The 217,680-nt window shown below is 39.4% G+C and overlaps 1 protein-coding gene and 1 long non-coding RNA gene across 7 annotated transcripts; one reads left to right on the top strand and one right to left on the bottom strand.

Moving 5' to 3' along the window:
• Positions 1-5,346: 5,346 nt before the first annotated feature.
• On the top strand, positions 5,347-27,418 carry LOC308653263. The gene is made up of 3 exons (XR_014023032.1): positions 5,347-5,639; positions 26,719-26,861; positions 27,248-27,418. It is a non-coding gene; the product is annotated as an uncharacterized lncRNA (long non-coding RNA).
• Positions 27,419-54,116: 26,698 nt separating this feature from the next.
• Positions 54,117-204,441, bottom strand: DYRK1A (dual specificity tyrosine phosphorylation regulated kinase 1A). Of its 6 annotated transcripts, none has more exons than XM_081300658.1 (12): positions 204,126-204,441; positions 140,812-140,897; positions 94,551-94,747; positions 88,756-88,875; positions 86,675-86,863; positions 83,558-83,705; positions 79,792-80,078; positions 76,946-77,092; positions 74,675-74,815; positions 66,284-66,590; positions 65,727-65,851; positions 54,117-57,458 (listed from the first exon to the last, which is right to left on the bottom strand). In XM_081300658.1, the coding sequence occupies exons 2-12, from the start codon at positions 140,819-140,821 to the stop codon at positions 56,835-56,837; spliced, it is 2,295 nt and encodes a 764-aa protein (XP_081156784.1). In that variant the 5' UTR covers positions 140,822-140,897; positions 204,126-204,441; the 3' UTR covers positions 54,117-56,834. The 6 variants fall into 6 exon arrangements, with proteins under 6 accessions (XP_081156784.1, XP_081156785.1, XP_081156783.1 ...); XM_081300659.1 differs by lacking the exon at positions 204,126-204,441 and adding an exon at positions 203,458-204,090; XM_081300657.1 differs by lacking the exon at positions 204,126-204,441 and adding an exon at positions 193,497-193,840.
• Positions 204,442-217,680: the final 13,239 nt, after the last annotated feature.

Genomic DNA, 217,680 nt, shown 5'->3' with positions numbered 1-217,680 from the left:
TAATTTCAATGGAAAGAACGAAATTCAATTCCTCGAGGTGAGAAAAGTCCTCAGACAGGAAAACTCTCCAGGCAAAAATATTTGAGAACACACATCACCCATGGTGACAACAAAGACGACACTCTCAGAGCAAGGGAGAGACTGACCGAAGGACAGGAGAGCTGCCCGAGTGGTGAGCACATTACTGAGCAAACCGTATTCTGAGTTTACAAGCTCAGTGCGCTTGCTCGGCAAGTCTTCATGAGGTCCTGGGACGCACGGGGCACAGCAGTGATCCTGGTCGGTGCCCTGGGGGGCCCCAAATGGCAGCCTTTGTGTGCAGCATGTGCTACAGACACAAAAACTGTACCGTCCAAAAATCCCTTATCTGAACCCACTGAGGGGTCTCATAGCTCAGAACGCCCTGAATTTCAAAAAGAACACAAGGCGCACGGGCCCCAGGGAGGTCCACAGCAGCACCTTTTAATCAATCACATTAGCATTCCCCATATCAAATCCAATATCACGCTCAGGGGATAAAAGACTATAAATAGCCCAGTTCAGGTCAAGGTTTTGCTCCCAAATGAGTTCCACGCAAAGTTCCAACACATTTTCTGGTTTCAGAACCTTTAGGATTGTAAATGCATTTTGGAAATGAGCTGTTTCCAGAGAGGCTTGTCACCATGGAACAGAAACCATGTGGAGGGTGGCATTTGACAGAATTAAAGGAGATCATTGATTCGGATTAAGCTCCTGCACTGGGCCCCAGTGACCTGATGAAAATTCACCCATGTCAAAGCTTCTCCTCACCCAACCAAAAGCTAAGAAGTCACCTGGCCTTCTGACAGATCAGGAAAGAGCCATAGAGCCCCATTCCCAAGCCAGCCAAACCAGTGTGACAAGAATTTCCTGTATCCTTTAATATCTGGATCCTTTAATCCTAAAAACAAAACTACCCTGAAGGATCTCCTGCTCACCCATTGCTCCTTTTCTCTGTCGTGGTGTCTCCCTGTCCTTCCCAGGAGAGCGGCTTTGCAAGGGCCACCTGCTTTCTTCCTGCTCTTCCTCCATCTATGAAACCAACCCCTCTGCTGCGCCCACTGAGCACTTACTCTGTGGACTGAGGTGTTGCCCAATTCTAGAATCACAAACAAGGCCATCCAAGACCTTAACTAAACCCCCGCCATCTTCTTCCTTGACAGTGGTAAACAGCTGGGATCACTGGACTCCAAAGCCAAGACCCTCAGGCCTGGGCAGCACATGATGCCCACACCCAGCTCAGGAGTGATGGACTGACAGAAAGAAATGCCTGCAACTATGCTCACGGACCTTCTCAGAAGCGAGGATGGCAAGGCAGATCCGCACTGGAGGGAGAGAGATGAGGCTGCTCTCGAGGCAGGACTGGAGAGAAGATCAGGATTCAGGAGAGAAGCCAGGCACACAGCAAGGGCATCTCTGAGAGGCGCTCCCACAGGGCCAGAGAGGTCTCCCTGCAGTCAGGCCCTCCGGTTGGCCTGACTCCCACAGGGCCGTCCCGGTCTCACAACCACAGGGACTCCCTCTCACTAATGTGTTGCAGGGTTGGATTTGATCCTACAACGCACTGAGCTACTGAGACCGGCTCAACCTGCAGAGGAGCCAAGAACAGAGCCCGTCTCTGGGATCAATTCTTCTCAAATGTTTTGGGACCTACTCCAGAGCACTTTTAACAGTAGTTTTCTCACTCAGGAAGCCAGAAGATAGCCATCGGGGCTTGCAGTCTTCCTCTGAGGGTTTAGGCAAAAATTAATAAAATGAAACAGCTACAGATACCATGAAGACAGTCCAGAATGCTAACACCGTCACACAGAATCTTCTGCAGGAATGTTTGAAAGGGCAGCCATTACATTATAAAGGCTGTACAATTCTCTCCTTTCTCTCTTCCCCCACCCGCTTCTCACGGAGCTCCCTGAAGCCCTGAAGCCTTCACCTTTCCACCTCCACCCCCAGCAAGGCAGCCTGGATCCTACCTCCTGTCATTAGCAAGCCACAGGAAAATGTAGCCCAGTTTTCTGCCCCAGCTCTTGGGGGCTGGAGTTCCATGAAGTCTTCACTATGTTATCTGTGGGTGGAAACACAAGTTCTATAGTTCAGTTTATACTGCATCCAAAAAAAAAAAAAAACCAGTGAAATACACTTGGGAACCCCTGTTGGTTTTGAGGGAAAACTGGTACTAATTAGAAAGTGGAAAGGACCCCAGAGGACTTCAACCATTTAAACTACAGCAGGTAGCACCTCAGAGGTTGTCGAGGCCACAGGAAAACCCACCAGGACTGATCAACACAAGCCCTCCCGACAGAGCCAAGACCGTTCTATGGGGTCACAGCCTAAGGGCTGGAAGGCTTGGTCAGGAGGCTGAGCCTCGCAACTTGGCTCCCGTGGTCAGCGGTCACTGTCCTCATGATGTGCTGCTGTGCTGTGGCGGCCACACACCACAGAGAACACAAAAACGGGTAAGGCCTGGATCTGGAATCCACACGTGCTCGACAACCAAATGCAGCCCAGGAAGTGACCGTACCTGTTGGGTCAGTGAGAGGGACAAAGAGAGCACAGGTCCAGGATAATCTAGGGTAAGGAATGGAATCGGAGCTCGACCTAGTGCGAGAATAGGTTCATAGGCACCCAAACCAGCCAAGGTGACCCAGGCCCTGGGAATCAACAAGCAAAGCCTCCAGACAGAAAGGCAGGAGGCAGGCTTGAGGGGCCACCCGGAGGCGGCACAGCATAAACACGGAGACACCGTGAACGTCAGCGTACTGCTGGTCACTTATGTCCAGTCTCTTAGCTCCCAAGGCACCCTCTGTCCTGGGCTTGGTGATGCCAGGGCTGGCTCTGGGAACCAGAGCCCCCCGTCATGTGCTGACAAAAGGGGGCACCAGAGAGAGACTTCTGGGCTGGGGAGGAAGAGGGACCAGCTGCTTCCAGTTGGGTCGGCACCCCCCACCCCCAGATGGGCTGCTTCATCCTGGCAGAGGCGTTGCTGTCCTTTGGGCCCCATTCAGGGTTTTCTATTAACAAACTAGCTCATTACACACCCAGTAAGAGATGCAAGCCCAGCCCAGCAGCACCTGATTCTCGGTGGCCAGTTTCACTACCTGCAATCTCCTCTTACCAAATTTAATCATTCCAGCCTCTCCCTCTTGTTTCCCACGTTCAAGAGAGGTAACTGCCTCCTGCAGTCATTTCCCCAGGATAACAGTTCTCTTTTTACCTTTCAGGTACCCAGTTAGTAACTTTATACCTAGTTAGCAATGTTTATATTAAATTCTACTAAAATAGCTGGATTGATTTCTATGTGCTCCTTGGACACTGACAAAATCAGGAAGAGAAATAAAAACGAATGTAACAAGGACGCTTTTCCACAAACATGGAAATTCAAAAGCATCTTTTACTTGTAACAAATTAATTCCTACCCCGTGTGTGTTCATCTCATAAGACCAGATGTTGCACGTAAAGGCCAGGGGCTTAGAGATGCCTACTGTGCAGTCCACTGGCCCCATGAAATGCAGGGGTCCTAGGTCTTCTGTTCAGATCTTCAAGGCTCAGGAATCCTTTGTGGGAGCACCATCGTCCAGTCCATGTCCTGACTAAGATCACTGTGGTAACAAAGCTCCTGGCCAAAGGGTGAAGAGTATCACCACTCTGGAGAGGTTTAAGCTTCTTGTAAAGTTGCACTTACACTTAATATCCAACCCAGAGGTCCCACTGACACAAATGAAATGAAATCATGCTTCCAAAAAGATTCATCCTCATGTGTTCATAGCAGCTTTATTCATAATAGCCAAAAACTGGAATCAACTCAGATGTCAACCAATAAGTGATGGATAAACCAACTGCAGTACATCTGTGAGGTCAGTGGGGGACTGCGAGGAGATTCAGTATCAGTTCTGATACACAGAAGAAGGTCACCAACGTGCCAAGTGTTAAGAGCCAGCCACAGAAGGGTGGACACTGTGATTCCATTTATATGAAATCACAGGACAGAATAAGTTAGTTGTAATAGAAATCAGATTTACTACATGGGTCCAGGAGTAAAGGAAACTGAGAAAAGGCAGAAAGGAATTTTGAAAGGTGGTGAAAATATTCTGTCAATTCAGGTAACCTTTACAGGGTATATTCATTTTTTAAACTCACCAGACTAAAATGCATGCATTTCCATTATTAATTAATTTCAATTAAATATTTAATTTTTGAAAAGGGCACTAGAGAAGTATTTATCCTTTAGATGAGTGGAAGATGGAGTCTAAATTTCCCTCCCAAGCAAGATAAAAGCCCAGGTTCCCACCTGGCTTTTGGTGTTTCAAACCAAGCCTAATCTCAGGATATAAACAGAAACACAAATTGACATTTAGGGGTGAAGCTGGTCCAAATGAAGTATCTGATCCCTTATAGGCAGAAGGCAGATATTCAGAAAAACAAAGATGAAAGCATGCCCAAGTGAAACAGGATCAGCAAACAGACCGAATGGATCTGATGAGCGGTGGAAGCACCAGACAGGCCCTAAGTAAGCCTCCCTAGTGTGATGAGCAGAGAAACCAGTCTGCTAGCTACTGCAGTAGCCCAAGTGCCCCCATGGAAATGGAAAGAAACAGAAACTATGAAGGATCATGAAGGGAGAGTTCCTAGAACAATAGGATATGACAGGGAACTTCAGAGACCATGTGGTCTTCAAAGCTTGAGACTCTGCAGGAACGCTGATAGTGGAGGGTCCTTAACCAGAACAACCTTCTCAGAAAGGCCAGATGTAGAGGGAATGCTGCGCTCCAGGTATCCACAGGACACACAGGATGAGCAGTGGCTGGGAAGGAAGTCAGAAACATCTGGGTTTAGAAGTGTGCTGGAATGAGCCTTCTTCTTCTGCACATGCCGTTCTTTGCCTTAAAGTCTACTTTGCCTAAAAGACAAATTCAAATGGACTATAAAAGTGTTCCTGGACTCCTATGGGCAGAGTAAATACCGCTCCCTAGCATCTTAGTGTTCTAATCAGGGGTGAGCAGAAAGGTAGGGCTGGGGAAAATCCTCAATGATCAGGTCAGAATGATCTGGATTCAAACCCCAATTGGGCTTCAGACCCAGTTGTGTGAGCTGTTCAGACCAGTTCAGACCAGCTGTGTGACCTCTGGTCATTCACAACCTCTTGAGCCTCAGAATCCTCTTGGGTGAAATAAAGCTAAAGTCTACCTTTAGGACAATTAAATTTGGCGTCTAGCGGGGCTCGTGTTGGTGGCGGCTGTGAGCCCTCATGTGGCAGTGGCCAATCTTTTCCTTTCCAAACCTAGCCACCCTAGACAGGACTGTCTTCTTCAGTCTCCAATATTCCTGCTCACAAGGGGCTTACAAGCAGAGAGCTGGAGGAGGATATGGATCTGGGAGACCAAGGGGTCATTCCGGCAGGGCTCCTAGGACTCCTGAGCGTGGCTGGGCTGTGACACTCAGAATTCACACGTGTGACTTCCCAGACCTACAGGAATGAGGCCAGCGTCAGCCTGCCCCCTTCTGCAGGGAAGGAGGGAAATTACGCCTGCCACCGAGTCACTGCGCAGATTTCACTGCCGGTTCACCCCGGGGGCCCACGGGGGTGGTCCTGAAGCCCCATGGGCACGCCACAGAGGGGCAAGCAGGTAGGACCCGGGTTCCTGCGGGGAAGGGAAGACGGCCGGTGCCAGGATTTTCTGGGGAGGGGCCCTCAGGGCGCCACGTCACGGGGACAGCCGGCCACCTTTCCCAGCGCCACTGGAGCCGCGGAGCATTCGCGGGAAAGCCCCACTCCGCAGGGCTGCCCTGCACGCTGCTGGGGACTCGGGACACAGTCCCGGGGTGCAAAGCTAGGCAATGAGGGTACCGGGACACCCCGAGGTCCGCGGACCAGACCCGGACTCATCCCAGTGCGCGGCGATCTGTCTCCGCACGGCAGGGGCCAATCGGAGCCGCGGCGTGCGATCACGTGGCCTCCGCGCCGACCAGGCACTTCCGCCCTGGCGGGGAAGCCACGCCACGCGTCTTCTCGCGGGATTTGCGCGCCGCCCGGGTTCCTGCCACGTGCTCGCGGGCTGGGGGAGTCTCCTGCGCAGACCGGCGACCGCGGCTCGGGAGCTTGCGGTTTCCCGGCTGTGCAGCACCTTCGCCGCTCCCTTCCCTCCGCCCGCTGCAAACCTCCAGGCCAGAGAGCGTCCCAGCCCGAAGTCGGGGCGGGCATTTCAGGGAGAACGGGGAGCTTCGCACCTCAGGAAGCGGGCTTCTCCCGCCCTCAGGGACGAAGGGCGCGGGAAACTTGCCCCGGCCGCACGGAGCCGCGCTCAGCCAGGTGGCATATCGCACCGGCACGCCCCGCCCACGCGGCTGCTAGTGACTGACAGCGCTGGGGGCCAGGGCTCGGCCAAGTGCTCCCGTGCATGCGTTCGTGTAGCAGGAGTGGGCAGGGCGCTGTCCCGGGCTGGGTCCCTCCCGCGGCCTGGCCTTGGTGCAGTCCCTGGGCCCAGCGTTTGGAGCCTGGTGTCCTGCACCCGACTGGAAGGAGGAGGATGACCAGGATCAGCAGATGTCATGAGAATGCTATGAAAGAGCCTCCGCTTAACCACAGAACAGGCCAGGAGTGGAAAACGGGCTCTCTGAGGGGACTCTTCTAGAGATGTTAAAAGTGCCTACCCTTTATTCGTTGGTGTCAAGTGAATGACATTTGTACCAGATTCAACTGCATGAAGAAATGATGGATACCGTAGAAGAGTCAAACTAAACCATGTCAGCTGCCCACGGGTGTCCAGGCCTTTCCTGTCTTTTGAAACTCCCTGGAATTTCCTGAAACTCCAACCCCCACCCCCTACCAGTGTCTGCAATCAGGAGTTATCCTCCTAGATTAGTAGATGAAATGCCCTTAACTCTGAATTTCTGATAGAAGGTAAATTAAAGCCCTGGTTTCCTAGGGAGGGGGAAGAGAGGACACAAGGGGAAGAAAGACCTTCCTCCTCCTGGAAGGGATATGGAGGGAATCCAAAAGGTACAAATCACCCAGGAATTATAAAATTTCCCAGCTCTCCACTCCCCAAACCTGGGCAAGTTGATTTCCTCCCCTTGTGGGGTTGTCCCAGAGGCTGCATGAATCTACAGAATGGTCACAGCCATCTATGGGCACATTCACAGACCTATGAACAGGAATCCTGGCACTTCCCACTGGACTACTTCCCTCTGGGCAGCCGGTCACCATGGAGTAACATTTCAAAACCCGACTTCTTCAGGAGGTATCAGAACCATTGGTTTCCTTTCGCAGGAAGAAAGTAAAGGAAAACTTAAATGCATCTGGGCATCTGGTTGCCACCAGCACCCCCTAGTGTTTGCTCAGGGGTCACACTGCTGAGATACCTGAAAAAATCACCTGATGTGATTCCATGAAAAGAGAGGAAATGACTCCCTGCAGAGTGACCTTGTGATCCCCCAATAAAGACAGGGAAGAGCTGGCAAGCACTGAGGCATATGTCATCTCTTGCAACCAGGTGGAGGGCCCATGTGCCCAAGAGGCCTTTTATCTCTTGCTGTGGGCCACCGTTCTGTTTCCTCCCATCCTTATCCCAAGGACATGGCACATAACAGGTACTCGCTGTGCACTAAGCTGAGTACATCAGCATTCATAGCTGGGGAGCTGAGAGAGAACCTAACACCAGAAGATCAGGCCATTATGTTATGTGCTGTCTACCTGGTAGCAGCTCTTCCCCCCCTCCAGAAGGCCATTCCAATCCTTATTTCTGCCAGATCTGAAGGGTCATATCAGAGAACCAGGCATGTTTTCAAGACACAGGAAGTAACTCTTCGTATTTGCACAGAACTTTACAGTCGACAGAGCACTTTCACATACTTTCCTTTAAGAAGGTCATCTTTCTAACCCCCAGGTTAGAGATCACGTTCCTGAAGCACAGTGTCACAGGATGAATCATGCCACCTTAAAATTTGTGGATTGAAGTCCTACGCCCCAGCACTTTGAAATGTGACTGTTTGGGAGACGGGGTCTTTAAAAGGTCATGAAAGTTAAATGAGATTTCCTGGGGGCCCTGATCCAACACGACTAGTATCATTCTTAGAGAAGAGGACACACACAGACAACCATGTGAAGACACAGGGAGAAGATGGCCCTCTACAAACCAACCAAAGAGGCCTCAGAAGAGACCAAGCCTACTGACACCTTGATCTGGGCCTTCCCAGCCTCCAGGACTTACTTGAAGCAATAGTGTCTGTTGTTCCAGCCGCCAGTCTGTGGTGTGTATTACAGCAGCTCTGAAACTCATATGCCCAGGGCAAGCCAGCAGCCAGTGAGCAGGAAAGGCAGGATGACACCAGAGTAACTGATGGCTGGCACCAAGTTCTTTCCCCTCCCAGTCAGGAGGCACCGGCACATGAACTAGGAACAGGCACCCCTTCCTCGAGATACACTTTGTTGTGTGCCAGAGAATGGACCTAGGCTGCCTCTCAGGAGAAGGGTACACCCGGAGTTGCTCAGTGCGTGACACATGCTGCTGTGGCCTAGAGTGGAAAGCACACACAGACACCCTCCAAGGGAGAGGAAGGCACATTCCACGGATCAGGCTGAGGCTCCCCAAGCACCAGCCAGAACCTACTCTGAATGTGGAGTAAGAAAAACCAGGATCCCAGATGTCTGAGCAGCCCCACGCCATAGGGCATCCAGCTTCCCTGGCCATCTTCAGAGGCGCTCGTCACGCAGTCTCTGTGCTTACCAGCGCCCTGGCTGGGAGGCAACCCCTGCTTTCCTGTGATATTGTCCATATTGTAAGGACAGTTGCCCTTCAGTACCATGGGTATTAGGACACCCCTCCCCTGCTGGCAGGATGCTGGTCCCTACATGAGAGGACGTGGCATTTACATGTGACCACCCCCCACCATCTCCAGGCACCTCTGGGTTGCTTATATCTAACGTTTAATGCTGTGTAAGAAGTTGTCATACTGTATTACTTAGGGATAATGACAAGAAAATAAAGAGGATGGCCAAGCTGTTTTGTTTTTGTTTTTCCAATATTCTTCATCTGGAGATGAGGAACTGCAGGTAGGAATAGGGAGGGCCAACTGCACCTGGAAATGCACACGTAACATGTTAGGCGTCCTTTTTGCCTAAATCTGAGGTTTTGATTTAACGTTGGTTTGGGTCAGCTGGTTCAAATATTCTGTTTCACATTCTTATTAGGTTACCTATTTCTGAAGGAGTGGTTTTTGGAACATGCCTGGTGGGGGTCAGGGTGACAGGGAGTCGTCAGAGTTTGTGAGGCCGTTGTCCTAGCATCAGCCGCTGGTTCAGAAAAAAAAAAAATCTATCACAAATACCTTCTGTTTTCTCAGGTGGTTAAAGCACTCAATAAAGGACTTTTAGGAAGTGCAGCAGTTTCTGCGTGTTTCCTTGGAGGAAAAAGATTACTAAAAGTTATTTTGTAATAATCAGCAAAGAAAAAAGATCAGATCATGTAAAATGCAACTGGGGTGGGTAGCCTAACAAGACAGGAGAGGTCTCTTGAGGCTCATGACAACGTTGCTTTGGCCACTGGAGAACAGATGAGCTCTGGGGCACACAGTGGGAAACAAGTGGAGTGGACACAAAATACTTCTTTATTCTGCTAGCGCCATCTCCTAGACACACATTGTTTAGTTGAGGAAAAATATATGGTGGATTCATATTTCCCAAGCTTGTGCACTGTGATATTTCTGGTCTCATCTTGCAGGAAATTGACATGCCCCCTTTAAACATGCCTATTTCCCCTCCCCTTGGTGATGAGATTTGCTGAGCAGAGTGAAGCAACAGGACACCATGTGACTTCCAAGGTCAAAGGATGGTGGTCCCACCTGGTGTTTGGGGTCTCTCCCTCCCTTTCCTGTCTCTGTCTCTGTTTCTTCTGCCTCTCTCTCCCTCAGGCCTCCTACCTCCCTGTTCCCCTTCCCCCCTGTGAAGGCCACCCCTGAACCCCAGCCACCTGCTGTGAGTGCCCAGAGGACAGCCAGGTCCTGTCCCAGCCAAAGCTGCAGGGCTCTCAGAGAAGGGCTGAGAAACCCAGGAACATGGTACGAGTCCGTCACGGGCGAAGACGAAGGCAGAGGAGAGGCTCCGCGAGAGGGGGAGGAGAAGACAGCCACTGGGGTGGCTCTGCAGGGACAGCTACTGCACAGTCAACATGACATTCTAGAGCATGAGGGAGGGGGTGCAGACGTGGGAGTGAAATCCCCACTTCTCTAGCAGAAAGACCACGGGTAACACCATACGTGAGCAGGGTCATCCTGAGGTGCGGCAGGATGGTGGTCCCCAGCGATGGCTGAGCCCTAATCCTGTGAACCCATAAGTTTGTTACCTTATGTGACAAAAGGGACTTTGCAGGTGTGGTCAAGCTGATGACCTTGAGGTGGGAGATGATCCTGGTTTATCCAGGTGGCCACTGTTCTCACGAGGGTCCTGAAAGGGTGGAGGAGGAAGGCCACAGAGAGAGAGAAGGAGACAAGGAGGAGAGGTGGGACAGGGGTTGCTGGCTTTTGAGACAGAGGGGCTGTGAGTCCAGGGATGCAGCAGCTTCTAGAAGCTTGGAAAAGTGGGGAAACGGATGCTCCCTGCAGCCTCCAGAAGGAATCAGCCCTGACACCCTGACTCCACGTCAGACTCTGGCCTCCAGAACAGTAAGGCCATAAATACACATCATGCCACTAGGTCTGTGGGGATTCCTCCAGCAGCAGCAAGGTTAGGGTTCAGGGAACCACTCAAGGTTGAGACTGTTCTCTGGAGGAGAGGAGTGGACAGAGGGACACTTCTTCCCCATCCTGTGCCTTTCCTTTGTACATAGAATTATAATGTCCTTCAACTGTGTGCATCTAGTACTCTGTGCATCTGTGTGTGCTGGTTTGGCTCATGTGCTTAAGGCTGGGTCCTGTGGCACTGTTGGGAGGTGGTGGCACTTTTACAAGGTGGGGCCTCATGGGAGGAAGTTGGGCCACTGGAGGTGTGACCTTAGGGGATATGGGACCCAGTGCCTTTCTGTCCTCTTTGCTGATTATAGTACTTACATAGATGGAGCAGGAACAATTCAGCAATCGATAGGAGATTAGTGAGTACCTACTGCATGCCCTAGAAATACCAGGTGATCTGAGAGGTGTGCTGAAGTGTCCCGGCCCCTGGACTCCAGCGTCCATCAGTCCTGCTGAGCAAGCGCTCCTCACCCATGGCAAGACCTGCCTCCTCATCAGCAGCTGCACTGGCTCGGAGACCACAGGCCCAGTGGGAACTGGGAGCCAGGAAAGCTAGGGAGGGTGGTGTCATCAGAAGAAGCTGTTTCCTGGAGCGCTGGACTTGAGCTGTTCTTGAAGAGTTGGAATCTGACGGGGGCGGAAGCCTCCCAAGGGAAGTGAGAGCCACTGTGCGTGGACATTGCAGAGACCAGCCTGAAGTCCCACCGGGATAGGAGTACGCAGTCCACAGCCTATGGTACCCAGCTGAAGGGGCCAGGCACGCAGCCATTGCTCAGACTCAGAGCATTACGTTAGAAGATCCCAGGCTCCTGTGAGCAGGTCCCACATGGAAGAGCCAGAAGAAGCCCGTGGTGCCAGGAGCTTCCAGGTGACAGCAACCCTCCCTCTGGGATAGCTTGTCTATCACAGAGTCACTCATCAAATACTCTTCCAGCACCTCCCACATTCCAGGACCACTCCAGGCCCCAGGAACCCTGTAAGGGACAGGACAAGCTGGGAGCCTTCCCCGGGGGCTCACATTCCAGCAGAGGACGAATATACACAGCATTCACACCAGGGGTGAGCAGGGCTTTGCGGAAAAGTCGAGGGGGAGTGTTGTTTAGATAGAGGAGTCAGCACACAACTGAGGAGACAACATTTGAGCAAGGGAGTGGTTGTGGGCACAACCTACCTCGACTTACCATCATGCCATCCATGGTAAATCTCCACCAGAACCAAACCAGGTCCCAACAACACTCACAACCCCAGGGCCAGAAGAAACCATCCAGATGTTCGCTCCTGTTTCCTCGTCACGTGTCAGCTGCCAGCTCAGCTTGAGGGCCATTTGTCAACCGCGCACCAAACCAGGGTGGGCAGTCTCCAAAGATAGCTACAGACACATGGTGACCTCCTTCACATCAGCTGCCAAAAAAGACACATGCGAGTTCTGAGAGCAGGCAGTTCAAGAAGGAGCCGAACACTCTGTCCCCACCTCTCTATACAAGGCTGTGCAGCTTGCACACGTGTAGACCCACGGAGTCGGCCCGGGGTTGGCGTTGCTATCTCTGGAAGCAGCACACATCTGTGGGGACCCCTGAGGGCTGAGTCCACCTGTGCTTATCTTTTGGCAGGCTGTTCTCCTTATAAAGGCACACACATGCCCCTGCCACTCAGGCCAAAGGAATTCAGGCACGTCCCCTTGGAGTTCTGAAAATAACACTCCCCGTTCAGGGACTGCAGAGGGGAGCCGGGTCTGGAGTTCAGCTCAGCTCGCTGAGAGTTTGCAGCAGGAGTTTTACTCTAAAGAACCAAGGAAGTGTGGGTTGAAAATGCAGATCCCTGGGTCTTTCCAGCTAGAGAAGTGGGCTCACGCCATTGATCTGAAGAAGCTGGAATTCTACAATTGCAGGCCCCAGGAGCTTCAGGGGCTGAGGCCGTAGAACACACTTCAAGAAACTGTTTTACACCCAAAAATTAGTGTTGGGGGCAAGTTTTTAGAGATGTCGCTTCCTAAGGAGTGCATAGTCCAAAAAAAAAAAAAAAATAGGACCAAAGTACACAGCCCTCCAAAAGTCCTCCTGGAAGAGACTAGAAGAGGTGCTGGGGGGGAGGTCCCCAGGCTCTTACCTCCAGGGTCGCCCCTCCCTGTGGAGTCGTGGGTGTGGTTTTATTTCTTATTGTGCATTATGGTTATACATAATAATGGGATTATTATTATTTATTTGTACTTGCACACAACAGAACCATATAACGTCATCATTTTCTACCCTCTGTACCTCCCTTTTCCCTCCTGTCCTCCCTGCCCCTGGGCCCTTTCCTCTATTCTGTTGTCTCTCTCATATTTTTATGAGATCCTTCCTCACCTTTCTTTTACTTTCTCTTCTTTAGCTTCCACATGTGACAAAGATGTATCACCCATGTAGCATGAGATTCTCCTGTTTCATCCATTTACCAGCAAATGCCACAATTTCATTCTTCTTTATTGCTGAGTAATATTCCATTGTGTATATATACCACATTTTTTTATCCATTCATCTGTTGAAGGCCACCTAGGTTGGTTCCACAATTTAGCTACTGTGAATTGAGCTGCTGTTACATTAATGTGGCTATGTCACTGAAGTAATCTGATTTTAAGTCCTTTGGATAAACTGAGGAGTGGGATAACTGGGTCAAATGGTGATTCCATTCCAAGTTTTCTCAGGAATCTCCATACTCCTTTCCAGAGTGGTTGCACCAATTTTCAGTCCCTCCAGCCATGTATGAGTGGACCTTTTCCCCACATCCTCATCAACATTTATTACTACTTGTCTCCTTGATAATTGCCATTCTGACTAGAAAGAGATGGAATCTCAGTATACTTTTAATTTGCATTTCTCTAATTGCTAGAGATGTTGAACAGTTTTCCATATATTTGTTGACTGATCATATTTCTTCTTCTGTGAAGTGGCTGTTCAGTTCCTTTGCCCATTTATTAGTTGGGTTATTTGTTTGTTGGGTTTTGTTTGGTTGGTTGGTTTTTGGTGTTAAGTTTTTTGAGTTCTTTGTATGTCCTGGAGATTAGTGCTCTGAGGTGCAGGTGGCAAAGATTTTCTCCCTTTCCGTAGGCTCTCCCTTCACATTATTGATTGTTTCGTTTGCTGTGAAGAAGCTTTTTAGTTTGATTCTATCCCATTTATTGACTCTTGATTTTACTTCTTGTGCTTTAGGAGTCTTGTTGAGGAAGTCAGTTCCTAAATCAACATGATGGAGACTTGGGCCTACTTTTTATTCTGTTAGGTGCAGGGTCACGGATTTCCAGTTTTCTCAGCACCATTTGTTGAAGAGGCTATCTTTTCTCCAATATATGTTTATGGCACTTTTATCTAATATGAGATACATGTATTTGTCTCTGTGTCTTCTATTATGTACCATTGGTCTACGCGTCTGTTTTGGTGTCAGTGCCATGCCATTTTTGTTACTATGGCTCTGTAGTATAGTTAAGGTCTGGTATCATGATGCCTTCTGCTTCAATTTTCTTGCTGAGGATTGCTTTAGCTATTGTGGGTCTCTTAATTTTCCAAATGAATTTCATGATTTTTTTTTCTATTTCTGTTAAGAATGTATTAGGATTTTAATAGGGATATACATGTGTATAGTGTATAGCTCTGTATTATAATTTAAAGTTGGACATTGTGATGCCTCCAGAATCGCTTTTTTGCCTTAAGATTGCTTTAGCTACTCTGCATCTTTTATTCTTCCAAATGAATTTTAGGACTGTTTTTTCCTAGTTCTGTAAAGAATGCCATTGGTATTGTGATGAGAATCACGCTGAATCTGTAGGTAATTTTGGTAATATGCTGACTGTCTTAAGAGTATTACTTTTACCTATCCATGAACATGGGAGGTCTTTCCATCCTCTTGTGTCTTCTTCAATTTCTTTTTCAGTGTTCTGTAATTTCCACAATAGAGGTCTTTCACCTCCTTGGTTTTATTTACTTCTAGGGTTATGGGGAGCTTGTTTTGTTTTTTAGGATTTTGTGAATGAAATTGTTTTTCTGATTTCTTTTCTAGCAGATTCATTATTGGTGCACAGGAAAGCTATTGACTTTTGTATATTGATTTTGTGTTTTGTGTGGTCTCTAGACTATATTCTAGAAGCCTTCTAGTGGAGCTTTTTGGATCTTCTAAGTATAGGATCATATCACCTGCAAACAGTGATAAGTTGACTTCTACATTTCCTATTTGTACTCCTTTGACTTCCTTCTCTGATACTCTGGCTAGAACTTCAGTTTTATAATGAATAGGAATGCTGAGAGTGGACATCTCTGTATTGTTCCAGGTTTTAGGGCAAACGCTTTCAGTTTTTCCCGTTCCCTATCCTGTTGGCTTGGGCTTTTCAGACACAGCCTTTACGAGGTTGAGGTAAGTTCCTTCTATTCCTAGTTTCCGCAGCGTTTTTATCATGAAGAGATGCTGTTGTTTTAAACTCTACTTTTCACTATGTTCATTAAAATTACAGTCCTGGATCAAAAGTCCCTTTCCCCTTACCCTGTGAACATGATTTAAATTAGCGGTTATTTGCAAAAGAATGTAATAAACTTAAAGGCAAGGAGAGGAATGGGAGCGATGATCAGGAATACAGATAGCACCAGCATCCAAGTTTCCAAAACAGAGGTTTCTAATGCTGAGACCCACCAGTGGGGGGTGGGGCCACCTCCACACCTGGCCAGAGCCCCTGATTCCTGGGCTCCTGTTCCCTTCCATCCCCTCCTGCTGGACCAACGTGACTCTGCCTCCTCGGGGAACTGAAGCAAGAAATGGAAAATCAGGCTTCCCACTGACACAGACCTTCCATGAGCTTAGGACACCCACCACTGCTGGCCCCACCGGGGCCTCCCCAGCCTCTCCGGCCGGCTCTCTCCTCCGGGCTGGGGTGCGTGCCTGCACAGCCCTTGCACACACAGCCCGCACTCGGTGGCATGAGTGACACAGGGAAATCCATGCCCAGAGGGGAGTGTGCCTGGCAGGCCGGTGGTACCCGTGAGCCACGCGACACCACGTGTGGCGAACACATGAAGGGGGCCTTGGATTTATGTCCAACGGAAAATATAAAACCAAAAGCTTGAGCCCGACTCCCTCTCCCACTGTTCCCAGGACCCACTTCCACACACACCTTCCTGAATTCTCATCCACATAAGTGGTCTCAACCCTGGCAGGAGAGCATGGCAGGGAGAACTATATTTTTATATCTACAAAAAAAAGAGTCGTGATATTACAAGTGTTTGGATCTGTGAATTAACAACATGGAACTCCATAACATTAAATCCCCCCTGCACGCTCAACAGAGCTCCTTACTGAAAAGAATATGATTCCATGGAATGCAAACTGCCCTGGAAAATCTGGGGTGTGTGGTTGCCGTAGTAATTGATGCCTTCTAGAACAAACCCATGCCTGGCTAATTGCAGCCTTCTATTTTTAAACTCATCTCCATTCTTCTCCCCCCACCCAACATCTCTCACACGACTTTAGCAGTAAAATACTATGACTGTTATCTGCACAGCCTGTGCTGGTCTCAAAATAGCTTGTTTGCAGCCTGCCTGCAAGGGGGGGCGTTGGTTCTGCCGGCACAAGAAGCCCAAGTGCTTTACAGAAGGGAGTCGGGCCGCGGCACAGGCTCCCGGGGCTGAGCTCCTGGGACCAGGGGTCCAGGGTCAGGCTGAAGCCTGCTGTGACCGGCCCCCAGTGCCTCAGGGCCTAGGCCCAGGTCTCACATGGCCTCGTGGGAGCTGTGTGGTAACATGTCACAGTGTGAGAGCAGAGAGCAGGGAGGTGACCTGAGGCTCTCCAGAGCTTGCTAGACTGTCAGGAGGGCCCCAGCCCTGGGTGACTTTGGCAGCCTTCCAGGATCCATGCTTTGCTTGAAGAACCAGGGCCTGCAACATGGCCTGATGGCCTGTCCTTCCCCCAGCAGCGCTGCCAGGGCCCTGGAGATGGACGGAGACGCCCAGGGAGCGCAAGCTGCTGCCGTGGGACAGCCAGCCCCTCGCTCACTGCGTCCCTTTCCCTGGGACTGTCACAATCGAGCACCACAAACGGAGGCTTCAGGACAGGAATGTCCTCTCCCACGGTTCTGGTTCTGGGGGCTGGAGGTCTGAGACCCTCGTGTCAGCACGACTGTGGTCCCTGGGAAGGCGAGGGGCAGCACCTTGCAGCCCTCTCTGGGTCCTGTCATCTTTGGAGATCCTGGATTTGTGGAAGCAGCGCCAGATCTCTGCCTTGGTCTTCACAGGTCCCCCGTGGGCACCTGGTGTCCGTCTTCCCTTTTTACATGGACACCAGTCATATAGGGTTCAGACCCGCTACACTATGATTTGTCTTTACCATTTACATCTGCAACAACCCTATTTCCAAACACGGTCACGTTTTGAGGTCCCAGGGTAGGACTTCAACATGGATTTCCAGGGACACACTCCAACCTTAACAATGGCAGGCCAGCGGGGAGGGATGCAGCTTCACAGTGAACCAAAGGCTTCAGGGTACCCGGTTGGAGGCGATGGCCAGGGAAGCTGCGGGGGCAGGCTGGTAGCCAGCATCCCGTGACCGGCTACAGGGGCGTGCTTGACTCTCTCTGCTTGTCTTCAACTGAAAGCGGAGGCAAAAATCAGATCATTAGCTGACAGTCACAACACCCTGGCCGTTGAGGGTCAGCTGCACAGACAGTGTGGCTTCCAGGGCTGGTCACTGCAAAGGTCGCAGGTCAGGGTCCTGATTTTATACAGCTGGTATTTCAGCTAACTACTGTGTCGGTGTCTCGATGCAAACGCTGCCATCCGTGAGCCTCAGGGTGCTGTGAGGCTGGTGGCCCAGAACAGGCTGGAGGGTCTGGGCAGGAGGACTGGAAGGCCCAGCACATCCCCACAAGAGCTGTCCACACTGGCCGTCCCAGAGGGCAGACCCTCTCGGACCCTTGCCCCCAGTAGAGGCCAGGTGTGACCTGGGTCCCCTCCTGCAATCTGCCTTTAAGTTTTGCAAGTCTGAGCACAGATGTGCAGCAGGAAAAGCAGAAACAGTAACCCCACGGCATCTGTCCTCAGGTTTTAGGGTCTTAAGACTCTTTAAGATCCCAGTGCTGAGGGCCATTGCCAAGTAGGAATGACGCATCGAGATTTCCTTGCCAGCGTACCCCATGTTAAATGGACTTGCCTTGGAAATTCGCTGTAACATTGCATGTGTGTTTGAGAAAGGTGACCCTGCTCAAGGACGAGGGTGGATCCAGGTTTAGGGTGGATCCTGCAGGTTTGAGGAAGTATCCCGGTTTAGGATAATTTGGGTTTAGGGCGTTCTGGGTTTAAGACAATCTGGGTTTAGGGAAGTTCCAGGTTTAAGGTTATTGCTGCTGGGAATAGGGCGTTCCTGCTGCCTGAGTTCCCGTGGAGTTCTCGTGGAATTGAGAAAGTATTTTGGGACGTGAATTGTGCGGCAGAACTGGGATTTCCCCAGAACGTGTGTAGAGGCCGGTGTGAGTTCGGGAATAAAGAATTGCTGTTTGAATCTACAAGGTGTGTGGTGGTTTGTGATTCTGTGCCCAGCCAAGACTGCGGCATCCCAGAGAGCTTTTGTTGATGTGGAGCTAGTTGTTGATCTGTACCACATTAGATCTAAGAAATGTTTTAAATATAAACAATGACATGTTTACATAAATAACATTCTTATGAAAAACAAACCAAAGGAAAATGTCTGTGGGTCTGGATCGTCCTGATTGTCCGCGGGCCCTGCGGTGCCCAGCTGACCAGGAGCGGGCTCACTCCAGGTCTGCTTCTGCCTTCAGTCTCTTTTGCTGGCACCTGTTGGGAACCACGGGAAAATGTCACCTCACACGTGTGAGAGTAAAACAACCTGATAACACCCTAGCATTATCATGGAAAAACGTTTCACCTTGCAGAACCCCTAAAAGAAACTTGGGGACCTAGGATAGGAGTCCCCAGACGGCTGCCATGTACACGTGTGTGTGACACCCAGGCAAGGTTGGAGGTGCTAGGAGGGAAGGGTAGCCCTGTCACCAGAGGACATGGTGGCCATGGGAGACAACTATTAGGGACCCTCTTCGTCAGAGGGAGGTGCAGCAGCTGAGAGGTAAGAAGGTTCAGACCCACGTCAACGTCGAGGACTTTCAATGTCTGTCTCCCACCTTAAAAAAGTAAGAGGTGCAAAGAGTAAGAGCCATGCAACAACAGAGACAGAACCACCGCTTATTGTTAGATCTGATTCCTCCACGAGCTCCACCATGAGGCATTTAGCAATGATCAGACCCTGCTTTAACCTGTGGGTGCTGAGGAGCAAGAGGACAGCCCCAACTGAAGGCACAGAGACCTTGGCCCACCACGCAGCACAAGGCACAGAGACCCCAGCCTGCCACACAGGGCCAAGAGCACAAGGGCTGCTCAAGTCCGGCCCCCATTCTCTCCCAGCCTCTCCCCTCTCCATCCTCCTCCTCTCCTTTTCCTCCAGTGGCTCAGGGCTTTCTCTCTGCTTTTCTTTTCCGCTCTGACCTCGGTGTAGTCCACTCGCTGTCTTACGGCTCATGGAATATTCAAAATGAAAGAAGTAGCCCACCACCTGCTACAGGAAGACAAGCCGGTCAGGGCTGAGGAGGAGCTCAGCAGGGGAACACTTGCCCAATACAAGTGAGGGCCTACTTCAATCCCAGCATCAAACATAATAATAATTTTGTGTTATGTGACTTTCACCTCATAAAAAACAATGGATGTCCTTCTTTAACATCTACTTTAATTTCCCAATTATTTAATCCTACATAAAATGTTTATGCCAGTAATGTTTAAATAAGGGAGAGTGAGTCCGTAACTTTCGGTACTATAATGTGATCCAGGATGAGTGGTTAGCTTTTAAGGAAAACTTTACAAATCATGTAAAGTTTCCAGAGGTCAAGTTCCAAATTATTTTAAAGCATAAAGAACAACAAATTAAGTGCAGATGCAACCATAGAGAAACAGATACAAAGCTCAGTTCTTAAACTGCAGGCTTGCAGCTACAGAAGTCACTTAGTAGAAGAACATACACACACACACACACACACACACACACACACACACACCATGTGCAAGCCAAGCAGTGCTTCTACCTCTATCTCAAAGGACCAAGACAAACAGGAGGAGGAATTTGCGGGGAAAGGAAATACATAAAAGAATGAAATTGGAAATCCAAAGTATTAATCAACCATAGCTGCTACAATGCTATGTAACAAACATCCCCAGTGCTCAGTAGCTTATAGTTGAGTTCTGCTGTGCTTCTGCTAAAAAAGCTAGCGTTCCAGTCTCTTCCCCTGCTCTTTCCATGGTAAATAGCAGGAACCCAGAGGCAAAGAAAGCCACACCAGGGGAGGCCTCTGCTTACAGTGTACTTGCTAACGAGCCACCAGCCAAAGCCAGCCAGCCTGGTGAGACGGACATCAAGGTAGGTCTTGTGCCCGCAGTAGAGGGCGACTACTGCTGAGCAATATTCCCACTCAGGGCAGAAGAGAGCAGTGGAGGTAAAATCTGTGGGGCAACATCTTCCAGGAAGCTTGGAAGGCTTTGATTCAAAGCCTGGTGCATAGCAGAGACACCACGCAGGGAACGTTTAGTGAGAGTCTCCCACCAGAACAGATCTTGACAAAAAGGAAATCTATCTGCAGCTCTGCATTTTGAAACACATCCATTACAACAACAGAGAGAGGGCACGCATTGTAAGGGAAACTCCAAATCGAGTCATCCTGCCTGAGGGTGGCTGGCCAGTCTGTACTTTAGCCATCTTCCTGGGGGACAGCGGCATCTGTACTGCTAAAGTGCAAATTAAACACAGTGTCTCCTAGGTTCAATTCCCGTGTTTCTGAAGAATAAATCGAACACTTTCTTATGAGCTTATCATTGGCCGTTAGTATCATTTCCTTTGTGAAGTGTGTGCTCGTATCTTGTCCCCGTTGAGTGGGGCTGTTGTCTTACTGAGTTCCAAAGGTTCTTTCCTGGAAGCACTTCTTCTTTGCCTTCTGGAGCGTCCTCTGACCCTCGAGTTTGGGTCAAGGATCCGCTGCGGGCTTGTTAGCGAAGGCTGACACTCGCCTTCCCGTGGACGTCCAGCTGGGCTGCACCATTTGTTAAAGAGATCGTCCTTTGCCCGACTGACCTGCCTGGTACTCTGCTGGACATCACTTGATCGTGGGCATGGATCTGTCCCAGAGTCTCCGATTCACACCAAGGACCTATTTGCCTATTTCTCTCCCAATACATACGGTCTCCATATGCGTGTGGACACAGTGAATCTTAAAATTCTATAACTTTGTTCTTGTTCAAAATCATTTTGTACATCTTCTAACAATTCTATAAAAATTGCATTTCTATACAATCTGTAGGTTCACCTTGTCACATCCTAGGGAGAGCCTCTGGGAAGACAGACGCCCAACAATTGTGAATCTTTAACCCAAGCCCAGGTCATCTCCCTGCATTTGTTTAGGTCTTCTTTAATTTCTCATGAAATTATTGGAATTTTCAAGGAGGAGGACTTATACAAAACTTCTTAAAGTCTTTCAAATGTTTAATCATTATTTTAAAACTTAAATGATGAAATTTAAAGCATATACCATCTATAACAGCATCTAAGCAGCAAAATTATGCTGGCTCATAAAATTAATTGGCAAGGATTTCCTTCCTGTTCATTTTCCAAACATATTTGCATAACATGAGTATTGCTCATTTCACACATATTGGAAGGATTGACCAGCAAGGAACTTATAAGGAATTCCTAGGCAGTTTTTTTTTTTTTGTGTGTGTGTGTGTGTGTGTGTGTGTGAGTGTGAATGTAAATTCAATTTCTCGACAAGTACAGAGAGAATCAGATTTCTCTATTTCTTCTTATGGCTGTTTTATGAACTGCTATCTTTCAAGAGTTTGAGCATTTCAACTTAGTTGCTGAATTTACTGGTAAAAACCTGTTCATAACATTTTCTTCCCTTTTGTTGTTTTTCAAATACATAGTGATGCCTCTCTTTTATTCGGGATATTAACAATTTGGGTTTTTTCACTCAATCTCCTGAGGTATTTATGAATTTTATTAATCCATTTCAAAGAGCTAGTTTTGCTTTCATGATTTTCTCTAGTTTCCCCATCTTTTAGTTAACATTTATTTCTGCTCATGTTATTTTTGTCTTCCTTCTACTTATCTGGGGTTTGATCTGCTTTTCAGGTTTAGCTGTATGGTCATTGAGATCAACTTTTCTTCTTATCACAAAAACAGAGAGAGAGAGAGAGAGAGAGAGAGAGAGAGCGTGCGAGCTATAGGTTTCCCTCTATGCCCTGTTTTAGCTACATTTCACAAATTTTTAAATCCTTCTTAAAGGATTTTATGTTCTTTAGGCACCGTATTTCATAAAAAATAAAGAGGTCAGTAGGATTATTCACACAAAAAAATTTTTTGTACCAAGGATTGAATTCAGGGACACTTAACCACTGAGCCACATCCCTAGCCCTTTTTTATATTTTATTTAGAGACAGGGTCTCACTGAGTTACTTAGTGCCTTACTTAGTTGGTGAGGCTGGCTTTGAACTCACAATCCTCCTGCCTCAGCCTCCTGAGCCTCTGGGATCACAAGATTATCTTTACTGGTGGTTTTGAGTACTGGTTGAATCAGTTATGAAAAATGGATTTCTAAAATCTTAACTAAATTGTAGATTTGGAAATTTTTCCCTCTAGTTCTGTTGGGCCTTCCTCCATGTGTTCTGAAGCTTTATTGGGTGGAAACACACTTGGATCGCTAGGTCTTGCTGTATTACCTCTTGCACTACAACACGCCCGTCGCGTTCTGCTTACATCCCTTTCCCTCTGGCCCCCGACGTTAATGTGGCTGGTCCAGCTTTCCTAGGGTGAGTGTTTGCATGTTGTACCTTTTCCTTCATTTAACTCTTTATTTTTTTTAATTTTTTGCTGTTGTAGACGGAAAGCAAACCTTTATTTTATTTATTTTTATGTGTTTTCGAGGATCAAACCCAGTGCCTCACAAGTGCAAGGCGAGCGCTCTGCCCCTAAGCTACAGGCCCCTTCCTTAAATCTTAACTTTGTCTTTATAAAACCATGTCTCCTGTCAACTAAATGTTGAATCTTGCTTTTCTATCTAGTCTGACAATCTCTACCTTTCAAACAAGAGTTTTTATTTCCATTACATTTAGTAGAGTTAGTGAAATGGCTGAGTTTAAATCTATAGTCATGCTATATGTTCTCCATTACATGAAGTTTTAGAATAAGTGAAATTAATCTATGGTGGAGATAACAGAACAGTGGTTGTCGAGTGTTGTAGGTAGGGACTGATAGGAGGAACATAAGGCACTTCTTTGGGGTGATAGCGATTTCTGTAGCTTCACAGGTGTCAGTTACATAAGCCAAAACTTATTAAATAAACACTTAATATTTGTGCGTTTCATGCATGCCAAAGTGTGTAGAGGTGAGGTCTATAGACAGATGAACCTTACTTGGAATGCATAAAAGAGCGAGACGTCTTGAGAAATGTAGACAGACACAAGAAATGGGTAGATACTAGATCTCAGAAATAAAATGTCAGTTACATCATCAAGATATTTGTCAGGGTTCATCGCACCATTCTCTCCACCTGATTGTATTTTTTGAGATTTTTTATAATAAAACGTTGGAGGAAAGGGGGATGGGTCAGTAATACCCGTGAACTAGAACTGATCGTCCTTTAAAATCAAACTTGAATGTGATCTGTCCTTTGACTCCATCCCAGTCTTCCAGAAAACCAGAGAAACATGTTAAATGCTGCTGAGAAGATGCCCCTGGAAAAATCCAGCCCACAGAAGACAATGCGATAAACAAGCCAGTTTCTCCGTTTCTTCTAAATAAACTTCTGGGGGGAAAAAGAGATGGGATTAAAGAGATCTAACAGAAAAATTGACCAATTGCAAGATGTGAAATTATTTGGACATTTATGAGCAATTAGAAATTTGAATATCAACTTAATACGTGATTTTTGAGGGAACAGTACTGGAGAGGACCCCAGGGGCACTCCACCACCAAAGTTCATCTCTGGAACTTTCTATTTTTTAAAATTTTGAGACAGGTCTTGCCAAGTTGCTGAGGCTGCCCTCAAACTTGTGATCCTCCTGCCTCAACCTCCCGAGTCCCTGAGATTATGGGCGTGTGCCATCACAGCCAGCTAAGGGGTGATGATTTTAAACAATTATATCTGAAGATGTGCCAGGGGTACCGTGATGGTGTTTATTTACAGGACTTATGTTTTAGATACACATATTAAAATATTTACAGATAAAATAACAGGTTGAGATTTGTTTCAACATAATATAGACAGAGGAGTTGGTGAGAATAGAGGCTAATCAATAAGTGGGTATGGGTAATTCCTCACACAGATTTTTTCTTACATATAATAATAAGCTTTGAAAGGGAGAAAACTAAAAGCCAATGGGTGGAAGGTTGGATCCCACTAGTAATACCTGAAATGCAAATTAAGGCATTATATTTTTTCATCACAAATCTGATAAGTTCATTCTAATTTTCGATTTTCCTTGGTAATATAAAGTTGTATTTTATCTCTACATACTGTATATTTTAAATAGAATATTTAAATAATGCTCATTTGATAAATGCAAACAATATCATAAAAGTCTAGGGAAACACTGAAGAGTGTTTATATGACCTTAGGGACAGAGGTCTGTTTCAGCATGACAGAAAAGTTAAAGACTAAGACATGAAAATGTAAAATGCTCATACCTCAAAGCCATCATAGACAAATGGAAGAAGGCAGGGCAAACTGGAACCATATTTATAATATATGTACCAGACATGTGGTAGTTGCCTTAATATGTAAAAGTCTCTCAAAAATCAATAAGAGGGCTGGGGTTGTGGCTCCATGGCAGAGTGCTTGCCTCACACATGTGAGGCACTGGGTTCAATTCTCAGCACCACATTAAAAAATAAGTAGGCAAAAAAAGACATTGTAGCCATGTATAACTAAAAAAAAAAAAAAAAATTAAATCAGTAAGAAATGGCCTCAGCTGCATGAGTAATGTTATTTGTGTTTGGTGCTTAAATAAGTTCATCTGTAGAATTTTGCTACCTTTTTGTGTGTTTTAGATATAAAATATCTAATGAAAACCAAAAAAAAAGAAAAAAAAAGAAAACCCCAAAATCAATAAGAAGAATAAACAAGTAGAAAATTGGTCCACATGTGAACAGAGGCTCACATCCCCAACCATCGTAGGCACAGCAAAGCCAGAGGGCAAGTAGCAGGTGGGATGGGGCCTTGCCTGAGGTACTGGGGAAGCCCAGTCCCTCCCGAGGCTGCCTGAAGTACTGTAGGCCTCGGAAGGCAGAGGCACACGCTGTTTAGAAATGCTGCCTGTAGGATGTTATCCTACAAAAGCAACTAGATACTTACATGGCTATATGTAAATTTTCATTGCTTTAATAGTTTGCTAAATTTAAAAAAAAAGAGAGAGCTCTGTGCACATCCAGGGGCTTGGTTAAACAGACTTAGTGACACCGCTCCAGGGGACAGTACACAATTACCAGAAGGACAGGTGAAGGCTCTCGACTTGTCTGGAAAGATTGTTCATGACATTGACGAGTGAAAGACAGCTTTAGGAAACTGTCTAAGGCATCCAATGTCATGATACGGCATCTTTCACGTCTCATTTTTTAAATGCTTCTCTTGGCACCCTGTTTCTATGTGAAGTTCTAGGAGGCACTCACTTCAGAATATCTATCAACTATTCAGAAGTTGTGGGGGATCCTTTGCTTTCCCATCTATCCCCTCTACTTGGGGGGCTTTATCTTAGTGAATGCCCTGCTTCTACGCTCAGGAATTAAAACCCACAAGAGCTTCCTCAACACACCTTCCCGCCCACTCTTCACTCCTCCAGCCTTCACAGTCGGGGGAAGCAAGTCCTGACATTCAGAGGGACACCCGAGTCCATCCCAAGGAAGGCTGATGGCACAAGCTGCCTGTGGGCATCTGGCCATGGAGCCCAGGGTTTGGCTTGTGAGTGACAGCACAGCACTGAGCCAGGACCAGCAAGGGACAGAACAGGTCCATCCAGGAGTGGCAAACGTAGATGCTAAGGGGCCTGGGCCAGACCATGAATGAGGAACCTGCTCCGGGTGGCACAGGGAGGCAGAAAGAAGCCTGGGCAGCTGGCACGGAGCCCCTGTGGGAGTGCTGGCCAGGCACCTGGCCCTAACCCCCAGCACCCTCCAGGGAGTGATGGGCTTCCAGAGCCTGGCTGTGCACCAGGGAACCTGTTCCTTTATGACGCTGAGATGTCTGCAAGACCCTCCTGTGCCTGCAGGAAATTCCAAAGCACCCCATTTGTGACCCATGAGTCTCATGACAAGTGTCATCAAAGCGGGGTTCCAGGCACTTAGAATTCTGTGTCCCTTGCTCCTCTGCTTTGCTTTCTTTTGGTTCCTTTGTTTCATCCTGTTTGCAGTTCTGGGGATCCAACCTCTCACGTGCGAGGCAAAGGCCGAGCTGCATCTCCACCCAGACAGGGCCCTGCTAAGCTGCTCAGGTCCGCAAACTTAAGAACTTGCCATCCTCCCGACTCTGCCTCCCAGTTGCCGGCATCATAGGCAGGCGCCACCGAGCCTGGCTTATGGCTTGTTGCCTGGCTCCTGATGATGCTTTTGCCCCTCCTTACACATAATTTACTCCCTCCATCCTAAAAAGCACACTCATTTTTTTTACATTGAAAATGAACCTAGACTTCAAATCCATGGGTCCATTTATGCCATGGAGCTTCTTCTTATCCTTCCTGCAAAGATCCTGTGAATTAATGGTCCATCGTACTGTGGATGATTATGTCAGACTCCAGGACAGAGGGTGGTAGGCACTCAATAATCGTTCTCTGTGATAAACAGAATTATAATGCAGAAACCATAAACGACTAACATTTTCAAGTAGAGAAGCAATAAAAGGCCAGTTCTGATTAACTCAGTTCCTCACAGGTGTCACCAGCCACCCAACCGTGGAGCAGCAGTAAGGACGCTCCCTCCAAAGGTGAACTAACTGCAGAGAACCGAAGGCCGAGCCCCACAGTCTTCCAGAGGAGGGTCCAGGTTCTCCAACACCCTGAGCCCTGGGAGGAAAGGTGAGGAGGACCAGGTTTCCACTAGAGGAAGATGCAGGTAAGAGGACCAGGGGCAAGGCCTTGCAGACACCCCTGCATGCGGGCCACAGCCCAGGCAGCGTCAGGCCACGGGCACAGCTGGCGCTGGTACCGACTGCCCTCCGACCCATCCTCGCAGAGTAGGATTTGTTTTTGTTTTATTCAAACGGCATAGACATGAAGACTTCTCCCCCAGTCTGGTTGTCCATCCAGACGTCTCTCTGACTGTAGGACCCAAATCCCCACATCCCAGCCTGTGTTCCAGGGGTTTCCTAGAGTTCCAGAACTGTGGGGCAGTTTGGATCCTGGCCTGGAAATCTTCCGTGGGGACTTGATCTTGCCTCTCTGTTTCCCACCCCTCTTCCCAGGTCCTCTGGAAAATAGAACAAAACGCAGACAGCCCCAATAACATGTGGGCCAGCCAGAACCCTGGAGCACCCAACAGACCATCGGTGGGAACACAGAAGCCCAACTACTGTCTTTTCCACGCTTTCTCCGTCTCTTGTCAGAAAAGAAGATCGGAAGGTCAGGCAGCATGTACTCCCATTCCCCAGCCACCTGCTCCAGAACCTTCACCAGTGCTAACTGTCCCTGTGCAGCTGCTCCCTGGGGTCACCTGGAGGGGGGCTTGGTGGCTGTGGAACTCCAATCCCACACTGCAGGAACGGAGAGAGAATTCCACCCAGTGTAAAAATAGAGCCTCGGGCTGGGGTGTGGCCCAGCGCAGGGGCAGGGCCCTGGAGACCATCCCCAGCCACAGGAACAAACAAAAACAGTAGCACCTCGGGGCAGGGGCTGGGGCTCCGTGGCAGAGCACTTGTCCAGCATGTGTGAGGCACTGGGGGTCATTCTCAGCACCACATATAAATAAATGAATAAAATAAAGGTTAAAAAAAAAAACAGTAGCCGCTTGCTTATAGGCGACATGCCATCACCCAAAGCCCACCACAGTCTGAGGACACCACTGGTGCAGAACAGCAGGCCCAGAAGTGCTGGGCACTCCACTGAGCTAAGTGCTTCACCAAACACCCTCGAGTTTTGTGTGTCACCGTCTGCAACAAAAAAAAATCTGCACAAAGAAATAATCACGGTCAATTAAACTGGGTCAGACAAACTTCAGATAAGAGACCTACATATGATGATGACGACGACGACGATGATAAATAGAATGTCCTCAGCTCTTTGTTTATGGCTCAGACCTGGAAAGTCCCCCAGAGGCTCCTGTGTTGTAGGTTTGGTCCCCAACATAGCAATGTCCAGAGGTAGGGCTTTTAGGAAATGATTGGATCATGAAGGTTCCAACCTCATCCGTGGATCAATCCATTTGATGGATTAATCCTCTGAACGGACTACAGGGAGCTGGTGGAAACTGGGCGGGTGGGGTGTGGTTGAAGAAAGTAGGCCACTAGACCTGTGTCTGTCCCTGCCCCCACCTCTCCTTCCCAGTTCCTCCACGACGTCCCCACCATGGGGCCAGCCGACCGTGGACTAAAACCTCTGAAACCATGAGCCAAATTAAATCTCCCTTCTCTAGCTTTTCTTGTCACAGTCATGAAAAGCTGACCAACTACCCAGGGGTTGAGCTGGCAGCCCTGGGAAGAGACCCAAGAGGAGCCGGACACAACCTGTAGCATCTGAGTCTGGACCACGACAGGAGGCCACCATCGTGGATGTGCCCGGGCCCAGGTGCAGGAGGCGGCTGGTGCCTCTCTCCCACCCTGTTCTCCTCTGGGGCTCTCAGCTCCCAGAGTCTGTGGCTTTTCTACCTTACGGCACAAGATCAGGCCAAACCTTGAAGATGGAGACAAGTCACAAGTCCGTAAAAATTGAAATAAGATCAGGCTCAATCAAGAGCAGGTTGACCTATCACTTGGTGGTGGACACCATCAACACTTCCCAAGGGAGTACTCTCCAGAGCCGGGTCACCAGGGTGGACACCGCAGGGTATCTAAGAACAGGTGTGCTCTCTGCCCTAAACCCTCCTGCCAGCAAGGGGCCCCCAGCAGGAGCCACAGCTCCGCCCACAGAGTCAATTCAAGGACCACGGTGACCCTCAAGGACCTCATGATCTGGTCCCTGGTCCCCTCTCTGCCTCCACACTCACACACACCCCACTTTCCCCAGGGTCTGATGTTCAGTGATCACTTGGTGTTGACACTGGTTTTCTGTGGCTGCCGTAGTAGCACATTCCGTGGCTTGACATGACGGTTACCGTCTGAAGAAGTCCCTAATGAAACCCACACTCCAATCAAGTGGGCTTTCTTCTGGAGGCTCTAAGGGAGAACCCATTTCTTTGTCCCTTCCAGCTTCTAGAAGCTTCTCCAACTGGCTCTTGGCCTCCCCTCTGTCTTCCAAGCCAGCCTCCTTGGGCCCAGTCCTGCTCAGGCTGCCATCTCTCTGGTCTCCTTCCTCTGCCTCCCTCGGGCACTGATAAGGACCCCTCTGCAGGATCGCGTCCACATCTCAAGGTGCGGATCGGCACCCACATCCTGGGCCACGTAACGTGGCATTTTCTCTGGTTCTAGGGGGCCACACACAGGCCCCATCATTCACGTCTCCCCACCTTTGTTCATGCAGTTCCTCTTCCAGGAAGGCCATTCCTGATCCCCGCGTCCCCTTCGTCAGATAAGATGGCTCACCAGGCCGGATCCTTCTCAGGAGCCGCCTGCCCAAAGCCACCTACTCTGTTCTGCTCGGGAACCTTGAAACCTGGAATCGAGCCTTACTGCATTCCAACCGTCAGCCCCACCAGGAGGCTGGGCGCTGAACAGAACCGCAGTCCTGCTTGTCCTAGGCTCCCCTTGGACAGCGGGCTGCCTGCCTCTGATTGGCACTGTGTCACACGACTGGAGCTGGGCCCCGCAGAGTGACATCCGACACAGACACCGGCACCCCCCTTGCCCCTCTCACTTGTGCTTTCCTTGGCTGTTCTCAGGCATCGATTCTCCCAAGTAAATTTTAAGATGTCTTTAACCAATTAAAACTGGTGATCTGCGGCTGCCAGGAAGGGGACCGAGGAAGGGTGTCCACCGGCAAGAACAGGGGTCTCAGGGGAGAGGGCACTGTGTTCTCCTGATCCTGGTGGTGGCTACACAGGCGCCCACATACATCAAGACCGACGGAAGTGGATGCGTAAACGTGTCCGTCAAGGCCGGCTGGCTACTTGGAGGGCTTGTTCTAAGAGTGCAGCTAACCCTTGACCATCTGGCCAGAGAGTAGGCAGTTAGATTAAACGAAGACGCATCCCTTCTCCGTATTCTAGCCAAAACTGTATAACCTGAGCGTAATTACTAGAAAGCACCAGAAAAGAAAAAAACCTGAGGGAAACTATATAAAATGACTGGCCAGGCTGGGTGTGGTAGTGCATGCCTATCATCCCAGCAGCTCCGGAGGCTGAGGCAGGAGGATCGCGAGTTCAAAGCCAGCCTCAGCAATTTAGTGAGGCCCAAGCAACTCCGAGAGACCCTGTCTCTAAATAAAATACAAAAAGGGCTGGGGATGGGGCTCAGTGGTGGAGTGCCCCTGGGTTCAATCCCCGGTATGGAAGGAAGAAAAGAAGGAAGGGAGGGAGGGAGGGAGGAAGGAAGGAAGGAAAACCCGAAAAGTGTTCCTAAAACAAAATAAAAATAATCCTCAATGAGACCTCAGAGGTGCAGGGAAAATGAGTAAGAAAAAAGGATAAATTGTAATATAGGTTAGTCCCCAAACTAGTGATTATGTAAAATCAACAACAATCTATTGTGACCTAAAACATACAGAATTACAATATGATCATAGCAGCACATAAGTTGAGCAGTGTTTACAGTTTAATGTCCTAAGATCCTTGCATTGTCTAGGCAGAGGGTCAAGTGCTAAATGACATCAATGTTTAATAAATGCATGCCATGCTTTGTGATCTGCATAGTAACCACTAAAAGAAGAGCAGGGTGTTGTACGGTCTCCAGACTAATAGAGGGCCTAGGAAATAATTGAAAATATCTAATCAGTCCAAAGACAAGAAGAAAACGCGCATAGAAATACTGAGACAGGGCGGGATTTGGGTTCCAAATAGATCAGTATTGTATCAAATCTAAATGGATAATAGATCCGATTCAATACAAAAGACTTTCAAACAACTACATAGCACAAAACCAAATCACCCAATTTAGAAATGAGCAAAATACCCGAACAGATATTTTTTCAAAAGACATACAAATGGCCAACAGGTCGACTGGAAAAATGCTCACCCCCACTAATCATCAAAGAAATGAATCCAAATCAAAACCAGAGTCAGATATTCCCCTGCCCTCCTTAGAATGGCCGCATTCTAGGGACAGGCACCGGAGGCCGAGAGAGCTGCCTGCCATATCCACGGCAGCATTGGTCACAGCAGCCAAGACATGGACTCAACCCACTGTCCGGCGAGCGATGAAGGGACACCGAGAACGTGCCTGTGTGCAGAGGGGGATACTGACCACCTTCAAAGGAAGGGAGTCCTGGGCTGGGGATGTGGCTCAAGCGGTAGTGCGCTCGCCTGGCATGCGTGCAGCCCGGGTTCGATCCTCAGCACCACGTACCAACAAAGATGTTGTGTCCGCCGAGAACTAAAAAATAAATATTAAAAATTCTCTCTCTTTTTAAAAAAAAAAAGGAAGGGAGTCCTGTCGTTTACAGCAACATGGAGGAAGGAAAGGGGTTTGTTTCCCTTCACTCTATTAGTGAGGCCCAAAGCAACTCAGACCCTGTCTCTAAATAAAACACAAACAAGGGCTGGGGACGGGGCTCAGTGGTCCCAGAGGACAAGCACCGCCTGGTCTCACTCACCTCGGGATCAGCAGCGCTGAGCTCAAGGAGCAGAGGGTGCGATGCTGGCGGCCAGCCCTGCTGACTGATGATGGTCCCGGACAGGAAATTCCTGCACAGCTGGACAGGAGGAGCAGGCCAAGGAGCTGATCCTGCAGCACGGTGGGGTGGCCACCCTGCGCCTCTCCACAAAAGCACCAGGCAGTGCCTATGCCCGTTGGCCAGCTCTAACCACGCCTGACGGTACACCCGAAACATCCCGCCACGCAACAAGACATATCGCCCCACTTAAAACACAGAGGTGACAAAGAAAATGACTGGATCAAAGTGTGACACCCAGCTAAAGGGTGTTGATGCAACGCACCCCCCACGAGGAGGGCTAAGGCCAAAGTCGGAGGACAGAGCCCTCATGCAAACACCAGAAGACGGCTGGCCCGAGCACCTTAGGACAAGCAAACCACGAGAGTGCCCAGACTAAGACAGCACACAGACCTGAAGGGCAACGCTGCAGGCTTCTCGAGGTCACTCCCCAGCCTCCCTTGCTTTCAGTATTGGGGTGTCACAGTCCCAGAGGCCAGGAGCTGAGCAGCACACCTGCATTCACTTGGGGAGGTGGTATCTGGGTGCAGACGGTGACGTGGCCCAAGCTGTCCTTCAGGACCTGGGAGGCCTCTGATGCCTATGGCCCTATAATTCAGCTTCCCTCTGACAGGTCTGCCTGCAGTGAGCACCCAGCTCCTCAGTGAAGGGCTCAGCCCAAAAGAGGGTCTCCAACTTCCGAGCCAAACACAAATCCTGGCCCTTCCGTCCTCCCACTGACCATCTCTACGTCAGGCTCCTAGACCTTCCCCTCAGGCTTGGTAATTTGGTAGAAGAGAACTCGGGAAAACACTTCACATACAGTAACTGGTTGTCACAAAGAACATTTACCAAGAGTACAAATGAGTGGCCAGATGAAGAGGGGCTTGTGGTGAGGCCCCACGCTCAGGAGTTTCCATCACTGTGGCATTGGGGGTACACTGTCCTCCTGGCGTGCAGAGGCCTCTCCCACCCAGAAGTCCCCAAGCCTCGTCATGTAGGGTTTTCATGGAGCTGTATTACACAGGCGGGGGATGGAGTCACTGGCCTGCGGGATTCAACCTTGCTCCTCCCGCAGGTGGAGGGGCAGGAAGTGCACGCCCTCCCATCATCACACCCCCCCCCCCCCCCCCCCCGCAACCAGCCCCATTCTCACTGCCCCATACTTGGATTGGCTGGAAAGGAGCCAGTGGGAAATTACAAGGGATACTCCTCCCACCCCCCTGCTCAAAATTCCAAGGGTCTTAGGAGTTCTATGCCAGGAGCAGAGACCAAATATATCGCAATATTAATTATGTTTCAATAGCACACATTCCCACTAAAGTCAGGAGTGAGGACACCCACTATGCCTCTATCACTTCACCGTGCATCGGGATGATTAGCCAATATAACTAGACAAGCAAGAGCAACAAACGTCTGGTGTTGCAAAGAAAATATAAAATACCACTATTTGCAGATAATATCATTGCACACCCGAAAAATGCAAAAATACTCCATAGACAAACAACTAAAACCAATGAGAATTTAGTAAGATATGGAATAACATAAAAATCAATAGCTGTAGCCTGGCATGGTGGTGCATGCCTGTGGTCCCAGCAACCCAGGAGGCTGAGGCAGGAGAATTGCAAGTTCAAGGCCAACCTGGGCAACTTATCAAGACCCCCATCTCAAAATAGAACATTATAAAGGGCTGGGATGCAGCTCAGTGGCAGAGCACCGCAGGGTTCAAACCCCAGTGTTGGAAAACCTTCAGACATTCATATGCCAGGCAATTAGAAGAGAAAAAGCCATTCAAAACAGAACAAAAATACCTCAGCCTGAACTTGGCAAGAACTGTGTAAAACTTTTATAAGAAAAACTTCAAAACAATCCTGAAGGATACAAAAGTGGATTCAATAAATGAAAAGACATGTCCTATTCATGGATAAGCTGACTTGAGATCAAAAGTCAGTTTACCAAACTCAATTTATAATTTACAGAATTTTCTTCTTAAATTAGGTGTATTTATTTTAAAATTTATATGGCGGTGGGGGGGGGGGGCAAGCAAGGCACCAAGAAAACCCTGGAGAGAGGAGAGGTGGATCTGGAACAGCAGCTTGCTGTGTGAGTCACCTCTCCATCACTGGGACCAGACACCTGACCGCAATAACTAAGAGGAGGAAAAGTGGTTTTTGGCTCATGGTTTCAGGGGTTCAGTCCATGGTGCCTGAGTCTGTGGTTCTGGGCCCAAGGAGAGGCAGAACATCAAGGTGGCGGAAGGCTGCTTTGCACATGGTGTCCAGGAAGCAAAGAGAGATAGGGAGGGGGCTTGGGCAGAAGCGCCCTTCCAGAGTGCACCCTTCTGCCTCAATTTCCCACCCAGTCAGTCCATTCAGACTAGGATTGGGTTAGCATCCTCGCGCTCCAACCACTTCTCCAAACATCCCTGAGTTAACACAGGAGACTTGGGGGACACCTCTTATCCAAACCAGAACATTTGCCAATATTAAAATGCCCTCAGAGCCTCTCCAGCTGAAACTGCGGCAGTGGGCTGAGAGCAGGTGACAAACCAACACAACCCCTCCACAGTCCCCAAGACCAAAGGTAACCATGACAGTCACCCTGCGATCAATGGGAAGTGCTGCACCTTTAACTAACAGACACGGGCAAACTTCTTAATGGTTTGGAACAACCAGAGAGCCACTGGAGAAAATATAAAATTGAATCAGTGCCTCATAACAGACAAGGAAATAAAGATTCAAATGTGAAAATCAAAACCATTAAAAATAATAGAATAGGGAAAACTTTTCTAGCTATTATCTGAAATAGAGACAGCAAACGGAGCTGGATCTAAGGAAATTCAAGAAACACAATAACTACACACAACAGCCAGACCTTGATTAAATCCTAGTTTGAGGGTCAGGGTGGCGGCTCAGTGGCAGAGCGCTTGCCTAGCATGTGTGAGGCCCTGGCTTCGATCCCCAGCACCACATAAAGATAAAAAACAAATAAAAAAATAAAGGTATTGTGTCCATCTACAACTTAAATAAATAAAAATCCTAGTTTGAACAAACCAGCCGTAACATGCGTTTAGAGAACAATAGGGAAATTTGAATATGGACCAGGTTTCTGATGTCTGTAAGGAGTTACTGTTAATTTTGTCTGAAATATGTTTTCAACAAAAACAACAATAACAAAAACCTATAAATTTTAAAGGACATTGGTATATAGTGGGAACTCCAAGCGTTTCTGAATACCTCTAGACTGGAAAGCTCATCAATCCTCAGAAAAACGGACTCTTCATCACAGATTTCAAATGACAGACTGAATTTTGTCAGAGAAAACATTATTCTAGAAAATACCAAAAAGAGCACCCAAGTCAAACTCTCACCAGCGAACATGCACATGGGTTCTGCCCTTTGATAATCTGGGGCCCCAGGGTTGCGAGAGCCAGCCAGGTAGCCACAGGTGACACTTTCAAGAGAAGAAGTCAAAGATCTTTTGAGGGAAGAGAGGGGCCCAGCGGCCAGGGCCAAGACACAGGGTCTGCTGCTTGTCCGCCAGCCCTGAGGGAGGTGTGCTCAGAGCTGTGCCCAGGGCCATGTGCCCAAGGCAAGAGGCTGTGCTCCACTTTCTGACCTCTACAGATGTGAGGCCCAGGACAGGGAGGAAAACGGGGGAAGAAAGTACCATTTTCTGTTCTTTCTGTTGCTATTACATAATACCAGAGACCAGGCCAGTTAAAGGACAGAGGTTTACTTGGCTCTAGGTTTTAGAGCCTGGAAAGTCCAAGGGCATGCAGGACCACTGTCTCTGGTGAGGACACGGCGACTTGGCAAAGGGTGAAAGCCCAGACCAGGACGTGCAAGAGGGAAGCCAAGGAAGGCAGACGCCCTCCTACAGCAACCAAATACAGGGGACAGAACAGATGCCTGAGAAATGCCGTAATCTCTCCTAGGGACTCATGGTCTCTTAAAGGTCCCACCTCTTCATGGCGGCAGACCAACTTCAACATGGCAAACCTCAAGCCTTAGCAGGGCCCTGCTGCAGAGCCGACCAGGATACCAAAGAGTCAGGCCACCCAGAAGTAGCTGGCACCCCGGGAGGCAGCAGGGAACACAGGGCCAGGGCAAGTGGAGAGGGCGTGGTGTGGGACCAGAGGAGCTCCTTCTGACACTACAGTCCTGTTTCGAGTCCCAGACTGGTGCAGCTGCAAGGGCTTGGTCCACACAAGAGCAAAGCCCTCCTCCAGGCTGAAGTTGGTCCAGGTTAGAAGGAGAGAAGACCCAGACTCACCTCTTCCCAGGGCAGACAGCATGGCGAAGCTTGCAGGTGGTCAGCCAGCTGGTCCCCGCAGCCCTGGGCCTTTCTAGAAAGATGGAGCAGCAGGTCCATGTCCTAGAAGTAATTTTAGGCTTCTAGAAGTTTCCTTTGACAATGTATTGACCCTTGCGGTCACCTCACGACCTGAGGTTTACGTGTTTAATCTCTCTTTTTTTTTAATGCTTTATTTATTTTATTTTTTTAAATTTTATTTATTGTTGGTCGTTCAAAACATTACATAGTTCTTGATATATCATACTTCACACTTTGATTCAAGTGGGTTATGAACTCCCATTTTTACCCCGTATACCGATTGCTGTATCACATCAGTTACACTTCCATTGATTTACATATTGCCATTCTAGTGACTGATGTATTCTGCTGTCTATCCCATTCTCTACTATCCCCCCTCCCTTCCTTTCCCTCCCCTCCCCATTTCTCTCTCTACCCCCTCTAATGTAAATCATTTCTTCCACTTGTATTATTCTTCTCTTACCCCTCCTTTCCTCTTATATGTAATTTTGTATAACCCTGAGGATCACCTTCCATTTCCATGTGATTTCCCTTCTCACTCCCTTTCCCTCCCACCTCTCGTCCCTGTTTAATGTTAATCTTCTTCTCAAGCTCTTCGTCCCTACCCTGTCCTTGGTTACTCCCCTTATATCAAAGAAGTCATTTGGCATTTGTTTTTTAAGGATTGGCTAGCTTCACTTAGCATAATCTGCTCTAATGCCATCCATTTCCCTCCAAATTCTATGATTTTGTCATTTTTTAATGCAGAGTAATACTCCATTGTGTATAAATGCCACATTTTTTTTATCCATTCATCTATTGAAGGGCATCTAGGTTGGTTCCACAGTCTTGCTATCGTGAATTGTGCTGCTATGAACATCGATGTAGCAGTGTCCCTGTAGCATGCTCTTATTAGGTCTTTAGGGAATAGACCGAGAAGGGGAATAGCTGGGTCAAATGGTGGTTCCATTCCCAGCTTTCCAAGAAATCTCCATACTGCTTTCCAAATTGGCTGCACCAATTTGCAGTCCCACCAACAATGAACAAGTGTACCCTTTTCCCCGCATCCTCTCCAGCACTTGTTGTTGTTGGACTTCATAATGGCTGCCAATCTTACTGGAGTGAGATGGTATCTTAGGGTGGTTTTGATTTGCATTTCTCTGACTGCTAGCGATGGTGAGCATTTTTTCATGTAGTTGTTGATTGATTGTATGTTCTCCTCTGAGAAGTGTCTGTTCAGGTCCTTGGCCCATTTGTTGATTGGGTTATTTGTTATCTTATTGTCTAATTTTTTGAGTTCTTTGTATACTCTGGATATTAGGGCTCTATCTGAAGTGTGTGGAGTAAAGATTTGTTCCCAGGATGTAGGCTCCCTGTTTATCTCTCTTATTGTTTCTTTTGCTGAGAAAAAACTTTTTAGTTTGAGTAAGTCCCATTTGTTGATTCTGGTTGTTAACTCTTGCACTATGGGTGTCCTATTGAGGAATTTGGAACCTGACCCCACAGTATGTAGATCATAGCCAACTTTTTCTTCTATCAGACGCCGTGTCTCTGATTTAATATCAAGCTCCTTGATCCATTTTGAGTTGACTTTTGTGCATGGCGAGAGAAAGGGATTCAGTTTCATTTTGATGAAAATGGATTTCCAGTTTTGCCAGCACCATTTGTTGAAGATGCTATCCTTCCTCCATTGCATGCTTTTAGCCCCTTTATCAAATATAAGATAGTTGTAGTTTTGTGGATTGGTTACTGTGACCTCTATTCTGTACCATTGGTCCACCCGCCTGTTTTGGTACCAGTACCATGCTGTTTTTGTTACTATTGCTCTGTAGTATAGTTTGAAGTCTGGTATCGCTATACTGCCTGATTCACACTTCCTGCTTAGCATTGTTTTTGCTATTCTGGGTCTTTTATTATTCCATATGAATTTCATGATTGTTTTATCTATTTTTACAAGAAATGCTGTTGGGATTTTGATTGGCATTGCATTAAACCTATAGAGAACTTTTGGTAATATCACCATTTTGATGATGTTAGTTCTGCCTATCCATGAACAGGGTATATTTTTCCATCTTCTGAGGTCTTCTTCTATATCTCTCTTTAGGGTTCTGTAGTTTTCATTGTATAAGTCTTTCACCTCTTTTGTTAGGTTGATTCCCAAGTATTTTATTTTTTGGGGGGATATTGTGAATGGAGTAGTTGTCCTCATTTCCGTTTCAGAGGATTTGTCGCTGATATACAGGAATGCATTTGATTTATGCGTGTTGATTTTATATCCTGCCACTTTGCTGAATTCATTTATTAGCTCTAATAGTTTCTTTGTAGACCCTTTTGGGTCTGCTAGGTATAGAATCATGTCATCTGCAAATAGTGATAATTTAAGTTCTTCTTTTCCTATTTTTATGCCTTTAATTTCTTTCGTCTAATTGCTCTGGCCAGTGTTTCGAGGACTATGTTGAACAGAAGTGGTGAGAGAGGGCATCCCTGTCTTGTACCAGATCTTAGAGGGAACGCCTTCAATTTTTCTCCATTCAGAATGATGCTGGCCTGTGGCTTATCATAGATTGCTTTTACAATGTTGAGGTATGATCCTGTTATCCCTAGTTTTTCTAATGTTTTGAACATAAAGGGATGCTGTACTTTGTCGAATGCTTTTTCTGCATCTATCAAGATGATCATATGGTTCTTATCTTTAAGTCTATTGATCTGGTGAATAACATTTATTGATTTCTGTATATTGAACCATCCTTGCATCCCAGGGATGAATCCTACTTGATCATGGTGTATAATTTTTTTGATATGTTTTTTAATCCGATTCGCCAGAATTTTATTGAGGATTTTTGCATCTAGGTTCATTAGAGATATTGGTCTGTAGTTTTCTTTCTTTGAAGTGTCTTTGTCTGGTTTAGGCATCAGGGTGATGTTGGCCTCGTAGAATGTATTTGGAAGTTCTCCCTCTATTTCCTAAAATAGCTTGAAAAGTATTGGTGTTAGTTCCTCTTTAAAGGTTTTGTAAAACTCTGCTGTATACCCATCCCGTCCTGGGCTTTTCTTAGTTGGTAATCTTTTGATGGTTTCTTCTATTTCCTCTATTGTTATTGGTCTGTTTAGGTTATCTATATCCTCCTGACTCAATCTGGGCAGATCATATGACTTAAGAAATTTATCTATGCCTTCACTATCTTCTATTTTATTGGAGTATAAGGATTCAAAATAATTTCTAATTATCTTCTGTATTTCTGAAGTGTCTGTTGTGATATTGCCTTTTTCATCCCGTATGCTACTAATTTGAGTTCTCTCTCTTCTTCTCTTCGTTAGCATGGCTAAGGGTCTGTTGATTGTATTTATTTTTTCAAAGAACCAACTTTTAGTTTTGTCAATTTTTTCAATTGTTTCTTTTGTTTCGATTTCATTAATTTCAGCTCTGATTTTAATTATTTCTTGCCTTCTACTTCTTTTGCTATTGTTTTGCTCTTTTTTTTCTAGGATTTTGAGATGAAGTATGAGATCATTTATTTGTTGTTTTTTTCTTTTTTTAAGGAATGAACTCCAAGCAATGAATTTTCCTCTTAGAACTGCTTTCAATGTGTCCCATAGATTCCGATATGTTGTGTCTGTGTTTTCATTTAACTCTAAGAAGTTTTTAATTTCCTCCTTGATGTCTTCTAAAACCCATTGATCATTCAGTAACCTATTGTTCATTCTCCAAGTGATGCATGGTTTTTCCTTCCTTCTTTTATCGTTGATTTTCAGTTTCATTCCATTATGATCAGATAAGATGCATGGTATTATCTCTACTCCTTTATATTGTCTAAGAGTTGCCCTGTGACATAATATATGATCTATTTTTGAGAAGGATCCATGTGCTGCTGAGAAAAAAGTGTAACTACTTGATGTTGGGTGGTATATTCTATATATGTCAATTAAGTCTAGGTTGTTAATTGTGTTATTGAGTTCTATAGTTTCCTTATTTAACTTTTGTTTGGAAGATCTGTCCAGTGGTGAGAGAGGTGTGTTGAAGTCTCCCATGACTATTGTATGGTGGTCTATTAGACTCTTGAACTTGAGAAGAGTTTGCTTGATGAACATAGCTGCACCATTGTTTGGGGCATATATATTTATGATTGTTATGTCTTGTTGGTGTATGGTTCCCTTGAGCAGTATGCAGTGTCCCTCTTTATCCCTTTTGATTAACTTTGGCTTGAAATCTATTTTATTAGATATGAGTATGGACACTCCTGCTTGTTTCCGCAGTCCATATGAGTGGTATGATTTTTCCCAACCTTTCACCTTCAGTCTATGTATATCTTTTCCTATCAAATGCGTCTCCTGTAGGCAGCATATTGTTGGGTCTTGTTTTGTGATCCATTCAACTAGCCTGTGTCTCTTAATTGGTGAGTTTAAGCCATTAACATTTAGGGTTATTATTGAGATATGGTTTGTTCTTCCAGCCATATTTGTTTATTAATGTTACTAAACCTGATTTGTTTTCCTCTTTGATTGCTTTCCCCCCTTTACTGTCCTACCTCCCACTGTTGGTTTTCAATGTTATTTTCCATTTCCTCTTCCTGTAATGTTTTGCCAAGGATTTTTTGAAGAGATGGTTTTCTAGCTGCGAATTCTTTTAACTTTTGTTTATCGTGGAAGGTTTTAATTTCATCTTCCATCCTGAAGCTTAATTTCACCAGATACACGATTCTTGGTTGGAACCCATTTTCTTTCAGTGTTTGAAATATGTTATTCCAGGATCTTCTAGCTTTCAGAGTCTGTGTTGAGAGATCAGCTGTTATCCTGATTGGTTTACCCCTAAATGTAATCTGCTTCCTTTCTCTTGTAGCTTTTAAAATTCTCTCCTTATTCTGTATGTTGGACATCTTCATTATAATGTGTCTAGGTGTGGATCTCTTATGATTTTGCACATCCGGCGTCCTGTAGGCTTCTAGGATTTGGGATTCTGTTTCATTCTTCAAGTCTGGGAAGTTTTCTCGTATTATTTCATTGAATAGATTGTTTATTCCTTTGGTTTGGAGCTCTGTGCCTTCCTGTATCCCAATGACTCTTAAGTTTGGTCTTTTAATGTTATCCCATATTTCTTGGATGTTCTGCTCATGGTTTCTTAGCAGACTTGCTGAGCTGTCTATGTTCTTTTCAAGTTGAAATACTTTGTCTTCATTGTCTGATGTTCTGTCTTCTAAGTGTTCTACTCTGCTGGTAGTATTCTCAATTGAGTTTTTAAGTTGGTTTATTGCTTCCTGCATTTCTAGGATTTCTATTTGTTTGTTTTTTATTACCTCTATCTCCCTGTGAAATTGACCTTTTACTTCCTGGATTTGTTTATGTAGTTCCTTGTCAAAGTGATCTTTCATTGTCTGATTTTGCTGTCTCATGTCTTCCTTGAGACTCCAGATCATCTGAAACATGTATATCCTGAACTCTTTATCTGACATTCCATCTGTTGCAGCTATTACCTCTTCTAAAGTTGAGTTGACCTGCATTGCTTGTGGTCCTTTCTTTCCTTGTCTTTTCATACTGCTCGCGTTTCTTTCTGCTTGGTGAAACTGTTGTGTTTTTGAAAATTTCCCCCTATTTATTTATATTGCTCTTGTATAGTTGGGAAATCTCCCTTGCAGGGTGGGTAGTGGCTGTGCTCCTCCTCTAATTATGGTGATCTGTCTACCACGCAGGTCGGTCGCAGGTCTGCCCACCCTGAGGACGCGGGTGGCGGCTCTGCTCTGCCCCCACTCCAATTGTGGTGACGTGACTACCATGCCCTCGGGTCGTTGGTCCTGATCCGGATGTGGGCAGCGGCTCTGCTCGGCCCCTACTCCAATTGGTGTGACGTGTCTACCACGCTGGCAGGCCTCTAGGCCTGTTCCGCCGGTGGGTCGCAGGTCTGCCTACCTTGCGAGCTCGGGCGGCAGTTCTGCTCAGCTCCCACTCCCAGTGGGGGTACCTGACTGCCTCTCCAACGGGTCACTGGGCCTTTTCCAGACATGGGCGGCGGCTCTGCTCCACCCCCACTCTAACCAGTGTGACGTGACTGCCTCGGTGCTACTTGTCCACCACGCTGGCAGGCTACCGGGCCTGTCCTGCCAGTGGGTTGCAGGTCTGCCTACCTTGCAGGCTCAGACGGCGGCTCTGCACAGCCCCTACTCCAAATGGGGTGACTTGGCTACCACGCTGTCGGGTCGCTGGTCCTGTTCCAGGCATGAGCGGCTACTCTCTTCGGCCCCAGCTGCAGTTGGGGTGTCATGATACCACGCCGGAGGGTCACTTGGCCTGCTCTGGGTGCAGGCGGCAGCTCCACTCTGCCCCCCTGGCCCCCACAGCACCCAGCAGGACCCGGACCAAGAAGCAGTCACGGCAGGTTCCCCAGCCCTGGGCCAAAGCAGCTTCGGGAGCCAGAACCCGGCCTCTCTGATCCCGGCCACGCTCCGCTAGGAGCAGGCTCCAAGGAGCGACCCCCGCGGGTTCCCCAGCCCTGGGCCAAAGCAGCCCGGGGAACCAGAATCCGGCCGCTCAGAGCCCGGCGCATGCCTTGCCAGGAGCGAGCCCCAAGGAGTATTCTCCACAGGTTCTCCAGCCCCGAGCCTGAGTGATCTGTCTGCGAGACGCAGGCAAATACCAGCCTGAAATCACCTGTTCCGTAGCTGAATGAGCTGAGATCAGTAGAAAACAGGAATGATTACATCAGCTCTCCAAGATGGCGGCTGCTGTCCACCAGTCCGACCAGTGTCGAGAATCGAACTGGACCACTTCTCTCCTCTGTCTCAAAGCCGGAACTCAGCACTAAGCACGGCCATTGCACCACTGGCAGGAGCCCCCAGAATCCGCATCGCTGCACTCCCGCTCCGGCACCTCGCCGCTTCCCAACTCTCGCTGCAGACTCCAGCTGTGGGGCGGTCCGCAGATCAGGCAATGTGACCCTCTGTGCGGAGAAATCGCCCGCGACCCAGCCCCCGCAGCCGAACCTCGCACGATGGAAATCCGTCCACTAGATTCTGGAGCACCTCAGTTTCACTGGAAATTCCCAACAAGATAGCCTTCAGCTGTTTCTCCCGCACAGTGACGCGGCACACTGGGGTGATGCACTCCCTTCGCCGCCATCTTCAGGAATCTACGTGTTTAGTCTCGAAGAGGGGTTATTTTCTTCTTAAGTCCCCCAAGCTGCCATTTTGATGGAAGGCCTAGGCTGCCAGGTTGGACCTCTGTCCCAGGGTCTGCTCACTCCCAAGGACCCTAACGGTGCATGCTGCTCAACCCCAAACTCTTCATCATTGCTAATTTTTTGGCAATTTGAATTTATACATCATGTAACTCTTTACTAAATTTCCAAAGAGTCAAAGGAACTTGGTCATTTTTCAAAAACCAAGGTGTGGTCATTGGGACATACACAAGGTGCCAAGCCACAAAGACAGGACCACTAGGTCACAGAGGGAGGTGGTGCTGGTGAGGACCAAAAGAGAATCGCAGATGCTCAAGCAGGAGCAAGGGCTAAGGAGGCCAAGTGTAGGGGTGGAGGATGGCAGGACTGAAGGGGCGTCAGAGCTTGGTCTTGGCAGTGGGAGGGATGGGATTTTAAATGGAAGAGGGAAATATGAGACTGCGCATCAGGTCAAGGATGGACTGGTGGCAGCACCTCCCTCACCCTAGACCAGTGAGGCCTGAGGTGAATCAGTCCGTCTGGGGGTCCTTGGCACTTGCCTACCACGGCAGTTAGCACCATAACACACAAGTAGCTGGGGCTGGGCCTTCGGGGCACACAGGACCTCTCACAATCCTAGTACCATCCTTTGTGTTCTGATCATCTCATTGGGGTGACTAGTATCCAGCACAAGGGATGATCCGAGAAAGTTTTCCTCGGTTCTAAAATAGGGATAACACCTAAGACTCAGAGAGGCTAAACTTCTTGCTTAGTGACACACAGCAAATATAAGACGGATCTGTGATTTAAAATGGGGCCTACCAGACTCCCAATCAAATCTGCTATGCACTTGCTTTGTGCTAATAATACAGAAATGCCTCTCAACCCAGGGCATTGATTTCACAGAGTCCTTATGAATGAGAGTTTAGTGACAGGGTCTGATGGGGTCAAAAGTGGACCTTGATACTGCAACTGATGGGTGCTCAGGCCAGTTGCTGTTCCCTTGGGGCCTCGATTTTCTACATCTGGGAAAAGGCGAGAAGAGCCAGTACCATCCCCTATAAGGTTGTTGTGTGCATTAAACAAGACTACACGCGGAACACATGCAGAGCTCGCTTCTGAATGATGGCCGCCTCGCGCAGGCAAACTGATGAAGGAAGACAGGAACCAGAGACAAGCTCTGGGCCTGTAAACTGGCCTCTGGGCCCCCTTCCTTTCTTTCTCTTTTTTTTTTCCCCCAATGCAGTACTAGGATTAAACCCAGACACCAGCACCCAGACCTTAACACTTCACACGTGTTGGGCAAGTTCTCTACCACTGCCTTACATCCCCATTTCTCTTATTTTGAAACAGAGTCTCATGAAGTTGCCAGGCTGCTCTTGAACTTACGATCCTTCTGCCTCAGCCTCTCAAGGAGCTGGGGTTACAGGCATGCATCACACCTGGCTTCCATTTCTTCCCACTGGACCCCCAGCGGTCCTCCAGGTGGTTCTTTGTGTCATGGCATGCAGCTGAGCCAACAGACCAGTGCACACAGGGCCTTTCTCCTAGAGGTCCAAAGATTCTGAGAAGATCTAGATGCCTGCCCCCAGCTTGCCTTTTGGGATTCTGACCTGGGGGACTAAATCCATTTACTCCTCCTTTGCTTCATCTGTTGGAGACTTTGAGAGGCCAGATGTCAAATGCTTTAGGTTTTCTGGCTTAAGAGTCATAAATCTAGGATATTAGAAAGTTAGTTATACCAGAGGAGAGAAAAATTCTAAAAAAATTTAATTGATGAAATTCAAATTTAATAATTGAGTAGAATTTTTTTTGTAACAAAGATCTACCAATGAGAAGAACTGGAATCCTTTTTGGGGGGAATAAAATTTTCTTAATTGGGGCTCAAATTAGTGCTGCCAATCCAAACTCAATTGCCTATATCTATTCATTAATGCTGGTTTGTAATGAGACTTCACACAGTTTATCTTTGAAAATATATTCTTATGTATAGACACTTCCCAAAGTTACTATTGGTCTCTAAGCATAGGATTTTCAACTTTGTATATTATTTGAAAAGCATTTATAGATTTATGTAAAATTCTATTTGATTTTCTTTCAACAAATTAATCACTTCCGACTTAAAGTTAGGTGGAAGCTCCTCTGTTGCAGTTAAATGGATTTTAAGATACAGAAATTTCTTTGGAGTCTGCATTGAGGTTCATAAACACTGTTGGAACTGAAGCATCAGCTCAGATTATGTATATAATGCAAATGTGTATGGGAAGGGAGCTCTTCTTGTTTTAACTTTCAGTAAGGGCCATAGATGAAGCAGGTTAACATTAGCTATGATTCAAACATTGGCTCTTGTCCACATGTCTTTTCCACAGTACGTTTTACATAAACACTATGCTTGCCCAATGATGATAAAAAACATTATGAAGTCTGCATCAAAAGTGGATTTCCAAGGCTATTCAGTGCTTGATAATAATGGTTGAGGACCATTTCAAAAAAAATTTTTTTTCAATCTTGGTCCTTAGCTCAAAATTTAAACCCAAACTTGTTCACTGTTAAACTGCTGAACTACTATCGTATTATAACCCATGTCAATATATTCAACTACTATTTCTGGGGAAAAATATCATGGAACTATTTGTAGAAAAGACCACAGAATCTCTATTTGTAGTAAAGACCACATGACTCTCACTAGTGATAATACTGGTTCAATAACATGATTGATTCAAACATTTTCACAAAGCACCTGCTGATTTAAATAACACAGTGGCTAACCATAGGCCTTAACACCTTATATTATCAGAAGCTCTGTAAGTTTGTCCAACAAAGGCTTTTCTATACCACACGTATTTCTACAACCATCAGTTGTAACATATCTTAGCAGATTCCACTTCAGGTTGTAGTGAATTATTTTTCTCAACTTTTAAAATTGTTTTGCCTGTAATTGTTCCAAATTAGAAAATAATTTATTAGTTATTTCCAACTTGGATCTGGCTTCTCAAACAGCAACAACTGAGCAGTTAGTAATGTTGACCCTGTTGTAATAACATGTAGGGAAAAATCACTTAGTCATTTGCCTTGCTTTTTATTGATTGATGATGCTCCTAATGTCAACTCTTGACTATTATTGCGGAAAGGCTAATAGATTTTCCTTGCTTGACTAACATATGGTTTGGTTGTAGCTTTCTTTTCTTTTTTCTTTCTTTTTTTTTTGTGTGAATAAATTCTGTAATAAGATATTCTATTTTAAATTTTCTAATTTTTTTGATTGTTTTCTTATAAATTAGATAGCTTAATGAGTGCTTGGTAATGTCAACATAATATTGTGTCCTTTACAATATGGCAACTGCTGTGTCATTGTACTTTGCCATCTAACTCAGTGACAAAATAATCCATATTCTACTGAACCTTAAAAGCACAGTGACAAAGTCCACTTTTTTTGTTTTGACATGATGGGAACATACAGGTAATAAAACATAAATGTTGTAGCATAGTAATACAAGTGGCACTTGAAATGCTGTTGAGTTATGACTGTATCACCATAACTTGTAGTGCACCAAACAGCAAAGCAAAATAAGGAGGTGGCTACATGTATGGTTTCTGCATGAACCCATCAGCTGCTATGGCCCCAAACTAGCCATAGACAGCATGCAAATGAATGTGGCTGTGTTCTCATGAAACTTCACTTGTGGTTAGTAAAGTTCAAATTTCATGTAAGTTTCATGTCATGAAATACTGATGTTTTTCAGCTACTTAATTAAAAAAAAAAAAAAAAAGCCTGTAATCCCAGCAGCTCAGGAAGCTGAGCAGGAGGATCACAAGTTCAAAAGCCAGCCTCAGCAACTTAGTGAGGCCCTAAGCAACCTAGCAAGACTCTGTGTCAAAATAAAAAGAGCTGGGGATGTGGCACCCCTGGGTTCAATTCCCTGGTACAAACAAACAAACAAACAACTGTAAAAACCATTCTGTTTGGTGGACCACACAAAAGAGTAGGCTGCACTATAATTAGCAGATGCCTCATCTATTGCAACGGGCAGGAAGCAGAAGCCAAGGTCATTCTTGCTCCTCCTGGATTCTACTGTTCTTGAAGGGCCCACAACCCCGAAAGGACATGCAAAGAGCTTTGCTGCCAGTAATAAGATTAGGAAAGTAAGTTTGGATGTTTCAGGGAATCCAAAAAGATCTGATTGTCACTGAACACACATAAGAACCATCTCCCTTATTGTTTTCTTCCATTTCCAACCCAAATTTCCACCTTAGCTCAGGGTTGTAGTAAGCCTCCTTAGTTCTCTTTCGTTGTTTTGTGTAGTGCTGGGGAAGAACCCAGGGCCTTGCACATGACAGACCAGAGCTCTACCACTGAGCTACACCATCAGCCCTCCTATCCTTATTTCTTTAATCAAGAGGTAGGGCCCAAGGCCCTCTCACATGGAAGGATCTATATTAAAATTCATCTGGATGGAGAGTAACATATGAAGACTAATATGTAGGACAGGCAGGAGGGAACAGTGCTGCCAATCACTGAGAACAGTCCTCAGCCTGAAATCCCACTGGGAAAAGTGGAGACTGGACGAGGAATGGATAATGTATTCTGGAAACTAAAAGGGAAGAGAAAGACTGCCAGGAAGAAGGGAAGGGGATAAGGGAGTGGGATTTGAGGAGGAAGCAGCAGCAGTCGCAGCAGAACCTCTTGGTGTTGATTCTCTAAAGCCCCCCACCACGAGAAGCTATTTTCATAGCTAAGTGAGCACAGAATCAGATAGTCCTGTTCAACATTGCCAATTTCATGACTGTTGTCAAAATAAAAACATTTTAGGAACCATGATGGTTCACTGGGAAATAGAGTGTTCATATCTAAATGCTCCCTAGCCCACTGGGAAAGCCTGTGCTTGTGGACATCAAGTCACTCAGCCCTGACTGCTTCTTCTGGACACACAGCTGGAGAGATTGTTTGGTTGAAGGGTCTGGTTTGTGGTCTCCAAAGTCAAGGCCTTAACTAGAAGCCAAAGATGATCAAGGGTCAGCAAGTTGCCAACCCAGCTTTTCTTAAATCTAAAGAATATTGGTCACTTTTTCAAAGTTCAGAGTGTGCATAAGTCACCTGGGGAAACTCGTTTAAGCCAAGTTCTGACTGAGCAGGTGTGGGCTGGGGCCTGGGAGCTCCCAGGGGTAAAGAGTAGAAAATCTTCTATTCCCCCTGTGAGACCTAAATCATACTCAGGCCAAGGAAGGCAGGAAGTATTCATTTCCAGAGCATGCAGGTTTCTCTTATCAAAGTGTCCCAGGCTGACACAGCCCTTAGATCATCCCACCCTCCATTATTTGTATATAGAGAAGGGCAAAAACGTCTCCTGTCCAGGCCTGACTCTCCACCCGCCTTTGATCCACTTTTATGTCAAACCACCTACCTGGCATCTCCTACAAGACCTTCACAACGTCCTAGAATGGAACTCATGACATTCGGCACACTGCTCCACTCAAATACACCAACACCAGAAAATGGCACCCACCGTGTTGCCCAAGAACATCTGGAAGCCTGTTGTCCTCACCACTTCCCAGAAGCTCCTTCCTGAACAGACTGGATTCTGCCCACCTGCAACAGCGAGGCCCTCGCACCCTTGAGACTTCAGCTTCAATACCACTCCTCAGGAAAACTGGCCTCTCTGGACCACACCAGCTCACAGGCCAACTCTTAAAACACGAGGTTTGCTTCTCACTGATCTGTCGGCCTTCCCCACTCATTATGGTCTCCAAAGTGGCATGCTTTGGTTCCCATCCCCAGGTCCCAGCTGCTGTCCATTTCTCTAGTACAGTCCTCATGCCAGAGGCTCCAAGGCCCTCTGCTCATAAGACATTTCTTTTTTCACAGAAGAACTATCCATTCACTTAAAAAAAAAACTGTTTGCTGGGTTAGTTCTGACGGCTTTCTTTAGTGTCCTCTGCAGGAAGTAGGGCTGATCTTCCTTCACTCCATTTTAATCCTGCCAGGAAAGGGGAGCTGCTGTTTGCCGTGTGCCTGGCCACTGTGGGGTTCCTCTGCTTCTAGTGAAGCAGGCAGGTCTCTAAGGGGCAGACAACCTGAGGGGAGAAAGACCATGGCCAGAGAATACCCCATGGAGGTCTCGCCTGATAAGCTCCTCCCTTGAGCTCCACTAGACTCCTGAAGACAAGTCACTGCTATGATGTGAACAAAGAGGCCTTCAGAGAAGTATGACTGTGGGAAGGAGGCCCGTCTCAGCAGCACCCATGTCCCTGCATGGGGAGTAAGACCAGGGTGAAGGTGGTACCTGTCTGAAGGTGAGAATTAAAGGAATCCCACGTTAAGTACTGTCCCCAGTGATGGCATCATTCATGCCTACATGGAGACATGTCATCAGGGCCTTGGAGATGCAACTCCAGTGCAATCCTCACCCTCAGGGTCAAGAGATCTGCAAACCAAGCAGGGCAAAGACCAAGAAACAACTAGATCAATTTGCTTTACAAGCAGAGGCCATGTGGTTTAGGTTTTGAGCAGGGGAACTCTACCTCCCAGAAAATAGTTCTCCCTTAGGTGAACATCAAATCCAAGATTAGGTCAGCTCTTGTCTTATTTATCCAAAGCCACAGGCCATTATAATGGAAATCGTATGTATTCTAATGCAAATGAGTAGAGTTGCATTCTGAAACACTTTTGTCCTTATATTTGATACAAGGAGGGCTCCTTTAGGAAAGAAAGGGGATAACACTGCTGGAAGCCAAACTGGATATCAACCAAGTAAATATTTCAAAAAAGAAAAAGCTAGCCCTTTACTATTTTCAAAATGTGGATTATAACCTTTTAAGTTCTCTAAATCTCCCTATTGCATCAACTGATTTATAACCTTTCTTCTGTAATCTAAGTCAACTCTCCTTCTGAGGGACAAACACCTAACAGGTCTGCCTTGTGGTGGGAAGTTGGGGAGCAATGGACAGGTGATCCCCAGGGCCAACCAAATACCAGATGAGAAACATTGTTCTCCTTACCATATCTGATCTTCCAGATGCCTCCTTGGTCGAGGGAAAATTTCTGCTGAAATATCATCTGAAATGTTTTATAACATTTAAGTATACACTGTATCAAGGCAAAGTAACCTAGCAAAACCCTTCAAAATTCTCAAAATATACAGGTTCTGTGCAGTAGCAGAACCAACTTCGCAAAGGAATGTTAACATCCAGTCATACTCTCCAGAAATAAAAGTAAACTGCAAAATAATCCTGTTTAATTATTCACAGAAAACACTACTCACTTAATTTCCCCACAATCATGTTTGTTGTATCAATGGAAAAAAAAAAAAAAGATTTCATTTCTGCCGTGGAACCAAGCTCTCTACATATATTTCTAGGACACTTCTTATATATTAAGCATGTGCTAAAATACTTATGCTATAATGTGAAGCCATGCAAAATCCTGTAACTGGACACTACAAACATCTCCATTTTGCAAAGAGAGAAGTGAAGCCTGGAGAAGGAAAGGGAACTGTCCCAGACAGTGGAGCTAGCAAGTAGACAGGATTTCAATCTCTGCAATTCCAGAGCTAGGGATTGCAGCCACTTAACAGAGGAGTGTTGGTGATCTAGGAAGCTTTTCCATGATCTTCCAAAGACCATAAGCCTGGGGTATGGAGGAGCAAATCCGAAGCCCACTGCTGGGGAAATAAATTTATCACATACCATTCTTCATTTGAGAGACATCAAAAAACTTCCATAGGGGAAGATGGCAGAAGCAACGAATTGTGTACCATTTGTATACTTACATCTGGCAATTTCTGCCTTTCTTAGAGGTTTATTTATAACTCCTTGTAATGCAATATGAGTTTTACTAGTTTAATCCTTTATGCATGTAACCCTCAATTACAACCAGGCGCAGTGGCTGTAATCCCAGCAGCAGGAAGATCCAAATTCAAGGCCAGCCTCAGCAATTTAGTGAGACCACCTCAAAATATGAGCTGGGAATGGATCCTAGTAGTCAAGAACCGGTGGGTTCACAATCCCCAACAACTCCCACACATCAATAATAAAATCTCATGTAAGGTGTTCTCAAATTTAGGGTCTCAGTGTCAGATCGACCCATGCCTTCTTCTTGCTCTGAGTCCTGCCTGGCTGCAGGTTCAGAATCACCTGAAAAACTTGGGGTTCACTCTTGAACTACATCACACCATGTCTTCAGCAGACTGAGGCTTGTCCCTCAAGACGCTTTCTCCTTGCACTACCTCACATCACCAGAAGGAACCCCTTTAGTTTTGGAACCAGTGAACTCCACTACGCAGTGTTTCTCTGCCACCTTGAGTGAAAGACCCTCACCAGGCTGCGTTCCAGGATGCCCTAGCCAACTCAACACCTCTGCTTTGGGAAGTGTTCAGACTCAGACCTCTCCCCTTGCAAGGGCATTAACAAGCCACCTGCCAGCCACACCTGATAGGCTGGCTTGATGCCCACACCCAGAGAAAAACCACTACTCACACCCAATGCCTAACTATATTTTGCTTTGGGTACAAATCTACCCATCCCCGTTTTTTTGTTTTTAAACTGGTTTCAGCTTAAAAAAAAATAGGGGCAATTACAGTGAATAATGAGTAGCTGCGGAGAGCAAAAGTTCATAAGAATAAAATTAGGATAAAAAAAAAAAACCAAAAGTAGCAGTTTTGGGAAAATTTAATTGAAAAGAAAATCAAACTATGGCCTTTCAAACAAAGCATAATACCTACACAGCCTCGCTACACATTGCAAGCTGAAATACCCTCGAGGACTTTTCTAGCTATGAGAGGATGGTGGGCCAGGTCCACTGATCAGCACCTACAGGCCTCATCTCCTATGAACAGAGCTGGGTTCCACTTTTCTGCCTTATTTTCTCCATGAACCTGTGCCACCTTGTTCCCAGCCCAAACATGAAGGTGCACTGGGTTAGCCATCACAACCCCTACCCTAGTACTCTGCTCCTTCAGAACCCAAAGGAGACAGACACTACTGCCTGGCCAAGGAAAGGGCAGTGGTTAGGAGAACAGCTTGCCCCTTCTCGCTGTTCTAAGGTAGAGTTTTGCTGGGGATGGCAGGGGATTCCTGCAAAGTTGAACCAACACACCCACATTAAACCCCACCCAGTAACGCCTACAGAGGACCATATGCTGAAGGGCTAGTGCGATGCATGAGGGGAAAAGGCACCCAAGTGAAGAAGCCACATGTTGAAGAGAGATGTGAGGGGTTTTAGGTACCTAGTTACCATGTTTAAATCAGTGTTCAGTTGGAGAAATTCTTTGTTTCTGAAGATTTGAGGTTAAAAAAAATTTTTTTAACAGGTGAAAAATGCCTGTGCTTTTCAGTGTTTGGGTAAATGTTGTTTTAGAAAAAAACTCATGATAGAAGAAAACCTAGTTCTTTACCAGTTTTCACTGAGAGCATAAAACCCAGGACCTTGGCAGTAACAAGGAGAAAGACAGAAGCGATCAAACACTGATCACTGAACAAGTTTTCCACAAAACAAGTATCTCCTGATTTAAATACAGGGATATAGGAAAGACTGAGTTCAGGGTGAAGGCCCAGGTGGCTCTTACTGGGTGATTCTTTGTGAATGCGTTTACGGAATACTGCAAGGCACTAAAAAAGCGTGCCTGATAGGACAAGCTGTTATGGTTTCCACGACTCTCTCTGTTCAAAAGATCCCTTGATATATATTACCATTCTAGGAAACAACTACTAAGGAAGAAGTCATGGTCAGGAGAAAGGGAACTTCTACTCTCTCCTTTCATAAAGACTCCCTCAGAGCTCATCAAGTTTGCCCAAGTGTGGCAAGTAGATCTTAAGAAATCTGAACACAGTCTCAATATACCACAGCTGTGCACAGCCCCTGCCCCTTTAAATTTTCATACTTTTTTCTGACATGACATTAAAGCCAAGTCATATATTTGGAACAAACCATTTGACCTATTACACATGGTCTATGACAAAAACAGAATGAAAATGATATACCAAACCTATCTTCTGGGGACCAGCAAAATAAAAGCAAATCTACTTGGAAAATTGGGGGACTGACCTGGAATGTTTGCAACCTCAGCTTCTTGTGGGATTTACGAATGTACTTCCCTACCAACTGGGAGAGAGTAGAGAGGCAAAGGCACAAATGTCATTTTGGGGGGCTTTATAATTACTGCAGACTTAAATGATCTTTTGTATGTATTTGTAAATTCACTAAATAAAAATAGGTCCTGGTTTTTCTGAGTCCAGTATCACAAAATGTGCCATTCATCTAAGTAAATTTCTAATACCCTAAGACAAAAACGGAAGGGATTTTCCATTTTTTTCATGTTGTGAGTTCAACTTTACATTCCCAACCTGAATGTTACAAAAATCATATTTAACTTTAAAACAAGTTTCTTACCTTCTGAAGGCCACCTTAATAAATGCTTATGCAGGTTAACATAAAAAGAGAAGACTTTAGGTTAGAAACTGACTCACTGTGGAAGGAATTCTAGAATTTGTGTAAGAAAAAGTCCCTGTTATGTTCCCATGAGGACCTGGAGAAGGAGGAGGAGGAGGAATAATAACAATACCTATATTCTCTCCTTCATCTATTAGAAAAAAACCACAATTGCAGAAAACCACCTAATCGTTAACATCCACTTGAAACACTACAAACTATAGTATCAGCACTTGGAACCAGAGAAATTGTGTGAATATAAGTAATCATTCAGATAAAAAATTTTAAAAATCAAATGATCTGTTAAACCTCCAATTTTTACTTTGAGATATTTAAAGCCTATGTTGATGTAACTCAAATATTTTCCTTTTTACACATTTGACTAAGTTTATAACTCAGTATACCTACCAGACCTGGATCAGGTTAATTGCATAGGAAGATTTTTACTATCATTACATTTTTTCTTAAATTAATTTTAAAAAAGCATAGTAAAGAGTCTGAGGACAAATTATTCAACTGTTTATCATACATAAGACCGCATGACTATAATACAAAGGGGGGTTCTTTTTCATTTAACGTTACAATATACACAGCAAGTCCGGACTAGATCTTACAATCTGAACACAGGTATTTAACCTTTTCCATGCTGTTTATGTTTACAATGCACAGAAGTCCTGTAACCAAACTGTGTAGTAAAGCACACAAAACTGGACTGTAACATAACACAGTATGCAGAAGCATTGGATTTTATGACTTATTTTATGTAAATATTGGTTTAAAAACTGTTTTAGGGGGTTTTGTGGTTTGTCTTTTGTTGTTCTTGTTGTTTTGTTTGTTTGTTTGTTTGTTTGTTTTGGTGCTTGCTAAGATGTGGCAACCAGCACAGAAAAAAAAAAATGACCTGACCCATATAGTGATTTAACCTCACGTTCCACATTCCTAAACAGCAGTAACTACTGGATTCTGTTTGATATTGCTATACTCAAGGTGATATCCTTTTATTCACTGTAAACCTTTATGAACTACCAAGTTCAAAAAAAAAATCATCCACAGGCTTGACATTTAATTACAAAATAAATATGGATTTCCTGATTAACAACAAAAATTTTTTGTGGTTTATAAAAACGGATATTTCCAAGTTTCCATTCACATTTACATAGTTTTAAGCCTTTCTTTTGTCACTGTTTACATATAAAAACCTGTTTTGTTCAGAAAAAATTGACCTAGTCAGCCACATGGAGTTGACCAATAAAAAGTAACGTGGTGTTCTGCTGAGTTGTTTCGAACAGGGTTATCGGCAGAGGTAGATTACTGCTTCTTTTCTAGGCTTCTTTTGATCCTGGACAGGTAAATTACTACATCTTCATTCTCCCAATTTAACCGCTCAAAAGTATAACACCCTAAAATTGGTCAATTTAAAATGGGAACACAAATTTAGCAACTGCCAGACTGTGTTACATTAAGGCAGCATAATCTCAAAACGAGGCACCTGTTAAATACCAGCCTGTTCACTTCAGGTCATGCTCAAGAGTTCTGCTTTACTCCTGCTCCTAGTTTGGACCTGTTGGTGCAATCAAGGTCTTGCGTTCAAGTTTACAAGTAGGTTAATCAGGAATACAAGAATCAACTGCTGGCTCCATAGCTTCTGGATCCAGTGTCCCTTTACCTTCAGAAGCCTGAACACATTTAGAATGTGACAGATGTTGTAATCTTGAATTAGATGTCAATCTATTATGTTCAGTACACAGATTGCTGTAAATGTATTGGCTATGGATTCAACAACAGTTCCAGTTTTGTTTAAGCAATAGTACAGCCATAATTTTCAACTGACATTTAAAAATGGTCTAGTTACACCTTGTGTCAAAGTGCAGAACTGCTACATTATTGGTTACAGACATCTATGTGCTATAAAAACAGCTTTGGTACAATAAATTATCAAAAAAGAAAATAAATTTTTGTAAAATTCACAGCATAATTGTGAGGCAAAAAAGCAGTCACATAAAATTCTGCATTTTTTAAAAATGTTCAGGATGAACAGAAGACATCTTTGTGCAGAAGAAATGGTGGAGATACCACGTGCCGAGAAAAAGCAAAAGAAAAAGTAAAAAGCAGGAAGGGACACAGCTGTAGCTATTTCCATCAAAGCAAACCACTACTTCTGTGACCTTCAACCAATAAGGAAGTCAACTTTATGACACACGCAAAGTGACCTTGCAATACCTTACAATTAGTGGGTCACAAAAGTCTATTTTAAAAGAAAGGCCTCTTGAATTACCCATTCTCTGTGTTTTCAGCATTAAGGACTGTCTGCAAAAGCATGTCCACAAGTGATTGCATCTGAAATGGTAGGCTCTTCTGATTTCGAGTCCAAATCCATAAGGCCAAAGGTTATCCCAAAGACCACCACTCAGACCTCCCCAGGACTGGCCACGACTGACCCGTTGATTGCTTCTCAGTGCACCTTGGTTAGGAGACCAGTCACGTTCCACTCCCATCTTCCTGTGGCCTCCACAGCAGAAGGCCCACAGGATCCCACGTAATTGCTGCTTTGCTCCTCAGTAGGTTCAGATAGGAGAGTTCTGATCCCCGCCACTTAGCATGCTTAATGTGCCTTACAAACTTCAACACAATCGTCCCTTTCATACAGCTGAAGATGATGTTTGTGTAAGCTGGAGGTCCCTCTTCCTTACAGTACTGCATTTCGGTGCCCAAGTGTGTTTAGAGGACTTAAAAACCCAAATCCACACCCCACCCCCACCCAAATAAAAACAAAAACAAAAAAAGAAAAAGGAAAAGTGGGGGAGGAGGAAAAAACAAAAACACCCTAATGGGGCCCTATGCAAATTATGTGCAGTGCCTTTTTATTTCAAAATTAGTTGGCAAATGACCAAGACCAACATCTGAACATTAACTTTTTTGTTGAATAGAAAGACAAAAAAAACCCACTATGACTAGGAGGTGGCAAGTTAAATGGGGGAGGCAAAAAGAGGATACCTCTGAGCTATCCGTGAAGATGGATTTGGACATGGCTCTTAAAAACTTCATTGTCCCTTTGCAATCTTTTCAAGTTAAAAAAAAAAAAAAAAGCTTTGCCCTCTTGTAGCGGTTCAGTGTGTTAATCTCCTTCTGATTCAAGCAGCTTTGCACTTTGTTTTTGGAAAAAAACACCACTTCTATAAAAACACACAAGAAACAAACTCAAGTTTCAATGTAGTCACGAGCTAGCTACAGGACTCTGTTGCACACACACTCCTGTCATGGGGGACTCTTCTCTGTCAGCCCCTTGCCTCATCGTCAGATGTCCTTCAGTCATGTAATGTGCAGGACCTGTATTAGCAGAAAATTGGTATGTTGGATGTCCAGCTATGCCAGTCTCTTGGCGGGGATTGGAGTAGACGGTCAAATTTACGTCCATAGCTCCATTCTGTCCAAAGTCCAAGGTGTTAGCAGCCACTGGGCGGTTCTGGTAGGCCTGATTGCCTTGATTACCAGTAGAGGAGGAAGATGTCGAGGAAGAAGTTGTTGAGGAAGACAGGGATGTCATGGAGTGGTGACTGTGGCCAACCTCCATAGAATCCTGGGTAGAGGAGCTATTTGTTGGAGAATTGTAGACCCTTGGCCTGGTCCGGTTACCCAAGGCTTGCTGTCCATGGTGGTGGTGGTGGTGGTGGTGGTGGTGGTGGTGGTGATGGGAACTGTTTCCATGGTGATGATGCAATGCATTCTGCTGAGGGGCTACATGAAAGGTTGTTTCTTGAACAGGATGGGTTTCAACAGTGACTTGTGTAGGAGCTTCAGTGCCTGACCAGCCAAGAGGAGCTGGAAATTGCTGACGAACCTATAAAAAAACACATTTTGAAAGAATTATTCAGAATTCTGTTTTCAAACTTATCTTTGATGATGTAAATGTTCTCATGCCATAGCTTCAATTGGGGAGAGTCTTTCAAACTTTGAGCATGTAAGTTCTGAAATACAAAATTCTAATTATGTTCCAGAGTGAAAAGAGAATTTACTATGAAAGTGGCAATTTTTTAGGAAGTTATATTAGTACAAAAGGCTGATATATTTCACTAGCCACTGTCTTTCCTTAGGAGCATTGTCTGTGCTGAACTTTTTCTGTAAGAACCAAATACATAAGTATTTTTGAGGGGTCTAAGAGAAATTCTTTATTTTCCCCCTAATTTCCCTTCTATTTTCTTTGTTGTTAAAGTGAAAGGGTTACTATCATTCTAGCTGCTCAACAATTTCTCCAGCCAACCCACCAGTCATAACCGCTGAGTCTACAAAGAAAAATGTCATGAGAGAATCTACAGAGTGGCAGAAAATTTTTGCAAGCTACTCCTCTGACCGATGATTATTATTTCAACTTTTTAACATATTCTTAATAAAAATTTAAGAAAAACATAGTTAATAAATGGGCAAATGAACTAAACAAGACACCTCTCAAAAGAAATGCAAATGGCCAAAAAATTCATGAAAAAGTGTTCAACAACTTTAGCAACTTTAGTTAGAATGGCAACTAAGAATCGAACAATAATAAATGCTGGAGAGGATGTGGAGAAAAAGGAACACCTTTATACCATTTTGGGACGGTAAATTAATGCAATCTCTATGGAAATCAGTATAGTGGTTTCTCAAAACACTAGGCATAGATCCATTATATGACCCGGCTATGCCACTCCTTTGCAATGAAATGAAATCAGCATACTATTGTGATGAATGCACACCCTTGTTTATACCAACACAATTCACAATTAGCCAAACTATAAAACCAGTTTAGTTGACTGTCAAAGAATGAGTGGATAAAGAAAATATGGTGTGTACACATACACAATAAGAGTTTAGAATAGAAGAATGAAATAGAAGAATGAAATTATGTTACGTACAGGAAAATGGATACCGACACTATTTTAAATCAATGAATCAAACTCGTGTTTTCTATCATAGACTAATAAGTTTACATTTCAAAATGGATCCCAGACCTGGCCTTTTCTCCCTAATTCCACCAATACCACTTAGATCAGGCCACTAGAACCTCTTGCCTAATATAATGGCCTCCAAAGTAAATTTCCAGCTTCCATCCGCTCCTCCTGCAAAGAGTGGCAGGAATACCTTTTATGAACACAAATTTATTTGGAATTTGCTATTTGGAATCCTCTAATGACTTCTTCACACACTGAGAAAAACAAAATAGTGCAAAATACCTACTATGTCTTTATCATCTGTCCAATGGCCTTTCTCCAACCTCCTTCTCTAGCCCCATGGATTCTAACCACACAGGATCTTCTTTCCATCCCTCCTCAACCCAAGATCTTTCAAATGCCTCATGACATGTTTACGGTTTCCTTCAGTGGAGAATGTTCCTGTTTCTAATCTCTGCATGGATACCTCTTATCATTTCAGTTCCAGAGTCTTGCCTAACCACTCTGGCCAATGTTGCCCCCATCCTGTGTGGCACAGGCTACTGGTTATCCACAAAAAGTGCTTCTCATTCCTAAGCATATGGCTGCACTATACTTTCTAGCCTCCCCTATATTTAGGCATGGCCATGTGACTAAAATAATAATGGAATGAGAGAGTCAATGTCACTGCTAGCCTGGCATACAGAATTCCTCCCAAGTCCTTCTGCCTGCTGGATACTGCATAGTGGGCAACTAGGCTCTGAGTAAAGCCTCCCTCCACCTTGGGAAAGGTGGAGCCACAAGAAGACAGAAGATAAGGATGCAGAAGACAGCCATGCCACTAACTCAACACATACACTCTGCACTGTTATATAAGAAAACAAACAAACAAAAAAACCCAGCAAGGTGCAGTGGGACATGACTGTAATTCCAGATACTCTGAAGGGTGAGGCAGGAAGACTGCATGTTTGAGACCAGCCTTGGTAGCTCAATAAGGACCACCCCTCCCTGCAAAAAGCCACCCAATTTTTAACCTACCATACTGTGGAGGTGGGGGTCGAGGGTCTACCAGCAGACTTTTGGCCTGCTGTAAGTAACTCATCTCATCCAACAAATTAAGTCATTATCTATCACATTAGCCTTTACTACTTACTTTTTCAAACGAAGTGCCTCAAACATGCCAGGAAAGGCAAGTGTGATACCTCTGAGCTACACTGCTAGTCCCAATTTTTTTTTTAACAGTTAATGTTACTTACAACCCCCACCCCCCCACCAACACACACCTATACTAGGGACTGAACCTGGGCATGTTCTACCACTGAGTATCTCCCCAGCCCTTTTTATTTATTGACAGGAACTTGCTTAGTTATCTGAGCTGCCCTCAAACTTGCAATCCTCCTGCCTTAGTCTCTCCAGTAGCTGGGATTACAGGCCCACACCACCAGACCAGGATGCTACTTGCATTGTTTATTCATGTTTCTTTGTGTTTATTTGTATCACTGTAAGCTCCAGGAAGGCAAAGACTATCGCCAATGGCTAGCACATACCATGGAGTATTTATATAATGAAGAAGATCTGAGACGTAAACCTTAAGAGATACTACTGACAAGAATCCAACAGGAAAAATAGGCAGAGTTCTCAAAGAAAAGAAAATACAGGTTGAGATTCCTTAATTCAAAATTCTTCGAAATTCTTACATTAGGACACTCAGCTGATAAAATCTCTGTAGACATTACACAATCTAAAAGCCTCTAAACTCACATATCTAAAACCCTAGACAGCACTGAACCATACGGTTGCTTGTCATAATCAGCAGGGGCTGGTTCTAGGGCCCCTGGGGACACCACAATCCATGGATGTTCAAGTTCCTTATGTAACAGTGTTAACACTTGTATAACCTATGCCCACTCTCCCTTTTACTTCACAAATTACCTTTAGATTATTTTAAAATACCTAATATAAACTAAACACTATGAAAATAGTTGTTAATGCTATATTGTTTAAAGAATAATGATAAGAAATGTTCATTTGCAGTTGATCATTCATTCATACATACCTGTGATACAGCTGAATTTATAAATTGTGCATAATAAGAGACAACAACAATAATAAAACAGAATAATTGTTATGATATAATATAATGAAAGCTGTGTCAGTATTGTTGCTTTCAAAATATTTTATTGTACTTTCACCTTTTCGCTTAAAGAAATCATCTTATGGCTGCTCTTGGTGTATCTCAAGTGCCAACATCACAGCTCTTGTGCTTTGAGATCATTATCAAGTATAATAATAAGGGTTACTTAAACACAAGCAGTGTTGAGACTGATGATCTGATAACTAAAAGTAAAGCTGCAAGTTAATAAACTGTAAAGTCACTTGGAGGACAATTTGGTTATAGTTATCAAAGTTCCAAGTCACTTGGCCATTTTACTTCCAATTATTTTCAAGAATTTGTATCACAAATTGTATATGTACAAATGATATATGTACAGGATTATTTATTATACCATTAGTAAAAAGAGTTAGAAATAACTAAATGTCCACTAATAAGGGATTAATAAAATAAAATTATGGAATATTTAAACAATGGAACACCATGAAACTGAAGGGAAGAGAGGTACTCTCAATATCCTGATATAGAAAGACCTCTAAAATATATGCCAAATGTTAGAAAACAGAAGAGGTAAAAAATAGGTGAAAGATTTATACAATGAAAACTATAGAACCCTAAAGAGAGAAATAGAAGATCTTAGAAGATGGAAAAATATACCCTGTTCATGGATAGGCAGAACTAACATCATCAAAATGGTGATATTACCAAAAGTTCTCTATAGGTTCAATGCAATGCCAATCAAAATCCCAACGGCATTTCTTGTAGAAATAGATAAAGCAATCATGAAATTCATATGGAAAAATAAAAGACCCAGAATAGCAAAAGCAATTCTAAGCAGGAAGTGTGAATCAGGAGGTATAGCAATACCAGATTTCAAACTGTACTACAGAGCAATAGTAACAAAAACAGCATGGTACTGGTACCAAAACAGGCGGGTGGACCAAAGGTAAGAATAGAGGACACAGAGACCAATCCACAAAATTACAGCTACCTTATATTTGATAATGGGGCTAAACGCATGCAATGGAGGAAGGATAGCATCTTCAACAAATGGTGCTGGGAAAACTGGAAATCCATATGCAACAAAATGAAACTGAATCCCTTTCTCTCACCATGCACAAAAGTTAACTCAAAATGGATCAAGGAGCTTGATATCAAATCAGAGACTCTGCGTCTGATAGAAGAAAAAGTTGGCTCCGATCTACATATTGTGGGGTCGGGCTCCAAATTCCTTAATAGCACAAGAACCAACAAATGGGACTTACTCAAACTAAAAAGTTTTTTCTCAGCAAGAGAAACAATAAGAGAGGTAAATAGGGAGCCTACATCCTGGGAACAAATCTTTACTCCTCACACTTCAGATAGAGCCCTAATATCCAGAGTATACAAAGAACTAAAAAAATTAAACAATAAGAAAACAAATAACCTAATCAACAAATGGGCCAACGACCTGAACACTTCTCAGAGGAGGACATACAATCAATCAACAAGTACATGAAAAAATGCTCACCATCTCTAGCAGTCAGAGAAATGCAAATCAAAACCACCCTAAGATACCATCTCATTCCAGTAAGATTGGCAGCCATTATGAAGTCAAACAACAATAAGTGCTGGCGAGGATGTGGAGAAAAGGGTACACTTGTACATTGCTGGTGGGACTGCAAATTGGTGCGGCCAATTTGGAAAGCAGTTTGGAGATTCCTGGGAAAGCTGGGAATGGAACCACCATTTGACCCTGCTATTGCCCTTCTCGGACTATTCCCTGAAGACCTTAAAAGAGCATGCTACAGGGATACTGCCACATCGATGTTCATAGCAGCACAATTCACAATAGCTAGACTGTGGAACCAACCTAGAGGCCCTTCAATAGATGAATGGATTAAAAAAATGTGGCATTTATACACAATGGAGTATTACTCAGCACTAAAAAATGACAAAATCATGGCATTTGCAGGGAAATGGATGGCATTAGAGCAGATTATGCTAAGTGAAGCTAGCCAATCCCTAAAAAACAAATACCAAATATCTTCTTTGATATAAGGAGAGCAACTAAGAACAGAGCAGGGAGGAAGAGCATGAGAAAAAGATTAACATTAAACAGGGACGAGAGGTGGGAGGGAAAGGGAGAGAGAAGGGAAATTGCATGGAAATGGAAGGAGACCCTCATTGTTATACAAAATTACAATAAGAGGATGTGAGGAGAAAGGGAAAAAAAATGAATTACAGTAGATGGGGTAGAGAGAGAGAGAAGATGGGAGGCGAGGGGAGGATAGTTGAGGATAGGAAAGGAAGCAGAATACAACAGTCACTAGTATGGCAATATGTAAAAACGTGGATGTGTAACCGATGTGATTCTGCAATCTGTACACGGGGTAAAAATGGGAGTTTATAACCCACTTGAATCAAATGTATGAAATATGATATGTCAAGAGCTTTGTAATGTTTTGAACAACCAATAATAATAATAAAAAAGAGTGTGTTGTCTACTATTTGTGTACAAATGTTGGGTGAAGAATACATCTGTATTTGCTTATATATGCATAAAATATTTTACAAAGGATATAAAAACTAATAACATTAGTTTTTATTAAAAATTGGATGTCTAGAGAATATGAAAGGGAAGACTTTTCATTGAAATCACCATTTATATTTTACTTGTTTTTTCAACCATGTGATTATACAACTATTCAAAATTAAATAATATGCAAGGATGGTGCACACCTATGATCCCAGGTACTTGAGAGGGTAAAAGTCAGCTTGGGAAAGACCCTGTTAAGGGAAGGAGGGGAAGATGAAGAGGGAGAACAGAGGGAATGGAAAGGAAGGGAAAGGGAAAGGAAAGAATTTGAAGCAGAATATTGACTTCTGTCAAGCACAGGTGGTCTTATGTTATCCCAATTGTAAGAGAGGAAGGAAGGATAGTCTAAAGAATTTGGGACAGCCTTTAGGAGTAGCTACACTTAAGATCTGAAGTCTAAACAGCAGTTACTAGGTAAGAGTGGAGAAAAAAGTGTTCTAGGCTAAGAGCGTAGGCAATGTAAGAAAAGTGAGAAAAGAGAGTGTGGCATATTCCAAAAAAGTTGTGTGTGGGGTGGTGGGAGAATCAGTATTAAGAGAGTAAGGGCAGTGGATAAAGATGGAGGCTATATCATGGAAATCATTATGAATTTGGTAAGAAATATGAATTTCAATTTTAAATACAATGTCAAGCCAAAAACTGGTATAAAGTCAGGGAAATAGTAAGATCAGACACTTTAAGTTCACCTGGCTGCAGAGAAGAGAATGGTGCTGACAGGTGAATGGAATGGGACACTGGAAGACCAGGATATTCTTCATAGTAAGACAGGGGAGAGATGCTGCAGAATGAGGTTAAGTGGAGAAAATTAAAAACAAATTTAGATGTTGAGATTCCACATAATTTAGTGTTCAATTTAATGTGGGAGATGAAGAAAAGGAATCAAATAATGAACTCCCAGTCCTCAGGCTTATGACTTGAGCACATGAATGAATTTAGGCTGTGTTTGTTTGTTTGTTTGTTTGTTTAAACCAAGAATAGGTGATAGAACAAGAATTGGGCTGGGGGTGAAAATGACAGTATCAGTTTATGTGATCCACCTGCAGGATCATATTGTTGAGATTTTCCTAAGTAATGTTTGTAGTAAATAGTTAAAAATAAAGGCCCTATAGCTCAGGAGTGAAATCTAAATGAAAAAACAAAGATTTAGGAAGGCCTGATATAAAGATGATGAGTGCTATCATTGGGAAGAGTTGCTGAAGTCATCCAGGAAGTATGCAAAGTCAGAAGAGGCAGGACACATGTCACGGTTCAAGGCACACTGGGGTTTCATGGTGAGTAGGAGAGTCCAATAGAGAAGACAAAGGAAAGGTCAGAGAAATGGGGACATGGGGAAGCATACTACTAACGAAACCAGAAAGTGTTTAAAAAGCAGGGAGAACCAACATTGTCAAATGCAGTTAAGAAATAAATACAGATAAAGCATCAAAGTGTCTATTGGACTCACAGGTGAAGATTATCAGTTGCACTGTCACCAGAGCTAGGGACAGGAAGCTAAATGAAATGACCAAAGTGTTCTTCCAAAGAGTGAAGAAAAGAGACCTCAGGTAGCAGAGTGTAGGGTGAGAAAGACAGGGGAATATATAAAGATTTTGCTTGATACAGGAGAGAACTGAGTGTGATGAAATGCCCCTGGACAGGAAGAGAAGGCTGCAGACACATGCCAGAGGGCAAGGTACTTTAGAGAGCAGGAGGTGAGGGCCAGATGGGCTTGGCCTTAGACAGGTGGAAACGCCCTGCTTCTAATGAAAAGGAGGTGGAGGAGAATTAGATGAATTTACACAAAGGCAGAAATGCACTTGGAAGATGGGGGTACGACGGATTGAACTCAGGGGCATTCAACCACTGATCCATATCCCCAGCCCTATTTTGTATTTTATTTAGAGACAGGGTCTCCCTGAGTTGCTTAGCACCTCACCATTGCCAAGGCTGGCTCTGAACTCGCGTTTCTCCTGCCTCAGTTTCACAAGCCACTAGGATTACAGGCGTGCACCACCGGGCCCAGCAGGACCGCATTTTTAATGATACAACGTGGAGGGGGTTTCTGTCTGAAGACTGACTTCCTTATAAACCAAGAGTAAGTGGAAACAGAAGGAGAAACCAAAATTTCTATTAAGAGAAGAAAAGTCTGGAATAATTAATGAGAGAAAAATGTAAGATCAATCAGCAGAAGCTGGGAATATTAACAAATACCTGTGTCTTAGATCTTCTCCAGCAACACTGAGCTGTCACAAGATGGAAATACTAATCAACATCAGGTATATTTCATCCATTAAACACACTGGCTTCTCACGATAAAGCATCATAATGTTAAAAAAAAAAAAGGCATCATGATGCAGCATAGTAGGAACGATTTTAGAGAGGTATTTGAAATTACTAGGATGTGCTTCTTCAGTTAGAATAAAGCTATATTTCCTTAGAAATAAGGACACTATAAACCTTTAGAATAAACGACATGTCATCCTATACTGCTAAACGTGAGCAGGAAAGGCTAACGAGCACCATGTGAGAGCATACCTGGGGACTGTGTGTCTCACAGTCCATGGCCTGGACGGCAGCCGTGAAATGCCCACCGCTGTGCCGATGCTGGTGCGTCGGGTCTGACCTGGCTCTCCCGCTGTTGCTTGTCCCCGATGATCCACCTTAAATATCACAACACAGTATAACCTGTTAGTTTGAAGTTGATTCTGTCCAACAATGTATATCACAAGGTCACTGGATTCTCTGACTTAAACAAGTTCTCTCACATCAGCCACTGAACTAAATAAAACCACGTTTGGTCAGGTGCAGGGAAAACTCAAGCAAGCGGGCAAATCATTCCATTTTAAAAAGTAATTTAAAATTCTGGTTAATAAATACTTGTTTCCTCCTACCAGACAGACCATTAGATGTGCAATTAAACTGTGGGAGTCTTGGAGGGAATGAATTTACTACTAATAACTTACAACAGATTCAACTAAAGTAATTTAACCTCACCCGATTTACAAACTTTTATAAACAGTTCAAAAGATTTCCACTTTGTAAAGGAAACATGAAATTATTTGCAAGCCTAGCCGAATATTCAAAGAACAGACCTGAGCTTGACGATGTACTGGAGGTGGTGCCTGAAGACTGTGACTGCTCCATTGCAGGGCTTGTGGATACACTATTACTTGTATTTGTACCTTCATCAGCTGTTTTCTTGAAAAAACTGTGCTGCAGGGCATAATAAGGTTGAATCCGAGTTTTGGGGTCATAATCAAGCATCCTTAAAATGAGGTCTTTGAACTTCAAGTAGTCAGCTACCGTATGACCCGACTCCCCAGCACGTCGCCCACCAGGTCCTCCTGTTTCTACTCCAAGAATATTATGAAGTTTACGGGTTGCTGGTGGTTTGTACTCCTATAAGAGAAAAAGGATCACAGACTTTATCTAAATGTGTTGGAATGTGTAAAAGCTCACATAATTTAACTGCAAGTAAATTTAAATATACTATGTTGAGGCATTTATATGAAGGATACTTTATCATTAGTTCTCCTGCCTTTTCACACATTACTGTTTTGAAAGCACTGTGGTTAGAGAACTCCAACATACTTTTGAGTCCAAAATTGACCATGAAGATCATCTAAGCCTTGGGTCAGCAAACTATAGCTCAACCCAGAGTCCGTTTTCACACTACTCCAGCTAGAAATGTTCTGTACATTTTTTAAAAGTTATAGCTCAGCGGTAGAGTGCTTGCCTAGCACGTGCAAGGCGCTGGGTTTGATCCTTAGCACCACATAAAAATAAAGGTATTGTGTCCAACTACAAGTAAAAAAATATTTTAAAATTATAAAAACAAATAATCAAGCAAACCAACACAAGAATATGCAACAGAGGCCCACGAAGCCCAAAACAATGACACCCCACCACCACCCGCACATAGCAGGGAGTAGGAAGTCCTTTTCTGCTGCTGCATCTGACAACTTGCTGCACTGCCTTCTAGCAGTAGTTCACCAAAGCTTTGACAATCACTCCAACTGTGCCCATAAAGCAGCCCTGGTCTAACCCAACCTGCTCACAGAACATAAATTAAGCAAATTACTAATGCCTCCCCCTTTAGAAAATGTCTAATAATAAATTACTTGATGTGTTGAGATTTTCTAAAAATTCATTTTTTAAATAGGTAATAGTATGACCCTTAAAGTTTCTATAAATATTTAATTGATTTGTAATATCAACCCTTGACTTTGGCTTCTAACAACAATGTAGAAATTTGTTCAAGACTTCTTTCTACTCTAAAAGCAAGATGGAGCCAGATAATTTACAAAATCATTACCCCCTTCCCACCTTTTTGGATACTAGGGATTAAACAAAAGGGTGCTTTACCTCTGAACTTTATCCCCAGCATTTTTCATTTTTTGAGACAGCATCTAGCTAAATTTCTGAAGTTGCCCTTGAAACTGTGATCCTCCTGCCTCCACCTCCCAAATTGCTGGGATTACAGGCATATGACATCTTACTGGACCAAAATCAGTAGTTGGGTGTGGGTGCATGTCTATAATATCAGCTACTTAAGAGGCTGAAGGAAGAAGACTGCAAGTTCAAGACCAGCTTGGGCAATTTAGAGAGACCCTATCTCAAAATAAAATAAAAAGGACAGGGAGATATAACTCAGTAGTAGAACACTTGTAAGACCTGGGATTCAATCCCCAGTACTGATTTGGGGGCTGGGGGAGGGTGGGGGAGATCCAAACAGAAAGCTATCAGAGAACTGAAGGCCCCAAAGGAATCAGAAATAATAGAATTCTTAAAAAAACAAAAAAGCCTCTTCCAGGAGAGAAGAGATCTATGATGGGAGGAAGAGCCAGCCTGCCACAGACATGAGTAAGAAGAATCCAGCTCTGACCTGGCCTTTGACAGGCAGAAGGAAGGTACAGGGCAGCAGAAAGAAGAAAGATCTCCCAGGCTAGAGAGTTAGATGTGGGTGGGTTAGTAATGGATACAGAGTCTCCCTGGGACCTAGGACACAAAAATTGCTTTGAGGAACATCTCAGACAGTGATGAATAGAATCTGAGTCAAATAAACAAAGACCAGATTCAGCTGAAGTACAAGTAAGATTGATTCAGAACCCAACTAACAGGAAGCCTGACAGAGTGAGAAGAATGTCTGTTTCTAATGGGAAATGATTTATTTCTACCTCAACTGTTCTTAAATACAGAAAAGTCTGGCATATATAAAGTTACAGACACAAAAACTAAAACAAAGGAATCCACAATTAAGTGGGAAAAAAGGATAACAGGAGACCCTCATTAACAAGTGGCCCAGATGTTGAAACTGAGAAGGAGATATTTTAAATTAATGAATAGTTTAAAGAATTTGGTTCAAAAGGTGGACAAACAGGCGTGGACAGATGGGAAATTTCAGAAAAGAAAAATTTAAAGGAAGAAAATAATAAAAAAAAGGGATAACCAAACATGGTGGCATATGTCTATAATCCCAGCTACTCAGGAGGCTAAGGCAGAAGGATTGCCAAATTCAAGGCCAGCCTGAGCGTGTGAGACTCTCTCAAAATAAATAAAAAGAGCTGAGGCGATAGCTTGGTGGGTATAGTGCTCCTGACTTTAACACCCAGTACCAAAAAAAAAAAAAAAAAAAAAAAAAAATAGACATGCTAGAATTAAAATATCAAAAGTGAAGAATTTACTTAGTGGCTTTAATAGTAGACCAAACATGGAATTGAAAAAACAAAGAAATTATCTAAACTAAAAACCCAAAAAGGAAAACAATACCAAATAGAAGCCAAGAACAGTTAGGAGTGAAGAATACCAGAAAGGGCAAATAAAAGAATAAGCATAAAAGATCTATTATCTTTTTAATGTTTTAAAATATCCTTAAAAGTTAATTTTTAAATTTTTTGTTTAAATGGTCCATAATATGTTGTGAGGCTTATACACAGAAGTAAAAATGACAAGAACACAAAAAGTAGGAGGAGTTACACAGAACTACATGGTTATTACATTGTTTATCAAGTGATATAATATTGTTTGAAATAAAAATGCTATAAAAGTTGAATGTTATAAGAGCAACATTAAAAAATTATAGACAGCAGCCAAGTAAGTAAAGTCAATGAAGTACCAAAAAGTACTCAATAAACACAAAAGGTGGTTAAAAAAACTTCAGGAAACAAGAAACATGTAAAACAAAAAGAACCCAAGTAAAGCAAATCTTAAATCCCATGAGGTGATTAAGCTAAATAATTATTCATTATAAAAGAAACTATCAACCTAGATTAAAAAACTTGCCCCATCCATATATAGCATAAATAAAAAGTCTCATCTTAAATATAAAAGTATGAACAGATTTAAAGTAAATGGAGAAAAATATAAACACCATGTAAATGCTAAGAGTAAGAAAGCTAGTATGGCTACAGTAATATTAAAGTAGACTTAAACATTATCAAAGATATAGAGGGACATTTCATAATGATGAAATGATCAATTTATTAGAAATCATAACAATACTACATTGGTATACATCCATTTACAAAGCTTCAAACATTATGAAGCAATGAAAGGGAAACTAAGACATTCAAAATTAATCGGTGAAGGTTAATACTCTTCAGTTGGTTATTGACAGAACAGATACACATGCACAGAAACACCCACACAGCAAGCTTATAAAAGTTGTGAAGAAAAATATCAAACAACTTGACCTATATTATGTATATTTATAGACCACAACACAAAATATAATTTTTGTCAAGTACACATAAAACATTCATCAAGAGCAAAGAGCACATGTGTGCTAGGCCACTGAGCCACATTCCCAGTCCTTTTTAAATTTTGAGACAGGGTCTTGCTAAGTTGTTTAGGGCCTTAATAATTTGCTGAGGCTAGTTTTGAACTTTTTTTTTTTTTATTGATTGTAGTTTTGAACTTTTGATTCTCCTGCTTCAGTCTCCCAAGTTGCTGGGCTTATAGTTGTGCATCACTGTATCTGGCATTCTCAAGTGAATTTTAAAGGACTAAAATCATATGCTTTGTTATCACAAAGCTATTGAACTAGGAATCAATAAATGGTTCAGAAAAACTCTCAAATATTTTGAAATTATATAAGAAAAAAACTGAATTGTGAGAACTGGGGCTGTGGCTCAGCAGTAGTACACTTGCCTGGCATGTGTGAGGCACTGAATTCAATCCTCAGCACTGCATATAAATAAATAAAATAAAGGTCTACCAACAACTTTAAAAAGTTAAAAATTGAATTGTGAATTCAAGAAGAAATCACAAGAGAAATAGTTCAAAATAAATGACAGTTACAACACGTCAAAAGTTGCAGGATGCAGCTACAGCAGTGATTACACGAGAATTCATAACATAAGTACTATAAGAAAATAAGAGGAATCAATGATCTAAGCTTTGTCTTTAAGAAACCAGAAAAAGAGCCAATTCAACTCAACACAATAAAGAACAAAAATGAACACAACAATAACCAGACCAAGATTGGCAGGAGAAAAGGGACTGGCGATGACCCCAAGTCAAAAGTTATTATTGGAAAGATTAATAAACTTGATAACTGGGACATTATCAAGTGAGTCCCTAGCAAGACTACTGAGGAAAAAGGATAAGACACATACGATGAATATCAGGAATAAAACAGTCACTGTCATTATAGATCCTCCAAAAATTTAAAAGATAAATGTTACTGATAATTTTATATTAATAATTTCAACAACTTAAGTGAGAAGGAAAGTTTCCTGAAATACACAACTTGTCAAAACTAACTCAAAACCAAAAAAAAAAAAAAATTTTTGGATAGCCATATATTTATATTCAAAGACATGAATTATAATAGATTACCATTTAACAAAAAGGATGATAGCTTCTTATGATTTTATCAAAGAACACTATTAAACATTTATAAAATAAAATAATGCCAACCTATCTTATACTTATCTTCTCAGAAAATCAAGAAAGAACAATCGTTTTGTGAGGCCAGCATAATCCTGAGATCAAACCCTAATGACAACTATAAATATTCATAATGACACTGAAATAAAATTCCTTACTAATACACTAGTGAAATGAACTCAGCAATATATAAAAGAGAACAGTGTATCAACACAAAGCATGGTTTATCATGGGTTGGCATTTCAAAAATTAATTAATGCATTTAACCATATTACAAAAGGAAAATATTATGATCATCTCTACAGACACAGAAACACTATGTGATAAGATTCAATGTCCATTCATCATTTAAAAATCTAAAACGACTCTTAAAACAGACAAAGTAATCCTTCAACCTGACAAAGGACATGTACAAAAAACTATGCCAACTAACATCACACTTAATGTTAAATGGCCATGTGCTAGGACTAGGAGCCAAGGACAATGTCTTCTCTCACGGTTACTATTCAACATATAGATCTCTTAGTATGATAATCCAAGAATAAGAAGAAATAGAACTGAAAAATAAATAAATAAAACTGCCTTCATTCATACAGGATATAACTGTCTTAAGTAGAAAACGCTGAAAACTCTTTTCTCAACAACAAAATATTAGAACATGGGAATGTAGCAAGGTCTTAGGACATAAAGTCAATATAAAAATTCAATTGTATTTCTGTGTATTAGCAATGAAAAATTTAAAAAATAATAAATAAATAAAAATTGCCCATTCTCATAAATGGAAACTCAATGCCACTCAAATCAAAACTCGAGCAGGATTTTTTGGTATAAATGTATGAGTTGGTTTCTAAAAATTCATATATAAATAGAAAGGATGAAAAATAGAAAATAAATAGCTTTGAAACTGAACAATAGAACTAGAAGACTTAAACTACTCAAATTCAGGGTCTACTAAAGGCTACAGTAATCAATACTGTGGAATAGATTTAAGGCTAGAGAAGGAAAAGAATATAATTCAAATATGAACAAATAAATGATAAATTCATTTTTGACAAAAGTCCCAAATCAAATCAACAGGGAAAGGGAACTGTTTTCAACAAATGATGCCGACTTTAAACCCTTTACTTTTATTTCATAGTTAAAAATTCAGGACGAACACAGAATCCTAACCACACAAGTAAGAATTTAAAAAAAAAAAAGGGGGGGGGGTGGACATTTTCACAAACTTGAGGATGGAAAATATTTCTCAAGATCTAAAAAGTACTTCTATTAAAAAAAAATAGACAAATTTTAGAAGTTGCTTCTCATTGAAAGATACCATATTCAAAAAAAGAAGTAAGCCACAGTCCAGGAAAACATACTAACATACATATGTGACCAAGATCTTACATCCAGAGTATGTAAGAAACTCCTAAAACTCTAATTAAACAACCCAATAACAAATGGGCAAAAGACTAGAAAGACTTGTCATACAAATGGCGAATAATAAGCACATAAACAGGTACACGAATCATGCAGAAATGCAAATACAAACCACTATATATCTACTAGAATGGCTGAAACCCAGATTTCAAACAGTGAGGATGATGCCATGCAACCGGAATTATCATATCATGAAAATATAAAATAATATAAAAACTTTGCAGAACTGTTTAGTATTTTCTTATGAAGGTAAACATATATATACCCTATGGTTCAGCAATTCTACTCTTAGGCAGTACCATCGAAGAAAAAAAAAAAAAAAACTACGGGTAGAAAAGACTTACGTATACAGGAATGTTCTCAGTAGCCTTATTCAAATAGTCAAGAATTAGAAACATCCCAGATATTTACTGACAGTGAATATAGATAAACTATTTTATTTATTTGGTACGGGCGATTGAACCCAGGGGTGCTACTTCCCCAGCCCCTTTTTAATATGAGACTAGGTCTTGTTTACCTATCCAGGCTAGCCTCAAACTTGCAATCCTCCTGACTCAGCCTCTAGAGTCACCGGGATTATAGGCATGTGCCACAACTCCTGGCCTAATATATAGATAATATAGATAGTCACTCAATGAAATACTACAAAGCAACAAAGTAAGTCTTGAAGCATAATAATACAAACGAGTCCTCCAAAACAATGTTTTGATAAATTAATGAAAACAAAATAATAAAAACTGTTAAGATTCTAATGTATATGAAATTTGTCTGTTTAACTAACTATATGATAATAGAAATCACAAGCGGAATGACAAGCCTATATACTGGCTCAACAGGATATTGTGAATGATAAGCTATGTGGATAAATGTAAAAGAGGGACTCTGAGGGTCTGCCTGGTAACTTTCATCCCTTCCTTGTATGGAATAGGCCTAACTTAGCAACTGGAAATCACACTGTCTACAATTTTAGAAAATAAGGCAGAATACAGTAAATTAGATGTCAATTGTGGAAGAAATGGTTACAAATATATTTTTAGGTATTCTAAGAATCATCTGATGTTACAAGACCCACAGCTAAGTAGAAGTGAATTAAAGGGAACAACCATCATCTTCAGTTCACTAAATATGACACCTGGTGGCAGCACCACTAAAATGCAAGGATAATATATCAACTAACATTTATGTATGATGTGTCAAAATGCATTATACTGTCATGTATAACCAATTGGAAAAAATAAGAAATTTAAAAAAATTAACTAAAACAAAAACATCATAGATTGCAAGATGCATGGTAATTTATAGATATCTAAAACAAAGTATAAGTCAAGATGTAACACTACCACCATTTATTCAATTAAATGGATATACTCTAAGTATCAGGAAGAAGTCTTTGGATATAAAACAACTGCGAAAACAAATGTAAACATTTTAAAGCCTCACTTTCACAGATTTTGATTTTGGGGGGTGGAGGGGACTAAACCTAGGGTTGCTTAACCACCAAGCCACATCCCCAGCCATTTTTAATATTTTATCAGATACAGGGTCTTACTGAGTTGCTGAGGCTGGGTTTGAACTCTTGATCTTCCTGCCTCAGCCTCCCAAGTTGCTGGGATTACAGGTGTACAGCACTACATCAGGCTAAAATTCTTGCTAGTTAGATCTAAACTGGGAATCCAAAATCTATCAAAGGACCCTCTGGTTAGTTCATATCCTTGAAAAATCACAAATTGTTTATGCCCAATAGTTTTCTTACATATTTTACCAACTTTATTAAAAAGAAAAAAAATTTACTGCAATTATGACTTCTGTTCACAGCTGTGGTGCTGTTAATTAACCGTGGCTTCACTATATGCCCAGGCTGTGAAAAATAAAGGTCAAACATATTGATTCTAGTATTGGAACAAAACATGGTGATTTGGTCAGCTGTATCCAAATGCATGCATACAGTTTTTTGGAGTTTTTTTGGGTTTTTTAAAATGAAGCTGGAAAGAGAATCCTGATGATTAACCAAACACATATAGATAGTTCAGGTCAAACTTCTGAACGAAATATCTATAAATTAATTAACATGTTGACTATTAACACTGAAGTCAAAAGATTATAAAACAATAGAGAGAAGGCGGGGAGGGAAGATGGAAGAAAACCCCACAAAAACTGAATCCCTATTTTACCCGTTTTCCATCTTTGGTCTTCTTTAAGTTCCAAGTGCCATCTGGCAACTTCTCAAAGAACTTTCTTGCTTTTGGTGCTTGGTCAAGAATATGAGCAGGTGGAATACCCAGAACTTCCACTATTTTATTCATCTGATCTACCTGTATTAGAAAAAAAAAATAAATTATATATTTTTTACTGTTCATCCTACTTCTTCTCATCAATTCATTCATAAATATATAAACAGCATCTCCTATCTGTCAGGTACTAAATATATAATAATGACCAAACAGAATCAAATTCTCTACCCTCCTGGAGCCAAACACTTCACAGCAGGGAAAGGAGGCAATTAACAAACACATGAATTTGTAATTTGTAGTGTGTTAAGTGTCCTAGATATAATGAACAATAAGAAAGGATGGATGTTTTAGTTTCCGTTTTTGGAGAGTTTTAAGTAATCAATAAAAATCTCACAGGTGAATAAAGTGTGGATCCAATAAAAGTTTTGTAGTATTTTTTTAAAGTACAGACTCATTCATCAAATACCAAGTGTCTACTATCTGCTAGAAACCATGCTCAGTAATAGAATATATCAATAAACAGACAAAATATTTCAAAAAGAAGTCTATATTTCAGTGGGGAGAGACTAACAATGAGCAAATCACTATCCCTCAGCATCCTTGGGGGATTGGTTCCAGGCAGGGAAGCCCTATCCCCACCCTGGCTACTCAAATCCATGCATGTTCAAATCCCTTAAATAAATGATACAGTATTTGCATAGAAACTATGCATATCCTCCCATATACTTGAAATAACCTCTAGGTTACATATGATTCCTAATATAGTGTAAATGTTTTATACAGTATAAATAGTTATACTGTATCCTCTAAGGAAATGTGTCACGAAAAAAAGCCTATACATGTTCAGTACAGACACAATTTTTTCCCAGATATTTTTGACCTGCAGTTAGTTGAATCCAAGGATATGAACCTACAAATAGGAAGGCTCTCAGTAATTAAATAAGTTCTATCAGATGATGATAAGCAATATAGAGGAAATTAAAAAGGAATAGGAAGAAGGGGTGCTGCAACTTTCAAGAGAGTATTACACAAGATTTCACTGAAAAGGTGATGTGAGCCCACTAATTTATAGTTGGTGAGGGAAGGAGCCAAGTACTACCTGAAAGAAAGACTTTCGGGCCTGGAGGAACAAAGGAGAAGAGCCTGATATGGGCCTGTGGCTGGTATTTTCAAGGGACAACAGAGAAGGCTGTGTGCTGGACCAGAGAATGGGGGGGGGGGAGAGGAAGGGGAGAAAAGATAGTGCAGAGATAACTATATGAGAAGGATGTGTGAACACTTCAAAGGACTCTGGTGTTTTTCAAGTGATCCTCATAGTATTTAAGCCCCGAAATGTTACTAATTCACAGGGTACTATTACTTATACTATAACAAAAACAAATCCTATAGGAGTTGCTGCTGGAAGAGCTCACTAGCTGAAGTTGAAATAAGTTAAACAGAGACATAGAAAGGAGGAGTTTCTGACATTACCATTAACAACTATAAAATCTAGTACAAGTCACTTGTCTTTTGCCTTTTTTCATTTGTAAGTGAATATTCTGATCAAGATCCACAATGATCAACTTTTATTTAGAACTAACAAATATTACTCCACAAGTAAATAGTTTTAAAACAAATGAAAGTTCAATTCCTCTGACTGCAGTAGTCTTTGCTTCTCCCTTGCACTCCCAGCTACTGCTTCTGACTTCCAAAAATCCTCCTAGGAACACAGACTAAAAACCCAGGCACCACAGACTTGGAGATTCTATAGCCCTAGACCCTATAATCCTAGTTTACCTTAAATTATTCAGACAGTATATCTATCAACTACTGGTCATTATTTTTTTAATTCTATATCAGAGTCTCAAAATTTATAGTAATGTTTACTCCACTTGTAAGGATGGCCCCCATTCCTACATTATTGTGTTTCAGCTTTCTGTTATACTTAAGATCAGTAAAAGTGAACGGGGTGTTATACTTAATTCTTTCTAGTCTAATTGATTGTTCTCCTTCATTAGTAGATTAAAATATCCTAATCACCATTTCGTAATTCTAAATTCACCATTATACAACAACTGACAGACAAATAGAGTACCAAAAAAAGTTCCAAATTGACCTCACGTTTGAATGACTACACAGGTCCTTAGATGTCTTCCCCTGGAAAAAACTTTCAGATTACACTGCCATGGTTGAAAACAGAATCATAACTGTTACAAGTAATAAATCAAATACCTCATTGGCACCACTGAATAGAGGTTCTCCAGTGTGCATTTCAACCAAAATACACCCAAGGGACCACATGTCGATAGCAAGATCATAAGGCATTCCCAGTAGCACCTCTGGAGACCGATAAAAGCGACTCTGAATATACTGGTATATCTGAAACACATTTCAAAATAGTATTAGTTCAATATGCATTTGTTTATAATTATGGTCAACACTGGATTAAAAGAAAATTTCAACATTAAACTTTGAATATTGATTAAAGAATTAAAACATTTCAAGGGACTGGTTAATCCAAATGTGAAATGTAAAATACATAAAAATTTGACCCTTTCATGTAGTCTACTCCTAAATGGTAATTAAGATAGATCTCAAAACAAATAATCACACCTCATTAGAAAAAAAATTTTAACACATTCCCTATCAATTTAGTCCTCCCTGCTATGGTTAGCAACGGGGTTTACCATTACTTTAATAAATTGTATTTAAATTAATCAAAACAATGAATTTCAGCATTAAAAGGTCATATAACTCTCAAATACTATAAAACCTAAAATTCAGACATTTGTACTCCACTGTCTCACAGACAAAATGCTGTTTTAAAAAGATTTAACTGGGAATATTTCTGACTAATCACTTCTCTACGCTGCCCTCTCCACCTCAATTCAAGATTTCTTAGGGAAATAAAATCTTGAAATGCATGATTTCTCTATTGTAAATTTATAACTAGATTATTAAAGCAAACAAACTTGTTTAAAGAGAGAAACAAAATTCTAACAAAACTTCTTAACACTTCAGCCACGCAAACTCATGCACTCTCCTGTGACTCCCACTAAGTACTCCAGCCAAGTCTTAAAGAACAATCTCAGGCCTCTGTAGGCAAGTCAAGAATCTTCAGCATTCTAAGAAGAAAGCCTAACACAAAGAATTGGGAAGTAGTATAGGCTGGTCACTCCTAAATCTGAAAATCCAAAATATTCCAAAATCTTAAACACAGCACACAAAAGTTTAAGATTGTGGAACATTTCAGGTTTCATATTTTTGAATTAGGGTTATGTTCAACTGGTAAAGACTGAAAATATCCCCAAATCAAAAAGACTCTGAAATCTGAAACACTTCTGGTCACAAGCACTTCAACCTGTACTACACTTTCAAGTTTTTATAAGCTAATAACATTGCTGACCCCCAAGCTCCCTACTATGGAGAGATGGTCTCACCTCACAGCTTATTGCAAGAAAGTCTGTCACCTACCCATCCAAACTTGTTCAAAGAAGTGGTTCTTTCACCTGCCAGTTTAAGCACCAAAATCTCATGAGGAATTTTCCTTGAAATACACTTGCCCTACCTTCTGACTTTGATCAATAGATCCAGGGGACAGGGCCACACATACCTATCTTGGAAATGACTTCCATGCAATACCAAAAGAGGTGAAGAGTTAAAAACTTACTGAGCTAATGGAATAATGTTAATTGGCTAGACAGAGATAATACTTTTGATATTAGGACAGAACATGAGACTTGGTTTCAATGGGGTGGAGGGGATTTCTAAGTTTAAAATCTACTGAAATTACTCTAAAAATAGGCATGTTTTTCATTCCTAATATACCTTATCCCGTATTAGCTGTATCTCTTGATTTTTTTCAGAGGCATCTGAAACTGCAAATGTTGCTTCCTACTCCAATCTTTAAAAATTACTTCAATACACTATAGCTTCACAGCTGGGCACAGTAGTGCAGGCCTATTATTCCCAGATACTCTGGAGGCTGAGGCAGGATGATCACAAGTTCAAAGCTAGCCTGGGCAATTTACTAAGACACTGCCTCAAAATAAAAAACTAGATGAGGCGCTAAGTAACTCAGTGAGCCCCTGTCTTTAAATAAATTACACAACAGGGCGGGGATGTGGCTCAGTGATTTGAATGCGGGAGTTCAATCACTGGTACCAAAAAAAAACCAAAAAAACAAAAAACCAAAAAAAAACAAAAACACCTGGAGGAGAAAAGTTGGACAGGACAGGAAATTTCACTAACTTATGGTAGGAAAATTTTGCTTTCCTACATCAGCTACACTTAGTCTGTTTATCACTACAGACACATCTGTTTTTAACATTGTGAAAAAAAAAACATGTTTGGACATGTGTGAATTTATTTAAATTATAATTTTGTGGGGAAGAGAAGGCAAAATTTAACCATTTATCAAAACAAATATGTCCAACAACTGTAATTTCTATACTACAGTACCATGACTAATGCAGAGATCGCTGCATTTGTTTTTACGTGGCAAGTTTTCTTTTTAATATTTTTTTGAGCTGTAAATGGATACAATGCCTTTATTTTGTTTGTTTATTTTTATGTGGTGCTGAGGATCGAACCCAGTGCCTCACACATGCTAGGCAAGTGCTCTACCATTGAGCCACAACCCTAGCATTATACCTGGCAGTTTTTAAGGGTTAAAAAAATAATAATAATAATCTTGGTAGGATTTAGAGAAATATACTATGGCAAAAATTCAAGACACTGTACTGGAATCCCCCCCAAATTTATACTAAAACCTCTATTTGGGAATATATCTAGAATCACCTAATATTTACTTCTTTTATTTATTATTCTCTTACTCTTTTAAGTATACATACAGTTTCAAATACATCCACTTTGAAAATTCAGCATCTTCTAATTCAAAGTAATGCTACTCACTTTTTTAAAAGAGATCAGTATCAAGGTGACTCAAGTACTACATTTTAAAGATAAATAGCCATACTATAATTGCCTTCAATCTACAAATAAATTATTAACAACATTTCAGTGTCGACCTATTCTGTTATAATTCTATTTTAATTCACAAATCCTGAAATACTTACCCTCTGCCCCAACTGACAAGAACTGCCAAAGTCAACAATCTTGATTGCACTGCGTTTGGGGTTACAAAGAAGGATATTCTCAGGTTTTAGGTCACAGTGAATGATACTAAGTTCTGGAGTCGCAAGGAAAAGCAGTGCAGTGCACATCTGTTGCGCAAATTTTCTTGTGAGGTTCAAAGACACCCCTCGGAAATTGGTGTTCCTTAACAAGTCATAGAGGTTGTAGGACAGCATTTCAAAAACTAAACAGAGATGGTTCCGAAACATAAAGTGGCGTTTCAAATGCACTGAAAGAGAAAAAAGCTTAATTTTCAACTATACATATCCATAAAATGAAAGTAACATATACATACATGTACTCTCAACAACACATGACATGTACTCAACAACACATGACATCACAGTATCAAAATGCAAAGCAAAAACCAGGAAGAGTTTTGGAGATCACCATTCTACATGAACAGTACATTTTACAGTTAAGAAAGATTATCTAAATTGATTTTCTGCTAAAAAGGTATAATGTCTATCAATAAATGATATATGGTAAAAAGTATCACCAAAGTGCCCTGTTTTTAAAAAAATTAAACAGAAGAGTTATCATGATTTATAAAGGAGAGTACTTTTTAGTTTCTGGAAGCTCCACCTCAGACCTTTCACCCTTTGTAGTCTCTTCTTTTGACAATGCTATACTTGGCATCTAATACATAAATTGGCTTTGATAAATAAATACAAAATCTGTGTTTGCTAGTAATTTTCATAATAACTGTGAAAGTACTTAGTACTTAAAGCAAGAGTTTAAAAATCATGCTTTTATAAGGTATTGGGAAGTCCATAATCAAGTCATTTGATTATGTTGATGAAATTGATAAAAGGGAAATCTCATGCAAGACTAGAAGGTTTGGAAAAATACCAAAATAAAGCTCAGCCACAAGAAGAAAGTATGAGCAGGACTATGACTGGGGAAACGGTACAGAACATGTAACTTGAAATCGATTAGGTGACCATCTAAGAAGGCTTAATAATCACTAAAATGCTTGAAAGATGGTGCTTAGGTCTTAACATTTTACTTCACATCAGATGAGATTAGAATATTCAATAAAAAAAAGTGCTGCCTTTAGCTATAAACATTCTTACATGTACCACACCACACACGTTACTCAAGTGGATGACAAGGCTACCTTCATTTTGGTCTTATATTATCACCAAAGCAGGTTTCTCTACAAATTTATCCTGAATAACTGTCAGTATTCAATATCTGGTCACTACACAGACATTGTGTTTTCCTGAAGGTAGCCCTAGGCTGCCTGCCTTCCAACAATGTGCATCAGTATTGCTTTTGATCTAAAACTGGGTTAAGTAACAGTGAAACTTCTACATACTTTTCATGAGTTTATAGCACTCTCTGACACTGCGAACATACAAAAAAAGAATCCTTAAAAGGTTACATAAAAAGGTGTAAAATCTACTTGGTCATTATGGTTCACAGGTCTGAAACTACAAACAACTCCATGACATTTCACAGACATGGCCAATGCATGAATTTTTAATCTCAGGTTAAGCAGTAGCTACAAAAGGAATACAAAAGATAACTGATGTCAGAATTCCAATGTGATTACAAAAATCCCTTTAAGAAACTCTGCAATTAGAATGTTCCTCCAATGAGAGATCTACTCACTTCCACTTGACCTCCCAATTCATAACTCAATTACTTAGTCCCTATAATGTGCTAAGCACTAAAAACACTGTCAAGGAAAGTTCAAACTATTTTTCCAGCTTTTTAAGCTGGTTTTGTAAGAGAATGGAGGGTTGGCAAGACTTTGTTCTAGATCCAAATTAAATTTTCTCTTAATTAGACAATGGGAGGTACCAAATAACCCAAATAAGAAGTTATGCTATTATTTAAGGGAGAGAGAGGTAGGGAAAGAAAAAAAAGGCTTTGTTGTACTATTACATAGTATGTGTATTTCAAAATAATTACATGGATTTTGAATGTTTTCACCACAAATAAGTGATAAATGTGCAGATATGTTTACTCTGATTTGAACACTACATAATGTATACATTTATCAAAACATCACATAAAGGTACATAATTTTTAGGTGCCAGTTAAAAATTAAAATTATGCTATATGCAGATATTTTCTTAAAGTTCAAAGATTTAAAATACTTCCTCATCAGAATAAATTATATTCAATCATCTTAAAATTAAATCATATTATGAAAAAGCAACACAACTTTCAGACACTTTAAATAAAGATACCTCTACTTAAAGTTCTTTTATTATTGTTTTCCAATACAGAACCTCATGATTTTTTTTGAGATCCTTTGCATTTGCCATCTTCTTTTATAATCATCATCATCATCATCATCATCATCATCATCCTTACCCAAAAGTGCATTTACAATAACTAATATATTTATTGGTTATTAAAGTCAGTTTATTCAAAACAAAAGGAGTGAGGAGTAGTGGGCACACCTATAATCCCAGCAGCTCAGGAGTCTGAGGCCTTTTATTAAAATTAAAAAATAATAATAATAAAAAAGGGTTATAGTTACAGTGGTAAAGCACTCTTGGGTTCAATCCCTGGTACCACCACCACCACAACAAAAGGACAGCCCTTATAAGGTACCTAACGTGTTGAGTAGTCACTCTAGGCCAGCCATGTTTCCTTTCAATAACGCAGAATTAAAATGTTACAGTTAATAGTACCAACATTTTTTTCTGCTATTTAAGCAAACATTCAAAATACAATCCTTGAGAGTTAAGGAGGAAGAAGGGATGAGGTATCAGAGACCATTTTATTTTAGATAACATCATATATCTGCAAAGGAACCAAGGAAGAAGAAAAAGGTGCATGCTCATATTTTTACGAAAGTGAAAAATGAAAAATGAAATGACCTTAACTATCTGAGGCCTTTGCCAGTAACCAGCCATTGTTTATTTTTACCATTCTGGGAGAACTACAGAATCATAACACATTCCCATGCCTTTTCTTAATGGTTCCAATTTTAAATGCAGTTTAAGACATTGCATTTTTCACTTACAATACAGTGCAATGTTATTTCCCTTTCCTACACCCAAATATTGACAATGCCCAGAAATTAAACTCAAAACTGCCACAGAATTTGCTACAAATTTGAGTCCTTCAATTCTTTCCTTTGTCAATGCCCCTCCACGTGGTGCCAACTTTAAACAGTTTTATTTAAAACACTATAAGTACTATTCTATATCTATAATTTAAATGTTCTACCATCTTCCTTATAGGACTGTCATAATTATTAGAGATGACAGAAGAAAATAATAAGGAATGTGACAGGAGTTTAGTAAGTGGCTACTACCTCTTTTCTGTTATAGTAAGTACAACAGATTCTAATGCTGACAAACTGACAAAGTGCCTGAGACCTTGGTCCAGACACTCCAAAAAAGGTTCTACAACAACTAACAAACGGCTTGCATCTAGTTTCTGAGCTAGATTAGAACTACTAGGATGACTGTGGATGAACATTCACTATCAATGCAAAAAAAAAAAAAAAAAAGATATAACTTATAAGTTGTAATTTTAAAAAAAGGTCCTATTCTCATTGTAATATCTGGAGTGTACTACTCCCAAAGATTTCAAATTAAGAAACAGATTTATGCTCTCCAAATGAAAGAAAAAATTTTGATCACTTTAAAATAAAAATCAACATGTTCTGATACAAAAATAACTATTGATTCAATTTTCTGGCCTAGAGTAGGTACACTGCATGATTGCCTATTTGTTTACCTATGTAGTATTTCATTTCTGTGTCATGCTTGTTCATGAGCTCAAGAAGTCGCACTTCTATCTGGGCTTGATTTAGAAAAGCTTTCTTGTTCTTTATTATTTTAATGGCAACCCATTCTTGCTCTACCCGATCATATGCCTTTACAACCTAAAAGAGAAGAAAGGTAAGTAATTATTTGCATTAATGTCAACAATTTCACAACAGTTTACATTTTCCCCCAATTGCAAACCTACTGAATTCTCATTTAACTGTATATTTTTTGACCTTCTGAATTAGAAAAGATCCTCTTTCAATTCAGTAGTTATAAAAGTTTATAACTTTAAGTCCATCTTTTGAACTAAATTTGAATTTTTATATCCTTTTAATATTTCTATATATCTACAAAATGGATAACTTTCTTAACAAAATTAGACTTAACTTTTTTCCTTCTTCAGAAATAAAATTGAGAATATTGACAAATGCTTTGGCTTTTTTTTTTTTAACCTCTTTTACTGAAAACTATTTCTTCTTACTATAAAACAATTCACCTCACCATTCTTTGAATGAGAAAAACTTGATTTAAATCCCAAGAATATAAATAAAATATTTTAAAGTTCTAATGCATCTCAGAGAACAGATAACTTTCTAACTTTATTTTGATACACAAAAACAAAGGTTTATAAAATAATTAATTTATGCTAAGAAAAAAACACAAATTACCAGAGAAGTTCCACCATATGCTAAAAGTTCATACATTCAAAAAGCATGGGGATTGAGGTAGAACTCCAAATGATCTCAATGTGAAGACTGAGAACCAGTGATCAGAGATAGGCTACAAGATCCAAATTGTTTAAGGCTAAATATATTGTAAAATTAAATTATAAATCAGATTTGGAAAGGAATAAACAGTATCTTATCTCTCTGTTTTCACCCAATTTTAAAAGATACTATCTGTTGTCTTTTTGATCAGACACTATCTTTGTAAACATGTGATCAAATAGTATGATAATCTTCTACCTCCTTGAATGTACGGACTGCGACAAAAATGGTGTAGTTCAGTGTTCAGATCCCTGACAGTCTCAAAGACAAAGGCCAATCTCAGGGGGCCAAGTACGTAATGACTTGACAAATAATTAACTGGTTAAAACTAAAGCAGTAGTTTTCAATCCTGAATTACACATTTAATGGGGAGTTTTAAAAAATATTGATGCCCAGAATTTGGCTCAATTCTGATTTAACATCAATCCTTTCTTAAAAGCTCCATCAGAAATTTCAATGTGCAATAGGACTCAAAACCACCATCTAAAGAAATAGCAAGACCCTGAATTTGACAAGGACCTGGCAGAAATTTTAGAGAAAGTATGGCTAAGTCAATATGGAAGACAGTAATTATTCTGATGAGTGATGAGTCTTGAACATAAACACTGCATATCTCTGCCTGAGAAATATCAGGATGATGGAGTCTGAGGTCAAACAGGCCCATATTTTCAGATTTACTATGCCTACCTGCTCTGAGGAGCTAGCGGATAAGCAAATTGAGGTGAAGGGGAGGAGCAAAACATATGCGCTGAAAGAATGAATAGGGACAACTAAGTTTAGAGAATATCTATATGCCCACAAATTTCACAGTGGATATCACTAAGTTAGAAAAATGTCTTATTGAGAGCAACTGCTGAAATGTTGGTGCCCTTTTCAAAGTAGAGGGCGCGATCTCTACAACTATACGGTGATTATAGTTCTGGCTAACAGCTGGGTCTCAAGAATGCCTTTCTTTCAGGGACTGTGAAAGAAGCAAAAGCTGCTTCCAACAAAGCAGGATTACTTGCATAAAGACAGGCCCCCAAAACACTGAGCCCAACTCAAAAGAAAGAGAGTTTATAAATCAAGGAAAAGTTCCTTCACATTATGGGAAGGAGCACATACACTGTACATGTGTCATCAGAACCTGGTGAGCCACACTGGAGATACAGAAGGCTTTGAACATGCTTATTCATTTTTCCTTATATGTGTAAACAGTTTAGGTTTTTTTTTTTTTTTGGGGGGGGGGTTTACACTTGTGCCTGTTAATGGCTTACAGTATACTTTTGTCCATGGAATGGTTACATTGGATAGAATTTTCCCCCTCAGGCTAAAAAGGAGAATATAATTTGCTCTCAGGTCAGGGCAGGAACAGAGAAGTAAGCACACACATATTCCATAATTTAAAACACATACACATGCACAATTCAAGAAGTCTTTAATTTAAACTCTCTGTCTAGCCTTGTCAGTGAAAAGTCAGAAGTAGCTGAATCTCAGGTTAATATTTAACTCACCATGCAAGGACTATACCTCAAACAAAACAGCACTATGACTCAGAGAACCAAGAGGATTTACTAAGTGAAGAGTAGCCAGGGAAACGTAGAAAGTTTTATACAAGGAGGAGGAGGAGGATGAGAATGAGCTCTTGAATCTGGATGCAAGTTTTTAGAGTTTTGTGCTGGGTGTTCAACTAAGAAGGGGAGACTTATGGGAGAAAAGAACAGGTTGGGAATAAAAAGGAAAAACACAGGTCCCCAGGAACTACCCCAATCAGAGCACGGGTAATGCTGGTGCCCTAAGGACCAGAAAAGGACGTCTTGAAGCTTATCGCCCACTCAGAGGCCTAATACAATTAGGAAATGAGGTGGGAGGAAAACCCAGAGCACAACACGAGCCTCCAGAAAAGGGAAGATGCCTGCTACTTCTTGAAAATGGTAGTTCTTTTCTCCTTGAAGAAATTAAAACAGACAGAAATGCAAACGTCTCTAATACACATAATGAACAATCCACAGACTATATAAAGCCCATACAAAAGAGGTAATATACTATTAGTTATTTTAAAAAATATCTCTTAGCTATTAAAATTAACCACTTAGTCATTAGTTTTAAAAAAAATAGTAACCAAAGACATGAAGTTAAAATAAAAAATCCTAATGGAGTTTTTATAGAGGATGAAGTTTTCTTGTCTTTGGAGATCTTTGATCATCTAGATACTCAGATATCCATTTTTAAAATCTATTTACAAATATTTTAAAAGTGTGCTTTTGAGGAAAGGGTGAAATAGTATAATTCACAAATAATTTCCAATTAATGAAATTCAGTATTTTTCATTCAATTACCTGTCCAAAGGAACCTTTGCCTATCAAGGAGTCAATTTCGTAACGATCCATCCACTTTTCTCCGTTTTTTACAATATAATCATAGTTGTCATCATCATAACCATCATTGTAAACCTTCCGCTCCTTCTTATGACTGGAATCGTCTCCCTGACCCTGTTGGTGTCTCCGCTTCTTTTTTGCATAGTAAACCTGAAATGAGGATAAATAGTGTTATGACAAATCTATCAGGAAATTGATGAATTTTTTTCTTTATAACATAAAAAATAAAGAATTTTCTGCAGCTGACATTTGAATTAGAAAATAATGTTGATGCAACCAATGGAAAAATGCCTACAGTGAAATTTACTATATAGTTGGGCTGTTGGTATATTTTATAAATAGGAGATGTTAAATGATTAGTCCAGAGTATCCTATTCAAAAAGAATATAAATATTTATTTAATAAATCAGGGTAAAACTTATATAAAATGAGATGGCACTGATTTTTAAAATATAGTATGAGGAATTTTGACAAATACACACACTGATATAAACAACAAATGCCAAATGAAATAAATAAGTTTCATCTTCTTCAAGTTCAAATTCCCTTATATGTCCAAGTCAATGCCAACTTTATATTTTATGTTCCAGGCAAAAAAAGACTAAAAAATGGAAGTATAAATGCAGATGAAGTGATGTTTTACTAAAATCGCCCAGTTTTTAATCTGATGATAATCTAATAATTATTGAAAAACAGCCAACCCACCCAACCCTCACTTCCCACTAAATTCCTAAACATATAGTTAATCACAGGCTAAGTTATTTTTCTTAACACCTATATTATATTATCTTATAATATAGTTTCCAAAGATGGATAAAAATAAGATAAACAGTCCAAGTAATTGGTAACTAACTTTGAAGAAATTATAAATTGCATTCCATAGAACAGATGAAAAAGTCTAGTTTACAAGGTGACATTTAAAAAAAGTTTCAACAAAGCTACAATAAAGAACAGTTAAACTATAATTTTATTAACAACTTATCAGAAAGAAACAAACTGGCTATCAACACACTGTTAGAAACCATTTATGAGATATTTTCAGATAATCACAAGCTAGTACAGTCCATCCTTTATAATACATAAACATGTACAAAATCTAAGAACTGTTCCTCACTGAGTTAATTCTAAATTTATCTGACCACAATGTCATAGTAATATAATAATACTGGCAATAAACAGGACCAAATTGCTATAAATTTTGCATATTTAAAAATACAAATATTTGTAGTTAAGTGGCTCTAAAATGGGAGGGGCAAAAGTCTTTAATCAGAAAGGATGCAGGGTTCCCCATTAAAGAGGAAAGAAAGCATGGGCTCCTCTTCTCCAGAAAAGATCACTTAATAATTGATTATAGATTGAGAATTAAGGCCAAAAGCAAATAACAATCAAGTCAAAAAAGGGCCAACACACCATAAAAATAATTTTTAGTGGCAAAAAGCCAAGTTGTAAAACAAGTAAATTCAAAGCACTGTTTATGTTTTTAATACTATTTACTTCTGCCAGGAAAAGCTTTTGGTTATCTTACCACAGAAAGATACAGATAAAAGAATACACATAAAAACCTAAAGACAATAAAATCACAGAGATACAGATAGATCAAATAAAGTACACCAAATGCCCGTAACTGGGGGTTAAATATATCTCAGAGCTTCTCAACACCAAGAGCAAAAGCTACAGATAAATCAAAATTTAAGCAAAAGTCAAATATATGTCTATTTTTATACAATCAGTATTCACCTTCTTTGTTTTGGGAGAGAGTTATTATAGAAAAACTCAACCTATTAAATACAATTTTGAAAAAGGGGAAGTGATCCACAACTTTCTTTGTTGTTTGCAGTCCTTGTTAGTATCTTTTCTTTTACATAATTGTAATTATATATCTATAAATCATTCACTTACTGTTCTTCATAAAAATTATAACATGACAACCACTGGGAATAAAACAAGTTTAGGATATTTAAACAAGCACAAAATAACTTTCTTCCCTTGATCTATTGCAAGACAGATGCTAATATAACAAAAAAAAAAATCAATGATCTTACCTCATTAATATGCTTATATGTTTTGATCAAGTCAACAGAAAGTTTTCTCAGGGGAGCAGTTGCTGGATCACGGAAGGTTTGGGGCATCCGCCTCTGTAACATGACAATATCAGGCATCACCTTAAATAGAAAAGACTAGCACTTTAACTATTCTGCACTGGTGTAATTCCCTCTTCTGTAACCTGTATATCTGTTTCGAAAAAGATATCTACATTACAAGATTACACATTCTCTCTCAAAGTTTCTCTTTCATTTGGAATACAATGAAGACACAACCACTGGAACAAATAAATTAAACAGAAGATGGAATGCCCAGCTGCCCAAGGTTTTAATGTATTCCCTACACTTAAATGGTGAATTATAGACATACCCCTGGATCCAGGAGAGACACAGGAATGCTGCTCAAGAGGGCTTCTCTAAAACAATGAGCCCAAAGCAAAATTTGTTCAGAATTATTCCTAAAATGAGCTGGTTTATAATTGGCTTGCAAAGACAAACCCAATCATTGGAGACAACCTGTAGCTTCCAAGATATGATTTCAAGACCCTGGTGGTACCAAAAAGAATTGGTAGCAACGCCTCCCTGCCTCCAACTGTTGGAAAGTGCTCTAGAAGCACAGCTCTAACCACCACCAGACCCTTTTCCCTGACAAGTACCTGCTCCAGAGCAAGGCTGAAATGTTCATTCATTTCCTTAACACAAGGAAATAAAATATGCCATCCAAATTAAATACCTCCCATTTTACCCTCACATTTCCTTTTCCCGTCACTCAATCCTAAACCATGGCTCCCTTCAGCATTCTCTAGGTTATAAGAAGTTCAACTTTGAGTTTCCTGCTAAAAATTTTCACTAAATTAGTGACAGGATAATGCAGGAGCATGGACCCTCTCTACACATATCCATGAGGGCTGCAACTAGCACACCAATGCTACTGGACTACTCTTCGAGCACCACTCACCCACCAAATGTCTTCCACAGAGCTTCTTGCAATCATCAAATCCTCAAAGCCAGTTAGTCAAATCAAGGTACCTATAGTTATTACCACTCGCTCCTCCTTGTGTTCCTGACTTCTCTTATTGACATTTATGCCTGGGGAAATTATACTTCAGTCAAAAGCTCTAACAAAGCCCCTCTCAAAGGACATTTGAGTTAATCTGAGGGGCAACAGAAAATACATCATACTAAGGCCTCATAGAAACATCTGGAGTCTTGGTATACTTATTAATCTAACCCACATGAATGAAAAAGAAGGAAAAGTTGTAACTATAGGTGAAACAAAAATTATCCCCACCCCTGTGGTCTGTAAAGTTGGAGTTACTATCCACTGACTGCATTTACTAAAGCGTACTTTCTCATAAACCAATATTAATAAGTTTCTTCTGCAGGTATACTCAAACTCTCAAATTGTTATCCAGATGGTAAATTTGCTGAATTACTGAATTAATAATTTCTCTCAAGACCTTCTTCTTTCTTAAGTTCCAAGTAAGGTGGGGTGGGGGGGAGGAATCTCAGTGGCTAAACTATTTGTCTGAAGTGATCATCAGAATTAACAAGTTCTGAATTAATTTTCAAAAAATAGATTGCTTTTTTAAAAATAGAAACAGTAGTAGCTAGGCACATGATTCCATCCATGGTACAGTATTTGCCTAGCATACAAGGTCCTGGGTTCAATCCCCAGTACTGGGGGGGAAAATACACACATACACACACACCACACAAATGTACATGCAGTAGATAAAACTAAATTCACATAGTAACATTCCTTGGGGGGCTTAATTTTCTAAATAGATAATATTGGTAATAAATATGTCAATTCTTTTTATGTGAATGAAAGCTATAAACAGTAATAAAAGAAGTTCCAAAGAACATAATTTTGTGTGTTTTTTTTTAATTTAAGTTCATGGACCCCGGCCGCCATGGAGGTCATCTAATCAGCAAACCTCTTCTTGAACTGCTATAGTACAGCCTCAATGTGAAATTTCAAAAAGTATAAACCAGTGAAATGCTTCATTACCAGTAAAATTAACACTAGCACGAAGTATACTATTCACAAAGCAAACTAAATAACTTGATAGTAAAATAATTAATATAATACAGTATTTACAAAATACTGTTTTAACATGAATATTTTTACATGTCTGATATAATCTTCTCAACAATCTCATGAGAGTAAGTGCTATTGCCATGACCATTTTACAAATTAGAAACTTGAGATTCCAATGACATAAAGCCAGTTAAGAATATAGCCCAGGGTGAGGGGGTTGAAAAATACAGCTAGGAAGCTGGGTATAGTGGCACCACCTATAATCCTAGGCTAAGGCAAGAGGATCACAGAATTGAGGCCAGAATCAGCAGCAATTTAGCAAGAACCTTATCAACTTTGCAAGATTATCTCAAAATAAAATACAAAGGACAAGGGGTGTACCTCAGTGGTAAAGTATCCCTGGGTTCAATCCCCAGTAATAGTGGTGGTGGTGGTAGTAGTAGTACTACTAGGTTGAGAGCTGAGGTGGTCAATACCTAACTCAGGGTCTTAACACCAACAGTGGGCCAGGAGCTCTCGTCAATTTTAGGTCTTTTTTATACCCTTTTAGCTGAGACATTTTTAGGTTATTTTTGGGCAAAATAATTGTGGCATGCATGAAATAAGCATGAGCAATTATTAAAATGCATTAAAAAACCTTGCCTGTTCACAATTCCACTGGTTATTTCAAACATCTGAAAAAAGAATTAGTAACCACATCTAGGAATAATTATGCTCACTCAAAACACCAAAATGGTCAATCAAGAAAACTTTAAAGTATGGTACAGTCCAAGCTATCCAAGAGGCTCAGAAAAAAAGGAACTCAACTGTGAGTCCAACCTGAGTCAACATAGTGAGAACCCTTCTCAAGGGGAAAAAAGAAAGTATAGTACATACATGAAGTCAAACACATAACTATGAGCTAATGATCAAATTTCTGCACTCAATATTGATATTCTGTGTGCTTCACTTCACAGACTATCAATAACCTTTACGACCACCATTCAAACCTGCCTATAAGGCCAAGTCAACAAGTTGGTTCTTAGTACCTTACTTTTCTTATCTACTTCTGGCAATAAAAGTTACTATTTTAGGATCACTTGTATATAAAAAACAGAAGGCTTTCTGAAAACAAGCGCGTGCACACACACACACACACACACACACAATTGGCCTCAGACTACAGCATATAATTCAGTGCTTCAAAAAGAACCTTGTAGAGAGGTGCTCAAAATACACTGGAAGAACACACTGATTTTTTACTAAGTAACACTTCCTTTTCTTTCATTGCAGTTTCAGGTTAACCAAATTTTCTATTTTGCCATTAAGTACAAATGAAGAATCAGAAAATAACTTTTCCAGACACACAGTTACACAGGTATACTAAGCCCTAAGGCCAGCCCTGCAGATCTGATGCCTTCTCCTAACTTCCTGTTTCTCATATCCACAGTGCCAAGAGAATGGAGAGGAATGCAGCAAGTGCTCCTCCCCACTTCCACAGCTGAAAGCAAGATAATGGTATTCAAAGAACCCAAGAGCTTGCCTAGCTGCATGTGTTGCCCCTTTTGAAAGGGGAATAACCTGAAGAAAGGAAAGTGGGTGAAATGTCATAATACCCCCTCTCAGCTATCTGGCTCTGGGAGCTGGAAACATCTTAACCACAATGCTTGCCCTTTCCCTTCATACAGATCATTCAACAGAAGAAGTTTGCATCTCCTGCTTAAACTAATTCTAAGAGCTAAAACAACCATTACTGAAAAGATTCCACAGTGCAAGATCTAGGACTTTAGTCAAAAAATTGTTTACTAGTGTAACAATACCTATTTTATTTACATTTACCTCGTATTTTCATATGCAATTCTGACTTTCTTCTATTTTTTAGAGCTGTTAATATAGCTAAATAGTACATATCACATATATCCAGGGTACCTGGCAAGTTTAAGAACTATGAAAGGTACTGTGAAAACCAGAACAGTCTAATCAAACTCTAATACAGTCAATCATAATCTTTCACACTTACTTTTATTATATTCTCATTTCCTAAATTCATCTCAATAAAAACATTTTACATTTGTCTAACACATACTCATACAGGAAAGATTAACTACTAGAACCAAAAATCTTAAAAGCCAGTTTATTTCAATATACTATTTTTATAGTAAGTCTTATTTAAAAGATTCTGCCAGAATGATTACCAAACAATGGAAACCACATAATAAAGATGTAGAAGTTTATAGCTAGAAGGCATTTTAGGGGGTACAATCTAAGATTTCCAATTTTACATTCAAGGAAGACAGGTCTATGGGATCTACTTTAAGCCCTACAACAAATCCTGGGCCAAGGCTTGAGCTCATGCCTTATGTCCTGTATTCCATGCCACATCAACACAACACTTCAGTTCTAAGATATCTTCTAATACAACTCCCTTCTTGGTTCAGAAATTTCTAGATTCTGGCAGAAATATCTGGCCAAGAATGATTACTTCAAAAGACAGTCTTTTTATGTCTTATCAATCTTTTTAATTCTTTGCCTTTATTTTATTTGTTTATTTTTATGTGGTGCTGAGGATCGAACCCAGTGCCTCACGCATGCTAGGCAAGCGCTCTGCCATTGAGCTACAGCCCCAGCTGTGTTATGAATCTTTAAAAAAACACAATTTAAAACAGAAAACCTAAGTAAAATATCTTTTATAAATGTTCTAAAGACAAACAAGATGATAGCTGCATATTAAAAATAATAGGTACTTTGCTAACAATACTTACTAATATAAAATAACATAACCATAAAAATACTCAACGGGAATTTTTTTCTAGCCCTCCATATATGGCAAGCATTAGATGTAAGAGAGCACTGTATCTAAGAAGAAAGAAGCCAGGGCTGGACCCAGGAATTTACTACAAATATACCTGAAGAAGTCACAAATTGGGGTTTAGTCTCGTTAGCTAGAAAACAGATCAAAAACAACACCTGTTTTATGGGCTGCTTTTGAACAAGCAAAATAATTTTTCAAAACATACTGTTTCTTCAAAGTACAATAATATAAATGGACTATCTTGCCATTATTATTTATTGGTGTTCCACCATTTTCTTCTGTACACAATTGTAAACACTTCCTAAACTTACATTTTGATGAAGTGCTCCAATTCTCAAATGTGAAAATAAACTTCTCATTGAATAAAATGAATTATTAAGTCTTGCCACAATTCAACTTATTAACTATTTAACCATGAATGCTATTCACTCATATGTATTTTATCAATGTAATGCCAGCTAACTGCAGACAAAAATCTTACTATAATATATATAAGCACACGCCCTAATAATGATGAATATCTCTCATCTGAATATTAGAATGAATAGCATTGTTCAAATGCATATATTTTTTTTCTTGAATTTTAAGGATTTTTTTTTTTTTTTTTAATAAAACAAGTCCTCTAACTTTCCTGATATGGGAATCTTGCTTTCCTATAACTTTCTTTTAACTTCACTAACTTTCATAAGCTTCATTTTTGTCTAATATTCTTTAGAAGTAACTATTCCACTCTATTCCAGAATGAGAAAGTGGTATGTTTCTGGGTATCTTTTAACTAATTAAAATAAAAATAAAAATCATGAACTTTAAATACAAACTTCTTATCATCGTTTTGTCAATCCAGATTTCCATGTATATATAAAACTGAAAACTAGTTAATTATTTTCCTAGTTAATATTCTAACACTTTTAAGGAATAAACTATAATTTCAACATCATTTCTGATACTTCATGAACTTACCTGGTTAGTTAGAGGTTGCTGAATCTGGTCAGAATATGATAAGGCAGAAACCTGTTGGTCACTTATGTTTGGCTGGCGACGGTCACTGTACTGATGTGAATGGGGCATCTGTCCAGCCATCTGAAGGCCAGCAGCATGGAATGAAAATGACGGTGCAAGCCGAACAGATGAAGGTTTGCATGCTGAAGTCTCTCCTCCTATGAAAAGATAAGTGAGGTTTAAAGGAAGTATTCATATCCTAATGTTTATATCATTTGATATATCTGAAAGTTCTTTAATAAGGACTTCAGAATGTTCAATAATATTAAAAACCTTTATAACTACAACCAGGAGTATGTCACTTGACACAGTTATATGTTAAATGGTATAAAATATATATTAAGATGAGTATCTATAAATCAAATCTATAATGAGAAAATCTAAAGAAAAGTTTTATATAAAGCAACTATAATAACCTTTAAAACTTACTTTCACTTATGAGGTTTTTATCAATTGAGAACCATAAGTTACAGACTGAAATCTTGAGAGATGCTCTGCCAATGGATAGCTACTCACAAACTAACTCAAAAGAATACTGCTGAGATGCTGCTTTGCACCTGCTAGATATATAGCAAACAGTATCTCTGGAATCCCCCAACACAGATCAAAGATCTGTCCTAATAGTGCTCTCCAATGACACAGGTAATCAAAGGCTGATCATGCAAACAGGGAAACAAATCCCTTTCAATGAAGTCCTAAGAGAATCTACACATGGCAAACTCACCACAAAAACAGAACAATCAATAACCATTCCACAGGTAAATAAGGATCATGATATCCATGGTAGATATGGAATATTAATACTTTTGGTCTGCAAAAGTATTGTAACTGGCTAAGGGAAAAGATTAGGGGGAGTGGGAGAGAAGGAGAAGGAATAAGAGGGAAAAAAGGATAAGAAAGAAGGGTAAGAAAAAGAAAAAAAGACTTTTCTTCCTTATGTCCAACCTAACTTGTAACTGAAGACTGCAGTCAAAAGTCAAGGCAAAAAAACTCTGAACAACAAACTCCAGATCCAAAATACTGTTTCTTCCTCAATGAACCAGCTAACTGGCACCACACAACAGACCATACTGTCCAGCGCCAGAATACCCTTGAAGTCTACTATTTTAGAGACACCTAACAGCATCAGCCCAACCATGAAGAGCAGAGACTCTCAGCCAGGCTGTGGGATTTGAAATTCTGGCTCCACCATTCACTGACAGTATGACCTTGTACATTTCATTTTTCCTGATAATATCTACCTGAAAAGGCTGTTGTGAAGGTTAAATACAGCTCTGTTAATTAATAAATGACCAATATTATCTCTAACTACTATATAATCAAGTACACTAAATATACTGTAATGTACAATAAAGATGGCAGGCATGGTGCTGTTTTTCTGCAGTGTACATTGAATGCTGCTGAACAGACTCTGCATACTGAAGAGAACAAAGCCCAATTCCCCCAAAATTTAAGTTCTGTTTCTATTTTCTACTTTAGTTAATAACACCACTTCCTATCCAGTTAACCAGAATCAAAACTCTGAGAATCATGGTTTTTTTTTCCTTTTCTCCTCCAATAGCCCACTCTCATGCAAATAGGCACTCAATCTTGCTGATTCCATTTTCTACAGGACACTCAAAAACCTCTCCTTTCCATTTCCATTACCACATAGCTCACTTAGGATTACCAACAGATTTCTTAACAGCTCATTCTATCTTGATCTACCCATTTGCAACTCTGTATTTCTTTAAAAATGGCTGGAATGATCTAAAATGCAAGTTTCAAGTCCCTCATTCCTATTTAATTTGAATTATCACCTGCCCTTGGCACTGCTTTCAGATCTTAACTTCAGTGTCTCTCCCCAGTATGGCATATTTTTAACTGATCAATACTATTTTTTTTTTTAGAGAGAGAGAGAGAGAGAGAGAGAGAGAGAGAGAGAGAGAGAGAATTTTAGTATTTATTTTTTTTAGTTATCGGCAGACATAACATCTTTGTTTGTATGTGGTGCTGAGGATTGAACCCACACGCATGCCAGGCGAGCGTGCTACCGCTTGAGCCACATCCCCAGCCCGATCAATACTATTTGATTAAGTAAAAGCACTCTTTGATTAAGTAAAAGAGATGGGATAACTATTTTTAAAAATTTTTCATTTTTTTGTAATGAAAAATACATTCAAATCAATTCAATGTGACGCAAACTTTGTTCCATTTTAAAAAAATTATCTAGGAATTTATCCTAAGAAAATAACTGATAATATGTTCAGGGTTGTTAAGCATATTTGTCACAGCAAAAACAAAAACAAAAAGGAAATCTATTTGTAAAATAGTGTATGTGGGTAGCTTTAAATCTGTATGTTAAAAATTAAAAAAAGCAGGTAAAAATATAAATATATATTAAAAATCTCAGATTTTTAATATATATATTTATTTACATATATAATATATATTATTATAGAATTGGGTTACTATAATAATATCTGCTTTATAGATAGGAAATCTAAGATCTAGAGTGGTTAAGTAATCTGCCATTTACATCCTTAATCTTTTTACTGTTTTTAACATCTCTGTCTTAAGGACCTCAGATTTTTAAAATATTATTTTTAGTTGTAGATGGACACATATCTTTATTTTTATTTGTTTGTTTATTTATTCATTTATTTATTTTAGTTGTAGATGGACTACTGGTACAGGCATTCACAGTACCTTTATTTATTTTTATGTGGTCCTGAGGATTGAACCCAGTGCCTCACACGTGCAAGGCACACACTCTACCACTGAGCTACAACCCCAGCCATTTTAGTTTTGATTTTGAAACAGGGTCTTGCTAAATTGCTGGCACAGACTTGGAACTCAATCCTCTTGCCTCAGTCTCTCAAGTTGCCAGGATTACAGGTGTGTGCCACAGTACTCAGCTATTCGTTCTACTTTTGATTAACATCTAAATTATTTCCACCTTAAGACAGTAATAAGTATTGACAGTTTAAAAAAAAAAAATTCTCGGGCTAGGGATGTGGCTCAAGTGGTAGCGCGCTCGCCTGGCAAGCGTGCGGCCCGGGTTCAATCCTCAGCACCACAAACAAAGATGTTGTGTCCGCCGAAAACTAAAAAATAAATATTAAAACTATCTCTCTCTCTCTCTCTCTCTCTCTCTCTCTCTCTCTCTAAAAATTCTCGATACACATACACAGAGGTGTTCTGCTCTTTTTTTCCAGTTTTTTTTCCTTTCTTTAATGAATCTATTTTTCCATTAGTAGTCTATGAAAATTCCTACAGTCCCACTCTTTCACCACTTGGAATCATCAGTCTAATTCCAGCCATTATGATAGGTGTATAGTGGAATTCCACTATGGTTTTCACTTGTATTTTCCTGGTAACCATAGGCACCTGTTCATGAATACTGGCCACCTGGACACTATTTCTCTACAGTTTTTCCATTTCATCTATCGAATTGCAGTCTTTTTCTTACAAAGTTCTAGGAGTTTTTGTTTTTTGAAGCAATAGTCTAGATTGGAGCACCTAATTGCACAAGTAGCTTTCCTTGTCACAGTCTTAATGATGTTCCTTGAAAACAGAAGTTCTTCATTTTTTTTTTCAACATTTGCTTTGTTTAGAACTTTGGTATAATGAAAAAAAAATCTCTTAAACAGACACCAAAATCATGAAGAAATTCCAAGTAATATCTTTTAGAATTTGGACATGACCTTTCACGTGTAGATTGGCAATCTATTTCGATTTTGTATACATGTAGGGTAAGAATCAAGTTTCATACTCCCTCCAGTAGATACCCAATTTTGATTGAGAACCAATTATTGAAAAGGCTAACACTGGAGCTGGAGTAGTGGCTCAGTGGGAGAGCACTTGCCTGGCATGTGTGAGGCCCTGGGTTTGAGTCTCAGCACGGCATATAAGTAAATAAAATAAAGGTCCATTGAAAAAAATAAAGGTCCACTAAAAAAAAAATCAATCAATCAATCAATAAAAGGTTAACATTCTCCGCTGCTCTGCAATGCCACTTTATCACAAATCATGTACCCACCTATGTGTAGACTTATTTTTTTGATGCTATACTCAGTTCTACTGGTATAGCAGACATTCCTAAACCTCTTTGTTCAAGAACCACTATCTAAATCACAATAGCTTTAGAAGTTTTAATATCCAATAGAGAATTTTGTTGTTCTTCAAGTACATTTTGACTTTTTGTAGCCATATAAGTTTCAAAATCAACTCCAAATCTTCCAAAACAAACCCACATTGGACATCTAGTTGGAACAGTGCTGCCCAACAGAACAGTCTGCAACCATACATTTATATGCCCTATTAATATAGCTAACTGAGCCATATGTGGCTACTAAACACTTGAACAGTTTTAGTTTTTCCTTCTTCTTCTTTCGTGATTCTGGGGATTGAACCCAGGGCCTTGTGCATGCAAGGCAAGCAAGCACTCTACCAACTGAGTAGATCCCCAGCCCCTGTTTTCATTCTTTACCTTGCCTTTTTCCACCTGATGCAAGCTCCACTCTGATGATGATTACAGAACTCATAGGTTCCATGTCTTATTTCCTATCTCAGAAAGAAAGCTTTCAAAAGTTTCCTAGTATAATGATCAGATTAACAAAGTTCCCCTTCTACTTATAGTTTTCCAAGACTTTTTCCTCATGAATGGATACTGAATTTATTAAATCCCTTTCCTGCATGTATTAAAATGACAAGGCTTTTCAGATTTACTCTGTTAAGGTGGTAACTAACACTGATTTCTGGATGTTAAACAAACTTTGCAATCCTGGGCTGCACGCTTTGGTCATGATTATATTCTGGTGGTAGATTCATTGGTAGAATCCTCTAAATCTTGCCGAGCACGGTGGCACATGCCTGTAATCCCAGTGGCTCGGGAGGCTGAGACAGGAGGATCGGGAGCTCAAAGCCAGTTTCAACAAAGCGAGGCGCTGAGGCAACTCAGTGAGACACTGTCTCTAAATAAAACACAAAAAAGAGCTGGGGATATGGCTCAATGGTTGAGCGCCCCTGAATTCAATCCAGGTACAGAAAAAACCCAAAACAACGACAACAAAACAAACCCTCTAAACTTTTCTCTGTGAGCAGGATATTCCCCCTTCACCTCATGATTGGCTAGGAAGGCTTTCTCTTTGTTATCAGCGTCACCAAAGTTTTATTAATTGTATTAAGTATTCTCTCTTTAAAGGTGTTTTGTATTTCTGCTCTTGTATATCTGTAATCAACAGAGGTATATTGAAAATCTCCCATTTGCTAAATTTTGTTTTTTTTTTTTTTTTTAAACCAATATACACTCCATGCATAAGAATGATTTGCTAGCTAGGGGCTGGGGTTGTGGCTCAGTGGTAGAGCACTCACCTAGCATGTGTGACGCCCTAGGTTCAATCCTTAGCATCACATATAAACAAACAAACAAACAAGAAAAATAAAGGTGGGCTGAGGCTGTAGCTCAGTGGCAGAGCGCTTGCGGAGCATGCATGAGGCACTGGGTTCGATCCTCAGCACCAAATAAAAATAAACAACTAAAATAAAGGAATTCTGTCCATCTACAACTACATACATACATACATACATACATACATACATACATAAATCAGAAGTATTGTGTCCGACTACAATTGAAAAATAAACATTTTTTTAAAAAAAAGAATGGTATGCTAGGTGACAAAGAATTTCTAATGTTCTTTCTTAATTTGTTGTGGGTAATCTGTGAATGTGTATTAACAAGAAATAAATATATTTTTCACTCCTAGGACTTTTTTAGCTGTTTCCTATACCATCTATCATAATTTGTTAATAAAATGAGTTTTTCATGAAATAAAAGAACAATTAGTCCCCCTGCACTAGTGGGGATTTGCAACTACACTATGTATATGTCTGTCTGCCACATGTGCACTGTCTCCTTAGCTCAATTAATTCAGACAATAAGTTCAATTTTCTCCCATGATGCCAAAAAATGTTTACAGTTACCACTCATTCTTTTCTTTCCTATGGTAATATTTCAAGAGGATAAACTAATATTGGTACTTCCAGTCAATCAGATTTTATAATTAAGCAAATCACCATATTTTAATTTTTCCTTAAGTTTCTTCTCTTGTAATTCAATTAAGGGGAAATTTTTCACTTCATCCTATGACAGAGATGACTAAATAATAAAGTATTAGGGTGAACCATACAAAAGTGCTAATATTTGGCTGAATCTGGGTTAGAAAATGCCTTTTTCATATGAGTCAATCTGACATCCACCATTATATATAATTTTTATTCACCCAAATAATTAGCTGTTAGTATTTTAGTGAAAAAAGTACCACAATACATGCTGTAACATCAAATAATTTCATGATACACCTATAATATTTAATTCAAAACTATCTTAAAAATCAGAGTTCAATTCCAAAATACTATTGTGGGTCACTATCAAGTAGTATAAAAGGCAAATTGTAGAGAAGTATGCATGTGGTGTCCGATTTGTTTTTTTGTATATCTTTCTGAACAGATTTTTTTTTACAGTAACAGCATGATTAACTTATTTAATAATTGATTAAAATTGTTAACAACTTAAAAATGAAGTGACTTTTCTCAGTCTAGTCAAGATAGTATATTGTAGCAAGAAAACTACTAGAAACCATAGGAGCACTAACTCTATGGAAAAACACATTTCTGAACAGATCTATGAGATTGGGACATGATAAAACTCAAAAGGTAGCCACTGAGTAAAACTAACAAATCATTTAATCTCTGATAAAAGACTTCTAGGAGGGCTAGAGTTATAGCTCAATGTTAGAGCACTTGCCTAGCACAGTGAAGCAGTGGGTTCGATTTGCAGCACCACATAAAAATAAATAAATAAGGGCTGGGTTTGTGGCTCAGTGGTAGAGTGCTCACCTAGCACAAAGTGAGGCACTGGGTTCGATCCTCAACATCACATAAAAATTCAGAGATACTGTGTCCCCCTACAACTAAAAAATAAATATCAATCAATAAATAATTAAAATAAAATAAAAATTGTGTCCATCTACAACTAAAAAAAAATATTGTAAAAAAAAAATTTGTCAGAGACCATAGGTCTGATATATACTATTTAGCCATCTTAAATTCTTCATCATTAAGTGTTGATGGGTATATCATTTGTTAATAATATTTTTTAAGATATTGTGTCTACCTTTTTTAAATATTTGTTTTTTTAGTCGGACACAATATAATCTTTATTTTACTTTTTTTTTTTTTTTTTAATGTGGTGCTGAGGATTGAACTCGGCCTCACATGTGCTAGGCAAGTGCTCTACCACTGAGCCACAACCCCAGCCCTTGGTTATTAATATTAATCCACATCTGACTTTAAAGGGAACAGCTAAATGAAATACTAAAAAAAAAAAAAAATTAAAAATTAAAATAAAAATAAATCTAAAAACAAAAAAACATGGAAGTAATTGAAGTTAATTAAAATTGTAGTACCCAAATATGGAAACTCTTATGAGGCTGAGGTTCTAAAACAAAATTCCCCTAAGAAACAAAGGGGGCAACCAAGCTTATGTGGCAAGAAAACGGCAAGACCGTTATCAAAATGAAGGAAAAAAATATTAAAGAAATACAGCTGTACTGAATAAGGTATGGGATTAAGAAAGTGACTGAATTTAAGCCCATGAGTAAGTGGGCTTTACCACTAGCACTAAGAACAGTGCCTGACACATGGCCTGCATTCAATAAATATTTATTCAATGAAAGAATGAACTGAATCCATCAGGAAATTTGGGTGGTGGGGAGTGCCAGGGATTGAACTCAGGGGCACTAAAGCACTAAGCCATGTTCCCCAGCCCTATTTTGTATTTTATTTAGAGACAGGGTCTCACTTGGTTACCACCTCACAGTTGCCGAGGCTGGCTTTGAACTCATGATCCTCCTGCCTCAGCCTCCTGAGTCACTGGGATTACAGGTGTGTGCCACTGTGCCCAGCCCATCAGAAAATTTTATACTATGAAGAAACACTTGAGAAAAGGAGGGAGGGAGACGCTGAATGCGGTAAGGATGAGCAAAGTGTTTTTAAAATGATGGACTCATGTGTTAGATATAAAGAGCAGGCTAGAACTATACTGATAAACAGTCAGTTCCTGTTACTCGCTTTGATAATGCCAAGCACACAGTGCAATGCCTGGCTCCAGAGCTGGTGTTAAAAAAACATGTATTAAAAATAAACTATGTAATAACTGTGACTTTGCAGAGTCTAAGGTTAGTGATCTAATGACAAGGATGAATGAAATGACTTATTACCCTCTAGTGGGTGATATATGTCATTACAGAACACAGACAGTTATAAAACACACACACACACACACACACACACACACACACACAATCTTAACCCATTACCAAAACGGAATATTCAATTATGTACAGACATGATGAAATGGTTCATGTAAAGACCAAAGTAAAGGCTCAGATTTTTTAGTATGAAACATTTATCAGTATACTGAATTGTTAACAATAAGATATGGATTAAAAACATGTATCTTTAAAAGCCTATAATATCAGGCTTCCATTCTGACAACTTTAGAGTCTCTGGTACCAGACTACCTCATACATCATAAACAATTATAAGCATGAAACAACGGTTTTCAGACACTGGACAAAGAGAGTACAAATTTGTGACCACTGAGAAAAAGGAACCAATCTCAGTGAGCTACAATCACCTTGGCTTTATATCTGGAGGCATATCCAGAGTATACTGTATAGAAGGGGAAACCAAATAGAACATGGCAGTGTCACTAGTTAAGGAGACAAAATTCAAAAGACACTACTGGCTTGAACTTATCAAATGAGAAGCAGAAAAGAAAGGAGTTCTATTAATTTAAACACAGGGATCCTCCTGGTTCTTTGGTTTAATGCTAAACTGCACAGGCCCTGGGAAAAGGCCTATGAGGTCAGGCAAAGAAAAACTACAAGGAAGCTGTGGACTAAACAACTATCAGAAATCACACGGACCTGGGAGACATGACATGTTCCAACCATGTAGCATAGAGAAACCCTGATAAATACTACGGACACCCAACAGAGACCCCAGAAAGCCCATGCTGTAGGAGCAGGGTTAACCTGGCTCTAGAGTAATGCTCTCCTAACAGAGAGAAACAAACCTCAAAGGGTAGTCTGAAGTAAATTAGCCCATCAGGACACAATTAAATACTCTTTAAAGAGGAAGACAAAATCCAGATGCTCAACAGCCGAGTACACATAATGCCCACGACCAATGAAATTTCACTAGGCCAAAAAGTAGGGAAATAAGACCCATACTCCAGAGGGGAAAAATCCATTTGTAGACTAAGAAATAATAAAACCAGCAGATAAAAATAGTTCTTCCAAATGTTTTAAAAGATAAAGGAAAACACGGACAAAATAAGGGAATAAACAGTGATCCTTAATAGAGAAATGGAACTTAACAGTACACAAATCACACACTGAGGCATTCAACCAAATGACTGATAACCAATGAAAAAAATATATATACCACCAAAAGCAGTCAGAGGATTTTTCATATAGGGGGAACCACTGAAGATAGAAGACAACTGTTTAAAGCAAAAGTAATGTACTGTAGAGCTTATAGACATACATAAAAATAAAGCAGATGAAAATGGTAGCACAAAGGACAGGCATACTAAAGTGGAAGCAGGGCTCAGTATAACTTAAAAGTTTCATACAATAAACTCAAGAGAAAGCACTGACATAGATAGTTACTAATGAGCAACCAGAATGATACTTTGAGATTACCATACAAATGTGTTCAGTCATTTACTGTATATTTAACAAGCACTTATAATTTTTAAGGACTATACTATCCCAAAAACTAAATTACAGTAAATGAGACCTTATCTCTTAATTATGAAGTTAACCCAATTCTTAGAGCTGAAATGCAAAGCCAAGAAATTATTTTTAATAACAGCATCTAGAATTTGGAAAAGATTAAAATAGTCAACCAAGATATATTGCTGCTGGATTCCACAAATTATTTCAATGTTCACAGTACAACATGTAATATAGGTAAATTTATGTTTTCCTTCATAGTATAAAATTATACAGAATTTTTAAACAGCAAAAATAAATAAGACAGATAATACCACCTGGTATTTTATGGGTTATTAGCAGTAGTGAAAATTCCAAATGGAGAAAGAAACACTTTGTTTTTCTTACAGTATTCATAATTTTAAGCCATTTAAACAGTAATAAAATCTAGAGATATTTTTCCCCATTTAGGAGAAAACAAAATATCAAGCAGTCTTTGCGCTCATATCTAGGAATGAGGGGTGGAGAGAACTTAAAAAACATGAGTGATAAACAAAGACACACTATGTTTTAAGAGGAAGTCTGAGGCAAGAGTAAATCTTTGAAGGGATGAAGTCCAACCACTTGATAAGATAGAAAAATCAATAAATGAAACATAATTTTTAAAATAATAATCAGTGGATCTTTAAATTGAAGGGTGCCGGGTACTGAATTAGAAGAAGTCCACTTGCTAGTGCAATGTTACCAAAAGGTAAATGCTACCTGACAAGCATACCCCTTTGTCAGTTCCCAGGGATTAGAACAGCCCCAGCATACAAAGAAGCTCAGAAATTATCTGTCATCTAACAGACTCAACGGGTAGTACAAAACACGTAGACAAGTGAATCTGCCCTTAAGAATCAGAAAGGCTGGACAAAATGGAAAAATCTTTACATGTTATAACAATTACGATTAACCGATAGGGGATTTTTAAATCACTGCAACAAAATTTCTGAAAAACTGAAAACAATATACTAAAAAAAATTCCCTAAGAAAGAAAATAATATTATCTAATAAATCATCTGAAATACTGGTCACTTGAACAAAATGCTCACAAATATTTTAAGCTTGAGGCCAATTCAGTTTTTTAAAAATGTATCAACAACAGTAGTCACATGATCCTTGCTGGTTTGATTTGTGAATTTATACTTCAATTTAGATATTCTCAAACTCACTCACCCATCCCAGTCTCTTAGGGAAACAAAGAGTAAACTCATTTCTGGTAAAAATTTAATTTTAGATGATTCACTGGACAGTCCTGAAAGAGGTAGAAAAGGCTGTCTCGTAGACTAGCAGAATCCAGATAACAACACAAGGAAAGTCCATCAGACAACATTTGCTCAAACAGCCTTTCTGGTAATATCAGTGTCTTAATACAAAAATCGATGCTGCATAGAAGTCAGAACTTAAATTACATAAATTTCTTTCTAGCAAAATACTAGAGTAATATTTTTTATTCAGCAGGCAACTACTCAGGCTAAACTTAAAATATGCCTACAAACATACTATTTATTTCAGGAATCTAGAAGATCTGCATAGGACAATGACGATTACTCCATGACACATTCTAAGGAAATGAGCGAATCATTGGGGTCCTGAGTAAACTGCTTATAAGCTAACCACTTGTTTAATTAAAAAAGATTTATACTTTCACTGCAAGTCACTCAGCCTTCTATAAGTTTAACTTTCATAAATGCATATCAGAAGTTTTTAAACAATTACTCAAGTCCTTCATGACGCACTGTACTGAATAAATTATTTTTTAAATTTATTTTTTAGGCATAGATGGACACAACACAATACCTTTATTTTTATGTGGTGCTGAGGATCGAACCCAGGCCCCATCCATGCTAGGCCAGCGCTCTACCACTGAGCCACAATCCCAGCCCTATAATAAATTATTTTTTAAAGCAAGTATTATCTTTCAGACTAGATGGTGAGCCAGACCCTAAGAATCTAGGGTATTTCAGGAAGTGAAAATAATACCAGTTACCACATAGTTCAAAGCTGTCAAGACAGTCTTGATCTCAAAATTGTCTCAAACATTAATATCTATCAGATGGTGTATTCTTCCCTATGATTTAGCAACTACAGGCACCTGAGGTAGAGTAGTAATAATTGTCAGCACATGAAAGAGTGACAAACCAAGTCAGCTTCCTCAGTACACGACACATGACAACTCATCATCACATTTGATCACAGAAATCCAAATACTCCTTTCCTTTAACTGCCATGGATGGAAAATGTTACAGACAGTTTGCTAGGGGGCAGAAAAGGTTGTATCCCAGGTGGGGAATTTTTTAGGACTTAAAATATATATATAAATGGTAGTTGGGATTCCAACTTAAGTTCATTTTTTCAAAAAAAAAAATTAAAAACAAAGCAAAATATCACTTACCGAAAAGATTTTATACACATACATGTGATGCATGCTTGTATATGTACAGACATATTTACATACATGCAAATGTGTGTATGTGTGCATATCATATATGATACAGACACACACACATATATACTTTAAAATTTTTTTAAGCTGTAGATGGACACAATACCTTTATTTAATTAATTTTTTTAATGTGGTGCTGGGGAACGAACCCAGTGCTTCACACATGCTAACTAAGTGCTAAGCTACAACTACTGTGCAATATCCAGCCCCATATACACTTTAAAATAAATGAATGAATGAATGAATGAATACTCAGAGTTGCCTCTCCAACCCTCAGATTTTTCTTCATATCTGTTGACCATAACTTTGTCAGAACCTACAAGCTCACTAAAGGTGCCTTCCTAGTACCTTTAAAGTATCAAAGGAAAGAAACCGATATATTAAAACCCATCTAAAAACTGAAATATTATGAAGCCATTAAAAAGCTGAAAGTTGGCTGCTTAGCTGTTTTTCCCTCTGGAGAGAAGAGAACACACACATACACACACACAAAGGCAGCTGGGACTGAACAGAAATGCTACCTACCGTAGCCACCGAGCCTTCGTCTAAGCCCTGAAAGGAAATGTTAAGACGTCTAAAGATTCACGTAAGTTTCAGGCACTCAAAAGTTTCTTTGGAAAGAAAGCTGTCTCAAACCTTCCCTGATCTTCACCTCTGCCTTCTTCTAAAGCAAGCTCTGCAACAGCAACTGAGGAAAAAACTTTTCTAAAAAATCTTTATCCCTCCTCCCATTCCAGGGAGAAAAATAAGGGAACAATATACATGTTCCTCAATCTTTTTTAGTTCTAGCCAAACAGCTGTTATAGACACAGGATATTTTTAAGCCTAGTAAAGTACTTGGATATCTATATTGAATTGCAGCATAATACTTAAAATTATTCAATAAGGCAATTATTTGGCTCCATGATTCCAATTAAAACACTCTATATTTACAGAAATTTTCCATTACAAAACACTCAAAAGACAAGATATTTATCTGACCCAAGATAACTTAAAAGTTTAGCACAGAGTAATTATTCAATGGTTATAAAATTCAGTAAAACGTAGCCCTTCATTAAAAGCATATTTATGTAGCAATTAAACATAAACCTCTTTGTTTTTCCCTCTCCTGTATATTCTATGTAAGAGTAGTTAACAAGCCAGACATGGTGGTATATGCCTGTAATCCTAGCATGTGCAAGTCCCTGGGCCCAATCCCTGTACCACAAAAAAAAAAAAAAAAAAAAAAAAAAAAAAAAAAAAAAAAAGTGTGTGTGTGTGTAGCAACTTGGGAAGCTGAGGCAGGAGGATCTCAAGTTCAAAGTCGGCCTGGGCAATTTAGCAAGATCTTGCCTCAAAAAACTTTTTAAAAAGGGCTGAGGGCTGGGGTTGTGACTCAGTGGTAGAGTGCTTGCCTAGCAAATGTGAGACACTGCATTGGATCCCCAGCACCACATTTAAAAAAATAAACACATAAATAAATAAAAATATTGTGTCCATCTATAACTAAAAATTTAAAAAAGAGGGGGTGCCGAGTCTGGGGATGCAGCTCAGTGGTAGACTGCTTGTCTAATATGTATGGTGCCCCTGGGTTCAATTTCCACTATGGGGGGTTGGTGGGGAGAGGGACTTTGTACCTTAATTCTATACCAAATCAGAACAGCCTAGAAAATATTACAATCCAAAGGGTGATATAATAATCCTAAATATATGAAACAAGCTAATAATAATTATTTAAAACACTTGTCTTATTTTCCACCCCATGCATGTAAAAGATGCAATTCTCATAAATCAAAAGTGTATGAGAAACCCTTCAAACTTACTAGTAGTCAAAAAATAAATAACAATTAGATTTCATTTTTACCTCTCAAACAAGCAAATTTTCCAAACCAGAAAGACTATCCTCAATAAAGGATATTACTGAGGATAAAACAGGTTCTTAATTCTCTTTACAAGAAAATCTATGGGTAGTTATTCCACCAACTGTCAGTATGCCCTTATATGCACAAATACACCACGAATTAGATATTATTACAGAATTTGTTACATTTTATATAAAAAGACACCAAGGTAAAGAGCTCCACTGCAGTGGCCCATGTCCACACAGTATGCCCAACAGTATCACCAGAAGACAGATCAGTTTTCTATCTCCAGAAACAGGCCTCACTAGTACTTTGATCTGTGCCTCAAATACAAGTGTGAAAGTGCTCAAGGAACATTAGCAATGCCTCCTAAGAGACAAAACTGGTGAATCCCTACTAAGGAATAAAGACAAACCGAATTAGCAGGAAAGACACGTGGCGCCAGAAGACAGCTTGTCCTTTCCAAGTACAACCTGCTTGGATTTGAGTGAAAATAAACAACTGGGTGGCTTTGACCAAAGAAGAATGGAATTAAACAAGGGAGTCAGAAAAAAAAAAAATGAACTTTAAATCAAATTTTAGAAAGACCATAAAAAAAAACAAAACTAGTAACAAATCATGTGGTCTGCTTGCAAAAATGTCCTATGGAAGACAACAGGACTATAAGTGTGCCATAATCTGGCCTCAACCTGCATCTGCACTTACAGCCTCCTTCTTCTCAGGCCCAGCTCATCCACAACTCCCCCATACTCTTGCACTCTTTGCCTTTAATATTTTTCCCTTATTGCTTTGCCTGACTCCCACTTCTCCATCAAAGAGCATCTTAAATGTTACCTAAGTTCAACTGAAGAACAGAATACAGAGAGAGATGCATTGCAGGTCAGGGCTAGAAAGGCAGGCTGGGCCCAAAGAGTCTTAAGAGAAACAAACTAAGGAGTGTGGATTTCGTATAACAAGCAAATAAGGTGTCAGGGAAGGTACATAAGGAGAAACACAATTTCATTTGCATTTGTAATTATAGCAATAAACACTGGTGTGGCTGGATTCAATGTGTGACTTACTAGTTATCCACTTACAGTGTGACATGTCCACTGACCTGTGCCTCCCTATATCTGCAGAACTTAAACCTTAAGAATATTAAGAAAATTAGAGTTAAAATTTAAAACGGTACCTGACCCATCAAAATAACAGAAACAATATGTAAAATGGACTGGACCAGGAGAGACAACCAACAGAGATGAATCAGAGGCTTACTTCAGCAGCCTGACCATGGTACTATGAGAACCCCTAGGAGGTCACTATCAGAAAGCAAAGAGATAGATGAATAAATGCTGTGAAAGTGAACTGACCAGACTTGTTAAATTTCTTTGCTTCATCTTTTACAAAGCCATGCCATCAAATGCCTCTATAAGCTTCCAAAACTACTACTGAAAAAGGTTGCTCCATCCTTCCCTCAGCTGAGAACACAATGCTAAAGGAAGGTTGCTTCGAGCCTGTGTCTGTCATCCTCACACAGAACTTTATTATTCAAAGTAGAGCAATGTCAAAACATCCCATAATATGAAAGTCTATGAAAGATACTCTTTTAAGGACTCAAGTATGCATACACTGAGGAATAATTTGAGGAAATAAGCTCACTTTATAGTCAGATTATGTACAGTACATAATTTTATATAATTTCAAACATAATCATAATGCTAAAATTGGATTCAGTAATTCTTAATACAGAAAATATTAACTGAATGATACTAAAATAAAAATATCAAAAATATTAGTACTTGCCAATAACACTTTTCTTAGTTCCCACCTAAAAAGAGACTTTGTTGGGGTTGCATGTGCATGGGATCTGAACCCAGGGCCTTGCACATGCTAAAACACATACTCTATCTATTACCAAACTTGAAGATTTTTAAATGGCCTTTAACCACCTAATAGCCAGTAAACAATGAGAAGGAATAGTTATAACAAAAGTCAATGAGAAATTTAAGTTCAACAGACTGGATTTGATTCTATTAAGATAAAACTGAGGAATATTCTCTTCAAAGTAGAAGAGAACAGGTAGATCTCACCTCCCCCCACCCTGCCCTCTCTCCCCCTCTACTAGTTTTTTCTTAAATACATAAATATGCTCAGTTGCCTCACAGTGAAAGCAAACTCCTTCTTCAATTCCACAGGCAATCTTTTACAACAAACCCTTCTTCTAATTTGCTCATTTGTTCATTAAACAAATACTGAGTCCATGCTCAGTTTTCAACCTGCACAGTCTGATGCAGGGGCCAACAGTCATGTGACTACTGAGTGCCTGAAAAGTGGATACTCAGAATGTGCTATAAAAGCAAATATTTCAGGACTGGGGCTGTAGCTCAGTATAGTACAGCCTTGCACGTGTGAGGCACTGGGTTTGGTCCTCAGCACCACATAAAAATAAATAAAGATAAAAATATGTAAATTTTAAAAAGAAATATTTCATTAATATTTAAAAATTTGGCTTAGAAGTTGAAATAACATTTTAAATATACTGGGGAAAACAACATACTACTAAAACTAATCTTTTATTTTTTAAAAAAAAACTTAAAATATGACTGCTAGAATATTTTAAATTATGTAAGTGCCTTATCTCACTACTGGACAGTGTTCTAGACAATGGTCTCAGCATTAAGGACATAAATGCAAAGGTAATGACTAAAGTCTTAGGCCTAGAGTTTGTACTTTAATTCAATAAACAAGTGAATGTGACTGTGATGAGTGTTCTGAAGAAAATGAAACAGGAATATAAGACTGGGGTAGGGTGGCATCATCTCCCCCTTCCCCATCCCCATTTTCATCAGGCAAGGCAAATAGGTTTCCTCTCCAGTACAAACTCAATAGACTGGCAGTGGCTGTCTGGAGTACTCAGTTATAGAAAAGATTCCAAAGCTAACTGCAGTCTCAGTTGGAAAGCACAGCATGCTATATTTAACTGTGTCTGCACAGGCTTGGGAGCAGGCAGAAGTGCCAAGTTTGACCCAGTTCTATAAGCAGGATCTCCACCCATCCATCCGCTCAAGCTAAAAACTGCCTGGGTTTATTCACCCCCAAAACATACACACACACACACACACACACACACACACACACACACCAATCTAACTTCATTCTGAGACTTTGGTCTCTGGAATATCTCACAAATCACTGCTTACTTTCATGTTCTGTCAAGATCTTAATCCAGAAAAGGAGAAGAGGTGAGAGGAAGTGAGGGAGGAGGGATCTCTTAACCTAGTCTCCATGAGTTCAGTTCACTGTTGTCAAAGTTCATGTTCTTAAAAACCTCTCAAGATCATCAACAGTTTGAACATTCAGAGCTTCTGGGCTAAATATTTATACCTCTGTCACCTCATTTCCCACCATTTCTCTCCAGTACACCCCCCAGAACATTCTTTCCCTCAGCTGCACTGACCTCCTCGTCATTCTTAAACAGTGCCAGGGCACAACTGTTCTCTCCACCCAAAACTCTGCTGTGCTCTTCTCCTTTCTGTGGAGAATCATCAGACAATAAACAAGTGAATGTGACTAATATAAAAGACGAGTCTTCTAAAAGAAAATGAAACAGGAAAAATAAGACCAGGGTAGGATGGCATCATCTCCCCCTTCCCAACCCCTAGAAACCTTGAACTTAAACCTCTAGACCCAGATCAAGATCTAATAACCCTTCCAAGAATCCTACAGGGAATCCTGTTTTATCCTTCCCTTAGCATTGTGTTCCCAGCTCCCCACAGCAAGCACGCTAGCTCTTAAATCTGATGCCCTGGAGGAAAGGTCTGGTCTTATTTATTTTTGTGTTCTTATAAGTACAATATAAATGTTTCAAATAGACACTTAATGAGTGAGAGAAGAAGTGAAAAGTGATCACTAAATCTCTGCCCCTAACACTGCCCCTAAAACTGGTGAGAGATTCCTCCCAAGCTCCTACACCTTGTGGGGAACTATCTGAACACTTCATAATTACCATGCAAGAGAATGATTTCTCTGCTCTCCCACCCAACTATGCAAAAGCAAAGGATATTTATTTAACGAGTTAGTGAATGAACAGACATTACCAGACATCCACAGTTCCCCCACCTCACTCTACAAAGGAGGCTAGTGCAATTCAGAGTTGCTTAACAATTTGTCCAAAAATCAGTGGCAAAAATCAAGACTGTACACATGGCCTCCCATCTCACCACAACATACTTCTGATTAAAAAGGCTCTCAAGTAGGCATCTGTTATTTTTGGCCATTTGATATCTGCACACCCTTCACACAGAAATCATAGAAGGCAAAATAATAACAACAACAACAACAAAAAACGAGCCATGCCTCCCACCATAAAAGTTAAACAGTGCCAGGGCACAACTGTTCTCTCCACCCAAAACTCTGCTGTGCTCTCAAAATATAACAAAAATCTCCTCTTCCTGATCCCTTGCGAAGAAGGGCTTTGCTATAGATCAAAGCATGGACAGTCACATTCTTCTGCTCAGAGTTTAAAGCTGTAAGCAGTGACTCTTGCAAGACACAGAGACAAAGGATATTCATAGTGCAGAGAGGAAAGCTGAGGCTCACACAGCATTCCCAGTCAAAATGCCAGATGTGTCATCCCAAGAAGATTGATCCTATGTCAATCCTAGCTGTATCCCCAGTTGCCTGGCACTTCGGTCCTCTGTTAGTCAGTTTTCCTTCACTACAACAACTTCTAAATAGAAAGGGGTTGTTACTGACTCATAATCTTAGAGGTTTAGTCTATGTTCAATTGACCCTAGTGCTTTGAGCCTGTGGTGGCTCATCATGATAGGAAGGTGGCTAACGGCCAGAAAACAAAATAGAGAAGAGACCAGGGTCCCTCAACCCCCTACAAGGGCATACCTCCAATGACCTGAAGAACTTTCACTAGGCCCCAATTTTCAAGTTTCCACAACCTCCCAACAGCCCCTCCTGGACAGTAAGTCTTCACCTCATGGACCTGTGGAAGACTTTTAAGATTCAAACTGTGGTAGGACCCTACTTATTTTTCTAGCATAGTCTCCAGCTATCTAATCTGTTCTATGGATTAATTTACAATTGACCATTTAATTCATTTTTAGCCCAAGTTAGCCAGGGATGAATCTCTGTACCCAAGGTATTTGACTGTACATGTAAATGAGCAATGGGAGACACCCCCAAAAAAATAATATGGGGGGGGGGGGAGAAACTGCAAAAAATATGGACAAATCAGATAAGAAAGAAATATGCTAACTACAGATAAGTCAGTGTCCTGCTGATGATGTTTATGGTGACTACTCTACCACCTGAAGAGCTTGCTAATTGATAGCCAAAGGCATTTCTTTTTATTCACTGGGCCAACTAGACTACATTCCCAGTCTCCTTTGCAGTTAGCATGGCCATGTGACTAAGATTTAACCAATGGAATGTCAACAGAAGTAAAATGTAGCATTACTGAGCCTGACTCATAAAAAATCTCCTGTGTACATCACTCAGTTCTTTCTCCATTCAACAACTGAATGCCAAAATCCAGAACAACACTTTATTAGTTAAAGGACACTTATAGTTAATACATTAAGTCCCAAGTTTTCAATTCTGCAAATATTTCAATAAAACTGACATAGGTGAATTAAAAATAGGAAATCATAATCTAGATCTTCTATGTATTACATTAATACTATTACAGTTAGCATATAACATACTTATATTCTTATTAGTAAATAATGTCATATAAAGTTCTTATAGGTGCTCCACATCTGGGATAATGGAAGAAAATGGGTTAAGACAGGAAAAATGTCCAGTTTAGTCTCTGAGTAACTGTATAAAGCATGACTATCATCTTGAATAACAACCAATGGACTATTATGTTAGAAAGACTGACATGTTAGGTATATTTGCTATACCAGTTTACCTACTTTAATGAATACAGAAATTAATGTCTACCTAGAAACAACACCTAATAGAATTATTATTTCTCAACCCCTCAAAAACAACTTCAACTAATACAAAATCACCTCCCAAAATTTAAGTAACATGCTTTTGGTTTTAAGTGAGTAGTTTATTTCTTCAAGAAGAGATCCCAAAGTATAAAGTGAAAAGGAAAAAGAAAATTGAGAGATTTGGTATGAAGCTTCAAATTATACAGTCCAGAATTGATGTATTTCCTTCCTTCATTCAATATTTGAATTCAAAGAATCTCAGTATACAAATTGTTTCAGCATAAATCATAACCTATATTTGAAGCATAAACATGTCTATATCATTCATATTAAATTTTTCTATTTTATCACCAATTTTCATTATAAAAACAAAGTTATGTTATAAAAAAATGCCACCTACTCCACAGCTCAGTTGGAGAGCTTCTAAAACATCAAACACACCATGACCCCTGGAGTTTTGGACTTGCTGGCTCTAAAACAGACCACATGGTCACATTTTTCTGAGGTTTTCCAGGTGATTCTGATTATGGACCATTCCCCCAGAACAAGATATTAAGATATACTAAAATTTAAAACAGTAACCTTATAGTATGAAAGTATTCTAATATTTAGCATGAAAAAATAATTTTAAAACTTAGAACAAACGCTGCTAACCCATCAACTGACAAGAAAAATCTATTAAAATTCTTTCTAAAATATCTTGAATTAACCTTGTATTCAACACACACCAAACAGGACAATCCCTACTCTTTCCATTTCTGGGAAGAAGGCAGCTTAGGGGTCACAATCTAAGAAAATGTAACCTAAAACACAACACATATTTTAAGTTATTAGCAGAAGGGGATACTTAGAGGGGGAAAAATCCATCGCTTAACATTTCTTTGAAAGGGAGACCCTTAGCATCTCTTTGAAATCACGCCTCTCAAGCCTGGGACTTAAGGAAAAAGGAGTAATTTTCACTGTCTAGTTTATATACACATACACTATCACTATACACAAGTCACATATTAGAAAACACCAATAATACATTCTCTTATATAGCACAACAGGTTCCACACCTCAAGGAAAGATTATGTAAGCTCTTCCACCATAGTGATCCCATACCTAGAGGGTGGGAATTACCCACTCCCCTCTAAAGTTCTGACCGCCTATCACTTCTATTTAGTTACTCAGATCAAATTTTACTTTCTATATCTGAAACTGACTCATATCTTTGAGCATAATGGTTGGCAATATCTTGAACAAGGGCCAGCAAACTTTTTTAAAGGGCCAGAGTGTGTTTTAGACTTTGCAGAGCATATACTTTCTGCCATTAATAAATTCTGCCCTTGTAACACAAAGCAGCTACAGATAATACATAACCAACAAGCACAGCTGTATTCCCATAAAACTTTCTTTACAGAAAGAGGCAACTGGGTGGATTTGGGATCTTGAGGATTTCAAGGAAGCCAAATTAGTTTGAGGCACCCTGACATTTGTGTGTGTGTGTGAGTGTGTGTGTGTGTGTGTGTGTGTGTGTGTGTGTGTGTGTATGTGAGAGAGAGAGAGAGAGAGAGAAAGAGAGATTTAAAGGTCTTAATTGGCTTTATTTTCATTCTAGAGTTGAGCATCTAAAATAGAGTCAGTGTTCCTACTACATTCTTTTCTTAATGCCTAAGACACTCTGGAAGCAAAATCTACTTACTATATTAAAAGAAAAGTATTCTTAGGAGCTGGAGATGTAGCTCAGTGATACATCACTTGCCCAGCATGCACAAGGAACTAGGTCCAACCCCCAGCACACACCAAAAATATATATACTTACCCCCAAAGTGAATTATTATAAGAATGTTAAAGCTCCTAACACTGTTAAAAACAGAGTGCTAAATTCCCAACTTTGTCTTTGGAATGACCATCCCAAACCTTCCTAGCAATAACTGCCTCTCCCTCAAATATCTACTTTTTTAGATATTTACTGTGTATCTCACTTCATCAGAAAATAAGGTCCACAAAACCAAGAACTATCTCTTATTGACTACTAGATCCCCAGCCAAAAGGAAAGACCTGACACAATAAATGCTCAACAAATACTTGCTGTTTATCTTCCATAACATCTGATCATGGTCTGTACTTTCTGACATTTAACAAAACATCCCTTAGTTATTAACTGAGAGTAAATTACAACATTTTCAGTATGCATTCCATAAGTTGTATAAGTTGAAAAATATTAGAGGCAGCAGAAACAGAGCCTAAGAGTACAGACTCTGGTGCCATACTGTCTAGGTCTGAACTCTGGCTCTATTACTTACTAGCTGTTTTTGGAGGCCGTTCTTTGTGACCCAGTTTCCTCATTTTGTAGGAAATGATCATTTGAAAATGAATATGCATCTGCTTCGTTCTCCGAAAACTTTGGCTCTTCAACATTTTCAGTATACCACCTGCCCAGAAAAATCCCTCTCTTGTCTACCATCAGCTTTTCTACCCAACTAATTGCTCATGCAAAGCAAGACCAACACTGCTGATTGCAGAAAATTAAGAACTGAATGGCCAATCTGTAATTTCTACATGGACGTTCTACCCATCTTATCTAGAAGCAAACTAATTCATCTTGCCCCGCAAAGCCAAAAAAGAGTGGCTTTACCTGACTTCCCATTTCTACTAACAATGTAATTCCATTCATCTAGGCATCACTTCTTGTTTTATTCATCCTCTACCCTGCATGATAAATGTTTTCTAAGTTCCATAGGATTCCTTAAGAAAACTCTTTCTATACATCTTCTTTATTCTTCTACCCTACAACTCTTCAGTCTGGTCCATGAGGGTAGAAGCAAAATTATGAAATTATCACAGGTCAATTTCCAACACCCAGTGAAGAATTCTAAAATTAGTAGGCAAACTTTAAAATTAAGGCATGCCTTATTTAAAAATGAATTCCCTGGCTCCAGATTCTTAAAACCGCCAATCCTCCCTAATGTTATTTATCATTCTTAATATGTCTCATTCCTACACACTCATTTATGGATTCAATTCAAGTAATCATCAGCTACTAAGTATTACAGGTGTACAGGGGGCAACAAACTGGGGCACAATACCACAAACAAACCCTCTCGCTTCCTCAAAAATATTGCAAGTATATACAGGAAATAGCCACATAGATGCTTTTAATAAAAGCCACACTTTTAAAAACCTTCTACTGATTACTTCTGATTACTAAGTGGCTTTTAAGTAAGATAAACATAAAAAAGAAAAAAAGAAAAGGGGCACTGCAAGCTGAAAGAAGACAATGAGTTAAGTGTTCAAAAACAAAGAGAAGAGGCACCAGGAAACACCACTGGTGTGTAAGGGAGTTTCAGGTTGAATAATGTTCCCTCACTTGTTGAACTCCTAGCCCCAGGACCCCAGAATGTGACCTTATTTGGAAATTGTTTAGCTGAAGATGTACTTAATTAAGATGAGGTCATTAGGTTAGGCACTAGGCCAATCTGACTAGTGTTCTTATAAATGGAGAAATCTGGTCACAGAGGCTCACATACACAAAGGAAGAGCCCCTAAAGGTGATGCAGCAGAAGCCAAGAAATACCCAAGACTACCAGCAAAACAGCCAGAAGCCAGAGGAAAGACCACCAATTAAACTGGGATTCATCAAGATTTAGAGCATTAGATAAATTACACACACAGCAGCTCCTCAGTAGTGAAGAATAATGACAGACTAAACACTGCACAGATTCCACTTGACAAGATCAAACTAAACCTCAAAAGATCAAACTATTTCTAAGTAACCTAACTGCTGCAGGACAAAAGTTAAGAAAACTTGTAGGAATACAAAAATACTTAGCATTCAACAAACTAAAAATTCACAAATGCCTGTCACACAATCAAAAATTAACAGACATGCTTAAAAAGTAGGAAATCATAACATGTGGTTGTGTGAATGAGAGAGAAACCAATCCAGGTTAGCATAGCTGTTAAAATCAATGGATACAGTTATTTAAAGGAGGTATTAAACTGTGTGTGTGTGTGTGTGTGTGTGTGTGTGTATTCAAAGTTTAAAGGAGAATTGAAATTTAAAAAAAAACACTTAAGGTGAATTTCAGAAATGAGAAACTACCATCTCAAATATATAAAACACACTGGAGATTAGTGACATAACAGATATGCGGGGGGCGGGGGAGTATTGATTTTGAAACCACAGCAATAAAAACTTAAGAATTCAACTGACCACTCAACAACTAAGACTGGATAAAAAAGAAACAAACACATGGAAAAGATTTCTAAAAATCAGCAGACCTTCTTTACCAAGTTGAGAATCTAAAACACCCAAATATACATGTAACTAAAATTCTTGAGAAGAGGAAAAACAAAATATTTTTTTAAAAATATAGTCAAAAATTTTCCAAATCTGACAAAAACTACAAATGTACAGAACCAGAGGCTCAACAAACACCAAGCACGCACACGTGCATGTACACTCACACACACACAAAACTACATCAGTGCACACCATAATCAAAAAGCTCAAAACCAATGATAAACAGAAAATCTTTTAAAAAGGAGACAAATTCTATACAAAGGAATAAAGAAAAGGATGAAAGAAGATTTCCTGCAAAAAATAAATCGAGTAGACAATAAACATCTTTCAATTGCTAAAAGAAAAAAAAAATGTCACTTAGAATTCTACACCCAGTGAAAATATCCGTCAAAACAAAAAGCAAAATAAAGACATTTTCAGATATATAAAAGATGAATGAATGAATGTGCCAACAGTAGACATGTACTGCAAAAAAAAAGTTAATAGACATATTCAAAATGAAGAATAATTAAACCAATGAAAATATAGACATGGCATGAAGAATACCAGAGAATATAACCGCATGGTTAATGGTATGAGAAATTTTCTTATTTAAAGCTTATCTGATTAATTTGTTAAGCAAAAATATATAGTATGGAATTGATAAAAATGTACAAATAAAATCTATGAGAAAATAGTAAACAAATTAGGAGGACAGAAATGAATTGTATGACTATGGTATGATCAATACATCAGATGTGAACTGATAAAGATTTTTGTAAGCAGACTGTAGTAAGATAAAGAGCAATAACTATTTTTTTTAAATAGCTAAAATGAATAAGACAACAAGGGAAGAAAAAGAATCAAATTATAAAAACAAACAAACAAAAAAAAAACTAATCCAAATAAACCAGGGTAAAAAAGGGAAAGGGGTTGGGGCAGGTCCACAGGGAGATGGAACAAGTATGAAACAGCAGTGATTGATTTAAACCAAAACATAAAATAATCTCATTACATGCAATAGGTCTAAAATACCAAAATTGAAAAGCAGAGATTTTAGACCTAGAATACAAATAATCATAAAGCAAGAACAAACTATGTGCTGCCTATAGAAAACACATGATGACACTGGTAGGACAAAAGTCAAAGGTTGCAAAAGATACATCATGCTAATAATTATTGAAATTAAGACCGAATAGCTATATTAATATCAAAGAAAGTAAACTGCAGTGTAAAGAATATCACTAAGCATGAAGGCCATCTTACAATGATAAACGAGTTACACACCCAAAAAACTTCTTTTGGAAGGAGGAGAGTGCCAGGGATTGAACCCAAGGACACTAAACCATCCCATCCCCAGGTCCGCCCTCCCTTTTAGATAGGATCTCTCCAAATTGCTTAGGGTCTTGCTAAATTGCTGAGGCTGGCTTTGAACCTGCAATCCTGCCTCAGCCTCCTAAGCCACTGGGATTACAGGCGTGCCCTACCAGGGCCCAAGCAAGAGCTTTTAGGAACCTTAATTAATCTTGAGCATTTATGAACCCATTAGCAGAGCTTTAAAATACATGGAGCCACAAATAACTGCAAGGATAGGCAAAATTATTAAACTTCCCTTCTCAATATTCATAGAACAAGTAGACAGAAAATTAGTAAAGAGATAGACAATTTGACTTGACATAATTGACATATCCACAGACTTGACATAATTGCTATTTAGAGTTCTTTCACCACTACTGTTTAACAATGTATTCTATGTTATATCTTCTATGTTCCACGGAGGTTCCAACCAGTGCAACAAGGCAAGAAAAAGAAACACAAGGCAACCAAAGTAGAAAGAAGCAAATTGTCCCTCATTACAGGCAACATGATTATTTAAATAGAAAATCTGATGGTATCCGAACTGAATCAATAAATGATTTTAATAGTAAGGTTGAAGATTATAATATCTATATGAAAATCAATTTATCTATGTATTAGTTGCTACAATCAAAACTGAAATTTAAAAACCATTTATACTAGCATCAAAAATATGAAATATTTAAAGCATAAATCTGACAAAATTTATAGAAGATTTATGCACTAAAAACTAGAAAACTGGGGCTGGGGTTATGGCTCAGTGGTATAGTGCTCACCTCACACATGCAAGGCCCTGGGTTCAATCCTCAGCACCACATAAAAATAAATAAATAAAATAAAGTTATTGTGTCCAACTACAACTATAAAAAAAGAATTAAAAAAAAAACTAGAAAACTTGAAGAAATTAGAGAAAAATCCAAATAAATTAAAAAATATATAGCATATGTAAGGATATGAAGAATCAATACTTTATCAATTCTTCCCTAAATGATTCAACATAACTCCAATCAACATCCTAACAGGCTTTTGTTTTGTTTTAACGACATCAGTAGGTAATTCAGTGAAGGAAGGACAGTCCTTCCAACAAATGATTTTATAACAACTGGTTACATATTTGTCAATCCAAAAATAGTGCCTTTGATTATATTTTGCAGCACCATTTACAAATATTAACTCTAAAATGGATCACAGATTTAAATGTAAAACCTGAAATTATAAATTGGATGTGGAGGGGTCATAGGTGGAAGTATTTTTTAAATATTTATTTATTTTTTTAGTTGTAGTTGGACACAACACTTTTATTTTATTTATGTATATGTGGTGCTGAGGATCAAACCCAGGGCCTCGCACATGCTAGGTGAGCACTCTAATACTGAGCCACAACCCTAGCCCCAGGAAACCTTTTTGATCTTGGGGCAACTAGGCAAAAATTTTCCAAAAGCATGACCATAAAAGAACAAAATCAATCAGATTACATAAAAAGTAAAAATATCTTGTCTCCAAGACACTTGCAAGAGAATGAAAAGACAAGTCATGAAGTAGAAGAAAATCTTTGCATACCATGTATCTGAAAAAGGATTTGTATCTACATACATAAGAAACTCTCAAAGCTCAATAATAAGGAAACAATCAAAATTTTTTTTTAAAAATTTTTTTGAAGAAACAATTCAGCAAAGATGAGATCAAATAAGTACATACAAAGGCACTCTACTTCAGTAATCACTGCAAAACAACATGAGACATCACTACACACTATTAGAATGCCTAAAATTAAAGACTGACCAACATCTATGGTAAGATAGAAGAACTGAAACTCTTAATGGGGATGTAAAAGCGTAGAACTGCCCTATGATTAATGCTACAACCACTTTGGAAAATAGTTTAACAGTTTCTTAAAAAGTCATGCTGGGTGCAGTGGTGCATACTTGCAATCTATAAGCAACTTGGGAGGCTGAGACAAGAGGATCCCAAGTTTAAGGCCAGCCTTAAAAAACCTAGTTGAGGCCCTGTCTCAAAATGAAAAATAAAAAGGCCTGGGGATGTACCTCACTGGTAAAGTGCCCCTGGGCTCAATGCCTAGTACCAATAAATAATTATATTTTGCAGCACCATTTACAAATTTAACTCTAAATGGATCACAGATTTAAGCATATAACTGCCCTATGATTCAGTTATTCTACTGTTTCATATTTACCCAAGAGAAATAAAAATATATCCACAAAGAGTGGAGAATATTCATAAAAACTAACAGTCCCAAATCATAAATAACCCAAATATCCCTCAACAGATAAGCCCTGGTATATAATATAATGCAATACTAGTCAGCAATAAAAGGAATGAAATACTACCATATAATACAACACAGATGACTCAAAAGAATTACACTAACTGAAAACGACCAGATCCAAAAAGGAGAACATATTATATCATTCTATTTATGTAAAATTATAGGAAAGACATAGCAATAAATCATGACAAAAAGCAGAACAGGAGGTACCCATAACTAGGGTGGGGGCAGATTTTACATAAAAGGACAAGAAAATTTTGGGGGGAGTGAATATATCTTGGGTGATATGTATCAAAATTCATCCAACTGTATACTTCAGTTATGTGAAGTCCACTGTATGCCAAATCTAACACAACAGTTGTTGTTTTTAAGTGTTTTTCAAACACTGATCTCTATTTCTTTCTCTCTCTCTCTCTCTTTTTTTTTTTTTTTTTTTGGTACCGTGGATTGAACTCAGAGGCACTCGGCCACCGAGCCACATCCCCAGTCCTATTTTGTATTTTATTTAGACACAGGGTCTCACTGAGTTGCTAAGCACCTCGCCATTGCTGAGGTTGGCTTTGAACTTGTGATCCTCCTGCCTCAGCCTCCCGAGTCACTGGGATTACAGGTGTGTACCACTATATCTGGCTCAAAAACTGATTTTTTATAGGTATATCTACCCCATGAAATCTTCTACAACATATTCTAGTACAGGGGAAAGCAATTCAAACCCCCCACTGCTTAAACCAAACACCTTGATATTAATCAATCATATTTTCCCACCTTAATAATCAAGGAAATGTCTCTTTTCAAAGTTGCAAATATTTATAAAGGCATGCATTTTTAAAATAATGTTTTTTTAAACAATTGTGAAACACTGCTATAGACATCTCAAAAATCTCACTTAGTACAAGAAAGCCATCAAGAACAACAGTCTCCATTTTCTATCCACCTTAGTAATTGAAATTTTCTAGTATTTGTGTTATAGGTATACCTTCAACAGTCTGCAATCTTACAGGATCACCTTTTAAAAATCCTAGACATTCCTCCAGATAATAAGGGAGGGGGAAGAAGGGAGGGTAGACAGAAATACTAGGGGATGATACTGGTCCAATTATACTGCTATACTGTGTGCCTGTATGAACATGTAACAATAAGCCCTACCATATGTACAACTGTAATGCACCAATAAAAAAAATATGGAAGAATTAAAGAAAAAAATCTTTCCCTAGTCCCATCCAAAAACAGTGCCTTTCTCTGAATATCCACCTCTCTTGAAGGACCTTCCATCTAGGTACATAAAGACAAAACCTCACCTACATTTGTTTTATTGTGAATTCTCCAAATCTAGGTCCCTTTGACTCTATGGCTAAATAAAATACTTCTATAAATTTGTTGTGGAATATGGAAGTATAATTAATAATCAAGTATTAAAGTTTAATTCTTGTTTTCATTCTTCACAAGTCTATAAGATTGTCCAATCAGCTTATCTGATTTAACTAGGCTCTTAAATTAAGGACACAACACTTCAACTTCTTAGAATATTTGATACAAATATCTAAATTCACACATTATTTTTGGTGCCTGCGTTTCAAGACTTTCAGGCAAGAGAAAGGATTAAAAAAAAAAAAGGTAAAAGTTCTCTGTTGAATCAACAGAAACAGAAAATGAAAGTGAGGATCACCATTTACCACAGAAACCAAGTGAAGCAAGGCTGAAGACAATGCTAGCTACCAGTTCTGATCTTAAGGTAACGAATGATACCAGACTTAGAAACTCAGGCATAGAAACATCTAAGACACTGAATGCCTTGATCATGGTTATCACCTATGTTAATAAAAAAATAATACCATAAACATTGCTTTTGTTCATCTGTGCCTCACACTGAAACATTCTTCCTTTCCATAACTCTTCACTATCTGAATCTTAAGTCATCCTTTACCATAACATCAAGTTCTAAAGGATTCCTCTTTAAGCCTTTCCCAGACCACATCCTTTTCCTACATCTCTGTCATCAAAACATCAAAAGATTTTCTTCCTGTACTCTTCCAGATAAATCCTTATAGTACTTGTCCACATGATCGTCTTGCATTTTAATCTAATATTGTATGTTATTTATTCTTCGCCTCATATTTCCTTGAACAAAAACCTGAGTTTTCTATTTCCTATAGAACCTTCCACTTACCAGTACTAAATAAAGACTTACTGTAAACCAAAGATAACTATACAAGAAATAGATAAAATATCTGACTTATTACAAAAAGATAATAGTAACTGAGCGTAGTGGATAACATGATCTTCAAACTGAACAGAAGAATAGAACCATGGATCCAAGTTCATGTTCCTGTTTGCTAGATTACATGGGCAGTACATGATAAATTCTGCCCAAAACTTTGTGCCAATTTACTAAAACTAATATACACCTTTATAAAAGATCAAAATCAGTAGAAAAATCAAATATGCTGCTCATTGCAATGGTACTATATTTTTAATCTAGAAACAATCAACTTTACTGAACAGGGTTTTAGAAAACCTGTGCATAGTGCTGCTACTTGGGAGTTACATTTTAAGAGACAAAGCTGAATTATTTCCCTTTAATGTTATAAAGTATTTAATTAAATAAAGATTTTGTACAACTTATTTTCTATAATTTAATACATATATTTTGGTTACAGGTATTTAACAGGGCAATTAAAATCCTTATTTCCACTTCTGTTCTACAATCCGCCTGCCCGCAGTGAGTGGGAACTGCTGCAGATCATTAAACCCTCATTTATCAATGTCTCTCACCAGGCAACACAATGCAGCAGAATAGCACACAGAAACGGTCCTGAACCCCAGCAACAGCGGCTAATTAGCATAGCCTACCACTAAACCCACACCATATGATTGGAACTGTTAGTCAGAATGCTAGCCAATCAAACTAGGTTATGCAAATAGCCTATTTTAGTTGCCAGGGCAGAGCTACTTCCAATTGTCCAATAGGAAAACAAGCAATAAACAAGAAATGAAATTGAGCTTTGTCACATTTTCAAGTTGCTGTTAACACTTTCAGGTTTAGAACAAAATTAACGGCAACTACAGAATTAGAATCATATTCCACTTTTTTACTTCAAAGGCAATACAATGATAAAACACACAAAATACAGCTAAAAGTAGTATATCTGTTATAATTTTAATATACAGACATAAGATTTTTTCTAGGCTGCTGCCATCAACATTTCAATCCAGCCCCCCTACTCAAAAACATATGTAAATGTCTTTCTATACATTCAAATACATTCTCAAACATTATTATTGTAGAGAAAAACCCCACAAAGCCATTTTTATTCTACAGTGGAAAGACTAAAGAGGCAGGTGTAACTGCAAGCATGCCTCAAAGTCTCAAGCTTTCTCAGGTTGGAAAAAAAATAACGTTTTATCTTTTATTATGACACCTTTTAGTAAATAATTGTATTACATCATAATTAACTATATAACATAATTTCAAAAATAATTTTAAAATGTTAAAACCCAAATTAAGTATTAAACCTACAGGGCTTAAAATATACAGATTAGAACCAAGTAAATAATTCTCATGTCAGGGAATGAAATTAAACTAAGATGTAACCATAATATAAACATATTACACTCACATGTAAATTTTCTATTAATGAATAAAACATTTAAAACCCCCAAATCTGTCAATACATACTAACAGCTACAAAGATAGCCTTAGAGAACATCAGTGCTCTTGACAATTCTTGGTGGTTGTGAGAATTTCTTTAATCTCACAATATTTTTTAAAAAATGCTTTAAAACATGTAAGGAGACACAGTTCCCATTTGTGCCTTATAAAAGATAAAATTTTATTTTAAAATATATCAACTTGTTCCACCTATCCTAGCAATTATCTCCACCTAAATGGAGTACAGATAAATCCCACATCAGAAAGAAGTTAACTGAATTTTAAAATAATTTTTCCAAAGAAATCCTGCAAATGTCTCCAGAAAGACTCCTGGTAGATGTAAAATAAATTTGAGACACAGATCAGATCTTGAGCATCAAATTCTGAGAAAGTTATGTTCTTCCTATCCCTAATATTGCAATTTATCTTCCCCTTTAAGAAAACTGAAGCCACTTTTCCAGTATCTTCAATCTGTCTCCACCAACCACCGACCATGTATATACCCCAATTTCTTCCCATGTTCTCTCAAGAATTCTAGGTGGAATCTCTTAGAGCCCATGAAACCAAGATTGAAAAAGTCAGGTTCTTAGGGGGGGCGGGGGGGGGGGTTTGTGGTGAGGCCCTGGGTTCAATCCTCAGCACCATGTTATTTAATTGTTTTAAATAATTAAAATAACCTACAACTAATATATATATATATATATATATATATATATAAAATAAAAAAAGAGGGAGAGGGATCAATACCTGAACTTCTAATTTAAAGCTAAAAGGAAATTTAAAATTAATAACTCCTCATTCTACAAATAAACTACATTTTTAGAAACACAGTGTATAATATAAAGATCCTACAGATAAAAATAAAAGCCCTCACAAAATCTCTTCAAAGAGCATTTATGAAAAATCAATACAATCAGTCAGATATCAATAAGTCAAGTGATTACTTATCCATATGAAAGTGTATTTAAATCTAAGTGTTCAAATAAGATAGTTCATAATCATTTCAAATGCTATCACCTCCATCTACTAATCAAGGCTTAAGAAAGATTTGAAAATCATTCTCTAATGCCATGAATTTAATCCATTCCCTGAAACACTCAATCTCAAGTACTTCAAACTTCCAACATCATTTTGGCCTGTTTTAACTACTTGGAACCTTTATGAACCTCCTTTAATTCCAAAGGATAAAGGCGAGGAAAAAAAAAAAGGAAAAATAATAAAGTCAATTTCATGAATACCTTTACCCATGAATCTTCTATTTTCTGGTTAGTTCTTCCAGGTTCTTATGCCCTCGACACTGACAAAGCACTCCAAACTCAGCCTATCTTCCAACCACAGCAGTAAAAGGGCATTTTCCATACAAGTATGGACTGTTTCCTGGTTCACCTCTCAAATATTCTTCAGATCACAAGATTTTTCCATCCTTGAAATGGAAAAAAAATTAAACCTTGGCACTTCTACTTTCCTTTGGGGAGTCGAGACACAAGGAAACATCATCTGCTTGGTGACAGATGCTCTCGGATAAAACATCCTGAATTTAAATGTTGTCAACTTAGCATCAATTCTTTTTAAAGCTTTTTAAATTGTGGAGTTTAGCAAAGTATCAAAGTACTACTTATACAATCAGAAATTAAACATTTAAGATGTTTAAAAATATTACCTCACTATCAGGATGAATTAGAATCATTACATAAAATATACATTTTAAAATTTCCTCATTTAAAAAACTTTCCTAGGTATGCAATTAACCATTAACTTTTAAAAAATATATTACTCCAGTCAGGCATGGTGGCACATGCCTGTAATCCCAGCTAGCTCAAGAGGGTGAGGCAAGAGGATTATAAATTCAAAGACAGCCTCAGCAATTTAGCAAGATCCTAAGCAACTTACCAAGACCCTGTCTCAAATTAAAAACAAAAAAAAAATCAAAAAGGACTGGGGATGTGCCCCTGGTCTAGTACCTAGAACCAAAAAAAAAAAAAAGTCGAGTTACCTTTTCTCCCCTATATTGTAAGAAATATTTTTAGAATTGATAACATCTTACCTACTATTAATACAGAAACAAGACTCTTTGTATTCTCAATGTATAAAAGCTATTATTATGTCCAGTAATACAGTATCCAAGATTATCTCAAATGACAAATCAGAACACAGTTTAGGGTAAAATACAATGTAACTTTGTAGTTTCGAAAAAATAGCAAATGGATAAAAAATACTTTTTCCTTTTTTAAGCCATATGCTTTGAAAAAATGCTCCAAAAATTGTGGGCAACCATCAAGTTTTTGATACCCTATTCTGTAAAATAAGACAGCTACCACCATGTTTCACTGGACATCTTTTACCAAAGACTAAGCCCACCAGGTTCTTATACTACCCAAACTTAAGAGCTATACTGATGCTTTTGCCTATTATTTTTATTTGCCTTCTTATAAAACTAAAGGGTAAATTATTATTCAAATCTTCATATTTGATATTAATTTTTATGTACTGGATTATTCTTTACTCTTATGGATCAGCTAATTCATGTTTACTCCCCTCCCAAACATGGTCAGACTCCCACAATGGCTTTAAAGTAATATCTACAGCATTAGTTCCTCAAACATAGATGAATAGTCCCCCAAGGATGAGTCCAAAGACATGCCCATAAGCATACTAAGCCACCTGCCTAGACAGGCAGCAGTACAGGTTCATTCTATTCAAAAGATCTCTTCAACCTGGCAATGCAAATAAGGGATTCTTCCTGCCAGGAATTCACCCCACTCAACTGAAGACTGTCAGTCCAAATGTTTTATCCACAAACACTAAATCTGCACTGACTTGGGAGAGAAGCAGATGACAGCAGAGGAAGTTCTGGCTCTTAAGTGGAGTAATAGGGGTTCACAGGTATTTATTATTATAATTCTATAAAACAAGGCATACGTAACCCTAAAGATGATAAGCACCATAAACTATTACTCTGCATCTGAGATTTTTGAAAACCTTCCTAGTAAAAGTTGAGCACATATTATGCAATTAAGACATTCTTAAAGCTATCATTACATGGTATGACACCTCATTCCCAGTGTTAAAACTTCTTCTATGAATGACACAAACCTAGTGATATAACACATTGTGTTTTTCCTGTAAAATAGTTTCCAATTTTCAAAAGAATACAAGACAAAAACACGAGACTATTTTGAAATGTATGTTAAGCATATGTACCTATGTACAATATTAAAAGTAACTGATGGATAAATGCTGTGAAGTATAAAGAAATATGAAGTTCCAAAGCTTTTATTTTGTATCTTGGAAAATCAAGAGAAATGGTCTAAAACTAATGGGTCAAGAAAGGTCTAAATCAATTTTATAAAATTTTAATAATAATCAACAGAAAAACTTTAAGAAATAATACAAAAATCTACAGGAAAAGAGCATACTGAACTATTTGGTTTTACCTTTTAGAGAGGACAGTCAATAATATAAACAAATCCCTGTACTTACGGTGTTGGGAGTAATTATGAAAAATTTAGAATGTGAAGTGATTAAAAAGGGTTAACACCCAGGAGTGGGATTGAGGAAAACTGAAATTTTATATATTACTTCCAGAATGGATTAAATTTTATTAACATGCTTGAGTGATTAATGCTTAACATAAAAGAAAGGTACAAATCTGAACTTCACATGTCAGTATGAGCAGCAGGAGAGAAAGACATTGGTTGTAATTGGTGGTGCTGGGGATGAACCCAGGGCCTGATGCATCTGTGAGGCAAGCACTCTACCAACTGGGCCCTCAACAACTTTTTTTTAAAGTCCTTGTAATTTTCTGTATAAGGAAGACCTAGATTTGTGTTAACAAGATAGGAAACATATTTTTTACCAGTCATTCCTACTTTGATAAAGCAGTTTCCTTTGATGAGCCAGAAGAATTTGGACTTTTTAGATATGTAATGCTCATTCTTGGAAATGTGCTTTTTCGTCCTGGTGCTCTATGATGTTGGGGGAACCTTGTGGCTTTAAGGGTCAGACATCTTTTCTCTTTAGAATTCAGAACTGAAAATCCGACCTCTACACTTTATATTCTTGGAAAAAACAAAGCTACTGGGTCCCTTTTAGCCACCAGGGCCTCACTGTGGGTCATTCCCAGCTCTCAGGGAAACACCAGCTGGAGCTGAACAGGAGGTGCAGGCACAGAATTAGAACCCACCTGGGACCCTATTTGTGGCACATGCTGGGAGCCTGGAACAACAGTCTCAGCCAGTCCATATCACCTCAGCCCCCCTGTCCCTGGGAACCAGCCCCGAGGACACCCCGACCACTTCCTGAGCTTGCTCCAGCCTCCGCTCTCTCTCATTCCGCTCAGCTACATTCTCCACCACACCTCCCTCTCTCGAGATCCTCTTCCTCAGAGCCCCAGCCCCTTGGGGCCCCTTCTCCAAAGCCTTTCCCAGAACTCCCTATTGGTTTACTTCACTTTCCTGGGAGGCCCACGGCTTCCTGTGCCCTTCTCCAGCCTCACTGCACACTGCGTTGTGTCTTTGTGAGAACATCATCATCCTCTTCAGCCACTTGCTCAGCAAGCACTGACTGAGCTTCCAGGTGCTGAAGACTCAGTGACAACAGAATAAATCCCCTTTCTGCGTGAAGCCTACAACCCCACAGGAAGGAGGGTGGACAGCCAACTGGCAAATTCATAAATACATTTGCTAAGGTCACAGAGTGACGGGGAAGTTAGGTAGAAAAAAACACTCTCTGTGCACACACTGTTGCCATCACTTCTATCCACTTGTCTCATCCTCACAAAACACTATATTAACTAAGTACCACTGTTAACCCACTTTAGAGAAGAGAAACTGAGGCCCTGAGTGGTTAGGACACAAAGCTAGTCACCAGCAGAACTGTGCCATCCACTCCAGACAGCACACGTATACCTAGATGGCCTGACCCTGACTTTTTCTTTCCCTTCAGGGCCACAACAGTGGCAGCTGCAGGGGAAGACTGAGCACTGACTGAGGTGTCCTGCAACCCATTCTGCATCATGGGGGTCTCAGGAGTGGCCCTGAGACCTTTATTGCAGCACTCCTGCAGCACAGTTTGGTCAACCCTACTGGCTACAGGGCTGCTGTTCTGGTTATAACACTGTCACACCAAACTCAGAGGATCACTTCATTCCTATGTGACTGACCTGCAAATACTCTAACCACTTCACTTGTTTCTATTACTTGTCTCACTCTGTAAGTGTTTGGCAATGTTTATTTTGCTTATGAACCCACAATTTGGGCAGACAATCACTTCTGTTCCACTCAGAGTTAAAGTGGCTCAAAGGCTGTCGTGGCTAGGACTACTGCAACCTGGGCATTACAAGACTGGCAGCTGATGTTGGTTGTTGATTGGTAGCTCAGATGGAACTATGGCCAGATATTATGCATGATTTTCCCATGTGGCCACTTGACTTCTCACAACATGGACGCAAGATTCCAAAATAAGAGAGACAGACACAGAGTACAGAGAAACAGAGAGAAAAGAGAAAATCAGGCAGAAGCAGTATCACCTACCTTAAGAAGCCATGCAACATCTCTTCTACCATATTCTGTTCATTAGGAGAGTTACTATGACTGGCCTCAATTCAAGGGGAAGAGAATCCACTTCACTTTTAATGAAGAGTGGTCCATGAATTGTCAGCCATGGCTTAGAACCAGCACAGGTAGCACATCCATTCCTTACCTTTATCAGAACTTCTATGAGCTAACAAATATTATAAAATTATTTCCTTTTAGGTATATTTTATGGATGGTTTCTAAAAATGGAAGTGAACTTATTTCTGGTTCTAACACAGATCCATTAATATGAATCTCCACATTTTCTAAAAACTAAAGTAAGAGATAACCAGGTCTGAATCAAACTAAAGAGGCACCACTAAGTAGTTTCATGTAAACCACCAAAGGAAAAGAAAGAAAGAGCCCTTAGAGAAAAGTAAAAACCCTAAATTACATCTTTTGAAGAGCTGACCCACACTATCCAGACTTTAAGCAATCATAACTTTTTACACCAGGTTTCTTGCCCTGGTTTTCTGTTTTAGAGAATCTAATTTCTTAAGCAAAAAAATTAATTAAAACTTTATAATAAATAATGGCCATATGTATTCACTTCCTGGAAATACAAAAAAACAAATTATTTCTAGAAACAAATGAACATTTCATTTCACTTGACTCAATGACTCAAATCACTGTCAATAATATACAATCTTAAAAATTCATATCTGCCTATTTAATAACACATGTTCCTTTTTTTAAAAAAAAGTGATTATTTCCAGACTTTCCCCCCCAAAAAAGCTAATGTTGATAAGTTTACTGCATCTTATTACCAGGGAGGAAATTACTTATAAAGTAATTCTTGGGAATCCCTTTAAAAGGAGAAATGTAACACAAAATAAAAGGTCATCAGCATCAAAAGACTGTCAATGGCTTTATTCTCATATATATATAAATAAAATACACACGCACACACATACATATAAAATGGCTAAATCTAAAAATCTATTATGTTACAGGAATTATTATAAGACCTAGTCACTCCCATATAAAAACTTAAAAGCTGCTATGTAACATACTATAAACAAAACTGACAAATGCAAACTGGAAAATGTATCAGCAGTAAGTAATAAAGCATGAGTTAACACTAGAAGTTATTACTGGGTTTGCATTCAAGCTCCATCCCTTACAAGCTATGTGAACAGGGGCAGGTTACCTAATCTCTGGCTGAGTCAAGTATGGAAATTAGCATTATCATCAAGGGAAACTAATATATGTAAGTAAAACATACACCAAAAATCTACAGTGATATTCTCTAAACACTAGGATTATTGGTGTTTTTTCCTTTTTTAATATAAATCACATCTGAACTAATTTGAATTACTTTTAGTGAAAATTAAAAATTGGACTGTGGTGGTAACTATACATTCATTAAAAAATAAAATCTATGTAATGTGGGTGAATTTATGGTATATAAATGTTTCAAGGAAGTTTCATATATACAAGTTATGAAAAGGTTATGTGTAAGAAAAGCTTGACCTCAAAGACAGGGGGAAAAGATACAAATATGTTGGGTTTTACTTAATGGGGACAGAGAGAACTTAAAATATTTTACTTGTATTAACAATAAATGTGCATAATTCCATATGAAAATTTTCTTATGTTCATATAGAAGCAAGTAAGTCCAAATACATCCATATGAAAAACAAAATGGCTAACTTTTCAGTTAATGTGGTTCCCAGAAACCTTTCACCCTGGTCACATGTTTTTTCCTACCAACCTTGTCCCTATAAGTCTTTTATGAACAAAGCCAAAATCCAAATCACAGGCACAAAGTACTGGCGGTCAAGTATAAAAATCAGCATAATTCTAATAACCAAATGAATAAAACAGCCTCAACACAAATTTTATTTTGTAATTTACTTTAACTGGTACATAAAAACATAAGAAAATGACATTATGAGGTGACACAAGTTTTAAATTATGTAAACAAGATATGATTTTGAACTTAAATATAACTGATAATACGGGCAGAGCAAATAAAATTTGGGACATTAAACAAATAATTTGAGAAGACAGTAGTTTCTCAAATAAATGGGAAATTAAAGAAAATGCAAGCTCCAAACTTGTATAAATAGTCTGGTAACAGCTAGGAGGGGAGATAATAAAAAAAGAATAAAAATAAAGCACTTCTCCTGGGTATGTGCTATTACACTCTGTGCATTACATATGAGGTATTACCTTTATTCTATTATTCTCCCTAGAAAGAAACAAATTTAGAACTTCATACTTTTGTTTTCTTGGTTACTTTTATATCATACCCAAAGCCTTTTCTTTTGCTCTTGCAATGTGACTAAGGGTAGAAGAATATGACCTACTGATTCCCTACTTAGGAACAACACTGAAATTCAATTAGTACCCTCGTCTCCCACTCTCTCAAGAATTAGATCTGAACTAATATCCTTTTGGTCCCAATTAATGCCTATAAAGCAATCAGCAACTGCATCTACTTTTTTGTATTTTATGTATATTCACTTTGATTATAGGGAATGCAGCCATTACATACCAAACTCATTGACAGCCATTGTTAGGGTCTGTTAATTATCTAGTTGATGTCACTGCTGTCTGGGTTGCTTTACTCTGTTCTCTAGTGGATTTTCTAAGAAGTGATCATAGAAACAAGAGTCCAAAATTCTCACTCATGTTCTCGACATTTTTCTTTACTTTAGGTCTCCTTGGCTGGATATAGAATTTTTGATTCTCCCTGGTTTCCCTTGAGTATGTTAGACATTATTCTAGTACTTCTGGCATAAAGCAACACTATCAAAATCAGATCATAATATTCTCCCTCAATAATGGCTTGGGTCTTTGTGTCTATATGCCCAAACAATTTTCTTCTTTCAAGTCCAGTAATTTTTAATAGAAGTTTCTACAGGTTTATCAATTCTGGAGCAGTTTATTCAAGTACACACTCTACCCTTCCCAAACATAATGGCAAATCTTTTTCATTTTAGAAATTTTTCCTGATTCTAACTGGTAGTATCAGTTTTGCTGCTTTAGTTCTTCAGGAACTCTTTTATATGTTGACGTTTCTTTGCCTATTTTTTAATAGCTGTCATTTTCTCTGGATTGCTACTTTATCTGTATTTATTTCTTTCTAGTTTAAACTTTTTCTGCTATTCACCATCTATTTCTCTAAAGAAATTTTCTATTTTGATTTTTCTTTTTCACATTCAAGCTTCTAATTCAGATTTCATTTTTTAAAGACTTTTTAAATTTTATTTCTCTTTTCAAAGTTATCAACACATTTCTAATTTTTCCTTATTTAAATTTATGTTGATCTTTCATATTTGTACCATTTTCTAAATCTCTCCGGGTTTCTTCTGAAACATTTGGTTTAAAAGTTTTATTTGTTTTGTGGGCATTTCTTTCTGGTATGCTTTCACTACCTGCAATATTATTTTCTTCTCCTTACTCCTTTTTTCTTATAAAAACTCTGTTGGGAATTTGACTGTGATCCTTGTATGTGACTCATTTTTATGTAAACTAAAAAAATTCTTGAGAAAGCAGCTTTTCTGACTTTAATAAGTGTCCTCTTCTGTTTTCATGAAGCATACCACACTACAGACTCATGAATATGATCTTCCCCACTTACACCTGACGTTTTTTTCCTTTACCCCGACTATCTCCATACCACTTCATTCAGATTCTATTCCCAGCAGTGTCTCCTAAATGTGGGGTTTTAGCCAGGAAAGGAGCACCAACTGGTTAGTTTTAAGCATTCATAGGGACCAGCTCTGTTTCAGAACTTACTATATACTCTAGGGAACTTGAAACATCTCCTCAGCTTCAGCTGCTGTACTCAAACTAGCCTGCCAAACTTTCCAGGGAGTCTTGGTGGACTAGCTTGGGGTTCTAGTCTCAGGACCATCCGTAGCACCTGTTGCTTCCTTCTGAGCAAATTCTGACACCACACAGGTCTTGTAGTTATCTAAGATTTGCTTCCACACACTTTTGTATACATCTCTGAGAGCACTGTTCACTTAATCTTACAGATGTTGTTCATGAGTTTTTTTTAACCAAACTAGATGCTCCATCTCAGGGAAAACTAAAGAGACTAGAAAACTATGTCCACTGGTATTTTCCCAGAATGCAGGTACACTTGGGAAACATCCCTAAAAGCTAACATTTGCTTTCACCTGGACCTTGAATAAAGGAATTAATACCTACAAAATTCAGTGTTAAAATGGGGCTAACCAAGGGCTGGGGATAGAACTCGGTTGGTAGAGTGCTTGCCTTGTATGCACAAGGTCCTGGATTCAATCCACAGCACCAAAGGGGCTGGAAGGGGGGGGGGGGATAACCTCAAAAGTTTCCCATTATCTTTTACAAAAATATCAAACACTCTAGGGGCTGGGGCTGTGGCTTAGTGGTAGAGTGCTTGCCTAGCACATGTGAGGAACTGGGTTCAATCCTTAGCACAACATAAAAAATAAAAATAAAGGTATTGTGTCCATCTATATCTAAAAAATTTTTTTAATCAAACATTCATATATATTACATGATGATTATTATCAATTATTTCTATATAGAAGCTTTTAATAAAAACATGAAAGATAAGAAGGAACAGAAGTTAATGAGGAACTCTTAAGCCCATTTGAATAAAATTATTAAAATAAGCATTCAGATTAAGGTATTTATTTTTTGGGTGTTTGGGTGGCAAAAAACATTCTTTTTGCAAGTATTAAAGTGCTTCCTAAATCCCAAGGATCCTGCTAGACCAAGGGCACAGGAAGAAGGTAAGCCATAGCGCCCCCTGGCATTGAGGAACCATCAGACTGGCCTGAAACTTCCAAGTAAATATATGCAATGCCAGAAAAAGCATTAAGTAAAAACCACTAGCTAGAAAGAAATAATTCTAAGAGAAGAATAACTTCCACACTATTGGAAAAAGGAAGTACTTGCTGCTTTTTATTTTATACATATATGAAGCATTTGAACTCTCTCCTCCACTGAGAATGCACTATCACTTCTATTTTTCGAAACAGAAGATCTTTTGTCTATAGAATTAAGTTTTAGTTTTCATTATAACAGTCAATGCTGACACAGTTAATACCAAACACATCTTGTAATACCACCAAGTAAAAACTGGCAAACATTAATCAAACACCTTTCTGTATCAAGAGTCTTAAAAATTTTCAAGCCCTATGACCCAAAGCTAAACTCCTAGGAAGCAATTATTACAAAATCTGACATACTGCCAAACATTTATGCACTGATAATATGTTAGAGTCAATAAGGACATCAAATGTAATCTACCTCCAGTTCACCAACCTGAATGGTTATTCACAATAATCTCAACTAATCAAAACCGGCATGAAGGGCAGGGAGAGCTGGAAAAATATGCCATGTGCAGTGAAGACTAAAACTCTGGGTATATTTACTTGTACTTACCTGTATGTTTAAAAATTCCCCAAAAAAAAAAATTTCACTGATTTTGTATTAAGTAGAAAACAAGGAGAAATCTGAGAGCTAAAAATAAATCTAGTAGATTTATCATTTACTGAACAAACAAACAAACAAAAATCACTGAATCAATAAGAGAAAAACTGACATAAGCCAGAGAAAAGGAGAGAAAAAAGGAGGAAAAGATGAGGTGTATAGGAGAATATGGAAAAAAATTCCAAAAGGAGGCAAACTGACAACAGGTACCAAAATGTTAAAATGTACACGCCCTTTGATTCTTCCAATATGCCTTGTATGTGATGGGATTAAAGAAATTGCATCTTTTAAACTTACAGATCTGATTTCTAATTATTCTGTAATAAATATTACAACTTCTATGCTCATTAGAATCTAATTGTTCTAAATGAAGATTTTATCCTACAAAATTCATTTTAAAATGAATTAGAGAATACAATATTAAAAACTGTCCCAAATGGTATTAAGCACTTAAAATTCACATATAACAATGGTGACAAAGACAGTGGTTTTTTATTAGTTTTTGGTTTTGTTTTGCAGTACTAAGGATTGGACTTAGGGCCTCAAATGTGCTTGGCAAAAGCTCTTATCACTAAGCAACACCCCTAGCCCCAAATCAGTACAATTTAAAAAATTACTATAGTTACTTATAAAACATGGCAGTTCTATATACTCTGAAACCATTCCAAGTTTTAAAGTGGCTAACATATAACTATAATTAAAAACAATTTTAGTTGTTAAAGAAAGCTATTTCAACAAAACAAAGAATGAAATCAACTACTGCATTGCAACAGATTTTCCCAAATAATGTTCCATGAGGTGTTAGTGGGTACAAGTAAAAAAGTACGGAAAGGGAGATCTCTTACTCAAATAAACTGAAAAAAGTGCTGGCTTAAGCAGGCATCTTCCCACAGAAGCCTTTATGTAAATATGCTTGGTAATCTCCCAGGCAGTGCTTTTTCCAAACCTAAGCTGGGGAATGATTCCAAATCCTAAAAACACTGAACTTGGTTACTTCCAGGCTCACAGAATGACAGTGTCCTTAGATAAGATGATATCACTCATCACTAAGAGGATTAAATGGGCAAGGAAGGGACTATGTGGGAAAGTCATCCAGGACAGTTACTTGAGTCTAGAGCTCCAGAGAGGAGAGGACATACAACACTTTTACAGCCTGAACCTCAATGGGTCAGCTGAAACCATTACAATTGATGCTACTACCCAGAAGAGTTTTCTGATTGCTCTAGATGCACTGAATTCAAGAGGTTAAGTCTTTAAAATTTACCATAAATGCAGTTTATCTGTCTACATATCTACCCTGTCCTCCAAATGAAAAGTGTGGCTTGATCCTTAAAAGCACAAGGATCCTTGCAGACCACCAATCACAGTACATGGTACAAAGCAAACATTAGCCAAATAAATATTTGCTCAGTGATTTTTCTTCAAAAAAAATCAAAAATGAATCCAAATTCATTTCATTTGTGTTCTTAATTACATTTAAAAAATATGCGAGAAAAAATCTCAAATTTAACAACAGCAGGAAGATCTATATTCATGTGAATAAGAGATACATTAAAGTTTGGCTTTGGCTTGGGTTCAGTAAAACTCTATTTCTCCCCCCCACCCCCAGTATTATTAAGGTATAACTGGGAAATAAAAATGTTACATATATAAAGCATACAATATGATATTGATAATGTATATGGTGTGAAACGATTACTAAAATCAAGTTAATCAACAGATCCATCACCTCAGTTATAATAAATAAATGTTGATAATTTTTATAAAGCTAAATAAGAAACTGGATTATGTCACAAATTTAATCTACAGAATTCTTCTAGGTTCTACCTTTTATAAAGTTAAGTAGATAACTTTTACAAACCATATTTACTCTTCTTTACTTTTTTAATTCCATTGAGGCTGTAAGGCTTTCACAAGTAAAAACTATTTGGGAATCCCTCATACCTTGTGAGAATAAACAGCAAGTTTGCTACTTCAAATTCTCATGAAGGAAATCTCCAAAATCATAATCATCATAGATAAATCTGAGACACCCCAAACATACTTTGTTCCTCTACTGACCTTCACTGAAAAGTGAGTACTACTTGGTAGTACTTAGTGCCTAAGGAGCAATCTGAGAACTCACATGGCTTAGACATTCCTGCACCAAAAGTTCAAACTTATAAAATGTGACAACAAAAAATGTTCATAAGGGGCTAGGTTTGTGGCTCAGTGGTACAGCGCTCACCCAGCACATGTGAGGGCCTGGGTTCGATCTTCAGCACCACATAAAAATAAATAAAATAAAGTGAAATTCTAAAACGGTTTCTATCAGTAATTCTATTTATTTTCTATGATGGTGAGATTCAGCATCAGCATCATGTTGATTTTAACATTCAGCCATTGGGCCAGAAGACTGTATTCCTAGCATACCTGCCGTATGTATAGGCAACCACACACGTATGTATAGGCACACCTCTCTACATGCACTTGTGAGAGAACTGTATTACAGAGATATCAATCACTTTGACTTACACCAAAATTAGCAATAGTTTTACAAATAGTAAGTCCCTCAAGAATGTAACATATTATTTGATCTATAAAGTACAAATACTATATTTAACAAATTTCTTCATATAAAACAGTCTACATGAAATATGATTTTTAAATATATCACTCTAAAATCAAAATGTGATAATTATTTTCATTCAGAAAATGCGTACCAGGAAAACATCCATCACAAAAAAATAGCTACATCACTAATTCAATTAGTTATCTATTCAAGGTTTATAATTACTTCTTTTCCAGTTTCAGACTTTAGTTTACAATCAAATAAGATTATCTCAAACATAAGTCTCCTAGTTTAACAAAAGGCCTCACAATCTACTTGATTTAAGAACATACAACTTTAAAAGTTAATAACATTTTATCCATTAACTACACTATATTTTCAAGAGTGTTCCTTAAACACATCCACATTTAGAATAGCATCCATTTTTTCATATACAAATAAGATCACTTCAATAAGTTATAAAACAATCAAAAACATCCCTCCAAATGCCCTTACACTGCTTCTCCTATATAAATATAAAGGATAAAAGAGGATGAAAGGGAAGGCAAGAAGGAGGGGAAAGGACAGAAACAAATGTAGGGAAGGAGGGGATGAGGAAAGAAAAAAAAAGACCACATTTTTAAGAGAATCATACACGAGTGCTAAATTCTTAATTCCATCATCAGTCTTAATAATAAATACACTACAAGCATCAACTCCCATAAGAGATTTGCTATGTTCTAATAGGATGAAAGGAGACATACACTCAACCATAAAAGTGAATATTTATTTTACTAACTGAAATAGTCCAATTCCCGCCAAAGTATTAGCCAACTTTTTAAAAGCTTAAACAAGGGCAATTACTAAGCTGTTTGTATTAACACCGCTACTTTAAAAAAAAAAAAAAAAAAAGATTATCAAACTGAGTCCCAAATCCAGGTTTAATACATATCCCAACTACCTCTGCATTTACTAAATAATTTCCCCACACACTAAATACCGCCTATCAGAAAGCTCCCCCATTCAAAATATACCATTAATTCCCACATTTTCTTAGATAACCATAGTTTTACTGTATTTCAAAACTTGAGTCACCTGTATGCATCGTCTTCTTTCAAGTCTCATATCATCCTGATGGGGTGGGGGAAGGGAGGGAAGAGTCCAGCGGCAAAACTATAACACTGTGTGAAGAAAAACAGATTATGATAAGAGATAATGATGCAAGACAATTACCCCCTAACTGAGGGATATCTAATATAACTACAATCCCCAAAACACATAGCTAAAATCACTTCAAATTTGTAAAATTGGGTTACTATCATTTAGGCTTCCTTAAATAGTTTACCTTAATCTTCATTAATCAAAATCAACTGCATATAAAAACACAAAGTATTCAGCTGCCAGGGAAAAGAAAAATGGTTTTACAATGTGCCTACCACCAATACAAATTTGAATTTCTAGATATCAAATAAACATGAAGGTTCCATTATTCTATATAATTGGGGGGTGTCCTACATTTTGTAATCTTCCATCAATTCACAAATTAATATGTATGCAAATTCACCTTCCATAGTGACTTACGATCAAGGCAGAGATAATGAAAGTTACTTCAAAGGAAACATTGGTAACATATCAAGCTACCAATGTTATTTGCAAATTAAGTTCGAAGACACCTCTCAACTGATTCCCCAAGTTCACAAGCCCTCTTGCTCGTTAAGTGGTTTCTTTTTATTTTATTATAATTCTCTTACACTACTTTCCTCTTTCGTATTTATTGCTTCCACTGTTATTTCATGACTGAGAACACATGATACAGGCTAAGCCCTAGCTTACAAATGAATTGAGTCAAAAAAGTTATTTTTTTAAGTAAACACTGAAATTCAATGAGTATTCTATCAGAAACAATGCTGCTTTATGTTGGCCAAGTTCCCAAGCTAGCCAAAAGAAACATATTTATCCTAAAAGCTATTATTGGGCATAGGCACTAAGAACCCTGCAAAAGAAATACAGAAGCTTACACAATTCTAGATCCTCTAACAAAAGTTCTAAATACGTTGTTTTCCTTGCTCAATTACCAATGCTTATAATTCCCTACACTTTATACTATGGCATCCCAATCACCAGGCTTAATAATCCTTTTCTCTAACTTATTCCACACTCCTAAATTACCATCCAAAACTCCTACTGCCTCAGTGTAGTTCACTTTTGATAAGTTATAGACAAGAAATTGAAATTGAAATAGTTCACATTAATATTTGCAATTTCCAACTAGTATGCTAATTAGCCCAAATGATGCTTTTACTAGTAAAAATCCAAATAGTGCTGCAAAAGTTTGTAAAAACCTATTCAGGTAGTTTGAAGAAAAACATTTTTAGGCAAGTGGGTCATAATATATATTTAAATCTGTATTTACCCCTCCATACTTCTGCTTTTTACTTATTTCTCCTACTTTTTAACTAAAAAGTTCTTAAAAGCCCCAACTTTGTAGTCCAAGTAATAGCAACAGAACATACTTCACTGAGTGATAGTCAGGGAAGGAATGAAATGAGTGAATTTTTCTGAAATTAGGAATTGCCTATGTCTGAAATCATTACTTATATTTGAGACTCCATCCCTGAAGAACCACCTTTCCTGCTCTGATGCTATCAAGTACCACTGTAGCCAACTAGCACCCAGTTTTGAAGGTATACGGATAGATGGATGTATGAATGAACATTAAAAGTCCCTAAAAAATAAATGCCGAATGTCTTCTCTGATATAAGGGGGGTGACTCAAAATGGGATAGGGAGGAAGAGCATGAGAAGAAGATTACCACTAAATAGGGAAGAGAGGTGGGAGGGAATGGGAGGGAGAAGGGGAATTGCATGGAAGGAGACCCTCATCGTTATACAGAATACATGTTTGATGTTGTGAGGAGAAAAAAAAAAGTGTGTCACATTAAATTGGGTAGAGAGATGTGATAGGAAGGGAGGGGAGGGGAGGGGAAGGGGGGATAGGAAGGGCAGCAGTATAAAATAGACATTATTATGGCTGTATGTATATAGGTGACTATAAGACCAATGTGATTCTGCAACCTGTACAATTAGAAAAATGAGAAATTATACCCCATTTGATTCAAATGTATGAATTGTCAAGATCATTGTACTGTCATGTGTAACTAATTTAAAAAAAGAAAGAAAAGTACTCATCTGGACAGCTTTATTTATAAAAATAAAGTGAATCATCAGTCATCGAGATTAAATCATTTTTACTCCAAAATCAGAGTTTTTCTCTTAAAAAAAAAAATCCCTCAAAAATAGTCAGTTTGGGACAAGATGACACACACCTGTAATCCCAGCTGCTTGGGAGTTTGAAGCAGGAGAATTACAAATTCAAGGACAGCCTTGACAAGTTTGTGAGACCAAATAAAAAATAGTCCTTCTTTTAAATTCTGGCACACCATAGGAAAAGATGATATCAATTCAGAGCCAGGCGCAAGCCTATGATTGCATCTATCTGGCTGAGCCAAGAGGATCCCAAGTTGAAGGCCATCCTAAGCAATTCAGAGAGACCCTGTCACAGTGAAATAAAAAGGGCTAGAGGTGTAGCTCGGTGATCAAGCACCCTTGCCTTCAATCTCCACTACCAAAAAAAGAAGAAGAAAAAAAAAAGGTCTCCAACTATAACCTATATATATTGTGAAATCCTTTAGGTTCTCAACATCACATTCTCACCTATAAAATGTTATACTGACTGCTACATACACCTTGTCAGCTGGAATGGTTTCAACAGAAATAGATGGGATTACTAAACTTTTTTTTAAAGCCCTTTATTAGAAACAGAACAAAATAACAGTATTCTTTTTATTTTATTAAAAATTATTAGAGGGCTGGGGTTGTGGCTCAGAGGTAGAGTGCTCGCCTAACATGCGTGAGGCACTGGGTTCGATCCTCAGCACCACATAAAAATAAAGATATTGTGTCCACCTATAACTAAAAAGAAAAATTTTTTTAATTATCAGAGAGCTGAGGCTGTGGCTCAGTGGTAGCACACTTGCCTGGCATTTGTGAGGCACTGTGTTCTATTCTCAGCACCACATATAGATAGATAGATAGATAGATAGATAGATAGATAGATAGATAGATAAAATTTACCAACAACTTAAAAAATATTTCTAAAAAATATATTAGTAATTAAAAGATTATTTCATTACTGCTTAAAATACCTTTAGGTAAAATACACACAAAATTCTGACACCTGGAAATATCATCCATTAGTCACTGTTCATTATGAAAGTAACCATTAGCAAAAAGTAAAATATCTAAATGAATTCTAAACTTCATTGCTGATATGTAGCAACTAAACCATTATATACTGACTAATGACAAATTCCAGAAATCTCAACTTTGGTTATTATTCCATATTTCCTTCAAGCTAGTTACTTCAAAAAAAATGTTCTTATGAGGTCAGAGTTTTATGCCAACAAGTAGACAACTTCAAATACCAAATATGCTTTGCAATCAAATTACAGATATATAATTTTCATCCTGAAGAAGCTTAGAACTCTAGGGCTGGGGATATAGCTCAGTTGGTAGAGTGCTTGCCTCACATACACAAGGCCCTGGGTCAATCCCCAGCACCACAAAAAAAGGAAAAAAAAAAAAAAGAAAAGAAAAGAAAGAAAGAAACTGAAGAAGTCTAGATAGTCACATTTTAAGTTTTTCTAACAAAAATATACAGTACATTTTTCATCTTTTCCCCCCACAAATGAAGTCATTCACATACTATGAAGTAACAATTAGATGCTAATGAAAAACATCTCCAATACCACAGGAACTTCTTAACAGTCCTCAAAATCTTTTACAGTGTGCTTTAGCTCACATTCTGCCAAAGGAAAATATAACCGTTTATGAACAGTTCAAGAACTGAGCTTAAAGCAGTTTTCTGAAGTTAAAGTTACACAGCATTGGGGGCGGGGAGAGGGGGCTCAAAACCAGAAACTGAATTCAGGGGCACTTGACCACTGAGCCATATCCCCAGCCCTATTTTGTATTTTATTTAGAGACAGGGTCTCACTGTTACTGGGGTTGGCCTTGAACTCACCAGCCTTCTGTCTCAGCCTCCCAAACCACTATAATCCACACCACCATGACAATACCATTTTTTTAGTTGTTTGAAAATCATGGAATAAAATTAACCTTCAGCTTACCTTCTGGGATATCAGAATTTTAATAGGCTGATAGTACTCGGGTAAATACTGAGATTAGTCTGTGAGAGAGAGATAATGTCTCAAGACAACTAATTTTAAACACTGATGTACTGAGATTTATAGAAAATACTACTAATCCATAAACATTAACTGGCAAACCATGATTTTAAAAATGCATTAGCAAGATATATCAAGTCCAGATTAACTCTGGGCAATAATGAATTATCATGTGCAATGTATTCTCTAGTGCCACAATATTTTGTAATGACACAAAACTACTAAAAAAAAACTCTAATTTCAAAAATAACTAAGTAAGTAGGAAGTATAACAAAGTAACAGATGATAAAAATCAGTATGATATAAGGAGCTTCAAACACTGATTAGGTACTATCTTATTTTTTACATTGAGTGAAAGTACACTGTTATTTTTATTATTCTTTATGTTATATATATTCTTGCATACATATTTCACAATTAAAAATTTTTAACCTACATGAAAAAATTGAATGCACAATGAGATTTATAAGGACAATTTAGGTAGTTCAGAAGGTGCCAATTAATTATAAGTGACCAAAAAGAAAAAGCTACAAAAATAAAATCAAAGGAAATAGTGCATAAAAAATATAAAATCTGATTCTATGGATTAAAATTACATTGTAGTTATCTAAAAATTATGTACTGTGACTAACATTCCTTATGAGGTTTTACTCATTTACACCAACTGATTAAAGAGAAAAAAGTAAGTCTTTTCCCATGTAGAAATTTTAGGAACAGATTTTTTCTAGAATTATAATAGGCAAGAGTTAAAGGGAAGGAAATATAGAAATGTCATTTAATACGAGAAAAATTGTTCATTCTTCCTTATAAGATGATCAAGTTGCATTGCAGAAAAAGCAATAGCATTAACTGGGATTTCAAGTGAAATTCTAAAAAACAAAGGACATTTATTACTCCCCTCAAAAGCCTGGGAATAGTCACAACCTTTTAGAGGGGGTAAAAATGGCAAAAAACACAAGACTGGAATGTGGTTACAAACCAAAGTTATTAATAAGAGCAACAGGACAAAGGACATTTGTAAAGTAAACACTTATTGTGCACCGAGCACTCAGCTAAGACATTCAAGTAATCTAAGAGCCTTCAAAGTAAATAGTGTTACTTCCATTGCATCAATGTGAAAAGCAGGGGTTAAAGAAACTAACTAGAATAAGGTCACAGTTTGCAAACTGGTAATACACCAAAGTTCACCTCCCCAAGATACTCCCCATTAATGATCACTGAAATGGCTATGAGAGACCATTAAAAAGATGCAAAAATCCAAGTATGCCTGAGCCTGATTTAGAACATGCTTCTGCCTCAACCATCCCCAACATGGGAAGAACGAGGGAGAGTGGGAGGGAAGTTAGGGGGAGAATTTAGTCTAACAGAGACATTTTGATTCCAACCCACAACAGTGTACTATATATTCCCTCTACTCTCACCCCCAAAATGTTAAAGAAGATAAATCAAAAAAAGATAGGGCTGGGGATGTAGCTCAGTTGGTAGACTACTTGTCTAACATCCCCAAGGCCCTAGATTCAAACCCCGCACCACAAAAGAGAGAGAGAGAGAGGGAGAGAGAGAGAGAGAGAGAGAGAGAGAAGGTAAAAATCAATAGCAGAAGAATCATTTTTGCCCTAAATCCTTAGGTAAGAGAAAAGATCATGAGGGCTGGGGATGTGGCTCAAGCAGTAGCGCACTCGCCTGGCATGCGTGCGGCCCGGGTTCGATCTTCAGCACCACATACCAACAAAGATGTTGTGTCCGCCGAGAACTAAAAAATAAATATTAAAAATTCTCTCTCTCTCTCCCTCTCTTTCTCTCTCTCTCCTCTCTCACTCTCTTTAAAAAAAAAAAAGATCATGAAGAATTATAAACATAGGTCTTAGATCATAGCGCTTCAATGGCATTTTGGAAGGGGGCAGTACCTGAAATGAGTGTTAAATGGAGATAGAATCATGTGATTTCTGAAGAACTAATATAACCAAATAAGCACCAGGGAGAAGTTTAAGAACGAACAGCTAGGGCTGGAGTTTTGACTCAGTGATAGAGCACTTGCCTGGCATGTATGAGGCCCTGGGTTCAATCTTCAGCACCATAAATAAATAAATAAATAAATAGTCCACTGGCAACTAAAAAAATATTTTAAAAAAGAAAGAACAACTAAGTGGGTTAAATAAAATGTTGTCCACAATATTTGCTATCTCAACCACCAAATTATTACTCAGTCTCTGGACTCTCATCTGGACCCAGAAAAGATTACATTGAGCACTAAGTATTTGGACATCCCCAAAAAATACAGGAATTCAAGAGAGAAATATCTCAATGCATAATGTATTGACAAATATTCTTTACACAACCAGAGGGGAGACACTGCATGGTTTCTAGGACTAAGCTATGATGGATAAGTGTAACATAATAAAACAGAAACCTTGTCACTCTTTCAAAATATGTCAACTATTTTGCTTGCTGTCCTTTGTCTTCTTTTAGTGAATGTAACATTCATAATGAAGTGTACAACAAACTTCTAATACTGGAGAGTGTATCATATAAAGTAGATATTAGGTAGTATGTCTATCATATGTAAACCTAAGTCCCAGAGGCCTCATTTCTAGCCCGCGCTCATAGAAGGGCTCCACGCCCACATTTCTAAGAGCACAGTGAACTGAGCTTGCATGTCCCAGTTATGTTTCACTGCACCTAGATATCTTATCTCTTTAATGGGCACTTTATATTTTACTTTAACTCACTTAGTCTCCATAATTATATAAATACAACTATCATCTCCATTTTTTTTTAATGAGGGTCTCCCTTCATTTCCATGCAATTTCCCTTTTCTCTCCCTTTCCCTCCCATCTCATGTCTCTGTTTAATGTTAATCTTTTCTTCCTGCTCTTCCTCCCTGCTCTGTTCATAGTTGCTCTCATTATATCAAAGAAGACATTTGGTATTTGTTTTTTAGGGATTGGCTAGCTTCACTAAGCATAATCTGCTCTAGTGCCATCCATTTCCCTGCAAATTCTATGATTTTGTCATTTTTTATTGCTGCATAGTACTCCATTGTGTATAGATGACACATTTTTTTTATCCATTCATCTACTGAAGGGCATCTGGGTTGGTTCCACAGTCTAGCTATTGTGAATTGTGCTGCTATGAACATCGATGCGGCAGTATCCCTGTAGCATGCTCTTTTAAGGTCTTCAGGGAATAGTCCGAGAAGGGCAATAGCAGGGTCAAATGGTGGTTCCATTCCCAGCTTTCCCAGGAATCTCCAAACTGCTTTCCAAATTGGCCGCACCAATTTGCAGTCCCACCAGCAATGTACAAGTGTACCCTTTTCTCCACATCCTCGCCAGCACTTGTTGTTGTTTGACTTCATAGTGGCTGCCAATCTTACTGGAGTGAGATGGTATCTTAGGGTGGTTTTGATTTGCATTTCTCTGACTGCTAGAGATATCATCTCCATTTTTTAAAGGAAAGAAAACTAAGGCCCAGAGAAAACAAGTTACGCCAAGTTACACATGACTAGTAGAGGAGATCAGAATCAAATCCAAGGTCTGGGATGGTGGCTCAGTGGTAGAGCACTTGCCTAGCATCTGTGAGGCACTGGGTTCAATTCTCAGCACCACATATAAATAAATAAAATATAAGGCCCACTGACAACCAAAAAAAAATATATGAAAAAAAAAAAATAAAATCAAAGCAACTTGACTCCAAAGCCACTGCTCTCAGCCCCTAAGTTAAAATGAATTTACCATGTACCCATAGTTTCCCATACTTAGGGGAGATGGGAGGAAGGACCAAGAAGAAAGGGGAAATGCCATTTATCTTTCGTGTATTCTCAGACTTGATTATTAAGTGTCACCATTAGACTAATATCACATTAGGGCTACAGCCCTAACCATCCAGGACTCTTTCTTTTTGTGTATACCACATCCATTCACAAATTCTTATGGTGGAGTTCACCTTAGAAAGGTCTTTCAAACTGGCCTCAATTACTCCACTTCTATTAATTCCATCTTGGTTAAGATTCTGGTCGTATTTGGACTCAAGTCTTCACCCATTATTGACCATTCTCATCAGAATTATATACCTTTAGAACATTCATGTCACCATTCCAATCCAATTATATGCAATTATGCTGTTCAGAAACTAGAATTGCTGAACAATAAATCTTTTCTCCATTTCAAATTCAAAATTTCAATTTTTCCCCACCATTTTTATTTCAATTACACTATTTTATGATTATAAAAAATTATGTGCTCATTGTTTTTAAGAAAGCAAAGGATATAAAATAGGTATAAAACACTGAAGTCACACAAAATTCTACCAAAGTTTGGCAGTGGAATTTATATGTTTTTTTTTTCCTTTTTAAATTGTGTATCAACAATTTATATTTGCATCATCTTTGTTTGGGGGGATTTGGGGGGGAGGTGCAGTACCAGAGATCCAACCAAGGGACTCATGCATGTTAAGCAAGTACTCTACCACTGAGCTGCATTCCCATCCTTGTTTTCATTTTATTTTGCAAGAGGGTCTTACTAAGTTGTCAAGGCAGGCCTGGGACTTAAACTCCTTCTGCCTCAACCTACCAAGGTGCTAAGATTGAAGACATGTGCCACTGTGCCCAGCAATCATTATTTTTAATGGGTACCTAGTACTCTACTGCACAGATGTAAATATCTTTCGAGCAAACACCTATTGAGAGATGTATTTCGTTTCCAAATTTACATTATCATGAATTTTAAACCTTGGAATCTGCTTCTAACCATATGCTAATAGGAATTAAGAGCAAAGTGATATGAACAAAATACAAAGCCATCATGACTTTTCAAAATCTCTTCTACTGACAAGTATTATTTTGCATCACCTACACAAAATGTATTCAAACTTTCCATTACTCAAATCAATTCTAGACAATACGAGGAATTTAAGAGAGTGGCAGATGATCTTGAGGAGCTATGGGATCAAACAAGGTTCAGATGCAGTAATTAATACTATCTGCTACTATATTCCCCTCCCTAATTTTAAATTTGGGTATTCTCACTTTACTATGCATTCCCTAAACAAAGTGGTATCTTCCAGACCAAAGATATTTAGGAAGAATATATGGACTCAGTAGCCTGCAAGCTTTTCTCATGGTTAGTTTATAAGATACATAGTAAGAAAGTGCCCTGTTTCTCTTTTCTAATAGTACTAACTTTTCTAAATAGGATTGTCTAAAGTATAATAGATACGCACATGTATAATTTTATCTATAAAATGTTATGTATAACTTACATTTGTGCGTGCATACGTATACTTACTTGGTTATACATACTTTTATATGTATAATTATATATAATTTTATAAACCATTGCTTTTAATTATCCTTGAGTTTCAGAAATACAGAAAAATAACAAGGCCAGAAATAATCAAAAACACAGTCATTAACAGCTTACATTCCTCCAATAAGCCAATTACTAAGAGTAGTAAATTAGTTTAGTTTTACTTTTCCTTGCTACACTTTTGAAAAACTATTTATAGAGAAATGTCACCTTCTTTTTTTAAATTTTTTGTTTTAATTAGTTATACATGATAGTAGAATACATTAATGCACTTTGATATATCATACATAGGTAGGATATAATTTCTCATTTTTCTGAGTGTACATGTTGTAGAATCATATTGGTCACGTAGTCACATATATACATAACAGTAATAATATCCGTTTCATTCTAGTATCCTTCCTATATCCACACTCCCCCCTCATCACTTCCTTCTACCTAATTTAAGGTAACACTATCAAGTGGGATTCACCCCAGGGATGCGGGGTTGGTTCAACATATGATACAATAAATGTAATTCATCATATTAGTAGACTTTAAAACAAGAATCATATGATCATCTCAATAGATGCAGAAAAAGCACTTGACAAAATATAGCATACCTTCATGTTCAAAACACTAGAAAGGGGTTGGGGTTGCGGCTCTGAGGTAGAACGCTTGCCTAGCATGTGTGAGGCCCTGGGTTTGATCCTCAGCACCACATAAAAATAAATAAATAAAACAAAGATATTTTTAAAAAACCACTGGAAAAACTAGGGATGGTAGGAACACACCTTGTAAAAGCTATATATGCTAAACCCAAGGCCAGCATCATTCTAAATGGAGAAAAACTGAAAGCATTCCTGCTAAAAACTGGAACAAGACAAAGATATCCTTTCACCACTTCTATTCAACATTATTCTTGAAACATTAGCCAGAGCAATTAGTCAAAGAAATTAAAGGGATACAAATAGATAAAGAAGAATTCAAACTATCACTATTTGCTGATGACATGATTCTATATCTAGAAGATCCAAAAAATTCTACCAGAAAACTTCTGGAACTAATAAATGAATTCAGCAAAGTAGCAGGATATAAAATCAACACCCATAAATCAAACGCACTCCGATATACCTGTGATGAATCCACTGAAAGAGAAATTAGGAAAGCTACTCCATTAATAATAGCCTCCAAAAAAAAAAAAAACCTGAGAATCAATCTAACGAAAGAGGCGAAAGACTTCTACGATGAAAACTACAGAACACTATAGGAAGAAATTGAAGAAAACCTCAGATGATGGAAGGATCTCCCATGTTCCTGGATAGGCAGAACTAATATTGTCAAAATGGCCACCTTCTTAAAAATTCTTATATTTAGACTTATATTTCAGGACACCTGTTATCCTCCAAATAGTCCATGTCTTTCACTTTCAGCACTAACCTCAGATGTTACTTCTGCCCATTCTGCCCCCTGGTTTCTATATTCATTTCACTTTCTTTTTTTCACTTCCCTCCAAAGGAAATATTTGAACTCTATTCTCTCCCCTAATTTTTCACTCAATATCTAGTTCCAATGAGCTACAGGCTGGCTGCTATGTTACTGCTACTGTTAGGTCGGTGGCAGCAACTTGGTGGCGACTTAGTGGCAATTTAGAACAAAGCAGCCCCCGCTGCTTTGAACATCAATCAGATGCCGGCGGAAAAGCCTGTCAATCAGCCAGATCTCCTGACAATCAGCAGGATCCCCTCCAATCCTGGAGTTCAGCCAACTCCCCTGACCAACTCCAAGGGGGCAAGGGACCCTAGAGACACCTTTTCCTGTCCCAAGCCCTTCCCTTCCTGTTGTAAGCCCCATAAAAGTCAGTCTGGTTGAGCTTCCACGCGGTTTCTCCTCAGACCCTTCCCCTGTCCCCTCTGTAGGTCTGATCGAGTTCCACCCGGGAGTGATCTCTCAATAAAGCCTGTTCAGCGGCCCTTTTAAATCTGCCTCCTTTGGTTGCTGCCTGCCCAGCCTGATCTGACAGCTACTACCTCAACTCACTGTGTCTGAACTACAAGTCCACTTCCCATTTCTACTCCCAGGACCATCACTCTACAATAACTTCCCACAGTCTTTATCTACACTAAATAATCTTAGTGATTTGCAAAATGCCTTGGGCCTTTCTGTTCTTCTCCATGCCCATTTTAATGACTTTGTTCCTGGTCCTTATTGCACCCACCCTATTACAAATGAGTGTCTCCCAAGCCTGATGGTTTTTTAGAGAAAAAAACTGAGAGACTGTACTCCAAAGATCCTAATTCATTAAACATGTATAAAGATTAACAAGAACTTCCAGATGATTCCTGGACACAGCCAAGCTTGAGTACTACTGTACTTAAAGACACCTTATCCCTTGACCCAATACACATCATCTTCCTGAAACAAATGGCTTTCAATCTGTATTTAATACCTCTATAATTTAGGGACATTCATTCAAACCTCTTCGCCCTGTTCTCAAAGAGTTCAACAGGACATTCCATAAAATGCATTTAACCTCCTTCTGCATCAATGCTCAAGTCATTTGAGCCCGACCTAAAATTTGTCCCTTCTTCAAAATCACCTTAAGTCCAGTTTAAAGTCACTCTACCCTCTTCTCTGAACCTGCATTTATATCTTGTGAACTCTTTATGTTACATACTCACCCCAGTGAACAGACTGTCATGGTAGAAAAGAAACAATGAAAATATTGTTTTATGTAGAAAAAGTGGGTTATAAAGCAGTACACAGATACCATATGATATTTGTTTTTTAAAAGAAAAGTTATACACAGAAAGAGTGGCAGGTTATGAACAAAATGTAGTTATCTCTGGAGAGAATTCTGCAAGGAATTCTTATTTTTATCCTCTGTATTTTCTAAATTTTCTAGAAATGAACATTTTTTGTGTGTTGAAACAAATCTTAAACCTAGAAACATAAACCTTAAAATTTTCCATCTAGAATTTTCTCGATCATTGGAAATTCTGTAAGAATGACTGGCATAATATTGTATCATCAATCACACAAGATGACTTATTTATTAATGTCAAGATTCCCACATTTAAACTTCAAATTCCAGTGGTCTCATTAAACAGAATATTCTACTTTTGAGACCCCATTTACAATCTTGCAAATCAATTACACACAGGCATGCTATTCCTCTATTAATACAGGCAGGGTTTTGTTTTGTGTGGGGCTGTCCTTTCAGTCAGTTCTATAGACCAAAAACATAAAATAACTGTTTATAAGACCAGAAGTGACACAATAGGTGAAAAAAACAGAATTAATATTAAAAATATATCTCAGGAGGAAAAGCCTGGGAAAACCTTTAAAACACCATTGTTAATTACCCTCTGCTTAAGCACAGTAAAAACCTAAATACAGTGAAAATTTATCCATTTCAAAGAATAAGTCTCATGTTAAATTATTCTACTCTCACTCCTCAATCACAAATTATATTCTAAATTCCTCTATACCAACTTAAGTTTATGCTGTTTGTTCTATGCTCTGGGGCAAACAAAAACTGAAAATAGCTATACAATGTCTACAAAACACTCTTCAGAGACACAGACTTATTCCTTGGTTTCTTCTCCAACTGAACATCAAACCTCAATCTTTCATCTTAATAAATCTCATTGAACTGTTTTTGCTCAAATCTTATGCTTTGATTCTCAATTTATGATCTCCAAATGTGTACACAATATAAATATAGTGTCGGCAACACTAACATTTCAATATAGTTTTCTCCATTATAATTCTTAAGTCTGTAGCACTTACTTCATGTTCCATTTGTACTCTATTTTGCCTCATGTTCTGTCTCTGCAACAAAGATTATGGTACACCCACATGATAAAATATCATGAAATCATTTAAATTCTTATAACCACAGTACATAAGGGGGCAAGTTGTACATTACAAAGATCTCACAACTAACATTTTCCAATATATCTAGGCTACTCATTTATCTATATTTTCAAATTGTTAGAAATCTAAATTAAAAAACAAAAACAAAAACAAAAAACCCTCTGCAGATAAATGAATATGAATGATTCAAGCTTGTGTTGCTCAATAGTCCCAGTATGCTGTTATAGTTTATATTATTACCTCCTCCTTTTCAGTCTTATCTCCTAGTACACATTCTCCCCAAATCCATGGTAGAGCCGCAGTGGACAAAGTCTCATTCCCCAAATTTGATTTTTTAGCTCAGAGAATTCCACAGCCATCTCTGCCCGTCAATACCCACTAAACCTCAAGGCCAATGATTTCTTCCCCAGAAAGTCCCATACCACACACTTACAGACACGACTGTCTCCTAAACCCTGATATAATGGTATTTATACCATGATAATCACCCCCACTCTGCCCTGAACTATAACTGTTCTAGCCTTGAAAGCAGGGGAAACTTTGTTCACCTCACCCTCCAAAAGCCCAGCTTCCACAATTACAGCTGATACTAAGTAAAGGATAAAAAGAAAATGTAATTGTCAAACTAACTCAGAGCCTAAAATATCTACTTTAGGTTGCCTCACTAAAACAATTAAGTTTAAATTTTTAAATATTTATAATGAGCCTTTATAATAAGCACAATTAAATGATACCTGCAACCCAAAGATAGAATGAATGAGTTTGCTGTGGTTTGGCTCATAATTCAGTCCAGTGCAAATGGCACAAAGGCTGGTATTTTTGCTAAAGAATAATTGTTAATATGAGCCTTAAAATATTTCATATAATTATATGCTACATAAACATTTGTAATCTGATAAAGCTTGAAAATGCTTTGGCTTTTTTCTTTTTCTTTTAAGCAACACGCATATTTTCTGAAAAGAATATTCTTAAATGTGGACTTACTAATAAAGTATTAGAAAATCAGGTGGGTAAAATATCAGTAACTGTTGAGCAGAAGAGAGGGATATGAGAGCTCATTATATTATTCTCTATATTTTACTATGTGCTTTAAGTTTGCCATAAACTTTTTTTTTTCTTAATTAAAGCAATATGAGAAAAGTGTTAGAAGTACAGCAATCTTCAAACTGTGAGAGAGCAAAGTGTAGTGGTGCAGGCCTGAAATTCCACCTAAAATTACCCACCAACTTGGGAGGCTCAAACAGGAGGATCTGAATTTCAAGGCAAACCTCTGGTAACTTGTTCAGATCCTGTTCCAAATTTTAAAATTATTCAAAAAGGGGGGGTGGGCCCAGATAGCTCAGTGGTACAGCACCCCCAGCATTGCAAAAGTTAAAAATCAAAAGGGGGGGGGGAGCTACCAGACCAAAGCAGCTAACAACAAAAAAAAGAACTTTTGAAATTCAGTGATAATTTTATGATGAGAGAACTTACGAACTTACTATGAGCAAAATCTGTGGGAGTGTTTTTGTTTTGTTTCTTTTTGAGGAAAGGATGAAAACTGCTTAGAAAACTAACTTCCATGAAATATTGTTTTTAAGTATGTCATTAATAAAAACATACCTATGTACACTTTGATTTCTGTAAGTTTCTTAGAATGTGTTCACAAGTGTATAACTGTGATATGAAAATTTAGAGAATTAAGGTAGAATTCAGATACCATCAGCTAGCTTTATAGGATCAATAAAACTCAAACTTCCCAGTGCCAAAGTCCACAATAGAGATAAATCCCTCTACCAATATGAACCAGCTTACAATTCTGTAACCAGTCCTGGTGGAAAATAATTGCAGTCTAACAATTTCCCCCCACATTTTTTTTAGTTACTCAAAGTTGTATTCAATTTTTAGCTTCACATGTTCTCATATTACACAGAATAGCACATTCTTCATGAAATCTAGTATCAATTACTTATACATATTGAATTTATTATCAGACTTAGAGCTAAGAGGCCTTCAGCTTCACTTCATTCAGATCAATCCTTTTTACCAGATATGGAAATGAGGTTTAGAAGGTTGTGTCCCTTACTTATAAGTATCTGAAAGTTACACAAATATTAAAAAGGTATGATTATCAAACCAATGATAAAAGCAAAATAATATTCAACACTGTATTCTAAGTACACTGCCACACAGATGTGTAAATATACATGTGTGTACAATAAAGAGTATGAGCCTGTGGGTCATGTTGGCACTCCCCTGTAACCCCAGCACCTCAGGGGGCTGAGGCAGGAGGATTGCAAGTTCAAGGCCAGCCTCAGCGAGGCCCTAAGCAATTCAGTGAGACTCTATCTCTAAGTGAAACACAAAATAGGGCTGGGGATGTGGCTCAGTGGTTAAGTGCACCCAAGTTCAATCTCCAGTACTCCCCTCCCCCCCAAAATATGAGCCTTATATATATAAATGAAAATGCTAAGGAAAATTTCAAGAAAGATTTAAATCAATCTTTAACAGCAATATTTCCAGACAAGGAAGTGGGACTATGGATATGATGGGACAAGAATGAGGGAAGAGCTGAGAGAGAGACGATGATGACACACATCTATTTACACTTCAGTAACTTCAACAATGAGAACATATACATGCCCAGTGATTCAACTGAGACAAATTTACATAAATGAACACAATATTCTAAAAACCAATGATGTCCATGACAATAAATATTAAATTATTCATTCACTTCTCCAACAATACATGCCACACACTGAAGACATGAGGTGGTACTTTCTGTCACTATGCCTCCCTTCATAGACTTCACAGTACAATGTAGGAAACAGAAGTGTGTGTGTGTGTGTGTGTGTGTGTGTGTGTGTGTGTCAATCACACTGATATGTAACTACAAACTATACTAAGAGTATAACTTAAGTACAGAATACCAAAGGGGAGAACATGGAGGGAAAACAATATAGATTTAAAAAGCGGGAATATCAGAACTAACCTCCCTCCTCAGGAGTGTACAGGTAAGGTTAACATAAAGCTTCATAAGTTCACAATTCTTTTAATTTCCAGATCCACATGAAAACATTTGGTAAGAAAATTTAAAACTTCCAAAAAATAAGTAATTAGGGATCTGGAAGAACTGGGACACTTCAGTCAAGACAAGAGTGAATCAATGCCTTCAAATTATAGATGGAATAGTAAACAGTGAATAGGCTTGCTCCCTGTAGTTTCAGATAGAACTACAACCAAGAGTAAGTATGATGTTACAGGGAAGTAGGTAGAAAATAAATAAAAAGAATAAAGGCATCAGTAATGGGACGGATGCTTCAAGGATGGCAGTTTCCAGTCATCTCTGCAGAGCCTGGGACCTAGAACATCTACCTTGGCCAAGATTCTAACATTAGATGAGAAACAGGATTCAATTCCCCATGAGTACACTCAGCTAGCATGACCTTTCACTCAAAGGCTGTTATCACCCATTTCACTAATGTATTGAGTATCCCTCATCCAAACAGCTTGAGACCAAAAGTGATTTATACTTCTAAATTTTTCAGATTTTAGTCTATTTTCACATACATAATGAGAGATGGTGGGCCTCGAGCCTAAGCACTAAATTAATTTGTTTTATATGCATCTTACAAAACCTAAAGTGACTTTTATAATATTTTAAATAATTATGTACATGAAACAAAATTTACGCATACTCAATCATTACACTTACAGCATCATGTCAACACTCTAAAAGTTTCAGATTTTGGAGCATTCTGAACTTCAGACTTTTTGATTAAGGATGTTCAATCTGAATTTAAAAATTTGCCTATTCCACAAAATATAATCAGGAGAACAGCTTAAGATTTAAAAGAAAACTGCCTCCTCCACTGAGCTTCCCCCCACCTCCTCAGCTTCTATACTTGCTCAGAATGGTTACACAATAAGAACAAAAACATATTTTGGAATCTTGAGGCAGGATATTTGTTTATATTGAACCCTTCTGAAGCCACACATTCCCAGTTCACAGTCCCACCCCAACCCTCCTCAACAAGGCCCTAACTGTGATAATTTATATATTCCTCCAGGCATCTACAAAGGAGTGTACACCTTACAGGTAATAGTAATCCTCAATATCCTGCTTTGGGCTATGAGAAAATACTAGCACTGACTGGCTCTCCTACTGTAAAAAAACAAGAAACAGAACAAAACATTTAAAGACAATGTCTCCTGACAAAGGACAAACAACAGTAGAAGAGTATGCTCTCTGAAGAAGGGGTTATGACTGCCCTGGTTCTCTAAAGACAATTTTCCAACATGGCGGAGGGGACTAGCATCCAAGGAAAGTACAGCAGTCCTGCTGAGATGTGAAAGTGAAGAACAGAATTCCAGGCAGCTGACACAGCTAGAAATCTTTCAGGGGATGAAAGAGAAGAGAATTTTATAGAAAGACATCTCCAAAAGCCTGTGTAGGGAACCCATGAGGAGGACATGAGTGCATATGACCAGGGCAAAACCACCTAAGGATTAGCATAAACTGCTTAGAAGTTGAAAACAGAACAAAACTGAAGAATAAATAAAACTGAGAAATATTAAGGCCAGAGTGGGAAAAATCTCAAAAACACCTTGTAATCATCAATTTTATTTGTCAACTTGACTAAGCCATAGGGTCCCCATTTAGTCAACCATTATTCTGGGCATGTTTACATATTGGGAATCCTCAGCCTCCATAATCACATGAGCCAATTTTTCATAATAAATTCATATAAATCCTCTATTGCTACTACTGTGTTTCTGGAGAACCCCAACTAACACACACCTCCTTAACACTCCCTTCCCTTTTTCAGGATTAAACCAAGACTACATTCACAGGAAGACTCAGTTTGAATAGAAATCATGCCTGACCATACTGGAAAGGGCTAGGAGTCACCTTGAACTTTTCCTAGATCTTCCCTAATAAAGTATAAAATCAAGCCTATACAAATTCAAGACGACTAAATAAGACTTCTAATACAAAAACTAACACTCTTAGAAGGAAGACACAGTATTCAATCAAAAATTAGTAGGCAAGCAAAGAGAAAAATATGATCAAGTCAATCTCAAGTTCGATGAGGCTAATTTAGCAGACAAAAATTTTAGAGAAGCTATTTTACATATTCAAAAAATGAATTTAATGAAATGACATGATCTTTGAATGTGTGAACAGACAGGGTATCTCAGCAGAAAAATTATAACCACAAAAATTATAAAACAAACTTTTAAAACTGAAAAATACAATAATAATGTAATATATAAATAAAAAATGTACCGGATGCAATTAACAAATAATAAAGATGGCAGAAATCAGCAAATTTGAAGATGGACCAATACAAATCATCCAATCTAAAATAATGAAGAAAAAAGAAGAGGCCCTTAGAGACCTATGGAACAGTATCAAATTTTCTAACATACATGTAAATGAAATCAAAGAAAAAGAAAGTGACCAAAGGGCAGACAAATATTTGAAACCATCATAGTTAAAAATTCCTCAAATTATAACCATACACAAGTGTTCCACAGTTTAAAATCAAAGATAAAAGAGATAATCTTGAAAACAGCCAAAGAGAAAAAAGATACTATATATACAGAGGAATAAATATGGTAATTAACACTGACATCTCATCAGAAAAGGCAGAAGCTAAGAGGTGGTTCTGTGTAGACCTGTGATCCCAACCACTCTGGTTTTCCCAGGAGGAATATGAGTTCAAGGTTAACCTAGGCAACATAGTGAGACCTAGTTTATTCTTTAAAAAAAAAAAAAAATCCAGAAGGCAGTAAAACTCCATTAAAGTACTAGAGAGAAAAAAATTGTTTGCTTGTTTTTTTAATCCAGAATTCTGTATCCAAAGAAAATAATCTTTAAACCTAAAAGTGAAAGACACTTGCAGATAAAAAATTTTTAATTAAAGAAAAAAAAAAAACCTGAGAAAAGTCTTTGCCACTAGACCTGGACTACAAGAAATGCTGAAGTGTTCTTCAGACTAAAGGAGAATTTAAAACTACACAAAGGAATGAAGAGAGCCAGAACTGTAGATAGTTGAGTAAATATTCACAAATAGCATTTTTGCCTTTCATTAATTTCTTTTTTTTTCATTCTTTTTTTTTAATTTTTTTTCATTAAAAAGACAACTGACAGTTTAAAACAAAAATAAATTATTGTTTAAAACATGCTAAAGTCAAAAAATAATGTAAGATATAAGGAGGAATACAAAACATGGAAAAAATTGCACAAAGGAGAGGGGCAGCTAGAGAGAGTCAATACTGTTTACGGTTTTTACATTTGGGAAGTGGGGACTGGCAAGTGTAAAAGACTTGGAAGAAAATTGATTCTAAATATTTGAAAACAGATGTGTCCCTCCAATATAGAACACCTTCAGAAGTTTATCTTAAAGTGCTCATAGTCACACACACACACACACTCTTCCTCCATCACAAGAGAATCAACAAGCAATCAAATTTCACACTCAAGAAACTAGAAATAGCAACTATCTGAAAAGAATCTCAAAATATGTATTAGAATGCTTAGAGAAATAAAAACAAAGCATGATACACACACATACAAAATTATGTTCATGACTGTAAAAACTCTCCATTGGTACCTTTTATTTCAAAGAGTGGACCTCTTTTCCTTTTCTTAACATTACCATTGAATGCATGCTCCTCTTAATGAAAAGGAGCAATTAGGCCAGTCCAAAATTATCTACCTAGAATATAACATAAGAAAAACGTAGTTCAATTACAAGATGTATTTTCATCTTTGATTCTACCAATATATTAAGAAAAAGTATAATGTATTTTTCAATATTCTCCTGCAATCTTCTTCTGAGTCATTAAAATTCTAGCATTCTAAAACAAGATCCAATAATTTTAGACTTATTTTAATAATACTTGATAAAATTTACTTGATAAAATAATACTTGATAAAAATCACCATTGCCAGTTTAAGGCAGACTTAAAAAAATGGAAACTTCCATTATTTAAGAAAAAATAGCTCAAATCTATTATTATAAATAACATGTTACTTTTTGTTGCTGTAACCAACACACCAGACAAGAAACCTCAGAGGAGAAAAAGGTTATTTGGGGCTCAGAGTTTCAGAGGTTCAGACCATGGGCAACCAACTCCACTGCTCTGGGCCAAAGGCTGAGGCAGGACAACATGGCAAAAGGTAGTGGAAAGCTGCTCAGCTCATAGCAGCTGGGAAGCAGAATATGTGTGCACAAGGAGCCAGGGACAAGATATCCTCAAGGGAAGGCCCCCAGTGACCTACTTTCTCAAATCACACACCTCCTGCCTACAATTACCACAGAATGGTCCTTTCAAATCATTAACCCATCAAATGGACTGATCCACTGATGAGATTACAGCTCTGGTAATATAATCATTTTAGAACCTCCAAGCATTTCTGTGTTAACGAGCTTTTTGAGGTATAATAAAAATACAAACCATAACAAGTAAGGTGGTAAAATTTGGGGAGCTGCCTCACAATTCAGATTCGAAATCTGGATCAATTTAACAATGAAAAGTTGCAAAATACAGTATCAATTCTTATCAACCCTGGGAAGCATTATTTATGATACACCTAAAAGTTATCTCAAAAGCAACATTCTATGGGGCACAGTGGCACACTCCTGTAACTCTGGCTACTTAGGAGGCTTAGGCAAAAGGATCCCAAATTTGAGAACAGCCCAGGCACTTTGGACCACGTCCCAAAAATAAATAGAGTTAGATATGTAGCTCAGTGGTGAAGCATCCCTGGGTTCAACCCCAATACCACTAAAAAGAAGGGGGGGGGGGGGGCAACCTTTGATATAGAGTGTGGCAAATTGAAAACAGTCTCCCAAAAGATATCCACATTTAATTTCTGGAACTTATTAATGTGATTTTATCTGAAACATGGCTATTAGATATTAAGTTAAAGACCCTGAGATGAAGAAATCATCCTATGTTATCAAAGTAGACCCTAAAGGCCATCACAAGCATCCTTAAGGAACAGCAGAGGGAGACCTAATAGAGACAGAAGAGAAAGCAATGGTGACCAGGGAGGGACAAATTGGAGTGGTGCTGCCATTGAGTCAAGGAATGCTAGCAGCCACCAGCAGCTTAAAAAGTCAAAGAAATTGTCTCCTAGAGCTTCCTGAGGAAGAAAGCAAGGCCCTGGCCCTGCAGCCTCCTTGATTGAAGCTCAGTGATACCAATTTCAGAATTCAAGCCGCCGGAACTGTGAGAATAAATTTTGGACACGGGGTGCAGGGGTTGTTCTGTTTTGTGGTATTAGGGATTCGATTAAACCCAGGAGAATTTTACCACTGAGCTACAATCCCAGCCCTTTTTTTGTTTATTTCAAGAGAGGGTCTCACTAAATTGCGGAGGCTGACTTCAAAACTGCAATCCTCCTGCCTTGGCCTTTCTTTTGCTCCACTGTGCCCAGTTAAATATCTGTTGTTTTAAGTCACTAAGTTTGTAGCAATCTGTTAGAGCAGCCACAGGAAACTAACACAAGAAGTTTAAGAAAAATACTTTTAAATCTTCTTGAAATATAGTCTACAAGCATTACTTACAAAAACTGCTCCAACCTTTATTGACATCCTTGGATGACTTATATTCTTAAGTAGAAAGCTATGCTTAATGTCAGTGTCTCTTTGGGAATGATTTGCAATCTTACTACTTTTTGGTGAGTCCCTTCAAGCTTTAAAAAGACAAAACCACTGAAGGACATATAAAATCTCCTTCACTATCATGCTCAGTGAAACCCAATAATGAGCTATCAATCTTGAATAGTATCATTCAAGAAAGTTCTCACATATTCTATTATAAACAATATAGGCTAAAAAGCCAAATGAAGACTGTCAGTGTCATGAAGGCGCAAACCATATTTGTCTTTTCTATACTACTTCATCGCTATCATCTGATACAATATTTGCCACAAAAAAATCAACCCTCATATTTCCTGTAAGGATCCCTTACTACCAAATGCTGCAAGGGTTTGCACACTATTCTTGCCCTGCCTACAATTCTTGATAATGAACCCACAGATCTCTATTCCTAATGTCATGATAGGTTAGCAGCAGCCATGTCCTTGTCAAAACCAAGTCAAACCTAACATGCTAAAAAGGGAGGAGTCATCTGATGAGGCTTAAGAAGCAACTGTTTCACACACACAAAAAAGCAACCGATTCTGAATATAACTAATACATTCCAAATTGTACTCCTACATTACCAACTGCTCCAAGGTTTTAAAAACTCTATGCTCTTTCCAGTACAGGATACTGCCTCTTTCAGCTCAGTGAAATCTTAGGATTAAAATGATATGCATAGGGTACCCTGCACATGGTTTGCACAGGCAGTTTTAGTTCTGCTTCCATTTACTTCAGGAAGGGGATGTACCCTCAACCTATGCAAGTTTCCCCATGATTTTACCTGCCTACGAGGTCCTGGCAACTGCTTTAGGGGAGAGAATAATTCTCCAGTACCTGACAAGAGACTATTCTCTAGAGGCTTTTTTTTAAAGCAAGTTTCTCCTGTCTCAAGCTGTGCTCTTCACGAAAGGATCACCTCACATGGCCTCTCTGTTCTCTGAACTTGCACATTACACTCAGAACCTGTCTTTCTTAGGAAAGAAAAAAAAAATACAGTTCTTAAGAACCTTATCATGCCTTGTTTATAAGTTTCTCTATCAGATGGGAGCTAAGTTTCTCTATCAGATGGGAGCTTCCTTACAGGTGGAGACTACATCTTACACAGCTTTGCCTCACCAAATTACAAAGCCCATATCCTTTCACAGAGAAAACACTGAACATGTATTTAACCAAAAGCATCAAGGCACCTGATACCTTACATACTATGTAAAAATAAAGGTATCTGGGTATTATTTGGTTTGTTCTGCTACTGGTACATTTTCTGAGTCCTGCTCAATTGTACAAAATCAAGAAGCCTAGATTTCTACATATTATGTCCCAGTTTATTTCTAAATGGGAATAATAGCACTTATCTTTTATGGCTATTGTGTAAATTAGCACAATACCTGGCACAGACCTGATTTACAATATCACCTGATATTTTTATGGTATTTTTTAATTTATAAAACAATTTCTAATACAATTCATTTCATGCTCTCTGAACCCTATGATGTATGGTAGCCAAGCAGGTTAATTATGCACTTTCACATGTGAGGTCACTGAGGCATGCACTAAAGAAGTGGTTCCCTTACTGCTGACAGCTGCATCAGAATCACCCTGAGGAATCTGTTAAAAATTCAGATTCATCAGTATCTCCAGAAGGTAGGACCTGACAATATGTTGAACAAGAACCCCAGGCAATTCTGATGATGCATGGCCAAATCTGTGAATCTATGGTAAGAATCCAGACCCAAAGAGGCCTGACAATATGTAAGAAGCTTTACTCAACTAGTTTACTGAAGGAAACAATGGGCTACCTCTCTGAAAAAGAGGGATGTGGTTCATGACTAAATGTATGTCTAAGTGCATGTAAGAAAATATCAAGTGTGGTAAAGTTATAACACCTCTTTGCCTGGCTTGCAGCTTGAGGAGACAACAGCATAATCAGTTAAGACCAGTTAGTGGTATATTTCTAATTAATTACAAAACTTGTCCTTCAACATACTATCTTCAGCATTTTTACCCATCACTTGCCAAAAAAACTTCATAGCACTTGCATTAACTACATAATTTACTGCTAAAATGTTAAGCAAAAATCTTTCCCCAGAAGTGTACAATGAAAATATATACTAGTTGTGTCAGAGACACTAGGCATCTTCAATGGTAACAGGTCAAACACATTATAACCCAACTAAGTTAAACTTCTCAGCCTCCCTTGCAGTTGGGTATGACTAAGTTCCCACAGATGAAAAGTGAAAAGTTCCACTTCTGGGTCTCAGGACACCAACTGAGCACTTCTCTGTCCCTCTGACTTCCTGCACTTGGTGCAAGGATAACACAGATGAGGACCTTACCCTAGGCTATAAGAGAGCAGCAAGAAGAAAAGAGCATGTTTCTCTGTATGACCAAGTAAGGCAGTTGTCCGCAACAACCTGGATACTTCCGGAGATGACTGACTGACTGATCTTGCAGCCATGACCCTAATATCCTATCTTTTGCATGTTCAGGGGAATACAACTACATCAAGTGAAGACATCTCTAACATGGTAACAAAATTTGATAAATAGAATTTTGGATCCTAAAGAGCATTTAAAAGATCATTTACCAGATTTCTTAATAGACAAGGATACTAAAGACCAACAAGATCTCAAAATACAGTAAGTAGAAAGAACACTAAACCATAGGTCTCTTCACTTTCAAGTTTTGTTTTGTTTTGCTTTTAGTTATAGTTGGACACAATACCTTTATTTTATTTATTTTTATGTGGTGTTGAGGATCAAATGCAGCGCCCTCACACGTGCTAAGGGAGCGGTCTACTGCTGAGCCACAACCCCAGTAACCTCAAGTTCATTTTTTCCCTTGATATTAATTAAGCTCAAACTAGATTCTTTGTTTCATGGTGCAGAAGACTGAACCCAAGCACTCTACCAACCGAGCTGTATCTCCAGCCCTCAAACTAGATTCTGAAATTGTAGAAAAAAGAATTACATTTTAAAAAATAACCCTTGGATTAATTTCATTCATTGACTCAACAATCTATCCCAGCATGTTAGCTGCCAAGCAATGCATCTTCTAGTGAATGGAGATTTACAGAGGCCTTCAGTTTTCTGACTGTACTATGAACTTTTCTGAGCCTAGACAAACTATAGAGAAAACAAGGACAAAAAAGTTAACACTACCTGGGAGGGTCTAAAAATAAATCAAAATTTTCTTTACAAAAGATAACACAGTAGAAACCTATCTTCTACCTCTCCCACTAGAAACCTTTCTTCTACTTCTCCCACTAACAATCTCTACCCTCTAATAACCATTTATCCTCAAATAAACATTTTCCTTGGTACCCAGCCGAAAGAAAAAAGAGAAACAGCAAGCCCAGATAACAATATTCCTCTACACTCCTTGTCCTTCCTAGAGGACTGAGGCACTTGAGCCCTGTCTTCTACTCTTGTACCCACTAGCCTGGACTGTACAGGACACCAATGCATGTGGACAGGCCTTACGACCAGGAGAGACAGCATGATTTAGGAATCAGTTTGAGGGAACACCTCCTGTGTTTTCTATGGGAAGAAGAAGAAAAAAAAAAAAAAAAAAAAAGGAACCCTTGATACCTGTACATTATCTACTTGGAGAATGTGAAATCTTTCCATGTACAATTCCACTATAAAGATAAAAGGTTCCAAACCCCAGAAAAGAATTTTTTTCTAACAGTGCTTTGTTCATAAGGGGAAAAAAAAATCCATTAGCTTGGATTCAAAATTCCACAAAAGTAAATGCGCTCCTTCTTAAATATTTTATAATAAATATTTATTTAATATAGGTAAAATCTTAATATTAAAACCAACATTGTTATCAAAATAAAAAACTGTTACACAGTCTGGAAAGTGGCATAGGTGCTATGGAGCAGGTAGTAAGTCAGAATGAGATCCATGGAAACAAAGGAAGAGAACAAAGTAACAGGTTTTTAGTAAAGTAAGAAAGAAAGAAATCTGAGCCTCTACAAGGGGAACCCAAGACTGCCTCAGAGTAATACTTAAGAAGACAATGTTTCTCAATTTTGTCTGTTATTATGTCCACTCTGAAGGAAAAATAACATAAACTTTCACAATTTAACTTAAATTTCTACTTATCTACACAAATTATAAGGAATACGATTTTTCTGGTAGGGCTGACTTTTATAAAGCCACAAATTACTATAATATTGAAGATTTTCCACCCTGTTCCCAGTAACAAGTTTTACCCTCTTGGGGAGTGATACCATCCTTACTCAGACAACAGGCTCACTGTGGAAGAACTTGAAATATTTTATGGACTGTAACATGTCCCAAGAAGAGGCTTATCTCATTTATTTCACCAAGTACACATTCAAGGTTTTAATCTCGTATTTTGGAACTTTAACTTGGGTGCAACTTGGAGACAAGTATCCCATAAAGTATTCATTATCTCTTTTTCCCTATTCCCAAATCTGTGTTTATGAACCCTATCAAAATTACAAATACACAGTTTAACCAAATTTGAAAATTTATATTAATATTATGCAGCTATTTCAATGTAGTTACAGCAAAAAGTTATACAGCTACATCACTGCATTATAAAATGAATAGTTCAGTAAGAACAAGAAAGTCACCTTTTTCCATTTTCCCCTTCAGAAAAACACTTAGTTCACACGTTGTGGAAGTATTCCATGGTAGCACCAGTAAACTATCTTTGCTAATGTCCACATGCTTGTACAGCCCCCTTCTCTTGAATCTGGGCTGGTCCTTGACTTGCTTTTGACCTACAAATCTGGTGAAAATGACCTTATTGCCAGTTCTAGGCATAAGGTGTAAGAAGACCTTGTGGCTTCAACTTTTTTTTAATAGATTTTTTAAAAAATAAATGACAGTGGAATGTATTACAATTCTTATTACACATATACAGCACAATTTTTCATACCTCTAGTTGTATATAAAGTATGTTGACACCAATTCATATATTCATACATGTACTTTGTGGATAATGATGTCCATCACATTCCACCATCCATGCTAACCCCAAGCCCCCTCCCTTCCCCTCCCGTCCCTCTGCCCTATCTAGATTTCCGTCTATTCCTCCCATGCTCCCCCTCCCTACCCCACTATGAATCAGCCTCCTTATATCAGAGAAAAATTCGGCATTTGTTTTTTGGGGATTGGCCAACTTCATTTAGCATTATCTTCTCCAATGCCATCCATTTACTTGCAAATGCCATTATTTTATTCTCTTTTATTGCTGAGTAAAATTCCATTGTGTACATATGCCATATTTTTTTTTATCCATTCATCAACTGAAGGGCATCTAGGTTGGTTCCAGTTAAGCACCAAAAACAAACAAACAAACAAACAAACAAACAACCCAATCAATAAATGGGTCAAGGACCTGAACAGACACTTCTCATCAGCAGAGGATATACAATCAATCAACAAATATATGAAAAAATGCTCATCATCTCTAGCAATTAGAGAAATGCAAATCAAAACTAGTCTAAGATATCATCTCACTCCAGTCAGAATGGCAGCTATTAAGAAGACAAACAACAATAAGTGTTGGCGAGGATGTGGGGGGAAAAGGCACACTCACACATTACTGGTGGGACTGCAAATTGGTGCAGCCAATGTGGAAAGCAGTATGGAGATTCCTTGGAAAACAGGGAATGGAAATACCATTTGACCCAGCTATCCCTCTCCTGGGTCTATACTCAAAGTATGCTTTAAAAACAGCATACTACAGGGACACAGCCACATCAATGTTTATAGCAACACAATTCGCAATAGCTAAATTGTGGCTTCAATTTGGGTCACTTCTGGAAACCAGTCACCCTGTAAGAAATTCAACTACCTCAAGACTGGGCTGTGAGAAAGCCCCTGCGAGCAAGGTGAAAAGGCCACATGGGTAAGATGCCCAAGGCACCACTCATGTGAGAAAATAAGCCATCCTGAACTGTCCAGCAGCAGCAGAGGCCATGTGGAATAAAGATAAGCCCTGCCCAAATATAGCACTGTGAGCAAAGAAATGAGTACTATTGTTTTAAGCCAGTGAGTATTGCCATGGTTTGTTGAACAGCAATAACCTTAATATTTTGTATACTAACAAATGAGAAAAATTACCATAAACCTGTTTGCAAAATGTTTTAAAGTCAGAATTCTATCTCTTTTTAAATAATTTCCTCATTTCGAAAAGAGGCTTTTAAGTTCTGACCTCTTATACTGTACCAGTATAATTCTTTAAAAAATATTTCGTAACTCCTACCAGATAGTTAATACTGAGAAGAAAAGGTGGGAGATGGGAAGTGGTCAAAGACTCCATTTCCAGACTAGAGACTTAAACACACACAGAAACAAAACTGCTTATTTATTAAACTTTGGTAAAAATTTGCCCACAGATGACCTCTTTGACAATATCCCCTTCTAACTAAAAATAGAAATTTTGAAACTGGTTTATGTCCTTACACCGAGACCTTAGTGAGTAGTGGAGAGTACCGTTACTTGCTCTTAGTAAATTACAAGATTGGTAATTAAGCCTTCACTAATATATTTAGTTAATGTTGCATTTACTATGTGTCAGGCATCCAGGACATCAGAAAAAAGTCCCTACCCAGAGAAACTCAATTAGCAAAGACTTTACTATGGTCTTGCTATAGTCTGAATGTCTCTCTCAAAATGCATGTAGTAGAAACTTAATCCAACAGTATTAGGGGGGAGGACCTTCTAGGAGATATTTAGGTCACCAGGACTCTACCCTTATGAATGGATTAATAACCATATAAAACAACCGGATGGAGGGAATTAGTTCCTTTTGCCTTTGTATCTTTCACCATTGCAAGAACATACATACTACTCCTCCCCTCTGTTGAAGGCAGTATTCAAGGTACCATCTTGGAATCAAAGATTGGGCCTTTACCAATGATCCTGCCAGTATTTTATCTTGGACTTCCCGGCCTTGAAAATTGTGAAAATAAATTTCTGGGGGTTTTTTGTTTCCAAATTACTCAGTCTGTGTTATTCTGTTAAAGCAGCACAAACTAAAAAAGTCTAAATATTGGCAGACTCCTCAAAACTCTGTATGTTAGAATCTAACAGTATTAAAAGGTGGAGCCTTTTGGTAAGTAATGAAGTGAATGGGATTAGTGCCCTATAAAACAGGTTAAAGGGAACTGCTTTGCCCTTCTACCATATGAGAACATAGCAAGAAGTACCATCTATGAAGCAGAGAGCAAATCTTCACCAGAAACTGAACCTACTAGTACCTTAATCTTGGATTTCCCAGCCTCCAGAACAGTGAGCAATAAACTTCTTTTATGTACTAATTACCCAGATAACGTATTTTTCATTTCATGAAAATAATAGAACCATGGCAAATTAGAGGATGCAAAACAGCACATCCAGGGTGGGAGAAACTATTATAAAAAGGGTAGAAGATAATAATGCAACTAAAGAACAAAACTGAAAAACTGATGTAATGGGGGGATATTAAAGCTTCAACAAGCACACATTTAACATACTGGGTAATCCACACATTTATTTCTGTTCAAAAAACTGCACTCAGGGCTGGGGATGTGGCTCAAGCAGTAGCGCGCTTGCCTGGCATGCGTGCGGCCCGGGTTCAATCCTCAGCACCACATACCAACAAAGACGTTGTGTCCGCCGAAAACTAAAAAATAAATATTAAAAAATTCTCTCTCTCTCTCTCTCTCTCTCTCTCTCTCTCTCTCTCTCTCCTCTCCTCTCCTCTCTCACTCTCTCTTTAAAAAAAAAAAACTGCACTCAAAACAAAAACCCATCTAAAATCAGTAAAGAAATTAAAAACTAATAAAACAAAAAAGATAACTGTGAAGCAGAAAGAAGACAGCACAGTGGTAACAGATTTAGAAGAAAGAAGGAAGCCATAGATTTAGTGTCTATAGTGCCGGTGTCGAGAGAACTAGCTAGGGTATTCCAAACCTGTAAAGGCTCAGGAATTGGAAGGTTTAGGACACACACATATTCTATACCTCTGTCCACAGAGCACCTGAGGAAATATCCACACACTAACAGCAGTGAGCATACCTAATGCTCAAATTTTGGTTCTTAAATGCCATTCTCCATTAAAAACAACCAACACACTAGGCAAAGAATTTTCAACTTGGACAACAAATGTACAATCCATAAAATTAAAACTTAACAAATTAGGCTTCATTAAAATTCAAGAAACACCATCATTCCTGCCAAAGATGCCTAACTCGCATCTAATATAAGGAAGCATCAATTGCACACTGAGGGCAACTCCAGAAAATAACTAGCCTGTATTCCTCAAAAACAACATCACAAAAGAACAAACAGTTGATAAACTGGCCTAGAATAAGACAGCTGAAAAAACACATGACAACAAAATATGTAAGAGCCCCCAGAATGCATTTTTTTCCCTAGAAAGAACACATCTGGGGAACCGTAGAAATCTAAACAATCTTCAAGATTAAATAGCAGTAATGTACAAATGTTGAATTGCTGACTGGTTGTGTTGCTGTTATTGAAAAAAAAAAAAAAAGTCCTTATTTGTAGGAAATGTGGTCCATACCATTCAAACCAATAGAGACTTCATGTCAACAATTTTCAAATGATGTAGAAAATACAAGTTATTTGTACTACATCTGCAACTTTTCTGAGTTAATTTCAACAAAAACACGTAAATGCAATAGACCCCAAATTATATAGCCCAAACCCTCTACAGGCTGGTAAATATCCTAGCCGCAAAGATACTAGAGGAATAGTCTCTGGGGAAAAGTTGAATATAGAGCCTCTGTACTTAGAGAGATCAAGCACAAAACAGGTTTGCAGCATAAGACTAAAAATAAAAGCAAATAACAGTCTTTAAACAACAATGTGTGTTCCATCCCCCATACCCTAGCTCTCTTTGCAGAATATCAGAACATGCATTCCCTGTTCTTGAGACATGGGATTTAAATTTTCAGTGAGACACTAAAAGCCCTGTAGTAAACTGCTAGAGTTACTCATATTCCTGGGTCCTCACCCTACTAAGCCTTCAGTGAACAAGCCTCACCCTCACAAAGAGCAGTTGTCAGTTTTATGGTGCCTTATACCTACATACCCACCACTAGCCCACAGCTGGCCAAATATTTGAGGAAAGGTGTTAATATCAAAGACAGAAACTACAGCCAGGTCCACTAGATTCATCCCAGCTACTCAGTAAACTGAGGCACAAGATCACTGAAGCCCAGGAGTTCAAAGCCAGAATGGGCAACATAGCAAGACCCTGTTTCAAAAAAACAAAAACAAACAAAAGACAACAACCAAGACAAGCAGAAAAAAGATCCCAGAAAAAAATAAACTAATGCCACTAACCAAAAAAAGGGTCTTTACATAATATAAATGGGGTCTAGGACTGGGGTTGTGGCTCAGGGGTAGAGTGCTTGCCTAGCATGTGTGAGGCACTGGGTTTGATTCTCAGCACCGATTATTAAAAAAAATGAATAAAATAAAGGTCTATCAATATCCAAAAAAAAAATCAAAGGGCTGGGGTTGTAGCTCAGAGGCAGAGCGCTCGCCTTGCACACATGAGGCCCTGGGTTCAATCCCCAGCACCACATTATAAATAAATAAATAAATAAATAAATAAATAAATAAATAAATAAATAAAAAGATATTTTTGTGTCCATCTACAACTAAAAAAAAAAATTAAAAAAAAAAGATACTCCAATTGAGAAAAAAATCAAACTTGAAAAATATTTCCCCAGGAATAAAAAAATTTAAAAATAGGAAATAGACAAAATAACAAAAGTGCATATCTCTGAAAGAGACAAGAGAGAAGAAACTATGAAGGAAATTATATAAGAAAATTTCCCAGGACTGAAAGATATGTTCCTCCAAAGCAAAAGGATGGATCCAATTTCTTTTTTAAAAAGGTCTTTAGAAGTTCCAGAAATGAGGAAAAAAGAGAGGGAGTCACATACAAAGAACCCAAAACTCCTAATAAATTCATGCCACATTTATTGACTGAACACAGAAAGATATTTTGTGCCTCTGAAAGCAAATGTAATATGCCACCTGTTGATATATTCTCCCCAATCATGCTCCCCCTGAAAAAAGAAAAACTAATTTCATCAAGCCTCTAGATCTTACTACCAAGCAACAGGAAATATAAGGGAAGGGAACAAATCAGTGATAATATGAATATTCATTTTAAAAATGCAGGCCATAGGAAACTACAAGACAGATTATGCAATTTCTTAAATAAATAATTTGCAAAGGAAAAAAATCAGAAGAGCAAACAATAGACTAAAAGAAACTTAACAGATGTGTCAACCAATGACAATTCATAGACCTTACTTGGATCCTGATTTGAATAAAATGTATTTTTAAAATATAATTATGATGTAATTAAAGCAATTTTTACTGAGTGTTTAAAGAATAACTGTTAATCTTTTAGAAGTATGATATTCTTTTTTTTTTTTTTATATTTTTGAGACAGGGTCTTGTTATGTTACTATGTCAAACTGATGGGTTTAAGTGATCCTCCCTCCTTGGTCTCCAAAGTAACTGGAGTATAGCCACAAGCCCACCACCATACCTGGCTCTATAATTATCTTTCAAAGGTCTTGGGATTATAGTTTAGAGTCCTTATCTTTTAGAGATACTAAATATTCAAAAGTGAAATTATACATCTGGGTTTCTTTAAAAAAAAAAATTCAAAGAACGAAGATAGGAACAACAATTTATTGTGGGGGTGGGTCAGGGAATGAACCCAGGGACACTTAACCAAGGAGCCCTGGTGATTTTTTTTTTTTTTTTTAAGAGAGGTCATGGACTAGGGTAGTATCTCAGTGGTAGAGTTCTTGCCTAGCATGTGTAAGGCACTGGGTTCAATCCTCAGCACCACATAAAAATAAATAAAGGTCTATCAACTAAAACATATTTTTTTAAAAAAGAGAGAGAGAGGTCATGAATCTGTGAATATTAAAGCTGGCCAATGAGTACATGGAAATTTATTATACTCTAGCTTACCCGTCATTTTTATTTTAATGGAATGCAGAATGCAAATTATATCTGATATATGAAGCTAAAACATCATGAATACAGAGTTTTCAGTAAAAAATGATATTCAAACTGCAATTGTGTACCGAGTCAAAACTTTTAATCATGAATAAAAGCAGATTAAAAATATTTTCAGACAATGTCTCAAAAAACGAGTCTCCCTAATGTACCCTTTTCTCAGGATGTATTGAAAGATGTGCTCTAGAAACAGAAAAGATAAAGTCCAGCAAACCAAGAAACTGGAGATTCAAAAACTTTTGGAGACATGCCAACATATTAGGCCCAGAGGGGAAAAAAACAACTAATTATCTAATATGTCTGACTGTACAGAAAATCTTATGAAGAGGCTATTGGGGGTTGGGGTTATGGCTCAGTGGTAGCGTGCTTGCCTTGCATGTGTGGGGCACTGGGTTTGATCCTCAGCACCATATTAAAAAAAATAAAGGTATTGAGTCCATCTACAACTAAAAAACATTTTGACAAAACAGACATTCAGAAAATTCACACTTTACTCTTCTTTGTGTCAGATCGTGTATATTTATATATGTTTTTACATGTTTTCACAAGCACATTCTTAGGTATGCTTTCTCTTTTCCATATTAATCTTTTTTTTAGATGTTGATGGACCTTTATTTTATTCATTTATTTATATGTGGTGCTGAAAATCTAACCCAATGCCTCACATACGCTAGACAAGCGCTCTACCACTGAGCCACAACCCCAGACCTCCATATTAATCTTAATTCTTGAATCCTAACCCTAGCTGTACAAAATATGATATTGCTTTGTCCGTACCTCTACACCTAAACCTAACATGACTGAAATCCATGTGTACAAATATGAATTTTAAAGTGTATTTTGATCTCTATGGTCTGTATTCAAATTTCAATTTACAAAATACCCTGCTCTCAAGCAGCTTGATCTAAAGAAAGCAGAAACAAATAAATAAACCTAACAACTATAAAATACAAATTAACGAGCATGAAGTGATGAGAAAGACAACTTCAGGGTGCTTTGAAACCTCACATAGAAGGGGAGAGGAGGAGTCAAAGAGGAGTCAAGGAAGATTTCCCTAAGCATGACAGCTTCAATCTAAAGATGAGTTAAAGGACAAAGTGTACATTATATGTATTCACTTACTCTTGCCAATTATAAGTAGTAAGAAAAAAATAATATCCTTATTAGGCATATGGGGAAACTGAGGCTGAGAAAAGTTTATACAACTGGGGGGGGAAAAGGTTAAGATTCAAAGCCAGGCACAGAGATCAGACTCCACAGGATGTGCTCTTTCCCACCACACACTTTCTGTGACAAACTCTCTGGTATCTCCAAGACCCTGTCTTTTAGTATTCAGACCTTTCCCCTTGAGTGTGGGCAGAACCTGTGACTTGCTTTTGAATATCGCAAAGGTTATGGGGCATCATTTCCACAGCCCTGAGACACAGGCTGCACACCTCTATTGCCATGGTGACTCTCCTTCGCAGACTTTGTGAAAGAAAGTGGCCATGCAGGAAAAGACCATATGGCAAAGAATTTAGGGCAGATACCTGCCAAATGGCAGCAAGAAACTGAGGCCCTCAGTCTGATAGTGCACGATGAACAGAATACTGCCAACCATCACAAGGTTGGAAGAGATCTTCCCCAATCAAATCTCAGATAAGACTACTGGCTCGGCCAAAATCTTTACAGCTTCCAAAGACTCTTAAGCAGAGGACTCAACTAACCTGTTCCCAACAAAGCCACAAAAAGTGTGAGATGATAAATGCATGTATGTGTTTTAAGCCAGTAACTTTGTGGTGATACTGGTATACAGTGAGAGAAACACAGACCTGTTGCATAATTAAGTTCTTCCACCACACCCTGCTATTCTGCTGGAATACTTATTGTCAGCCACTCTAACTACACACCAAGCCAACTTCAGGCTGTAGACACAATTATTCTTAAGCAAAAATCATGTACCAAGATGAAAACATTAACCACGACCTAATCCTGCATTTTATAATCGTTTTAACAACTCTTATCTGTAGTTCCGTATCTCTGTCATCTGTCTGTGTCTACTGAGTCTTCTATATGTTCAGGTTCATTAACCTTTTCTTCTATCTAATATGCCATGCCATGCTGTGCCTAGTTTTTACCACTCTGTCTGGGCCTTTTTTCATCCCTTCCGTGTTTCTGCCTAACTTTCTGAATAACTTCCTTAATGTCCTATCTATTAATTCTAACATCTGTGTCAGTTCTAGATTTGTTGATTGACTGATTTCCTGAGTCACATTAACTTGCTTCTTTACATATATTCAGGAATTTTTAACTGGGTGGTGGATATGTTGCCTGGCTGAGTGTTAGGCTCTATAATATTTCTTTAGAGTGTTGAACATTATATCATAACTGCATTATTTTCAGATTCATTTGTTTCTTTTGAGGCTCACTTTTAAGCTTTTTAGTTTAGCCCTTCTGGGGGGGGGGGGGGTCTCAACAAACCCTGCATTTAATGAGATCTTTCCTCGTTGCTAGAAGATACTCAAATAGTCCTCAGTCCTGTTTAAGTTCTAAGAATTTCACTGCTTACAGCTTCCCCAGAAAATGTTCCTTTATGAAATCATACCCAATACCTGAGCAGACTGAGTGTCACTCAAATTAGGGGACCAATAAGTAATTGCGTAGAACTATTCTTCTGCATTGTTCCCTCCTCCCTAGAACTCTGCTCATCAAAATAGAAACTCATGGTCTCCCACAACTCCAATCTTTGTTCCCCCAACTTCAGTAAAACCACATGGTTATATTTGGGGTCACCCTCCTTTCTGCACTGAGGCCTGAAAATTGCCTCTAGACAGAAAGCTGGGCAATCACTTCATTCATTTGCCATCTGTCAGAATCATAGTCCTATGCTACCTATTATTCAACATCTGAAAACAGTTTTCATCCACCAGTTTTCTAGATGTTTGTGTTATGAGGGTAAATTCAGAACTTATAGTCACAACTTCTGTTTTGTTTTGGGTACTGGGGATTGAACTCAGGGGCAGTCAACTACGGAGCTACATTTTTCCAGTCCTATTCTGAATTTTATTTAGAGACAGAGTCTCCCTGAGTTGCTTAGTGCCTCGCTTTTGCTGAGATTGGCTTTGAACTCAAGTTCCTCCTGCCTCAGCCTCCGGAGCCACTAGGATCACAGGCATGCACCACCGTGCCTGACTAGTCACAACTTCTTGACACAAAATGTTTATGAGATGTAACTCCTAAACACACACCATTATCTATAACATCAACCCATCTTCATTTTTTTCACAGCATTTGTCACTTTTTCTAATTATGATATCTGCTCTCTTGTTTATTCTACATCTTACAATAGAATGTAAGCTCTGTGAGTACAGGGATCTTGGTCTATCTTGTCACCTTGTATCCTCACCTAGTACATATCCTGGCCTTCAATAGGCACTCAAATTCAGCAAACTAATAAACCAATTAGCCAAATATTTTGTTAAATATTTCACTTAATATATGCTGTGAACTCTTCTCATTAATAAATTCTAATTAGATGCAGAAAGTCTGACTCTAGAGAGTTTTTGAATCATTTAATATTTAAATTAACACCATCTAAGTAAAGGTTCTAGTTGCAAAACAAAAGAAACTAGCTCTGGTTTTGTTTAGACCAAAAAGTAAGTCATAAAAGTGTATTAGGCAACTCACAGAAAACCCCATGATGTAACAGGCTGGAAGGCTACATAGTCAAGAACACCCAAAACTCAGATCTCCTACAGTGAAGACAACACAAGATTCAGTCACTGCAGTTTGTACTAATACCACTAAGATCAAAAACAAAATGTTGCAACTGGAATCTCTGTCACTGTCGCCTCTTTAAAAAAAAAAAAAAAAAAAAAAAGATGTAGCTGATTCTTCCTGCTTCTACAAATCACCTTCGTCTGAGGTTGGAAGACACAGGTAAGAGAGAAGACCACAGGTCACATGATGACATCCTAACAGGAAGATAAAGTGAGCAACTGACTTCCATAATGGAAGATCTCTACCCCCCACCAAGACTCCTAAATTATTCTCCAAATCCAGAAAAATGTTATTTTTGTATATCATCCAAAAGACCAATCAACAAGTAGCACAAGGCATCAATCCCAACATGTCAAAATAATCTAGTTCTTCAACTGATGGGTTACAGAAGCTTAGCTTCTCTTTCTTTTCTCTTTAAATGTTTTAACTGCAGACAATTAATTGTTCACTGGGCTTTTTATTTCCTAGAGGCAGAATATGCAACCTACTTTGATTAACATAAAGCAAATATACTTCCCTGAATCTTAAGTTTTCTGGCATATTGAAACACAAATAATATCAACTTGTAAAGTTATTTAGAATATAAAAATAACCCATAATGAATATATGCAGTGCTGGCCTATAGCAGATAACTGATTAACAGAAGCTACTGTTAGTATTACTAAATACTGGCTTATTTTTAAAGAGAAACTCAGATTTACATGAACACATTTAAAAAAAATAAAACTACCAACAAACTGAACAACCAAGTTTTTATTTTACCTTGATACTGCAAATGTTATCCCCATTCTCCATTCTCCAAGGTGCCAGAGATAAATCAACAAGTAGGTTATAGTAGTCTAAAATGTTGCCAACAAAACTAAGTTCCAAAATGGATAAATTAATTAATGAACCATATCTACGCCACAAGCCATGTCCTCCTTATATTTCTCTCCAGCAAGCTCTGACTATACTGAAAGCTTATGGATGGCAAGGACTATGTACATCCACCTGATTGCTATGTCCCAAAGGCCTAGTATGGGGCCAGGCCACAGAGGGGAGATCTTCAACAAATTATCTGAATATTTGCTTTTCCAAATACAGAACATAGTATAGTATTTCCAAATATTACAGAAACTAGTCGCTAAGAAAATTATGAAACTACATTGAAACAAATCCCTTACATGCTTTTAAAAAGCTCATTCACCTGACAAGATCAACAGCTTCAATAATTTTCTAACTCCAGTGGCAGAATTCATTCTTCTGAAAACCTGTCTCTAGAATAAACTCCCTCATTCTTGCTCTGTCATCTGAACTTGGAAGTAAAAGCAAAAAACATCCACACTACTTTTTAAACTTCTCTCTCTCTCTCTCTCTCTCACACACACACACACACACACACATACACACACACACACACACACACACACACACACACTTTTTAGTTGCTGATGGACCTTCATTTTTTTTAATATTTATTTTTTTAGTTGTAGCTGAACACAATACCTTTATTTCACTTATTTATTTTTTGTGGTACTGAGAATTGAACCCAGGGTCTCACACGGGTGAGGCGAATGCTCTACTGCTGAGCCACCACCCCAGGCCATGATGGACCTTTATTTTATTCATTTATTTATATGTGGTGCTGAGAATCGAACCCAGTGCCTCACACAGGCCAGGCAAGTGCTCTACCACTGAACAACAACCCCAGCCCTTTTGTCACTTTTTAAATGAAATTAAAGCTAGAGCTTATTCTAAATATGCAACTGAGAGCTACTGCAAATGCTGGATCTACATTTCAGATCTACTCGCTGAATGACCTTCGATGTGTTGGCTAAGAATGAAGAGTACGATATCCAAGCTGATCCCTTGCCACAATTTAAAACTACTCCAAATGACTACTAAGACCTGTACCAATTTCAATAAACTAGTAAAATGATGTACTCCTTTAATATAGATGGCACAATCTTTCCACTTCACATTCACAACAGCTAGCTCTCAATGTAATGTAGACATTCATATATGTTAATCCACAATAATTTTCCCTTTCTACGAAACTACACAGAGCTTTCTAATTCTGTCTTTAAAAAGTCTTACCTTTTCCTTTTTCCTCAAGGCTCCCATATTCCCTATTCAGCTCTTATCCAAATGCAGATGTTCCCCTGCTGAAGTCCTTCAGTCTGTGAGACCAATAATAAAGATCAAAACAGAGAGTTCACCAATTCATCCAACAAGTGATTATTTAGGGTTTACTATAAGTCAAGCACTCTGGCAACCCCTGAAACTGCAAAAGAGAGCAAAAGATCACTGCTCCCTCATTTCTGCAGAAGATTAATCAAATAAGCACTTAAAAGATTACTAACTAATAAGCATTAAGAGGCAAGAGAACAATGAGTCATAAAATTTTAAAAACTAAGAGTTGACTCAGGAAGGCTGGATAACCTTCTCGGACAAAGACATCTAAGCTGAAGTGGAAGGAGAGAAGCAGTTGACCAAAAGAGGTGATGATTCCAGACCAACGAAGTAGCACATGCAAAAACAGGGAACCAGTCCATTCATATGACCCTGAGACCTGCCAGATGAGACTGTAAAGGCCAGATCATTGAGGCAGGAGGCTTCATACCTTCTACGCCTAGTTTGGTCTTTACCCTGAAAGTCATAATCAATCATTAAAGAGTTGTTTTGTTTTTTGTTTTGCCTTAAGAACAGAGAATTCTTGCTCATCTAGTAACTCATATCCTTCTTCCAATTTTGTTCATTCAATCCTTCCCTATATGCCCATATCCTTCACAGGTCTATTTCTTTGTCTTATGCAGCAAGCAGTCCTTTTCCAAACTGCCATGAATCCTAAACTCCTGCCTTCAATTTCTTCCTCCTGCACAGCCGACTCTAATACTGCTGAGTAACTGTAGGCCTTCAGGCCAATTCCTAGGTAAATTTACCTAGATTTACAATGTTGTGAACTGTACTACAGAACCGTTATAAGAAAATGGAAAAAAATAAAAATGTATTATAAAGTACTCAATGAGATTCTGTTGGTTTTCTTAGAAATGCTGTTTTAAAAAACTTTTCAAAATAATATTTTATAATACAAAAGTAATGTCTACCAATAATGAATGTACTTGATGTAAAGGTAAAGTAAAAAATCAACACTGTGATGAAACTTGTTCTTTTCAAGGGAAAATAATCAAATCAGAACAAATTTTTAAAGACAGTATTTGTCTAAAGAACTAGAGTCCTATTTATTTCCAAATAAGCTTTTAACTCAAAATTAACTATCAAAAGAACTCTAAAATAAGACAAACATTTTTTGACTTTCAAAAAGTAACATCAAAAATTATCCAATTTCATAGACTCTGTGTTCCCTTTAATGAGAATTTAATTGTCTACTCTAGACTGGGTCCTTAAGCCTACACAGGAGATATTAAATATTCACCCACCAGAACACAACTCCCATGATCATAAAGACCGTGGTAACTTTTATTTTAGAACTGATTCCCAAGCCTCACGTTAGTAGGTGCTCAACAATAGTTCTATCACCCCATAAGATGAAAAGTAAGGTAAAAAATAAACAAAATATGTCTTTCAGGAAAATACGAAGATATTCAGAATAAATTACATGCTCACATGCTTGGCTACTCTACATTTTCCAAACCATAAATTATGATACAATTTTTTCCTTTCCAGATTCATAGCTTTGAACATTGCCTTCTCCCACTGCCCACTTTTCAGCTCATCCTTAATGGTGCTGCAAATTGTTTCTAACTGTTTCTAATGGAAGGCCTGAACTACAATAAAAATTCTGTCTTTGGTTCTTTATAGGTTCCTTCAGGTCCTCAGCAGGAAATATTCTCAACTGTCCCACTTCTGGGACCTTTTAGGATTTTTTTTGTTTTGTTTTGTTTTGGGTTTGGTTTTTGTTATTGTTGACTATTTGGTACTGGGGATTTCAGCCAAGGATGCTTTACCACAGAGTTATATCCCCAGCCCTTTTTATTTTTTGTTTTGAGACAGGGTCTCATTAAATTGCTGAGGCTGGCCTTGAACTTGGGTTCCTCCTGCCTCAGCCTTCCAAGTCGCTGGGATTGCAGGTGTGTCTCACCACATCTAGATAGGACCTTTTAATATCCTACCACAAATGCTCAGTTCTCTCTTTCTTAAAATGAAGGGGTTTGCTACTGTCCAGGCGGTCTCAAACAGGATCAAGCAATCCTCCAGCCTCAGTCTCCCAAGTAGCTGGCCTACAAGCATGCACCAGCTTAATTCCTTCCTTTCCACCTCCAGAAACTTGGCTACGTTGCTGTTTAAACCCAGAAATATTCATTTTTTTCTGATGAAAATTAAAATATAATTAAGAATTTTGAAGGCATTCCTATTTATCTTTTTACCACTTGTTATTCCCTGTGCCTCTACATCTTCTGAACCTCCCTTCTTAGTGTCACCTCTTCTAATCCACTGTTTTGTCATCAGGCCCCTGCAGAGAAACTTTCATTCTCATTTTCCACTACAACTGTCCCTTATCCCTTTATGAGTACACAACCCTCCTCATGCCCCAGGCACATTCTGTCACTCTCTGAAGTCACTCTTTATGTCCCCCACCAACACAGCTTGCCCACATTACCTCCCCCATGGACTGTCAAGTCCACAGGTTCTACCATAAAAAGCTCTTCAAGATCTAGTCCCACCAGGCGCTGTGGTGCAGGCCTGTAATCCCAGCAGTTCATGAGGCTGAGGCAAAAGCCAGCCTCAGCAATGTAGCAAGGCCCTAGGCAACTCAACAATACCCTGTCTCTAAATAAAATATAAAAGGGATTGGGGATGTGCTCAGCACCCCTAGATTCAATCCCAGGTTCAAAAAAAAAAAAAAAAGACACACACACAACTCCTTCACAACCATGCTCAAATTCCCAGAACTGACTTACCACCTTGTGCTCTAGTTCTTCATATGTCAACACCTCTATCTATTAGCAGCCATGGTCTTGCCTGTGTTCATTTTCCCTGTAAGCACACATTTATCAGAGGTACCCAAATCTCACTCACTTGTAGTCAAAAGCTACCACCATTTCACTTATCTTATACAGCACACGCAACCATTTATTCAATTGCAACAGGAACAAGAGTCCCCTTTCCTGAAGGCACTAACAACTTATCAAGACATCAGTTTTTCATTCAACAGAATAAAGGAAAACCAGAAAATATTTTAACTATATATTTGACAAAGAATGAGTATTTTGTGGAGCTAGGGTTGTGGCTCAGCAGTAGAGTACTCGCCTTGCACGTGCAAGACCCTGGGTTCGATCCTCAGCACCACATAAAAATAAATAAATGAAATAAAGGTATTGTGCCCAACTACAATTTAAAAAAATAAATAAATATTTTTTAAAAAAAGAATGAGGGATGGGATTGTAGCTCAGTGGTAGAGCACTTGCCTTGCATGCGTGAGGTCCTGGGTTCAATCCTCAGCACAACGTAAAAATAAAGACACTGTGACGATCTACAACTAAAACCATATTTAAAAAAAAAAAAAAAAAAAAGAATGAGTATTTTGTTATTTAAAACAAAAAACTAATGATACAATCTAAGGTGTTCAATATCAGTCAGAATTAAAGAAACCCAAATCCAAACAATTAGACATTATTCAGCTATCAAAATGACAATGATATAAAACATTGAGAATACCTGTTTTGGTCAGAATGAGCAAGCTGCACTCTCAGATACTGGTGGTGAAAGTACAAATTGGGGCTATCTTTTGGAAAACAGTTTGGCAATACATATTCAAATGGGCATAGGTGCACAGTTTCCCTGATAAATATATACCCCACAGCTGATAGTCACAGGTCACAATTACAATTATATGTACAAAAAAGTACACTGCAGCTTCATTTAAAAGAAGAAAAGTATGGAAACTTAAATACCCTTTAATGGAGCCTAAATAAAATAAGGTACATCCAATAAGAGAAAAGACTTCCCAACCATTAAAAACAACAAGGAAGCTCTGTCAGCTAATAAGGGAATATATCTAAGATAGATCAAGTAATTAGTTGCAAAACTGTATACTTCTTATGCTTTTGGTCTTAAGTGCATAGATACTGTGTACATAAACACATAAACTAACACTCTCTCTCTCAAATCTACGTGCTTAAAAACAAAGTGGCCTCAAGCCAGTTTTGGAACTCAAAAAAAAAAAAAAAAATATATATATATATATATAAAGTATATTATACATATAATTACACATGCATATGCACAGAACATTTCTAGTAGGAAAACCTGTTAACAGTCATTACCTATGGAGAATGAAAGGAGGATAATCTGATATCATTCCATAGAGATTCTTTTAAAAAATAAAAATAAAAGCTGTGAGTATATATTACTTACTGATCTTTAAAAACTATTGTTTTGGGGGCTGGGATTGTGGCCCAGCAGTACAGCGCTTGCCTAGCACGGGCAGAACCCGGGTTCGATCCTCAGCACCACATAAAAATAAAGGCATTGTGTTGTGTCCATCTACACCTAAAAAATAAATATAAAAAAAAACTATTTTGTAGGTGATCAGAACTGTACCTTGATATTTTATGTTTAATATGTTGTAAGACTGATCAAATAGAAGTCCTAAATAAGCAAGAAGATGCTGAAAAATGGGGCACTCACATTTGTACAATATTAATCAAAGCCCGGTGGGTTCTTGAAAGAATTGTCTTTAGTGCCTTCACTAACTCAGTGATAGGAAACATGGTAAGGTAGGCTAATGTTACCAGTTTGGGCCACCAGAAAAGCCTCAGGTGAACATTCTCATGACTATTCCAAAAGTTGAACATTCTTATTCATACCCTTCATTCTTCAGGAAAGGACACATGTGCCTCACTCTTCTCTCCCACTCTCCCAAAAGTTCTTAGTGCAGGTACTAATCCCTGATTTTTACTGATAAAAATGTTAACCTATAAGAGGTAAAGAATATTCCTCTGGAAATATTTCCACTTTAGGGAATTCAGCTCTTACTTTAATTTAATGGAATGATTTTCCAACAATGAAAACTGCAAGCAACCAGATAAAAAGGAAAGTAATAATTTGGGGACAAGACTTGCCTTTGTTCCTTCTAATCATGCCAAGTACCTACCTATCCATCTACCTTGTAATGCTGCCCACTATAGTGCTAACACTAACAATACCTTATTTAAAACCTTCAATTTCTTACCTTTAAATATTCATTTGACTGACTCAGGCTATTTTTCTATAGGACTAAAAGAACAATTAAGTGAGCCAACCATTCACTAGGAATTACATCATAAAAAGCAACAGATTTTAGAAAAACAGCTACCCTTATAAAGACCCCAATGCACTTTATATTCCTTGTACTCTATTCCTTTTGTAGAAAGAAGAAAAAAAAACAGCTAGTCCCAGGCCTACTTATTCTAATACATTGGTTAGTCAATTAGCTTGTTTACATCCATTTCATCCTATAATATGAAAGAAATGAAGTGCATCAATGTTTCTCAAAATGTTCCTCTGCGTCAGGATTACCTGGGATCCTTATGAAGAAAGCAGATTCCAAAGCACTATCCCAAACCTATAGGGAAAAAAAGCATCTGAGCTTGGGAATTCCACAACTTTAACAAGTTCTCCAGAAAATAATTTTGAGAATCATTCACTTTCCCAAGTGCCTATTAGATCTAATAACATACTTCAAAGGTATCCTAAACCTTCTTTTTTCAAACTCATGGAAATTAGAGGAAGATTCTAGATAATCAATGTATTTTTAAACATCACTGCTATCATTCTTACAATACACAGTAACTCCAACATTTACTGAAATCTTGACTACATTCAGGTGTTAGTCTAGCATTACCTGATACCAGAAATACATATACACTATGGTCCAGGAGACTACTAAGACTAACTCCAAAAACTCAGATTCTAAATAATACTTCCATGACATAATCCCAGCTATAAAGAATCATGTTCTAGGGCTGGGGATGTGGCTCAAGCAGTAGCACACTCGCCTGGCATGCATGCGGCCTGGGTTCGATCCTCAGCACCACATACCAACAAAGACGTTGTGTCCGCCGAGAACTAAAAAAATAAATAAATATTAAAAATTCTCTCTCTCCCCTCTCTCTTTAAAAAAAAAAAAAAAGAATCATGTTCTAGCTGGGTGCAATGGTGCACACCTGTAATCCCAGCGGTTAGGGAGGCTGAAACAGTAGGATTTTTAATTCAAAGCCAGCCTCAGCAAAGATGAGTCACTAAGAAACTCAGTGAGACCCTGTCTCTAAATAAAATACAAAACAGGGCTGGGGATGTGGCTCAGTGGTTGAGTGCCCCCGAGTTCAATCCCAGTACTGGGGAAAAAAAAAAATCATGTTCTCTCAGGAAATAAAGTGTAAGATGATATGCTATTCAGCCCCAAATCCCTTTATTCAAAAAGTATAGACATATCTTTCTATTCTGTCTATAGAGATATATATTGCATAACTGGTGATCTACCTGAACTTGCTTACTACAGTTCAAAAGATTAATAACCAAATTCAGAAAATAAAATTTACTAGTTAATGCAATAAAATTTACTTATTTCTCAAAGTTACTTCCATAACATTTGGAAGTATGACAAGCAATGTTTAATTTCCCATCATCCTGCCCTTCTTCAGTAAAAAAGATTTTCTACTGCCAATTACCCTACCAAAGACCACATATTCCAGCTTCCTTTGCAGCTAAATATGGACACATGACTAAATATGGCCACATCATACCCAACAGGATGTAAACAAAAGTCACATATGTAACTTCCAGGTTTGTCTTTAAAGGGAAGAGATAGGCCTTCTCCATAACCTATTCTTGGACTGTGGATTGGTAAGCGTTTCCCTGTACTATAAACAAAAGGCTAACTCCTTAAACACGGAAAACAAGATGGAACCATGGTTCCCCATATCATGGAGCCATAAAATACCAATGTACCTTACAGGCCTACTAATACTGTTGGGTTTTTTGTTTTCTCTTTGGTACTAGAGATTGAACCCAGGGGTACCTAACCACAGAACCATATCCCAGTCCTTTTTACTTTTTTTAATTTTGAGACAGGGTCTGCTAAGTTGCTGAGGGTGGCCATGAACTTGAAAGCTTCCACCTTAGCCTCCCTGGTCACTGGGATTACAGTTGAGCACCACTGGGCATATTACTCACACTGTTGTTTTATAAGAGAAAAGTAAACTTCTTGTTTGAGTCGCCGTTATTTATTCAAACACAGTCCTAAATCTGCATTCTAACTTATGCATATACAAAGTTTAATTTATAAAAAATAGTAATCCCTAACAACTCAGTTATCCTCTTATTATAAATTCTTACTTTAAATCAAAATAAAGCTTCCTATTGGATAATCCCATTACCAAGATTATTGCTACTAAACCATCTTCTATTTATACAGCATTTTACACTTAAAATAAAAATAACACTCATTGAACTATCTCATTTCACATCCTGAAAATACTGAGTAGGGCAGATGAGGCATAGAGAAGTTGTTTTGCCCATGAACAGCTAAGGAGTGGTACTGAGGCAGGATTTGGTACACAGGTTCCTCTTTCCATGAACATATACATTTATCTGCACCTGTTATGTGACAGGCACTGGAGTTACAGCTGTGACAAGAAACACTGCTATCCCAATGGACCTTATAATCTAATGGAGAGGGAGAGACAAACATTAAATTAATAATTTTATATTTGAGCATAATTGATTGATTATATAGTGATCTGCAATAACAGATGTGAAAGAAAAGTAGAAGGTCCTGCTTAGAACATTAATGAATGGCCAAGGAACCTTACCTGGACTGGGGCTTGGGGAAGGCTTCTCTGAAGTAGTATTTATGCTGAAATCATAAGGATGAGTATGAATAAAAAGTGGAGGAGAGGGAAAAGGGGAGAAAGACATGTTCACAAGAACCCTATGGTAACTACCATCAACCTCTCTTCACAGATGAGGAAATATGCTTAGTGAAATCACTGTGCCTAAAGTCACACTGTCAGAGAGTAGCAGACCTGTAGAGACTCCAGATCTGACTAGCTGGAAATCTCTGCTCACCTCGCAGACAGGCGTCTCTCCATAGTGTCCTGCTTCCTCAATTGCTACCTATATCTAAAGATCAAGAAGATTTGGGATAGCTGTCACAGTTTGAGCATCTTTTTGTCCAAACACATGTGGCAAGACGCAAACTATAAACATCCATGAAGTTTTTAGTAATCAAATCAACTCTTTTCAATAAAAATTTTATGACCACACAAAAAAGGGGGTTTACCTAATTAACAGGGATGCTATTGAGTTGATATTGAAAATCAGTTTTGTTCCATGTCAAACCAGTTCACTAGGACTCCTCCCTGCCCCCAGCCAAAAAAAAAAAGTCAACTTAAGCAATACAATTATGGGGAGAAAAAATTCAAAATGATTCATCAGCAAGATTTTAAACTGTTATTCACTGTACGTTAGATATAAGCATATGTTCCTCAAGCATACAAACAAAAAAGTATGTATAAATCTTGTCAAAACTTACAGTAATATAAATTTTCAAAATCACTTTCTAAAAAGAAGAAACATAACTCTGGTGAAAGAACCAACAGCAAAAAACCAAAATGGTTCTATATTAGCAAAAAGTATGTCTACAAGAAACCACATAATTTTAGATGTTTCACGGAAGATATTATCTCTAATACAGAATTTTAACTTGTTAAAGAACTCTGGAATAAGGGTTTCAAAACAAAAGAACAACTTTTTAAAAATATTTAGCTGATTTATATAACAGAATATTTCCAAGTCACTGTTTTCTTATTTCAAAAAGAAAATGGAACCAAAGTTACCTGTATCCACTATATTAAACAAAACTAGACTTTAATACTTAATATGAACCTTATATTCATTATTTTAGTCATATAAGTGTGTGTTTCAGTTTCACACACCCAATGGTAAACTTTAAACTCCAGCTTAACATTAGAGAGTTGACATGAGGCAAGATTTCGAAACATTTCTTCAGTTAGGAGCAATAGAGGTGAGATTTTAGGCAACTTAAAAGAATTTGATGATTTCTTCCCAAGCAATCAAACACAAAATTTAAGCCCCCCCAAGTTTTTAATCTAAAATTCTCTAGCCTCAAAAAAGTGCCTGATGGTCAAGATAACCCACAGTCAGAAGTCCTTCTAAAGACCTAACCATTCCATATACATAAAATGCTATCATACCAGTTGCACAATTAACTTTGACAGGGCAAAATGTGTGGTGTCAAGTTTCATGTCTGATAGTTTCAAGTAATATCTTTACTTTTAATTGAAAACAGACAATAGTAAAACCACCAAAACACTCCTCAACAGAAAGTAAAAACAGTCTTAGCTCACAGTTTAAATTACTGTTCAAGAATACCACAAAATTATAAAACTAATAAAATCTGGGAAATCAAGAACTTGATAAAGACTTTCTGGAAGTTCTTGGTTTTTGCTGGGTTTGGACAGTTAAGTTTATTCTTGGGGTAGGAGAAAAGAAAAATTGCTTGGGTTGGGGGGGGTGTGTGTAGGTGCTGGGGGCGCAGCACACATATAATATGAAAACTCTCTTGGCAGTAAGAGGAAAACTATAGCCAAAGCAAAGTCAAACTGACACACACCTGATCACAAATACCAAAAATTTCACAAATTAATCTTCATCTTCTTATAGTTTTGTTTTTAATGTCATGCACAAGATCATTCCTTCTGTCTCATGATTAGTTACTGCTATCCAAATTTCCTTCCAATAACTAGATATCTTTCAACCATAAACATGCACATAAAAACAACTCTGGGCAGCCTAATTTCCAAGTTTTTTAAGTAATATTCAATATTAAATGCAAATTAACATTTAGTCTGTAGAGTTATAAAACATATGCCAAGTTAATGGTATATTATATCTGTAACAAGCTATCTTGAATTTTGCTTTTGTAGACAAGTATTCACACCACTTTTATAAAAACCTAAGGTCTCTAAATACGTTGTTTCGCTTACCACTCTCCACCCCTATTTCGCTAAGTCATAAATACAATATCTCTCCATAAACAGAACTAAGTAACAGACCTCACACAATACTGCAAAGTGAAAAAAAATTCTCTAATCTAGGGCCATTTTTATTATCCACATTCCCAAGTAAGACACTATACCAATATGGAATATCTTCATCTGCTTGAATGTCAGCACCTCTACAAACTGGACTAAACTTTTTAATTCCTAACACACAGTAATTGTCTATATTAATTTTCTAATAGGTCCCACCAAGATGTCTTTAAAATGCTTACTAAATAATCTCATAACTAGGGCTAGAGATGCACTCAGTGGTGGGTTCAATCCCCAACACAGCAAAAACAAAACTACAATAATCTTATACCTAAACTTCAAATTCCAAAAAATAAAAAACACCTCCCTAGATCCTTCAGTTCATTCTTGACCCTACCAAAAATTATCATTCCTTTTAAGTATATTCCTTCAAATCTGAAATCCCTCTTAAATACCCACACAGCATAAAAGGAGTAAGCCTTCACCTTAACCAGGCGTAATGATCCTTCCTCCTAGAATAATTTCTTACCTCTCTGAGGTAAGTATGTGCTCTTTATAGCCAGTTTTAGGAGAACTTGGTATAGACACTAACAGTTGTCCCTAACCTTCTGATAAGGTTTGAAGTCTAAACAAATTGGGACATATGCCTATGCCAAACAAATCCTCTAAAAGTGGGGTCCTTGAAGTGTACATGAAAAATCTTAACTGTAAGTAAACTTTTTCTTAACCAATGCTTGTTTGAAACTTAGCATGAAATTTTAGTTGTAGTCTCATATTTAATCTGAAAATTATTTCTTAAAGAATAAATGAGTCCAACTGCTATGTATAACCCTAAAGCTCAAATAAGAGAATAAGATAAGAGAAATTTAAGAAAACAAAAGCTAAAAACTGAATTATTAAAACACCCCAAAATCAAAATACTACATATTTTCATTCCTAACATTCTCAAGTAAGATATAAAGGACCACAGGAGGAAATTAAGTATTTGAACACTAAAAACAATTTCACATGAAATTTTCTTATGATACTCAAAGGATGACTAGAATTATAATTAAGTGTGAAGAATAAAATGCACCAGGTAATATTTTTTGAGTCTTTCCTCTCAAAAACTGACAACATAGGTGTTTGGTTTTTTTTTTTTTCCCCCTCCCCGGGGCTGGGGGCGCCTGACAAGTTTCAGTAAGAGAACTCACTACAACCTTTCCATTTCTGCCAACCAAAGTTAACTTCATACTAAAAACTATACGTGGAAACAATCTCTAGATTAGAACCCTGAGTCATCACACACAAATCGCTCCAAAATTTGCAGGTTATTTATAATGAGTTATAACCTATTATCAGGAGCCCAGGATGCCTACAGACTCCTTGCTCTCACGAGTCCCAGCTATATGACCTTGGATGAGTCACTGCCCGTCTCTAAGCTCAGTCTCCTCATCTGTAAAATGGGTAACAGTTCCAACTGGTAGGTTAAGCGGATTATGATGTGTGTCTGAAAAGAGTGCCTACCACTAATCTTTAAAGTTGAGTGTGAAAACAATGTTATAAGGTATTTTCGGACAATTTGGACAGAAAACAAGAACCATTGGTGCGCACCTATCTTACAGGATTCGTGTTATCTAGGATTGGGCGAAAGGGCACACACAAGTAGTTTAAGTCACTGACTCACTAATTTTGCCATTTTAACTATTTCAGGCTAGGGAGGGGCCTTGGCCAAGTGCTGAGATGTGCAGCAGCTCTGGTGGCTCCGAAGCCGGAGTGGGATCGTGCCTATAAATAGACTCGTGAAGTTTGTTGCAATGCACAGGTATCAATCCTAATTCTCCCCTCGCGGCCTCCAGCTCCCCCGGCCTCTAAGCAGGTCAGCGCTGCACCTCCGGGGGCCGGGAAGGCTCGCACCGCCGGCCCAACTTCCGAGCACGCCGCGTCCCCTCGCTCCGGCGCGGACCCCGAGGGCCGCCGAGCAGCCGACCTTCGCGGGCGCCCAGCCCGGCCCTGCGTCCTCGCCTGCCGGCAGCCAGCCCCATCTTTCTTAACCCGTGCATTGTCCTTGCGAAGAACCCCGGCGGTTCCCACACTGGTGGGGACCGAGAGGAGGGACGAGGGAGGAGCTGGGGGAAGAGGATGAGGAGGAAGAGGAGGAGGAGGAAGACAACCTCCTCCCTCCGCCCGGGCGACCAGTGAAGGTCTGGCGCTTTCTCCGGCCCCCAGGCCCCGGCTCCCGGGAGGCCGCGGCCCCCGCTCCCGCCCTCCGCAACTTTCCCTGCGCTCGCACCCGCCTCTCCTCCGGGACCCGGCCTGCGGGCTCCCTCCCCCGGCGGCCGGCCCCGGGCCGGCGGCGCCTCCTCCTAAAATGGCAGGTCCCTCCCTCCGCCCGGCCGGGCTCGGCGCGGGCCCGGCTGCAGGCCGCCGGGGGCCGACGCCGGCCGGGCGGGGTCGCGGCTGGGCCGGACACTCACCGGGATGATGGCGGGGCGCTCGCGCCGCTCCCTCCGGTGAGTCTCAGCCTCGGGCTCCCGCGCCTCGCTCCGCCGCGGCCTCCGCAGCCAGCGCCGCCCCGGCCGCTCTCTCCGCCCCCGGCGTTCCCGGCTTCTGGCCGCGCCGCAGCCCGCTCCGCGTCTCTCCGGCTCGCGGCTCCAGCGGCGCCCGGGGCCGGGGAGGCGACAGCCCCTCCCCGGCAAATACCGCAGTCCCCGGGCCCCGAGTCCCGGCGGCGGGGCCGCGCGGCCCGGCCCAGCGCTGAGGGCGGCGGCGACGGGGCCGGGCGCCGAGTGGCGGCCGCTCCTGGCGGCTTCTTCCCGAGGAGGATTTTGTAAATCTCACAAAATGGCGCGCGCTCCAAACCTGCGCAGCGAGAAGCGCCGGGGCCCGAGCGGCGGCGGCGGCGGCGGCGGCGGCAGCGGCTCCTCCGCCAGGAGAGCCCGAACCGCCCGCCCCCGAGTCCCCGCACAGACAGACAGACACTCGCGCACACACACACACACACACGCGCACACTCGCCCTCGCACACGCTCACTCACACACACTCGCACACTCACACCGGTCCCGCCCGCTCGCCGGCGGCGGCAGCGGCACCAACAGCAGCAGCAGGAACAGCAGCAGCAGAAGCGGCGGCGGCGGCGGCGCCCGCACCCCCCGCTCGGGGTGTCCGCTCCCTCAGCCCGACCTGGGCCGCGATCGGCAGCAACGACGGCAGCAGTCTCCCCGGATCCCCCCGCCGCGGTTGCCGCCGCCACCCCCGCCTCACTCCAATGGGGCTTTTTATTATTATTCGGGCGGGAAGCGAAAGGGTTTAAAAAAAAACCAACCAACAAAATGGCGACCGACCGACCCGGTCGCTATAGCAACTGTCAATCAAAACGCAAAACCCCGGCTGACGTGCTGACGTCCTCCTCCCGCCCCCCGGCCCCAAGCCGGCGGGCGGGGCCTGTTGCTCGGGTAACGGCAGATTCCGTTCCCTCCTTTCCTTCTCCCCTCTGTCCCCAGCCAACCACCCAACCCCCTCAGGTCACGTGAAGGATAAATTCGGAGCTCGGGCCCGCTACGAGTGTCAGAGGAGGGCGCGTGATTCGCTCGGGGGAGGGCAGAGGAGGGGGACGGACGGCCGAGGGAGGGAAGGGGACGGGGGGTGAGGCGGCGGCTAGTCTGCGCGCGAGCGCCCGCCGCCTCCCGGCCGCCCCGCCCCACGTCCGCCGCGCCCGCGCCGACTGCGGCCCGGGGAGCGCGCGCGGCCTCCCGCGCCGCCACCCCCGAGCCCCGCGCTTCCGCGTCGCGCGCCCGCAGCCCCGCCCGCGCCGGGGGGAGGGGCGCGCGGCTGCCGGGCGGGGGAGGGGCCGGGGCTGCGGCCGCGGGCGAAGACCCGGGAAGCCCACCCCACGCTCGGGGTCGGGGGTTCTCACCGCTTTCCGGTGCGGCGCTCGCCTTTCTCCTGGGGGGCGCGCGGCCGCGGTCGTCCGCGCGTTTAAACTGTTCTTGGAAGGGCTCGCGTGCCCCCCTCGCCGGAAAATGCCCACGGAGGCCGCGGTGGGGGCGGGGAGGAGGCCGCCTCCGCGTTTCAGACATCTCAGGAATTCCGGACGCTGCGCCCGGATCTGGGATGCCCCTGCGGCCGCCACCGTGCTCAGATCATGCCAGCACCCGGCCCCGGCCTTCCGAAATTACGGACGGAGCCATCATAAAAACTTTTTTAAGCTGTGCACGCTCTCCCGTGCTTTTCCATCTCCTGCGAGCCCCTCCCCACCTTTCTGGGCGCAGCCAGCCTTCTCCATCGGAATGCCCCTTAAATTAATCCTCTGTGCTATTACCGTATCCTTGTCCAGCACACTGCCTTGTTTCTGTCTTTCCTAACCCTCAGTGTCCAGATTTTTAATTTGCCCACTTGGCCTTAACAATCGAAACTATTATGGCTTTCTTTTTTTAATCAGTCTGCCCCTTCTGCCTGGCTAAATATTGCTGGGTGTGCTCTCCAGGCATTAAAACCAAAGTTTGCTGTGCTGGCTACTTTGTAATTAGTAGAGAGCCACCAGCTAAAAATTGTATTTTGTACCAACTTAAAATAATGGCTGTTGATGAATAGCTATAAAGGGAGTGTGTATATACTCTTTTACACCGAAAGGCACTAATCTTTGGATTTCCTAGCTTGGTTTGGCCATCTTTTATTTGTGTCCATATCAGTTTTTTTTTTAACCTTCAGACGTTCACAAATACAAATGCAACAGATATAATCTTATAAACTCTTAGGTGTTTAAAAGAACCAAAATATTTGTCTCTGGTGTTGTTCAAGATAGACGCTTGTTTTAAATGACTTTCCACAAAATTTCCTCCCTACATTATTAGAACACTGATACACTAAGGCAACCATTCAAAATAGCGCAGGCCGGGAAAGAAATCAGACTGAACCTGGTTTAGACTCGATTCTTCATGATTTCAAAAAATTGCCATGCCGGACAAAAGTACTTTCAGATTGCTGACATTTTCAAAATTGCCCTGCTAATGTAATTAAAGTCCACATTCAATTTAATTGTTTTGGAGGAAGAGGAAGTGGCCCAGGGTGTCCCCATTCAAAGGAGAGGTTGCTACCTGTTTCTCCCAAGCTCCAACTTCCACCTATACAACCAGCTCCTTCCTCCCTCCTCTGGTTTCCCTCTTTGAGCTCCCTGCCTCGGTGGCCATGGCTTCACTTCTGTACATTAAATGGGAGACAAATTTTTATACCAATAATGAAGGAAACTTGCTTAATCGCAGCCTGGGCAGAATATGACACTCTCAGAAATTATCAGGGTGATGCAAAAGCTTGAGATTATGAAGATTCAGGAGTAGAAGACACTGCTGGTCTTCATATCTACAGAGTTGCACCTCTTTTCCCCCAGCATGGGATCCTCACCCAGAGTTGATCAGGGAACTATCATGTGCTGGTTGGAATGCATTTAAATGGTTTCATATAGGCTTTACCTAAAAGTAACCTGTAAATTGTGGCCAGCCCAACAACAGAATACATATAGGAATTTTGGAACAAATACCAATTTAATGATTAAATCCTTGCTGTCATCAGATTCACCAAGATTTATCTGTTCACAGATGCTAACCTGGAAAAGCAAAAACCCAAATCGTATCCTTCTCCCAGGTCATTCTCCAGTGTCTCTACTCCTCTCAGCAGCATTACATTCCAATATACAGATGAGAAAACAAATCATGAATAGTTAAATGACATTCCCAAGGTCATACCACCAGGAAGTGGTAAAGTCAAAATTTAAGTCCAAGTATAATGCAAAGCCCTTGTTCTTTCCACCATATCACGATGATGATGAGAGATTTTATGGAAGTAAGATCTTTATAGAAGTAATTGAGTTAAAGTGAGGTCTCTATATGGGCCCTAATTCACAGTAACTAGTGTCTTTATAACAAGGAGAAATTTAGGCATAGAGACACATGTACACAGGGAAGATCATGTGAAGACACAGGGACAAAATAGCCATCTACAAACCAAGGAACATCTAAAGCTACTAGATGCCGACAGAGAGGCATGAAACATTCCCGCTTACACCCATGAGAGAATACCAACCTTGCTTACACCTTGATCTTGGACTTATAACTTCCAAAATTTTGAGACAATTTCTACTGTTTAAGCCACACATCATTTTGGTATGTCATTAGGGTACCAAAGAAAACAGATTCACACCAAGACAATGGTTTCATTTGATAGGTCCCCACCCCTCAAAACCACTCTTGGTGATAGACTGTGTTAACCCCTAAAGCTCAGTGGTTGGAATCCCGCTGGGAGTTATAAACCATGTATTCCAAAGACAAACTAATACATGTATCTGTGCCCCTCACACCAGGTAAGAAGGTGAACAATTTACCATTAATCCCTGCATGGTGGTATGGCCAAGAATCAGATGCTACTGCCATTCTTATAGACTTCTGGTTTTTAAAGTAATTTATGTATAAATAGCAGTTTAAAATGAAACAAAATTAATTAAAATGAGAGGATTCTTATAGAAACTGACAGTGATAGTATGCTATGAACACAGACGTTCATTCTCTACACCTGAGGTCTGAACGCGCACACACAAAAGTAACGTATGGTCATTACAGACAATTTTATAATATGGAAAAAAGTAAAGAGGTAAAGCTTACTCATAGAGATTACTCAGGAAAACACCTTATTACAATTCTATATTAGTGTATGTCCTTCCAGGCTTCTCAGGGAGACATGAGTTTACTCACACACAACACAGGTGTGTTTTTTTTTCTTTTTTTTACTTACAGTTATGATATAAACACATTTCCATTTCAGTTGATTGGAATTTAGATAATTTTAACAGCTACTAGTCTTCTATCCATTGAATGAGACAATTCATTTAATCAATTCTCTATTTTCAAATGAAGTTTTCCATTTTTGTTGTTAGGACAAAGTGGTGTAAACATGCTCTGTATATATATATTTGCACACCTGTCCAGTTATTTCCTGTGAATAAAGGCCTGTATCCTTTAAAAGCTTTTAATTTATATTGCCAAAATATTCCTCAGAAATGATTTTGCCAATTTTCATTCCTGAAAGTAGTATGTAAGAATAACTTTTTCCTTCATCTTACTGTACTCTCTTGTTTAATTAGCGTTTCTTTGACCATTCAGTTTCTTTTTAGGAGGTGCTGGGAATTGAGTTCAGAACCTCTTGAATGCTGAGCATATGCTCCACTGCCAAGATACACCTCCAGCCTCATTTAATGTCCTTAAAACGTGTTAATTAGGTATTTGTGTCTGCCTTGTGTATATCTGATGCCCTCTTGGAGATGCAGGCAACAGTATCATATTTTTATTGATTTTTTAAAAATTTTACTGCCAAAAATAAAAAGGAAAAGTGGGGGAGCCATATGCTATTAGATCAGCATACGGACACCAATGTGGTGTATCCATCACCCCAGTCAAACTCGTCTGTGGCAGCTCTATTCCAAGTCAGTCTGGCCCAGACCTCTTCCCTGATCTCAGTCTCCCTACCTCTTTTTTTTTTTTTTTTTTTTGGTTGTAAATGGACACAACATCTTTATTTACTTATTTTTATTGGTGCTGAGGATTGAACCCAGTGCCTCACACATACAAGGCAGGCACCCCAGCCCCAGCCCACCTCCCTACCTCTTAACCATACATCTGAACAAAGCACTCTGCCCACATCTCTCAGCATCTTGAGGTTGCTTATGAAGTCTTTTTATGCCAAGATATGGTCCATTTTTTTTAAATAAGGACAACGTGCATTACTTTCCTATCATGTAAGCATGTTCACTAACATTTCATAAATTATTATTAACATTTCTTTTCCTGTGATAGTAAGATAAAGCCTGAAGAGAAAATATAAAATTGTTAAGGTGTGGGGGCTGGGGATGTGGCTCAAGCGGTAGCGCGCTCGCCTGGCATGCGTGCGGCCCGGGTTCGATCCTCAGCACCACATACCAACAAAGATGTTGTGTCCGCCGAGAACTAAGAAAAAATAAATAAGCATTAAAAATTCTCTCTCTCTCTCTCTCTCTCTGTCCCCCTCTCTCTCACTCTCTCTCTCTCTTTAAAAAAAAAAATTGTTAAGGTGTGTTTCACACCATTTCATAATATCTTGAAACTATATGTTGCAACATTTTGGTAAGCCTTGAAAAGAAGTTCACCTTTACATATATTGATTCATACATATATAATGGTTTCCTGAAAGTTACCAGGTTGAGGGAAATGCCTTAATGAAATTATGAAAAACAAGTACATCAAATTGAAAGTTAGGTAGGACAGTCCTATTAAACATGGGCCTTGAAACCCTAGCCAGAGCAATTACACAAAAGGCAGAAATTAAAGGGATACAAATAGGAAAAGAAGAGCTCAAACTATCCCTATTTGCTGACAACATGATTCTCTACTAAGAAGACTCAACTCTATCAGAAAGCTTCTAGAATTCATAAACAAATTCAGCAAAATATTAGGGTATAAAATAAACACCAGTAAATCAATTGCATTCCTATGACACAGCTGAAAGAGAAATCAGGAAAACTATCCCCTTTACAATAGCCTCAAAAAAAATATTTGGGAATCAATCTAACAAAAGAGGAAAAGACCTCTATATAAAAACTACATAACTCTAATGAAAGAAATTGAGGAAGACTCAGAAAATGGAAAGATCTCCCATGTTCTTGGAAGGCAGAATTAATATTGTCAAAATGTCCATATTACCAAAAGCACTATATAGATTTAATGCATTTCCTATTAAAATTCTAAAGGCATTCTTTGTAGAAAGAGAAAAAGCAATCATGAAATTCATTTGGAAAAATAAGAGGCCTAGAATAGTCAAAGCAATCCTTAGTAAGAAAAGTTATGCAGGAGGAATCACAATACCACACCTTAAATTATATGACAAAGTTATTGTAACAAAAACAGCATGGTATTGGCACAGACATGAAGAGCAATGGAACAGAATAGAAGACAAATACTTTATGTCATACTTAGACAAAGAGCCATTGGAGAAAAGATAGCCTCTTCAACAAATAGTGAAAGGAAAACTGGAGACCCACATGTAATAGAATGCACAAAACTCAGCTCTAAGGGCCTTAGCATGAGATCAGAGACCCTGTAATTACTAGAAGAAAAAGTAGGCTCAATTCTCCATCATGTCAGTGTAGGAACTAACTTCCTGGATAAAACTCCTAAAGTATGAGCAGTAAAATCAAGAATCAATAAATGGGATGGTATCAAACTAAAAATCTTCTTTACTGCCAAGGAAAGAATCAAGAATATGAACAGAACAAATTAAAATTTTAAAAATATGTCAACAGAGAGACTACAGAATGGGAGAAAATCTTTACCACCTGCACCTCAGCTACAGCATTAATCTCCAGGTTATACAAAGAACTCAAAAAACTGAACACCATTGATTGTTTCATTTCCTGAGAAGAAGCTTTTTAGTTTGAGTCCATCCCGTTTATTACTTCTTGATTTTATATCTTACACTTTAAGAGTCTTGTTAAGGAAGTCGGGGTCTAATCTGACATGATGAAGATTTGGGCCTACTTTTTCCTCTATTAGGCACAGGGTCTCTGATCTAATTCCCAGGTCCTTGATCCACTTTGAGTTGAGTCTTGTGCATGGTGAGAGATAGGGGTTTAATTTCATTTTGCTGCATATGGACTCCCAGTTCTCCCAGCAACATTTGTTCAAGAGGCTATCTTCTCTTTAATGTATGTTTTTGGCACCTTTGTCTAGTGTGAGATAACTGTATTTACATGGGTTTGTCTGTGTGTCTCCTATTCTGTACCATTGGTCTACATGTCTATTTTGGTGCCAATACCATGCCATTTTTTTGTTACTATAGCTTTGTAGTATAGTTTAAGTTCTGATATTGTGATGCCTCTTGCTTCACTCTTGTTGGTAAGGATTGCTTTGGCTATTCTGGGTCTCTCCAGGCTATAACAGAACTCACAATAATAATCCACTCAATAAATGAGCTAAGGAGCTGAACAGACACTTCTTAAAAGAAGATATACATTGACTCAACAAATATGTTTTAAAATTTTTAACATCTCTAGTAATTAGAGAAATGCAAGTCAAAACTACTTTAAGATTTTATCTCACCCCAGTCAGAATGGCAGCTATCAAGAATACAGACAACAGTAAGTATTGGCGAGGATGTGGGGGGGGAAGGCACACTCAAACATTGCTGGTGGGACTGCAAATTGGTGCACCAATCTGGAAAGCAGTATGGAGATTCCTTAGAAAACTTGAAATGGAACCACCATTTGACTGAGTTATCCCACTCCTTGGTCTATACCCAAAGGACTTAAAATCAGTATACTACAGTGACATAGCCATGTCAAGGTTTATAGAAGCTCAGTTCACAATGGTCAAGCTATGGAACCAATCTGGGTGCCCTTCAATGAAAGAATGGATAAAGAAAATGTGAGATAGATAGATATATATATTTTTTTGGAAATATTACTCAGCCATAAAGAAGAATGAAGTCATGGCATTTGCTGGTAAATGAATAGAACTGGAGACTTTCATGCTATATGAAAAAAGCCAGTCCCCAAAAAACAAAGGCCAAATATTCTCTCTGATATGCAGTTGCTAACACACTTAAGGAAGGGTGGGGTAGCAAAGAATAGAAGTCCACTGGATTAGACAAAAGGAAATGAAGGGAAGGGATGGGGAAGGGGAATTGGAAGGACAGTAAAGTTAATCAAACCTCACTTTCCTAGCCTTGTATTTGAATATACGACCATGTACAACCTCAAGAACTGGATCCTAATTAGAATAACTTATACTCCATGTATGTATAATGTGCCAAAATGTATTCTACTGTCATGTATGTCTAAAAAGAACAAATAAAATAAAAATTTAAATCAGGCAGAAGGTAGACTTCTACAAAAATCACTTCCTTTGGCTCATTAGCTCAATCGTTCTTGAGAGTGTTTGCTTTTTAATCTGAGAATGTGGTGGACATCGTTTAAAATTCCCACAGTTTATTGGCATGCACGTTACTGCTACTGTCTTTAACTTTTTCCTATTTTTGCTTGGGTTGAATTCAAAATACATTTATGTGGCAATAGCAATGCTCTCACTCTGTTACTTTGTATTTTCCTGCCTCTTTCTAAATTATAAATGCTTTCAAGGGCTAGGATCCTCATCTTTGTCTCACAATAACCACATCTGGCATATTGTAAGTACTGTTTTGTGTTATAAGTGTGTGTGTGTGTGTGTGTGTGTGTATGTGTATGTTTGAGATTTTTGTTGGTTGGTTTGTGTTTTTCATTGTGTGCTGGGGATTGAACCCAGGGCCTCATGTATGCTAAGCATGTACTGCTAAGCTACACTCCTGGCCCTATTTTGTATTTTTAAGTGAAACATGAGCTCCTGCTATTTTTTTGTTTTCTATTTTCCTTCAACGTTTAGAGGTTTTTCACAACCACAAAACTTTACAGGAAACTGTCCAGTGTTTTGTATAGAAGCAGGGATTTTTTTTTTCCTGCACTTAACTCAAATGAAATTTATCTAGTGCCAGAGGAGATTGTTGTAGTCAACAAAGCCAGAAGAAAAAAGTTCCACTGAAGAGGTACAGGTAATTTAGTGATTCCATGTTGCTGGAGAGTTCTGTTTTGATTATGGTTTGTTTCTCAAACCAAAATGTCCCTACACAGTCTGCAGATTGTCCCAACTAATATCCAGTTTTAAAAACTATAGAATTGGTCATTCTCACTGTACGGAGGCCTAGACAGGACCTTGGAGTGGCTCAGTGCGTTAAGTTCTACATCCCAAGAATAGAAGGCAAAAACAATGGCCTTCTATGGGCACACACTGTTAGAGACCTGGGGGCAGGGTCAAATGGCAAAATGTCTATTCACGAAGGACAGCAAACACATCTGTTCATTCCCATGCCTGACTGACTTCCAGACTTTTAAAAGCCAAAACCATTTATTACATTCCCTTCTTAATATATGAGAAAGTTTAAAAGAGTAAGATAGAAGGAGCCACTAATACTATTTCTCAGCTAATGACTGCTTACTTTTAAGGTTAAAAAAATTTTTCAAGTACATGGTTTGAAAATCCAAACGGAACATGGAAGAATAAAAAATAAAAAGTACGAGCCTTCTCCCAGCCTCCCTGACTCCTTCATCTTTTGCCCTGCTCCTCAAGGAGGTAGGGGACTGATTATCTCTAAAACTTTGACAGTTTTGCATGCTGAGACGCTTCAAGGACCTCTCACTGCTTTGGGTGTAACGTTTATACTTGTCTGTCACCCTTGTCCCTTGTCATCTGATGGCTTGGCCTTCCCTCTGAGGATCCCTCCATGTATGCACTGGGAACGCCACTGCTCTCTCCTGTCTGCTGCTCTTCCCCTGGAGAACTCGTTCCGGGTTGAAGCTCTTCTCTCCCTGGGTTTTATTGTGGGTTCCTTTTCCATCTGCCTGCAAACAAGGAAGCTCCTCTAGGCCTCATCTTCCCTCCCTTGGGTTTCTTGCCGTCGGTGCTTAGCCCAGTGCCTGATGTAGAGTAGGCACCAAATAAATGCTTCTTAAGGAATGGACTCACCCTAGACTTGCAGAACAACAAGAGCTGGATGCAGTAGGCAAGCAGCCAAAACCAGAAAATGGTTAAAAACAAGAGGAATTCACTTCACCACAGGTCAGAAGGGGGTGGCCATCTGCTTCCGGCCTCCTTCTCCTTCCTGGCGAAGGCCGGCTTCCTGCAGATAGGGAGGGGACTTCAGGGGGAGAGTTGTCTACCCCGGCAGAGGGTCCAGGCTTAGTGGAGCACTAGGTGAGGTTGTCTTTCTGCTGGGGGGTGGGGGCCACTGGAATAAATTCCCGTGAACAGGTAGACAGGAGGCTCACAGCCCGGTTCTGAGCCAACAGAGCAGGAGACATAGGTAACACAGAGGACCATCTTGGGAGGTGGTCATTCAAGGCTCTCAGACCACAAGGGAAGAAGTCCCTGCTCAGAGCAGAAGGCCCTGGAAACATCACAGAATCTCACATAGGTGTTGGAGCTGGGAGGAGCCCACCCTTACCTGTCAAAAATCCTACTCATGAAATTGCGGCTGGGACAGAACAGAATAGAATGTCCACACAGGAAACCTTCCCTGTGACTGTAGAGTGACATTTTGTTCACGTTGGTCATTGAAGACATTCTATTTTCTTGCAGGGCACAAGCAACATTCCATGAGTCTGGATTTTCTAGAAAGGACTGGTGATTTTGATGATAATAAATAACAGCTGGGTGGGGGATGGTTGTAGGATCAGAGAAGGCAGAGATCCAGCCTAGTCTTAACCACCTAGGTTTAGAAACCTTTGAAACTGTTTCCTTCCAATTTTTTTTCCTTTATGTTCTGAGGACTTAACCCAGGGGTACTCTACTCCTGAGCTAAATCCCCAGCTCTTTTTATTTTTTATTTAGAGACAGTGTCTAGTTAATTTGCCCAGGCTGGCCTAGAACTTACCATCCTCCTGCCTCAGCCTCCCAAATTGATGGGATTACAGGTGTACACCACTGTGCCTGTTCCCTTATTTTTAAAGGGGGCTCCTTTATAATTCTTTGTGAACTATAAATCATTGCATAAACATTGGGTCCTGATATAAATAGTAAGAGGATTAAATTCAAATTTTAACTTTAAAAGCTTTTTCAAGACTCCTTCTTCTTCCATAAGCAAGTAAATAAATAGTCTACCTTCTTCCATGTTTTGGGAACACACAGTCCTTCTATGTATTCGATGCATTGTGATAACCCCAGGGACTTTTTGGCCCATGCCTGAGCCTCCTCACTAGCAGGTAACTCACTACTTCCTGAAGATGCCCAGACCTTCTTCAGTTGCTCATAACTACAGAAAATTCATCTTACCATGAGTCCATCTTCCCACACGTTTTTACCTTCTGATTCTAAATCTTCCCCACTCGAGACTGCACACATCAAATCTTATCCTCTTCCAAACAACAACCTTCAAATGTTTGAAGAAGCTCTGATTTTCATACCGGAATGTTGTCTCGCTCAGGCTGAGCATCTTTCATTTAAACAGTTGTTCACCTAGTATATTCCCTGGGCCTAACCTCCACACGCTGTGTGACTCCTGTCAAGGTCACCTGTAGTGAAACCTTGGAAATAACCTAAATGTCCAGTGATGGAGATTCAATTTAAAAATACAACACGTCAATTTATGGAAATAGAACACATGCTGAAGATTGCTTTCTTTACAACATGAGAAAAACGTTCCGTCTGTTAGGTGACAAAAGGAAGTTATAAAATACTGCACTTTGTATCACTTCAGGTCTATAACAAAGATTTTAAATAATTAAGATAAAAGGGTAGCATTTATCTCTGGGTGGTACAATTACGGGTGATATTTATCTTCTTTGGCCTTTTCCTTTCCAAACTTTCTGTAATCCACCATTGGTAATCGGAAAACATAGAGCCTGTGTCCCTATAGTTCTTCACCTACTGGACTAAAACCTTAAGCTTTAGAATATAAGAACTCTCATGAGTCCCAGAGTGCCTACGACAGATCTCTTTACCTCTTTCCTTCCCAAAGGACTTGAACAGCTCTTAGGGTCTTCTTCTGACGACACCTTCTCCCACTTGCCTCTTCAGACTTGTTTTCTGTTTCATATTACAAAAGATAGAGCTGCACCTCCAGCCTCGTCTGGGCTGTTGATCGGAGCTCCCTGGCAATCCATAGCTCAGACAGCAGGAGTGGACCGCCTCTCTTGAAGGAGGCAAGCTTAGAAGGAACGACAGCTTTGTTGCAATTTGCTAAATTCTTAAGCCATTGAAGTCCAAAGATATATTACCGTAGAATGCTTTCACCACACCCATGACATCCCTGTTAGAGTTTAGCCCATGTTCTGATCTCAGAGAGCCAGAGGGACTGGCACAGTTTGCTCTGGAGAGAGAAAAGTAGGCATGATGTGCCAGCCAGAGGGTTGTTTTTCCAAGAAGGATGTTCCATCAATGGGCAAGGAAACGGAACCAAAGCCAGAGGTCTCTCCTAGCCAATCCAGAGCTCTCCTCCCGTAAGCTGGCTCCGACGGCGTGATGCTGCTCTCGTGGAAGCAGCTGCCACCTCTCCAGACCAGAACCTGTGCAGCCTTTTGCAAATCGAGTTACAGGTTTCCTGCAGCAAAGTGCAGAACTACTCACTCCACGTGCATTTGATAAGTGCTGCACTGTGTTTGATACTGTGATCCGTGCTGGGGGACCAAGATCATGTGATTGGCACCCCCTGCAGGACTGAAGGCCAGAAGGAAGACCAAACAGAAACAACTAACCTGACAAAGCATGGGGTAGGAAAGAAGCAGCCGCTGAACCCTGTCTGGAAGAATCCCAGATCAATGGACTGAAATTTTTCTCTTTTATTCTCTTTTTGGCTCATCTGCCACTCGTGCTCTACAGCTTTAACAGTGAGATTGGTCTGGACTACCTGGTAGAGAATGAGAATAAAGGAGGAGAGAAGAGCTCATAAAGATTGTTTCTTACAACAGCCCATTTTATGGGTGATGAGCCTGACGCTTGTCAAGGCTACAGAGCTAAGTGGCAAAGGCAGAGCCTGCCTTCATCATCCACAGCACTCATTCTCTCAATCCGGAACACAGTTGTGAGTCCTTAGTGTGTGTCCAGCCCAAGGCCAGGTACTCAGACCACGGCGAAGAGCACGAGTCATATTTGTCCTCAGGGAGCTTGCAGCTTGGCAGGGAGACAAAATTAAACAGATAAGCACTCATACCGGGTCATCAGCCCTTCAGAGAGCGTCATGCAGAGAACAGCCCGTGACTTCCTCGGGACAAGAGGACCAAAGCTTGATGCCCACTCCAGATGGTCTCTCCTTTTCCAGCTCAGATTTTATTCACCATGAAATATGAAAGATCTATATAAATAAGATGTTTAAAATGCTATTAGAATGTTCACAATTTATTTGAGGATAAGAAGGCTTAATAATATAAAAATTAAAATCCATTCTCAAGTTGTGTGTGTGTGTGTTTAAGGGATAAAATATTCAAATGGTATTTTTAACTTAAATTAATACCACAGTTTAGATAAAATAATTTGTCATTACCAAGACTGAGAAAATCCTGACAGTTACAAGGGGCTACTAGTGTGCCATGTGATAAAACACATTAGAAAGCTACAACAATGAAGAGTGCAACGTAAGTGCACAAACACACACGAGAGACTGAGTCCAGAGCTACATGCATGGGAATAATTTTTAGCAAACAAGCACATTTTAAATGGGAAGAAAACCAGTGACTTAGTATGAATGATGCTGGTACAATTGAAGAGCCACCTGGATTAAAAATACAGTCGAATTTTACACCAAAATTAATCATTGATGAATAAAAGATTTTGAAGTGAGAAATCAAACCTTATAAATATGAGAAGAAAATACATAAGAATTTTTAAATAACTTTTTGAGTATAGAAGGTCTTTCTAAATACAATACAAAACCCCAAAACCACAAAAGGGAAGGTGGAGAAAATGTACGACATAAAATTTTAAAAAGTCTGGAAGGCCCTCCTGTGATTTTGGTCCCCGGAAGCCCACCCATTAAAGGCTTGGTAGCCAGCCTGAGAGGCTATTGGGATGTGGAAGGACCCTTAGGAGGTGGAGCTAGTGCCAGGTAAGGAGGTCACTGGGGGCATGTCCTTGAAGGGGGTACTGAGACCCTGACTGCTTCCCCTCCCTTTGCTTCCCATCTTCCATGAGGTGAGTACCCTCTATCACTTCACACTCTTGCCACCAGGTGCAAGACCCAGAGCAATGTGGCTAAGTGACCTCACAGTAAAACCTCTGAAACCATGAACCAAAATAAACCTTTTCCCTCTAAGGTCGATTACTCTGGTATTTTGTTGCCGTGACAGAAAGCTGACAGCCCCAAGACCAGAAATATGGTCACACATATATAAAGTCTCATGTACAGCTGTTTTTATTGCAACACTGTAGCAGAAGACTGGATAAAATAAACAAGGCTCTGATTAAATAAATTTTGGCACACCCATAAAGTACAATGCCTCCCACCAATCACAATAAGGTTGGCTCACATAACTTACGGGAAGATTCCCAAGCTGTATGAAGTAGAAAGCAAGTGAAGAAAAATCTGTAGTGCATGCCACCTGTGAGTGAAAAACATAAAAGAAAGAAAGAGAGTATAGGTAAATGCTTTTATGTCCACAGATTACCTCTGGGAGGCTGCATCAGAAAATCTCTAAGAAAAACTGTCTCTTGGAGCGGAACTGGTAGTTGTGCTACAAGAGTGAAAGGAAGATTTAACTTATTTTCTGTTTATAGAATATTTCAAATTTTGAGTTGTGTTTTTATCTCCAATAAGTCCCTTCTCTTAGTCCATCTGAGATGCTATAACAAAATACCATAGTCCGAGTGGCTTATTAACTGCAAAAGTTTATTTTTCACAGTCCTGAAGGCTGGGAATTTCAAGACCGAAGTATTGGCAGATTCAGCTCCTAGTGAAGACCTGCTTCCTGGTTTGCAGATGGTACCTCTTGCCATGACCTCACAGAGTGGAAGGACAAAGGAGGTCCCTTCCATCTGTATCTTCACATGGAGCAGAGCAGGAAGAGACAAAGCACACTCACTTGTGTCTTTTTATAAGGGCACCAATCCCATGAAGCCTCCACTGTCCTGACCTATTAACTCTAAAAGGCCCACAAACACTGTCACATTGGTTCAGGTTTCAGCATATGAGTTTGGGGGGACACAAACATTCAGTCCATAGCACTTCCAAAAATGAAAAGGGTTGGCTGGGGTTGTAGTTCAGCTGTAGTGCGCTCCCCTAGCACGGGCGAGGCCCTGGGTTCGATCCTCAGCACCACATACAAATGAACAAATAAGGATATTATGTCCAATTAAAAATAAATATTAAAAGAAAAAGGAAAGGGCATTGATTCTGGGAATAGTAGTCAAAGTGGAAACAAACCAACCATGTGACAAGGTGACTTACTTGGAGAGCTGGAGATAGAGAGATAGGATCAGAGAAACTCAGAGAAATCACTTGGTGATTGACTTTTATGGTGGGGAGCAGCTGGGGTAGTAGAGAAAGGGTCGATAAGAAACTGTCAGGCGTGACTTCCAGGTAGACAGAGGTCCATTTCCTGGGTCAGGACGTGTTGAGAGCAATGACGTTTGTGAAGGCATCGTTTTTGAGTTTGATTTTGGATTTTCTCATTTTAATTCAAATGGAGAGGTTGAACAGACAGTTGTGTGTGCTAGAACTAAATTTATGAATACCGCTGTGCTCAAATGACTCTTGAAGCCACAGAGATAGATAAGAAAGGTGTGAGGAAAGAGAGAGAGAAAGAGAACCCAGGGTACATGCTGAGGAAGGTGGGCAGGCAGGGGGTACGGCCAACAACACAATCTGGAAGCCCTAAGAACAGATGAGAAAAATCGGCTCTTAAATATTTCAAATGGGTAACTTGAACAGAATTGCTAGATTCAAGGAAGAAATGAATGAGAAGTATTTCCGGAACACCCTGCTGCTGTAGAGCCAGGTTTCTAACACCCTTGACCCAACCTGTGCCTGAGGTGGGCTTTACAACAGAAGACCCTCCTGAGCACCTTGGGCCTCCTGCTTGGGTGCTCTGAATCTTAAGATTTTTCTCTGTCCAATTAAGCCTGTAGACAGCCTCCAGTGATCTCCTGAAAACATCAGAAATCTTCTGCAATCCCATGCTATAAGCAGAAGAGTCCAAACTCTAGGGTTTGTCACTCAGTGGCTGGCACCCAGGCTGTTAGCCTGGTCCAGTTTCATGCCCTATACAACTATCCCCACTGGTCAAACCACCGACTGTGACTATAGCCAAAATCTGCCTAGGAATTTCTCACCTCTGTTTCTGGTTCTCATTGCTCTCTTTCCTGCCTGGAAGAACTCTGGCCACTTGAATTTTTCCCCATCTTTTAAGGTCAAATTCAAATCCTAAACCTGTGAAAACTTTCCAAATCATCTCCAGTTTGGTGATAATTGCTCTGTGACATACATCAGCACTGCACTCATCTGACTTACAGTTGGCATCATCTGTCATCTTACTCTAAGCACATTTTTCTGAGTAAATTCTAATTTCACTGTTAGTGGATTCAGGACAGGCTACCTGACACATCCTCCTAGTTTGCTTTGCTTGAGGCAGACCCACTCCTTATCCAGTACAACACTTCAAATAGGTTTGACTAACTAAGCTAAACATGTTTCACATACATGATTTATTTTTATAAATTTTTTCCTCTTTGTACATTTTTTATTGATGCATTATAGTTGTACATAATTATGGGATTTGTTGTTCATACGTGCACACAGTTTAACAATATAATTTGGCCCAGATCTTCCCCGGTTCCTCCTCATCTGCCATCCCTTGATCCCTTTTGTCTGATGATCTCCCTTTTATTTTCAGGAGACCCACCCCTCCACACAACTTCATTTTGCTTTTTCTTCTCTAGATCTCACATATGACAGAAAACATATGACCCTTTACCTTCTGGGTTTTGCTTATTTTCCTAATTTAATGGTCTCTAATTCCATCCATTTTCCTGCAAATGATATAATTTCATTTTTCTCTATGGATGAATAAAATTCCATTGTTTATATATACACCATATTTCCTTTATCCATTCATGCTTTGATGGACACCTAGGCTGGCTCCATAGGTTGGCTATTGTGAGTTGTGGGACACATGATTTAAACATACAACTACAACTACAACAGCATTTTCTAATACTTCCGAATCTCAACAAATCACTCTATATTCTACATTTGTATGAAGGAACTGGATATAGTCTTTGATCACAGAATTTGAATTTTACCAGTTCTACTATGGCATCTTTTTGGGGAGAAGAAAAGAGCTTTTACATTTTAAAATGCATAAAGGTTACTTTCTAATTGGCAATCTGACATTTCTCATGTCCTACCAAGTTAGTGCCATTAACTGTTTAGCTTCACCATTGGGTGTCAATTTGTTACCAAACTTGTTGAACTTAAATACTTGTTTTAAATGTTTTTCAATCAACATTTACAAAACACCCTGTGCTTACACTGGCAGACTTTCATTGGTAGGTCTGAAAGCAGATTGTCTTAGTTCTGTCTGCTATAACAAAAACACCATAGACTGGGTGACTGAAACCATGGAGATTTATTTATTATAGTTCTGAAGGTTAGAAGTCCACAATCACCAGTGTCTGGTGGAGCCCCTCTTCCTGGTGTGCAGATGGCCGTCTTCTCATTATATCCTCACATCCCAGAAAGCAAAGAGAAACAAAGCAAGCTCTCTCACGCTTTTCTATCAGGGCACTAATTCCATTCATGGGGGCCCCATCCTTCTAACCTCATCACCTCCCAAAGTTGCTATCTCTGATACAAAAATAAACCGAGGGCTAGATTTCAACATAAGAATTTGGAGGCACACAAACATTCAGGACAAAGCGCAGGTTAATTTAAGCTATTTTTAAACTGAGGAATAAATTACACAGAGTCTGTGCAAAATTTCAAGTGAGCAGCTTGATGGATTTTCACATCTGTACATCTGTTTCACATCTGTTTTTCCATCACTCACATCAGCACACAGAACATTTTCAGGACACAGGAAGCTTCCTCCTGGCTGCCCCCAGCCAATATCTTCTACATAGGTAGCCATGCTGTCCTGTTTTCCATCATAGGACATTTTGCCTATTTTTGAACTTCATATGAATGGAGTCATAAAGTCTATACTCTTTTTTTTAATTATTTTTTTTAAAGAGAGAGTGAGGGAGGAGAGAAAGAGAGAGAATTTTTTAATATTTATTTTTTAGTTTTCGGTGGACACAACATCTTTGTTGGTATGTGGTGCTGAGGATCGAACCCAGGCCGCACGCATGCCAGGCGAGCGCGCTACTGCTTGAGCCACATCCCCAGCCCCATAAAGTCTATACTCTTGTGTGTCCAGATTTTTTTTCCCACTATGTCTATGTTGTGTAGTTCAGTAATTTGTTGTTTCATAATTGCTGCCAGTTACCTTGTTGCTAAGTATTTTATGCTGCAACAGATGATAAATTATATATAGTGTGTATATATTACATATGCATAAATGTGTGTATATTTACATATGTTTATGTGCATTTTAAAATATATTGGTATTTCCTTTGCATTCGCAACATTTATCTAACTTTTATTTATTAAGATGTATTGTGGGCTGGGGATGTGGCTAAAGTGGTAGCGCGTTCGCCTGGCATGCGCAGGGCACTGGGTTTGATCCTCAGCACCACATAAAAATAAAATAAAGATGTTGTGTCCACCAAAAACTGAAAAATAAATATTAAAAAAAAAAGATGTATTGTACTTGTGTATGAACATTCCAGTCTCTAGGTGGAGGGAAAAGAGTCCTGAGGCTTCTGCTTGTATGTGACATGCTTTCCTTTGAACAAGTTATATGGCCAACGCTGATGTCAAAAGGGAAGGAAAATCCTCTGTGGGGAGTGTCTTTGTGGGAATGAGCCCCACCAGAGAGGCAATGTGTACACTGAATGGTCACTGGGTCTACTCAGGCAATGTCATCTTTATGGATTCTGCTGCTGTGGTCACTGCCAGAGCCCATGTCACATGAGAATTTGCCTCTTTACTCACAGTCTGTGGGACTGCCTCCTTCATGTGACATCTCCCACACCCACGAGAAAGGATAACTTTAAAATAAGAGGTACAGGGGCAGGGGTTGGAGCTCAGTGGTAGAGCACTTGCCTAGCATATGTGAGACACTGGACTCAATCCTCAGCACTGCATATAAATTAGTTAATTAAATAAAGGTCCATTGATAACTTAAAAAAAATTCTAAATAATAAAAAGTAATATTTCTTTTTTTTTCTAAGTAATGCTTCACTGTTCTGTTTATTTTATTTTATTTTTTTTTAAGACAGAGTGAGAGAGGAGAGAGAGAGAGAGAGAGAGAATTTTTTAATATTTATTTTTTAGTTATCGGCGGACACACAACATCTTTGTTTGTATGTGGTGCTGAGGATCGAACCCGGGCCGCACGCATGCCAGGCGAGTGCGCTACCGCTTGAGCCACATCCCCAGCCCAAAAGTAATATTTCTACTTGTGAAAACAGTAACTCCTATGCTTAGCGTTCTTGTTTTCACACTGGTGTAAGCAGACATTTGAGGAGGCCCATCCATGCCCAGATCCACAGCTTTCTTTGCAGAAGGAGGAAAGAGCACATTTGAACTAGCGTGGCTCTTGATGTTGAAGAGTTTACCTGGCTGAGTGAGTCAGGGGATTGCCAAAGAGTCTAGAAGCCATGGCTAGCCAAATTGGAGAGCTATTTTGAAGATGTGGACAAAGATCAATCTGACCCACACAAAGTGAGATCATCAAGCTTCAGAAACAGCCCAAGGTCATCTCATTGTTTGAGCTCAGCCAGCCGTGAGCTACTATGGAGAACTCATGGGCACCCTTGCTCCACCTCGTGCCTGTGGGAAACCAAAGACAACATTAATAGTGGAAGTCCTATTTCCTTCAAACTCCCAGATCCACACCGTGCATTGGATTTTCTAACTGTGTTGTATATTCTTTAATAGAAAGAAATAAGTGCTGGGAATGTGGCTCAGTGATAAGAATGCTTTTCTGACATGCAAGAGGCCCTGGGTTCCATCCCCAGCACTAAAATAAATAAATAGAAAGATAGATTTAGATAAATAAATAAATAAATAAAAGAATTGTTTTTTAAAAAATGAAATAAGCTGCGTGCAGTGGGACATGCATATTATCTCAGTGGCTCTGGAGACTGAAGCATGAGGATCGCAAGTTCTAAACCAGCCTCAGCCATTTGGCCAGCCCTAAGCAACTTAGTGAGATCCTGTCTCAAAACACAAAAAGGATTGGGATGTGGCTCTGTGGTCCGGCACTCCTGGGTTCAATCTCGATGTACCAAAAATAAATAAATAAATAAAAAATAAAGGCAACAAGAAGCAACCTTCAGAAGCATTCAGAGATTTTCAGATGTTGGTATTCATTATAGATGGAGCAGAATGTAAAAAAAATCTTTATTTACGTACTAAAAAAGGAGCAGGCCAGATTTGGCACACATGTCTCAGTTCACCAACCCTTCACTTAAAAGAATGTTTGGAGGACCAACAACAGGCTACCTTTAAATGAGAGCTTTTCAGGCATCCTGTAGCCTTTAGGTGGGAAGGGAATGCAGGAAGGGATTACTCAAATGAGGAACATGAGGTCCACCTCAGTGTTGTAGACCCGTCAAGAACGCAGTCCAGTGCATGTTTTTAAGAGAGGAAATGCCTCCCCCCTCTTATTTTCCACAATAAGAGGGAGTTTTAATTCTCCAAATCTAGGAAAGTAGAACCACTGATGTGATTGGAAGGTGGAAGCAGATAACAGAGCGTGCACAGCACGTCTCTGCCTACCGCTTCCTGGGAGGAAGTTGCTTACCTAAACCAAACTTTCTCTGTGTGTTCTCATGCATAGACAGAATTCCATGAGGGAGACCACATCCTAGCTAAGATTTCTTGGACTCTTGGACTAGATAAGAAAGTGTGCCTAATCTGAGGTGTTTTTGTTGTTGTTGTTGTTGGTGGTGGTGGTGGTGGTGGTGGTGGTATTGGGGATTGAAACAGGCAACTTACCACTGAGCTACATCACCAACACTTTTTACATTTTTTATTTTGGGACAAGGTCTCGCTAAGTTATTTAGGGCCTGGCTAAATTGCTGAGGCTGGTCTTAAACTTGTGATCCTCCTGTCTCTAATCTGAGATTTAATACTCATTTCGCTTCAAATTATTCATGAGTTGGGTAGGAAAGAAAACCTTCATTGAGCATCAATTCAGAGTCCCTATCTCTCTCTCTCTCTCTCTCTCTCTCTCTCTCTCTCTCTCACACACACACACACACACACACAACCACACACATATTGTTAATTTAATGTTCATATGAGAGAGACCAATGAAATACTGAAAGTCCTGTTGGGGGATGACCTAAGATTCAGGAATGAATCAGCAGTGAATTGAAGCTTACCCAAACTAACCCAGCCATGTTTCATCTCAACTCCCAACTGGAAGGCAGGAGATGTAGTTCACTGGTAGAGTGCTTGTCTAGCATGCACAAGGCCCTGGGTTCAATCCCCAGGACCTCCCCGCCAACACATACACACACACACACACACACACCCAAAAAAACCCCCACAAAATTGGATTGAAGTGATTAGCTCCTCATCCTATACACTTCTTTTTAAAAGATATTTATTTATTTATGTATCTTTAGTTTTAGGTGGATACATTAGTTTGTTTTTATGTGGTGCCAAGGATCAAACCCAGTACCTCATGCATGCTAGGCAAGCACTCTACCACTGAGCCACAACCCCAGCCCGCTATACACTTCTTATAAGAAAAATGAAGCCATCTCTGGTGGAAAATGATATCTGGAGACTCTGCAGTTCTTTTATAGTCAATGTCTGCCATATAATTAAAAAAGAAATTTCAAAGAGACAAGACCATATAATCAATAACAAGTAAAAGAGACAATAGAAGTAGACCAACAGATAATCCAGACATTGGAATTAAGAGACAGGACCTTAAAATAATTGTAATCACATATACAGGTAAGTGGAGGGAAAATTCACAAGATGGGTGAAAAAGGGAGGAAATTCAATCTGGAACTGAATTTATAGGTTAACATTTATAAAAGGAAATTTATATTCTTAAGACTGAAAATTATAATGACTGAAGTTACAAATTTATGGGAAGAATTTAACAGACGACTGGACACAGCAAAAGATAGAATGGAATGAAAGACTAGTACAAAAATGTTGAAACTGAAGTTTACTGAGAAAAAAGAAATCAGAACATGCCATAAGAGACTTGTGGGACACAGCAAAAGTTCTCACAAGTATAAAAATAGAGTCCTGAATGGAAAGGAGAAAGAAAATAGGGCAGAAACCATATTTAAAGAGATAATGTCTAAGAACAAAATATATTAAACTACAGATTCAAGAATTTTAGCAAACATCAAATAGAAAAAAATACAAAGAAATTCATATATCCACACTACTGTAAACCAAACAAAAAGAGAAAAATCTTAAAATGAGAGTAAAAAACACATCTTCAAGAAGCCACTATTAGACATGACAGCTGATTTTTCAACAAAATTATGAAAGCCACAAAATTATGGAAAGGTATCTTAACAGTGTTAAAAGAGAGAAAATAACTTGACAACATGGTATTCTATATCTAGGGAAAATACCTTTGAGAAATGACAAGCAAAAGCTGCCATCAGATATCTACTTGATGAAATACCTTGGGAACACCTTGAAACTGAAGTAAAATGGTCACTGAAAGAAGCATGGAACTGCCAAAGTGTTGCAGAGCACCCAAAGGGTAAATATGGGGAAATATGAAAACCTGGTGTTGAAGGCAGTAACACTAATAATACTGTCTTGTATGTTCCATAATATCCATAAGAGTACAATGCAGGACACTGAAAGTACAAAGCATGGGAGGGAATGAAAGAGGTAAAATGTCGTTGGGTTCTTGCATTGTTTGTAAGTGGTACATGTTCTGATTCAAAGGGGGTTGTAATAAGTCAAAGATGCCTAGCGTGCTCTCTCACAATAAATATATAAGAACATCCAGCTTACAAGTTAATAGAAGCCAGGCACAGTGGCACACACCTGTAATCCCAGAGCCTCGGGAGGCTGAAGTGGGGAGAAGCTCAAGTTCAAAGCCAGCCTCTGAAATGTAGAAACATCCTGTCTTAAATATAAAAAATATAAAGGACTGGGGGATAGCAGGACAAGGTGGTGCATGCCTGTAATCCCAGCTGCTCAGGAGGCTAAAATAGGAGGGTGGCAAGTTCAAAGCCAGCCTCAACAAAAGTGAGACACTAAGCAACTCAGTGAGCCCTGTCTCTAAATAAAATACAAAATAAAGTGCTGGGGATGTGGCTCAGTGGTCAAATGCCCTGAGTTTAATCCCTGATACTCTCCTCCTCCACCAAAAAAAAAAAAAAGGACTGGGGATATGGTTCAGTGGTAGATTTTCTCCTGGGATCAATCCCCAGTACCATACACATGCAGACACATACACATACACACACACACACACACACACGTACACATACACACGTGCACACACACACACACACACGCACACATACACATATACACACATACATGCACAAAGTTAATAGAGGAAAAAAGAGGAATAATATAATAAAGATGATAAATGTGGTTATTTCATAGGGTAAATTTGTGGGGATCGAGGCATAGGCAGCCTGCTGGTATGCTGGAAATCTCATATTTTGAAAGGGGTGGTGGGTATTTTTAATTTACATATATATGTGCATTTATTATATATGATATACGTAATTTTATTGTGATGTAATTTATTATATATGATAAAACAATGTATTATATATAGTGACATAATTTGAAACTTATAAGTAAATATAAAATATATAAACACATGACATTTGCCACATAAAAATATATGAACATAATGACATTATATGTCAATTTATTAAAGTTTATGTACCTTATTGTCTATAAATTAAACCTTGATAAAAAGCCAAAATATATACCACAAGAAAAAAATAAGAGGAATATTGTATCTGTGGAACAAGAAAGGGGTGCTTAAAATGGAACAGAGTGTCGGAAAGGAAAGAGCTTGTGCAAAGAAAGCACATGATTAATATCAATACAAACAAAAACAGGATAACAGAAATTTTACAAATAATAAAACACCTGAAAGACTGGGCTTAAGATTTTCCTCTGAATATAAAACAAAAATAACACAATCCTCCAGCAAAAATTTTTAAAAATCATAAAAAATTTAAAAGGTCCATGTGGAAGCTCGATGTCTGGTTGACAAGAGCCCCAGAAAGATCAGATCAGAAGGAATGGAAAGGAGATTTCTGAATACTCAGCCTAACAGAGTTTCCCAGAATCCAAGAACAGGAGCCTCCACATGAAAAATTCCACTGAGCATCCAACACCCTGAGTGAAAGAGGCCAACACCCAAGAACTTGGTGGCATAAATGCAGGACATCAGATAGAGGAAAACATCCCAGGAATTTTCAGGGATGAAGACTAGGTCACCCCCAAAGGGGGCGGGAATTGGAATGGAATTCAGCTTCTCACAAACACTGAGAGCCAGGAGATAAACAGGCACATAAAGAGCCTGCAATCCAGGAACCAGGGATCCACAGGAAGGGGGCCACAGGAACTCCACGGGGAGCTGAAGAAACAGGCCAGGTCCCGACCGAGGGGCAAACCTGGTGAGCATGCAGTCCCAACCAAAGCCAGGGGCCTCGGGGCTCCACGCCAGGCATCCCCCGAGAAAACCCAGACCTGGGAGAGGGCACCCAGAGGAATGTGGTGAGTGGGCTTCAGGAATCACAACAGCACAGGCAGAGCAGGCCCTGAGGAGCAAGGCCAGTGGAAAACGGCAGGTTTTATCCGAAACACACTGTGACCACTGTCCACTCAGTTTAGTTATAAGAAGGAAACTGTCGGTGGGAATCTCAACCCAAACATTGGAAGATAAGTGAAAGGAACTGGACCAAAAAAGAGTTAAAATGGTCCCATACTACAATAGAAAATCATTAGCTGTCACCATAACAATCTGTGTTTATATTTAAGTTTGGAGGTAAATTTAAATATGAAGGCAGAAATCTTTGGAGGAGGAAGGGGTGGGACTAGAAAACCACACGGTTCACAATGAGCCTTCCGACTCTGCACTTTTTTCTTATTATATTGAAAAATTTTAAATCTAGATACAAGTTAGAGAGCAGTACGATGAATACTCATACAATCCTTTGACCTGGATTCACACCAGCTTTATCCCACCCTCTTTTCTTTCTGAACAATTTGAAGTGAGTGGAGAATGTCACGATGCTTCATTCATAAATACTCCAGCAGTTGTCTCTTGAGAACAAAGACGTGCTCCGGCATACCCAGAATGTCATCCTCACATTGAGGGAACTTACAACAATCCCCTATGATCATTTGACATATTATCCACTATCAAATTTCCTTATGGCCCCCTAAATGGAGTTTATGGATCTTTTTTTCCCCTCATTTAACAGGTTTAAACA

This window comes from Spermophilus citellus (assembly GCF_964194105.1).
Source record: "Spermophilus citellus genome assembly, chromosome: 7".
In the NCBI taxonomy this organism is placed as follows: domain Eukaryota; kingdom Metazoa; phylum Chordata; class Mammalia; order Rodentia; family Sciuridae; genus Spermophilus; species Spermophilus citellus.
This window is presented reverse-complemented; position numbering and strand designations above follow the sequence as displayed.

What these genes read in the sequence shown, in the direction of transcription:
- DYRK1A (XM_081300658.1), bottom strand. An exon ending in CATATAAGCATATTAATGAG is followed by an intron (nt 86,864 to 88,755) that starts GTAAGATCATTG and finishes TCCTCATTTCAG; the next exon opens with GTTTACTATGCAAAAAAGAA. An exon ending in CAGTACATCGTCAAGCTCAG is followed by an intron (nt 65,852 to 66,283) that starts GTCTGTTCTTTG and finishes GTGATATTTAAG; the next exon opens with GTGGATCATCGGGGACAAGC.